The sequence below is a fragment of the Bufo bufo genome, chromosome 6 (assembly GCF_905171765.1).
Source record: "Bufo bufo chromosome 6, aBufBuf1.1, whole genome shotgun sequence".
Taxonomy (NCBI): Eukaryota; Metazoa; Chordata; class Amphibia; order Anura; family Bufonidae; genus Bufo; species Bufo bufo.
In genome coordinates this window covers 186,574,427-186,781,783 of record NC_053394.1, presented here as the reverse complement: position 1 = coordinate 186,781,783, position 207,357 = coordinate 186,574,427, and the positions used below count along the sequence as shown (strand labels likewise).

The following is a 207,357-nucleotide window of genomic DNA, read 5'->3' as shown; positions in this document are numbered from 1 at the left end:
CAGTGTGTGCAGCATATTGGGGGGCATTTCTCTATCCAGGCGGTGTGCGCAGCATATTGGGGGGCATTGCTTCATCAAGATAGTGTGTGCAGCATTTTGGTGGACTTTTCTCCATCCAGGCGGTGTGCGCAGCATATTGGGGGGGCATTTCTCCATCCAGGCGGTGTGTGCAGCATATTGGGGGCATTGCTTCATCCAGATGGTGTGTGCAGCATTTTGGGGGACATTTCTCCATCCAGGCGGTGTGTGCAGCATATTGGGGGGCATTTCTCCATCCAGGCAGTGTGCGCAGCATATTGGTGGGAGGCATTTCTCCATCCAGGCGGTGTGCGCACCATATTGGGGGGCATTTCTTCATCCAGGCGGTGTATGCAGCATATTGGGGGCCATTGCTTCATCCAGGCGGTGTGTGCAGCATATTGGGGGGGCATTTCTCCATCCAGGCGGTGTATGCAGCATATTGGGGGGGCATTTCTCCATCCAGGCGGTGTGCGCAGCATATTGGGGGCATTTCTCCATCCAGGCGGTGTGTGCAGCATATTGGGGGGCATTTCTCCATCCAGGCGGTGTATGCAGCATATTGGGGGGCATTGCTTCATCCAGGCGGTGTGTGCAGCATTTTGCTGGGGCATTTCTCCATCCAGGCAGTGTGTGCAGCATATTGGGGGGCATTGCTTCATCCGTCGGTGTATGCAGCATATTGGGGGGCATTTCTCCTTCCAGGCGGTGTGCACAGCATATTGGGGGGCATTGCTTCATCCAGGCGGTGTATGCAGCATATTGGGGGGCATTTCTCCATCCAGGCGGTGTGCGCAGCATATTGGGGGGGGCATTTCTCCATCCAGGTGGTGTGTGCAGCATATTGGGGGGCATTTCTCTATCCAGGCGGTGTGTGCAGCATATTGGGGGGCATTTCTCCATCCAGGCGGTGTATGCAGCATATTGGGGGGGCATTTCTCCATCCAGGCGGTGTGTGCAGCATATTGGGGGGCATTTCTCTATCCAGGCTGTGTGTGCAGCATATTGGGGGGTATTTCTCTTTCCAGGCGGTGTGTGCACCATATTGGGGGGACATTTCTCCATCCAGGCGGTGTGTGCAGCATATTGGGGGCATTGCTTCATCCAGATGGTGTGTGCAGCATTTTGGGGGACATTTCTCCATCCAGGCGGTGTGTGCAGCATATTGGGGGGCATTTCTCCATCCAGGCAGTGTGCGCAGCATATTGGTGGGAGGCATTTCTCCATCCAGGCGGTGTGCGCACCATATTGGGGGGCATTTCTTCATCCAGGCGGTGTATGCAGCATATTGGGGGCCATTGCTTCATCCAGGCGGTGTGTGCAGCATATTGGGTGGCATTGCTTCATCCAAATGGTGTGTGCAGCATATTGGGGGGCATTGCTTCATCCAGATGGTGTGTGCAGCATTTTGGGGGACATTTCTCTATCCCGGCGGTGTATGCAGAATATTGGGGGGCATTTCTCCATCCAGGCGGTGTGTGCAGCATATTGGAGGGGCATTTCTCCATCTAGGCAGTGTGTGCAGCATATTGGGGGGCATTTCTCTATCCAGGCGGTGTGCGCAGCATATTGGGGGGCATTGCTTCATCAAGATAGTGTGTGCAGCATTTTGGTGGACTTTTCTCCATCCAGGTGGTGTGCGCAGCATATTGGGGGGGCATTTCTCCATCCAGGCGGTGTGTGCAGCATATTGGGGGCATTGCTTCATCCAGATGGTGTGTGCAGCATTTTGGGGGACATTTCTCCATCCAGGCGGTGTGTGCAGCATATTGGGGGGCATTTCTCCATCCAGGCAGTGTGCGCAGCATATTGGTGGGAGGCATTTCTCCATCCAGGCGGTGTGCGCACCATATTGGGGGGCATTTCTTCATCCAGGCGGTGTATGCAGCATATTGGGGGCCATTGCTTCATCCAGGCGGTGTGTGCAGCATATTTGGGGGGCATTTCTCCATCCAGGCGGTGTATGCAGCATATTGGGGGGCATTTCTCCATCCAGGCGGTGTATGCAGCATATTGGGGGGCATTGCTTCATCCAGGCGGTGTGTGCAGCATTTTGCTGGGGCATTTCTCCATCCAGGCAGTGTGTGCAGCATATTGGGGGGCATTGCTTCATCCGTCGGTGTATGCAGCATATTGGGGGGCATTTCTCCTTCCAGGCGGTGTGCACAGCATATTGGGGGGCATTGCTTCATCCAGGCGGTGTATGCAGCATATTGGGGGGCATTTCTCCATCCAGGCGGTGTGCGCAGCATATTGGGGGGGGCATTTCTCCATCCAGGCGGTGTGTGCAGCATATTGGGGGGGGGCATTTCTCCATCCAGGCGGTGTGTGCAGCATATTGGGGGGCATTTCTCCATCCAGGCGGTGTATGCAGCATATTGGGGGGAAATTTCTCCATCCAGGTGGTGTGTGCAGCATATTGGGGGGCATTTCTCCATCTAGGCGGTGTATGCAGCATATTGGGGGGCATTTCTCCATCCAGGGGGTGTGCGCAGCATATTGGGGGGCATTTCTCCATCTAGGCGGTGTATGCAGCATATTGGGGGGCATTTCTCCATCCAGGCGGTGTGCGCAGCATATTGGGGGGCATTGCTTCATCCAGGTTGTGTATGCAGCATATTGGGGGGCATTTCTCCATCCAGACGGTGTGTGCAGCATATTGGGGGGGCATTTCTCCATCCAGGCGGTGTGTGCAGCAAATTGGGGGGGCATTTCTCTATCCAGTCGGCGTGTGCAGCATATTGGGGGGACATTTCTCCATCCAGGTGGTGTGTGCAGAATATTGGGGGGGCATTTCTCCATCCAGGCGGTGTATGCAGCATATTGGGGGGGCATTTCTCCATCCAGGCGGTGTGTGCAGCATATTGGGTGGCATTGCTTCATCCAAATGGTGTGTGCAGCATATTGGGGGGCATTGCTTTATCCAGATGGTGTGTGCAGCATTTTGGGGGACATTTCTCCATCCAGGCGGTGTATGCAGAATATTGGGGGGTATTTCTACATCCAGGCGGTGTGTGCAGCATATTGGGGGGGCATTTGTCCATCCAAGCGGTGTGTGCAGCATATTGGGGGGCATTGCTTCATCCAGATGGTGTGTGCTGCATTTTGGGGGAAATTTCTCCATCCAGGCGGTGTATGCAGCATATTAGGGGGCATTTCTCCATCCAGGCGGTGTGCGCAGCATATTGGGGGGCATTTCTCCATCTAGGCGGTGTATGCAGCATATTGGGGGGCATTTCTCCATCCAGGCGGTGTGCGCAGCATATTGGGGGGCATTGCTTCATCTAGGCGGTGTATGCAACATATTGGGGGGCATTTCTCCATCCAGATGGTGTGTGCAGCATATTGGAGGGGCATTTCTCCATCCAGGCGGTGTGTGCAGCAAATTGGGGGGGCATTTCTCTATCCAGTCGGTGTGTGCAGCATATTGGGGGGACATGTCTCCATCCAGGTGGTGTGTGCAGAATATTGGGGGGGCATTTCTCCATCCAGGCGGTGTGTGCAGCATATTGGGGGGGCATTTCTCCATCCAGGCGGTGTGTGCAGCATATTGGGTGGCATTGCTTCATCCAAATGGTGTGTGCAGCATATTGGGGGGCATTGCTTCATCCAGATGGTGTGTGCAGCATTTTGGGGGACATTTCTCTATCCAGGCGGTGTATGCAGAATATTGGGGGGCATTTCTCCATCCAGGCGGTGTGTGCAGCATATTGGGGGGGCATTTCTCCATCTAGGCAGTGTGTGCAGCATATTGGGGGGCATTTCTCTATCCAGGCGGTGTGCGCAGCATATTGGGGGGCATTGCTTCATCAAGATAGTGTGTGCAGCATTTTGGTGGACTTTTCTCCATCCAGGCGGTGTGCGCAGCATATTGGGGGGGCATTTCTCCATCCAGGCGGTGTGTGCAGCATATTGGGGGCATTGCTTCATCCAGATGGTGTGTGCAGCATTTTGGGGGACATTTCTCCATCCAGGCGGTGTGTGCAGCATATTGGGGGGCATTTCTCCATCCAGGCAGTGTGCGCAGCATATTGGTGGGAGGCATTTCTCCATCCAGGCGGTGTGCGCACCATATTGGGGGGCATTTCTTCATCCAGGCGGTGTATGCAGCATATTGGGGGCCATTGCTTCATCCAGGCGGTGTGTGCAGCATATTTGGGGGGCATTTCTCCATCCAGGCGGTGTATGCAGCATATTGGGGGGGCATTTCTCCATCCAGGCGGTGTGCGCAGCATATTGGGGGGCATTTCTCCATCCAGGCGGTGTATGCAGCATATTGGGGGGCATTTCTCCATCCAGGCGGTGTATGCAGCATATTGGGGGGCATTGCTTCATCCAGGCGGTGTGTGCAGCATTTTGCTGGGGCATTTCTCCATCCAGGCAGTGTGTGCAGCATATTGGGGGGCATTGCTTCATCCGTCGGTGTATGCAGCATATTGGGGGGCATTTCTCCATCCAGGCGGTGTGCACAGCATATTGGGGGGCATTGCTTCATCCAGGCGGTGTATGCAGCATATTGGGGGGCATTTCTCCATCCAGGCGGTGTGCGCAGCATATTGGGGGGGGCATTTCTCCATCCAGGTGGTGTGTGCAGCATATTGGGGGGCATTTCTCTATCCAGGCGGTGTGTGCAGCATATTGGGGGGCATTTCTCCATCCAGGCGGTGTATGCAGCATATTGGGGGGGCATTTCTCCATCCAGGCGGTGTGTGCAGCATATTGGGGGGCATTTCTCTATCCAGGCTGTGTGTGCAGCATATTGGGGGGTATTTCTCTTTCCAGGCGGTGTGTGCACCATATTGGGGGGACATTTCTCCATCCAGGCGGTGTATGCAGCATATTGGGGGGCATTTCTCCATCCAGGCGGTGTGCGCAGCATATTGGGGGGGGGCATTTCTCCATCCAGGCGGTGTGCGCAGCATATTGGGGGGACATGTCTCCATCCAGGCGGTGTATGCAGCATATTGGGGAGGCATTTCTCCATCCAGGCGGTGTATGCAGCATATTGGGGGGCATTTCTCCATCCAGGCGGTGTGTGCAGCATATTGGGGGGCATTGCTTCAACCAGATGGTGTGTGCAGCATTTTGGGGAACATTTCTCCATCCAGCCGGTGTATGCAGCATATTGGGGGGCATTTCTCTATCCAGGCGGTGTGCGCAGCATATTGGGGGGGCATTTCTCCATCCAGGCGATGTATGCAGCAATTTGGGGGGCATTTCTCCATCCAGGCGATGTGCGCAGCATATTGGGGGGGGGCATTTCTCCATGCTGGTGGTGTGCGCAGCATATTGGGGGGACATTTCTCGATCCAGGCGGTGTATGCAGCATATTGGGGGGGCATTTCTCCATCCAGGCGGTGTGTGCAGCATATTGGGGGGTATTGCTTCATCCAGATGGTGTGTGCAGCATATTGGGGGGCATTGCTTCATCCAGGCAGTGTGTGCAGCATATTGGGGGGCATTGCTTCATCCAGATGGTGTGTGCAGCATATTGGGGGGCATTGCTTCATCTAGATGTGCAGTATCCCAGGGGGTCAGTAGCCGCTTTGGGTATGCGGGGAGTCGTAGTGCAGGGCAACCCACTAACCTGGGATTCACTGTCGTCTTCAATCTGGGTAAATAATGGAACAGGCAGTTCATAAATGTCGTGACGCCAGTGCCAATTGAACGGTGACACACCGTATAGTGATAGGTGGAATAATGGAGGAGTCCAGGTATTCATACAACAGGTCAACTTTACTGCATGGATTTGTAGTAGGCTGAACAGCCAGAGAATACAGTTCCAAAGTTATTCCACACTTTACCATACAGTTAACAGTAGTGGTTCAGGCTTTTACTTACAACAAGGTTAACTTCGAGACAGGCCTCCTAGGTTCAGGGATTCCCTCTTATGCTACTTGCAGCAATATCCTCAAGGTCCGGACACCTAATTCCTGGTGATAACCTTAGAGCAAATAATTGGTAGAGGTCTTCTTCCCTCCTGATGGCAGGCTCTATCTCTTGAGTTCTTCAGGTATAACTAACCTGGGAAGCTGGGTGGGTATGACCCTCCACACCAGTAGTGCAATCTCTGCACTCTTGACTGAGCCCTGAATCTCTCAGCACTCTCTCCAGAAACTTCTAACTAACTTCCTAGGCTAGGCCCTAGCCTATTTATACTGAACTGGGGGCTCCCTCTGCTGGCTGGAATAATGATTGCCTGCAACAGGCCTAACTGGCTTAAAGGGAAATACACCTCACAATCTAGCAGTGTCGGGTAACCTACCCGTATGCTGCACACCCCCAGACTTTAACGTGAGTAAGGCCTCGTACTCACACACACCTTCCTGAACCGGCATAACATGTTACATAACATAAGCATTCTATTATAAATATAATAAATAATTATTTCACACAGAAAACATAACATTGGTAACTTCATGAACAAATGACGTAAGGAAAAGGGGCGTCTTCTTGCTTCTTAGGCACGGCCGCTGACCTGGCACAGCGGACTTAGGGTGAACCAGGTTAGTCCATTTTCTTTGGTGGCAGTATAATAACGGAACTACCCAGGGGTTTCCTGTGGGTGTATCACAGGCAAGGGTTCACGTGGGGGAGTCCATTCTTGCGCACAAATGTCAAGCAAGGTATTACCAGTAGCAACTGCCCGGGAGGAGACACCACCAGTATAATCAAAGTCTCCTAAACGGACTGGCGGACGTCCCCTGGTCATCCGGGTGGACCTTCTCAACACAGGGGTCTCCTCCTCCCTTAGCAACGAGGTAGAAGAGAGAGGAGCAACAGGAGGGTCTCCATCAGTGAGACCTTGGTCAGGAACAACAGGAACAACTAGATCCACTAGAGGGGAAACTGGATCCGGGGCATCTTGAACCGGCTCTTCTGGAGGTGAAGATACAGTAGGTGCCGGAGCAGGCACCAGCAAGTTCAACCATGGTGTCAGAAGCTAATGCATGGGATCAGCGTCATACCTTAGATTACTGACAGCCTGCATAGGATCCTCGGGCTGTATTGATGACTCTGACACAGGGGATTCAGATCTAGAACTCTCGGCACTGGGTTCTGGTGTCAGGCAGAGTTTTAACCGGTTTCTGTGTACAATTTGGGATCCCTTGTCTTCCCGGGTGATCTCATAAGTATGAGTCCCAACATTTGGGATTGCAGTGACAACATAGGGACAGTTTACTTGTACGACGGTTATTTTTTAACCATACCACAGCCCCTATTGTCAAGGGTTCTGCATGGGCTGCCTGATCATAGTCTCTCTGCTGTCGGTCTCTAACATTGTCCATCCGTTCCTGAACAATGGCTTTGGCTGCATTCAATCGCCTTTGGTGCTCAGCAACCCAGTCGGTATTAGGTAATGGGTTGATGCAATCAGGTACATGTATGTCCAAGGAGTGATCAGCAGGCAATGTCCCTTGGCGCCCAAACATCAAATAAAAAGGGGTATACCCAGTGGAACAATGGATGGTATGATTGTACGTGAACATGAGCTGTGGCAACAGATTAGGCCAATCTCCTCTGGTTTCAGGAGGTACGGCCCTCAGCATCTCTATCAAGGTCTGATTCATTTTTTCACATAATCCATTACCTTGAGGATGGTAGGCCGTTGTCCGGATCTTCTTACAGTTGTGTAAGCGGCACAGTTCATGGAACAGATGGGACTCAAAAGCAGGTCCTTGATCGGTGAGGATCTTTTCTGGACATCCGTAGGGCAGGAGGAAATGCTTCCAGAACAGTTCGGCTGTAGTCTTGGCTGTCTGGTCTCTCACAGGCACCGCTACAACAAACTTAGTGAAATGGTCAATAATAGTCATGGCATAAGCATACCCTGAGCGACTAGGCTCCAGTTTCACATGGTCGATGGCGACAAGTTCAAGAGGACGGGTACTTACAATGGGTCTCAGTGGTGCCCTCTGATCATGGTGCTCACTTCGTTTTAAGGCACAGGCTACACACTCCCGACACCACTTCTCAATGTCTTCTCTCATGCCCACCCAGTAAAACCGCTGGCGGATATTAGCCTCAGTCTTTTGGACCCCAAAGTGACCGGATTGATTGTGGTACATCTCCAACACCATACCTGCATCTCGTCGGGGTATGAGAATCTGGTGTACTCTTTCGTTGGACACTGGGTCTAGGCTTCTCCGTAACAATAGGCCCTTTTGTATGAAGAGTTGATGGCGCTGTCTCCACAGTTTGATGAGCTCAGGATCTGCACTCTTACGCCGAATCCTCTCAGGGGCTCTGCCACTAGTAATGAAGTCCAACAACTCACCCAGCACTCTACTTTCAGACTGTAGTTTCACACACCTTTCTTCTTTAGGTTCAGGCCTACTGGAGGGTGAAGGAACTGCAGCTCTGTCATTGGTAGCTCGAGCCTGATCCTGTTGAGCAAATTTGTTATAGAAGGCCGGCATCTCTACATCTTCCCAAGCATCTCGCACATCATCAGGAGCTGTCTCTGTGGGAAGCCTGGATAAAGCATCAGCATTATCATTAGTACGTCCAGCACGATATTTTACAGAGAAATCATAGTTGGCGAGGCGAGGGGCCCATCTCTGCTCCAAGGCCCCTAATTTAGCTGTATTTAGATGTGCCAGAGGGTTATTGTCAGTGAATGCAATGAACGGCGTGGCGGCTAGATAATCTTTGAATTTTTCCGTCACTGCCCACACTAATGCCAGGAACTCTAGTTTGAAGGAACTATAATTCTGGTCATTTTTCTCAGCTCCTTTCAGGGAGCGGCTTGCATATGCTATCACTCTCTCTTTTCCCTCTTGGATTTGGGCTAACACAGCTCCCAGGCCTCGCTTGCTAGCATCGGTATAAAGATGGAAAGGCTTGCTATAATCTGGATAACCTAACACAGGAGGCTCGGTCAGTTTCTTTTTTAGCAATTGGAACGCTATCTCTCTTTCCTCATTCCACTCAATGGGCACAGGAGTTCTAGGACTTTTCTTGGGTTGCCCCCTCAAGAGTTCCTGGATAGGATCAGCTATTTGAGCAAAATGTGGGATAAACCGTCTATAGTAGCCTGCAAAACCAAGGAAACCCCTCACTTCCTTGACGGTAGTAGGAACCGGCTAATTACGGACAGCCGCTAGCTTATCAGGGTCAGGTTGCACGCCCTCTCTGCTTACCACATGCCCCAGGTATTTTACCGCAGGTTTGAGCAAGTGACACTTGGATGGCTTAACCTTCAAGCCATATTTGATAAGGATTTCAAATACTATTGCTAAATGTTTCAGATGGTCCTCATATGTTTTTGAGTACACAATGAAGTCGTCTAGATACAGCAGCACTGTTTCGAAGTTTTTGTGACCCAAACACCGCTCCATTAGTCTCTGGAAAGTTCCTGGGGCATTACATAACCCGAACGGCATACAATTGAATTCGAACAGGCCCATGGAAGTGGTGAAAGCAGTCTTTTCCCTATCTGCAGGGGCCATGGGTACTTGCCAGTAGCCACTGGTCAAGTCCAATGTGGAGAAATAGGCAGAGGAGCCCAGAGCAGTTAGTGACTCCTCAATGCGGGGCAGTGGGTATGCATCTTTGTGGGTTATTTGATTAATTTTTCTATAATCCACACAGAAACGGATACCACCATCCTTCTTCTTTACAAGGACTAGGGGTGCCGCCCACGGGCTACGACTGTCCCGGATTACATTAGAGTCTTTCATCTCTTGGATCATTTCCTTTACAGTCTGATATGAAGTAGGCGGTAAAGGTCTGTACCTTTCCTTGATAGGAGGATGTGAGCCAGTAGGTATGGTGTGTTGTATGGCACTAACCTCTCCATAGTCAGTAGCATGCTTACTGAAGGCCTGGTGGTGCTCTTTGACAAGCTGTATAATCCCTTCTTGTTGTTGTTGGGGGGTAGTCTTGTCCCCGACATGGAGCTCTTCCCACCAGGGCACTTGTGGCTGGGTCACCGGCGGACATCCGCTGACTGCAGCTGGCGGCTTCTCTGTCACTGGAAGACGAATGATGTCTTGGAAGGACACCTGGGACAGCTGAGCAACAGGGTAATGCTTAGTAAGCGCAACAGGATGATCACTCAGGTTAATCAGACGGACAGGTACTTTACCTTGGGAGACGTTCACAAGGCACTTGGCAGCTCTCACATAAGGATAGTTCTCCAACTGGATTGGTTCCACCAGGGCTGGATAATCTCGGCCTTGGACTCCCAGGACTGCACGACACCATAAAAGAGTTTGAGAATTAGGAGGCAAAGTCACAGACTTAATATCACGAATCCTGGCAGTACAAATTTCTCCTTTCCCATTAGCAAACCTCTGCTGGGCACTTAACACAGTAATAGTCTTTTGAATCACCCTCTTGGATGCAGAGGAAGCAGTGGGCAAAGTCTGGTGTAATACGGCAAGTATTTCTGAATAACAGTTTTTGAAGACATTGGTGCCTAGGATGACAGGATGACAGGATGTCGCCGGCCTGTACTACTATCACCCCCTGTTGCGGTAAGGTTACTTCTCCCACCTGCAGGGTGGGTTCCCAGTATCCATGAATCTTTACTGGTTTGCCATTGCTGGCGATAATCTCTACCCAGGATTCAGGCGGCTGGATCAATTGGTCGGTGTCCCAGAATTTTTCAAAGGCTGGCAGCTGAATAGTAGTGACTTGAGACCCAGTATCTAATAGGGCTTCAAAGGGGACCCCGTTGATCTCTATATTGATTTTAGGATGGGATCCTACATACCGTGGCATCCAATTTGGATCCTTTGGACCTAGTGTTCTACCCCCCGAGGGGTGGTCCTCAGCCTCAGGGGTTGCCCGTTTAACTGCCAGCACGTGGATTCTGTGTGTCCCACCTTTTTGCAGTATGTACACACGGGCCGCTTGCGATCTCTATTACGCCTCCCAGGATCCCTGGGGTGAGTCTCTTGGTATGGAGGTGGGAACGGCCTAGGAGGTGACAGGAACTCTTCTTCTGACATTATGGGGTTTTCCCATTCCTCTATTTTTCTGCACACTCTCTCTAGACTTTTAGTGAGGTGATTTACTTGCTCTGTCAGCATGGCGATAGTATCGGTAGCTGAAGCTTGAACAGCTTGACCGGCCTCAGCTTGGTTAGTGATAAGCGGTTTTGGCCTGCAGGCTGATGACTCAGGTGGGGTGTTCAACTCCGTAGATACTGCTGACCCCAGAATTTTTATAGCCAGTTCTTTAAAGTCCAGAAAGGTACTGTTAGGGTGCTGGGCGGACAGCATCTTTAATTGGGTCCTTATTTGCTCACTAGACACCCCGGTGATAAATTGTTCCCTCAGGGTCTGGTCCTGATTATCAGCCTCCTTGGGATCTATCTGGATTACAGCCCCTAAAGCCTCCTGAAGCTATAGGGCATAGTCACGGAGGGACTCACCGGACTTCTGTTTCTTGCCAAAGAAGTGCATCTTTATCTCTGAGGCAGTCCTTGTTTCAAAAGTGGCCCTGAGGCGGGTGAATATCTGCTCTAGAGTACTCCGTTCAGCAGCAGGCCAGGATAATACCTCTCTGCGGGCAGCTCCCTCCAGTTGTGCTAGCAGGATTTCCATTTGCTGGTCGGCATTTATGGGGTACAGTTTGAATAATGCCAGCAACTTTTCTTTAAAGTCTCTTAGGGTATGGGTCTCTCCTTTATAGCGGGGAAACCATGGGGCCCCAAAATAGTAAGGCATGGTAAAGGGCATCATGCTGGGGGCTATAGGATGATTCGGAGCCGCAAGCTCTCCCGGGGCCGGCTGCTCGGGCACTCCCGGTTCTGACATGTTAGTCTATTAAGATGTGGCCGCTGGCGACTAAAGGGGCCGGAACAATCCCCTTCCCTCCAGTTACAAGTCCTTACCGGTATCGCCGGGTTTGCGCAGTCCAAATCTCGAGAGACTCCGGACGTCCTGAGTACGCGGTGACGTAGAAGAAGCAGGGCCGCGGCGGTGCGATGATGAAGAGGGGCGGGATTCTCTGTGTCTTTGAAGGGATCCGCCCACGAAGGTCCTCAGCAGCGCGGGAAACTTTACTCCAGGCGTCCGGTGGCCCTCTTGGTCACCATTCCCTGACAGCAAGCAGGGTTGTTGACAAGTGAATAAATTGTAATCCACAACACGATTTTCTTTTCCTGGGGGTAGCGCAACACAGCACAGCACCTCCGAATCCTCCCAGGCACACTTGTAATCCACCGACTTGGGAATAAAGGGTACAGTCCTTGCAATACGGTGGTGGAATAGTTAAAGCACACAGTTCACACTTCTCTGCACTCCAGAAGCATGCGGATCCTGTTCGTGACGCCAAAAAGAACGATGCAGTATCCCAGGGGGTCAGTAGCCGCTTTGGGTATGCGGGGAGTCGTAGTGCAGGGCAACCCACTAACCTGGGATTCACTGTCGTCTTCAATCTGGGTAAATACTGGAACAGGCAGTTCATAAATGTCGTGACGCCAGTGCCAATTGAACGGTGACACACCGTGTAGTGATAGGTGGAATAATGGAGGAGTCCAGGTATTCATACAACAGGTCAACTTTACTGCATGGATTTGTAGTAGGCTGAACAGCCAGAGAATACAGTTCCAAAGTTATTCCACACTTTACCATACAGTTAACAGTAGTGGTTCAGGCTTTTACTTACAACAAGGTTAACTTCGAGACAGGCCTCCTAGGTTCAGGGATTCCCTCTTATGCTACTTGCAGCAATATCCTCAAGGTCCGGACACCTAATTCCTGGTGATAACCCTTGAGCAAATAATTGGTAGAGGTCTTCTTCCCTCCTGATGGCAGGCTCTATCTCTTGAGTTCTTCAGGTATAACTAACCTGGGAAGCTGGGTGGGTATGACCCTCCACACCAGTAGTGCAATCTCTGCACTCTTGACTGAGCCCTGAATCTCTCAGCACTCTCTCCAGAAACTTCTAACTAACTTCCTAGGCTAGGCCCTAGCCTATTTATACTGAACTGGGGGCTCCCTCTGCTGGCTGGAATAATGATTGCCTGCAACAGGCCTAACTGGCTTAAAGGGAAATACACCTCACAATCTAGCAGTGTCGGGTAACCTACCCGTATGCTGCAGATGGTGTGTGCAGCATTTTGGGGGACATTTCTCCATCCACGCGGTGTATGCAGCATATTGGGGGGCATTTCTCCATCCAGGCGGTGTGTGCAGCATATTGGGGGGGCATTTCTCCATCCAGGCGGTGTATGCAGCATATTGGGGGGCATTTCTCCATCCAGGCGGTGTGCGCAGCATATTGGGGGGGTATTTCTCCATCCAGGCGGTGTGCGCAGCATATTGGGGGGCATTGCTTCATCCAGGCGGTGTGTGCAACATTTTGGGGGGGGCATTTCTCCATCCAGGCAGTGTGTGCAGCATATTGGGGGGCATTGCTTCATCCAGGCGGTGTATGCAGCATATTGGGGGGCATTTCTCCATCCAGGCGGTGTGCACAGCATATTGGGGGGCATTGCTTCATCCAGGCGGTGTATGCAGCATATTGGGGGGCATTTCTCCATCCAGGCGGTGTGCGCAGCATATTGGGGGGCATTTCTCTATCCAGGCGGTGTGTGCAGCATATTGGGGGGCATTTCTCCATCCAGGCGGTGTGTGCAGCATATTGGGGGGCATTTCTCCATCCAGGCGGTGTATGCAGCATATTGGGGGGGGCATTTCTCCATCCAGGCGGTGTGTGCAGCACATTGGGGGGCATTTCTCTATCCAGGCGGTGTGTGCAGCATATTGGGGGGCATTTCTCTATCCAGGCGGTGTATGCAGAATATTGGGGGGCATTTCTCCATTCAGGCGGTGTGTGCAGCATATTGGGGGGGGCAATGATTAATACAGGTGGGGTGTGCAGCATATTGGGGCATTGTTTAACCCATATGGAAGAAAAATATATTTTGAATATATTTAGTAAATAAATTTATATGTTTGACATATATGTACAATATATTGTCTCACTCAAATATATTTTAAGATATTTAAAAAATGTAAATGAAAATATATTTTACAAAATTATATATTTGAAAATATATTTTTAACATATCTTTTTCAGATATTTTAACAAAAAAAATGTATTTGGGAATGCATTCTAAAAATGTAATTCAAATATATTTTCTAAAAACATATTTAAAAATATATTTTTAAAATATATTTTTGATATTTTTTCAAAAGTGCGCTGTGATCAGGTGGGTTTCAGTAAAAAAATTATATTGGCAAAAAAGCCCTTTAATCTGGTTTCAATACGAGAAACTGAGTTTTCTTTGTGTTTTTTTAACTCTAAATTTCATATTTTTGATTCTTTACCTATATTATAGAATATCAGCGATAACCAAATCAGCTTTATCAAATGCGTTTATTAATAAATCAATTTACAAAAATGTCAAGTTGTCTACAAAATACTTTGTTTCTTCAAAAATAATCAGTTGACAATTCATATGAATAATCAGGAATTTGTTAAAATTTGAAACTGGCAAAGAAAATCCACTGTAGTTTACAACATGGAGAAATTACATTCAGCTGTAAAGAAAAGCTGTATGGTATCAGGAAGGCAGTATCTTTATAATATAATTATCGCTCTCTTTGGGTGGTCCACACTTTGGAATCACTAGAAGAAGTTTCTGTCAGGTCTGCAGCCTGGTATGAATCGGCTAAGTGGGAGTTTACTATAGAATGGCCGTTTGCTCTTCTTTTTAACCACCTCAGCCCCCCTAGCTTAAACCCCCTTAATGACCAGACCACTTTTTACACTTCTGCACTACACTACTTTCACGGTTTATTGCTCCGTCATACAACTTACCATCCAAATTAATTTTACCTCCTTTTCTTCTCACTAATAGAGCTTTCATTTGGTAGTATTTCATTGTTGCTGACATTTTTACTTTTTTTGATATAAATCAAAAAAATTTCACTTTCTGTTGTAAAATTTTTCAAATAACACTACATTTCTATATAAATTTTTCTCTAAATTTATTGTTCTACATGTAATGCAATAAGTGTATATTTATTGGTTTGGGTAAAAGTTATAGCGTTTACAAACTATGTTACAAAAAAGTGAATTTCCGCACTTTGACTTTCTGAGCACCTGTCATGTTTCCTGAGGCACTACAATGCCCAGACAGTAGAAACACCCCACAAATTACCCCATTTTGAAAAGTAGACACCCTAAGGTATTCGCTGATGGGCATAGTGAGTTCATGGAAGTTTTAATTTTTTGTCACAAGTGAGCGTAAATGGATTTTTTTTTTACAAAGTTTCATATTCCACTAACTTGTGACAAAATAAAATTTTACATGAACTCACCATACCCCTCACAGAATACCTTGGGTGTCTTCTTTCCAAAATGGGGTCACTTGTGGGGTAGTTATACTGCCCTGACATTTTAGGGGCCCTAAAGCGTGACAAGTAGTTTGGAATCCAAATGCGTAAAAATGCCCTGTGAAATCCTAAAAGTACTCATTGGAATTTGGGCCCCTTTGCGCACCTAGGCTGCAAAAAAGTGTCACACATGTGGTATCTCCGTACTCAGGAGAAGTAGGGCAATGTGTTTTGGGGTGTATTTATACATATACCCATACTGTGTGTGAAAAATATCTCTGTAAATGACAACTTTTCCCATTTTCTTTATACAAAGTTGTCAATTTACAGAGATATTTCTCTCACCCAGCATGGGTATATGTAAAAATACACCCCAAAACACATTGCCCTACTTCTCCTGAGTACGGTGATACCACATGTGTGACACTTTTTTGCAGCCAAGATGCGCAAAGGGGCCCTAATTCCAATGAGTACCTTTTAGGAGGGGATTTTTACGCATTTTTCTTCTCACGCTTTAGGGCCCCTAAAATGCCAGGGCAATATAAATACCCCACATGTGACCTCTTTTTGGAAAGAAGACACCCCAAGGTATTCCGTGAGGGGCATGGCATTTTGTTTTTTTTCTCACAAATTCTCCCTTTCCGCTAACTTGTGACAAAAAGTTCAATCTTTCATGGACTCAATATGCCCCTCAGCGAATACCTTGGGGTGTCTTCTTTCCAAAATGGGGTCATTTGTGGGGTGTTTGTACTGCCCTGGCATTTGAGGGTCTCCACAATCATTACATGTATGGCCAGCATTAGGAGTTTTCTGCTATTCTCCTTGTATTGAGCATACGAGTAATGAGATTTTTTTTCCGTTCAGCCTCTGGGCTGAAAGAAAAAATGAACGGCACAGATTTCTTCATTCGCATCGATCAATGTGGATGAAAAATTCTCTGCCAAAAAATCTGCAAGAAAAAAAAAAAGAGGGGCCTGGCAATTGCCAGGACATATGGGCTCCACCCAAACATCCATACCCACTCAGCTCCTATGTCCTGGCAAACGTGATTTCTCCATTCACATCGATCAATCGATCGTTGTGGAGGAAGACATCTTTGCCAGATTTTTGATACAAAGTGTTTGCCAAAGCATATGAACTCCAACACCTCTCCTCAGCTCATATGCCTGGGCAAACGTTCCTGTACTGCAGAGGAGAAATCTCGTCTTGCAGCGCCGCATACACCGACTTCACATGTAAACTGACAGCAGCGCAATGCTTCTCTCAGAATGCACATCAGTGCTGCAGCGTTTTCGTCGGTTGGTCCAGCTGGAAAATAAAGGGTGGTTAGTAAAAAAGAAGAAAAAACAAGTAGCAGGCTCATAAATTTGAACGTTATGAACTTTATAAAACCTGAACATCATAAAACTTTTAAAACCTAAACTAACTCAAGATTTCTTTTTCTTGCTACCTGTTTAATTTTTATTTTTTTTTAACTTTTCACTCTATTTTCCTAGCAGAAACCTCTCCTTTCCCATGGGACAATGTGTAAAGTGTAAATCACACAGAGATGGTGCGAAGTACATTATGCACTTTATCCCAAGTGAAAGGAGAGGTTTCTACCGTTTCACATAGCTGCAGTAGCACACTAGCACCCCTGTGTGTTAGGGTCTCTCAAAACCTAGTATCCTGAGAGACCCATGAGCAAATTATAGTCGTGGACCGAAAGCGGCTTTTCAATGACACTGGTTTCCTGTTCAATTTGTATTGTCGTGTCTGCGTGAATGGAGGAGAGCATGTAAACGTCACGCTTGTCTCTCCATTTCACCGCGCGCAGTTCTTCGTTACACAAGGCAGCCCTCTCCCCCCTTGCAAGACGGGTGGTAACGAGCCGTTGGGGGAAGCCCCGGCGACTAGGTCGCGCGGTGCCACAGCAGCCAATCTGTTCTAGGAACAAATGCCTCAAGAGGGGCACACTTGTGTAGAAATTGTCCACATAAAGATGGTACCCCTTGCCAAATAAGGGTGACACCAAGTCCCAGACTGTCTTCCCACTGCTCCCCAGGTAGTCAGGGCATCCGACCGGCTCCAGGGTCTGATCTTTACCCTCATAGACACGAAATTTGTGGGTATAGCCTGTGGCCCTTTCACAGAGCTTATACAATTTGACCCCATACCGGGCGCGCTTGCTTGGGATGTATTGTTTGAAGCCAAGGCGCCCAGTAAAATGTATAAGGGACTCGTCTACGCAGATGTTTTGCTCAGGGGTATACAAATCTGCAAATTTGGTGTTAAGGTGGTCTATGAGGGGCCGAATTTTGTGGAGCTGGTCAAAAGCTGGGTGGCCTCTGGGAGGAGAGGTGCTTGTAACGGAACGCCTAGCACCCCGACCGGGTACCTCCGTCGATAGATGCTCCTAATGCTTCCAGAGGACTCCAAGCACTCCACTTGACACCGTCAGCACTGCAGACCCCACGAAGGGCTGGAGAAGCCACTCTCTCACCATAGCCGTCTTCACCCTCGGTCCGTTCCAGCAGGGTCTTGGCGTGCGGGCGACCCTTGCGCTGGCGGGATGCAGGGGAGCTGGGCGGGGGAGGCAGCAGTGCGGTGACCGGCACTGGCGAGCTCAACCCCGGGAGAAGCAGAGAGGTCTAGTGCGTCTCTGTTGTCCCTGATGGTCTGGAACAAAAAGAAAAGAAAAAAGTAAAAATCAAAATTTAAACAAGGAGAAAACAGCCCTGCAGAGCAGGGAGTGTCTTGCCTCCTTGGACACTAAGCAAAAAACTGGCAGTCTCTCTCTCCAGGCTGAGGGTATAGCTGTGGAGGAGAGGCTTAACAGTTTTACAACAGAAAATTGTACAACAGAAAGTGAAAAATAGCCTTTTTTTGCAAAAAAATCGGTCATTTTTGATTTATAGCAAAAAAAGTTAAAATGTCAGCAACAATGAAATACCACCAAATGAAAGCTCTATTAACATAGTACATAACATAGTACATAAGGCCGAAAAAAGACATTTGTCCATTCAGTTCAGCCTGTTATCCTGCAAGTTGATCCAGAGGAAGGCAAAAAAAACCTATGAGGTAGAAGCCAATTTTCCTCACTTTAGGGGAATAAAAAATTCCTTCCCGACTCCAATCAGGCAATCAGAATAACTCCCTGGATCAACGACCCCTCTCTAGTAGCTATAGCCTGTAATATTATTACGCTCAAGAAACACACCCAGGCCCCTCTTGAATCCCTTTATTGTACTCACCATCACCACCTCCTCAGGCAGAGAGTTCCATAGTCTCACTGCTCTTACCGTAAAGAATCCTTTTCTATGTTTGTGTACAAACCTTCTTTCCTCCAGACGCAGAGGATGTCCCCTCGTCACAGTTACAGTCCTGGGGATAAATAGATAATGGGATAGATCTCTATACTGACCCCTGATATATTTATACATAGTAATTAGATCTCCCCTCAGTCGTCTTTTTTCTAACGTGAATAACCCTAATTTTGATAATCTTTCAGGGTACTGTAGTTGCCCCATTCCAGTTATTACTTTAGTTGCCCTCCTCTGGACCCTCTCCAGCTCTGCTATGTCTGCCTTGTTCACTGGAGCCCAGAACTGTACACAGTACTCCATTTGTGGTCTGACTAATGATTTGTAAAGTGGTAGGACTATGTTCTTATCACGGGCATCTATGCCACTTTTGATGCAATCCATTATCTTATTGGCCTTGGCAGCAGCTGCCTGACACTGTTTTTTGCAGCTTAGTTTGCTGTTTATTAAAATTCCTAGATCCTTTTCCATGTCAGTGTTACCGAATGTTTTACCATTTAGTATGTACGGGAGACTTGCATTATTCCTTCCCATGTGCATAACTTTACATTTGTCAGTGTTAAACCTCATCTGCCACTTATCTGCCCAAGCCTCCAATCTATCCAGATCCCTCTGTAGTAGTATACTGTCCTCTTCAGTGTTAATTACTTTACACAGTTTAGTGTCATCTGCGAAAATTGATATTTTACTATGCAAGCCTTCTACAAGATCATTAATAAATATATTGAAGAGAATAGGGCCCAATACTGACCCCTGAGGTACTCCACTAGTGACAGTGAACCAATCTGAGTATGTACCGTTAACAACCACCCTCTGTTTTCTATTATTGAGCCAGTTACTTACCCACTTACAGACGTTTTCTCCCAGTCCGAGCATTCTCATTTTATATACTAACCTTTTATGTGGTACAGTGTCAAATGCTTTGGAGAAGTCCAGATATATGACATCCATTCATTCGCCGCTGTCAAGTCTAGAACTTACCTCCTCATAGAAACTGATTAAATTAGTTTGACATGACCGATCCCTCACGAAGCCATGCTGATATGGCGTTATTTGCTTATTTCCGTTAAGATGCTCTAACATAGCATCTCTCAGAAAACCTTCAAACAGTTTACCCACAACAGATGTTAAACTTACCGGCCTATAGTTTCCAGGCTCTGTTTCTTCTGTGAGAAGAAAAGGAGGTAAAATTAATTTGGGTGGTAAGTTGTATGACGGAGCAATAAACCGTGAAAGTAGTGTAGTGCAGAATTGTAAAAAGTGGTCTGGTCATTAAGGGGGTTTAAGCTAGGGGGGCTGAGGTGGTTAAAAAGAAGAGCAAACGGCCATTCTATAGAAAACTTCCACTTAGCCGATTCATACCAGGCTGCAGACCTGACAGAAACTTCTTCTAGTGATTCCAAAGTGTGGACCACCCAAAGAGAGAGATCATTATATTATAAAGATCATGTAAAATGTAGAGCAGATAACCAGTGGCAATGATAAAAGGAAAAAGAGAACAAAACGAGCGGCACTCACCGTTTGTAGGCAGGTAACTTTATTCCATGGCAGGAGGGGGATATTATAAAGATACTGCCTTCCTGATACCATACAGCTTTTGATTACAGCTGAATGTTAAAAATATATTTTCAAATATATAACTTTATAAAATATATTTTCATTTACATATTTTAAATATCTTAAAATATATTTGAGTGAGACAATATATTGTATACATAGAACTCCTCCTGAGGAAGCAAACTATACGCGAAACGCGTGTTGAGGAGCGCCATTGCCCTGGTACCTGTCCCAGCTCTGTTGGTATGTAGCCTTATACACTTGCTTTACCTAGTATTTTTGGACCTTGTGTCTGCAACTTTGGTATTTATGCACACCGGTTTATTTGAGGCAAGTACACCCTTGCTGTAGATTCTCCATTCATCCGGCACTATATCCATGGGGATAATTGATTATTCATATATTATATACATGGAGATTCCATTACGTCCATCCATCTGATGGGGCAGGTAGCAGTGTGATGCAGGATTGTGGCTGTCCCTGCTTATTTATTGTCTTATAATATGTATCATGTATGTCTTTTATGGATATTGAATAAAATTGATTTGTATTTTCTCATACCGGTGTGTTACGCACTCTTTTTCTTTATTGTGGTATTATATTGTACATATATGTCAAACATAAATTTATTTACTAAATATATTCAAAATATATTTCTCTTCCATATGGGTTAAACAATGCCCCAATATGCTGCACACCCCACCTGTATTAATCATTGCCCCCCAATATGCTGCACACACCGCCTGGATGGAGAAATGCCCCCCAAAATGCTGCACACACCATCTGGATGAAGAAATGCCCCCCAAAATACTGCATACACCGCCTGGACGAAGCAAAGCCCCCCAAAGTACTGCACACACCACCTGGATGTAGAAATGCCCCTCAATATGCTGCACACACCGCCTGGATGGAGAAATACCCCTCAATATGTTGCGCACACCGCCTGGATGGAGAAATGCCCCTCAATATGCTGCGCACACCGCCTGGATGGAGAAATTCCCCCCAATATGCTGCACACACCGCCTGAAAGGAGAAATGCCCCCCAATATGCTGCACACACCATCTGGATGGAGAAATGCCCCCCAATATGCTGCACACACCACCTGGAAGGAGAAATGCCCCCCAATATGCTGCACACACCGCCTGGATGTGAAAATGCCCCTCAATATGCTGCACACACCGCCTGGATGAAGCAAAGCCCCCCAATATGCTGCACACACAGCCTGGATGTAGAAATGCCCCCCAATATGCTGCACACACCGCCTGGATGTAGAAATGCCCCTCAATATGCTGCACACACCGCCTGGATGAAGCAAAGCCCCCCAATATGCTGCGCACACCGCCTGGATGAAGAAAAGCCCCCCAATATGCTGCACACACCGCATGGATGGAGAAATGCCCCCCCCAATATGCTGCGCACACTGCCTGGATGGAGAAATGCCCCCCCCATAATGCTGCACACACCGCCTGGATGGAGAAATGCCCCCCCCCAATATGCTGCATACACCGCCTGGATGGAGAAATGTCCCCCAAAATGCTGCACACACCATCTGGATAAAGCAATGCCCCCCCAATATGCTGCGCACACCATCTGGATGGAGAAATGCTCCCCCAATATGCTGCGCACACCGCCTGGATGGAGAAATGCCCCCCCAATATGCTGCGCACACCGCCTGGATGGAGAAATGCCCCCCAATATGCTGCGCTCACCGCCTGGATGGAGAAATGCCCCCCTCAATATGCTGCGCACACCGCCTGGATGGAGAAATGCCCCCCAATATGCTGCGCACACCGCCTGGATGGAGAAATGCCCCCCCAATATGCTGCACACACCATCTGGATGGAGAAATGCCCCCCCAATATGCTGCATACACCGCCTGGATGGAGAAATGTCCCCCAATATGCTGCGCACACCATCTGGATGGAGAAATGCCCCCCCAATATGCTGTACACACCATCTGGATGGAGAAATGCCCCCCCAATATGCTGCATACACCGCCTGGATGGAGAAATGTCCCCCAAAATGCTGCACACACCATCTGGATGAAGCAATGCCCCCCAATATGCTGCGCACACCATCTGGATGGAGAAATGCCCCCCCCAATATTCTGCGCACACCGCCTGGATGGAGAAATGCCCCCCCAATATGCTGCGCACACCGCCTGGATGGAGAAATGCCCCCCCAATATGCTGCGCACACCGCCTGGATGGAGAAATGCCCCCCAATATGCTGCGCACACCGCCTGGATGGAGAAATGCCCCCCCAATATGCTGCGCACACCGCCTGGATGGAGAAATGCCCCCCAATATGCTGCGCACACCGCCTGGATGGAGAAATGCCCCCCCAATATGCTGCGCACACCGCCTGAATGGAGAAATGCCCCCCCAATATGCTGCATACACCGCCTGGATGGAGAAATGCCCCCCAATATGCTGCATACACCGCCTGGATGGAGAAATGCCCCCCCAATATGCTGCGCACACCATCTGGATGAAGAAATGTCCCCCAATATGCTGCACACACTGCCTGGATGGAGAAACGCCCCCCAATATGCTGCACACACTGCCTGGATGGAGAAATGCCCCCCCCAATATGCTGCATACACCACCTGGAAGGAGAAATGCCCCCCAATATGCTGCGCACACTGCCTGGAAGGAGAAATGCCCCCCAATATGCTGCACACACCGCCTGGATGGAGAAATGCCCCCCAATATGCTGCACACACCGCCTGGATGGAGAAATGCCCCCCCAATATGCTGCACACACCGCCTTGAAGGAGAAATGCCCCCCAATATGCTGCGCACACCGCCTGGATGGAGAAATGCCCCCCCCAATATGCTGCATGCACCACCTGGATGGAGAAATGCCCCCCCAATATGCTGCACACACCGCCTGGAAGGAGAAATGCCCCCCCAATATGCTGCACACACCGCCTGGATGGAGAAATGCCCCCCAATATGCTGCACACACCGCCTGGATGAAGCAATGCCCCCCAATATGCTGCGCACACCGCCTGGAAGGAGAAATGCCCCCCAATATGCTGCACACACCGCCTGGATGAAGCAATGCCCCCCAATATGCTGCACACACCGCCTGGAAGGAGAAATGCCCCCACAATATGCTGCACACACCGCCTGGATGGAGAAATGTCCCCCTAAATGCTGCACACACCGCCTGGATGGAGAAATGCCCCCCCAATATGCTGCACACACCGCCTGGATGGAGAAATGCCCCCCAATATGCTGCACACACCGCCTGGAAGGAGAAATGCCCCCCCAATATGCTGCACACACCGCCTGGATGAAGCAATGCCCCCCAATATGCTGCGCACACCGCCTGGAAGGAGAAATGCCCCCCAATATGCTGCACACACCGCCTGGAAGGAGAAATGCCCCCACAATATGCTGCACACACCACCTGGATGGAGAAATGCCCCACAATATGCTGCACACACCACCTGGATGGAGAAATGCCCCCCCGAATATGCTGCGCACACCGCCTGGATGGAGAAATGCCCCCACAATATGCTGCACACACCGCCTGGATGGAGAAATGTCCCCCTAAATGCTGCACACACTGCCTGGATGAAGCAAAGCCCCCAAAATACTGCGCACACCGCCTGGATGGAGAAATGCCCCCCCAATATGCTGTACACACCTGGTGGAGTACACAATGCCCCCCAAATATGCTGCATCCCCCTTTGAAGCATTGTCCCCCAAAATGCTGCACACCCCACCTGTATTAATCATTGCCCCCCAATATGCTGCAACCACGCCTCCTGCTAGAAGCCAGCAATCTAATGAGCGCTGTGTAGCGTGGAAAATGCGCGCGTGCGCAGTGTCAGGGTAAGATGTTTTGCATGTCGAAAGACTGTGAAATCTCATTAACCCTGACGGCGCATGCGCAGCTGGGTGCACGCGCGGTACTCTAGCGCGCACCCAGGAATCGGCGCGCACTGTATCATGAGTTCACTAAGTTCCTCGTCGCCCGTTGTACTGCGCAAGCGCGGAGGCGCACACCCCCCGACAAACCTCTAGAAGTCACGTGGGGTGAGGTTTTCTTTCAATGTAAGGTTTTTTCTCAGAACACTGGAACACCGGGTAGCAGAAAATTCCGGAACACCGGAAGAGGAGTTGTTGTGTCGGCGGCGTCATCTTGTGCGCCGGTAAATTTGGAGAGATTTCCGGGAGTCGGGGCCGGAAGAGGAGTTGTTGTGTCGGCGGCAGCGGCTGAAGGTGACACTCTAGAACTACGTTATTGATGTGCTGTGAAAGGTGTGGGTGCCCGGGCACCGTAGAGTGGCTGTATGGGGTGTTCTGTCACTGGTGGGGGGGTTACTTGGTGCCAAACAGCTGATGGGTTTATAGAAAATATGTTGTTTTTATCTAAACGGAACCCTCCATCTGTGTATGGATATGTGGATCTGAGACTATAATTGATATGCAGTTTTAGGGTGTCTTCTGTAAAAATAAATTGACATGCATTGGGGGTCATTTACTACCTGATATATGCCAGTTTTCTGGCGTATATCTGTTGCAGATTGCGGCGCAAAGTAAATTTTTGTCTCAATCTGACTTTTCCTCGCTCGTGAAGGTCTATGGGGCTGTGGTGTGGGAAGGGGTGGGCCAGTAGGTCTGTCTCATTTATCCATTTCTGGCATAGATAGACTGGCAGTGGATCTGCTTAAGTTATGGAGAGGTCAGGCGCTCTGAGAGAAGTACGCTCGCTTTCTCAGCACTTCCTCAGTGCGCCTGCGCCGATGACGTCACCTCTAAACCCGAAAGAGAAGACGTCATCGGCGCAGGCGCACTGAGGAAGTTCTGAGAAAGCGAGCGTCCTTCTCTCAGAGCGCCTGCGCCGAATGAAGACACGTAAAGCGCAGGCGCGAGATTTGAATTGCTGACAGGGCCAGCCGGAGGAGGAGAGCGCTCGCTGGCCCTGTCAATCAACTGGAGGAGGGGGCGTTTTTTTAAAAGGAGGATGCGGCGGCTACCAGCAAGTAGACGCCCTACTTGCTGGTAGTGAAGTCATTTGCATATTTTAAAAGTTCGATTTTTAATGAAACAAAGCCACAGAACAAGGTAAGAGCCCTATACAGGGAATAGTCGTACAATAAGGATTTTAATATGCCCAAAAATGAAAAATGTTTTGGGGGGGTGACAGAAGCCCTTTAACCTCCTCAGGACCGCCGTACGCAGGACTGCGTCCTGGCGGCGGCCCTGCTCTTCTGGGTGGACGCATATTCGCGTCCTCTCGCGATAGCAGAGATTTCCTGTGAACGCGCGCTCACAGGATCGGAAGGTAAGCGAGTGGATCTCCAGCCTGCCAGCGGCGATCGTTCGCTGGCAGGCTGGAGATGTGATTTTTTTAACCCCTAACAGGTATATTAGACGCTGTTTTGATAACAGCGTCTAATATACCTGCTACCTGGTCCTCTGGTGGTCCCTTTTGTTTGGATCGACCACCAGAGGACACAGGCAGCTCAGTAAAGTAGCACCAAACACCACTACACTACACCCCCCCCCTGTCACTTATTAACCCCTTATCAACCACTGATCACCCCTGATCACCCCATATAGACTCCTTGATCACCCCCCTGTCATTGATCACCCCCCTGTAAGGCTCCATTCAGAGGTCCGTATGATTTTTACGGATCCACTGATAGATGGATCGGTTCCGCAAAACACGTACGGACGTCTGATTGGAGCCTTACAGTGGGGTGATCAATGACGGGGGTGATCACCCCATATAGACTCCCTGATCACCCCCCTGTCATTGATCACCCCCCTGTCATTGATCACTCCCCTGTAAGGCTCCATTCAGACATCCGTATGTTTTTTACGGATACATGGATCGGATCCGCAAAACACATACAGACGTCTGAATGGAGCCTTACAGGGGGGTGATCACCCCATATAGACTCCCTGATCACCCCCCTGTCATTGATCACCCCCCTGTAAGGCTGCATTCAGATGTCCGTATGTTTTTTACGGATCCACGGATACATGGATCGGAGCCGCAAAACACATACGGATATCTGAATGGAGCCTTATAGGGGGGTGATCAATGACAGGGGGGTGATCACCCCATATAGACTCCCTGATCACCCCCCTGTCATTGATCACCCCCCTGTCATTGATCACCCCCCTGTAAGGCTGCATTCAGATGTCCGTATGTTTTTTACGGATCCACGGATACATGGATCGGATCCACAAAACACATACGGATATCTGAATGGAGCCTTATAGGGGGGTGATCAATGACAGGGGGGGTGATCACCCCATATAGACTCCCTGATCACCCCCCTGTCATTGATCACCCCCCTGTCATTGATCACCCCCCTGTCATTGATCACCCCCCTGTCAGGCTCCATTCAGACATTCTTTTGGCCCAAGTTAACGGAATCTTTTTTTTTTTTCTTACAAAGTCTCATATTCCACTAACTTCTGTCAAAAAATAAAATCTCACATGAACTCACCATACCCCTCACGGAATCCAAATGCGTAAAAATTTTTAGACATTTATATTCCAGACTTCTTCTCACGCTTTAGGGCCCCTAGAATGCCAGGGCAGTATAAATACCCCACATGTGACCCCATTTCGGAAAGAAGACACCCCAAGGTATTCCGTGAGGGGCATATTGAGTCCATGAAAGATTGAAATTTTTGTCCCAAGTTAGCGGAAAGGGAGACTTTGTGAGAAAAAAAAAATTAAAAATCAATTTCCGCTAACTTGGGCCAAAAAAAAAAAAATTCTATGAACTCGCCATGCCACTCATTGAATACCTTGGGGTGTCTTCTTTCCAAAATGGGGTCACATGTGGTGTATTTATACTGCCCTGGCATTTTAGGGGTCCTAAAGCGTGAGAAGAAGTCTGGGATCCAAATGTCTAAAAATGCCCTCCTAAAAGGAATTTGGGCCGCTTTGCGCATCTAGGCTGCAAAAAAGTGTCACACATCTGGTATCGCCGTACTCAGGAGAAGTTGGGCAATGTGTTTTGGGGTGTTATTTTACATATACCCATGCTGGGTGAGATAAATATCTTAGTCAAATGCCAACTTTGTATAAAAAATGGGAAAAGTTGTCTTTTGCCGAGATATTTCTCTCACCCAGCATGAGTATATGTAAAAAGACACCCTAAAACACATTGCCCAAATTCTCCTGAATACGGCGATACCACATGTGTGACACTTTTTTGCAGCCTAGGTGGGCAAAGGGGCCCACATTCTAAAGAGCACCTTTAGGATTTCACAGGTCATTTACCTACTTACCACACATTAGGGCCCCTAGAATGCCAGGGCAGTATAACTACCTCACAAGTGACCCCATTTTGGAAAGAAGACACCCCAAGGTATTCCGTGAGGGGCATGGCGAGTTCCTAGAATTTTTTATTTTTTGTCACAAGTTAGCGGAAAATGATGATTTTTTATTATTTTTTTTTTCTTACCAAGTCTCATATTCCACTAACTTGTGACAAAAAATAAAAACTTCCATGAACTCACTATGCCCATCACGAAATACCTTGGGGTGTCTTCTTTCCAAAATGGGGTCACTTGTGGGGTAGTTATACTGCCCTGGCATTTTAGGGGCCCGAATGCGGGAGAAGTGGTTTGAAATCAAAATCTGTAAAAAATGGCCGGTGAAATCCGAAAGGTGCTCTTTGGAATGTGGGCCCCTTTGCCCACCTAGGCTGCAAAAAAGTGTCACACATCTGGTATCACCGTACTCAGGAGAAGTTGGGCAATGTGTTTTGGGGTGTCTTTTTACATATACCCATGCTGGGTGAGGGAAATATTTTGGCAAAAGACAACTTTTCCCATTTTTTTTATACAAAGTTGGCATTTGACCAAGATATTTATCTCCCCCAGCATGGGTATATGTAAAATGACACCCCAAAACACATTCCCCAACTTCTCCTGAATACGGAGATACCAGATGTGTGACACTTTTTTGCAGCCTAGGTGGGCAAAGGGGCCCACATTCCAAAGAGCACCTTTCGGATTTCACCGGTCATTTTTTACACATTTTGATTTCAAACTCCTTACCACACACTTGGGCCCCTAGAATGCCAGGGCAGTATAACTACCCCATTTTGGAAAGAAGACACCCCAAGGTATTCGCTGATGGGCATAGTGAGTTCATAGAAGTTTTTATTTTTTGTCACAAGTTAGTGGAATATGAGACTTTGTAAGAATAAAAAAAAAAAAAACCTTCTTTTTCCACTAACTTGTGACAAAAAATAAAAAGTTCTATGAACTCACTATGCCCATCAGCGAATACCTTAGGGTGTCTACTTTCCGAAATGGGGTCATTTGTGGGGTGTTTGTACTGTCTGGCCATTGTAGAACCTCAGGAAACATGACAGGTGCTCAGAAAGTCAGAGCTGCTTCAAAAAGCGGAAATTCACATTTTTGTACCATAGTTTGTAAACGCTATAACTTTTACCCAAACCATTTTTTTTTTTTACCCAAATTTTTTTTTTTTTATCAAAGACATGTAGAACAATAAGTTTAGAGAAAAATTTATATATGGATGTCGTTTTTTTTGCAAAATTTTACAACTGAAAGTGAAAAATGTCATTTTTTTGCAAAAAAATCGTTAAATTTCAATTAATAACAAAAAAAGTAAAAATGTCAGCTGCAATGAAATACCACCAAATGAAAGCTCTATTAGTGAGAAGAAAAGGAGGTAAAATTCATTTGGGTGGTAAGTTGCATGACCGAGCAATAAACGGTCAAAGTAGTGTAGGTCAGAAGTGTAAAAAGTGGCCTGGTCATTAAGGGTGTTTAAGCTAAGGGGGCTGAGGTGGTTAAAGGGTTGTCTCACTTCAGCATATGGCATTTATCATGTAGAGAAAGTTAATACAAGGCACTTACTAATGTATTAGTATTGTCCATATTGCTTCCTTTGCTGGCTGGATTCATTTTTCCATCACATTATACACTGCTTGTTTCCAATTGGTTACGACCACCCTGCAATCCAGCAGAGGCTGGCAGTGTTACCTATATACCTTTGCTGGGTTACAGGATGGTCATAACCTCTGGATAGGAACAGAGTGTAAGGTGATGGAAAATGAATCCAGCCAGCAAAAGAGGCAGTATGGACAATCCCAATACATTAGTAAGTGCCTTATATTAACTTTCTCTACATGATAAATGTCATTTGCTGAAGTAAGACAACCCCTTTAAGGTAGGGTTGGACGATATCAAAGATATTCCCACGATAACGATATTAAGACATTTATCGCGATAACGATATATATCGCGATAAACGCCCATTTAGAAGAAATAAACACTTGGGGCCACAAGGAGACGTTGCACTGTATGGGGGCAGCCACAAGGAGACGTTGCACTGTATGGGGGCAGCCACAAGGAGACGTTGCACTGTATGGGGGCAGCCACAAGGAGACGTTGCACTGTATGGGGGCAGCCACAAGGAGACGTTGCACTGTATGGGGGCAGCCACAAGGAGACGTTGCACTGTATGGGGGCAGCCACAAGGAGACTAGAGTTGTTGCGATACCAAATTTTTGATTCGGTTTCGATACCATGAAAAAGTATTGCGATACTCGATACCATTCGATACCACGCGAAAAAAATAAACAAAAAAAGCCACGTGCATTCCTCATTTTTAAAAATGGCGAATCGCGCAGTTTTTATTTTATTTTTTCTGTTCCGGCATTCACCACCTAGATTTTTTTTTTTATATTTTAATAGTTTGGACTTTTCTGACGTGGCGATGTAATATGTTTATTTATATATTTTATATGTGAAATTGGGAAAAGGGGGGTGATTTATACTTCATATTTTAGTGTTTTTTTTTTTTTTCACTTTTTATTTAATAACTATTTCCCCCCTTAGGGGCTAGAACCTGGGATCTTTCATCCCTTTTCCTATTCACCCTGATAGATCTCTATCAGGGTGAATAGGACTCCACACTGTCCCTGCTGCTCTGTGCTTTGTGCACACAGCATCAGGGATGTTACCATGGCAACCAGGGCTTCTGTAGCGTCCTGGCTGCCATGGTAACCGATCGGAGCCCCAGGCTTACACAGCTGGGGCTCCGATCAGAAGCTGCCACTGCACCACCAATGAGGGGGAGTGGAGAGGTCCCTGTGGCCACTGCCACCAATGATTTTAATACTGGAGGGTTGAGAGGGGCCGGCGCACTGTGCCACCAATGATTTTAATGGGATGGGGGGATTGAGGGGGGGGCACACTGCACCACCAATGATTTTACCCCTTTATACAGGAGGCGGGTACTAGCAGATCAGCGGCAGTTAACTGCCGCTGATCGCAGCTCCCTGTCAGGGGCAGGGTGCCGGCAATGCGATTCTGCTGCCGGCACCCGCCTCCTGTATGTGTTAAAGACTGACTACTGTATATGAGTCCAGACTTTCACTATCAGGCCACACAGAGCGGCGCCCAGCGATGTCTCAGCACTCACCATTTAGTCCTGGGCGCCGCTCCGTTCGTCCGCAGTGCCCCATTACTGTCTCCTCTCCTGCTCCACATGCTGCTGATTACTATCGGAGCGATGGGAGGAGACATCAGCTTCACTAGTGGGCGTTCCTTCTCCCTGGCTGTAGCGCTGTCCAATCGCAGCGCAGGGAAAAGGAACGCCCACTAGTGAAGCTGATGTCTCCTCCCATCGCTCCGATAGTAATCCTATCATTGGTGGCGCAGTGCGCCCGCCCCTCCTCCGCCCCTCTCTTCTTATTGCCGCCCCTCCTCCACCCCCTCTCTTCTCATTGCCGCCCCTCCTCCGCCCCTCTCTTCTCATTGCCGCCCCTCCTCCGCCCCTCTCTTCTCATTGGTGGCAGCGGCAGCAGCACAGGGGGGAGGGAGGACAGCTTCCTTCTCCCCGTGCTGCTGAGAGAGAACATGAGCGCGCCGATAGCAGCGCGCTCATGTTCAGAGATACTAGACTGCGCAGAAGCGCAGCCCAGTATCGAAAAAACGGAAATCCCGGTATCGTATCGATACCGGGACAAAAGTATCGATTGGGTATCGAAATTTCGATACCCGCAACAACCCTAAAGGAGACGTTGCACTGTATGGGGGCAGCCACAAGGAGACGTTAATTGTTATACTTTTATGTAATTTTTCACCATTTCGGGTATCTGTAACTAGTCGATTGACTTCTAGTAACAACAAAAACATTACAGGGTTAATTCTGTACCAGAACAAGTGGTTTATAGTAGGGATGTCCCGATACAATTTTTTTTAGTACGAGTACCGATACTCTTATTTAAGTACTCGCTGATACCAATTACTGATACCAATTATAACAATTAAATAACACATTTATTTTGTGACCGCTGACCAACCAAAAGTCCAAAAATCAGCCCCTGGTCAGCCTCTCCCTCTTATCAGCCCCCTCTGGTAACTCAACCCCCCCCCCCAGTATTAATCATTGGTGGCAGTGGCCACAGTGTCCCCCTCCCCCTCCCATCATTGGTGGCATTGGGCAGTTCCGATCGGAGTCCCAGCAGTGTAATGATGGGGCTCCGATCGGTTACCATGGCAGCCAAGACGCTACTGAAGTCCTGGCTGCCATTGTATGTTAGTGAGCAGCATTATACTCATGTGCGCTGTGGCCGCTGGGCGCTCCTTCTGTCTGTGCAGCGCATTGCTAATGCTTATAGCATTAGCAATGCGCCGCACAGACCTATGAGAAGGAGCGGCCACGGCGCACGTGAGTATAATGCTGCTCAGTGCTCACTAACATACCATGGCAGCCAGGACTTCAGTAGCATCTTGGCTGCCATGGTAACCGATCGGAGCCCCAGCATTACACTGCTGGGACTCCGGTCGGAACTGCCCTCTGCCACCAATGATTAATACTGGGGAGGGGAGGGGGAACTGAAGAACATTCCCGGCACCCGACCTCTGAGAGGACGCTGTGATCCGTGCAATTAACACCTCAGGTGTGGCACCTGAGGGGTTAATTGCGCGGATCACAGCGTCCTCTCAGAGGTTGGGTGCCGGGAATGCGAGTCACAGAATTCCTTCCCCCACGCCGAACTGCTAAGAGCGCCGCCGCAAGCGGCCAGCAGGTATCTGGGACGTTTGCACGAGTACAAGTACTCTGCAAATGTCCAGTATCGGTTCATGCTGGGGCGGGCGGCCGCGGACGCAGATTTAGAAGCGGTCAGCGCACATGACTTCACCGCTTCTATGACGTCACAAAATACCGCGGTAATTAGAAAACAGCGATATCGCCATATCGCCGTTTTTTTAATACCGCGGTATATCGTGATACCGGTATATCGCCCAACCCTACTTTTAGGCTTGTAAATATTTAAGGGGTTGTCCCGTCAGTCACTCTGGTGAGTTGGCAGCGGCATTAGGAAGTACTTGGCAAGCAGAATGGGAGTTGCGGAACGGATCTGGACCCATTTTGCAGATGTGTGAATGGACCTTTAATCTACACCAGTCCTGATGCATCTACTCCGTTTACTTAATAGGATGTGTTTGTTTTCCGGACCCGTTCATTTTCAATGGGGCAGCAAAAGGTGCGGACAGCACAGTGTGCTATCCGCATCCGCACTTCCGTTCTGCAGACATGGACAAGAAAAGGCATTTCTATTTAAAGTGCCAGCCAAAATGCGTAACGCACATGGCTGGTGTCCGTGTTTTGCGGACCGCAAAACACTTGCGGACGTGTGACAAATTTCCTTGGAATCTAGGAGCCAGCTAAAAAAGTTAGGAGGCTTTTTTTTTTTTTTTTTTTTACCTTATAAAGCCTTATTTTCAGCGACAAAAATAACACCTCTTATAGTAACATATAAAGAAGTCTAGAACCAAACAACATGGGCATTGTTTATTGTCAGTGTACTGTGACGTCACTGTGTGCCGCATCTCTTCATTGTTTATCAGTGTACTGTGACGTCACTGTGTGTATAATCCCTGCGCTGTGACGTCACTGTGTGTATAATCCCTGTGCTGCAGCTGACAGAACTGAGATCCCTTCCCCAGGATGTTTGGTCCGGGCTCATCCTTCATCTCATAGTTCTTCTTAGGGGTGGGCGATATGGCCTATAATCTATATTGCGATATAATTTTAAGCATGTGCGATATATATCGCGATATATTGTTTTCTATATTTGGGGGGGGGGGGGGTTAAACCTTTTTTTAAATTTTTTTAAACTTTTTATTTAAGAACTTTTAGCCTCCTTAAAGAGGACCTTTCACCGATTATTACACTATGAACTAACTATACAGACATATAGAGCGGCGCCCGGGGATCTCACTGCACTTACTATTATCCCCGGGCGCCGCTCCGTTCTCCTGCTATGCCCTCCGGTATCTCCGCTCACTAAGTTATAGTAGGCGGAGATTCCAGTCACTAAGTTATGGTAGGCGGAGTCTGCCCTTGTTCTGCTCTAGCGCTGGCCAATCGCAGCGCAGAGCTCACAGCCTGGGAGGTTATTTTCTCCCAGGCTGTGAGCTCTGCAATGCGATTGGCCAGCGCTACAGAAGAACAAGGCAGACTCCGCCTACCATAACTTAGGGAACGGAGATACCGGAGGGCAGTAAGTGCAGTGAGATCCCCGGGCGACGCTCTACATGTCTGTATAGTTAGTTCATAGAGTAATAATCGGTGAAAGGTCCTCTTTAAGGGCTAGAACCCTTGTCCTATTCACCCCAATAGATCTCTACTAGGGTGAATAGGACTTTACACTCTCCCTGCTGCCCTGTGCTTTGTGCACACAACAGCAGGGAGCCGACCATGGCAGCCAGCCTCTGACCATGGCAGCCAGCCTCTGACCATGGCAGCCAGCCTCTGACCATGGCAGCCAGCCTCTGACCATGGCAGCCAGCCTCTGACCATGGCAGGCAGCCAGCCTCTGACCCAGTATGATGATCCGCCCCCCCCCAGTATTAATCATTGGTGGCAGTGGCCACAGGGTCCCCCTCCTCTCCCCCATCATTGGTGGCAGTGGGCAGTTCCGATCGGAGTCCCAGCAGTGTAGTGCTGGGGCTCCAATCGGTTACCATGGCAGCCAGGAGTCACGCTACTGAAGTGCTGGCTGCCATGGTATGTTAGTAAACAGCATTATACGCACGTGCACCGTGGCCGACGGCCGCTCCTTCTGTCTGTGCGGCGCATTGCTAATGCTGTTTACTAACATACCATGGCAGCCAGCACTTCAGTAGCGTGACTCCTGGCTGCCATGGTAACTGATCGGAGCCCCAGCATTACACTGCTGGGACTCCGATCGGAACTGCCCACTGCACCTCACCTCTGACAGGACGCTGTGATCCGCGCGATTAACCCTTCAACTGAGGGATTAATTTTGGCGGATCGCAGCGTGCAGTCATAGGGGCCGGGATATGGCCGGCACTTTCATTGGTGGCGCAGTGGCCACAGTCCCTCCCCTCCTCCTCTGCTCTCATTGGTGGTCAGCGGCAGCCGCGCTCCAGTGGGGAGGGAGAGACTCCCTCCTTCTCCCTCCACTGTGCCATCTCAGGAGAACATAGTGCGCGCCGAGAGCGCGATCATATCGCGGTCCGGCGATATGCTCAAATTCCATATCGTGGCACAAATTTATATCGCCTATATCGCCCACCCCTAGTTTTTCTCTTGTAAACTTATTTTGTGACTAGATTAAACTCAAGCAGCGCTGGGTTTGAAGAGACATGTCCCTCATTGCCGCCTGTATCTGCTGTCACTGTGGGATCACTGCCCTTCTGCTGTCCTGTCCGGGGGATAATGGAGTCGCTGTTGTCGGCGTCTCCGGGGCCGTCCTTGTGCTCCCTCCGCTGTGGACGTGCACTGAGTCCAGGCTGGGATTTGGTTCCAGCTCTTGCCGGATCTACATCCCGCGCTGTGATGGGGAGGGGGTGGGGCTGCGGTCCTGTTTGTCGGAGGGATCTCTGAGTCCTGTGAGTGCGTTTAGCCTCATGCACACGTCTGTGGAACACAGACTGTGTGATACCGGCCTTGATTTCACGGCATCATCGGTTGCTATGACGCTGTGCGCTTCCTGCTGCTGCCGCAGTACAGTTATACACTCGTATGATCTATACCAGTGTATTACTGTACTGCGACGGCAGCAGGAAGCGCACGGCGTCATAGCAACCAATGACACCCGTGCGCTCCTGCACTCAGAAGAAATCCAGGCTGGTATCACACGGTCAGTGTTCTTCGGACGTGTGCATGAGGCTTTACGCTGATGAGACGGCTCCTCTCCGGTAAACGCTGGAAGAGTCTTTGTACAGGAAAACGGAAACCCCGGTGTAATCACCTGCGCCGCTCTCAGGACATAAGGCGTGCGGTGGAGAGCGCCTAGCGGGCAGGTGAGCGCTGCCACGTACAGTCGTGGCCAAAAGTTTTGAGAATTAATAGCAATTTGCATATACTCCAGAATGTTATGAAGAGTGATCAGATGAATTGCATAGTCCTTCTTTGCCATGAAACTTAACTTAATCCCAAAAAAACCTTTCCACTGCATTTCATTGCTGTCATTAAAGGACCTGCTGAGATCATTTCAGTAATCGTCTTGTTAACTCAGGTGAGAATGTTGACGAGCACAAGGCTGGAGATCATTATGTCTGATTGGGTTAAAATGGCAGACTTGACATGTTAAAAGGAGGGTGATGCTTGAAATCATTGTTCTTCTATTGTTAACCATGGTGACCTACAAAGAAACGCGTGCAGCCATCATTGCGTTGCATAAAAATGACTTCACAGGCAAGGATATTGTGGCTACTAAGATTGCACCTCAATCAACAATTTATAGGATCATCAAGAACTTCAAGGAAAGAGGTTCAATTCTTGTTATGAAGGCTTCAGGGCGTCCAAGAAAGTCCAGCAAGCGCCAGGATCGTCTCCTAAAGAGGATTCAGCTGCGGGATCGGAGTGCCACCAGTGCAGAGCTTGCTCAGGAATGGCAGCAGGCAGGTGTGAGCGCATCTGCACGCACAGTGAGGCGAAGACTTTTGGAAGATGGCCTGGTGTCAAGAAGGGCAGCAAAGAAGCCACTTCTCTCCAAAAAAAACATCAGGGACAGATTGATATTCTGCAGAAAGTTTGGTGAATGGACTGCTGAGGACTGGGGCAAAGTCATATTCTCCGATGAAGCCTCTTTCCGATTGTTTGGGGCATCTGGAAAAAGGCTTGTCCGGAGAAGAAAAGGTGAGCGTTACCAGCAGTCCTGTGTCATGCCAACAGTAAAGCATCCTGAGACCATTCATGTTTGGGGTTGCTTCTCATCCAAGGGAGTGGGCTCACTCACAATTTTGCCCAAAACACAGCCATGAATAAAGAATGGTACCAAAACACCCTCCACTAGCAACTTCTTACAACAATCCAACAACAGTTTGGTGAAGAACAATGCATTTTCCAGCACGATGGAGCACCATGCCATAAGGCAAAAGTGATGACTAAGTGGCTCAGGGACCAAATGTTGACATTTTGGGTCCATGGCCTGGAAACTCCCCAGATCTTAATCCCATTGAGAACTTGTGGTCAATCCTCAAGAGGCGGGTGGACAAACAAAAACCCACTAATTCTGACAAACTCCAAGAAGTGATTATGAAAGAATGGGTTGCTATCAGTCAGGAATTGGCCCAGAAGTTGATTGAGAGCATGCCCAGTCGAATTGCAGAGGTCCTGAAAAAGAAGGGCCAACACTGCAAATACTGACTCTTTGCATAAATGTCATGTAATTGTCGATAAAAGCCTTTGAAACGTATGAAGTGCGTGTAATTATATTTCACTACATCACATAAACAACTGAAACAAAGATCTAAAAGCAGTTTAGCAGCAAACTTTGTGAAAACTATTATTTGTGTCATTCTCAAAACTATTGGCCCCGACATGTCGTGTGTCACTCCGCGGCCAGCTGACACTGACAGCCAGCGGGGAGAGGGAGTGATGTCACTCGGCTTAACCCGTCATGTGCACCGCCTGTCACATTGTTAGCCTCGCGGTGAGGACCTTTCATCTGGCAAAAACTTGTGAACTAAGTGCCATGATCTGTACAGCGGCACCCAGGGATCTCGCTGCACTTTCTATTATTCCTGGGGGCCGCTCCGTTCTCCTGCTATGCCCTCCGGGATGTTCGGTCACTTGGTTATAGTAGGAGGAGACTGCCCTTGTTCTCCTGGGCGTCTCCTTCTCCTAGGCTGTAGCGCTGGTCAATCGTTTTTTTTTTTCTCCCAGGCTGTGAGCTCTGCGCTGCGATTAGCCAGCGCTACAGCCTAGGTCTAGGAGAAGGAGACTCCCAGGAGAACAAGGGCAGTCTCCTCCTACTATAACCAAGTGACCGAACATACCGGAGGGCATAGCAGGAGAACGGAGCGGCCCCCAGGAATAATAGAAAGTGCAGTGAGGTCCCTGGGCGCCGCTGTACAGATCATGACACTTAGTTCACAATTTTTTGCCTTGGTCCTCTTTAACGCTCCAGTGGCTGCGCCCGGCTGCTTGTGTGCTGGGCCTATTTTCAAGCAGGGGCAAATACCCAGGCGCCAGGACAAAATTCCTGGTCGACCTGGCGCCTGGGATTTGTCAAGCCCTGTATTAGACCGTGAAGACCAATCGGATTCCATTTCTTATTTTTCTGAGACCATTTGGGAAATGAAAGCTGGGGTCCGATTGATTGCCAAGGGCAGCTAGTCCTCTTTTTCTCTACCCTATTGAGGTCTGTTTTGAAAGTAGATCATTTAGGCTATATTTACAGGACGGTGCAGAAAAAAATACTATTAAAAACTGTTAAATTGTATGTCATGGCAATTTTGCGTCTGTGTGTCACAAATTTTATATCCATTCCTTGGCCGCCTAACTATTTTCAATGACGTTAAAAAAAATAAAAAAAATAAAAAATAAAATAAAATTTGGCTTTTTCAGCCAACCCCCTAAAACGCGCACAGGATAGTCAAATGATTGCCCCAGCACAATGCTCTCTGGCGTTGTACAGCATAGGAGGGGATCCTCTGCATCTCCTCAGCGTCTCTTAGCACAACGTTCTCTGGTGTTGTACAGCATAGGAGGGGATCCCCTGCATCTCCTCGGTGTCTCTAAACAACAAATTCCTTGTAAGTGGCCATCCTGTAGAATGGATGTTAAAAACAAGCAATTTGATTTCTATGGATTCCGTCGGGCTGTCAAATATAGATGTCGTCCTATTTATGACATATTAAAACAATGGACTTGTAAATACATCCATAGATTTAATTGTTCGTCAGCCTGACACTTTTCACTGTTTTATAAATATAGCCTTTAACCCCTTAGTGACCAAGCCTGTTTGGGCCTTTATGACCAAGCGTTTTTCTTCCTTTTTTTTTATGGTCTCGTTCCAAGAGCTATAACTTTTTTTTTATTTTTTCATCTATCTAGCTTTATGAGGGCTTGTTTTTTACGGGACAAGTTGTAGTTTTTAATGGCGCCATTTTGGGGTTCACATAACTTTCTGATTAACTTTTATTAACTCTTTCTGGGAGGGAGATGGGGAAAAATAGCAATACTGCCACTACGTTTTTACATTACACATTTTTGGCATTCATTTTTCGGTAGAAATAACATAATATCTTTATTCTCTGGGTCAGTACGATTACAGTGATACTAAATACTTATAATTTTGTTTACGTTTTACTACTTTTTTTGCAATAAAACACCTTTTATTAACCAAAGAAATGACTTTGCATTGCCACTTCACAAGACCCATAATTTTTTTTTTCTTTTTTTTATATGGAATTGTGTGAGGGCTTGATTTTTGAAAGACGACTTGTATTTTTCATTGGTATGATTTTGGAGTAAATGCCGCTTTTTGATCGGAAACTAAGAATAAATTTGAAATTGTCTTTTTTTTTATTTTTTACGGCGTTCACCATAGGGGATAATTTATGTAATATTTATGTAGTCCCGGTCGTTACGGACGCGGCAATACCAAACATATGGGGGATATTTTCTTTTTGCAATTTTTTGCATTGAAAAGCGTATTTTCAATGGAAAAAAATGCATTTTTTTATTTTATGGAATTTTTCTTTATTTAATAAATGTGTATTTTTTTCTATTATTATTTTTTTTTTTTTTTTTTTTTACTACTTAATAGTCCCACAAGGGGACTATAATATACAGTATTTTGATTGCTTTTAAAATGTAATGCATTATCTCTATAATGCATTGCATTTCAATAGCAATGCTATTCAAACATTGACCAGCAGGCTGCGCCAGAGAGGCACAGCCTGCTGGAGGTAACGGAAGACAGGCTCGGGGCCCTGATCGGAAGCAAGGTAAGCTTCCCAGCACATCAGCACCCCGCGATCGCATTTTCGGGGTGCTGATGGGAGACAGAGGGAGTCCGCTCCTTCTGTCACCACTTTACATGCAGCGGGCGCCATTGCGCCCGGCATGTAAAGGGTTAAACAGCCCGGATCGGCACTCCTGCCGGTCGGGGCTGTTAGAGCAGGGACCCGGCTCTCATGTGAGAGCCAGGTCCGCTCTCCCCGCTGCACGGGGGAGTCGTGCAGCGCTTAAACTGGGCCGCCGTAAAAACGCGGCGGCCCAGCCTAAGGCCCCTTAGTGACCGCCGTAAAAACACGTATGGGTGGTCACTAAGGGGTTAAAGGTAAGTCATCAACCACTTGTGAGCAGAGCCTACAACAATCTTCAGATCTTGTAAACCAATCTGATCGTTTTTTATTAGTGGGATCAATAATGGAAAGGTCAGCCACCAGATTGGCTGCCATAAATGTGGATTTTCTTTTGTGCCATTTTTATTGTGCCATCTCTCTTCTAGGACTTCTGGCAGGATGATGCTGTCTCTCCGACACCTCCTTCGCTCACCTCTCCCCTCCCCTTCACCTGTTGTTTCTCTAGTCAGATATAACTCTACAGCACCTGAACAGGTAATAATGGATTGTTTGCCGATGATGGGAAAGCATCTTAGAAGACCATCCTATTTATGTTTTTTTACAATAATCTAATGCCATTTGTTTTAAATGTTGTCAGGCACCAAAAAAGACCAAGTTTGGGCCCCTGAGTGATGAAGATCGAATTTTTACAAATTTGTATGGTCGTCATGATTGGCGGTAAGCCGTAAGGTTGTGCTTTTGGCATTGTGCTGCTACAATGCAGTTTCATGATCACCATTGACCTTCTTCCTTCAGGTTAAAGGGAGCTCTGAACCGTGGAGACTGGTACAAGACTAAGGAAATCCTTCTGAAAGGAGTGGATTGGATATTGGGGGAAATCAAAGCTTCAGGCCTACGTGGAAGAGGAGGTGCTGGTTTCCCAACAGGTCTGAAATGGAGCTTTATGAACAAACCATCTGATGGACGGTGAGCTTCAGTTCTGCCTGATGATAAATTCCACAGCGATTTGCATAATTTTGTGAATCATCATCATTTTATATGGAAAATAGAATTGTCAATTGGTTACAGGGTCTATTATGAAGTGTATTTAATGTCCCTTGCACCAGAAATATATGCCTTACCAGCGCAGGTGGTGTGGAACTACAGTTTTGTTTTCACTCCTATTTTATGCATACATAATGAGTTTTCAAAACGGTACCACACTTTTTTCAACTATTTAGAATTTCAAAACCAAATTACATTTTTTTTCTACATAGTCACCTTCCTTTTGAGATGCATTTTTCCCAGCATCGGATAGATCATTAGTATCTGACTGGGGTCCCACGTGTTGTACTCGTGCCGATCAGCTGTTTGAGAATGGCTCTGGAGTTCGCAGTAGTGTGGCGGCCTTCTCTCAGCTCACCAAGCACAGCTCCGTACGTTATAAAGCAGCTGTGCTTGGTATCGCAGCCCATTCCCATTCACTTCAGTGGGGCTGAGCTGCACCTAGGCCATATGTCCAATGAATGTGACGAGCGCTGTGGCCTTCACCAGCTTTTCCTAGGCCATGTGACGTCACATGGCCTAGGTGCAGCTCAGCCCCATTGAAGTCAATGGGGATAGGCTAAGATACCAAGCACAGCCACTATAAACGTACGTCGCTGTTTGGTGAACTGAGAGAAGGCTGTGGCGCTACTGTGAGCTCCAGTGCCGCTCTCAAACAGCAGATTGCCAGGGGTTCCTTGTGTTGGACTCCCACTGGTCAGCTAAAGATGATCTATCCAGAGGATAGATCAAAAGTAAAAAAACTCTCGGAAAACCCCTTTAAAGTTTCTTTGAGGGTTATGCTCTGCTGTCAGTTGCGAACACTCATATTTAGATTTCCTGCAACCTCTTCAACAGTTCTCCTGTTTTTGCAAATCGGTTACAGGGTTTTTATCTTAAAGGGAGTCTTTCACGCAGATTCACCCTATTAACATAATAGTGTTATCTCCATGGCATCCCCCCTATTAAAACTGTGCTTACCGTTTGTTCCCTGCTATCATCGTTCTGCAGAAAAACACTTTTAATCCACATGCAAATGAGGCTGTGAAGGTGCCCAGGGGCGGCGTTACAACGGCTGGTGCCCAGGCCCCTGGGTCATTTTCATATGAAGCCACTCCCCCTCGTGCATGCGCACGGTAAACTGTGATGCCCCGACTGCGCTCATTCAATGCGCACGCGCCAATATTGCGTTCATCGGAGCATGCATGGGATTACGGACGGGAGGAGGTAGGTTAGAGCAGAGACTAAGGGCGGGCAGATGCGGCGGAGGGGGAGTGGCTTCGTATGAAAATGACTCTGGGCACCGGCCGTTGTAACGCCACCCCTGGGCACCTTCACAGCCTCATTTGCATGTGGATTGTTTTTCTGCAGAATGATGATAGCAAGGAACAAACGGTAAGCACAGTTTTAATAGGGGGGATGCCGTGGACATAACACTGTTATTAGGTTAATAGGGTCAATCTGCGTGAAAGACTCCCTTTAATTACTTGTGTTCAGGGCTGTAGCAGGATGTCAAGAGCACTCTGCATCTGTCACACATTTCAATCCACTCATAGACAACTCTACAATGCTGAGTACACACGAGGAGATGAATTTGTGCTCCTGGCACACTGTCTGCCCACAAAATGTATATGATAGAACTCCCTTCCTCTTTAGTGCAATTTAAAACATTTCGCAGCCATCTTCACCACAATATGACAACTCTTAGACTAAATTGGAAGGTCAGTTGGCTTGCCAGTCACATGATATGACACCCTCAGTCATGACCAATTACTACTGCTCCCACCCTCGCCATTTCCAACTAAATTATGAAAGTGCTGGACTTTTTGAAGACCCCTTGTAATAGGTAGGGATATGGAAGAACTGTGCATGTATTTCCCTGTATCTCAATTGTGTAGCTGTAACTGATGTTTGGACTTCTCAGCCGACAACATTTTTTTAAAAAGTTGTACAGATTTTAGTAATTCTGATTTTTGATCTTTCAGCCCCAAGTATCTTGTGGTGAATGCAGATGAGGGTGAACCAGGTACCTGTAAGGATCGTGAGATCATGAGGCACGATCCCCACAAGTTGGTGGAGGGATGTCTGGTTGCTGGTCGCAGCATGGGGGCACGAGCTGCTTACATCTACATCAGAGGAGAGTTTTACAATGAGGCCTCAAACCTTCAGGTTGGTCAGACCAGGACTGGGAAAAAAAAATTGGCTACGAAACGTTTATTTTTTGGCCTCGAATTGCTTTTTATTCCCAATTGTATCTGTGGGAGGGGAGAGTGCATTCTTAGGGACATTATTATCCTTCGGGTCTTCCTCCCTGCATCAGGAATGTGAAATAGAACTGGATGAAACCTAGTGAAAAATTAAGTTCAGGCGCTGTCCAAAGGTGAGCCAGAAAATGTTGTATTCATTCCAAAGCATTTCTAGGCCATCTTCAGATACAATAGGACATAAAAAGTGCTTAAGGAGTGTGCATTTAAATACATAAAAAAATGTCAGGAATGTTGTACACATAGGAGGAGCTTGTAACTGTTGTGTTAAAAAAAAAAAATCACAAAATAAATAGCAAAATATTAATAAATTGGGTCTAGAATGCCCTACATTATAAACCTACATGTACTAAATTATTACTAATTTTTATTAACTACGGTACATGTGGAGATTAATATTAGTGGCGGCCCCAGGATAGTGTTCCAATGCGACCAGGGAAGCCATACTATGCAGAAGAGAAAGAAAATGCTGCAGTGCACGTTAAGTGATAGTGATTAGATCCAAGTACTATATTAATCCCTTAAGCCACGTCATGTATCTGTACATCATGGACTGCACTGCCTTAAGCCACCATGACGTACAGGTTCGTCATGGCAGCGACTAGTGTTGAGCGAAGCGAGCTTCGGATGCTTCATCCGAAGTCTTTGTTCAAAACTTCAGAATAATACTGTACAGAGATTTTCCTCCGTACAATATTACAGGATATGGGCTCAGATGAGCCGAAGTAAGTTATTCACGACGTGACTTCGCTGAATAAATTCGATAATTGATTTTTTAAGTGGGAAAACCACTTTAAAACTTTAAACCGAACTCTGCTTTGGTTCCGGACTATTACCACAATATTGCATGATCTAACCTGTCAGGTGAACATTGTAAATGTAAAAACTGTGCCAGAACAGCTTTTTTTTTGGTTACCTTGCCTCACTGAAAGCGTAATATTGAGCGTTCAAAAATCATATGTACTTCAAAATAGTACCAATAAAACTATCACCTTATCCCATGGTTTTCAAAAGGGGGTCACTTTTTGGTAGTTTCTACTGTAGGGTGCATCGGAGGGGCTTCAAATGGAACATGGTGTCTAAAAATCAGTACAGCAAAAACCATCTCCTTTCCTTCTGCCTCCTGCAGTGTGCCCACACAGCAGTTTACGACCACATATGGGAGGTCTCTGTAAACTGCAGAATCAGTGTAAAAGATCAGTGTTTCCCAACCAGCGTGCCTCCAGCTATTGCAAAACTACAACTCCCAGCATGCCCGGACAGCCTTGGCTGTCCGGGCATGCTGGGAGTTGTAGTTTTGCAACAGCTGGAGGCACACTGGTTGGGAAACACTGCAATAGATATTGAGTTTTGTTTGGCCGTATATGGTTCCAATCATGAATACAAAGTCCTTGATCAAAGGTTACAAAGCAGTCGCTGACCTCAGCTGTCCCTGAGAAAAAGGATGTTAGTGTGAGCGCTCTTTTGGTTTACAGTGCATGCACTGCCTCCTCTGGGTATCTATAATGACTAGATGCTTTGAGGCAGGAGTAACTGCGGTCTACTTGTATGAACACAGCTGGGCAGTGAAGGGAAAGATTTGCTGGAGCATGAGGGAGCTAATTAAGAACCTCCAAGATACAAAGAAAAAAAGAGTACATGGGGATATATCGAGAGAGATACAGTGTGTATGTATATTTTTGAAGGATAAAAAACAGGCACTCACCATCCGTGTGTTAAACGCATATTAGAAATACTTTTATTAGAACACATATATTCAAAATATATAAAAATATGAAAATAGTACAAACGACTCAAAATAACCCCCTCAAAAATGCTAATAAGAATGTATATTTTGCGGTATAGTTGTTGTATGGTCACAAGTTATTAATGTACCGGTTAATCTACCTAGAAAATAGTCTATTAGTAGAAAATTAATATTAGCTTAGGATATACTCTACTTCTGCAATCATAAACAGTGAATGGTAAATTGATATAGTCTCTATATAACAGGGGTGTCCAAACTTTTTTCGAGGAGGGCCAGATTTGATGAAGTGAACATGTGTGAGGGCCGACCATTTTGCCCAACATTCTTTGAACCATTAAAATTACATGCAAATTAACTATTTAATGCAAATTTTATTGCAAACGGCATACCTTTCATTTTGTGACTTGGATGACAAATCTAAACAGGTGTTAAATCACTCTGCCTTCAATATAAAAAACAGGAGGCAGAAATATGTCGGAAACAGTACATTACAAGGTTGTCTGTTAACTTTTAAATTCCAAGAATGTGAACAGGAACATAACACAAAGTATACACATATGTTCAAATATATTTATAACTGATTGACCAACTGACATTAAAGGGAACCTGTTATCAACTTTATTCCACCCATACTATACTAAAGGCAGAATAAAGTAGAGACAGGAGAGATGATTTCAGCGCTCTGTCATTTATAAGTTAAAAGTGTGGTTGCCGAGAACCAACATTACAATCATTGCAGACTAGGCCTGGAAAAGAGTCCCGGCCTCCTGAGAAGAGTCCTGGTTATTCATAGATTCCTGCTCTCCCGCCCACCTGCTGATGACTGACAGTCTTTCTTCTACCTAGTGTTCTCCCTTTCTCTCTAGGAGAGAACTGCCAATCGTCAGCAGGTGGGCGAGAGAGCAGGAGATTATAATAACCAGGACTCTTCTCAGGTAGATCTGACTCTTTTCCAGGCTCAGTCTGCAATGATTATGATGCTGGTTCTCAGCAACCACTGACTTTTAGCTCATGAGTGACACACTGCTGAAGTCAGCATGTCTGTCACTATTTTATGCTGCCCTCAGTGAGATTAGCATAAAGTTGATGACAGGTTCACTTTAACTGAGATTTTACAACGTATTCTTCTCAACTGAAAAAGATCTTGCTGCACTAATGTGAAGGGTGAAACTGAGATCTGGACTGCAGCAGATAGGCTAGATCTGGTCCAAAGGCTGTGGTTTTGATGCGCAAAATACCACGCAAGTGAGAGTCACTTAGTCTTGTCCGCATGCGATTCTTGTTAAGGTTCATAACAGAGAATGTCTTCTCACACAAATATGTTGAGCCAAACAAGCTCAGCATTTTCTTTGCCAATGTTCGAATCTCTTTAAAACGGCTCTTATCCAGTTGGCTGTAAAATTTCACAAGAGAGAGCTGTTGGTGCCGACTGTGTAACTCACTGTCACAATGCAGGTCAATGAGCTCGAGCTGCAGCTGATCTGGAGCATTGTCGGGGTCAACAGAGAATGGAGAGGAGAAAAGGGTGATCTCCTTTTCAATAGCTGCAAAATCTTGAAAGCGCCGTCTAAACTCCCCAGCCAGAGATGCAATGTCTGCTGCATACCTGCTCGCTTGTGCACTGATATCATCCTGTGGAAAACTGTTCATTATTTCCTGCAACGCTGAAAAATGAATGGTATTGGGCGGTGTTTGTGACAAATGCTTTTGGAAAAGTTGCAGCTTTGTTCCAAAGGCTTTGAGGTGTGGATAAAGCTGGTTCACCGCTGCATCTTTGCCCTGAAGACTCGTGTTCAGTACATTCAGATGCTTTGTTATGTCGACTAGAAACCCTAAATCAGCCAGCCAAATAGGATCAGATAGTTCTCGTATCGGTTGTCCCTTTGTTTCCAAGAATTCTCCAATTTATTTTCTGAGAGAGTAGAAACGCTGCAGTGCAGACCCTCGACTGAGCCATCTTACAACGTTATGATATAAGACATCTTCGTATTCAGCCTGGATATCCAGTAGAAACTGTTTAAACTGGCGGTGGCACAGGGCTCTAGAGCGAATATAATTAATGGTCTTTAGCACCGGTTTCATAACATGGTCATATTTGAGATGTTTAGCACAGAGAACTTGTTGATGAATGATACAATGCAGTTTAATAGCTTTGCCTCCTTCTTCGATCACCTTGTTACAGATTAGGGTTGATAATCCACTTCGTTCACCAGCCATGGCAGGTGCCCCATCAGTAATTATCCCAGTAACTTTGTTCCAAGGCAGTTTCATGTCATCTATGGCAGTACTAACAGAAACAAATAAATCAGTTCCTCTTGTTTGGTCCTTAAGGCTCTGGAGGTCAAGTAGCTCTTCAGTCACATTCATTTCATCGTCCACCCCTCTCAGAAAAATCAGCAACTGAGCTGTGTCGGAGAGGTCCGTGCTTTCATCACAGGCTATTGAAAAGAAGTCAAAATCAACTCCTTTTGACGTTAACTGTCTCTAGGATGAAATTTCTTCTACTCTCCGTGCTACAGTGTTACGAGCCAGGCAAATGTTGAAAAACTCTGACTTCTTCTCGGGACAGATATTCTGCACCATTTTCATAACGCATTCCCTCAGCAAAAGATTTGCAATTTTTAGCAATTAACGTTGCTACCTCATAGCTAGCCCTTGTGGCATTTTCATTTGACTCACGGGCTCTTGTAAAAAATCGCTGTTGTGACATTAAAACAGCTTCAAGTTGCTTCACCTTGTCACTGCGGTCGCGCCCTGTTAGCTTGACGTATGTGCTGTGTCTCGACTGGTAGTGTCTCTTGACATTAAATTCCTTATTAACAGCCACAGTCTCTTGGCATATTAGACAAACACAGTGATTCCGTATTTCAGTGAAAAAATGTTCCACTTTCCACCTGTCCTGGAAGCGGCGTCCCCCACTGTCAACTTTTCGTTTCTTATTTGTAGTTGCCATTATAAAAATTGGCCAGATGGGAGAAGTTATTTGTAGAGAGTACTAGGAGCACAATCAGATAATCAGATTCTAGCCCAGTGACGTACAGTGAGGGGTTAATGAAGGGTATGACAGCTTGCTACCACTGATTCGGATTATGCCCCCTTTTCTGCTTTAGTTCACAGCCCAGCCTGCAAGTGTGTGTTTTTTTTTTTCCTCAATAGACTCAAATAGGCTCAATAGCCCTTATGGTCGCTCTGGCCTTGTGGCTGTAAGTGTGGAGGCGCAGGGAGAAGGAAAGGCGACGTTAATTGGTGATGACTTTTTGATTATGATGTTTGGACCTGGAACTCAGCGCTAGAACGCAGCCAGAAACGTTTTAATAAATTTTTTCTTCTACATTTGTGACCTTCACACTGAATAAATGTCCCCTGGGGGTAATGTGATCCGTGGAGGTAGGAGACCTCAACAAACTGCTACTTAACCGATCACAATTATATTTTATGTGCAGTATGACATTTTGGCCGATATTCTGGCCTTACAAGAGAAGAAAAGCCGAGATCTCACGATGTCCGAGATCTCGTGACATCTGAGATTTGGGCTTTCCTTCTCCCTGAGCCCAAATACCGCGAGATCTCGGACGTTGTGAGATCTCGGCTTTCCTTCTCTGTGAAGGCAAAGACCAAATCTCGCGTGATCTCGGACGTCGCCGCGAGATTTGGCCTTTGATGCAGCCTCTTCCTGTGAAGCTGTGGGCTCCCGGTGAGTAGCTGGCGGTGACCGGTGAGAGGGGCCGGGGGCCGGAATACCCATTATTTAATCAAACCTCTGGGGGGCCGTTTTACTCCGGACCGCGGGCCGCACTTTGGACATGCCTGCTATATAAAGTAATGGAAGGTAAAATAGTTTATCATTACACAATTCATGAAAACTTCATAAATTTTTTTTAGAGCAAAAGTAATGATTCACATCAAATCGTGATGTGGGTTCCAAGAAACATTCCAATTCTCAGTTTAGTGAGGCATATAATAACAGGTAAGTATATTAGTAGTTTGTAAGTCTCTACTTACTGGAGACTGGTTTATATTTTAGGCTCACTGTACTAGTTAGGCGCTGGAGCTGGCTTCTCACGTGGTTCAGAACCTGTCTCGTGCTTGCGCGCCGGAGTTGGCGTCCCACGTGGTTTAGAATATGTCATGTGATACTCCCGCTCGTACTGCCAAATCCTCGGCACTTGCTGGTTTCAAAAATGTATATACTTTCAATCCGTTTATGTTCAGATGAAGACTGAAAATGATGGGTTCTGGTAGCTAGTTCAGTCTGTATCTTTGCCAGACGCATTTTGAAGTGCTCTTACCTCTTCCTCAGTGGCCACGATTCAGATCGGATCTACCCCCTTTTTTATACTCCAGTGTCATGAACTACATCGAAAACCCGGAATGGATTTTCACGAAGACATGGACAACATATCTTATATATTATCCCATTTCTATAAAATGTTATAATTTTCCTACCAAATATAGAAATATATAGGTAAATAAAATAACATAGAAGGTAGATAAGAAATGACATAGAAGGTAGATAAAAATGTAAAAAAACGCAGTTGCTTTTTTATTGCGATTTTCATGAGTGTTTTGTAATTTTAATGTGTTTATTTAATTACTACTTCTTTTCTTCACTTTCCATAACCTCTTAGTTAAAAATAAGTTAGATTTAACTCTAAACTGAAATAAACAGGGAATGTTTTTTATTTGAACTTGCTTGTTTCCCTTCTGAATGGACTTATTTGATAAACAAATAAACATATTTCTTAATTTTAATATTTTTTTTATTTATTATTAGTTATGTCTAGATCGACTACCGGATGGGATCTTGATAGAAGGACAAAACAAGGGCGGGGGCCTCCATCTGAGGGGAGATCGTGGTACTGGTAACACACAATGTCCCTTCAGTGAGGGCACCCACCCATATCTACAAGAAGCCAAATAAAGTGCGAATTGAGGCCTCCAGGTAACAATGTTTCAAATTCATAAATACGTCTGGATTCTTCCAGATGAAAAAAATATAATTAGATATTATACCTATACTGGGGAGGACCTGGTACTCTGGCATAGATGCATCGATTTTATAATTTTTTTATATTTTTTTCATCTGGAACAAAACAGAAGCCGAACTCAATACATTTTTAGAATCAATCAATAATAATCAGAACAATTTGAAATTTTCTGAGTATTAGCACACAACAAATTGAGTTTTTAGACCTATTGATTAAAATACAAACAAATCGATTATCCTGTAAAACTTATCAAAAACCAGTCTCCAGAAATAGTCATATTCTTTATTCAAGTTGCCACCGGCCAAGATGGCTACTTAATATTCCAGTTGGACAATTCAAACTATTAAAGAGAAATTGTACCAATGAAGAAGACTTTGAAAGAGAAGCATCAGAAATGAAAAATCCTTTTTTAATAAAAAAAAAAAACTATCCACCACAAATATTAGATAAATCACTTTTTAAAGTTAGAAATATGAAGAGGGAATTATTCTTTGAATCTGAAGATGTAAATCCAAACGTTCAGGAAGAACCCATTAGGATATTACCGTACAATATAAGAAAATTGAGGCCATAATAAAAAAACATTGGTATCCTGTATTAAAAGATAAAGTGATAGGTCCTTCACTTAGCAATGGCCCACATATCACATACACAAGAGCTTCTAATTTATCACTTTAAATTGCACCAACAATAAGCAAGAAAAAACATGGGGATTCTATTTCACATGGATGGTCCAATCTAAAAGTTTTTTTTTTAGATGTGGCCGATGCAACAATTGCAAAATTACACAAAACAACATTGAAGATGTATTTATCGAATAAAACCTTTTCATGGGAAATAAAGGATTTTTTAACATGCTATTCAACAAGTGTAATATATATGGTAGAATGCCCATGTAAAAAGCAATATATTTGAAGGACTAAAAGAACCTTAATAAAGACAATTTCTGAGCACATTACAAACTGCTATGAAAAGCATTCTTTATCCTTACATTTCAAACACCATAATAAGGAAGGTACTGGGATGACGTTTGTAGCTTTTGAGAAAGTGAATATTCATTGGAGAGGTGGGGATCATATTTCAAGAATGTCTAGACAAGAATCCAGACGTATTTATGAATTTGAAACATTGTTACCTGGAGGCCTCAATTCGGACTTCGAGCTATTTGGCTTCTTGTAGATATGGGTGGGTGCCCCTCACTGATGGGACATTGTGGTCAGGCTGTGTTACCAGCACCACGATCTCCACTCGGAGGGAGGCCCCCGCTCTTGTTTAATCCTATCAGGATCCCATCCTGTAGTCGATCTAGACATAATTTTTATGATTTTTTTATTTTTTATTATTATTAGTTAAGAAAATATGTTGATTCGTGTTATCAAATAAGTCCATTCAGAAGGGCAAACAAGCAAGTTCAAATAAAATACATTCCATGTTTATTTCAGTTTAGTTAAATCTAACTTTTATTTTTAACTAGCTGATGACCCGGCGTTGCTCGGGTATTTATTTATTGCAATTTTATATTAAATAACAGTGACTTTCAAAGTGGCCGCCCCTTTAACAGTGAACTCCGCAGCCAATGCGTTATCTGGAACCGTGCTTTCCCTATCCAGAAGAATGAAAACCTCTTCAACCTCTCGACCCATCCAATTTTAGAAACCTGGGCAACTTATCAGATCCCCCCCCCCCTGTAACAGTGCCAGCCACATATCCCCCCCCCCCCCCCCCCTGTAACAGTGCCAGCCACATATCCCCCTCCCCTGTAACAGTGCCAGCCGCAGATCCCCCCCCCCCTGTAACAGTGCCAGCCACAGATCCCCCCCCTGTAACAGTGCCCAGCCACAGACCCCCCCCCTGTAACAGTGCCAGCCACAGATCCCCCCCCCCTGTAACAGTGCCAGCCACAGATCCCCCCCCCCCCTGTAACAATGCCAGCCACAGATCCCCCCCCTGTAACAGTGCCAGCCACAGATCCCCCCCCTGTAACAGTGCCAGCCACAGATCCCCCCCTGTAACAGTGCCAGCCACAGATCCCCCCCTGTAACAGTGCCAGCCACAGATCCCCCCCCTGTAACAGTGCCAGCCACAGATCCCCCCCCCCTTCTGTAACAGTGCCAGCCACAGATCCCCCCTTCTGTAACAGTGCCAGCCACAGATCCCCCCCCCCTTCTGTAACAGTGCCAGCCACAGATTCCCCCCCTTCTGTAACAGTGCCAGCCACAGACCCCCCCCTTCTGTAACAGTGCCAGCCACAGATCCCCCCCCTTCTGTAACAGTGCCAGCCACAGATACCCCCCTTCTGTAACAGTGCCAGCCACAGATACCCCCCTTCTGTAACAGTGCCAGCCACAGATACCCCCCTTCTGTAACAGTGCCAGCCACAGATACCCCCCTTCTGTAACAGTGCCAGCCACAGATACCCCCTTCTGTAACAGTGCCAGCCACAGATACCCCCCCCCTTCTGTAACAGTGCCAGCCACAGATACCCCCCCCCCCTTCTGTAACAGTGCCAGCCACAGATACCCCCCCCCCCCCCCTTCTGTAACAGTGCCAGCCACAGATACCCCCCCCCCCCTTCTGTAACAGTTCCAGCCACAGATACCCCCTCCCTTCTGTAACAGTGCCAGCCACAGATACCCCCCCCCCTTCTGTAACAGTGCCAGCCACAGATACCCCCCCCCCCCCCCTTCTGTAACAGTGCCAGCCACATAAATAAGGGCAACATAAATAAGTAACTGATTCTCTTAGCAAAATGCTGGGTCACTTTCTTTAATTGACCCAGTCAATCTGCCAACATCTTGTATTGAAAAGCTCCAGCTCATAATGATGAGTCGTGAATATTCATGAGCTCCTGACTCTTTGACAGTTATTTTCCATCTGAATCAGCAGCAGGTGGGCAGGGGAGTGGCTATAGCTCTGAATTAAAAAATGCTGGACTCAGGCATCACGCTGGACTCAAATTAGCTCATTAGCATGTGGCATCTTTGTGTGTATATTATGAGGTAACCATCTGTCACACCAGTAAGTGAATACATCTAAGGTACTTTTTAGTAGTTAATGATTGTGTATATAATAAGTTCGATTATAATCAAATATCCACATGACAGGTTCTCTTTAAGTTGGCCCATTATGTTTAGTAATTGTATCACAGGCAGAGCCCAATGTGTTTTGGTAATTGTATTTTGTTGATTGCGTCAGACAATGCCCATTGTATTTTGTTGATTGCGTTACAGACAGAGAAGGGGGTTTTGTGTTTAAACTGTAAAACTGTAAATGTTTGGCTGCTATGTTATGTCCTCAGCTCCCAACCAGGTCCACTGGGGTGGTAAATGTGCCAGCTCTTCCGCTGGAGTAGCCTGTGGGGAGTCAGGCTCTGGACACACTGTTTTTGGGGGGGGGGTGGCCGGACCTGTGGATGACGCACTGTTTTGGGGGGGGGGGGGGGACCGGACCTGTGGATGACGCACTGTTTTGGGGGGGGGGGGGGGGGCCCGGACCTGGGGATGACGCACTGTTTTGGGGGGGGGGGGGGGACCGGACCTGTGGATGACGCACTGTTTGGGGGGGACGGGGGACCGGACCTGTGGATGACGCACTGTTTTTGGGGGGGACGGGGGACCGGACCTGTGGATGACGCACTGTTTTTGGGGGGGGGGGGGGGGACCGGACCGGACCTGTGGATGACGCACTGTTTTGGGGGGGACGGGACCTGTGGATGACGCTATTCACACAGGGACAATATACTGTGACACATATGATACTGTGACCAGCATAAGATGATCTTATGCTGGTCACAGTATCATATGTGTCACAGTATATTGTCCCTGTGCGAATAGTGACCCCCATTACACCACAGGGCACACAGTAGACTTTATATGTAAAATCTTTTAATGGCTCTGCTTTCTTCTATAACAGTACTCACTATAAAAGCAGCAGTCCGGCCAGCATGTGACGTCACTCAGTCAGTCACGCTCCTGCCAGCTTCATTAATGAAGTGGGAGGAGCATGACCGAGTGAGTGACGTCACGCGCCGGCTGGACCGCTGCTTTCATAGTGAGTACTGTTCTAGTAGAAAGCAGAGTGTAATGAAGCAGTTTTCATATGTAGTCTATAATCTTCAAGCAGTATCTCTGCTTTAAACTAGGGCAATCCTCTATAGTAGTACAACTCACTATGAAAGCGGCAGTCAGGGCGGCAGCGTAACCTCGCGATTCTCACTCATTCACGCTCCTCCTTCATGAATGAAGTTGGAGGAGCGTGAATGAGTGAGAATCGCGAGGTTACGCTGCCGCCCTGACTGCCGCTTTCATAGTGAGTTGTACTACTATAGAGGATTGCCCTAGTTTAAAGCAGAGATACTGCTTGAAGATATTGTGTATGTATGTATGTATGTATGTATGTATAAATATTCATCATCATTTTTCGCTAACTTGTGGCAAAAAAAAATTTATTCTAGGAACTCGCCATGCCCCTCACGGAATACCTTGGGGTGTCTTTCCAAAATGGGGTCACATGTGGGGTATTTATACTGCCCTGGCATTTTAGGGGCCCTAAAGCGTGAGTAGTTTGGAATCCAAATGCGTAAAAAATGCCCTGTGAAATCCTAAAAATACTCATTGGAATTTGGTCCCCTTTGCGCACCTAGGCTGCAATAAAGTGTCACACATGTGGTATCGCCGTACTCAGAAGTAGGGCAATGTGTTTTGGGGTGTATTTCTACATATACCCATGCTGGGTGAGAGAAATATCTCTGTAAATGACAACTTTTCCCATTTTTTATTTTATTTTTTATACAAAGTTGTCAATTTACAGAGATATTTCTCTCACCCAGCATGGGTATATGTAAAAATACACCCCAAAACACATTGCCCTACTTCTCCTGAGTACGGCGATACCACATGTGTGACACTTTTTTGCAGCCTAGGTGCGTAAAGGGGCCGAAAGTCCAACAAGTACCTTTAGGCTTTACAGTCACACAATTTAGCCCCGCCCAAAATGCCAGAACAGTAAACACACCCCACAAATGACCCCATTTCGGAAAGTAGACGCCCCAAGGTATTCACTGAGGGGCATAGTGAGTCCGTGGGAGATTTTTTTTTTATTTTTTATTTTTTCCAGAAGTTAGCAGAAATGGAAACTTAATTTTTTTATTTTTTCCTCAGTGTCATTTTCCGCTAACTTGTGAAAAAAAATTAAATCATACATGAACTCACCATGCCCCTCCGCGAATACTTTGGGGTGTCTTCTTTCTAAAATGGGGTCATTTGGGGGGTATTTATACTATCCTGGCATTCTAGCACCTCAAGAAACATGACAGGTGCTCAGAAAGTCAGAGCTGCTTCAAAATGCGGAAATTCACATTTTTGTACCATAGTTTGTAAATGCTATAACTTTTGCGCAAACCAATAAATATACACTTATTGGATTTTTTTTTTTTATCAAAGACATGTAGCACAATAAATTCTGACACAAACTTGTATAGAAATGTAATTATATTTGAACAATTTAACCAGAGAAAGTTAAAAATACACTTTTTTTGATTAATATTTTGATTAATATTGGAAAAACGAAAAATCTTAGCAGCAATCAGATACAACCAAAAGAAAGCTGTATTTGTGAGAAGAAAAGGAGGTAAAATTCATTTGGCTGCCAAGTTGCATGAACGAGCAATAAACTGTTAGTTGTGAAGTGCCGATTTGTAAAAAAGGGCCTGGTCACTAGGGGGGTATAAACCTGTGGTCCTTAAGTGGTTAAAACAGGGATACTATTCAACTTTATTTCTAGTAAGAAAGAAAGAAGGATAGTTTCGCATGATAATAAACCTAAAGCACTTGAACAAATTTATCCTATACAGGAGATTCAAGATTGAATCCCTGAAGTCAGTAATCCCCCTGATAAATATGGGAGCAGTTATGTGTTTGGTCGATTTAAGGGACGCATATTATCATTTCCCAATCCATCCCAACCATCAAAAATTCCTGCGATTCCTATTTCAGGACTTGCACAACAGAATCCTTCACTTCCAGTTCACAGCCCTCCCATTCGGGATCTCATCCGCTCCGAGACTCTTTACAAAACTGGTAATAGAAATGGTGGCACCTATGAGACAAGAGGGACTCAACATAGTACCATACCTGGACGACTTCTTGATTATAGGCGATTCAAGGTCTCTCCTTCTACCTCACTTAGAAACATTTTTGTCCCGTCTGGCGGAGCTGGGCTGCATAGTGAACAGGTCAAAGTCTGTCCTGCATACCTCCACGAGCGTGACCTTCCTAGGTGTGACCCTGCACTCACAGAAACAAAAAACCTTTCTCCCTCAGGTCAAGATCCAGGCTCTCAAACAGAAGGTAAAAAGATTCCAACTGAAAAGAGTATGTTCTATAAGAGAGGCGATGAGCCTCTTGGGCCTTCTAACTTTTTGCATCCCCTCAGTAGAATGGGCTCAAGCACATTACCGTGTCATGCAGAGCTGGATTCTGAATCGGTGGAACAAAAAATTAGGATATTTAGACCACAGGTTGCGGATCCCAAGCTCCGTGAAAATATCCCTATCCTGGTGGACAGTGGAGAATAACTTGTCCAGGGGAGTCCCATGGAGCAGAACCCCATCTGTCACAATCCTCACGGACGCCAGCAACTCAGGTTGGGGGGCAAAGGTTGAGGACCGATACTACCAGGGCTCCTGGGGGGAAAGAAATGTCCAATCAATCATCCAATTTCAGGGAACTGTACGCTGTCTGGAAGAGCCTGAATGCAGCCTGGGAGCTTCTAGAGAACTGACATGTAAAGATCCTATCGGACAACATGACAACTGTGTCATACCTCAGACACCTGGGAGGTCCACGCTCAAAAAGACTCCAGAGCATTGCGGAAGAAATATTCTGGGCAGAGAAAGAAGTGAGGTCCATGTCGGCAGTCCACCTGAAAGGCTCTCTGAACCAGGAAGCAGACTTCCTCAGCAGTCGGAAAATAGACCACTCAGAGTGGTCATTAAAACAAGAAGTGTTTGAGGCGATAACCAGGAGATGGGGCCTCCCCACGATAGACCTATTCGCCTCAAAAGAAAATGCAAAAATAATAACATTCTGCTCGCTGAACCCAAGAGACCACCCCTGGAGAATCGATGCTCTATCACTGACTTGGAATTGGGGCTTGGCATACGCCTCTCCCCCTGATCCCGAGAATAATTCAGAAAATCATGGAGGGGAGGACGACTGTCTTACTGATCACACTTTTCTGGCCAAAAAAGAGCTGGTTCCCCCTACTCCGGAAACTAGCAATAGAGGAACCCTGGAAGTTACCACCCATCCGGGACCTTCTTCACCATGGCCCCATCTTTCACCCTCACCCAGAGTTCTTCAAGCTCACAGCCTGGATCCTGAGGTCGCCATACAGAAACACCAAGGTCTTTCTGACAGAGTCATTTCTACAATGAAATACTGTCGGAAAAAAGTGACATCAGCAATATACCTTAAAATATGGAAAAGGTTTTGCTCATGGTCTGGAGAAACAGAATCAAACCTCAGGGAACCTAACATTCAGAAAATCCTGGACTTCCTACAGAACGGCCTGGAGATGGGGCTTACTCCCTCTACATTGAAGGTGCAAATCTCTGCACTTAGTACCTTCTTTGACACCAGTCTAGCTGATCATAGGTGGATTAAGCGGTTTATCAGAGCAGCAATCAGGCTGAGGCCCTCCCTAAGATCCCGTACTCCTACCTGGGACCTAAACCTAGTCCTTAACGCACTTATGCATCCTCCCTTTGAACCCCTGGAAGACTGCACAATAAAAATACTCTTAAGACTGCATTTCTCATAGCCATTACGTCTGCCAGACAGCTGGGAGAGATACAAGCACTCTCCATAAGAGAACCTTATCTCACCATTTCAGACGACAAAATCATCTTAAAACTAGATCCGGGATTTATGCCTAAAGTAGTCTCCAACTACCACAGAAGTCAGGAAATCACCCTCCCATCCTTTTGCGACAAACCAAGAAACCAGAGGGAGAGTGACTTCCATACTCTTGACGTCAGACGCACTGTACTGAGATACCTGGAAGCCACAAAAGACTTTTGAAAATCTGACAGTCTTCTTATCCAGAAGTAGGTCAAGGTTTGGTGGCTCACTCACTGATAATACGATGGAATAGGTGCACTGCCACACAGCACTCCCTGTTGCTGTTAAGAGTACAAATTGGAATAAAGAGGATTTGGCGTCACTCAGTATCCGGCATCAATATAGGCAAGGCAAAAGACAATGTTCAAAGGATATTATTTAATGACTCACAACATGTTGTATAAGATAACAAATAAAATGACAGATAAAATACTTGAAATAAAAACTCAAAAAATTGCACATATAGCCTATTGGGACCACTATATTGAGTTCTATATTCAGTCTCTAATATCCATATTGTTTCAAAGTTCGTAATAGGTCATATAGTGATCACCAGGTAGAGCCAATAACGGTTCGTGTTGGTTTAAAGCACTTTGAATTAACTGTAGGTGTACTTTACCACTCCTGTTGGCCGTGCGGATGCTTGGCTGTGAGCTGCAAGGACCTTTTGGAGGCGAACTCGCCTATCGACACTTCCCCGTGTTGCTGGATGTTACAATCTGCTCTGACCCTCCAGGACCTGGCCGTGGCGTCCCACGTGGTTTAGCCGGGTAGGTCAGGTGACTTCCTGTTCCAGGCGGGGTTTTTCAAATAAGTACAGCGTTCACTTGTAATTATAAGTGTCTTCCTTATATCGTCCCACACTGTCTGCCGACCATACGCGTTTCGGGATAAAGTCCCTTCCTCAGTGGGATTAGAATGTCCTTTTTATATCATCTTTAATTGATGAAGTGCATGCTGGGACAGTGGGGGACTTGGAAGACCAGGATGTGGATTTTTAATAATGGTTCATTCGTGATCATTTAGATGTATGTACTTTCATACAAGGAACAACAATTTTATATATAATCTCAGTGCATCCTTTCAAAGTATAATGCTATATGGATAATATTACAGTTACACAAAACATTTAAAATGCATAAATTTATTAAATATAACAGATCTAAAAAACGCATATGCGCACCTGCGATTTTGATGAGTCTTCAATAGGTTTGCACCAAATTGTTAAAAACATATAAAAATAATGGTAGATCAATGATATTATTTATTTATTTTTTTTATATTTTTTTTTTGGTAGATCAATGATTATTATTTTTAAATCAATGATTTCATATGTTTGTCAGGCTTTTCTCATCAAAAACAAAAATGATGAGAAAATAAGAATGATTTTACCATTTCATGCCCAGTATAGGAGTATGGAGAGAATTATTGCGAAGTATTGGCACCATTTACTTGGAGATAAGGTGGTTGGGCCCATACTTACCAATACACCCTAGATTACATATACTAGGGCCTCGAACTTGGGATTGAAGGTAGCGCCATCTATAAAGAATAAAGAACACAATACACAGAAACAAAATTGGTTATCCTTTAAAGGATTTCATAGATGCGGGCGTTGCTCCAATTGTAGAATCACCACATTCCCTAAAAAGATCTTGAAAGCAATTTCAACTCAAAATCCATTTTTCTTGGACATCAAAGAGGGTTTAACATGTGATTCCACTAACGTGATTTATCTGATAGAATGTCCATGCCATAAACAGTACATAGGACGAACAAAACGTACCCTAAAAAAGAGGATATCAGAACACGTAAACAACATAAAAAAGGGATATGAATTGCATTCTCTATCCAAACATTACAGGGATTACCATAGGAGTGACCCATCTAGTTTGATATATATGGCTATAGAGAAAGTCAAACAACCATGGAGAGGTGGGAACCACATCCTCCTTATGTCTAGAAATGAATCGAAGAGGATCTTTGAGTTCGACTCCCTTATCCCAAGGGGTCTGAACGCAGATCTAGAACTCTTCGCATTCCTATAGAGGGTCGTTGGTCTGCCTTGAATGGGACATCTGGTGTCAGGCTGTGTTATCAGCACCCAGATCTCTCCTTCTAGGCAGGCCCGCGTCCCTATAACAACATACAGCATATTCAAGGTCAATTATAAATATGGATACTACAGTTGGACTTTATCATGATGTGCAATATAGGGAATGCTTCCCTACATTCTTGCCATCACCCTCAACTCATATTGAGTGTTTTTAGCAAAAAACGCACTAAAAACGCACCAAAACCGCAGGTGCGTTTTTTGAAAATTTTTGAATATCGGGAGTTTTCATCATATATAGACATGTTTTTAATATAATATATTAATATTTATTTTAATTGGATGAATGTATCAATATTGAATATTTTTTCTATATATTAAATACTGTATGCACAAACTTAATGTTTTTGATGAGAAAAGCCTGACAAACATATGAAATCATTGATTTAAAAATAATATCATTGATCTACCATTATTTTTATATGTTTTTAACAATTTGGTGCAAACCTATTGAAGACTCATCAAAATCGCAGGTGCGCATATGCGTTTTTTATATCTGTTATATTTAATAAATTTATGCATTTTAAATGTTTTGTGTAACTGTAATATTATCCATATAGCATTATACTTTGAAAGGATGCACTGAGATTATATATAAAATTGTTGTTCCTTGTATGAAAGTACATACATCTAAATGATCACGAATGAACCATTATTAAAAATCCACATCCTTGTCTTCCAAGTCCCTCACTGTCCCAGCATGCACTTCATCAATTAAAGATGATATAAAAAGGACATTCTAATCCCACTGTCTGTACCACTGAGGAAGGGACTTTGTCCCGAAACGCGTATGGTCGGCAGACAGTGTGGGACGATATAAGGAAGACACTTATAATTACAAGTGAACGCTGTACTTATTTGAAAAACCCTGCCTGGAACAGGAAGTCACCTGACCTACCCGGCTAAACCACGTGGGACGCCACGGCCAGGTCCTGGAGGGTCAGAGCAGATTGTAACATCCAGCAACACGGGGAAGTGTCGATAGGCGAGTTCGCCTTCAAAGGTCCTTGCAGCTCACAGCCAAGCAGCCGCACGGCCAACAGGAGTGAACCTTGCAGCTCACAGCCAAGCATCCGCACGGCCAACAGGAGTGGTAAAGTACACCTACAGTTAATTCAAAGTGCTTTAAACCAACATGAACCGTTATTGGCTCTACCTGGTGATCACCATATGACCTATTACAAACTTTGAAACAATATGGATATTAGAGACTGAATATAGAACTCAATATAGTGGTCCCAATAGGCTATATGTGCAATTTTTAGAGTTTTTATTTCAAGTATTTTATCTGTCATTTTATTTGTTATCTTATACAACATGTTGTGAGTCATTAAATAATATCCTTTGAACATTGTCTTTTGCCTTGCCTATATTGATGCCGGATACTGAGTGACGCCAAATCCTCTTTATTCCAATTAGTCTTCTTATCCAGTTTGCAAGAAAGAATAGGGGCTCGAAGGTCTCTAGGTCATCCATTGCCTGATGGATTAAAGATACCATCTTTCTCTCCTACAAGCTTCAGAACCTGGATCCACCCATGAATGTTGGGGCCCATTCTACTAGAGCAGTCTCCACCACTGCTCTAGTAGAATGGGCCCCAACATTCATGGGTGGATCCAGGTTCTGAAGCTTGTAGGAGAGAAAGATGGTATCTTTAATCCATCAGGCAATGGATGACCTAGAGACCTTCGAGCCCCTATTCTTTCTTGCAAACTGGATAAGATGGGGTGGGGGACACTGCATTGTGTGGGTGGGGTGGGGGACACTGCATTGTGTGGGTGGGGTGCGGGAGGGGGACACTGCATTGTGTGTAGTCAACATAGATAACATAGATAAGGCTGTAATATAGGTTAGATAGATAGGTGTCTTATGACACCTTTTATGTATCTAAGCTATCTGATACCTATATTTATCTAAGCTATATTAGCTACACAGCTGCCACAGGGCTTAGATACACAGAGCCTGTGTTTCTGCAGTGTGACAGGATGATCATGTGACTGGTTTATGCAAAGTTAGGATGTGCAGAGCAGGGTGAGGGGAAGGTCAGATTGTTCACGCCCACAAATATTCATGAGGCAGAGCTCAGGATTTGTTGTTATACGCCCCCTCAGCATGTACTTCAGCATGTAAACACAGCAATAACAGAACCATGAAAAGGTGTAAATATGGGTTTCTTAAGAAATCAAGCTTAACTAATGCATATGTAAGTCCTGATGAGCTTTTTATAATTATTTTTTTTTTTTTTTTTATTTTTTTTTCATAACTCGGATAACCCCTTTAACTATCAAACTAGTGTAAAGTAGAACTGGCTTAGTTGCCCATAGCAACCAATCAGATTCCACCCTTCATTTTCCAAAGGCGCTGTGAGAAATGAAAGGTGAAATCTGATTGGTTTGATAAATCTCCCAACTGTGTTTCACATAGCCATTGGACATGTTATTCTGGAGCTTATGCATTCCTTAATAATTATTATATTTCCGCCTGTGTATTATAGGCCACATGTACATTTGAGTAAATGGATGAATGAGGAGGCACAGCTGAGAAATATACATATATTAAACGTTTCTCCTGTTGTATGACTTTTTTTTTTTTTTACATACTTGGGGTCATTGGTCTGATTGGTTGCTATGGGCAACGAAGCCAGTTCTAACACCTGTTTGATAAATTACCTCCACTGTGTCCAGAATTTAACTACAACATTTAAATCTGGAATGGCTGCATTAGTTGCCCCCTTTCAAGTGGGAAAACAGTGAGTTGGCCGCAACTACTTCCTCTTTATAACTTTAAATTTACTTGGGGCTATGTGCTCTTTTGCCAAATTGCATCTAAAGGTTATGTGGAGATGATCAGGGAGGCTATTTTTCATCCAGGGATTGTTCAATTGTATCTGCCATTTTTCGTCCAGAATAGATCCTGTTTTACTATGGGATTAATTATAGGTGATGAGATTTTTGCTGAAAGTGTGGCTCTGATTGCTCTTGGTATCGTTGTCCTTCTTTGGCTTCACTTTCAGGTGAATGCACTACTTTTGATTTAAGCTGTTTTGCTCTTTTGGGAGCTTCTTCAGTAATATTCTTTGGGTATTTTTTTTTCTCTCCTGAAATCTTATTCATATCCCGGCTTTGAGAGAGAGAGAGAGAGAGAGTCAGTCTGTGAGTCTGTAGTGCAGTTTCGTCTAAGCCTGTGGAACTGCCCCTGCGGAACATAATTTTTATATTTTCTAAAGTACGAGCTTCTGTAACCTAACAAGCTCTTAAAATCTACTTGAAAAAATAAAATAAAATAAAAAGTCCTCTAAATAATTTTACCATTATCAGTAGAAGATCTAAGTGTTCCAAACTTGTCTCAGGAGACGTGACAGTGAACTTAAATTCACATTGGTAGTCATTTAAGAACACAATAAATTTGTCCGCTTTCGTTGATTGTCCATTCCGTTTGTAAAATATGATGTGTTGGGGACCAGCGATGAAGTGTAGATTAAAGATGTTTTAAATGCCTCCATATAGAGATTGGAAAAACTTTGCGTGAACCACATTCCTATCATAGTCCAACTGATCTTCAGATAAACCTGTGCCAACAGCAATAAGCATATGAATTTGATTCCTTTTAGGCCTCATGCACACAACAGTATTTTTTCACGGTCCGCAAAACGGGGTTCCGTGATCCGTTTCAGTGTGTCTTCCTTGATTTTTGAATCAAGGAAAGTGAAAAAAAAATTTAAGTCAAGTTTGCCTTGCAAATGATAGGGAAAAAACCGGACGCGCGGACGACAATCTTGTGTGCCTCTGTATTTTCACTGACCCATTGACTTGAATGGGTCCGCAAACCATTGTCCGTGAAAAAAATAGGACGGGGTCATATTTTTTTGACAGACTGGAACCACGATCACGGACGCGGATGGCAAACGGTGCATTAGCCGAGTTATCAACGGACCCATTGAAAGTCAATGGGTCCACAGAAAATCGCGAAAAACGGAACAACGGACACGGAATAAAACAACGGTCGTGTGCAGGAGGCCTTAGAATGAAACTCTCTTGGGTACTGGGCATTTTGTTGTCGGTCCCCCTTGTATGTTGGTTTCGATTCCCGATATTGCAATAGTGACCTTGGAACTGTATAGCAATATCCCTCATGTTAAAGCAATAGAATGTGTCAACTTTTTTCCATTCTTCTGCCTCCATACTTCTGTCTCACCTCCAGCTTGTTAAAAAGACTTCTGAAATCCTTTCCCACCCAATGGCTAAATGTCCCTGGGTATTGAAGGTACCCTATCCAGGCAGTACCTGCGCTTTAGGTTCCCTGGTGACCAGCATTTTGTTTGATAGTCTAGTGTTATTGCAGTTTCCCTGCGTTTATCCTCTGTTATTTCCTATGTTCCTGCCATGTTCTAGTATGGTACTCAATCCTGCCTGTGTGCTCCTACATTTTCAAGTCCAAGTTCAGTTCATGTTTAAGTTAATAAAGTCTTTCTACCCAGTCTATGCTCCAGTCTAGTTCCCAGCCTCCCTGCCTCGTGTGTACTTCACCACTACCCACCCTGCCTGCAGGACTATCCTTTGTCTAACCTCAACCACATTAACTGTGCGCTGCCTGGATCTCCAAAAACAGCTTTCAAGTCTTAGTGACTATTTAGGCAATACCTGTTTTTTTCTTCTATGTTTCTGGTGGTTTTTCTTGTAAAATTATTTTATTACATTTTTTAAACAAATAAAACAAAACATGCTTATCAATGTTACAAAGAAGATAGCAAATATAGGAATTTTCACAATATTAGAAGAAATATATAATATGAGTATGTTTGTTTAGTATACCATAATTGAAATGTGAAAAAACGCTTATAACAATAAAGTATTGGTTGCTGCTGAAGATCTTCCAATAAAATAATGTATGTGTGTATATATATATATATATATATATATATATATATATATAAAAATATAGCAACCACTTGTATTGGCCACCATATAAAATTTGCTTAGTCGTATAAGGAACCTATATTAATAAAATATTGATATATGAACTCAATAGTAACAAAGAAAAGCCTAACAGAAGTATAAAAACACACAACACAACATAACAATGCAGGAATAGCCCTCAAAATTGAGAGCGATAATAGCTACTATTCAACCACTCGTCCCATCTGTAGTGAAATGTGGAAAGTTTGTCCTGGACCCTTGCAATTGTCTGTTCGAACGAACAAGTGTTGTTCACAGTCTGCCAGACTTCCTTTATGTGGGGAGTATCTATTGATTTCCAGTGTCTTGTTATTACTAGCTTAGTAGCCATAACTATATGCGCCACAATTGACCTGGAGTCGTTTGGAAGATCATCAAGTCCTAACAATAATAAAGCCAATTGTGGTGTTAGTTTAAGATGAAGTTTCAGTACAGAATGTATAACAGTTTCCGTAGCCTTCCAAAGCGGTCTTATAGTGTCGCATTCCCAAAGTGTATGTAAAAGTGTGCCTTTACTCCCGCATTGTCTCCAACATTTATCAGACGTATCGGGAAAAATCAAGTGCAATTTGCTCGGGGTATGATACCATCTAAGATACGTTTTTAAATATCACTTCTTTATGATTGGTACTATGAAAAAATTTGTGGGTATTAGAAAAAGAAGCATGCCAATCTCGTAAATCTATTTTCAAATGTAAATCCCGCTCCCATTTGTCTATATGGCTATTAGTAGAAGTATTAAGAGAATCTGTTAACTGGGTGTAGAACGTGGAGATACCCTTCTTTTTTTTTTTTAACAAATTACCGTATAAGACGAGTTTTTTGGCACATATTTTTGTGCTCAAAAAGCCCCCTCGTCTTATACTCGAGTCTAGTCTAGCTCCGGTAATAGCAGGCAGTGCGGGGGGCGGCGCTCACTCACTGACGTCACGCGCCTGCGCCGCCTAGTGGGAGCAGGCGCGTGACGTCAGTAAGTGAGCGCTGCCCCCCGCACTGCCTGCTATTACCGGAGCTAAGACAAAGTACCGGTAAGATATCCCATATCCAAATAATCAGAGTAAAGAGCTCAGCAATGAGCGATGATTGTTGATTAAAGTTAAAGTAGTTACTGATTACGGTAGTTTATAAATATACTGCTGTGAGCGTCGGGGAGGGGGATCTGTGGATGGCAGTGCCATCCACAGATCCCCCTACAGTGCCATCCACAGATCCCCCTACAGTGCCATCCACAGATCCCCCCCTCCCCTAAACAGTGCCATCATGGCCAGGGTGGATTTGATTTAAATCACTAGTCAGCAAGGCTTGCTTTAAATCATAGTTTTTTACATAAAGATTCATATTTGGACAATTTTTCTGTTGTACTTAGGAAGGAGAAAAATAATTATTACCTTAATAATAACAATTTAAATAGGATTTATTCAACTGAAACAATAACATTACAGCATGTTATTTGCTTAAACATCCATGTTTGTTAACTAATTTGGCTAAAGAAAATATATATAAATTCTGTATTTATAGGTTTGTAGAAGTTAGGATTAAAGAGGACCTTTCACCGATTTATTACACTATGAACTAACCATACAGACATGGAGAGTGGCGCCCGGGGATCTCACTGCAGTTACTATTATCCCCGGGCGCCGCTCCGTTCCCCTGCTATGCCCTCCGGTATCTCCGTTCCCTAAGTTATGGTAGGCGGAGCCTGCCCTTGTTCTTCTGTAGCGCTGGCCAATCGCATTGCAGAGCTCACAGCCTGGGAGAAAATAACCTCCCAGGCTGTGAGCTCTGCAATGCAATTGGCCAGCGCTAGAGCAGAACAAGGGCAGGCTCCGCCTACCATAACTTAGGGAACAGAGATACCGGAGGGCATAGCAGGAGAACGGAGCGGCGCCCGGGGATAATAGTAACTGCAGTGAGATCCCCGGGCGCCACTCTCCATGTCTGTATAGTTAGTTCATAGTGTAATAATCGGTGAAAGGTCCTCTTTAAGATCTTTTTCTCAACTCTTTTCATGTTATAAATTCAGTTTTGAGAACTCCAAAATTAAACCAAGCATCTGTGATAATATCTTGTAGGCAGAGAAACTACCCCAAAAACCTCTGGAAGAGCATGACATTGTGAATGGATTAATGGAATTTAACAAAAAATTTATATAAATAAAATCCGATTTAAATCAAAAAAATCTGATTTTTTTTTTTTTCAATTTTTTTTTTCAATTTTTTTTTTTTTTTTAAATCATTGATTTTTATCCACCCTGATCATGGCACTGTTTAGGGGAGATCTGTGGATGGCACTGTTTAGGGGGGAGATCTGTGGATGGTTCCCTGTATTTAATGCAGAGTGTGTGTGTATATAATGCACACACTCTGCATTAAATACAGGGAGTCAGAGTCAGACTCCCATCAATTTGAGTCACCCTCTTGCAGATGTGTGTATATAATGTAGAGTGTGTGCATTATATACACATACACTCTGCATTATAGCTGCATTTCCCACCCTAGTCTTATACTCGAGTCAATAATTTTTCCCTTTTTTTGGGGGTAAAATTAGGGGCCTCGGCTTATACTCGGGTCAGCTTATACTCGAGTATATACGGTAGTAATCAAGATCATATGAGGTAGCTGTATCTTTTCTATTGACCGCTTATTAGTAAAATCTCTAATATTTAGAAATCTATAAAAATCATCTCTCCCAAGGCCAAATTGGGTTTTGAGATATGAAAAAGAGGTGAGCGTCCCTCCTACAAAAAGATCCTGAAGGGAGTTGACACCTAAAGCTCTCCATTCCTGGACAGGGATCATGGCCACTTGATCTTGTAAAAATTCTAATGTAAAGTCAGATAAAGGCGAATAAAGTTTCCCCTTCCCGATTTTAATGAATAATTTCCATATCTCATCTGAGACTCTAATCACATTAATAGGAGGAGGAGGGGGGGGAACCCCACAACCCCACAACCCCACATAGGTGTTAAAAGTCTAGTTCTCAGTGTACTGAGGCCACAAATATATCTCTCAATTTTGACCCATAATTTTTCAGGATTATCCGACCACCAATGGGACAGTTGGTCCAAAATGGCTGAGAAATAATAGTATTGTAAATGCGGAACTCCCAGTCCGCCCTTCTTTTGGTGTCTTATAATAGTCTTAAAAGCTACTCTAGACTTTTTATGGTTCCAGATGAACAACCAAAGTCTGGAATTTAGCGATGCAAAAAACGAGTTAGGAATATCAATTGGTAGTGACCTGAAGAGCTACAAAAGCCTTGGCAGAAGCAACATTTTGTATGCTGCTATTCTGCCTAGCCAGGAGATTGTATTCTTGGAAAATTCAGCCATGTCTTTGCTCATTTCGGAGGCTAGTTTGGGGTATTTATTTTCAAACAGTTTTGAGGAGGGATGTGACACCTGTATGCCCAAGTAAGTAATTTCCGATCTCTGCCAGTCAAGCTTGTAGTTTTGTTTGAGATCATTTAATAAAGTCGCATTAATATGAAGTGGTAAAGCCTGAGATTTATCTTGATTTATTTTATAATAAGAAATATTGCAAAAAAATTGAGTGGAATCAAAAAAAGCCTTTAATGAAGTTTGGGGGTTGGTTAACGTTAAAATGATATCCTCGGCAAATAAGGCTAGTTTATAGTCATGATGACCTAAGCTTATACCTTGTATATCTGGGTTAAGTCTGATTGCTGTAGCTAATGGTTCCATTGAAAGCACAAACAATAAAGGGGAAAAAGGCCAACCTTGCCTAGTGCCATTTGTGATATTGAATGGTTCTGATAAGGAGCTGTTCACATATATGTTAGCAGAGGGGTTACTGTAGAGTGCTTCAATACCAGAATGAATAGGCCCAATTATCCCAAATTCTTCCAGCACTTTGAACGCATAAGACCAATTGATACGGTCGAATGCTTTCTCAGCGTCAATTGTTAAAAAGATGGAAAGAATTTTGTATTTCTCATAGTACTGAAGCAAAGATACAATACGCCTGGTGTTATCTGGGCCTTGTCTATTTTTCAAGAAACCCACCTGATCTTTATGAATTAAGTCAGGAAGAATATTTTGAAATCTATCCGCTATGATTTTAGCATAAATTTTTATATCCACGTTTAATGAAGATATGGGTCTATAATTTTTAACTTCCGAGGAATCCTTGCCCGGTTTCGGGATAGTCACGATCGTAGCCCTCAACATATCTTTAGGAAAATTACCTGTGTTAAACGCTATATTGTATACTTTATGGAGATATGGAAGTAATATGTCAATAAATTTTTTATAGTATTCGGCCGTGAACCCATCAGGGCCCGGGGATTTCTGGTTGGGGGATGATTTTATTGCTTTTGAGATTTCCACTAAAGAAATTGGAAGATTTAATTGCTGGAGTTGTTCTAGTTTAATTTTGGGTAAATTAAGTTTTCTCAGGAATTCCACAATATTTAATTCTTCTACCGGTTGCTGGAGATCTGAAGCTAAATTATATAAATTCTCATAGTAATGTTTGAATGCGTTGGCGATATCCCTGGGGGCAATTTTTATCTGCTTCGTACCTGGATGAATAATTTGACGGATTTTAGCTTTTTGAATTCTGGCTTTCAACCGCCTAGCAAGTAGAGCTCCTGCCTTGTTATCATGTGAATAGAAATTGACTCTTGATTGTCTTTCGTATTTGAATAGCAGCAGATTGTACATCTTAAACCTTGCTTTTTGCAATTCTTCTGTTATACTATAGGACGGGTTCGACTTATTTTTGGATTCCAGATCTTTGATCAATTTCAGGGATTCATTAATGTCTTTCTCTCTCAGTTTTTTAACATAGGAGCCTATTGACATAAATGAGCCTCTAATCTTTGCTTTATGGGCACACCATATATTAAATGGATCTATGTCTGGGGTATCATTAATGTTGAAGTACTCTCTCAGATCTGTTTCAATGGAGCTTGCTAGTTTATCGTTATTTAAAATATATGGTTTGAGTCTCCACATATAATCATTAGTTTGGTGTCGAGTAGTGGAAATGGTCAAGCTAATAGGGGCGTGGTCAGACCAGACGATATTACCTATTTCTGTTTTGGATATTAGATCTATGAGGGGCCTTTCAATTAGGAAATAATCTATCCTCGAATATGAGTTACATTTATGTGAAAAATGAGTGTAATCTTTTTCTGAGGCATGTTGGAGTCTCCAAATATCAGAGACAATTTTGCTCTACCAATTTCTGAAAGGTCGAATCACTATATCTACCACCATGTGTGGTGTCTGATTCAGAGTTGAGGACCGCATTAAAATCCCCTCCTATTAATAGATATCCCTTTTTTACGGTATTTATCTTTTTAAGCAGTTTTTTCAAAAATTTAGTTTGACCTAAGTTGGGGGCATATACATTAACTAGAGTATAAAGTTTATTGTTGATTAAGACTATCAATATGATAAATCTCCCTGCTGGGTCAATGTGTTGCTCCTATATATCAACTGAGACAGAGTCTCTAAACGCTATCAAAACTCCTTTTCTTTTTTTTTTTTATAAGTAGTGTAGATTATTTTTGGAAATTTTCTGTGTCGGATTTGTGGAGTACTATTTTTTAGCAATGTGGGTCTCTTGGGCATACAGTATGTCACAATTCCTGTTCAGAGCCTCATTCCACAACTGATGTCGCTTAAAAGGGCAGTTTAAACCCCTCACATTAATTGAGGTTAAAGTGATAGCCATAATTGAGAAATAGACATAGCTGATTACCTTATTACCTTCAGGTCACTACACAAGTCGCAATTTAATGAAAATTGCATCATATTTTCCATCTGGGTGTATGGGTCCAGGAAGACAGAAGTGGACAATGACATTGAAGTGGTTGGGTATTCCTGCAAAAAAAAACATGAAATAAACAATCAAGTGTTAAAACTGAAACATTAAGTGAAAGCATTAAAACAAAAAGCCCAAGAACAAACAGGGCAAAAGTGGGTAGATGAACCAGTGTCATCAATAGAGGTTTCAGGGCGGGTAAGTCCGGCAAACATGAAGATCACCTCCTCCACAATAAATCAAGCTCCCTGTACCTGCTTCAGGCGTCGTCCCTTTGTCTAGGATGACTCATTAGTCTTTTATGGTCATATGCTCTTTCTGAATGTTGACTCTCCTGTGGCCTTCTAGAAGCTTTGTCCTGGTAGATTGGGGGATGTTCCAGCTTCAAATTCCATTCTTTAAGAGTGACCAATGCTGATTCAGGAGATTTGAGCACATGTAGGGTCCCATCTTTGAATACTAAGATTTTAACAGGGAAAACACATTTGTAATTAATGCCGTTGGCAGCCAAAGTTCTAGTAATCGCAGCAAAATCTTTCCTAGCTTTGATAGTGGCCGCAGAGAGGTCTGTAAAAAGTTTCAGCCCAGCAAACTGCTCTGGCCAGAGTAGGATTTTTTCTCATTTCCCTCAGCATCAACTCCTTAACATGAAAAAAAGTAAACCTAGCAAGAACGTCACAGGGAATATCTTTATGCAGATATGCTGGTTTAGGCAATCTATGTGCTCTATCAATACTTAATTCAAATTCTTTAGCATGAGGTATCAATATTTTGATTAAATCTGTTTATATAGGGAACCAGGTCACTATTAGAAACAGTCTCAGGAACTCCTCTGAATTTGATATTGTTCCTTCTACTCCGATCTTCCAGGTCTATTATCTTAGCTTGTAAAGTTTCCACTCGATCCTCCATTACATTGTGACGATCTATAACCTCGTTTTGGGATGTAGCAAAATCACCCATTTTGTTCTTAATGTGTGATACTCTGTCTCCAAGTTCCTCCACAGCCTGCTGAAAGGGCAATATAGTATCTTTAAAATCGGCATTAATTGAGCTCCTTAATGCCAAGAGCATGTCCTTAATAAGAGTCGCCGATAGCTCCTTATCCATGGCCTGAAAGTCTGTAAACTGATCGGGCACATTTTCACTCGTATGCTCAGTACTCACTGCGTCTTGGCTCCGATGGTGCTGAGGCTTGCTTTTCTGCCTTTGAGGACACGCTGCTGGCGTCTCATCCTCCTGTTTTAGATCGTGAATAGTCTCTTGTTCAAAATCGTTGTCCTCTAGCGAGTCGGATGTCTGGGGATTCAAGTTAGCAGTTGGTGCCGCGGCTCCTTCCTCGATCATTCTTTTGTTTAAATCGGGCGGGGTTTTACATGCGCCGAGTCCAGCACTCGATTTATCCTGTAATAGGTCCGTCGCTTTCCCCTTCTTAAACGGGGTGCAAGGAGGCAAATGCGGCATCCTCCTATCCGCAATAGTCGGTGTAGTGTAGATCGATTTCTTCTCAAAGGCAGTAGCCCTCCTGTAGCTTGAGCTCGATGAAGCATCTGAGACTGTCCCTGCATCGTCCCGATCCTCATGCTCATGGCTTGAAAAAGATCTATTCCGTCGAATTGAACGGTCAGAATTCTTAGGTCTTCTGGTCCTTGAATGTCTGGATCGCTTGGTGCTGAACAAATGGTCAATTTTTGAAGCTATAGTCGATTTTTAGTCGCTTTTTGAGCTAGTTTGTAGAGGAGTTCTCACTTCATGCGGCCATCCAAGTCAGCAGCCAAGCCACTCCCCTCTTTTTCTGGTGGTTTTTCTATAACCTGAGCTCCTAGTGCTTGCAACGGAGTCCCTGACTCCAGTGGGTCAGCTGCCAACTACACTGGTACTATCCCAGGAGATAGTCTTGACTGCTAATGTCCAGCAAGTTCAAATCCCTGTATTGGGGTTAAAGGGGTGAATAGCAGGGAAGCGCCAGAATGTTCTTGAGGTTAGCCCCACGTCAGACCATTTAGGTGGCACAGTGGGTCCACACTCGCATTCCTCAACTGTGCCTCCTCATTAGTCATTTATTTACTTGAATGTACATGTGGCATACAATACATAGGAACTACAACTACGCTGAGTGCATGGATTAATAAACAGATGTATGTGTCCAATGGCTTTGTGAGAAACACCATCTCCAGACATGTTGCTGCTCATTACAATTGCAACTTTTCCTATTTCAGAGTCACCCCCCCCCCCCCATCAATCAAGTAGCACCAACAGCTCCCAACACGATAAACTCTTAAGATTTTTATAAGTATTTGTTTTATTGTACACCCAAATGTGTTCATAAATCACTATCTACATGTACTGCATTAGTGTTTTTGTTTATATTTGCTTTACTAGTATTTATCCATCCTATTTTTAAATGTGTGTGTATATATATTATAATTTTTTGATCACTCATTACTGTTTGTTTGCTACTAGTTGTGCTCATGATGCAAGTAGACCATACTTCTACTCCAACGGTCTCTGGTTACCATAGATACCCAGATGAGGCGGTGTGTGCGCTGTAAACCAATGGAGCGCTCGCACTATCCACCTCCTCTTGGAGATTGAGTTCAGCAGCTGCTTTGTAACTTCTGCAGCGTGAGCCTAACCTCAACCTCTGATCAAGGTCAGTTTATTCCTGGTCGGATCCACATACTTAATATAGTATTTATTTAGATCCGATCACCATCAGTGTCCAAGGTCACATAGCAATGAGATCCAGGGGCTGCCACTAATATAAATCGCCACATGCGATTTTGTGATATTAATAATAATAATAATAATAATATTATTATTATTATTATTATTATTATTATTATTATTATTATTATTATTATTTTTTTTTTAAGTTGCAAGCTCCTTCTGTGTGTTCTACATTCCAGCCATTTTTATGTTTTTAAGGCTACTTTCACACCTGCGTTCGGGTGTCCGCTCGTGAGCTCCGTTTGAAGGGGCTCACAAGCGGCCCCGAACGCAACCGTCCAGCCCTAATGCATTCTCAGTGGAGGCGGATACACTGAGAATGCATCAGTCTGCCAGCGTTCAGCCTCCGCTCAGTGAGCGGACACCCGAACGCTGCTTGCAGCGTTCGGGTGTCCGCCTGGCCGTGCGGAGGCAAGCGGATCCGTCCAGACTTACAATTGAAGTCAATGGGGACGGATCCGCTTGAAGATGACACCATATGGCTCAATCTTCAAACGGATCCGTCCCCCATTGTCTTTCAATGTAAAGTCTGGACGGATCCGTTCAGGCTACTTTCAGACTTAGTTTTTTTTTTCAAACTATAATGCAGACGGATCCGTTCTGAACGGATACAAACGTCTGCATTATAGGAGCGGATCCGTCTGAGCAGACATCAGACGGACCCGCTCTGAACGCTAGTGTGAAAGTAGCCTAAATGCACACTCCTTTAGCACTTTTTATTGTGTCCTATTAGTAACATAGTAAAAAAGACATCTGTCCATCCAGTTCGGCCTGTTATCCTGCAAGTTGATCCAGAGGAAGACAAAAAACCCTGTGAGGTAAAAGCCAATTTTCCTTATTTTAGTAGTGTATTGTATGTAGGGGAGTATTGCCATTATCTTATGTTGGGTCAATATGTTAATCTTGTGTGGATTAATTTATTTTTGGAAGAAGCACACAGTATGTCCAAAAGTATTAAGGAGAGGTCAGAGTTGAATGTGTCACTTAAGCCCTTAAAGCAGGCATGTCCAAAGTCCGGCCCGCGGGCCAATTGTGGCTCGCGGTCCGGAGTAAAACGGCCCCCCAGAGGTTTGATTAAATCGTTGGTATTCCGGCCCCTGGCCTCTCTCACCAGTCACCGCCAGCTACTCACCGGGAGCCCACAGCTTCACAGGAAGAGGCTGCATCAGCAAAGGCTAAATCTCGCGGCGACGTCCGAGATCACGCAAGATTTGGTCTTTGCCTTCACAGAGAAGGAAAGCCGAGATCTCACAACGTCCGAGATCTTGCGGGATTTGGGCTCAGGGAGAAGGAAAGCCCAAATCTCAGATGTCACGAGATCTCTGACGTCACGAGATCTCGGCTTTTCTTCTCTTGTAAGGCCAGAATATCGGTCATACTGCACCTAACATATAATTGTGATCGATTAAGTTGCAGTTTGTTGAGGTCTCCTACCTCCATGGTCACATTACCCCCAGAGGACATTTATACAGTGTGAAGGTCCCAAATGTAGAAGAAAAAATGTATTAAAACATTTCTGGCTGCGTTCTAGCGCTGAGTTCCAGGTCCAAACATCATAATCAAAGTCATCACCAATTAACGTCGCCTTTCCTTCTCCCTGCGCCTCCACACTTACAGCCACAAGGCCAGGGCGACCATAAGGGCTATTGAGTCTATTGAGGAAAAAAAACACACACTTGCAGGCTGGGCTGTGAACTAAAGCAGAAAAGGGGGCATAATCCGAATCAGTGGTAGCAAGCTGTCATACCCTTCATTAACCCCTCACTGTACGTCACTGGGCTAGAATCTGATTATCTGATCGTGCTCCTAGTACTCTCTACAAATAACTTCTCCCCATCTGGCCAATTTTTATAATGGCAACTACAAATAAGAAACGAAAAGTTGACAGTGGGGGACGCCGCTTCCAGGACAGGTGGAAAGTGGAACATTTTTTCACTGAAATACGGAATCACTGTGTCTGTCTAATATGCCAAGAAACTGTGGCTGTTAATAACGAATTTAATGTCAAGAGTAGGGCTGCAGCTAACGATTATTTGAATAATCGATTAGTTGCCGATTAATTTTTACGATTAATCGGGAAAAACTACAAAATTACAAAACAAAGCGGTTTATATGATTTTACTTGAAAAATTATGTTCAAAGGCCATATTAAAACAAATTGTGGATGGCACTGTTATGGAGAGGGGGATCTGTGGGTGGCGCTGTTATGGAAAGGGGGATCTGTGGGTGGCGCTGTTATGGAGAGGGGGATCTGTGGGTGGTGCTGTTATGGAGAGGGGGATCTGTGGGTGGCGCTGTTATGGAGAGGGGGATCTGTGGGTGGCGCTGTTATGGAGAGGGGGATCTGTGGGTGGCGCTGTTATGGAGAAGGGGGATCTGTGGGTGGTGCTGTTATGGAGAAGGGGGATCTGTGGGTGGCGCTGTTATGGAGAGGGGGATCTGTGGGTGGCGCTGTTATGGAGAGGGATCTGTGGGTGGCGCTGTTATGGAGAAGGGGGATCTGTGGGTGGCGCTGTTATGGAGAGGGGGATCTGTGGGTGGCGCTGTTATGGAGAGGGGGATCTGTGGGTGGCGCTGTTATGGAGAGGGGGATCTGTGGGTGGCGCTGTTATGGAGAGGGGGATCTGTGGGTGGCGCTGTTATGGAGAGGGGGATCTGTGGGTGGCGCTGTTATGGAGAGGGGGATCTGTGGGTGGCGCTGTTATGGAGAGGGGGATCTGTGGGTGGCGCTGTTATGGAGAGGGGATCTGTGCACTGTTATGGAAAGGGGATATGTGCACTGTTATGGGCATAACAGTGCACAGATCCCTTTCCCCATAACAGTGCACAGATCCCTTTCCCCATAACAGTGCACAGATCCCTTTCCCCATAACAGTGCACAGATCCCTTTCCCCATAACAGTGCACAGATCCCTTTCCCCATAACAGTGCACAGATCCCTTTCCCCATAACAGTGCACAGATCCCTTTCCCCATAACAGTGCACAGATCCCTTTCCCCATAACAGTGCACAGATCCCTTTCCCCATAACAGTGCACAGATCCCTTTCCCCATAACAGTGCACAGATCCCTTTCCCCATAACAGTGCACAGATCCCTTTCCCCATAATAGTGCACAGATCCCTTTCCCCATAACAGTGCACAGATCCCCCCCTCCCTATAACAATGCACAGATCCCCCCCTCCCCATAACAGTGCACAGATCCCCCCTCCCCATAACAGTGCACAGATCCCCCCTCCCCATAACAGTGCACAGATCCCCCCTCCCCATAACAGTGCACAGATCCCCCCTCCCCATAACAGTGCACAGATCCCCCCCTCCCCATAACAGTGCACAGATCCCCCCTCCCCATAACAGTGCACAGATCCCCCCTCCCCATAGAAGTGCCATAGACAGATTTCCCCCTCCCCATAAAAGCCCCGGCCCTGCTGCTCACAGCAGACTAATCACTCACTGCATCTTTATTTTACCTTACAATTGTGACGCTCCAGTAACAACTCTGCAGGCAGAGCGGAGGGCGGCGTAACGTCACTTACTCACGTGACGCACCTGCTCCACCCACTTTATGAATGAAGGAGGCGGAGCAGGCGCATCACATGAGTAAGTGACATTACGCCGCCCTCCGCTCTGCCTGCAGAGTTGTTACTGGAGCGTCACGATTGTAAGGTAAAATAAAGAAGGCAGTGACTTAAAGTAAACCGCCCGGCGCCCGCCCGCATAGCAACGAATCAGCGATTATTCGATAACTGGATTCGTCGACAACGAATCCAGTTATCGATTATAATCAATAACATCGATTAATCGTTGCAGCCCTAGTCAAGAGACACTACCAGTCGAGACACAGCACATACGTCAAGCTAACGGCGCGACCGCAGTGACAAGGTGAAGCAACTTGAAGCTGTTTTAATGTCACAACAGCGATTTTTTTACAAGAGCCCGTGAGTCAAATGAAAATGCCACAAGGGCTAGCTATGAGGTAGCAACGTTAATTGCTAAAAATTGCAAATCTTTTGCTGAGGGAATGCGTTATGAAAATGGTGCAGAATATCTGTCCCGAGAAGAAGTCAGAGTTTTCCAAAATTTGCCTGGCTCGTAACACTGTAGCACGGAGAGTAGAAGAAATTTCATCAGATATTAAGAGACAGTTAACGTCAAAGGAGTTGATTTTGACTTCTTTTCAATAGCCTGTGATGAAAGCACGGACCTCTCCGACACAGCTCAGTTGCTGATTTTTCTGAGAGGGGTGGACGATGAAATGAATGTGACTGAAGAGCTACTTGACCTCCAGAGCCTTAAGGACCAAACAAGAGGAACTGATTTATTTGTTTCTGTTAGTTCTGCCATAGATGACATGAAACTGCCTTGGAACAAAGTTACTGGGATAATTACTGATGGTGCACCTGCCATGGCTGGTGAACGAAGTGGATTATCAACCCTAATCTGTAACAAGGTGATCGAAGAAGGAGGCAAAGCTATTAAACTGCATTGTATCATTCATCAACAAGTTCTCTGTGCTAAACATCTCAAATATGACCATGTTATGAAACCGGTGCTAAAGACCATTAATTTATATTCGCTCTAGAGCCCTGTGCCACCGCCAGTTTAAACAGTTTCTACTGGATATCCAGGCTGATATCATAACGTTGTAAGATGGCTCAGTCGAGGGTCTGCACTGCAGCGTTTCTACTCTCTCAGAAAATAAATTGGAGAATTCTTGGAAACAAAGGGACAACCGATACGAGAACTATCTGATCCTATTTGGCTGGCTGATTTAGGGTTTCTAGTCGACATAACAAAGCATCTGAATGTACTGAACACGAGTCTTCAGGGCAAAGATGCAGCGGTGAACCAGCTTTATCCACACCTCAAAGCCTTTGGAACAAAGCTGCAACTTTTCCAAAAGCATTTGTCACAAACACCGCCCAATACCATTCATTTTTCAGCGTTGCAGGAAATAATGAACAGTTTTCCACAGGATGATATCAGTGCACAAGCGAGCAGGTATGCAGCAGACATTGCATCTCTGGCTGGGGAGTTTAGACGGCTGGATATCCCATATTTGTGTGAGAAGACATTCTCTGTTATGAACCTTAACAAGAATCGCATGCGGACAAGACTAAGTGACTCTCACTTGCGTGGTATTTTGCGCATCAAAACCACAGCCTTTGGACCAGATCTAGCCTATCTGCTGCAGTCCAGATCTCCGTTTCACCCTTCACATTAGTGCAGCAAGATTTTTTTTCAGTTGAGATGAATACATTGTAAAATCTCAGTTAAAGGGAACCTGTCATCAACTTTTATGCTAATCTCACTGAGGGCAGCATAAAATAGTGACAGACATGCTGACTTCAGCAGTGTGTCACTCATGAGCTAAAAGTCAGTGGTTGCTGAGAACCAGCATCATAATCATTGCAGACTGAGCCTGGAAAAGAGTCACGGCCACCTGAGAAGAGTCCTGGTTATTCAGAATCTCCTGCTCTCTCGCCCACCTGCTGACGATTGGCAGTTCTCTCCTAGAGAGGAAGGGAGAACACTAGGTAGAAGAAAGACTGTCAGTCATCAGCAGGTGGGCGGGAGAGCAGGAATCTATGAATAACCAGGACTCTTCTCAGGAGGCCGGGACTCTTTTCCAGTCCTAGTCTGCAATGATTGTAATGTTGGTTCTCGGCAACCACTTACTTTTAACTTATAAATGACAGACTGCTGAAATCATCTCTCCTGTCTCTACTTTATTCTGCCTTTTAGTATAGTATGGGTGGAATAAAGTTGATAACAGGTTCCCTTCAATGTCAGTTTGTCAATCAGTTATAAATATATTTGAACATATGTGTATACTTGGTATATATCGTAGCAAACAGCGGCTACACCCACCTATCTGTTTTGGAACGAGGTGCTCACCTCTAGAGGCCTCACCCCAGGCCTGTGTAAAAAGAGCAATGTGTATAGAATTAAGAGGGGCACTCTACTCTACATAAGGGATCACACAAGGACCATGTGATTTGGTTATATTATATTAAATTTAATATCTTCACTGCAGAATAACAACAAAAACAATTTGCAATCCTTAAAATACTAAAATATCTGCACACAAAGTATTAAAACCACATCAATCAGTAACACAATATAAAAATGCAGTCAAACATGTGCCTTTCTTGTAAATGACAAATATCAAATTAGTCCACGGTTTGTGTGTGTGTGTGTGTGTGTGTATATATATATATATATATATATATATATATATATATATATATATATATATATATATATATATATACATATACACACACATATATACATACACACACACACACATATATACATACACACAAACAGTGGACTAATTTGATATTTGTCATTCACAAGAAAGGCACATGTTTGACTGCATTTTTATATTGTGTTACTGATTGATGTGGTTTTAATACTTTGTGTGCAGATATTTTAGTATTTTAGGGATTGCAAATTGTTTTTGTTGTTATTCTGCAGTGAAGATATTAAATTTAATATAACCAAATCACATGGTCCTTGTGTGATCCCTTATGTAGAGAGTGCCCCTCTTAATTCTATACATATGTGTATACTTGGTGTTATGTTCCTGTTCACATTTTTGGAATTTAAAAGTTAACAGACAACCTTGTAATGTACTGTTTCCGACATATTTCTGCCTCCTGTTTTTTATATTGAAGGCAGAGTGATTTAACACCTGTTTAGATTTGTCATCCAAGTCACAAAATGAAAGGTATGCCGTTTGCAATAAAATTTGCATAAAATAGTTAATTTGCATGTAATTTTAATGGTTCAAAGAATGTTGGGCAAAATGGTCGGCCCTCACACATGTTCACTTTATCAAATCTGGCCCTCCTCGAAAAAAGTTTGGACACCCCTGCCCTAGTGCCTATCTTGAGTCTGCTACCCAGTGGGAGAACACTTTCCTCCCACCGTGACTTGTCCGGCACCACCCCGATATGATTAAACAGATGACAGGATACTGGCCTATAAATAATGCTTTATACCCACTTTCATTTCTGTTACCTCAGTACTGTTTTGCTATTAGTTCATTGGCTGAACCGTATGATAGAACACTGCTAACTGTAACTTACAATCAACCAAATACCACTCATGGTGCCTGCCATCTGACAGAAGTCCCCTTCTCGGTTTGTCTTTTGTCTACTTCCCCTGTTCATCACATTTGTCAGTTATCCATGCTGCTTTTCATTATTCTTCCTTAGTTGGCCCATAATGACTATTTTTGATTGGTCACATAGTGTGAAGGAACATTATGCACTATTAGTGCCAACATTTTTTTTTTCCTCCTTATAGTTATACTCTGATGGACAGAATTGTTCCTACCTCACATTAAGTTTACTTTGGTGTATTCTCTGTTGGCTCCTACTCTTTTTTTTTTTTTATATGTTTAAAATCTTCAATAAAGATGTTTGAAAAAAAATATATACCGTATTTTTGCCCTATAAGATTTTTGAGGAGGAAAATAAGAAAAAAAAATATTTTGAACCAAAAGGTGTGCTTTTGGTGGGTTTTGAACTAATGGTGGTCTGTGGATGACACTATTATGGGGGATCTGTGGAGGGCACTGTTTTGGAGAAGATCTGTGGATAACGCACTGTTATGGGGGGGGGGGAGATCTATGGATGGCACTGTTATGGGGGGGGGGAATCTATGGATGGCACTGTTAGGGGGGGGGGAATCTATGGATGGCACTGTTAGGGGGGGGAATCTATGGATGGCACTGTTAGGGGGGGGGGGGAATCTATGGATGGCACTGTTAGGGGGGGGAATCTATGGATGGCACTGTTAGGGGGGGAATCTATGGATGGCACTGTTATGGGGGGGAATCTATGGATGGCACTGATATGGGGGGGGGATCTATGGATGGCACTGTTATGGGGGGGGGGATCTATGGATGGCACTGTTATGGGGGGGGATCTATGGATGGCACTGTTATGGGGGGGGATCTATGGATGGCACTGTTATGGGGGGGGATCTATGGATGGCACTGTTATGGGGGGGGGATCTGTGGATGGCACTGTTATATGGGGGGATCTGTGGATGGCACTGTTATGGGGGGGGGGGGAATCTGTGGATGGCACTGTTATGGGGGGGGGAATCTGTGGATGGCACTGTTATGGGGGGGGAATCTGTGGATGGCACTGTTTATATGGGGGGGATCTGTGGATGGCACTGTTATGGGGGGGGGAATCTGTGGATGGCACTGTTATGGGGGGGGGGGGGGGGGAATCTGTGGATGGCACAAATAGCATCTTATGCTATAGTGTCATCCACAGATCTCCCCCCAATAAGTGTCCCTGTGTAAATAGTGATCCCAATACAGGGGGTGGAGGCCCGCAACTGGTGTTGAAATCGCGGTGGGGCCCGGTGCACTGTACTCTATTACACCGGGCCCCGCTCACACCAGTATTCATATGTAAAGTGTAGGCAAGGTAGCGCAATCCACTACTCACTATGAAACTCTCATACTAGCAGGCACTGCAGGCTGGCTGGTCACTCACTTCCTTATGCGCATTCTCCTCCCACTTTATTAATGAAGCAGGCGGAGCCTGCGCCGTGACTAAGTGAATGACTGGCCAGCCTACAGTTCCTGCTAGTACGGGAGTTTGAATACTGGTGTGAGTGAGTGTAACAGAGTACAGTGACTGCCGGCCTCCTCCCTCCCCCGCTAATACATCGCAGGCCGTGCTTTGCAGCATCACGGCCGGCGATGTATCAGTGTTGGCAGAGTAAAAATGGCAGCATTCGCCCCATAAGACGCACTGCTATTTCCCCCCACTTTTGGGGGGGAAAAAGTGTCATATGGGGTGAAAAATACAGTATATCCCATTTTGTGGCTGCATTCCTATTCCTATTTCCAAGGACATTGTCCCAGTTAGTGTGGCTAATAGCTTTTTGGAAGTTTGGTGTTTTTGTGTCTCCCTGAAGAAACTTATTATTTATTATTATTATTATTATTATTATTATTATTATTCACGATTTCCCAGGTGTCCCCCAACCTGCACGTCTGTTCTATCAGGTCTATTGGTTAGTACTACGTCCAGTATGGCCGTCCCTCTAGTTGGCTCCTGAAACAGCTGGCAAAGGTATTTGTCTCGGTTATTCCCAAGGACCTGCTTCCTTCATGAGATTCCCAGGTTTCGGTTTCCCAGTCTGTATCTGGGAATTTAACGTCCTCCATAATAACGACCTCATTATGATTTGGCGCGTCATATATTTTCCATAGTAGTAGATTTTCAGTGGACTCTGGTATATTAGGTGGCTTTTAAAAAACTCCTATCAGTATTTTATTATTGCTTTTGCCTCCATGTATTTCTACCCACAGTGACTCCACATGTTCATGTCCCTCACTTATATCTTCCAGAAGTGTGGGCTTTAGGCAGGACTTTACATAAAGGAACCCCCCTCTCGTTTTTACAATCTTTTCTAAACAGCCTGTAACCCTATACATTAACTGCCCAGTCATAGCTATCATCCAGCCATGTCTCATTTCGTTCCCACTATGTCATAGTCCTCCTCACATATCACTAATTCCAGTTTTATTAGTCGGGCTTCTGGCATTAGTATACATACAATTAAGAGGTTTATGTATATATATATATATATATATATATATATATATATATATATATATATATTTTTTTTTTTACCCTACACCTTTCCTTCTGAACGGTTCTAATCCCTCTTTCCATTCCTCCCCCAGTTCCATTATCTTGCCCCAGGTAATCTGAACTATCTTCCCTTCCTATAACATAATTCTCCCCCCCCCCCCGGTCCCTAGTTTAAACAGTCATCCAGCCTTCTAGCATCTTCTCCTCCAAAACATATATTATAAAAAATTATAAATAATTTTTAAGGACCCTCCACCTACTTTGTCATTGGTTGCATTATGGACCATGACCACTGGGTTTTTGCCAGCTCCTTCCAGTATTCTAGTAACCGGATCGCCCTAACTGTACCTCTAATGATCGAGTCTTCCACTACTAGCACCTGTCTGGCCTGCCCTGCTCTCCTGGTCCCCTGCTTACTGTGTCTGACATTCCCCTGTCTTGCAGACGAAGTGTCTTGTTGCAGCAGTGCCATCTCTGACATCTCCCTCATCTACCAACCTTGCAGAGTTGGGGTTTTGTCAGATCAGGTATTGGTCCTCATTTCAATAGGTGGCCTCTTTAGCTAAATAAATGCAGATTTCTCAACAATTAGCCCCTGGGTGCAACGAGGGTGGTATGATTGCACTCGAGGCTCCGCTTCTTTTCATTCCCAGCCATGCCCTTGCCACTTTTACTAACAGGGTCAGGCATTAAAGACATAGCGCCTGGCCTGGAAGTCTCACTGTAGCACGTTTGGCTTATGATATTCAGACATGTACAGCTCTTTTGCCAAAAACTTCAGACGTCATAGCGAAGCATGAATTCATCTTCACTGCCTGGTCCTGTCAGTTAAAGTGGAGGGGGTACTGCCAGGAATGAAAAGGATATCACTAGCATATGCCACCAATGTCAGATAGATGTGGGTCTCCAGAATAGACCCTGAAAGTTAGGGAGAGGTCAGCACACATGCGTGTCGCGCTCCCTATTAATTTCTTTGGGAGTTCCGAAAATAGCAGAGTGAGAACACTCAACAATTTTTGGCAGTCGCATTGTAACAAATGAACAATTCGACTGTGTCCACTTATGTCCGGCTGCTCTCCACTCATTTCAGGGGTGGGACCCGCACCTTTCTGACATTGGTAGCATATCTTGGCGATTAGCCACTGTCTCAGATGAAACAACCACTTCAATGATGCTTTCAAATATATACAATAATAATTTGAAGGTAGAAGGCTCCATTAACTCATTCTGAATTTATCAGGTCGCTATCCAGGAAGCATATACTGCAGGCCTTATCGGACGCAATGCCTGTGGGTCAGGATACGATTTTGATGTGTTTGTGGTGAGAGGAGCTGGAGCCTATATTTGTGGAGAGGAAACTGCTTTGATCGAGAGCATTGAAGGAAAGCAAGGAAAGCCTCGCCTCAAGCCTCCATTCCCTGCGGATGTTGGTAGGAATCTCTCTTTCAACTTTATTATTGCAATCTTCTCTGCTCTTTGACAATTATCAGACTTGTATGGAATGATGGTCTACGGTTTCACAAGATAGGATCATTTTTAATAGTGGGAAAATACATTAACAAAAATAAATAGCAGGTATTAGTAACTGTGCATTGCCCATAACAGTAACAATTCTGGAACTCTTCATTTTGTTATTCCCCTGTTTTTCCTACTAGAAGTTTATAAACAAAATGACAACTCTGTGATCATTTGGGAATATGCTCTTTGCAGTCTTAACAGTGTTGGAAGTTGCAGTGCAGGGGCACACTTTTACAAGGGGAATGGTAATACCCTAGTTTTCAATTTATTTGCACATTTCCAGTAGTGATAACAGAGTAAAAAAATAAGGCGCAGCTAGAAGAAAATATGCTTTGGAATGGGTACTAGTCACAAATGTTTACTAAAAAACCCAGGTTCGGAGAGCTGACAGGTCCTCTTTAGGTATTATCCGAACACATTGCTGCCTACATGCTTTTAGAGGGTGCTTTAGATGTTTCCATCTTCTAATGTATAATATTCTAATATATCTCTTCTAACTATGAAGAAAGTATGTGGTCATTAATATTTGAATTTGCACAAATCACTGCACAATCCCAGATTTTGCATGGGGCTACCTAGTTTGAGTGGTATTTACATCACTGTTCTGATCCATCAGAAGAACAGAGAGAAAAAAAAATCGGTTTGCACTAAAAATAACTGATCTGGCTTTTTTGAGCCAGTTATCAGTTATGATCCTTCTGTGTGGGAAAATGTATTGGACTGGCACTCCTATATGGAATATAAACATGGTTTATTGAATAAAATGAATAACAGGTATTGTCACCTGTCACAAATAAATTTTCAATAAAATACAATATTAATACAATAAATCATATATTAAAATCTTAAAACCTCAAAAAAATATATCCAATGGTGCAGGAGCCGATGGCACTAAAGGTCTCTGAACCTGTAGGGTCCTGGCTGTTAAATTCAATAGACAATAGTGCCGTCGGTTTCTGCAACCCTAAATGGTATTCCCTCTAAACAGTTTCCATGTGCTATTCCAACATTCGCTAATTGGAGTCCCGTATATTGGAAATATCCCGGATCCACAAAATTCTGTGCCGATGTTTTTAATAGAGCTACTTCCAATATGGCAGTGTATCTTTATCCACAATACCTTAACACTGTTGCAGACCCATATTAATAATCTGCGCTTTGAGTAGACCAATAGTTCCTCCACAGCAACTTTCCAATAGGACAGTGTGACAATTGTCCGCAGTTAACACTGTTGCAGACTGTTGTCTGCTATTTATAATTGCCGGCAAAGTAAGTTCTTAATAGAAGGCGGTTAGTGTGCCAATAGCGCAACTTGATAGCTCAGTTCTCAATAGCGCAACTTGATAGTTCAGTTCTCATATTACAACGGCGGTAATTGCCGTGATCGGTTTCACTTTTAATAGAGGGATATTATGCCTTCTATATGTTTCCCCACAGGTGTGGGCTTACCTCCGCCTGCGCTCTGCTCGATGGGACTAGCGGATAGTCTTTTAATCCGCTCAGTGTGCCGGCGTCCCGGCTGCAGTGTTAGCGTCCCTCGTGTTTCTTCACCGCTACTTCTCATGTGGTGTTCCTGTGTGAGGTATGCGGCTGTTTGCTTCCGAGCGCTGGCGGGATGACTTATTTGCTCTTGTCCAGGTATCCAGGAAGTCTTTCTTTTTGTGAAAAAGTGCACTTTTACTCCAAATGTGGTTCGGGGTCTCTAGTCCAGGATATACCAGGATGCTCACCAAACGCGTTTCGGGGAGACGCTGTCCCCTTCCTCAGTGGTACTACCCCGACTCCATTATCTGTGTGTTTTATAGTTGCCATCGGTATTCTTGAAAATCCGTTTTGATCCTTTTGTGTCAGTTATGTCAGAGATCCGTAAATTCCTGTGAGGAGGACTTTTTATCTAAAATAATGTATCTCTAAAAAAACCTCACAAAAATGGATCCAATCTGATCATAACTGATGCTCAAAACAACGGATCCGTTTTTAAAAAATACATTTTTAAAAATAAATCTCCGTCTGGTGCCCAGCGCCGCCTTCCCAGTTGAAATCGCCGCCTTCCTCATCTCAGCCCCGCCTCCGCAATCGTCCGGTCCCTCAGGTTATGCCTAGTGCGCACGCGCGGGATCTGGCAGAGGGACCGGACGATTGCGGAGGCGGGGCTGAGGTGAGGAAGGCGGCGATTTCAACTGGGAAGGTGGCGCTGGGCACCAGACTGAGATGGCTGCAGCCAGGCACCCTGTATGAAGTGACGTCCCCTTGGACACCTTAGGTAGGTGAATGACAGGTTATAAAAACCTGTTTTATGTGCTAATAGAGCCACAGGCACACTTAATAAGTACAGTTTCGGATTCATGCTATTTGGACGGACCTGGCCATATGTTTAGGTTATAGGCCTAAAATGTCATGACAGAATCCCTTTAAGTGGTGATAACTTTAAAACGCTTTGACTTATCCAGGCCATTCTGAGATAGTGTTTTTTCGTCACATATTGTACTTCATGACACTGGTAAAATGAAGTAAAAAAAATTCATTTTTATTTATAAAAAAAATACCAAATTTACCAAAAATTTTGAAAAAATTGCAAATTTCCAAGTTTCAATTTCTCTACTTCTAAAATACATAGTAATACCTCCAAAAATAGCTATTAGTTTACATTCCCCATATGTCTACTTCATGTTTGGATCATTTTGGGAATGATATTTTATTTTTTGGGGATGTTACAAGGCTTAGAAGTTTAGAAGCAAATCTTGAAAGGGCGGCGGTATTTTTATAGAGCAGATTCTTACGCTATATTATCTTTTTATAAACAAAAAAACATTTTAGTATCTCCATAGTCTGAGTCATTTTTAAAAAAAAAAAGTTTTTAGCCAATTATCTTAGGTAAGGGCTCATTTTTTGCGGGATGAGAGGACTGTTTTATTGGCACTATTTTGGGGGGCATATGACTTTCATCGCTTGCCATTACAATTTTTGTGATGTAAGGTGACCATAAAATACTTAAATATAATATATATATTTTTTTTGTTACTGTGTTCATCTGAGGGGGGTATTTTTATAGAGCAGATTCTTACGGACGCGTGATACCTAATGTCTACTTTTTTAAAATTTATTTTAGTTTTACTTAATTTCTTGAGAATAATTTCATATATTTTTTTTTTTTTTTGTCGTGTCTTTTAGAACCAGTTTTTTTATCCGATTTGTCAGTGGCTAAATTGGGATATAAATTTAGTACTCTATGGAAGTGTGGTACTCCCTGAAGCAACCAATAATGCAGAGGCCCGGATGATCGGGGCACGTGTCACATTGAGTAGTGGTGTCCTTCCGTATCCCCCCTCCTGTGACACACTCTGCACTTTTTTTTGGGTCCGTCCCTTCTTTCCAGTATGGGGGACCACACCTGGAAAGTGTTGGCCAAAGACTATCCGGGCGCCTCCAATTCCCGAGGTACTCCCACCTGCTCTTTCCCGGTCAGAAAAGATCAGGCCCTTGAGGATTGCCTCATAGAACTGAAGGAATGTCCCTGTGTTGCCAGCGCTCCTGGACAGCACAAAAGAGTTGTACAAGGCAATCTGCACCAAGTAGACCGCGACTTTTTTGTACCATGCCCGGGTTTTGGGCATGGCGTTATATGGGATGATGACAGGGGTGATGCTGTTACCATGAATTGTGGACAGTACAAGGACATCCCTCTTGTCCTTTATATCTGACCAGCAGCAGGTTTCCAGTGGTAAGGGCACGGGTCTCACCCCTGGGGATAGGTACCTGGAGGGGGTGGGTAGGGAGGCCGCGTTGATTTTTCTGCACGGTCCCACAAGCGGGCGTGGATCTGGCGGCGAGGGACTGGAACAAGGGGATATTCGTATAAAAGTTATCCATGTACAGGTGGTAACCCTTATCTAGCAGTGGGTGCATAAGGTCCCACACAAGTTTCCCGCTAACACCCAGAGTGGGAGGACATTCTGGGGGTTGAATACGGGAATCTCGCCCCTTGTACACACGAAATTTGTAAGTGTACCCTGAGGTACTCTTACAAAGTTTGTACAGCTTCACGCCATACCTCGCCTGCTTAGAGGGAACATACTGGCGGAAAAGGAGTCTCCCCTTGATCGCAATGAGAGACTCATCATCCGCGACCTCCCTTCCAGGTACATAGGCCTGTACAAATTTGGCCCCAAAGTGATCGATGACCGGCCTGATTTTGTACAGGCGGTCATAGGCAGGATCACCTTGGGGACGTCGACATGCTGCATTATCTGAATAATGCAGGCATTTCCGGATGGCCTCAAACCGGGAGCGTGTCATGGCCGTGCTGTAAAGTGGGGCCTGGTAGAGGACGTCCCCACTCCAGTAATGTCTGACACTAGGTTTCTTGACTAGGCCCATATGCAGCACGAGGCCCCAAAATGTCCTCATCTTGGCTGCATTGACCGGAGTCCAGCCAACGGGCCTAGCCAAAAAGGAGCCCGGGTGTTGAGCAACAAACTGTTAGGCGTACAGGTTTGTTTGCTCCACCATTAGATTTACAAAGTGGTCACTGAAAAAAAGACTAAAAAAGTCGTATTCAGTGAAGCCCACTGTGGAAATCTGGATTCCTGATTGGCCTTCAAAATCAGGAATCACGGGCTCATAACGCTCTGGGGTACACCAGACAAGTTCACCGGCAGGGGGCTCCGGTGGATTTAACTGGCCCCAGAGCTGCTCGTACTAGGGTGGGTCACAGGGTCCCTAGCATGGCGGTCCCCTTGCTCCGCCTGGCGGTGTCTCTGCTGCCTAGGGGGCTCATCATCATCGCTAGATGATGAGGAGGACGCGGATGACAAAAGGAACTCTCTGACTCGGAGGCAAGCTGGGCGTATGCCTCCTCGGCTGAGAACATCCGGCGGGCCATAGGGGAGTGTGTGTCTGCGCGTGTGTGTGCGTAAATCTTTATTAGGTTTAGGGTGAGTTCGCGAACACCCGTGCCCCCACACACACCAAACAGACAAAAAAAAAAAAAAGACTAGCTAAATAAATGGGGGAAAAAAATTAAAAACATTTCTAAATCGTCCGAAGTTGATCAGCGGTGGGGTGTGCAATGCGCTAACAGTGGCTGGACGCTAAGAGTGCCGGCCACAGTCAGCGTACGCACAAAAAAAAAAACTGCCTGCACCCCAAAAATTTTGTGGGGGGGCAAGGGGCAAGCTGCAGCACCCCTAGGGGGTCTAGGGTCACATAGCTGTGCTGTGGACCCCAGACACCCAATTTAGGGTGATGCAACCAAAACGTTTTTTTTTTTTTCCTTCAACTAACTTTCCCTAAATATCCCTGCCTAATCGAACTTGTTCCTAGCCTTTCCCTAAATACCTGGGGGTGCTTGGGCACAGATGGGGTGCTGGCTGGATCCTGGGCTCTGAACAGATGGGGTGCTGGCTTGGAGACACGTGCAGCAGCGCTCCTCTCTCCTCGGGCTCCGGACTGAAAAGGAGGAGGAGAGGAGTGCTGCTCTAATTTGATGCTCCCGCCCCTGCAGCTGACCAATCAGAGCCGATCCTGAGAGGGGATGTCACATCACCTATCAGGATCGCAGGATGGTGATTGGTGGTGTATTATCACACCACCGATCACCATCCTGTTCCGGGTTATCGGGTCCCCAGAGACCCGTAAAACCCGGAAACGCAGGTCTAAATTGACCTGCGGTTTGCTGCGATCGCCTACACGGGGGCATCACAGGACCCCCCGTTGCATTTATCCAAGGTGCCTGCTCAATGATTTGAGCAGGCATCGGGTTCCTATCACTGCCCGCCGAGCGGCGGTGATCGGAAATACGTAGGACGTACCGGTACGTCTTGTGTCCTTAAGGATCGAGAAATCAGGGCGTACCGGTATGCCCGGAACAGGTTAATAGCAACATGGTGCCCGTAACCCAATCCATCAAAACCTTCACTGTAAAGCCAAATGGTGGTCTTTTCCTTCGGAACCATGCAGCACACTCGAACAGCAGTTTATGTCCATATATATGGCATTTCAGTACCCAGTATAACCTCCTAACAATTTAAGTGTGGTGTTTCTCAGATGGCACAAGGTGGGCATGACATACTGGGCACTAAAATACTATATCTGTGGAAAACTTGCAATTTTCACAGTCCCCTGTGCATTCATTTCTACAAAACACCTGTGGTGTCAAAATGCTCACTCCAACCCCTAATAAATACCTTGAGGGGTGTACCGTAGTTTTGGGTATGGGGTCACTTCTCAGGGGTACCATTTATTATTTCACCCCAAAGCGTCTACAGTTGTCAGCACAACATGGTTAAATCACCACATTGGACCTCAAATCTGCCTGATGCTCTTAATTGTGACTGTCAGTATTTACACTGATAGTTTCCTCTGAGACTCAGCCTGGGGGCTAGGACCTGCCAGCTACGAAAGCCTTTAAATCCTAAGGCCATGGGCTGCCTTAGCAGCCATCGGCACCCCATGATCGCATTGTGGGGAGGCGATATGGTCGGAGAGGGAGCTCCCTCCCTCTGTAAACCTTAAATGTGGTGTTGAGCATTGACCACAGCATCTAAGGGGTTAATCCGCCAGCATCAGAGTTTTCAACAATGCCCGTAGTTACAGAAGGGGCGCGGCTGTCAGTAACAGCCAGACCGCTGCCGCCGATTATGTAAGCAGAGCTCCTGCGCCTGCTCAGTTAGCTTGCTGTATATGTACAGCTCTGGTTGTCTAGGGGTTAAAGGCTATGTACCCCTTTGGAGGCAATTTATGTTTGTTTGAATTTTACTCATTTTTGGCTAAAATTCATATTTTTTATTGTCCTTTATTAAAAATATTGAGCCATTCTATCACAAAGGGTTCTGTTTTTCTAGCTGTGTGACTGGTACTTTCACTTTGTGCCAACCTTATCTCTAAACTACTAGGTCATAAACACTCACTTAAGCCACATTCTTAGTAAGATAAGGATTGAGCTTTTATGAGTGTTTATATGACTGGAAAAGACAGAAAATCCACTGGCAGCTAGTAGAGCATCTCCACTATTTACACAAAAAAGGATGTTTTAGCTGAATCTTTTCCCACAAATCTATATCAATCTGCTTAGCTTTGTCTGCTCTATAGCATGCTGACTGCATTGCGTTTCCTGATGACAGATTCTCTATAAGGCTACATTCACACTAGCATTTTTTGCGGATCAGTCATGGATCTGCAAAAATGCTTCAGTTACAATAATACAACCGCATGCATCCGTCATGAACAGATCCGGTTGTATTATGTCTTCTATAGCCATGACGGATCCGTCTTGAACACCATTGAAAGTCAATGGGGGACGGATCAGTTTTCAGGTGGTGCAGGCAGCGTTTTGGTGTCCGCGTCCAGAGCGGAATGGTGACTGAACGGAGGCAAACTAATACATTCTGAGCAGATCCTTTTTCATTTAGAATGCATTAGGGCAAAACTGATCCGTTTTGGACTGCTTTTGAGAGCCCTGAACGGATCTCTCAAATGGAAATCCAAAACGCTAGTGTGAAAGTAGCCTAACAGATTAACGGCCCAGGACGAGAATGCTCGTCCTAAATGGCCGGTACTTTGTGCCCCAGGACAAGCGTTCTCGTCCTGCGGTCCTTCCTCCTCCCCATGTGCGGTGCAATGATCAGCATCGGTGATGACGCCGACCGCGGCATATGGGAGGTTTGCGCTCTCTCTCCTGAGCCATTGGGTCCCCGTGCTGCGGTGACGGGGGACCCGATGGTTGCCATGGTAGCCCCAAGACTTTCAAAGGCCTTGGGCCCCGGCAGCTGCGGAGGCCTATGAGTCCCAGCCCCCAGACTGGGTCTCATAGGAAAACTTTGTGTATTACACTGTGCAATACACTGATAGTCAATGCAGTACAATACAAATGTATTTTGCTGCCTTGAAACAGGGATCAGACCCTATAATGTTGAAGTCCCATAGTGGGACAAAAACAAAAAAGTGAAATAAGTGTTTAACAATAAAAAAAAAAAAAAGCCCCTTTTTCCATAAAAAGAGATATATAAAATTGTAAAAAATAAAAAACAAATATTAGTTATCGACGCGTCTGTAACAACCGACTCTCTATAAAAATATCACATGATCTAACCTGGCAGGTGAACACCGTAGAAAACAAAAAATAAAAACTGTGCCAGAACTTTTTTTTTTTCTTGCCTCATAAAAAGCGTAATATAGAGCAATCACAAGTCATATATACCACAAATAGTACCACTAAAAGTTTCACCTTATCCTATAATTTCAAAAATGGGGGTCACTTTTTTGGAGTTTCTACTCTAGAGGTGCATCGGGGGTCTTTAAATGTCATATGGCAACTTAAAATTATCCCAGTGAAATCTGCCCTCCAAAATCCATATGGCGCCTTTTTCCTTCTGCGCCCTGCTGCGTGCCCATAAGGGTGTTTCTGTAAACTGTAGAATCGGGGTAATAAATATTGAGTTTTATTTGGCTGTTAACCCTTGATGTGTTACAGAAAAAAATGAATTTAAATGGAGAATCTGCCAAAAAAGTGCAATTTAAAAATGTCATCTCCTTTTCCTTTAATTCTTGTGGAACACCTAAAGGGTTAACAAAGTTAGTAAAATCTGTTTTGAATAACTTGAGGGGGGTAGTTTGTACAATGGGGTCACTTATGGGTGGTTTTCACTATGTAAGCCCCACAAAGTGAGTTTATAATTGAAGTGGGCCTTTAAAAAAAGTGGGTTTTGGAAATTTTCTTGCAAATTAAAAAATTTGCCTTAAGATTTACATTTACAAAATGATGAAAATGTAAAGTAATAACTCTTTTATGATGTATCACTATCTGCTTTAAGCCCTTAAGGACTCAGCCCTATTTCACCTTAAGGACTTGGCCATTTTTTGCAAATCTGACCAGTGTCACTTTAAGTGCTGATAACTTTAAAACGCTTTGACTTATCCAGGCCGTTCTGAGTTTGTTTTTTCGTGACATATTGTACTTCATGACACTGCTAAAATTGGGTCAAAAAAGTAAATTTTTTTTGCATAAAAAAATACCAGATTTACCAAAAATTTTGAAAAATTAGCAAATTTCAAAGTTTCAGTTTCTCTACTTCTACTTCTACTTCTACTAATACATAGTAATACCCCCAAATTGTGATGACTTTACATTCCCCATATGTCTACTTAATGTTTGTAGCATTTTGGGAATGATATTTTTTTTTTTGGGGGATGTTACAAGGCTTAGAAGTTTAGAAGCAAATCTTGAAATTTTTCAGAAATTTACAAAAACCCAATTTTTAGGGACCACTACAGGTCTGAAGTCACTTTGCGAGGCTTACATAATAGAAACTGCCCAAAAATGACCCCATTCTATAAACTACACCCCCCAAGGTATTCAAAACTGATTTTACAAACTTCGTTAACCCTTTAGGTGTTGCACAAGAGTTATTGGCAAATGGGGATGAAATTTAAGAATTTCATTTTTTTTGCCTAATTTTCCATTTTAACCCATTTTTTCCACTAACAAAGCAAGGGTTAACAAGACTATCTTTATTGCCTTGACTCTGCCGTTTACAGAAACACCCCATATGTGTCCGTAAACTACTGTACGGGCACACAGTAGGGCGTAGAGGGAAAGGTGCGCCGTATGGTTTTTGGAAGCCAGATTTTGCTGGACTGGTTTTTTGACACCATGTCCCATTTGAAGCCCCCCTGATGCACCCCTAGAGTAGAAACTCCATAAAAGTGACCCCATCTAAGAAACTACACCCCTCAAGGTATTCAAAACGGATTTTACAAACTTTGTTAACCCTTTAGGTGTTGCACAAGATTTAATGGAAAATAGAGATGCAATTTCAAAATTTCACTTTTTTGGCAGATTTTCCATTTGAATAATTTTTTTCCAGTTACAAAGCAAGGGTTAACAGCCAAACAAAACTCATTATTTATGGCCCTGATTCTGTAGTTTACAGAAACACCCCATATGTGGTCATAAACCGCTGTACGGGCACACGGCAGGGCGCAGAAGGAAAGGAATGCCATACGGTTTTTGGAAGGCAGATTTTGCTGGACTGGTTTTTTGACACCATGTCCCATTTGAAGCCCCCCTGATGCACCCCTAGAGTAGAAACGCCAAAAAATCGACCCCATTTTGGAAACTACGGGATAGGGTGGCAGTTTTGTTGGTACTAGTTTAGGGTACATATGATTTTTGGTTGCTCTATATTACATTTTTTTGTGCGGCAAGGTAACAAGAAATAGATTTTTTAGCACTTTTTTTTTATTATTTACAACATTCATCTGACAGGTTAGATCATGTGGTAATTTTATAGAGCAGGTTGTCACGGACGTGGCGATACCTTATATGTATACAATTTTTTTTATTTATGTAAGTTTTACACAATGATTTCATTTTTAAAACAAAAAAAATGTTTTAGTGTCTCCATAGTCTAAGAGCCATAGTTTTTTCAGTTTTTGGGCGATTATCTTGGGTAGGGTATGATTTTTGCGGGATGAGATGACTGTTTGGTACTATTTTGGCGTACATGCGACTTTTTTGATCACTTTTTTATTACCTTTTTTGGGAAGTAAGGTGGGCAAAATTTCAATTTTCTCAGTTTTTATTTTTTTATTTTTATGGCGTTCACCGTGTGGGGAAAGTAACATGACCGTTTTATAGATCAGGTCGTTACGGACGCGGCGATACCTAATATGTGTAGTGTATTTTATTTTTTTAATTTTTATTCAGTGATAAATGTTTTTTTTTTTTTAAATCCGTAACTTTTTTCACTTTTTTTTTTTTTACATTTTTTTTTTTACCCAGACCCACTTGGTTCTTGAAGATCCAGTGGGTCTGATGTCTGTATAATACAGTACAGTACAATATATTGTACTGTATTTTACTTACTTTGTCTGAACAGATCTCTGCCTTTAGCACAGATTTATTCAGCACCATGGACAGCAGGATGCCTGAGACTGCGTCCTGTTGCCATGGGAACCTTCCCCCGTCTGCTCAGTATTGGTCAGAACTTCGCAGACGGGGAAAGGTAAGGACGGGGCTGTCGGGGGGCTGTCTGGGGGCTCTCTCCCATCGGAGGGCTGCAAAGGCACAGCAGCCCCCTGATGGGAGAGGGAGGGAGCTCCCTGAGCGGTTAACCTTTTCGGACCGCTGTATGGAAAGGGTTAAAACGGCTGACATCGCATCACCGATGTCAGCCGTTTATACCAGGGTGTCAGCAATGTGCTGGCACCCTGGTATACCCACTAGACGCCAACGATTATTCAAGGGGAGGCGGGCGGGGGATCGCGATCCCGCCTGCCGCACAGCCCGCCTCCCGCACGGCCTGCGACACCCCCCCTGCACCACCCGCCCACATAATATCATTCAGGGGTGAGGGGGGGGGGGGGTTAATAAAACTTTATTTCGGGCATTTTAAAGTTTGACCCCCGCGGTCAGAATCGGCTAAAAGCGCAGCAAACCGCAGGTCTGAATTGACCTGCGGTTTTCTGCGATCGTCGATACGGGGGAGTCAAATGACACCCCCCCGCGTTGTTACGGGATGCCGGCTAAGTGATTTCAGCCGGCATCCCGTTCCGATTAACCCCCGCGGCACCGGAATCGCGAATTAAAGCCATGACGTACCGGTACGTCATGGGTCCTTAAGCATTCGGGACCCATGCCGTACTGGTACGTCCTAAGTCCTTAAGGGGTTAAAAGCGGAGAAATTAAAAATTTTGAAAATTGGTAATTTTTCTAAATTTTCTGTAAATTTTAGATTTTTTTAATAAAGGTAAATTATATCAAAAAATAGTGGTAGGTTGTGGTGGCTCACTAGCAAGTAGTTAAGGTATGGTGCTGCAAGTTCATATAGAGGGAATCACCCACCCTCTTTTAAAGGCAAATGTAGTAATAGAATAATGAGCGAGCACTCATACACTTGGCAACCAGATTGACATATGCAGAAAATATTTATTAAATCCCCATAAAATACAAGTAATAAAATTTATAAGAACAATGTAGCAATTACATACAACATTACAGTCACATATATTGTGGTAGATATGATAGACACTATATTCATATGACTCAATAGTGTTGATAAATTCAATAATAAATATCACACCAAAAAACTTCAAGTATATGCTGTTATTTGGGAAGAGGGGGTATTATCTTCTAGCACTCTATCCCAATTTGGGAAACTGAATGTCACTGAAAATGTTGTAGGTGTATTCACTGGGAGCGCAATATGTTCATAAAGTGTCCACAGGAATCCTGATAATGTGAAAAGTCTCTTATAGCATATCCTTTTAAGCTCGATATGAGCTTTGGATTGAAGAAAACTTTAAATCGATGTTTGGCTTACCGTCTAGCGTCTGCTGTCTCCCTATTGCTTCAATGGAGCTTTAAATATTTGCTGGCTTATTCAGTCGCTCCATACAGCAAGCTGGTTTGAATTTTGCGGGAGTTCCAAAGATCGTGGGAGTTGCCACTCTGTTCCGCAATTTCCTTTGGTGCAGCTTTCAACGATAAGAATAGTTAATCCTTTACTGTAGAGATTTTCTTCTGTATGGCCATACAGTATTATCGGAGGCTTGGTGAAACAAGTGATGTACCTGCATTGAAAAGCCTCCGATAATACTGTATGGCCATACAGAAGAAAATCTCTACAGTAAAGGATTAACTATTCTTATCATCGAAAGCTGCACCAAAGGAAATTGCGGAACAGAGTGGCAACTCCCGCGATCTTTGGAACTCCCGCGAAATTCAAACCAGCTTGCTGTATGGAGCGACTGAATAAGCCGGCAAATATTTAAAGCTCCATTGAAGCAATAGGGAGACAGCAGACGCTAGACGGTAAGCCAAACATCGATTTAAAGTTTTCTTCAATTCAAAGCTCATATCGACCTTAAAAGGATATGCTATAAGAGACTTTTCATATTATCAGGAATCCTGTGGACACTTTATGAACATGTTGCGCTCCCAGTAAATACACCCACAACATTTTCAGTGACATTCAGTTTCCCAAATTGGGATAGAGTGCTAGAAGATAATACCCCCTCTTTCCCAAATAACAGCATATACTTGAAGTTTTTTGGTGTGATATATATTATTGAATTTATCGACACTATTGAGTCATATGAATATAGTGTCGATCATATCTACCACAATATATGTGACTGTAATGTTGTATGTTATTGCTACATTGTTCTTATAAATTTTATTACTTGTATTTTATGGGGATTTAATAAATATTTTCTGCATATGTCAATCTGGTTGCCAAGTGTATGAGTGCTCGCTCATTATTCTATTACTAAATTATATCAACTAAATTTTTCCACTATCGTTAAGTACAATGTGTCTCCAGAAAACAATCTCGGAATGTTATGGATAAGGCCTAGTTCACACGATAATTTTTTTTGCGAGTGTACGGGCCGTTTTTTCAATGGTCCCGCATTAAAAACTGTTCCGTAAGCATTCCGTTTCCGTATTTCCGTTTTTCCGTTCCGTTGAAAGATAGAACATGTCCTATTATTGCCACGTTCCGTGGCTTCATTCAAGTCAATGGGTCCGCAAAAAAAAAAACCAGAACGCATACGGAAATGCATCCGTATGTCTTCCGTATCCGTTCGGTTTTTGCGGAACCATCTATTGAAAATGTTATGCCCAGCCCAATTTCTTCTATGTAATTACTGTATACTGTATATGCCATACTGAAAAACGAAACGGAAACACAACGGACCGCAAAAAACTATAAAAGCCATACGTTCGTGTGAACTAGGCCTAAGTAAAAGCATTCTGAAGTTCTTACCACAAGTGACACGTCAAATTTCCAGAAAAATGGCCTGGTCCTTTAAGGTGAAAAATGGCAAGGTTAAAGTTGTTAAAGTTGGTAAGGGCAGCATGAATCTGGTGACTGGTTTCCTTTTTAAAGTTGTGTTTTTTTTAATTTATTTTTTTGTACAATATAGATGACCTATACTCAGGAGTAGAAAGTGCAACTTGTCCAGCCAAAAAACAAGCCCACATACAGCCATGTGAATGGAAAAATAAAAATGTTATGGCCTCGGAAAGGCCTGGAGTTAGAGAAAAAAAATGTAAAAATGAAAAAATCTCCAGGGCTGAAAGGGTTAAAGGAAACCCATCAGCAGACTCATGCAGCCCTTACCAAAGGCAGCATGAAATACCATCAGGCTCTTACATTTCTGTGAACTACATTTTACAAAGGGACCTGCCAAGCGAGAGAGAGAACTTCTCCCCGTACTCTGTCCACTTTTAAAACTAAGGAGAATATTTATCAAACTGGTGTAAAGTAGAACTGGCTTAGTTGCCTATACTTAGCAACCAATCAGATTCCGCCTTTCATTTTCCAAAGGAGCGGTGATATGGGCAACTAAGCCGGTTCTGCTTTACACCAGTTTGATAAATGACCCCTAAGTTTTCATTGAAATGCTATAACTGGTTATTGACCGCCTGGGGCAGCATGAAGAAAATATGTAGAAGGAAAAAAAAACACAAAGTCCTGACTGTCCCAGTAGATCAGCCATTCCCCCACCACTGCCTGGATCACTAAACTCCCAGGAAACACCTTTAAATTCTTTAAATAGGTGGCTTAGGTTCCTATGTGTAAGCATAAAACTGACTGGACCGGATTAGAATTACCTGCAAAGTTCTAAAGAACTAGGAGCATTTTGAGGAGATGGGGGTCCATGATATCATTTACTGTATTTTAACAAATGGTTATCAGTGAAATTGTCTGCTTTATTGAAGGTGTGTTTGGCTGCCCGACAACAGTTGCTAATGTAGAGACTGTTTCTGTGGCCCCCACTATCTGCCGCCGTGGTGGATCCTGGTTTGCTGGCTTTGGTCGGGAAAGAAATTCTGGAACCAAACTGTTCAACATCTCTGGACATGTCAACACCCCATGCACTGTGGAAGAGGAGATGTCCATCCCACTAAAAGAGCTTATAGAAAGACATGCAGGTACTTGTGATGGAAGGTCATGTCTAGTGGTATATGCTCTGTTTTATGGATCCAACTTATTAGATATGGACTCTTTGTTTAACATGGGGAGCGGTTTAATGATGGAGGTTTTGCCAATTTATTTTTATTTTTTTACTCTTGATTCCTATAGGTGGTGTCATTGGTGGCTGGGACAACCTGCTTGCCATAATCCCAGGTGGTTCATCCACTCCTCTTATCCCCCGTTCCGTGTGTGACGACGTCCTCATGGACTTTGATGCCTTGATACAGGCACAGACTGGTCTAGGCACAGCAGCTGTCATAGTAATGAATAAATCAGTGAGTATCTGTAAGGGTCCCTACACACGATTTTGCACTGTTTTGTGAACCACTAAAAAGAAACACCATAGAAACTGCTTACTGTTTCTTTCCATACGGCTTGCGGTTTTTATGGCATTTTTTGAATCACTGTTTTTCAGGCGTTTTTTTTTCCTACCTGTAGACAAAAAGGGAAAAAATGCTTGAAAAAAGATCAAAAAAATAAAATGAAAATTCTAGCAAAAATACTTGTGTGCCCAGCATTTAATATTTCCCATAGACCTCCAGCTAACATCTGGAGCTGACATCTTTACCCCAGAAAATGCACCAAAAAACACAGATGCAAAAAATACCCAAAAAACTGGTGTGAACCCACCCTCAAAAACTATTCACTGATGGACATGCCTGTACAATGTATCGACCTCGAGAATTTCACATCTGACTTCTTCTGTTGCAGACTGACATTGTTCGTGCTATTGCGCGTCTCATAGAATTCTATAAACATGAAAGTTGTGGTCAGTGCACACCATGCAGGGAAGGTAAGTTAATGGCCTATTCCCCCCCCCCCCCCCCTCAATTATTAGGCTTAGAAGACTGCCTCTCCTCCCCCTCCCCCTGTTGGGAACTTGAGAATGGAGTGGCGGTTTAATTGTATCTGATAGTCTTACTACACTCATTTAACAATAAAAAAAACACATCAAGGAGTTGTTGGAATATAATAAAATTTTGTGCAAATGTAATGATACTGTATGTGCAAGTGATTATAGTATTAGAGTAAAAGGATACGTTTTTTGGGGGAAATTGTACAATTAAAACAATGCTCTAGTACCCTATTGGGCCGCTTCTAGCCTGGATACAAGATGAGATACGATTGGGCATAAAGTCATACAGGTTCCTTATGGTACCATGTGGCATACACTGGTTCCTGAAGTTACAATATTAATTGGTTCCAGGACGACCATTGTATGTTGAAATCATTGTAAGTTGAGTAATCGGTTCCAAAGCCCCAAAATGTCATCCAAGATGAGAGAAAATTAAAAGGGTTGCCCGAATTTTTTTTTTTATTCTTTCTATGTTTCTAACTAGGCAAATGTAACAGCTTTCCAATTAACTCACTTTATCTCCAGTGGCTGGTTTCTCAGATTTCACTGAGGGTCACATGACCTGTGATGTCAGCTTCTCTCCCTGCTCTGATAATGTTGGTGCACAAGCCTGAGAGATCTGTACAGGAGATGTCACTGTGCTGGCCACGCCCCCCTGCACTGCCTCTGCTGCTTATTGCTCTCTCCCATGATTCTTAACCCCTTCAGCTGCACAGACTCAGGGCTGAAGTCTTTACTGTGTAGCTGCAGGCAGTGAGGAGACAAATGTTAGGCACAGGAGCTGAAAGAAGTTCTGCAGAGCATTGCAGGTAGGGGGAAGATCCTGTGTGTATTAGCAGTGTCATTGTACAGCTAGAACTTAGTAGTTCTATACATACAACATGCTGCTAAGTCCCCCAGCAGGCAGACATGTCACTCAGGGCAGCACTTGTATTCACTCCCTTAGCAGTGTCATTATACAGCTGGGACTTGTAGTTCTACACATACAACATGCTGCTAAGTCTCCCAGCAGGCAGACATGTCACTCAGGGCAGTACTTGTATTCACTCCCTTAGCAGTGCAGGGGGAGGGGCAGAGATTAGTTTTTATTGCAAGTAAACAAAGGGCCAGAAGAGAACCAGGGAAATGAGGAAATAGATATTTTTTTTGCCTAAAACTTGCTTAGCTTAGTTATATATCGCTGACCATCAGATTTACAGTGCTATATCTTTTTTTTTTTTCCATAACTCGGACAACCCCTTTAAGATTTAAGAAAAATAAGCAGATAACTAAGACAAATATAAGAAGTCCTTACCAGGCATAGATGCTAACTAGCAATTAATCCAGCTATTTTTACTAGAGAAGTGGCCATGATTGGTTGGATCTGAGTCTGAGACATTGTATGTTGAGTCTAGTTTCAACTTACATCCTGAGGCCATTGTATCTTAACCCCTTAAGGACGCAGGGCGTACCGGTACGCCCTATTTCCCGAGTCCTTAAGGACTCGGGGTGTACCGGTACGTCCTAACTTTAAATGCAGATTCCGGCGCCGCGGGGGTTAATGGGAACGGGAATGATTTCAGCCGGCATCCTGTCAACGCCAGGGGGGGAGTTGTGGGCGGAGTTGTGGTGTAGAGTGGGTATACCAGGGTGCCAGCACATTGCTGACACCCTGGTATAAACGGCTGACATCGGTGATGCGATGTCAGCCGTTTAACCCTTTCCATACAGCGGTCCGTACGGACCGCTGTATGGAAAAAGTTAACAGTAAGAGGGAGCTCCCTCCCTCTCCCATCGGGGGGCTGCAGTGCCTTTGCAGCCCCCCGATGGAGAGGGAGAGAGCCCCCAGAGATCCCCGACAGCCCCGTCCTTACACTTCCCCGTTTGCGAAGTTCTGACCAGTACTGAGCAGACGGGGAAGGCATCCATGGCAACAGGACGCCGTCCATGGTGCTGAACAGATCTGTGCTAAAGGCAGAGATCTGTTCAGACAAAGTGTAAGTAAAATACAGTACAATACAATATATATTGTACTGTACTGTATTATATAGACATCAGACCCACTGGATCTTCAAGAACCAAGTGGGTCTGGGTCAAAAAAAGTGAAAAAAAAAGTAAAAATCCCAAAACACATTTATCACTGATTAAAAATGAAAAAAAAAAATATAATTCCCTACACGTTTGGTATCGCTGCGTCCGTAACGACCTGATCTATAAAACGATCATGTTACTTTCCCCGCACAGTGAACGCCATAAAAATAAAAAAATAAAAACTATTAGGAAATTGAAATTTTGCCCACCTTACTTCCCAAAAAAGGTAATAAAAGTGATCAAAAAAGTCGCATGTACGCCAAAATAGTACCAATCAAGCCGTCATCTCATCCCGCAAAAAATGAGACCCTACTTAAGATAATCGCCCAAAAACTGAAATAACTATGGCTCTTAGACTATGGAAACACTAACATTTTTTTTTGTTTTAAAAATTAAATCATTGTGTAAAACTTACATATATAAAGAAAATTGTATACATATTAGGTATCGCCGTGTCCGTGACAACCTGCTCTATAAAATTACCACATGATCTAACCTGTCAGATGAATGTTGTAAATAACAAAAAAAAAAAAAAAACGTGCCCAAAAATCTATTTTTTGTTACCTTGCCGCACAAAAAAGTGTAATATAGAGCAACCAAAAATCATATGTACCCTAAACTAGTACCAACAAAACTTCCACCCGATCCCGTAGTTTCTAAAATGGGGTCACATTTTTGGAGTTTCTACTCTGGGGGTGCATCAGGGGGGCTTCAAATGGGACATGGTGTCAAAAAAAACAGTCCAGCAAAATCTGCCTTCCAAAAACCGTATGGCATTCCTTTCCTTCTGCACCCTGCCGCGTGCCCGTACAGCGGTTTACGACCACATATGGGGTGTTTCTGTAAACGACAGAATCAGGGCCATAAATAATGAGTTTTGTTTGGCTGTTAACCCTTGCTTTGTAATTGGAAAAAAAATATTAAAATGGAAAATCTGCCAAAAAAGTGAAATTTTGAAATTGTATCTCTATTTTCCATTAAATCTTGTGCAACACCTAAAGGGTTAACAAAGTTTGTAAAATCAGTTTTGAATACCTTGAGGGGTGTAGTTTATAGAATGGGGTAATTTTTGGGCGGTTTCTATTATGTAAGCCTCGCAAAGTGACTTCAGACCTGTAGTGGTCCCTAAAAATTGGGTTTTTGTAAATTTCTGAAAAATTTCAAGATTTGCTTCTAAACTTCTAAGCCTTGTAACATCCCTAAAAAATAAAATTACATTCCCCATATGTCTACTTCATGTTTGTAGCATTTTGGGAATGATAAGTCATCACAATTTTTGGGGGTATTACTGAAGTAGAGAAACTGAAACTTTGAAATTTGCAAAATTTTTGGTAAATATGGTATTTTTTTATGCAAAAAAATTTACTTTTTTGACCCAATTTTAGCAGTGTCATGAAGTACAATATGTGACGAAAAAACAATCTCAGAATGGCCTGGGAAAGTCAAAGCGTTTTAAAGTTATCAGCACTTAAAGTGACACTGGTCAGATTTGCAAAAAATGGCCAAGTCCTTAAGGTGAAATAGGGCTGAGTCCTTAAGGGCTTCTGTCACCCCACTAAACTAATATTTTTTTGTTGGGGTACTTATAATCCCTATACTGCGATATATCTATACATTATGTTATTAATCATTTTCGTTCTGTAGATAAGGCAAAAAACTTACTTTTATAATATGCTAATTACCTGTCTACCAGCAAGTAGGGAGTCTACTTGCTGGTAGCAACCGCTAAAAACCGCCCCCTCCTCCTGTTGATTGACAGGGCCAGCCGCGATCTCCTCCTCCGGCTGGTCCTGTCTGCATTTCAAAAATCGCGCGCCTGTCTTGATTCGGCGCAGGCGCTCTGAGAGAAGGAGGCTCGCCTCCTCAGCACTCCCTCAGTGCGCCTGCGCCGATGACTTCACCGAAAGAGGAGTCATCGGCGCAGGCGCACTGAGGGAGTGCTGAGGAGGCGAGCCTCCTTCTCTCAGAGCACCTGCACCGAATGAAGACAGGCGCGGGATTTAAAATGCTGACAGGGCCAGTCAGAGGACGAGCGCGTTCGCTGGCCCTGTCAATCAACATGAGGAGGGGGCGTCTTCATGAAAGGAGGATGCGGCTGCTACTAGCAAGTAGCCGCCCTATTTGCTGGTAGAGAGGTAATTTACATATTATAAAAGTCAGTTTTTTGATGAAACTACTGAACGAAAATGAGTAAGAGCATTATATATTGATATATCGCAGTATAAGGAATTTAAGTAGCCCAAAAAAATAAAAATGACTTTAGTGGGATGACAGAAGCCCTTTAAGGGATCACTGTATTTGCCTACAAATGTTGGAGCTGGACCTGTAAATCCTGCACACCCATAGGTTGCCAGTGCTGGTGTCGCAGCTGGTCCCATAAATGCTTGATCGGTGATAAATTGGCTGATTGTGCAGGCCAAAGAAGTGTTGCAATCTGGCGGAGACATTCCTGGGAAACTCTTGTTGTGTGGGCGAGCATTATCCTGCTGGAAAATGCCAGTTGTAAGGCTTGCCATGGGAGGCAACACATGTGGCCACAGGATGTCCTGTATTTATCACTGAGCTGTTAGTGTCCCTCGTATCGTTACTATGGGTGATTGACTGTCTTATGCGATGGACCCCAGATTATCACATTAGCAGTTAAAGCAGTGTGTCCCTCCACAGTAAAGGCAGCATTGGACGCCATCCACTACCTTAAATGCATTGGGACGTTACTGCCGCGAACAAGGTTCAGGTTGGACCGAAACGTTGGCCATGTTGTGCAGAATAATTATGGATGGATGAAATAAATTATTTTTTTCGTACTTTTTTCCATGGGTATAGCTTAGAGGTATTAGTAGGAGGGACACTATGCAAATACAAAAGAGCTCCTCCTCCTCCTCGGGCTATACCCCCTGACTCCACCAGGAGAAACTCAGTCTTTGCTTAGTGTCTGGTGAAGGAGGATGACACTCTTTTTTGACTACTCCTTTTTTTTATTTTCTTCTAGATAGGGGCGCAGGTCGGCATGGCGCCTTCCTGGTCCCCCATGGAGTGCCCGCCGCCGTCTTTTGGACACTGCCTGGCTGCCTCCATTACCCCCCAAGAAGACAAGTGGATCCGGGCTCGACCTGTTAGCTCCGGCATCCCACCAGCTCCTGGGTCACCTGCTGTTGCCCTCCATCCAGAGTACCGAACTCAGGTGAGTCAGATGTCTGAAGAGGTGAGCCCTGCTGGTACGGACAGAGGGAGAAGACTGCAGGAGCAGATGAGTATGCCTTCCCCCTCTGCCCACCCCTCCTGATACCTATGGGCCGCCTGGGTGAACTAAGGAATTGTGTGTTTCTGTCTGGGGTGCTGGGGCAGGAGGGCTCACATATGGAGACACTTTACTAGGGGCATCTTCCCTGCTGGGATCGGCTCCACTTTTCTTATATGCGGCATGTCTGTTCAGAGCGGCGCCGGTATCGGCGCCGCTACCTACCATCCACCAGCGGCGAGCCCCCGCTTCTTCCGGGGGCCTCCGACACCACTGCAGGGGGTACCGTCCACTCATTAACCCCCGCTACGCCGCGATGCGTCCTGGGGGCGGAGCCTAGCGCTTCGCTCCGGCTCCTTCCTCCGCCTGCTGTGGAGCTCCTCACGCCGTGTGGCTGCTCCCTGCTCCTTCTCTGGTGTTCTCAGTGCCGTTGCCTGGTGGTAGGATTTCAGCTTCTAGCTGCAACTGTTCTCCTTTTTCTTTTTTTTTTTTTTCCTCTTCTCAGACCCCAATGGGGTCCTGTATGGAGTGTCTTTTACCACTTTCTGTTACTGGTACCTGTGTCTCCTGCCCAGCCCCGAGCCCCCCCCCCCCCCCCCCCCCCCGCGTTCCTGCGGAGTCTGCGGTCCCCGCTTGGGCATCCGCCATGTCCAGTGCGGCCGCTGATTTTGGCCTTAGTTGCCAAGGCAGCCATGTCTTTTATAGAACGTGTGGCAGTTCCCAATCCTGTGGCGCCCACCACTCCATCTCCCCGCAGTGGTTCCCGCAGAGGACGCCTGACTACCAAGAGGCAGCGTGAGGGGCAGCATCCCTCCTCGGATGACTCCACTTCCCCTGCCCCTCGTCTAGAGGCGTGTTCGGACGACTCTCTCCCCCCCCCCCCCCCCTAGGGAGCGCAAGTCTGAAGGGGAATTGTCCGGCTCGGATGAGGTCATGGAACGGAATCCTCCGCCTAAGCTCTCCACCATGGTGGCTGACTTAGTGGCGGCTGTCCGTGACACCTTTAATCTCCAAGCGGATTCTCCTCCTTCCTCTAGGAGGGAGTTCGCCCTTTTCCCGTCCAAGAAACCGGAGGCTGCCGCGTTTCCTGTCCATGAGGAGTTTTCCGTGGTCATTTCCAGGGCCTGGGACCGCCCTAATCAAAAGTTTTCTGCCACCAAACGCATGGATACGCTTTATCCTTTTCCGGCTGACAGTGTGGAGAAGTGGTCTTCTCCCCCTAAGGTGGATGCCCCGGTGGCCAGGTTAGCCAAAAACTTGGCCCGCCCGGTCTTAGACGGTTACTCTCTGCAGGATGCTGTGGATAGGCGCCTAGATTCTCTCTCAAAGTCCATTTTCTCACTGGCTGGCACGTCCCTGCGACCTGGCTTTGCCTCCGCCTGGGTGGCCAGAGCTCCTTCGGTGTGGTTGCAGCGCCATCACCAAGACCTGGCGGAACAGGATGCGTCTGCTGACACTCTGGATTTGGTTCTCCAGATGTCTCAGGCTTCTAAGTTCCTCTGTGAGGCTTCTATGGACATTGGTTCCTTCTTTGCCCGCTTTTCAGCCCTCTCTGTCATTCAGCGCAGAGAGGTCTGGTTGAAGGTTTGGGACGCCGACGCTTCTTCCAAGCGTTTTCTGGCTAACCTTCCCTTTGAAGGTTCCAGACTTTTTGGGGCTCAACTTGATGAGTTTATCTCTGCCGCTACTGGGGGCAAGAGTACTCCTCTCCCAGAGCCTAGGACCAAGCGCCCTTTTCGGACCAGGTCTTCCGGTTCCCGGTCCCAGTCCTTTCGAAGCTTCTCTTCTAGCAGGACGTCGTCTGCTTCCTCGGCTGGGGGGTCACAGGACTCCTGCAAGAAGCCCTCCTTTAAACCCCAGCCTTCCTGGTGCCTGAGGGCGCAGTCGGACTGCCCTGCTGCTCCCAAGCAGTCTTCCGCATGAAGGGACGCCCCCACCCCTCGTCGTGGGGGGCCGCCTGCTCTATCTTTCAGCAGGTTTGGAGGGCTCATGTTCAGGACGCTTGGGCTCTGGAAATTGTAACATCAGGTTACAAGATAGAGTTTGCGTCCAGGCCGCCGGAACATTTTTTCCCCTCTCGCGTTCCGGCCCGAGCCTCGCACCTCCTGATGGCAGTTTCCTCTCTTCTGAACCGGGGTGTTATTACCCCAGTTCCCCCAGAGGAACAGGGCACAGGTTTCTATTTGAACCTGTTCTTGGTCCCAAAGAAGGAAGGGTCGGTGCGTCTGATCCTGGACCTAAAACTGCTCAACAAGTTTCTGCGGGTGCGGAGGTTTCTAATGGAATTCCTCCGCTCCGTTATTGTTTCTCTTCTTCCGGGGGAGTTCCTCGCGTTCGTGGACATCCAGGACGCCTATCTGCATGTGTCGATCGCAGAATCTCACCAACGGTTCCTGCGCTTCGCCATTGGTGGTCGACACTATCAGTTTGTCGCCCTTCCTTTCGGGTTAGCAACCGCCCCTCGGGTCTTTACAAAGATCCTGGCACCGCTCATGGCGCTTCTTCGTACCGGGGGCATTCCTTTGCTGCCCTATCTGGACGATATCCTGATAAAGGCCCCCCCTCTTCCGCAGGCCGAGGACAGCGTACGGATCACTGTTCAGACTCTGAAACAGTTCGGCTGGCTGATAAATTTCCCAAAGTCATCTCTCCTTCCGTCCCAGAAGATCTCCTTCCTGGGGATGATTTTGGACACCTCGACCGCCAGAGTATTCCTGCCAGTCTCAAAGTCCTCCCAGATCCAGGGGGCAGTGTCGCATCTGCTGCACTCCCCGTGCCTCTCCATACGGGAGTGCATGCAGGTCCTGGGTCTTATGGTAGCCTCTTTCGAGGCTGTTCCATATTCCCAGTTTCACACTCGTTTGTTGCAACAGGAGATCCTTTCCCTCTGGGACAAGACCTCTCGGGGTCTGGACGATCGCATCCGCTTAACGGGTTCGGGCAGCTCTCCCTTGGTGGCTGTCCCCGATGAACCTAAGGTCGGGAAGATCCCTCCTCCCGTTCTCCTGGACGATCGTCGCCACCGATGCCAGCCTCCTGGGTTGGGGCGGCGTTCTCCAGTCTCGCACTGTTCAGGGGGTTTGGTCGGCGGCGGAATCTCGCCTTCTGATCAACATTTGTGGAGCTGAGGGCGATTTTCCACTCCCTCTCCCATTGGACTCCTCTCCTTGCGGGCCTCCCGGTGAGGATTCAGTCGGACAATGCCACGGCTGTGGCTTACATCAACCATCAAGGCGGGACCCGCAGCCGGATGGTGATGCAGGAGGTGACGATAATTCTGAGGTGGGCGGAGTCGCACATCCCGGTGTTGTCGGCTGTATACATTCCAGGAGTAGACAACTGGACAGCGGACTTTCTAAGCCGCAACAAGGTGGATCCAGGCGAGTGGTCTCTGCATCCAGATGTATTCGAAGAAGTCTGCCACAGGTGGGGCTGTCCGGACGTGGACTTCATGGCGTCCAGGCTCAACAACAAGCTCCCAGTGTTCCTGGCTCGCGCCCGGGATCCGAAGGCGTACGGGGTGGACGCGCTGGTGTCTCCATGGCAGGGCTTCAGCCTCCTCTGTCTTCCCTCCGCTTCCTCTTCTACCGAAGGTTCTACGCAAGATCGAGGCGGAAGGGATTCCGACTGTTCTCATCGCCCCAGAGTGGCCTTGCCATGAGTGGTTCTCAGACGTGGTTCGGATGCTGGCGGACGCCCCATGGCCTCTTCCCGACAGAAAGGATCTACTGTCCCAGGGCCCGCTCTTCCACCGGAATTTACGGTCTCTTCGTTTAACGGCGTGGCTGTTTGAAACCACCATCCTGAAGAAGAGGGGGTTCTCGGATTCAGTGATTAGAACCATGATCCGTGCGAGGAAGCCGGCTTCCTCCCGGATTTACTATCGTACCTGGAAGGCCTTCCTGACTTTTTGTGAGAACTCGGGGTTCCCTCCCCTTCGTTTTTCCATCCCGATGGTACTGTCTTTTCTTCAGTCCGGGCTTGAGATGGGACTGTCGCTGAGTTCCCTGTAAGGTCAGGTTTTGGCGCTGGCCGTCTTTTTTCAGAAGTCCCTTGCTCTTATGGGTCCTGTGAAGACTTTTCTTCAGGGGGTGGCACATTCGGTTCCTCCGTATGTTCCCCCTTTGCCTCCTTGGGATCTCAATTTGGTCCTGCGCGCTCTGCAGACGCCCCCCTTCGAGCCTCTGAGAGAGGTCTCCCTGACTTTTCTCACCTGGAAAGTGGTCTTTCTTGTGGCCATAACTTCCATCAGGCGGGTGTCAGAGCTGGCCGCTCTTTCCTGCCAGGAGCCTTTTCTGGTTTTTCACCAGGATAAGGTTGTGCTCCGTCCGGTTCCCTCGTTTTTGCCCAGGGTGGTCTCTCCCTTCCACCTTAACGAGGATCTTGTCCTGCCCTCCTTTTGCCCTTCTCCGGCAAACCCCAAGGAACGTGCTCTACATTCCCTGGATGTCGCACGGGCCCTGAAGGTATATCTCACTGCTACCGCCTCCGTCCGCCGTTCAGATTCCCTCTTTGTGATTCCCGAGGAACCTCGTAAGGGTCTGGCGGCCTCCAAGGTCACTGTGGCGCGACGGATCCGCTCGGCTATTTCCGCGGCTTATGGCGCTCGTGGTAGGGTTCCCCCGGCTCGGATTACTCCCCGGCTCACTCCACTAGGGCGGTGGGGGCTTCCTGGGCAAGGCGCAATCGTGCCTCTGCGTCTCGGCTGTGTAAGGCGGCCACCTGGTCGTCCTTACATACCTTTACGAAGTTTTATCAGTTGCATTCACTGGCTTCGGCTGATGCTGTCTTTGGCCGCAGGGTTTTGCAGGCTGTGGTTCCGGTTTGAAATAAAATGAGTCACTACGTTTCAACGGTACTTGCGCTGCTGGTCACCCGAAATGAAGTGGGTTCTTCACAAATGCAAAGTGTTAATATAGTGGGACCGTGCTGCTCCTTGTTCACACAAGGCGTTTTTCCAGGAATGCAGGTAATCACTTTCTCTGGCTCAAGACTGACACCCTTCAGTTGGATAGTGGTGTGCTTCAACCCAGATTGAAGCTCAGCAAATCTATGCTGGATCGTTAAAGGCTTTTCTGCAAGATGTCATAAATCACACAATAGTGAGAGTACCTCCGGCATAGTAAAAACTTTCTGTTTTTATTATACTCACAGAAGTAAAAAGGTTATTCAGCATATCAATATGATAGTATTCTTTCCGCACAGCACGACCCGGGTTTCACATAAAGCTTCGTCAGGGGCGAGAATCTACCATGCCTCGGGTAGGCGGCTATTTAACCCCCTTCCCCCCACATGGCACACCTGATGATTGCATTACTAATCTAATTGCTCCAGGGATTTCTCCAAAGTGCTCATTTTCCAAATAAAATACATAAAAAATAAATAAATAAAATGCAAATAAAATACACTCCATCAAACATTAAACTCTAACCCAAAAAAATTAAAAAAAAACTTTTTCCCCTAAACTTTAAAAAAAAAAACTTTTTAAAAAATTTAATTTTTAATTTTTTTGTATTTTTCACAAAAAAATTCCACAAAAAAATCACTGTTTTTTTCATGCTGACTCTCTCCCCTTTGGGAGTTATATTCTAAACACGGCTAGATCAACCAATGACTGACTACAAAAGTGCTTCATTCATGAATTCACTCGTCCAGGTGAGTGCCCTCCCCTTCTGGACAATTCCTTATTCCACTACTCCGGCGCAATACAATGTCAATACCCTAAATATACCTAAACCAGGCACGGCTTGAGATCGAATTCTATATTCATCCCTTTAGGTTGAAGGGTGCCTAATCTGTATATCCATTCGATCTCTCCTATTTATTCGCATGACTGGGTCACCACCCCGCCAATGGGGTTTAACTAATTCTACTCCCATGAACTTCAAACCTCTAGGGTTCTTCTCATGGTGCTCCTTAAAATGCATAGACACTATGGGTGGTTAGACCTTTTTTAATATTACGGATGTGTTCCTGTATTCTAATTTCCAGTTTTCTGAGGGTTCTTCCCACGTACTGGAAGCCACAAGGGCACTGCAGTATAAATATCACCCCTTCATTCTTACAGGACAGGCCCCCTTTCACTTTAAACTCTTGTCCATTTACTGTGGACTTTACTACCCCCACATGCTGCATTCTCTCTCTCAGGGTTCCGGTTTGACCGTTGGACGTTCCTCCTGGCGGTGCTGATATATTTTTTTCCCACCCCATGGACTGCTTTAGGACGTCCCATGGTCTGTGTCCCCCAATGGAAAAAAGTACGAGAAAAGGAGATTTTTTTGTGAAACTCACCTATAAAATCTTTTTCTCGTCTTTTCCATTGGGGGACACAGCTCCCACCCATTCTGTCTGTTGCAGGAAGGGTTTTCAGTTCAGTTTCTGTTTGTGGTTGGACCTTATAGGCTTTGGTCCGCTGGCTTCCATTATTTTTTTCTTGCCTCCTTCTCCTACTGCTTTTGCAACGCCTGAGTTTCTCCTGGTGGAGTCGGGGGGTATAGCCCGAGGAGGAGGAGCTCTTTTGTATTTGCATAGTGTCCCTCCTACTAATACCTCTAAGCTATACCCATGGTCTGTGTCCCCCAATGGAAAAGACTAGAAAAAGATTTTACAGGTGAGTTTCACAAAAAAATCTCATTTCTACACATTACTTTGAGTGCTGTGATATCTTATACTTCTAATTTGTGCATCATTTTATCACTGAGCACCAACTCTCCTTGTGGAGTGCCAACCAGTCTCTCTCCTCCACAGTAAGGCCCCTTTCACACGGGCGAGTATTCCGCGCAGATGCGATGCGTGAGTTGAATGCATTGCACCTGCACTGAATCCCGACCCATTCATTTCTATGGGGCTGTTCACATAAGCTGTATTTTTCACGCATCACTTGTGCGTTGTGTGAAAATCGCAGCATTGCTCTATTTTGTGCGTTTTTCACGTAACGCAGGCCCCATAGAAATGAATGGGGTTGCGTGAAAATCTCAAGCATCCGCAAGCAAGTGCGGATGCGGTGCGATTTTCACGCACGGTTGCTAGGAGACGATCGGGATGGAGACCCGATCATTATTATTTTCCCTTATAACATGGTTATATGGGAAAATAATAGCATTCTGAATACAGAATGCATAGTAAAATAGCGCTGGAGGGGTTAAAAAAAAAATTATTTAACTCTCCTTAATCCACTTGATTGCGCAGCTGGCATCTCTTCTGTCTTCTTTCTTTGCTGTGTGCAGGAACAGGACCTGTGGTGACGTCACTTCGGTCATCACATGATCCATCACATGATCTTTTACCATGGTGATGGACCATGTGATGACCGGAGTGATAATACAATAATACAATCTACAGAACACCGATCCCAAGCCTGAACTTCTGTGAAGAAGTTAGTGTTTGGGTACCAAACATGCCGATTTTTCTCACGCGAGTGCAAAGCGCATTACAATATTTTGCACTCGTGCGGAAAAATCGCGGATGTTCCCGCACATTTTCCCGCAAGGCCCGTGTGAAAGAGGCCTAAAGGTAGCATTGAAGTGCTCACCACCAGGCCTCCTTACTTGAACTTGAAAGTTGTAGGATCTCAAACAGAACCTTGAATCGTAGATCGACGATACGGTTCCAGTCCATGTTTCTCATTCACAGCACCACTGCAAACAAAGGCGACGGTGGTTGGCTGTCAATGGCAGGACACCTAATGGGCATTGTGACACCAACATTCTTTCTGTTAAGCACCTGGAAATGGTTTGGGTAGAGATGGGTGTGTAATGACGGTGCCACCTGTGTCTGGATGGTGGACAACGAAACTGTGGGAGCTGCTTTTGTTTGTTGTTGTCCATCGAGGACAGGAAACGGGAACTTCCGCGGAGAGCTTTTTAAGGAGGGACCCGGCCTCTATCCACCAATTCCTGTTTCCTGTCCTATGGATAGGACGCTTTCTGTGGAGAGCTACAAAGGCTGCAGGGCCCCGTCGGTGTGTTTATATCCATAGGGGTTACCTGGTACGGCATAAGTCTCCACTAGGAGCCGCCTAAAGTCTGGATTTCCACCCTTTCTGGTCCTGGCTGAAGCCGGGTTGGGATCCGCATGCAGTCCAGTTGTACCGGGAGGTACCGCTGTCACGCTGGAACCTCCTGGCGGTGTTCAGGAGGTCCGGGGCCTCTTCCTCCCGCAGGCCGCATCCCCTTTTGGCATTACAGAGGCAGGGGGCGGAGCAGGGCTCTTGTTCTCGCGTTTAAGCGCGTACTGGAAGTGACGTACGGCCACTTCCGGTATTTGAAACGCACGGCGTTCCGGAAGTAAAGAGCGGAAGGCCGCAGGCGGGTTTCTTCAAGGGACCTAACCCCGTTCAGTAAATAGTGAAGAAAAATCCGGCTCAGTTCAGGTGAAGTATATAACTTTATTCCAGCGTAATAAAATCCGTGTACAAGTGTACAGATGTAAATCGACGCGTTTCAGACCTCTTGGATATGTGGGTCCTTCCTCATGACAAACAAACTTTCGGTATTTGAAACGCACGGCGTTCCGGAAGTAAAGAGCGGAAGGCCGCAGGCGGGTTTCTTCAAGGGACCTAACCCGTTCAGTGCGCAGGTGGAAGGGTGCCAGCCAGCCTGAGAGGACATCTACAGACCTCGTCCATGGAAGACCCTCCATCCTTGGACTGTACCATGGAAGAGGAGAGTGGTCAGCACACTGGTGACCAGGACAACCACGATACACGATCGGTATTCCTGGTGGGGTAAGGGCGTTAATCCCCAGCAGTATTCTTACAAAGTTCCTTATTCTAAGAGGGCCATTCTGTTTATTTGTTCCTAGAATATCAAAAAGAGCACTTGGAAGGCGACTTCTAAAACGCGTGGGAAAGAGTGCACAACTTGTAGGAAAAAGTTAACCCCTTCCTTAGCCAGCACTGTATTAATAAGATGGTAGAAGAAGAGTCCCCATCGTTTATGCAAAGTATCAAGAGCATGGTGAAATCCGAAATCGCGGATTTTATGAAAGAATTTAGCAGGCAGGCTCATTCTAGTCGCTTCTCAGATTCTGATTCTTCTTAAGCTGAGGCAGAACAGGGGGCGATTCGGGGTAGTTAGGATTCATCATCAGAAGAGGAGTCAGTGGGTAAACCATTATTTTCCTATGAGGACACAGACTCCTTGCTTAAGGCCATCAGGGCCACAATGAAGGTGGACGGGTCTAAAGAGCAAAAGACAGTCCAGCAGATTGTTTGGTGACCTGGGTCATAAAAAAATCAAGGGTTTTTCCTATAAATGAGAACATAAAATTCCTAATTCAAAAAGAATGGAAAAGACCAGACAAAAGATTCTTAATCCCAAAAAATGTTAAAAGAAAGTATCCTTTTGATGAGGGGGAATGCTCTTCCTGGGATAGGCCTCCTAAGATAGATGCTCCTATTGCCAAGATCTCCAAAAGATCAGCCTTACCATTCGAAGATTTAGGGACTTTAAAAGACCCAATAGACAGAAGAGCTGAGGTATACCTTAAGAACGCCAGGGAAGCCTCTACTCAGGCCTTCAAACCTAATATTGCCGCTACTTCCACAGCAAGATCCCTTAAATTATGGTTACAGGACCTGGAATCCCACATAGAAAACAAAACTCCAAGAGAACAATTACTAGAGGTTTTCCCTACGATCATCAAAGCGGTCGACTTTATATCAGATGCCTTTGCAGATGCCTTGAAACGGAGTGCTAGATCTGTGGCCTTAGCTAATTCCGCAAGAAGAGCCGTTTTTTTGAAATGGTGGTCAGGAGATACAGGATCCAAAAATAAATTGTGCTAATCCCTGCCAGGGGAATTTCTTATTTGGATCGGTTCTAGATTATTATTTAGAGAAAGCCGCAGATGACAAAAAAGGCTTTCCATCCTCTAAACCTATAAAAAGGCGTCAGTTTTTTCGTAAAAACAAGAGGGAGTATAACCAAGATAAAAGACAAAAATACTGGAGGGGTAAAGAGGCTAGGAAGGAAAAAGGTTTCCTTTACAGCTCCCAGTCCAGTAACCGTTCTAAAAACAGTCAGCAATGACTGTTCCATTCCGGTGGGAGGAAGGTTATCTCTCTCTCTTCAGGCTTGGGAAAGAATCTCTGCAAGTCTTTGGATTCTGGGCATTGTAAGAGAAGGGTTCCGTCTAGAGTTCGCCTCTCCCCCACCGGAAAGGATGATTGTTACAAGTATTAAGCAGGACGACGTCCACAATTCCTGCAGTCAAGTGGGCGTTGTTGCGTTCTCGGAAGCTTCAATGGCAGATTCTGAGGGAGTGGCAGGGGTCTCTATCCCCTTTGGAGGCCCCACTTCCTCTTCCATCCATTCAGTCCATGCAGTGGTGGTTAGACCCAGCAAACCAGTCTCAGGGACTCCCCTGGAATATGCAAGAGCAGATTTCAATCACCACGGATGCAAGTCCGACAGGTTGGGGAGCCTACTGTCAGGAAGATGTTGTTCAGGGAAGATAGACTCTTCTAGAAAGAAGAGATTCGCAGACTGTAAGAAAATTAAGGGCAGTACTCCTCGCTCTAATAGCTTTCCTTCCAAAATTAAAGGTAAAAATAGTGAAATAGTGGAGGTCTTTTCAGACAACACTACGGTAGTGTCTTATTTGAACAGGCAAGGCGGGACAAGGTCAAAGGACTTTTCCATAATCATTCCCTCAGTCTCCTTCATAAAAGCGGTGCATTTGAAAGGTTCAGAAAACAAAAAAGCTGATTTTCTAAGCAGAAATCGTCTAGATTAGGGAGAATGGTGTTTAAATCAAACAGTGTTCAAGCAGATGGTCCACCTCTGCGGCAGTCCTCTAGTAGACATGTTCGCTAACAGGCAAAACCGGAAATGTCGTCATTTTTTTTTTTCTCTCTAAATCCAGAAGATTCTCCAACTGGCATAGACTCCTTCTCCCTACCTTGGTCGAACAATCTTCTTCAGCTCTGAACCCGGACAACCCCTTTAATCTAATCCTATGTTGTATGCTCCTGCCTGCTGAGCCGTGTATCTAATCCTATATTTTATGATACTGCCTGCTGAAATGTGAATATAGATCCTCATGCACATGACTGTATCAGTTTTGCGTCTGCAAGTCGCCAATCCGCTAAATAAGGACACTGTCCGTGTGCGACTTGCATTTTTTTGCAGAATCATTGACTTCTATGCTAGGGATGGCCAACCTGAGGCTCTCCAGCTGTTGCAAAACTACAACTCCCATCATGCCCGGACAGCCTACAGCAGGGCATGGTGGAAGTTGTAGTTTTACAACAGCTGGAGAGCCACAGGTTGGCGGCGTCATGCCTGTTCTATGGGTTTTAGGTCTGCATTTTGAGGACCAGAATAGGACATGTTTCTATACCTTCTGGAACTGACATATGGATGTGGAAAGCACACTGACATGCATGTGTTTTTCACATCCGTATGTCAGTTCTGCAAAACATAGAACGTGTCCTATTCTGGTACTCAGACTGCAGACTTCAAATCCATAGTCAATGGCTCTGCAAAAAAATGCGGGTCGCACATGGACAGTATCCTTATTTAGCAGATGTGCATCTTGCAGACCACAAAACTGCTACGGACATGTGCATGTGGTCTAATTCGATCATGTGTGATACACTTTGTGATACGACCATGATCAGCCCAGGAAACATGGTTCTTGTGCAGGCCGCATCTCCCAGGCTGACCACACTCTCCTGACCCGAACTGACTGCATCACAGTAATGTATGATACAGCCAGTCTCTTATCTGATTGAGGGGTATGTACACAGGAGGAGGTGAGTACACGACAACTGTCCCACGGTTATATAAAGACTGGTTGGGTTGTATCATACATTACTATCATACAGGCAGTGTGGGTCAGGGGAGAGGCGGTCAGCCTAGAAAATGTGGTCAACACGTGGACTGTGATTCCTGGGCCAATAACAGTCGTTTGCTTGAGCCCTATAACTCATACTGAGCCCCCATAAGTAACATCCACAGTGCACCCCCATAACAGTGACTTCCACAGCACTCTGCATTACTGTGACCTACACAGTGCCCCCATAACAGTGACATCCACATGCTCTCTAACAGTAACATGTGTCCCCATGTGCCATCCATATTATGTTTTTATTGTCATTTGCAGTGCCCCCATTGCCATTCTCAGTATAGCGATCAGTCTCTGTGACTGATAGCTATGCTGTCATCGTGGTGTGCATGAGTCAGTACAGGATTCATATAGAAGCCTGTACACTGAAGAGACGGCCGGTGGTCCCAGAGCATGCGCAGTTGTGTGCAGGCGTCTGGACTATGGAAGGCTGACAGGAGGCTTTGACATCAGTGATTGATGCGCCGTCTCCTGCTACAGAAAGGAAAAGAAGACTGCTCTGGAGTGGAAGAGCTGAAAATGCTGAAGGAGCGGTCACATGTTCGTGAAGAGGATCGTAGTAACCCCTGCACTGCTGAGGGTGAGTATTATTTAAATAAGCTTCCCTCCACATGTTATTTTAATCTGCAAAATAGAACTATGGGCCAGAGAACCCCTTTAATTTTTATGTACAGATTGTCTAGAAGTAGGGAGGGAGCCTTGTGCTGCTAAGACCAAGGGAGAACAGATTTACTTTCAAAATCTAAATGACCCCTATTTCCTTTAGAGCAACACAGTGATGGGGCTATAGCATACAGATCTGTTCAATAGAAACTGAGCGTTCAGCTTTAGTAGTAGACAACGATTTGGTGGAGTGGAGCATTTAGTCCAGTTGCTAAATAAAACTCCAGAATCAAGTGTCTTATCCAGTTGGAGATGGAGGCTTTAGCGGCTTTGAACCCCTTATTAGGTCCAGAAAAAAACTAGAAGGTTCCTCACTGTGGAAAGTAGAGGTTCTAACCTGTAGGCTCCTAGAAAGGTTTAGGCCCCTTACAGACGAGCGGGTGTCAAGCTGCAAGTCCGCAGCACAGATCCTGGCCTGACCTCCCAGCACTGACGGGGGTCACATAGCATTATATTGATTTATGATGCTATGTAAACCTTACAGTTCTGGAATGTATTAGATGACACTAACCGCATGATGTCAGTGTCATCTAATACATTCAAGAACTGTAAGGGTTACTGTGAGGAATATGGATTAATATTTACTGTCCTCACATCCACCATTTGCTGAAAGATGGCAGAGGAAATCAAGCTCCACAGGGGGGCCCTGCTTCAAAGCTGCAGCCAGATAGCAGAAAACTCCTAGCAGGCCACATGTGGTTACATTTCACACCTCCAGTCAGACAGCACGGATCCTACAGGAAAACTCCCCAGCAGGAGGTATCAGCCCTTGGCAGGATCAATGATGCCTCCCAGACATGTTGGCACCTACATTTCATAAGGAATTATGAATCGCCCGGCCATCGCAGGTGCAAACTGGATACATACAGTTGCAAGAAAAAGTATGTGAACCCTTTGGAATGATATGGATTTCTGCACAAATTGGTCATAAAATGTGATCTGATTATTCGTCTAAGTCACAACAATAGACAATCAGTCTGCTTAAACTAGTTACACACAAAGAATTAAATGTTACCATGTTTTTATTGAACACACCATGTGAACATTCACAGTGAAGATGGAAAAAGTATGTGAACCCCTAGACTAATGACATCTCCAAGAGCTAATTGGAGTGAGGTGTCAGCCAACTGGAGTCCAATCAATGAGATGAGATTGGAGGTGTTGGTTACAGCTGCCCTGCCCTATAAAAAAACACACACCAGTTCTGGGTTTGCTTTTCACAAGAAGCATTGCCTGATGTGAATGATGCCTCGCACAAAAGAGCTCTCAGAAGACCTACAATTAAGAATTGTTGACTTGCATAAAGCTGGAAAGGTTTATAAAAGTATCTCCAAAAGCCTTGCTGTTGAATAAGTCCATGGTAAGACAAATTGTCTCTAAATGGAGAAAGTTCAGCACTGCTGCTACCAGGGGAGTCTGAGGCAATTTTGGGTACCTGGAGCTAGATTTAAATAAAATAAAAAAAAGCAAGTTTAAATGTCTCAATTCACAAAAAGTTATAATTAATCACCGTATTTTTCACCCTATAAGACGCACCTGCCCATAAGACGCACCTAGGTTTTTGAGGAGGAAAATCATAAAAAAAATATTTTTTAACCAAAAGGTGTCCTTTTGGTGGGTTTTGAACTAATGGTGGTTTGTGGGTGGCACTGTTATGGGGGCATCTGTGGGTGGCACTGTTATGGGGGATCATTGTGGGGGCATCTGTGGATGACACATACAGTTGTGTTCAAAATTATTCAACCCCCACTGAAATTGAGTGTTTTGGCCAGTTTGACTTTGATTTTGATCATTTCAGTCATCTTGTTTACAATTAAAGGGTTTCTGTCACCCCATTAAACCGTTTTTTTTTTTTTTTTTTCTTTACTAATATTCCCTATAGTGCGATCTCATGATACATAAGCAAATTAATCATTTTGGTTCAGTAGAATTTGCTAAAAATCGAGTCACCAGACTCTCCGCCTCCTTCCAGCGATGCTGGCGTCTTCTCTTCCGGGTGTACTTGATGACTTCATCGACGCAGGCGCATTGAGGATGGAGCGGTCGAGCGAGCGGCCGCCTCTCAGTGCGCCTGCGCCGATTGAAGACAGGTACGGCGCAGGCGCGAGATTTCAAATTCTAACAGCAGAGAACGATTCCCTTCCCTGGCCCTGTCAATCAGCATGCCGAGGGGGCGTCATTACCATCGGAGGATGCGGCTGCTACCAGCAAGTAGCCGCCCTACTTGCTGGTAGCAAGGTAATTAGCATATTTTAAAAATCGATTTTTAGCAAATTCTACTGAACCAAAATGATTAATTTGCTTATGTATCATGAGATCGCACTATAGGGAATATTAGTAAAGAAAAAAAAAAAAAACTGTTTAATGGGGTGACAGAAACCCTTTAAATCAAAGAGGCACTTGTAAGTCAGACAAATATAACATAACATTTATAATGAAATAACCACAAATGTCTTTTTTGTGCTCACATCATTATCCGTTTTATCCAACCCCCAAGTGACATTCAATCTTAGTACTTAGTACAACATCCTTTTCCAGTTATAACAGCTTTTAAACGTGAAGCATAGCTTGACACAAGTGTCTTGCAGCGATCTACGGGTATCTTCGCCCATTCTTCATGGGCAAAAGCATCCAGTTCAGTCACATTCTTAGGCTTGCGCGCTGCAACTGCTTTCTTTAAGTCCCACCAGAGGTTCTCAATCGGATTTAAGTCTGGTGACTGCGATGGCCACTTCAAAATGTTCCAGCCTTTAATCTGCAACCATGCTCTAGTGGACTTGGAGGTATGCTTGGGATCATTGTCCTGTTGAAAGGTCCAACGTCTCCCAAGCCTCAGGTTTGTGACGGACTGCATCACATTTTCATCCAATATCTCCTGGTACTGAAGAGAATTCATGGTACCTTGCACACGCTGAAGCTTCCCTGTACCTGTAGAAGAAAAACAGCCCCAAAGCATGATTGACCCCCCACCATGCTTCACAGTAGGCAAGGTGTTCTTTTCTTCATAGGCCTTGTTCTTCCTCCTCCAAACATAGCGTTGATCCATGGGCCCAAACAGTTCTAATTTTGTTTCATCAGTCCACAGTACACTATACCAAAACTTTTGTGGTTTGTCCACATGACTTTTGGCATACTGCAGTCGACTCTTCTTATTCTTTGGAGACAGCAAGGGGGTGCGGCTGGGAGTTCTGGCATGGAGGCCTTCATTACGCAGTGTGCGCCTTATTGTCTGAGCTAAAACTTCAGTACCCACATCTGACAAATCTTTTTTCAGTTCCTCAGCAGTCACACGGGGACTTTTCTCCACTTTGCGCAGGTAGCGCACAGCAGTCAAGGTCAGCATCTTCTTTCTGCCACGACCTGGTAGCGTTTCAACAGTACCCTTTGCCTTGAATTTGCGAATGATGCTTCCTATGGTGTCTCTTGGTATGTTTAACATCTTTGCAATCTTCTTATAGCCATTGGCCTTCCTGTGAAGAGAAATCACCTCTTCTCTTGTCTTCCTGGACCATTCTCTTGACTTCACCATGTTTGTAAACACACCAGTAAATGCCTAGAATGAGCTGAGTATCAGAGTCCTTTTAAATCTGCCTAATTGGTGCTTATTATGCTTGATTGCTGCTCCTTGACATTCACAGGTGTTTTCAATACCTGATTGAAAACACTTGAATGAACCTCTGTTCTTAAGAGTGGTAGTCTTTAAGGGGTTGAATAATTGTCAATGAAGAAATCACAAAAAAACATTTAATACTGTATTACAAAAACAATTGATGTCATTTTAGTTGCATTTGGTTCTTTAAAAAGTCCTTGTTAGATTTCATTCTGAACACAATTACAAATGTACACTAAATTCCCTAAAACCCTTTACAGCATTGGGGGTTGAATAATTTTGAACACAACTGTATATAGCATCTTATCTTATGCGTCATCCACAGATTCCCCCCCCATAACAGTGTCCCTGTGTAGTGAATGGGGGCCGGCATCTGTTTCTGTAACGGCAGCGGGGCGCGGTGCCTGCTTCATTCATAAAGTGGGCGGAGCAGGCGCGTGACGTAGTGAGCTACGCTACGAGCACCCACCCGGCCTCCTGACTGCCAAGAAGTTAGTAGTAAGTAGTACAGCGCTAGATTTAAGATGATTGGAATACTTTAACAATACCCACAAGTTAGATATGATTACCGTATACTACAGTGATCGGGGCCCGGTGTAGTAGAATACAGTGACTGCACTGGGCCCCGCTGCCATTACAGAAACAGATGCCGGCCCCCAGCCCCTCCTCCCTCTCAGCCTATTCACCGGACGGTCGCAGCATTCGCCCCCCCCCATAAGACGCACTGCTATTTTTCCCCCACTTTTACGAAAAATACGGTACTTCTCTACCTTAAGAATAAAGGCCAATGCATGCAGTGCGTCACGTTACCGCAAAACGAACACGTTAAGTGACCATGAAGAAGCATGCTTTTCATGTGCTTCACTATATGGCACGCAACGCACAGTTAAGGAGCGGCAATACTTATACTTTCCATTGTGTTGCGTTCCGCTGTTACAGGGAACGCAACGCCCATGGTTAACCTAGCCTCTCACGGATAACTGATTAAGTAAATATGTTTTTTGCAGGACTAGAGACACTTGTTTAACTGAAGGGAATGGATAGTCAATAGCTCAAGACTGAAGCTGTAAACCATTTTAAAAACTGCTGTCATTCAGCTAAGGCTATAAAAACTTGTAAACTCAGATTGTTAGCTTAAATTTTATGGTTCAATCATATTTATTGAAGCAAAAATGAAAATGAGATACAAAGTCACATGACAAGTGAGGAAAAGGGCAATATAACCCAATATATGCCCAATTATAAAGGAAACATGGCTATCATAAATATGCAAATAAGTGTGAGTCTGAACAAATAAGACCAAGACAAAACAAGGGGCTGGGAAACTATGTTAGCTTAAATTTTAAACAGGACTATGGGATTCTACTAGGGAAATCATGTTTTAAAATAAATGCCCCTTCCTGGATCCTCCCACTGCCCTATCTTCAGCAGAAGATCAGCACACAAAGGAAAAGGCAGCGGCTTCCTAGCCAGTAGTCTGTGGTAATGACATGTATGTTGTCTTTCTTTCCTTCAAGGAATGTATAAAATATATTTTCATATTAACCACCTCCGGACCGCCTAACGCAGGATCGCGTTCCGGAGGTGGCAGCCCTGCGCAGAGTCACGCATATATGCGTCATCTCGCGATGGCCGAGATTTCCTGTGAACGCGTGCACACAGGCGCGCGCGCTCACAGGAACGGAAGGTAAGAGAGTTGATCTCCAGCCTGCCAGCGGCGATCGTTCGCTGGCAGGCTGGAGATGTGTTTTTTTTAACCCCTAACAGGTATATTAGACGCTGTTTTGATAACGGCGTCTAATATACCTGCTACCTGGTCCTCTGGTGGTCCCCTTTGTTTGGATCGACCACCAGAGGACACAGGTAGCTCAGTAAAGTAGCACCAAGCACCACTACACTACACTACACCCCCCCCGTCATTTATTAACCCCTTATTAGCCCCTGATCACCCCATATAGACTCCCTGATCACCCCCCTGTCATTGATTACCCCCCTGTCATTGATCACCCTCCTGTCATTGATTACCCCCCTGTAAAGCTCCATTCAGATGTCCGCATGATTTTTACGAATGCACTGATAGATGGATCGGATCCGCAAAACGCATCCGGACGTCTGAATGAAGCCTTACCGGGGCATGATCAATGACTGTGGTTATCACCCCATATAGACTCCCTGATCACCCCCCTGTCATTGATTACCCCCCTGTCATTGATTACCCCCCTGTAAAGCTCCATTCAGACGTCCGCATGATTTTTACGGATCCACTGATAGATGGATCGGATCCGCAAAACGCATCCGGACGTCTGAATGAAGCCTTACAGGGGCATGATCAATGACTGTGGTGATCACCCCATATAGACTCCCTGATCACCCCCCTGTCATTGATTACCCCCCTGTAAAGCTCCATTCAGATGTCCGCATGATTTTTACGGATGCACTGATAGATGGATCGGATCCGCAAAACGCATCCGGACGTCTGAATGAAGCCTTACACGGGCATGATCAATGACTGTGGTTATCACCCCATATAGACTCCCTGATCACCCCCCTGTCATTGATTACCCCCCTGTAAAGCTCCATTCAGATGTCCGCATGATTTTTACGGATGCACTGATAGATGGATCGGATCCGCAAAACGCATACGGACGTCTGAATGAAGCCTTACACGGGCGTGATCAATGACTGTGGTTATCACCCCATATAGACTCCCTGATCACCCCCCTGTCATTGATCACCCCCCTGTCATTGATCACCCCCCCTGTCATTGATCACCCTCTGTAAGGCTCCATTCAGACATTTTTTTGGCCCAAGTTAGCGGAATTATTATTTTTTTTGTCTCATATTCCACTAACTTGTGTCAAAAAATAAAATCTCACATGAACTCCCCATACCCCTCACGGAATCCAAATGCGTAAAATTTTTTAGACATTTATATTCCAGACTTCTTCTCACGCTTTAGGGCCCCTAGAATGCCAGGGCAGTATAAATACCCCACATGTGACCCCATTTCGGAAAGAAGACACCCCCAGGTATTCCGTGAGGGGCATATTGAGTCCATGAAAGATTGAAATTTTTGTCCCAAGTTAGCGGAACGGGAGACTTTGTGAGAAAAAAATAAAAAATATCAATTTCCGCTAACTTGTGCCAAAAAAAAAAAGTTTCTATGAACTCGCCATGCCCCTCATTGAATACCTTGGGGTGTCTTCTTTCCAAAATGGGGTCACTTGTGGGGTAGTTATACTGCCCTGGCATTCTAGGGGCCCAAATGTGTGGTAAGGAGTTTGAAATCAAATTCTGTAAAAAATGACCTGTGAAATCCGAAAGGTGCTCTTTGGAATATGGGCCCCTTTGCCCACCTAGGCTGCAAAAAAGTGTCACACATCTGGTATCTCCGTACTCAGGAGAAGTTGGGGAATGTGTTTTGGGGTATCATTTTACATATACCCATGCTGGGTGAGAGAAATATCTTGGCAAAAGACAACTTTTCCCATTTTTTTATACAAAGTTGGCATTTGACCAAGATATTTATCTCACCCAGCATGGGTATATGTAAAAAGACACCCCAAAACACATTCCTCAACTTCTCCTGAATACAGAGATACCAGATGTGTGACACTTTTTTGCAGCCTAGGTGGGCAAAGGGGCCCATATTCCAAAGAGCACCTTTCGGATTTCACTCGTCATTTTTTACAGAATTTGATTTCAAACTCCTTACCACACATTTGGGCCCCTAGAATGCCAGGGCAGTATAACTACCCCACAAGTGACCCCATTTTGGAAAGAAGAGACCCCAAGGTATTCGCTGATGGGCATAGTGAGTTCATAGAACTTTTTATTTTTTGTCACAAGTTAGTGGAATATGAGACTTTGTAAGAAAAAAAAAAAAAAAATCATCATTTTCCGCTAACTTGTGACAAAAAATAAAAAGTTCTATGAACTCACTATGCCCATCAGCGAATACCTTAGGGTGTGTACTTTCCTAAATGGGGTCATTTGTGGGGTGTTTGTACTGTCTGGGCATTGTAGAACCTCAGGAAACATGACAGGTGCTCAGAAAGTCAGAGCTGCTTCAAAAAGCGGAAATTCACATTTTTGTACCATAGTTTGTAAACGCTATAACTTTTACCCAAACCATTTTTTTTTTACCCAAACATTTTTTTTTATCAAAGACATGTAGAACAATAAATTTAGAGCAAAATTTATATATGAATGTAGTTTTTTTTGCAAAATTTTACAACTGAAAGTGAAAAATGTCATTTTTTTTGTAAAAAAATCGTTAAATTTCGATTAATAACAAAAAAAGTAAAAATGGCAGCAGCAATGAAATACCACCAAATGAAAGCTCTATTAGTGAGAAGAAAAGGAGGTGAAATTCATTTGGGTGGTAAGTTGCATGACCGAGCAATAAACGGTGAAAGTAGTGTAGGTCAGAAGTGTAAAAAGTGGCCTGGTCTTTCAGGGTGTTTAACCACCTCAGCCCCCAGTGCTTAAACACCCTGAAAGACCAGGCCACTTTTTACACTTCTGACCTACACTACTTTCACCGTTTATTGCTCGGTCATGCAACTTACCACCCAAATGAATTTTACCTCCTTTTCTTCTCACTAATAGAGCTTTCATTTGGTGGTATTTCATTGCTGCTGACATTTTTACTTTTTTTGTTATTATTCGAAATTTAACGATTTTTTTGCAAAAAAATGACATTTTTCACTTTCAGTTGTAAAATTTTGCAAAAAAAACGACATCCATATATAAATTTTGCTCTAAATTTATTGTTCTACATGTCTTTGATAAAAAAAAAATGTTTGGGTAAAAAAAAAATGGTTTGGGTAAAAGTTATAGCGTTTACAAACTATGGTACAAAAATGTGAATTTCCGCTTTTTGAAGCAGCTCTGACTTTCTGAGCACCTGTCATGTTTCCTGAGGTTCTACAATGGCCAGACTACAAACACCCCACAAATGACCCCATTTCGGAAAGTACACACCCTAAGGTATTCGCTGATGGGCATAGTGAGTTCATAGAACTTTTTATTTTTTGTCACAAGTTAGTGGAAAATGATGGGTTTTTTTTTTTCTTTTCTTACAAAGTCTCATATTCCACTAACTTGTGACAAAAAATAAAAACTTCTATGAACTCACTATGCCCATCACGAAATACCTTGGGGTCTCTTCTTTCCAAAATGGGGTCACTTGTGGGGTGGTTATACTGCCCTGGCATTCTAGGGGCCCAAATGTGTGGTAAGGAGTTTGAAATCAAATTCTGTAAAAAATGACCTGTGAAATCCGAAAGGTGCTCTTTGGAATATGGGCCCCTTTGCCCACCTAGGCTGCAAAAAAGTGTCACACATCTGGTATCTCCGTACTCAGGAGAAGGTGGGGAATGTGTTTTGGGGTGTCATTTTATATATACCCATGCTGGGTGAGAGAAATATCTTGGTCAAATGCCAACTTTGTATAAAAAAATGGGAAAAGTTGTCTTTTGCCAAGATATTTCTCTCACCCAGCATGGGTATATGTAAAATGACACCCCAAAACACATTCCCCAACTTCTCCTGAGTACGGAGATACCAGATGTGTGACACTTTTTTGCAGCCTAGGTGGGCAAAGGGGCCCATATTCCAAAGAGCACCTTTCGGATTTCACAGGTCATTTTTTACAGAATTTGATTTCAAACTCCTTACCACACATTTGGGCCCCTAGAATGCCAGGGCAGTATAACCACCCCACAAGTGACCCCATTTTGGAAAGAGACCCCAAGGTATTTCGTGATGGGCATAGTGAGTTCATAGAAGTTTTTATTTTTTGTCACAAGTTAGTGGAATATGAGACTTTGTAAGAAAAGAAGAAAAAAAAACCATCATTTTCCACTAACTTGTGATAAAAAATAAAAAATTCTAGGAACTCGCCATGCCCCTCACGGAATACCTGGGGGTGTCTTCTTTCCAAAATGGGGTCACTTGTGGGGTAGTTATACTGCCCTGGCATTTTCCAGGGGCCCTAATGTGTGGTAAGTAGGTAAATGACCTGTGAAATCCTAAAGGTGCTCTTTGGAATATGGGCCCCTTTGCCCACCTAGGCTGCAAAAAAGTGTCACACATGTGGTATCGCCGTATTCAGGAGAAGTTGGGGAATGTGTTTTGGGGTGTCATTTTACATATACCCTTGCTGGGTGAGAGAAATATCTTGACAAAAGACAACTTTTCCCATTTTTTTTTATACAAAGTTGGCATTTGACCAAGATATTTCTCTCACCCAGCATGAGTATATGTAAAATGACACCCCAAAACACATTCCCCAACTTCTCCTGAGTACGGCGATACCAGATGTGTGACACTTTTTTGCAGCCTAGATGCGCAAAGGTGCCCAAATTCCTTTTAGGAGGGCATTTTTAGACATTTGGATACCAGACTTCTTCTCACGCTTTGGGGCCCCTAGAATGCCAGGGCAGTATAAATACCCCACATGTGACCCCATTTTGGAAAGAAGACACCCCAAGGTATTCAATGAGGGGCATGGCGAGTTCATAGAATTTTTTTTTTTTTTGGCACAAGTTAGCGGAAATTGATATTTTTAATTTTTTTCTCACAAAGTCTCCCGTTCCGCTAACTTGGGACAAAAATTTCAATCTTTTATGGACTCAATATGCCCCTCACGGAATACCTGGGGGTGTCTTCTTTCCGAAATGGGGTCACATGTGGGTATTTATACTGCCCTGGCATTCTAGGGGCCCTAAAGCGTGAGAAGAAGTCTGGAATATAAATGTCTAAAAAATTTTACGCATTTGGATTCCGTGAGGGGTATGGTGAGTTCATGTGAGATTTTATTTTTTGACACAAGTTAGTGGAATGAGACTTTGTAAGAAAAAAAAATAATAATTCCGCTAACTTTGGCCAAAAAAATGTCTGAATGGAGCCTTACAGAGGGGTGATCAATGACAGGGGGGTGATCAGGGAGTCTATATGGGGTGATAACCACAGTCATTGATCATGCCCCTGTAAGGCTTCATTCAGACGTCCGGATGCGTTTTGCGGATCCGATCCATCTATCAGTGCATCCGTAAAAATCATGCGGACATCTGAATGGAGCTTTACAGGGGGGTAATCAATGACAGGGGGGTGATCAGGGAGTCTATATGGGGTGATAACCACAGTCATTGATCACGCCCGTGTAAGGCTTCATTCAGACGTCCGGATGCGGTTTGCGGATCCGATCCATCTATCAGTGGATCCGTAAAAATCATGCGGACGTCTGAATGGAGCTTTACAGGGGGGTAATCAATAACAGGGGGGTGATCAGGGAGTCTATATGGGGTGATCACCACAGTCATTGATCACGCCCCTGTAAGGCTTCATTCAGACGTCCGGATGCGTTTTGCGGATCCGATCCATCTATCAGTGCATCTGTAAAAATCATGCGGACATCTGAATGGAGCTCTACAGGGGGGTAATCAATGACAGGGGGGTGATCAGGGAGTCTATATGGGGTGATCACCACAGTCATTGATCATGCCCCTGTAAGGCTTCATTCAGACGTCCGGATGCGTTTTGCGGATCCGATCCATCTATCAGTGCATCTGTAAAAATCATGCGGACATCTGAATGGAGCTCTACAGGGGGGTAATCAATGACAGGGGGGTGATCAGGGAGTCTATATGGGGTGATCACCACAGTCATTGATCACGCCCCTGTAAGGCTTCATTCAGACGTCCGGATGCGTTTTGCGGATCCGATCCATCTATCAGTGCATCCGTAAAAATCATGCGGACATCTGAATGGAGCTTTACAGGGGGTTGATCAATGACAGGGGTGTAATCAATGACAGGGGGGTGATCAGGGAGTCTATATGGGGTGATAACCACAGTCATTGATCATGCCCCTGTAAGGCTTCATTCAGACGTCCGTATGCGTTTTGCGGATCCGATCCATCTATCAGTGCATCCGTAAAAATCATGCGGACATCTGAATTGAGCTTTACAGGGGGGTGATCAATGACAGGGGTGTAATCAATGACAGGGGGGTGATCAGGGAGTCTATATGGGGTGATAACCACAGTCATTGATCATGCCCCTGTAAGGCTTCATTCAGACGTCCGGATGCGTTTTGCGGATCCGATCCATCTATCAGTGGATCCGTAAAAATCATGCGGACGTCTGAATGGAGCTTTACAGGGGGGTGATCAATGACAGGGGGGTGATCAGGGAGTCTATATGGGGTGATCAGGGGCTAATAAGGGGTTAATAAGTGACGGGGGGGGGGGGGTGTAGTGTAGTGGTGCTTGGTGCTACTTTACTGAGCTACCTGTGTCCTCTGGTGGTCGATCCAAACAAAGGGGACCACCAGAGGACCAGGTAGCAGGTATATTAGACGCTGTTATCAAAACAGCGTCTAATATACCTGTTAGGGGTTAAAAAAAACACATCTCCAGCCTGCCAGCGAACGATCGCCGCTGGCAGGCTGGAGATCAACTCTCTTACCTTCCGTTCCTGTGAGCGCGCCTGTGTGCGCGCGTTCACAGGAAATCTCGCGCCGGCGCGTCCAGGAGGAATGAATAAACCACCTCCAGGACGCGTCTGTGCGTACAGCGGTCTGGAGGTGGTTAAGCACTGGGGGCTGAAGTGGTTAAATACAGAGGAGTCGGGGAGTCTGAGTCGGAAGTACCAAAAACTGAGGAGTCGGACCATTTATCTACCGACTCCACAGCCCTGGTTCAAAGACCACTCCCCTCACACTGTTAAATGGAGTTTTCTATTTTTCCTATATTAATGACCTATCCTCAAGAGCAGGGATGCCCAACCTGCAGCCCTCCAGCTGTTGCTAAACTTCAACTCCCAGCATGCCTGTACGGCCTACAGCTATTATAGCATGCTGGGAGTTGTAGTTTTGCAACAGGTTTAGGGCCGCAGGTTGTGCATCCCTGCTCAAGATAGATCGGCCGGGGCCTGACTGCCAGCACACTGCCAATCAGCTATGAAGAGAATGCAGCACTCGGCTGAATGCTGTGTTCTCTTCACTGTCTACCTGCTTGGCTTGCCGTTAACATTGCAGCAGCGAGCAGTGTCATTACAGCTCCTCTGTCCCATTCTCCAAGTGAATAGGAGTGAGCTGTCCTTTTAAAATGAATTAGACAGAGGAGCTGTAATTACACTGCTCACTGCTGCAATGTCGACAGTGAGCAGGTAAACGATAAAGAACACAGTGTTCTTATGAGTGCTCCGGATGTCGGCAGTCTGGTCCCCACTCATCTGATATTGATGGCCTATCCTGAGGAGAGACTCTACCGGGAGAAACAGGAAACGTTAACAATTATATTGCCCAGATGAACTCTCTAGCCTAATGTGGGATGTATGCGTTATGTAACTTCAGGCTATGTGGGCAAAATATGTACCATTGGAGTTTTTCTCCCATCAAGTTAGGGACTGGAGAGCGCAACACAAGAGAGCTGCCTGTCTCTTGTTGATGTGGATTTATTGGTACGTGAAGGTATGCATCCTACTGATCCAAGGAAACCATGTCAACTTCCTGCCTTGGGGTAACTTTGTAGTTGCTAAGCAACATTCTAAAGTATGGCAATTGAACACAGAGTAACCCTTTCCACACATCCGCAATATTTTCCTACCACGCAGGAAGAGAAATGGCGGTTTACAGCTGGTATGCTCCTGATGACAGAATGCATGTTTCTTTTTACCGGTTTCCATGTGAGTGCATAGTCTAGCTGTACGCCAACTGTCTAAAGACTGGTGAGCTGGTCTGAGGTAGGGACTTTTCCTCCTTATTGGACAAGCTTTCCATCGGCTCATCTCATCTTTGGATGTGGTCCAAATTGAATACTTGGACAAGTTTCAAGTTAAATAGGTTGTTTTTGGATACTAGATCTGCCTGCCAAGGTTTTAACCAAATATTGTGCCTGCCCGACATAGAGAGTGCCATGTTCCTAGAAGCCTATTTAAACTTGGAAACAGTGAAATCAAACAAAAGGAGGCCATTTTGTCGCTTCTTGAAAGGTGACTGTGAATATCTTCCTGGATCTGTCGAATCTGACTGTAGCACCACTTCAGGGCACACTGCTCTTCTATTCGTAGGCTCATAAGCTGGAGCCATCATGGAGGGTCCTATGCTTCTTCTGGATAGTTTGGAAATAGTCATATCCACCTTGAATGGCATCAGTCATGCTAGCTTCTCTTCCTATGGAAGAGAGAGTTCTTCTTCAAGGGAATCTGCCACCTGGTTTGACCATATTAAGCTCTCACCTTTGCCATGTTTAATAAAATACCTTATCTCCTGCAGTGGTTTTCTTATATTCATGCTTTCATTTAGCTAAAAAAGTGATCTTTGTATTATGCAAATGAACCCTAAAGGTGCCCAGAGAGGCGTTATTCTTCACCCTCTGAGCCCAGTAACGACCCCCCGCAGTGCCTAGACCGCCTTTTATTTAGAGCCCAAGCACTCCTCCTCGTTATGCAGTATCGTTCCACACCCTAATTTAATGGCGCCGCCCCCTCTGCTACGTCAGCTAAAAGCCACGCACCTGGAATCTTCAATTCGTCCGGCTGAAATCTTGCGCAGGCGCAGTACCGCCTACTGCCTGTGCGATCCAACTGCTCCTGAGGGCAACAGCGATAAGAAGAAGTCACTGGGCTCGGCGCATGTCCAGTGACACTTTTGAGGCTGTTGTACTCAGGAGTGGTTGGATCGCACAGGCGCAGGCAGAAGGTGGTACTGCGCCTGTGCGAGATTTCAGCCGGACGAATTGAAGATTCCAGGTGCGTGGCTTGAATGAATTAGCTGACGTAGCAGAGGGGGCGCCGCCGTTAAACTAGGGTGTGGGACGATACTGTATAACGAGGAGGCGTGCTTGGGCTCTAAATAAAGGCGGTCTAGGCACTGCAGGGGGGCATTACTGGGCTCAGAGGGTGACGAATAATGCCCCTCTGGGCACCTTCAGGGTTCATTTGCATAATACAAAGATCGCTTTTTTAGCAAAATGAAAGCATGAATATAAGAAAAGGTATTTTATTAAACATGGCAATGGTGAGAGCTTAAAGGGATTCTGTCATGACATTTGAGGCCTATAACCTAAACATATGGCCAGGTCCCTACTAATAACCTGAATCCGAAACTGTCCTTATTAAATGTGCCTGTGGCTCTATTAGCACATAAAACAGGTTTTTCTAACCTGTCATTCACCTACCTAAAATGCCCAAGGGGACGTCGCTTCATACAGGGTGCCCGGCTGCAGCCATCTCCGTCTGGTGCCAAGCGCCGCCTTCCCACTAGAAATCGCCGCCTTCCTCACCTCAGCGCCGCCTCCAAAATCGTCCGCTCCCTCAGCCAGATCCCGTGCGGCTGTGAGAGGATGGCTGCAATAGGGCGGTCAAGGCAGGTTTGAGCGAAGTGCGCCGAACGGCGCATGCGCACTTCGCTCAACGAGGCCGCTGCCAGGAGTCCGCACAGGCGCATCAGGTTATACCTAGTGCAGGATCTGGCTGACTGAGCGGACGATTTCGGAGGCGGTGCTGAGGTGAGGAAGGCGGCTCTATAGAAAGGGAGGGCGGCAATTTCTAGTGGGAAGGCGGCGCTGGGCACCAGACGGAGATGGCTGCAGCCGAGCACCCTGTATGAAGCGACGTCCACTTGGTCACCTTAGGTGGGTGAATGACAGGTTAGAAAAACCTGTTTTATGTGCTAATAGAGCCACAGGCACATTTAATAAGGACAGATTCAGGTTATTAGTAGGGACCTGGCCATATGTTTAGGTTATAGGCCTCAAATGTCATGACAGAATCCCTTTAATATGGTCAAACCAGGTGACAGATTCCCCTTAACCGCCTCCGGACCGCCTAACGCAGGATCGCGTTCCGGAGGCGGCAGCTCTGCGCAGAGTCACGCATATACGCGTCATCTCGCGAGACGCGAGATTTCGCTCAAAGCCGGCCCGCGCATGCGCATCGCGGGCCGGCAAAGTTTAAGGAGTATTTCGTCAGCAACCTGCCAGCCAATGATCGTCGCTGGCAAGTTGCCGATTTTTAAAAATCGAATCGGAAGCCATCTAACACCTTATATTTATAAATATAAGGTGTTAAATGGCTTCTCTGCTCCTCTGCTGGTCCTTTTGGTCGGTTGGTTCCAGCAGAGGAGCAGACATCACAGTGAGTACACCCAACACCACACTTAGCCCCCAGATCACCCCAATTAACCCCTTGATCGCCCCTGTCAATCACTAGTGAAAGGGAAAAAAGTGATCAGTGTAAACTGTCACTTTTTTTTTTCACTAGTATTGACGGTTAGGTTTAGGATAGTTTTAGGTCCCTTGGTTAGGTTGTTTAGCGCCCAGCCCACCGCAGTCACTTATTCGCTGATTAGCGTATCGCTAATCAGCATTTGTACTTTTATAGTATCTGTAAGTGATCAAAACTGATCAGTCAGATCTATAATTGTATTAGTGTCACCTTAGGCTACTTTCACACCTGCGTTAGGTGTGGATCCGTCTGGTATCTGCACAGACGGATCCGCACCTATAATGCAAACGCTTAGATCCGTTCAGAACGGATCCGTTTGCATTACCATGAACAAAAAAAACAAAAAAAATTTTTTTTTTTTTGTTCATGATAATGCAAACAGATCCGTTTTGACTTTACATTGAAAGTCAATGGGGGACGGATCCGTTTGAAAATTGAGCCATACTGTGTCATCTTCAAACGGATCCGTCCCCATTGACTTGCATTGTAAGTCTGGACAGATCCGTTTGCCTCCGCACGGCCAGGCGGACACCCGAACGCTGCAAGCTGCGTTCAGGTGTCCGCCTGCTGAGCGGAGCGGAGGACAAACGGTGCCAAACTGATGCATTCTGAGCGGATCCGCATCCACTCAGAATGCATTAGGGCTGGACGGATCCGTTCGGGGCCGCTTGTGAGCCCCTTCAAACGGAACTCACAAGCGGAGCCCCGAACACTAGTGGGAAAGTAGCCTAAGCTCGCCCTCCACCCAAAACGCAGTGTTTGCCCGATCAGGCCTGATCGGTCGCCCACACGTGCGTTCACCCACGCCCGCCCCGCCGCAGTGACAAAAAAATAATTTTTTTTTTGATCACTGCACAATCACTTTACAAGCGCTGCGGTGATAAAAAAAAAAAAATCAGTTTTGATCTTTTTTATCAATCGCAGCGGCCTCCGCTACTTCGCTAGCCTCCCATTTGTAAGACAGGCTTGCTTTTTTTCTTGGGTAGTCTCAGGGAATACCCCTAAATTTAGTAGTCCAAATGTCAAACAGGGGGTATTCTTCTGAAGAGGCCTACAGGCTTCTGACCCAGTCGGATGAGGAATGGGAACCCTCATCTGACGAATCTAGCGGGTCAGAATATGAACCTGTAGAAAGCAGTGGCAGTCTGACCTTAAGTTCGGACGAGGAGGTTGAGGTCCCTGATGGCACCAGGCGTATCCGGCCCAGTGTCGCTAGACCACAGGTTGCGCAGGATCCGCTTCAAGAGCAGCACAGTGGGGCTGGCGCTGTCAGATTACGCGGTGAGGCATACACCAGCAGCGCAGCCCTCCCTGGACCTAGTACCAGCACTGCCGTACAACATGGTGAAGTGGCGAGCACCAGAAGGGCAGTTGAAGCTGGTACGGTGGCACGTGCAGTAGTTAACCCGTCGCAGCCACCGCACAGACAGGCCCGTAGAGTCCCTGAGGTGCTGGCAAACCCTGATTGGCAGTCCCCAACTTCAGCCGCACCTGTAGTTCGGGTTGAGACAGCTCAGATCGGTTCGGCACTGGGATTTTTTGAGCTGTTCTTGACTGCGGAGCTCTTGGACTTAGTCGTGGCAGAGACAAATCGGTATGCCACTCAATTTATAGCCGCCAACCCGGGAAGCTATTATGCCCAGCCTTTCCGGTGGAAACCAGTCCAAGTTTCCGAATTAAAAACTTTTCTGGGCCTTCTCCTGAACATGGGTTTAACCAAAAAGCATGAATTGCGGTCATATTGGTCCACGAACCCGATTCATCACATGCCCATGTTCTCTGCTGCTATGTCACGTTTTGAGACCATCCTGCGTTTCCTGCACTTTAGCGACAACAGCACCTCCCGTCCCAGATGCCACCCAGCTTTTGACCGGCTCCACAAAATTCGGCCCCTCATAGACCACTTCAACCAGAAATTTGCAGATTTGTATACCCCTGACCAAAACATCTGCGTAGACGAGTCCCTTATACATTTTACCGGGCGCCTTGGCTTCAAACAATACATCCCAAGCAAGCGCGCCCGGTATGGGGTCAAATTGTATAAGCTCTGTGAAAGGGCCACAGGCTATACCCACAAATTTCGGCACTATGAGGGAAAAGATCAGACCCTGGAGCCGGTCGGTTGCCCTGACTACCTGGGGAGCAGTGGGAAGACAGTCTGGGACTTGGTGTCACCCTTATTTGGCAAGGGGTACCATCTTTATGTGGACAATTTTTACACAAGTGTGCCCCTCTTCAGGCATTTGTTCCTAGAACAGATTGGCTGCTGTTGCACCGTGTGACCTAGTCGCCGGGGCTTCCCCCAACGGCTCGTTACCACCCGTCTTGCAAGGGGGGAGAGGGCTGCCTTGTGTAACGAAGAACTACTCGCGGTGAAATGGAGAGACAAGCGTGACGTTTACATGCTCTCCTCCATTCACGCAGACACGACAATACAAATTGAACGGGCAACCCGTGTCATTGAAAAGCCCCTCTCAGTCCACGACTATAATGCGCTCATGGGAGGGGTGGACTTCAATGACCAGATGTTGACTCCCTATTTAGTTTCCAGACGCTGGTATAAGAAGGTGTCTGTATATTTGATTCAATTGGCGATGTACAATAGTTTTGTTCTCTACAGTAAGGCTGGGAGAACGGGATCCTTCCTCAAATTTCAGGAAGAGATCATCGCGAACCTCCTGTATCCAGGAGGTTCCGTGGCCCCAACCACCAGTGTAGTGAGCCGTCTACACGAGCGACATTTCCCCACCGTCGTTGCTGGTACCTCAACCCAACCGTCACCCCGAAAAAGATGTCGTGTCTGTAGCAGGAGTGGAATAAGGCATGACACCCGCTATTTCTGTCCTGACTGCCCTGACCACCCTGCCCTATGCTTTGGAGAGTGTTTCCGGAAGTACCACACACAGGTACACTTAGCATAGGGATTGCATCTCACAGGACAGGCACACAGGGCAATTAGGGCCCTTTTACTCACAGCTGCTGCAAACCTCTCCTTTCACCTGGGATAAAGTGCATAATGTACTTCGCCACATCTTTGGGCGATTTGCGCTTTGTCCCATGGGGAAGGAGAGGTTTGTCCTATAAAGGTAAAAAAAAAACACTGGTAAGCAAAAAAGTTAACGTTCAGTTCAAAAAGTTAAATAAAGTTTATATGTTCCGTTCAAATTTTATTATAAAGTTAATAATCTTATTGCGTTGCGGCCTGGTTTTTTCTTTTGTTTTGTTTTTTTTACCTTCCAGGTGGACCAACCGATGAACCAGCTGCAGCACTGATGTGCATTCTGACAGAAGCATTGCGCTGCTGTCAGATTGACTTTTGTGTAGTGTATGCGGCGCTGCAAGACGAGATTTCTTCTCTGCAGTAAAAGATACGTTTGCCGAGGCATATGAGCTGAGGAGGTGGCGGTGTTCATATACTTAGCCAAACACTTTGTATATAAAAATAAATAAATCCCGCCAATGATTTATTCATCCACATCGATTGATGTGAATGGAGAAATCGGGTTTGCCAGGGCATGCGAGCTAAGTGGGTATGGATGTTGGGCAGAGCTCCTATGTCCTGGCAGACGCCTTTCCCCTCCTTTTTTTTTTTTTTTTTGGCAGAGATTTTTTCATCCACATTGATCGATGCGAATGAAGAAATCTGTGCCGTTCATTTTTTCTTTCAGCCCAGGGGCTGAACGGAAAAAAAAAAAAACTCATTACCCGTATGCTCAATATAAGGAGAATAGCAAAAACTCCTAATGCTGGCCATACATGTAATGATTGCGGAGACCCTCAAATGCCAGGACAGTACAAACACCCCACAAATGACCCCATTTTGGAAAGAAGACACCCCAAGGTATTCACTGAGGGGCATATTGAGTCCATGAAAGATTGAAATTTTTGTCCCAAGTTAGCGGAAAGGGAGACTTTGTGAGAAAAAAAAAATAAAAAATCAATTTCCGCTAACTTGTGGCAAAAAAAAATAAATTCTATGAACTCTCCATGCCCCTTATTGAATACCTTGGGGTGTCTTTTTTCCAAAATGGGGTCACATGTGGGGTATTTATACTGCCCTGGCATTTTAGGGGCCCTAAAGCGTGAGAAGAAGTCTGGGATCCAAATGTCTAAAAATGCCCTCCTAAAAGGAATGTGGGCCCCTTTGCGCATCTAGGCTGCAAAAAAGTGTCCCACATGTGGTATTGCCGTACTCAGGAGAAGTTGGGGAATGTGTTTTGGGGTGTCATTTTACATGTACCCATGCTGGGTGAGAGAAATATCTTGGCAAAAGACAACTTTTCCCATTTTTTTTTTTTATACAAAGTTGGCATTTGACCAAGATATTTATCTCACCCAGCATGGGTATATGTAAAATGACACCCCAAAACACATTGCCCAACTTCTCCTGAGTACGGCAATACCACATGTGTGACACTTTTTTGCAGCCTAGGTGGGCAAAGGGGCCCACATTCCAAAGAGCACCTTTAGGATTTCACAGGTCATTTTTTACACATTTTGATTTCAAACTACTTACCACACATTAGGGCCCCTAGAATGCCAGGGCAGTATAACTACCCCACAAGTGACCCCATTTTGGAAAGAAGACACCCCAAGGTATTCCGTGAGGGGCATGGCGAGTTCCTAGAATTTTTTTATTTTTTGTCACAAGTTAGCGGGAAATGATTTTTTATTTACTTATTTTTTTTTTTTCTTACAAGGTCTCATATTCCACTAACTTGTGACAAAAAATAAAAATTTCCATGAACTCACTATGCCCATCACGAAATACCTTGGGGTGTCTTCTCTCCAAAATGGGGTCACTTGTGGGGTAGTTATACTGCCCTGGCATTCTAGGGGCCCTAATGTGTGGTAAGTAGTTTTAAATCAAAATGTGTAAAAAATGACCTGTGAAATCCTAAAGGTGCTCTTTGGAATGTGGGCCCCTTTGCCCACCTAGGCTGCAAAAAAGTGTCACACATGTGGTATTGCCGTACTCAGGAGAAGTTGGGGAATGTGTTTTGGGGTGTCATTTTATCTTGGCAAAAGGTGAGAGAAATATCTTGGCAAAAGACAACTTTTCCCATTTTTTTTTTTTATACAAAGTTGGCATTTGACCAAGATATTTATCTCACCCAGCATGGGTATATGTAAAATGACACCCCAAAACACATTGCTCAACTTCTCCTGAGTACGGCAATACCACATGTGTGACACTTTTTTGCAGCCTAGGTGGGCAAAGGGGCCCACATTCCAAGCACCTTTCGGATTTCACCGGCCATTATTTACAGATTTTGATTTCAAACTACTTTGCACGCATTTGGGCCCCTAAAATGCCAGGGCAGTATAACTACCCCACAAGTGACCCCATATTGGAAAGAAGACACCCCAAGGTATTTCGTGATGGGCATAGTGAGTTCATGGAAGTTTTTTTTTTTTGTCACAAGTTAGTGGAATATGAGACTTTGCAAGGAAAAAAAATAAAAAAATCATCATTTTCCGCTAACTTGTGACAAAAAATAAAAAGTTCTATGAACTCACTATGCCCATCAGCGAATACCTTAGGGTGTCTACTTGGGGTCATTTGTGGGGTTTTTCTACTGTCTGGGCATTGTAGAACCTCAGGAAACATGACAGGTGCTCAAAGTCAGAGCTGCTTCAAAAAGCGGAAATTCACATTTTTGTACCATAGTTTGTAAACGCTATAACTCTTACACAAACCATTTTTTTTTGCCCAAATTTTTTTTTTTATCAAAAACATGTAAAACAATAAATTTAGAGAAAAATTAACAAAAAATTGTTAAATTTCGATTAATAACAAAAAAAAGTAAAAATGTCAGCAGCAATGAAATACAACCAAATGAAAGCTCTATTAGTGAGAAGAAAAGGGGGTAAAATTCATTTGGGTGGTAAGTTGCATGACCGAGCAATAAACGGTGAAAGTAGTGTAGGTCAGAAGTGTAAAAAGTGGCCTGGTCATTAAGGGTGTTTAAGCTAAGGGGGCTGAAGTGGTTAAAGGGAATCTGTCACCTGGTTTTAGCATATTAAAGTGTTACTACTGCCATGTACAATAAAATGCCTTATTTCTTGCTGTAGTCTTCATTTTTTTTTTTTTTCATGGTTTCATTAGCGATAAAATCCACTTTTTATGTTATGCAAATGAGTGTCCAAGGTGCCCAGAGGAGCGTTATTATCCTTCTCTGGAGCCCAGGAACTCCCCCTTACAGTGCCCAGCCCGCCTTCCTTTAGAGCCCAACCACGCCTCTTCCAGCATAAGTAACTGCCCACACCGAACTCTTTGCCCGCCCCCCACCAAGAATAGGACATGCCCTATATTTTTTGGCACGGCTGCGGAACGGACATAAGGATTTTTTGCGGATCCATTGAAATGAATGGGTCCACATCCTATCCACAGGAAGAAAAAAAACAGAACGGACACAGAAACCAAATAAGTTTGTGTGCCTTTTGGTCTTATCAGAACACTTTTTCAGACCAGAATCTGAAACTTAGTCAAATCTGTTCATACAGATTCTCTGAATATAGGAACCCTTTCTGTAATAGGGTCCACGTGGGATGTGAACAGATAACCTTGTCAATCCAAGACATCCACATTAACCACAAGCATACGATTACAGTGATACCAAACTTTTGTACATTTTCTTGCGTTTTAATTAGAGATGAGCGAATTTCCGCTTATGAAATTCGTTCACACTTCATTTGGTGGTAAAAGGTGAATTGCGTTATGGATTCCGTTACCACGGACCATAACTCAATTTTATAACGGAATGTCTTGAGATCTAACATTACTAAGCCCTATTACCTGCCCAGATGGCCTGGCCACAAGACGAGATTTGTAGTTCAGGATAGGCTAATGACAACATAGGACTGCCCCTCCTTGGGGTTTAAAAGTCAGTATGGGTGAATGGACTAATTGGAGCCACATCTTTTTCTGCCCCCTGGAGCACCACCGGTCTGTGAGCTGAAACTGAAGTTTCATCACCAGATAAGTAATTCACTGGTACTCACTACGGTTTATCTTAATATAGTGGCTACACAAATTTTGTGTTCATTCTTATAGACCAGTGCTGGCTTGTGTGTGCTCCAGTTTTGTTTTGCTTTATTATTGATTTTGGTCGGTCTCTGTCTGTGCATTTGTGCCGTATCTGTGACGCATATGTCTTGACAAAAGATTGTTTGATACTTGTGTCCCCTGACGAACCTTCTGATTAAGAAGGGGAAACTCGTTGGGACAAGTAGTGTAACATCACGTTTTGATCAGAGACTGTATATCTATACTGTTCTCGTTTAATCATTTATCAAGCATGTATCATACCTAGTGTAGATTGAGACCTAGGTTACATTTTTTCCTTGGTAGATCACGTATAGGGTACTTTACCTTTAGCAAGGGCATTATAAGGACAGATAGACAAGACACGCGGACAGAGTGCTCCTACCATCCAGGTGCATCTCTGGGCAGAGGATATGCTGAGGGATATTTAGGGACAGACACTAGGAACCCGTACGTGTTGCCCCATTCCTTCATCCAGCAGCAATCATTGTCTACCTGGCCTAGAATAGCTCTACTTTGTGTTTGTTCATGTGTTTATTGGTCCCCTGTAAGGGATCCGTGTTTAATGATCTTTAATAAAAGTTAAGTTTTAGGTAGTTATTCTCAGTGATAGTGATCTGACTCCGTACCAATATTTCTTCCTTTGATGAAAATAATTCCGTCATAATAGAAGTCTATGGGCTGCAAAACGGATCCGTCCCGTTTCAGTTATGCAGGGGAGGACTGCATAACGGAAGACGGGCAGGAGACTGCCCTGTTTCTCAATGGGCGTCTCCAATGAGCTTTTTTTTTTTCTCCCTGGCTGTGACGCTCTCCGCTGTGATTGGACCTCGCTACAGCCAGGGAGAAGGAGATGCCAATTGAGAAACGGAGCAGTCTCCTCCTCCCTGTACTGATACTATTTATTTCCATACCAGGCGGGAAAAACAAAAGGGGGGAACGGAGCGATGGACAGATAAGATAGTAAGTGATCTTGCATGCCTGCGCTATGCCATACACAACCCCCTACTCAGCCGTGGAACGTTGTTACGGGAGCACGCAGCTCCCGCTTCTGGTTCAATCAGATGCTGTGGTCTGACCATACAGATGATGTGTGTTTGACCATAGCATCTGAGAAGTTAAATGTATGCCCATGTCTGTGCTGTTTGAAACATTAGAAACTTGGTGACTATGGCACCTGCTGCACACGTGATCGCGTGCCATCTTTAAAGTGCCGACTTCCGTCACACATGTACGGTGGAGTTCACAAAGTGGTTAAAGAATCTTGTGATTTTTATTTTCTATGTCAATAACAAAACTGATAAAATCCTGCAGTTTTCACGCTGGCCACTAAGCCTAATAGGCACCACTTCTTGGTCTGTACAGATCACTTTACTGCCGTTACCGGTTTGTCATTCTAATCCTGTCTGTAATGCTATTACCTCTGTGTATAGACCATTGTGTCAATGGCCCATGTGGGAGCCATAAAGCAAATGTTTTAATGCTTTCTAAATGCTAAATGGCTCAGGCGAGATGGCCGCCCCATAATCATGTTCAGGAAATAGAATACAAAAATCTGGAATCTGAGAATAATCTGACTGTAAATGGCATAAAATATATATATATTTTTTTGTGAAACATTACTTTTAATATTTATCTTACAAGAGAAAAGTGAATTTTTTTTCTCCGTCTAGAAGCTCACTCCTACTCCCATCTCCATACAGAATGTAATCTGATTCTTCAGTGAGCTGGTATTCGGCCCCTCGAGACTGAGGCTACTTTCTCGCGTTATGACTTTTGTTTGGTCCTCATGCACTCTGAATGGAAAGAGATCGTTCAGGATGTCTTCCGATCTGGCAGCATTCTGTTTTGTGACCGGACACAAAACCGCAGTTTTATGTTCAGTCATTAAAAAGGATCCAGCACTGAAAACAATGTCAATGGTGAACGATCCGTTTTTTAGGCATCTTCATTCCATAACATAATGTGCAAACATGATCATTGGCCAAATAGGCATCCCCCTTATTACATTTTTATAAAAAAATAATTTAAAACAAACATACATTGTTCAAAGGATTCTATATATAATATGCGGACAATAAGCAATGTCAGGTCGATAATTTAATCCCTTAGGTATATGAGTATCTAGCTTTAAAATCCAGTGGAACTCCCTGGCCGTAACCTACTGTGTAGGCATGAGTGAAACGACTTTGGATGAAACATACTTACTGCTTGGAACCGAACCAGAGTTCGGGAAATGTTTTTTGTTATGTAATACCTTCAACTCATCAGAGCCAATACATTCTAATACTGTACAGAGCGCTCGCTCAGTACAGTATTGAAACAAAGTTTTATGCGAATCTACTTCGGATGTTTCATCCGAAGTCTATTTGCTCATCCCTACTTCTGTGTCCAATTACCACCTGTAGATGGTTTAGGTACCGGTTCACATCCCCTTACCCTAAGCCATGAAAAATCGCAAGTGTTATTTCACGTTGCGACACAGAAGATATGTTTCTGATGGAAGGTTTATCATTAATGTGCTCAAAGTATTTTGGGTCCACAATTAGGACTGAGACAGACTTTCATGGAGTTTCATTGGATTTTAAAGCTAGATACTCGTATACCTAGGGGATTAAATTTGCAATCTGACATTTCTTATTTTTATTAGCACATCTACTGCAATATGTTCTCATATTATTATATACAGTATATAATCCTTTGCACAATGTATGAGTTTTATAAAATGTATTAGGGTCCATTCACACGTCCATGGTGTATTGTGCAATACACCAGGCCGCACATGGCTGGCACTAAATAGAGAAGTCCTATTCTTGTCCGCAGCTGCGGACAAGAATAGGACATGCTCTATTTTCTTGCGGAGCTGTGGACCGGAAGATTGGGGCCGCGCTCCGCATCCATTCCGTCCCTATAGAGAATGAATGGGTCCGCACCCGTTCTGCACAATTGTGAAACGGATGCGGACCACACTTGCGGACGTGTGAATGGAGCCTAAAGGGCAATAGGGCAATGCGTATTTGGCCGATGAGCAAGCAGGTTCTCTGTCTGACTAAACTAAGAGGAGTGTATTTTTCTTTTATGATGTAAATGGCTCTGCTTTTTATTTTTAATTTATTTTTTAAATTTTATTTGAGGCTCTGTCAGTATGATCAACCCTATTAAACCAGACATACTGCCTGGTGGGGCTCATCATGCTGATTAAAACTAAACCTTTTTGTTCCTTATGCAGCTGCAGAGATATCTTTGTTTGTTTTTATTCATATGCAAATTAGCAATATTGAGCACCAGGGGATGGGGCTGAACCCTTGGAGCACTAACACCCACTGTACTCTGCAAACTTCCTCCCCTTGATTGACAGGGCTAGACATCAGCATGCTGAGGGCAGAGCTGTGTCTTATAGGGTTGTTTCGATACCAACATTTTGAATCCATGATTTGATACCATTCGATACCACATGAAAAAAATAAAAGCACCAAAAAAAAGCTGCGTGCGTTCCGCATTTTATGGAACATCCGGCCCATAATGGAACAGTCCCACGGCGCCAGCAATGATAATTAACGTTTAATACAGGAGGCTGGGTGTGGGCAGCAGAATCACATAGCAGTCACACAGACTCTATGACAGGTAGCTGCGATCAGCGGCAGTTAACCCCCAGGGTTAACTGCTGCTGATCGCAGCTTCCTTTCATAGAGGCTGGGCGACTGCTATGTGATTCTGCACCCAGCCTCCTGTATTTGTATTAAACATTAACTTTCATTGGTGGCGCAGTGCGCCGTCCCCTCCTCTGCCCCTCTCTCTCCTCATTGTTGGCAGCGGCGGCACAGAGGGAGGGAGATAGTGACTCCTTCTCCCCTGTGCTGCTGAGGGAACAACTGATAGCAGTGCGCTCCATCCTCTGCGATACTAGACTGCACAGTAGCGCATTCTACAGGGTGGGCCATTTATATGGATACACCTTAATAAAATGGGAATGGTTGGTGATATTAACTTCCTGTTTGTGGCACATTAGTATATGTGAGGGGGGAAACTTTTCAAGATGGGTGGTGACCATTTTGAAGTCGGCCATTTTGAATCCAACTTTAGTTTTTTCAATAGGAAGAGGGTCATGTGACACATTAAACTTATTGGGAATGTCACAAGAAAAACAATGGTGTGCTTGGTTTTAACGTAACTTTATTCTTTAATGAGTTATTTACAAGTTTCTGACCACTTATAAAATATGTTCAATGTGCTGCCCATTGTGTTGGATTGTCAATGTAACCCTCTTCTCCCACTCTTCACACACTGATAGCAACACCGCAGGAGAAATGCTAGCACAGGCTTCCAGTATCCATAGTTTCAGGTGCTGCACATCTTGTATCTTCACAGCATAGACAATTGCCTTCAGATGACCCCAAAGATAAAAGTCTAAGTGGGTCAGATCGGGAGACCTTGGGGGCCATTCAACTGGCCCACGACGACCAATCCACTTTCCAGGAAACTGTTCATCTAGGAATGCTCGGACCTGACACCCATAATGTGGTGGTGCACCATCTTGCTGGAAAAACTCAGGGAACGTGCCAGCTTCAGTGCATAAAGAGGGAAACACATCATCATGTAGCAATTTCGCATATCCAGTGGCCTTGAGGTTTCCATTGATGAAGAATGCCCCCACTATTTTTGTACCCCATATACCACACTATACCATAAATGTTTTTGTTCCAACAGTCTTGGAGGGATCTATCCAATGTGGGTTAGTGTCAGACCAATAGCGGTGGTTTTGTTTGTTAACTTCACCATTCACATAAAAGTTTGCCTCATCACTGAACAAAATCTTCTGCGTAAACTGAGGGCCCTGTTCCAATTTTTGTTTTGCCCATTCTGCAAATTCAGTGCGCCGATCTGGGTCATCCTCGTTGAGATGCTGCAGTTTGTAAGGGTGCCATTTGTTAGTAGCTAATATCCGCCGAAGGGATGTTCGACTAATGCCACTCTCCAGTGACATGCGGCGAGTGCTACGCTGTGGGCTCTTGCTGAATGAAGCTAGGACAGCCACTGATGTTTCTTCATTAGAGACAGATTTCATGCGTCCACATTTTGGCAAATCCAACACTGAACCAGTTTCACGAAACTTAGCAAGCAGTTTGCTAACTGTAGCATGGGAGATGGGTGGTCTCGTAGGCTGTCTTGCATTGAAATCTGCTGCAATGACCCGGTTACTGCGTTCACCAGACATCAACACAATTTCTATCCGCTCCTCACGTGTTAACCTCGGCGACATGTCAATGGCTGTAAACAAAGAGAAACTTGTAAACACATGAAAGAATAAAGTTACGTTAAAACCAAGCACACCATTGTTTTTCTTGTGAAATTCCCAATAAGTTTGATGTGTCACATGACCCTCTTCCTATTGAAAAAACAAAAGTTGGATTTAAAATGGCCGACTTCAAAATGGCCACCACCCATCTTGAAAAGTTTCCCCCCTCACATATACTAATGTGCCACAAACAGGAAGTTAATATCACCAACCATTCCCATTTTATTAAGGTGTATCCATATAAATGGCCCACCCTGTAGTAAGGCCTTTTATTATATATTATTTATTATAGTATAGGCTTTTATTAAAGTGTATCATATCATATACACTATGTACAAGCTAGGACACAGATCTGCGCACAGCATGCTGATGCAGGGCTCCAGATGGCGACCAAAATGGTCGCCAATGCGACTTAGAATTTACAAATGGCGACAAGATTTTTTTAGTCTTGTCGTCATTTGCGACTAGACCCGCCGCCGCAGCTCTACCGTTGAATACATCGGCGGGGCACAGGAGCTGATAGTTCTCTGCCCCGCCGCCGATGTTGTTCTCAGCAGCGCAGTGGAGGAGTCTCTCCCTCCCCCCTGTGCTGCCTCCGCCAGTAAGAAGAGAGACAGGAGGAGGAGGGGAGGGGCTGTGGCCACTGCGCCACCAACGAAGATAACTGACCTGTTAATACAAATACAGGAGGCAGGTGCCGGAATCAAATAGCCGGCACCCGACCTCTATGACAGGGAGCTGCGATCAGCGGCAGTAAACCCCTCAGGTGCGGTACCTGAAGGGTTAACTGCCGCTGATCGCAGCTCCCTGTCATAGAGGTCGGGTGCTGGCTATTTGATTCCGGCACCCGCCTCCTGTATTTGTATTAACAGTTCAGTTATCTTCATTGGTGGCGCAGTGTGCCCCCCCCCCCCAAGTATAATAAACATTGGTAGCGCAGTGCGCCCCCCCCGGATAAGTATTGGTAGCGCAGTGGGAAGTGCCAATGAGGGCTAAAAAATAAAAAAAAGAATTAACTCACCTCCTCCAGTTGATCGCGTAGCTGCCGGTCTCCTGTTATTTCTTCAGGACCTGTGGTGACGTCACTGAGCTAATCACATGGTCCATTACCATGGTGATGGATCATGTGATGTACCATATGATGAGCTCAGTGATGTCACCACAGGTCCTTTGACAGGTCCTGAAGAAAGAACAGGAGACCGGCTGCTATGCGATCAATTGGAGGAGGTGAGTTAATTTATTTTTTATCCCTCATTGTTTTTTATACTGGGGGGGGGGGGGGGGGGGGCGCACTGCGTTACATAAAATGCGAAATGCACGCAGCTTTTTTTGGTGTTTTTTTTTTTTGCGCGGTATTGAGTATCACAATACTTTTTTATGGTGACGAAAGCGAATCAAAATTTTGGTATCGAAACAACCCTACGCCAATCTGATCGGCGTAGCGTTGTCACTATACCAAAATTTTGATTCTGTTTCGATTTGGCGACTAAAAATTTAATTTGGCTCCTAAATTTTTCAATTCAGGAGCCAATGGCTGCTAGGTATTTTTTTTTTAGTCTGGAGCACAGATGTCTAGCCATGTCAATGAAGGCGAGGGGGGGAGTGTGCAGAGCAGTGCACAAAGGATTCATCAGGCAATTGGCAGTATTACACAGACAGTGTAATACAGAGAGACAAATGAAAAACTCTGCGGCATTAACGGGCCCATTTTTTGTGCATAGTGCATCCAACTGGAGTTTTTTCATTAACATTTTCACTTTGTACATGCCATGTTGCGGTCTTCATCATTTTGTAGTTTAAAGGGGTTGTCCGGGCTTTTAATATTTATGACCTTTTCTCAGGATAGGAATAAAAGATTGTAACCAGTGTCGTCTTTGCAAGTTTATTCCAGTCCACACATAAAAACAGGCAACGTTTCGGCTTATTCCAAGCCTTTCTCAAGCCATCCTCAGGATAGGTCATCAATATCAGATCTTCGGGGGTCCAACACCCCCGCTAATCAGCTGTATGAGGAGAGAGCTTGTGCAGTGTGCACGTGCCATCTCCCTTCTTTCTTCCTGTCCACTGTTGCAGTATATGGTCTTTGCCATAAACAGCTGCAGTGACCCGAAAGAGACGGGTGACTGCACGTGCCAGGTGTTGGACCTCCACTGATCCTGAGGATAGGTCATCAGTATTAAAAGCCTGGACAGTACCTTTAACAACCTGTTCTCAATTGGTTACTTGAGCATTTTTTGTTTTTTTTAATAAATTTTAAACTAGGTGTTGATTGGATGAACAAAGTCATGTGGCGAATGTGTCAAGGAAATGCCCGCCCAGATGAGATCGACATGTTGTGGGAAATCAGCAAGCAGATTGAAGGCCACACTATCTGCGCTTTGGGTGATGGAGCAGCTTGGCCTGTACAGGTAAATGTTTTTTTGTTGGAGTCTGTATTTAGTAATTTGCTGAGATTACTTCACAAGCATACATAAAGAATGCATTTTGAAGCATATCCAAATAACCATGAGCTATGTCCAGTTACGGTGGAAAAAATTGGTAACGGCAAAAAAAAAAAAATAAAGCTTCTTCTAAATCAAAACGACCAATACAAAATAGAGAACCAATTTTACTCATTTTATTTTGGTGTCAAATTTGCATATTTAAAGAAGCTGCTATAGTTTGGAGAATTGCTTAAACATTAAAAATCCCTATGCATCATGTAAAAACGTAACAATTTTTTTTTTTGTAGTCCAATAAAGTTACAACCATTAAATCACAGGAAAAAAAAAGTGGATATTAAGGGCTTTTCAGGCCTGTTCATCAAAGGGAAAGTGCTTATTGGTCACACAGATATAACCGCCCCATGCTGCAGACCACAAATGGTGGTCCACAATGTATGGGCATCGGCTGTGTGCCCGCCATTTGCGGATGTGGACCCATTTACTTGAATGGGTCTGAGAGCCGCAAGATTCAGTCCGCACCGCAAAAAAATTGAATATTCTATTTTGCGGTGCGGAAGCACAGACTGAAATCCTATGGAAGCTCGCCATAGTGCTTCCACTCCGTGCCTCTGCTCCGTATCTTGCGGACCCTTTCAAGTGATACGGAGCGCACACTGCCAGCCAGTGCCCATATATTGAGGACCTACTATTTGCTGACTGCAATACGAGCATGGGTTGCGCATGTTTGTGTGCATGAGCCCTAACTGTCGGACAGGAGGTCGTAATAACAAATGAACTTCTTCCTCTGCTGTGAAGAACAGCGCATATTTATGTACAGATGGCAGAGAAGAAAATGTCGCCACTTAAGGCCTTATTAACTACTTACCACTGTACAACTATATTAGTTGTGGCGGTAAATTATCTGTAACCCAACATATAAAAGCACATTGCAGATCTCTGTGACTGCGCGGTCAACCTTTAAACAGGCCTTGAGACATGACTTGGATAATAACTAAGGCCTCTTTCACACTTGCGTTGTCCAGATCCGGCGTGTACTCCACTTGCCGGAATTACACGCCGGATCCGGAATAACGCAAGTGTACTGAAAGCATTTGAAGACGGAGCCGTCTTCAAATTGCGTTCAGGGTTACTATGGCAGCCAGGACGCTATTAAAGTCCTGGTTGCCATAGTAGGAGCGGGGAGCGGTATAATTACAGTCCGTGCGGCTCCCGGGGCGCTCCAGAATGACGTCAGAGCGCCCCATGCGCATGGATGACGTGATCCATGCGATCACATGATCCATGCGCTTGGGGCGCCCTGACGTCACTCTGGAGCGCCCGGGGAGCCGCACGGACGGTAAGTATGCTGCTCCCCACTACACTTTACCATGGCTGCCAGGACTTTAGCGTCCCGGCAGCCATGGTAACCATTCAGAAAAAGCTAAATGTCGGGTCCGGCAATGCGCCAAAACGCCATTTAGCTTAAGGCCGGATCCGGATCAATGCCTTTCAATGGGCATTAATTCCGGATCCGGCCTTGCGGCAAGTCTTCAGGATTTTTGGCCGGAGCAAATAGCGCAGCATGCTGCGGTATTTTCTCCGGCCAAAAAACGTTCCGTTCCGGAACTGAAGACATCCTGATGCATCCTGAACGGATTTCTCTCCATTCAGAATGCATTAGGATAAAACTGATCAGGATTCTTCTGGCATAGAGCCCCGACGACGGAACTCTATGCCGGAAGAAATGAACGCAAGTGTGAAAGAGCCCTAAGCCATCTTAGTTACTGTTCAAGTCATGTCTCAAGGCCTGTTTTAAATGGTAAGTATTGACTTAGAGACCTTACATTTGGTGGCATTAGAAGCAGAGCTTGCTAAGAGCTGATATGCATACCCTCTTCCCAGAACTCCAGAAGAGCATTGCCTGGCCTGTAAGACTACTCACGCCAACTACGTGCTCTCCATAAAGGAGCTATAGTATAATTTGTGCGCTAACATACTTTTTTTTAATTGAACGCTAAAGTTATGGATGCCACTGTACATTTATATATATATTTTTTTTTTGTATAAGTTCATCGTAAGACAAAAACATGATGTGACTTAAGAACACATTCCTTATCCCTTGAATACTGTAACCTGTCACTTCTCTTGCAGGGTTTGATTCGCCACTTCCGGACAGAGTTGGAGGAACGTATGAAACAGTTTCATACAGTCAAGCGACAGCATGCCAGCAGTTAAGAGGACACAAGACACCCTGCACAAAGTACAATCTGTTTTGAGGAAATCCTGCATGAACTTCTGTATGTATAATAAAATAACTTTCTAAGCTGACTTGTATTGTCTCAAGAGTTTTCTGTAAACTGCATAAAAGGTAGACTTAAAAGTGAAAAAATTTTTATTTTATTGAGTACACAGCAGCTTTAAGTTTTTTGGGGTAAATGAGGTAGTCAGTGAGTTCGAGAGCCACGGAGGACACTGTGATAGGAGCCAGGGAACAATAGCGAAAGGGCAGAGTCTGTCATCATGGCTGTGAGCCCCCACACCTTGTGTCCTGAGACCTGAAAGACTGGTAGAGTGTAGGCATAGCGCCCATGCTGGCGGAAACAAGTGTAACCACGAATAGAGCTTGTACATGCCAGTGAAAGTGGTAGCGTGAGGAGCATTTCCACCTAAAAGTGACATAAGAGATCATCAATAAGACTATTCTTTAATGCAGAGTGTAGCCAAAATCAGTCCATGGCCTCCTGCGGGCGCATCTATGTACTACCTTTTTACTAGCCATAATCACTCACTTGCTCTGAAATACTGGGTGGAGTCACACATTGTTCTATTACAGATTTTGCTGCAACAAAAAAAATGATGCAGATTTTATGCTGCTTTTTCCCCTCACCCACGACAGCACCACAAGAGAGAGACAATCCGCCCCCCAAAGACAGGAAACCTGAAGTACAAAAAGGCGGAGACTCCCCTCCAACTTCAGTATGGTTTCCTGTCTTTGGAGGGGAAGCCTGTAGTACATTCTTCTCTTCCCATGGTTGCCCTTAGTTACCTGCTGTCCCTGATCTTGGCACGTGGTGCGGGGGGAAGGGGGGGGTTAGCAGAGGCGCGATAGCTGGAGGCTCCTAAGCGCTGACAGGCATGATGCTTCCGTGCTATTAAAAAGCACTAGAAAGCATTGCGGGCGCGTCTGGAAAAGGATGTTAAGCATGGATCACGTGACGTCGGGGGAGGTGCAGATAAGAGCACAAAACCCGGAAGTGAGCTGCCGGCGGTTAATTCCACAAAAGTATTTGAAGCAGCATTCCTGACAAAGCAGGACCGTTTTGAATTAGGAGCACGGTGATCGTCTGGCAGCCACTAAGGAGGAAGAAAGGAAGGACACAGCTGAAGATCCAGTGTCCACAATGGCCTCGGTACCTATTGGGGGGTGAGAGGCCTATGGCCATGTATACTTATTTTTTTCATATTTGTTTTTTTTTCCAGGGAAAGCCTAAAAAAGCTTTGGCGAAATAAAGAATGTGCTATATGTAGATGTTCCCTGGCTTCTGATTATGAGAAAAGGCTATGCCAGACCTGCATTGATAAAGCTGTGGCAGAGGAGTCTCCATCATTTTATGTCTTCAGTCGCTGGTCAAATCTGAAATTGACTCGTCCCTGGCTTCGAGAAAGATCAGTACATCTAAGGAGCAGAGGCCTAGGAGAACACAGACTGAGTAATGCTGTTTCCTCAGATTCAGAAGAGGTGGACCATTTCCAATCCTTGGAGAATCTTTATTCAGACGACTAATCTTACTCTTCTGGAAATGAAGGAAAGGAGATAGGAAGGCCCTATTTTCTAATTGAGGATGTAGATCGTTTATTAAAAGCGGTTAAATCAACTATGGGGATAGAAGATTCTAAGGAACCAAAATCGGTGCAGGATATAATGTTCGGCGGCCTGGAAACAAAACATCTAAGATCTTTCCCAATTCATAAAAATGTGTTGGCATTGAGTAAAGGGGAATGGAAAAGACATCAACCACATGCAATTACAGGCCCTTCCTTTCGGGTTATAGATGGCTCCCATGATTTTCACCAAAGTGGTGGCAGAAATGTCAGCTCACATTCGAGAAAAAGACATGCTCCCATATCTAGACGATTTTTTAATTGTAGATTAAGACCAAGGAGGCCTGCGGCAGAGCAGTGCAAGAGGTGATCCGGATCCTAGAGAAGTTAGGTTGGATCCTGAACAAAGAAAAATCTAAACCGAATCCTCTTCAGCTTCAACAATTCCTAGGTCTGATTCTAGATTCCAGAAGACAGATCTGTTTTTTACCAGAAGAAAAAATCTTAAACCTGAGAACGAAGATGGAGACCTTGATCAGACGTCCAAAATTTTTTATTGAGGAAAGGTATGTTGATCCTAAGAAGCCTAACTTCATGTATCCCGGCGGTCAGGTGGGCCCAATTTCATTCAAGGGACCTTCAATGGGAGATATTGAGAGCTTGGCAGGGGGGAAAACCACCTTTAGATTTAAAAATAGAGATCTCAGGCCAGACGTTAGGCAACCTGGAATGGTGGTTGAATGCAAACAATTTTGAGTCAGGGAACATCATGGATAATGAACGATTTACTATGCTTGACGACCATTGCAAGCCCTTGGGGCTGGGGCGCATATTTAAAATCTATCCTTTCAGGGATCATGGAAGGGGCATCTGAAATCTGCCTCCTCGAATATGAAGGAGTTGACGGTAGTGAAATTTACAATTCTGGAGGTTCTTCCGTTAATTTTAGGCAGAAACTTGAGAATGTCAGACAACAGAACAGTGGTGTCATACATAAACAGGGAGGTACCAGATGTCGAAGTCTGATGTTAATGCTCAGCGACATTCTTCAGATAGCAGAACAAAACTGCAAGTCTATCTCTGCAGTCCACATAAAATGTACAGAGAATGTACATGCAGATTTTTTTTGAGCCGTCATTTAATTTCTCACTGAGAATGGAGCCTGAATCTGAAAATATTCAAAGATAGCATACAGGGCCTTCTGTGTGTAGACCTTTTCGCTAGTAATCAAAAGTGAAGATTTTTTTTTTTCTCCCCATCCCCAGAAGGGTTCCCCAGTGGTCTAGATGCTTTTCTCCACAGGTGGAATTTTCCACTAGCTTATGCCTTTCCTCCCTTCCCATTGATTCCCAGGGTTTTAAAAAAAGATAAGGGAGGATCGAGCGAGGGTCATTCTAATAGCTCTATTTTGGCCCAAGAGACCATGGTTCACTTGGTTAAGGAAATTGTCAGTGACGGATCAATGGGTTCTCCCAGTAACCCACAACCTTTTTTTCTCAAGGGCCGGTGTTTCACCCTCAGGTAGACTAGACTAGTAGTCTTCATCTGACGGCATGGAACTTGAAAGGCAGCTTTTAGCTAGAAGAGGTTTTTCCAATTAATTAATAAATACTCTCTTAAAAAGTAGGAAGAAAATCACTAGAGCCTGGAGAAAATCTTTTTGTCATTTGCAGAGTTAAACTTTTCAGACATCCCATGTCTAGCTCCAGTTATTAAGATCTTGGAGTTTCTTCAGAAAGGGTTACAGTTAAGATTGTCCCCCAACACCTTTAAAAGTTCAGGTTTGATCATTATCGGCTCTTTTTAATGAGAAGATTGCAGCAAATGCATGGGTTGTTTTTTTTTAAATCCATCACTAAAACAGCTTTGAGTATCTCCTTGGGACTTGAATCTTGTTCTGAGTGCCCTTACTAAACCTCCTTTTGAACCCATTGAGCAAATTCCAATTAAGATGTTCTCTTAAATTGTGGCTCTTACCTCAGCTCGTAGAATTAGTGAGCTGCAGGCGATCTCTATTAATGCACCTTACACTACCATTTTAGACGATAGGGTTGTTATCAGACCTGACCCCGCATTTGTTCCAAAAGTGGCCACTAGGTTTCATAGGTCTCAGGAGAGTATCCTTCCATGTCTTTTTGAGAATCCAACCTTAGAGGAGGAAAAGGTTTTCCATTGTCTAGATGTTAGGAGATGTTTACTTCATTACTTATATAAGACTAAAGATTGGAGGAAGTCCTCCTCGTTGTTTGTTCTTTTTCAGGGAAAGAATAAGGGTCAGCAAGCATCTAAAAAACCTTGGCAAGATGGATTACTTCTGGAGTATCCCTAGCCTATTCATCTTCTGGAAACGAACCTCCAGAAGGCCTTCACGCTCATTCTATTAGGGCAATCTCTACCACTTGGGCGGAAAAAGCTGCGGTCTCTATCGAGGATATCTGTAAAGCAGTGGTTTGGTCTTCACCTTCTACCTTTTTCATTCACTATCATCTGCAGTTGAATTCACCTTCTGGTTTATCTTTTGGTTCTAAGGTGCTTTCAGCTATTATCCCACCCTAGGAGTTCCTTGGTTTTCACTCTCGTGGTGCTGTCGTGGGTGAGGGGGAAAATGAAAATTACTCTTACCGGTAATTGGATTTTCCTGAACCCGCAACAGCACCCATATTTCACTTCCCCTTTCTTGGTGATTATTCACAGGTGTTGCAAAAAAAAAAAAAAAAACTTGAAAAAGACATACTGAAAGGGACTTTGTCACCTGGTTTGAGCATATTAAGGTGTTACTACTGCCATGTACAATAAAATACCTTATTTCTTGCTGTAGTCTTCATTCTTTGTTTAATGGTTTCATTAGCGATAAAATCCACTTTTTATGTAATGCAAATGAGTGTCCAACAGGGCTGTGGAGTCGGTAGAAAAATGGTCAGTTTTTGGTACTTCCAACTCCCCGACTCCTCTGTTTAATATGCAAATGTATTTTATACATTCCTTGAAGGAAAGAAAGGCAACATACATGTCATTACCACAGAACTACTGGCTAGGAAGCCGCTGCCTTCTCCTTTGTGTGCTGATCTTCTGCTGAAGATAGGGCAGTGGGAGGATCCAGGAAGGGGCATTTATTTTAAAACATGATTTCCCTAGTAGAATCCCATAGTCATGTTTAAAGTTTAAGCTAACAATCTGAGTTTACAAGTTTTTATAGCCTTAGCTGAATGACAGCAGTTTTTCAAATGGTTTACAGCTTCAGTATTGAACTATTGACTACCCATTCCCTTCAGTTATACAAGTGTCTCTAGTCCTGCAAAAAACATATTTACTTAATCAGTTATCCGTGAGAGGCTAGGTTAACCATGGGCGTTGCGTTCCCTGTAACAGCGGACCACAACACAATGGAAAGTATAAGTATTGCCGCTCCTTAACTGTGCGTTGCGTGCCATATAGTGAAGCATATGAAAAGCATGCTTCTTCATGGGCACTTAACGTGTTCGTTTTTCGGTAACGTGACGCACTGCATGCATTGGCCTTTATTCTTACAGTAGAGAAGTACTGTATTTTTCGCTAAAGTGGGGGAAAAATAGCAGTGCATCTTATGGGGGCGAATGCTGCGACCGTCCGGTGAATAGGCTGAGAGGGAGGAGGGGCTGGGGGCCGGCATCTGTTTCTGTAATGGCAGCGGGGCCCGGTGCAGTCACTGTATTCTACTACACCGGGCCCCGCTCACTGTAGTATACGGTAATCATATCTAACTTGTGGGTATTGTTAAAGTATTCCAATCATCTTAAATCTAGCGCTGTACTACTTACTACTAACTTCTTGGCAGTCAGGAGGCCGGGTGGGCGCTCGTATCGTAGCTCACTACGTCACGTGCCTGCTCCGCCCACTTTATGAATGAAGCAGGCATCGGGCCCAGCTGCCATTACAGAAACGGATGCCGGCCTCCATTCACTACACAGGGACACAGTTATGGAGGGAAGGGGGGGGGGGGGGGATCTGTGGATGACACATAAAGATAAGATGCTATATACACTCACCTAAAGAATTATTAGGAACACCATACGAATACGGTGTCGGACCCCCTTTTGCCTTCAGAACTGCCTTAATTCTACGTGGCATTGATTCAACAAGGTGCTGATAGCATTTTTTAGAAATGTTGGCCCATATTGATAGGATAGCATCTTGCAGTTGATGGAGATTTGAGGGATGCACATCCAGGGCACGAAGCTCCCGTTCAACCACATCCCAAAGATGCTGTATTGGGTTGAGATCTGGTGACTGTGGGGGCCATTTTAGTTCAGTGAACTCATTGTCATGTTTAAGAAACCATTTTTTCCAGTCTTCAACAGTCCAATTTTGGTGAGCTCGTGCAAATTGTAGCCTCTTTTTCCTATTTGTAGTGGATATTAGTGGTACCCGGTGGGGTCTTCTGCTGTTGTAGCCCAAGGTTTTCCCCTATAAGACGCACCTAAGTTTTTGAGGAGGAAAATAATAAAATTGTGGCTTCACAAATGCTTGGCTGCATACCTCGGTTGTAACGAGTGGTTATTTCAGTCAACGTTGCTCTTCTGTCAGCTTGAATCAGTCGGCCCATTCTCCTCTGACCTCTAGCATCAACAAGGCATTTTCACCCACAGGACTGCCGCATACTGAATGTTTTTCCCTTTTCACACCATTCTTTGTAAACCCTAGAAATGGTTGTGCGTGAAAATCCCAGTAACTGAGCAGATGGTGCCAGACGGGCCGCTCTGAGTATTTCACAAACAACCATGCCACGCTCAAAATTGCTTAAATCACCTTTCTTTCCCATTCTGACATTCAGTTTGGAGTTCAGGAGATTGTCTTGACCAGGACCACAACCCTACATGCATTGAAGCAACTGCCATGTGATTGGTTGACTAGATAATCACATTAATGAGAAATAGAACAGGTGTTCCTAATAATTCTTTAGGTGAGTGTATATGTCATCCACAGATGCCCCCACAATGATCCCCCATAACAGTGTCATCCACAGACCACCATTAGCTCAAAAGCACACCCTTTTGGTTCAATTTTTTTTTCTTATTTTCCTCCTCAAAAACCTAGGTGCGTCTTATAGGGCGAAAAATACGGTAATTAATTATAACTCTTTGTGAATTGGGACATTTAAACTTTTTTTCTTCCAATTTAAATCTAGTAGGAGTTGGAGTCGGTTCATTTTTTGCCGACTCCAGGTACCCAAAATTGCCTCCGGTTCCTCGACTCCGACTCCACAGCCCTGGTGTCAAAGGTGCCCAGAGGGGCGTAATTATCCTAATCTGGAGCCCAGGAACTCCCCCCCCTACAGTGCCCAGCCCGTCTTCCTTTAGAGTCCAAGCACGCCTCTTCCAGCATAAGTAACTGCCCACACCCGAACTCTTTGCGCAGTTTTTATACTTCAGGTTTCCTGTCTTTGGGGGCGGATCCTCTCTCTCTCTCTCTCCTCGTGGTGCTGTCATGGGTTCAGGAAAATCCAATTACCAGTAAGAGTAATTTTCATTTTCTGTGCGTTTCAGTCTTTGCAATGCACTCATGTAACACATAACAATGGGCAGAAGTATGACAAAACCACCTTATAATGTACGAACCTCTTCTGGATTGGGATTCACTGACAGATCTTCCAGACATCCTATATTTGCTAGGACTGGTACTATAACCATGCCTGTCTGTAAGTACAGAAGGAGAGCTATTAGATGAGGCACCAGTAAAATGCAAATTAACCCCTTAAGGACCAGATCATTTTTTGTCACTTTATGTAGTGATAACTTTAAAACCCTTTTACTTATCGAAGCCATTCTGAGATTGTTTTCTCATCACATACTGTACTTCATGACGGTGGTAAATTTGAGTCAAAATATTTTGTTTTTATTTATAAAAAAAATACCAAATTTACCAAAAATTTGGAAAATCGCAATTTTTTCTAAATTTCTATTTCTCTGCTTTTAAAACAGATAGTTATACCTCCTAAAATAATTACTTTTCCCATATGTCTACTTCACGTTTGGATCATTTTGTAAATGACATTTTCATATTTTTTTTGGATGTTAGAAGACTTAAACCTCTGTCACACGGGCGTTGCAGGAAAATGTGCGGGTGCGTTACGGGAACACCCGCGATTTTTCCGCGCGAGTGCAAAACATTGTAATGCGTTTTGCACTCGCGTGAGAAAAATCGCGCATGTTTGGTACCCAAACCCGAATTTCTTCACAGAAGTTCGGGCTTGGGATCGGTGTTCTGTAGATTATAAAGGGAAAATAATAGCATTCTGAATACAGAATGCATAGTCAAATAGCGCTGGAGGGGTTAAAAAAAATAATAATAATAATTTAACTCCCCTTAATCCACTTGACAGCGGAGCCTGGCTTCTCCTTCTGTCTCCTTTCTTCAGGACCTGTGGTGACGTCACTCCGGTCATCACATGTTTTATCACCATGGTAAAAGATCATGTGATGACCGGAGTGACGTCACCACAGGTCCTTTACCCAGGTCCTGAAGAAAGGAGACAGAAGGACCGGGCTCCGCGGTCAAGTGGATTAAGGCGAGTTAAATTATTATTTTTAGTTTTTTTAACCCCTCCAGCGCTATTTTACTATGCATTCTGCATTCAGAATGCTATTATTTTCCCTTATAACCATGTTATAAGGGGAAATAATAATGATCGGGTCTCCATCCCGATAGTCTCCTAGCAACCGTGCGTGAAAATCGCACCGCATCCGCACTTGCTTGCGATTTTCACGCAACCCCATTTATTTCTATGGGGCCTGCGTTGCGTGAAAAACGCAGAATATAGAGCATGCTGCGATTTTTACGCAACGCACAAGTGAAAATCATGTGAACAGCCCCATAGAAATGAATGGGTCGGTATTCAGTGCGGGTGCAATGCGTTCACCTCACGCATCGCATCCGCGCGGAATACTCGCCCGTGTGAAAGGGGCCTTAGAAACAAATCTTGAAATTTTTCCCAAAATTTCCAAAACCCACTTTTTAAAGGACCAGTTCAGGTCTGAAGTCACTTTGTGAGGCTTACATAATAGAAACCACCCATAAATGGCCCCATTTTAGAAACTACACCCCTCAAGGTATTCAAAACTGATCTTACAAACTTTGTTAACCCTTTAGGTGTTCCACAAGAATTAAAGGAAAATGGAGATGACATTTCAGAATTTCACTTTTTTGGCAGATTTTCCATTTTAATCCATTTTTCCAGTAACCAAGCAAGGGTTAACAGCCAAACAAAACAATATTTATTACCCTGATTCTGTAGTCAACACACAGCAGGGTGCAGAAGGAAAGGAATGCCATTTGGTTTTTGGAAGGCAGATTTCACTGGGATAATTTTAAGCTGCCATGTCACATTTGAAGACCCCCTGATGCACCCCTAGAGTAGAAACTCCCCCAAAAATGACCCCATGTTGGAAACTACGGGATAAGGTGGCAGTTTTGTTGGTACTATTTTAGGGTACATATGATTTTTTTTCCAGGCACGAGACAGTGCCGTTCACCCTTGGTGTGCTACTACATTGTTTCTCGAACATCCTAACTGCGGTACAGTGTCTGATGGAGGCCTGTGAGCCGAAAACGTTAACACACTGCCGCATGACTTATGTTTCTGAATAATAAAAAGCCAAATTGATCAAGAAAAACTCTGCTGTGATTTATATTTACTAGTGATTGGGGTGGGAACCCAATACACAGCACAAAAGACGGGGAGCGACAAAGATTCTCATTTGATTGGTACTATTTTAGGGTCAATATGACTTTTTGTCAGGTTAGGTGGCAAAAAATTGCTTTTTTTTATGGTGTCACCTGAGGGGTTAGGTCATGTGGTATTTTTATAGAGCAGGTTGTTACAGATGCGGCGATACCTAATATGTCTACTTTTGTTTTTGTTTTTACATTTAACACAATAAAAGCATTTTTTGAAACAAAAAATCATGTTTTTAGTGTCTCCATAGTCTGAGCCATAATTTATTTTTTGGGAGATTGTTTTAGGTAGGGGCTCATTTTTTGCGGGATAAGGTGACTGTTAGATTGGTACTATTTTGGGGGGAATACACCTTTTTGATCGCTTGGTGTTGCACTTTTGGAGATGTAAGGTGACAAAATGTTTTATTAGCACATTTTTTATATTTATTTTTTACTGTGTTCATTTGAGGGGTTAGGTCATTTGATATTTTTTTAGAGCCGGTAATTAGGGACACGGCGATACCAAATATGTATTTTTCTAATTTTATTTTTTTACAATTTTATGTGTATTATTTTGGGAAAGGTGCTTTTTTTAATTATGGAAAACACTTTTTTAACTTCAACTTATGGGGGTCTGATCCCCTTTACAATGCATTACAATACTTCTGTATTGTGATGCATTGGCTGTAAGTGTATTACACACTGTAATACACTTACAGCCTGCTTCCTGTGAGATGCAGGGGGCTGGATATCACAGGCTCTCACGGAAGGCAGCGGGCTGCCATAGGGTGCCCGTCACAGCAGCGCGGGAACCCAATGGATACCCCGCACATGGCAGGATACAGCACGTGCCGCGGTCAGCGCTGACTGCGGCAGTGCAAGGGTTAAAACACCAATGCCGGCGTATGCAACAGGGACCCGGCTGTCAGTGACTGCCGGGTCCGTGCCGCTGATCAGGCGGGCGCAGCTCCTGCACCTGCACCAGCACGATTAGCCTGCCGTACATGTAGGTCACTGGTCCTTAACCCCTTAAGGACACGGGGGGTACAGGTACGCCCTGATGTCCTGCCCCCGAATCTACGATCGCAGCAAACTGACCTGCGCTTTGCTGCGTTTCCGGGTTATTCAGGATGGTGATCGGTGGTGTGATAATAAACCACAAATCACCATCCTTAGATCACCTCACAGGATCTCTTCTGATTGGCTGCACGGGCGGGCGTTAACTCCCCTGTTCTCTTCTCTCCTCCTCCATTCGGCTGTTGGACTATGCAGATAGGGGAGCCAGCTGCCCGATCTCCAGACTGCACCCCCTGATCTGCCCCCACACACACGCACACCTAATAAAGATTTACACGCACACACACACACCCACCCCTATAGCCCGCCGGACGTTCTCGGCCGAGGAGGCATACGCCCTCCTTGCCTCAGAGTCCAAGTGCCCCAGTGAGGACGAGGATTACCCCACGTTCCTTTTGTCATCCGCGTCCTCCTCATCATCAAGCGATGATGAGCCTCCATGGCGGCGGAGATGCTGCCAGGTGGATTGAGGGGACACCCATGCTAGGGACCCTGTGGCCCACCCTAGTACGAGCAGCTCGTACTAGTTTTCCGGCCCACCAGGTCAGTCCACCTGAGTCCCCTGCAGGTGAACTTGGCTGGTGTACCCCAGAGCGATTTGAGCCCGTGATTCCTGATTTTGTTGGACAACCAGGAATCCAGATTTACACAGTGGGCTTCACTGAATACGACTTTTTTAGTCATTTTTTCAGTGACTAACTGGTAAATATAATGGTGGAGCAGACTAACCTGTACGCCCAACAGTTCGTCGCTCAAAACCCGGGCTCCTTTTTGGCTTGGCCCGGTGGCTGGACCCCGGTCAGTGCAGCCGAGATGAGGACATTTTGGGGCCTCGTGCTGCACATGGGCTTAGTCAAAAAACACTAGTGCCAGGCTGTACTGGAGTGGGGACGTCCTCTACCAGACCCCACTCTACAGTACGGCCATGACACGCTCCCGGTTTGAGGCCATCCGGAAATGCCTACATCAATCACGTCGGGCAAATTTTTGGAGGTCGCGGTTGATGAGTCTCTCATTGCGTTCAAGGGGAGACTCATTTTCCGCCAGTATGTCCCCTCAAAGCTGGCGAGGTATGGCGTGAAGCTGTACAAACTTTGTGAGAGTACCTCAGGGTACACTTACAAGTTTCGTGTCTATGAGGGGCGAGATTCCCGTATTCAACCCCCAGAATGTCCCCCCACTCTGGGTGTTAGCGGGAAACTTGTGTGGGACCTTATGCACCCACTGCTAGATAAGGGTTACCACCTTTACGTGGATAACTTTTATACTAGTATCCCCTTGTTCAGGTCCCTCGCCGCCAGATCCACGTCCGCTTGTGGGACCGTGTGGAAAAATCAACGCGGCCTCCCTACCCACCCCCTCCAGGTACCTATCCCCAGGGGTGAGACCCGTGCACTTACCAGTGGAAACCTGCTGCTGGTCAGATATAAGGACAAGAGGGATGTCCTTGTACTGTTCACGGTAACTGCATCACCCCTGTCCTTGTGCGAGGTACCGCGGCAAAGGTCCTCAAGCCCGATTGTATTGTCGACTATAATTGGTATATGTAGGGAGTTGATCTCTCTGATCAAGTCCTCAAGCCATATAATGCCATGCGCAAAATGTGGACATTTGCGGTCTACTTGGTGCAGGTTGCCATGTACAACTCTTTTGTACTGTTCCAGTGCGCTGGCAACACAGGGAAATTCCTCTAGTTCTATGAGGCAGGCCGGAGTACCCCGGGAACTGTAGGTGCCCGGATAGTCCCTGGCCAACACTTTCCAGGTGTGGTTCCCCATACTGGAAAGAAGGGATGGACCCAAAAAAAAGTGCAGAGTGTGTCACAGGAGGGGGGATACGGAAGGACACCACTACTCAATGTGACACGTGCCCCGATCATCCGGGCCTCTGCATTATTGGTTGCTTCAGAGAGTACCACACTTCCATGGAGTACTAAATTTATAATCCCCTTTTCCATTTAGCTGACAATCGATAAAAACTATGGTTCTCAGACTTGAGACAACAACAAAAAAAAAAAAAAGTGTTCAAAAAGTTGGTAAAACTAAAATAATTTAAAAAATAAAGTATACAAATGAGGTATCGCCACGTCGGTAATAATCTCCTCTATAAAAATACCCCATGACCTAACCCCCCCAGATTAACACGGTCCAAAAAAAAAAAAAGTGCAAAAAAGAAATGTGTCACCTTAAATAACAAATAATTTAATAGCAAGCAATCAAAAAGTCATATAGCCCCCAAAATAGTGCCATTAAAACTGTCCCCTCATCACGCAAAAAATTAGCCCCTACCTAATGCAATCGGGTAAAAAACAAACAAGAAAATGACTGAATTTTTTTTGGATCAAAAAGGATAATATAGTCTAAAACCTAAATAATTGTCAAAAAGTACTTATTAGGTATCGCCGCGTCCGTAAGAATCTCCTCTATAAAAAATACCCCATGACCCAATCCCCCAGATTAACACGGTCCAAAAAAAAAAAGTAAAACTGTGCCAAAACAGCTATTTTTGTCACTTTTCCATTTCAATCTGTTTTTTTCTGGTAACAAAGCAAGGGTTAACAACCAAACAAAACTTAAAAGGGAGTCTGTCACCAGCATTTCACTTTTTTAACCCTTACCATAGCTCCCTAGCATGCTTACAGTTAATAAAAACGTTACCTCTGGCATCAATCCTGGACTTATAGAACCCTCAAAAACGATCTTTATAAGATATGCAAATGAGGGCTCGCAAGTGCCCAGGGGCGGCGTTACTCTCTTAGGTGCCCTGCTTGCTCAGCCTTCTCATTGCGTCCCCCCGCCCATCCTTTCCCTCTGACAGCCTTTGTACTAACTTGTTATTTTGCCGATATCCTGCGCCCTCATTCCTTTGGCCGGCGCATGCGCACTGCGATGCCCATTCCTTGTACGGCATCACAGTAACTATTGCGCATGCGCCGGCTAACGACGCGAAAACACGACAAAGGAGGCGGTCCATCGGCGTCGTTAGCCGGCGCATGCGCAATAGTTACTGTGATGCCGTAAAAGGAATGGGCATCGCAGTGCGCATGCGACGGCCAAAGGAATGCGTGCGCAGGCACGGGATATCGGCAGAATAACAAGTTAGGACCAAGGCTGTCAGAGGGAAAGGATGGGCGGGCAGAGGGTAGGAAGGGGCGGGGGGACGCAATGAGAAGGCTGAGCAAGCAGGGCACCTAAGAGAGTAACGCCGCCCCTGGGCACTTGCGAGCCCTCATTTGCATATCTTATAAAGATCGTTTTTGAGGGTTCTATAAGTCCAGGATTGATGCCAGAGGTAACGTTTTTATTAACTGTAAGCATGCTAGGGAGCTATGGTAAGGGTTAAAAAAGTGAAATGCTGGTGACAGACTCCCTTTAATATTTATTACCCTGATACTGCAGTTTACAGAAACGCCACATTTGTGGTCGTAAACTGCTGTATCACTAAAAGGCAGGGCGCAAAAGGAAATGACCGACATGGTTTCTGGAAGGCTGATTTTGATGGCCTTTTTTATTGACACCATGTCCCTTTTGAAGCCCCCCTGATGCACCCCTAGAGTAGAAACTCCCTAAAAGTGACCCCATCTAAGAAACTACACCCCTCAAGGTATTCAAAACTGGTTTTACAAACTTTATTAACCCTTTAGGTGTTCCTCAACCGTTAATGGCAAATGGAGATGAAATTTCAGAATTTAAATTTTTGGTAACCTTACCTCACAAAAATAAAATTTAGAGCAACCAAAAATCATATGTACCCTAAAAATAGTCCCAACAAAACCGCAGTTTCCAAAATGGGGTCACTTTTAGGGAGTTTCTACTCCAGGGGTGCATCAGGGGGGCTTGAAACAGGACACTGTGTAAATAAACAGGTCCATAAAAATCAGCCCTCCAAAAAACACGGCACTCCTTTCCCTCTACACCCCGCAGTGTGGCCGTACAGTAGTGTACGACCACATATGGGGTGTTTCTGTAAACGGCAGAGTCAGTGCAATAAAGATACAGTCTTGTTTGGCTGTTAACCCTTGCTTTGTTAGTGGAAAAAATGGGTTAAAATGGAAAATTTGGCCAAAAAAATGAAATTCTGAAATTTCATCCCCATTTGCCAATAACTCTTGTGCAACACCTAAAGGGTTAAAGTTTGCGAAACCAGTTTTGAATACCTTGAGGGGTGTAGTTTCTTAAATGGTGTCACTTTTAAGGAGTTTCTACTCTAGGGGTGCATCAGGGGGGCTTCAAATGGGACATGGTGTAAATAAACCAGTCCAGCAAAATCTGCCTTCCAAAAACCATACGGCACACCTTTCCCTCTACGCCCTACTGTGTGCTCGTTCAGTAGTTTACGGCCACATATGGGGTGTTTATGCAAACTACAGAATCGGGGCAATAAATATAGAATTTTTTTGGCTATTAACCCTTGCTTTGTTACTGGAAAAAAAATGGATTAAAATGGAAAATTTTCCAAATAATTTAAAATTCTCAAATTTCATCTCCATTTGCCAAAAACTCTTGTGCAACACCTAAAGGGTTAACGACGTTTGTAAAATCAGTTTAGAATACCTTGAGGGGTGTAGTTTCTAGAATGGGGTAATTTTTGGGTGGTTTCTATTATGTAAGCCTCACAAAGTGACTTCAGAACTGAACTGGTCTCTAAAAATTTGGTTTTTGAAAATTCCTGAAAAATTTCAAGATTTGCTTCTAAACTTCTAAGCCTTGTAACATCCCCAAAATATAAAATATCATTCCCAAAATAAAGTAGGCATATGGGGAATGTAAAGTAATAACTATTTTTTGGAGGTATTACTATGTATTATAGAAGTAGAGAAATTGAAACTTGGAAATTTGCAATTTATAAATTTTTGGTAAATTTGGTATTTTTTTTATAAATAAAATTATATTTTTTTTTTATTCATTTTACCAGTGTCATGAAGCACAATATGTGACGAAATAACAATCTCAGAATGGCCTGGATAAGTCAAAGCGTTTTAAAGTTATCACCAGTGACACTGGTCAGATTTGCAAAAAATGGCCTGGTCCTTAAGGTGAAATATGGCAGTCTCCTTAAAGGGACACTGACAGGCCTTCTGAGCATAATTAGCTCTTTATATGCCCCCCTAGGTCTTATACTAAGTTCCCAATTCATATAAGTATTATCCCTGTGCGCATTTTAAAAAGTTAAAAATAATCTTTATAATCACCTCTCCTTTCTGCCCAAGGGGCGTTCTTTGTGGCGCATTTGTGCCCAGCAGCGTCCCAACTGCCGGATCCTTAGACACGCCCATCTCATTAGTATTCACTTCGCTGGGCGGTATTTTCCAGTCCCCGACATTCGGAGATCCTGCGCATGCGCCCGGCACCCTCGCTCGCTGGGATCACATTGCGCCAAGTGAATACTAATGAGATGGGCGTGGCTAAGGATCCGGCAGTTGGGACGCGGCTGGGCACAAATGCGCCACAAAGAACGCCCCTTGGGCAGAAAGGAGAGGTGATTATAAAGATTATTTTTAACGTTTTATAATGCGCACAGGGATAATACTTATATGAATTGGGAACTTAGTATAAGACCTAGGGGGGGCATATAAAGAGCTAATTATGCTCAGAAGGCCTGTCAGTGTCCCTTTAAGGGGTTAAGTGACATACATGTACAGCAAGGGTCCTTAAAAGGGTTAAAGGGAACCTGTCATGATGACAATGCAGTGCAATCTGCAGGCAGCGTGTTATAATCAGGAGCTCAGCAGATTTATATATAGTTTTGTGCGAAAAGATTCAGTATAATTTGTATTTCATTTATTTAGTTTCCAGCTCATTCTGGGCTTTGAAGTCAAGAAGGCGTTCCTATCAGTTTACAGTCAGAGGGAAGGTTGTCAATCACTGATAGGACCGCCCCCTTGACTTCAAAACCCAGAATGAGCAGGAATAGAAATGTATAAATATACTATTTCCCCTCAAAATTAAATATCAATCTACTCAGCTACTTGTGATTTATAAAATGCTGCCTTCAGATTACACTGCATTTTTATGGCGACAGGTTGCCTTTAGGTCTTTTATGTTTGTTATTTTTCTCACCCAGTCCGTGATTGGCTTCATTGGGCCCCATACTGTGTTGCGAGGCAGTGTTACCCCAAGTTCCTCCTGTGCCTCCCTTAATGCTGTATCTATCACATCTTTATCTGATACATCACATTTGCCACCTGGGAAACTGGAAAAAAAAAACATACACAAATACATAAAGTTCAAAAAGGTGCATATTGGGACAGCTGCCAGATTGGTTCTAATGGTTAGGAGACATTGTGGGTTGTCTTCCAGAGTGTAGGTGAACAAGCATCCGCCAGGAAATTAGTTTATCAGAAGTTGTATAGGGTTTGCTGAGCCTTAGAAACTTTGACACTCATCTGCATCAGCAGAGTGACAGATCATGAAAGCAGCTGGGTCAAATACCTTACATCTCCCTTATGTCTCCCTTTCAGCTTGGAGGACCGCAGGGTGTACAGAAAGGCAGGAGCACCTCCAGAGTTGCATAATGTCACTAGGACACCTGCTGACACCTTCTGTGGCAGAGAGTTCTTGACCAGGATCTGACGGCACCGCTGTTCTGCCACATTGGTCAGAACTTCATTAGGAAGTTTCTGGCTCTCCATAGTGCAAAGACTACGGCTGAAGAGGGCAGGATGCAGAAACATGGGCTCCTGTAGGAAAACAATTGCAAACTTTAGTATACTAACTATAAAAATGTTCTTTATGCATACCCCTCCCCCCCATACAATCCATATATCGTAGGCGTCTTCTACATCACTTGTATAGTTAAAGCTAGATGCTAAACGGTATAGCAACCATTACATCTTCTCTAATGGCAGCTCTATTAGTTGTCCCTTTAAAATGCTTGTGCTGCTGTTTTCAATATATCAAATATCACCCCATTACAGCAGACAGTAAACTCATCTGTTTTGGCTGAATAGAGGGGACCTCTGCTATGGCTACACTCGGCTGCGTATTCAAAGAATGAAAGTTGTGTTACAAGTATTTTTAATAGACCACCAATATTGCTAAAGGTATACTGAAAAAGTGATCTGCAGTTAATAGGTTATAAAACTTGGAGGACCTTTCATTACAATAAAAAATCTAAACTAAGTATGCTGATTTTCGGCTCAACTGGGAGGAGCCTGCTCTTGTTCTCCTGGGCGTCTCCTTCTGGAGGCTGTAGTGCTGGCCAATTGCAGCGCTCAGCTCATAGCCTGGGAGAACAAGAGCAGGCTCCTCCCAGTTAAGCCGAAAATCTGAAGATACCGGAGCCTATACCGGGAGAACGGAGCGGCACCCAGGTATAATAGTAAGTGCAGGGAGATCCCTGGGCGCCGCTCTCCATGTCAGCATACTTAGTTTAGATTTTTTATTGTAATGAAAGGTACTCTTTAACTTTTAATGGTTATTTCTTATAAAATAGATGGCCCTCAAAATAGTTGGTAATGGTTAGGGATCAACCGATTATCGGCCGATATTCAGGATTTTCAAAGTTATCGGTATCGACATCTAACATCTAACCTTGCCGATAAGGGATGACGCTGACAGCAGCACAGGGGAGAAGGAAGCAGTGTCTCCCTCCCCCTGTGCCGCTGCCACTCACTCATTCATTCAAATTCAACAGGAGGCGGGAGCTGGCTGCAGAATCATATAGCCGCACCCGACCTCTATGACAAGTAGCAGCTACCGCTCAGAGGTCGGGTGCGGCTATATGATTCTGCAGCCAGCACCCGCCTCCTGTATTTGAATTAATGGGAGAGTTATGTTCATTGGTGGCGCAGTGCGCCCCCGCCCCCGCCCCCCCCCCCCCCCAGTGTTAAAAACATTGGCGCAGTGCGCCCCCCCCACCCAGACCCCAGTATTAAAAACATTGGTGGCGCAGTGCCCCCCCAGTATTAGTCATTGGTGGCAGTGACCACAGGGTCGCCTCTCCCCTCCTCCTTATTGGTGGTGCAGTGGCAGCTTCTGATCGGAGTCCCAGTGGTGTAAGCCTGGGGCTCTGATCAGTTACCATGGCAGCCAGGACGCTACTGAAGCCCTTGCTGCCATAGTCAGCCCCCTGCTGCTGTGTGCACAAAGCACAGACCAGCAGAGAGACTGTAAAGTCCTATTTACCCTAATAGAGCTCTATTAGGGTGAATAGGACAAGGGTTCTAGTCCCTAGCTAATAGTTACCAAAAAAAAAAAAAGAAGCTAAACGTTAACAATAAACATGTTCATTTTCAGCAGATTTGTGTAGGAATTTTTATAATTTTTTTTTTTCAAAAATGAAAATGCACAGAATATCGGTATAAGGGTACTTTCACACTAGTGTTATTCTTTTCCGGCATTGAGTTCCATCCTAGGGGCTCAATACTGGAAAAGAACTGATCACTTGCCGTTTGAAATGCTTTAATGCCAGATCCGGCCCGAGTATTCCGGCAAAAAGGATCCAGCATTGCGGTCTGCGCATGCTCAGACCGCAAAAAATGTGAAAAAATAAATGCCGGATCAGTTTTTCCAGATGACACCGGAGAGACGGATCCGGCATTTCAATGCATTTGTCATACGGATCAGGATCCTGACAAATGCCATCAGTTTGCATACGTTTTGACTGATCCGGCAGGCAGTTCTGGCGACGGAACTGCCTGCCGGAATCTTCTGCCGCAAGTGTGAAAGTACCCTAAATTATCGGCTCTAAAAAAAAAAAAAAAAACACCAATATCTGTCGATCCCTAGTAATGGTGCATACAAACAAACAAAATACAGTGAATGGAGCCTCTATCAAAGCAGGTCCTCACTATACAATGAAATCCACGAGGACAAAATAACTTCGTGAAATAGAAATAAAAGTGCACGGCGGCACCTTAGATGAAAGACCATTTGTCCTACCGCTCTGTTGATTGGTTCCTATGTACAGCAGTTCCTCTCGAAGACTTGATGTGAATTATCCTTGGAGGAGTGGAATTGCTGCAAGAAGGGATAGGGGTCGGAACTAAATATCCCTAATAATGCCCTACGGTGGGGGTGCTGTACTGGCCCTGATGACCTAACCACAGAGCACCCGCCCTGACCAGGGCGACCTCGTCCGGAACCTTTCCCTAAATAGACTAACCCTGGTTAGCCCTCTCCTACTAGATCCCTACACGCATGTTTCGCTTTGGGATGAGTACAAAGCTCATCAGGAGAAACATAAGGGAGCTAGGCAAATCACCAAAGATGAATTGATGAACAAAGGTGCGGCTGATAGGGTACTAACTCTGCACCTTTATATTCAAAATAATAGGTGCCAAGTCCAGATGTGGCTTCGGTTCACAAATCTAAGAGGGGGGAGGGAAGGGACAGTGGATGGATGCCCTCTTCCTCCAACAGGGAACTAAGATTATCCGCAAGCTTGATGTAGCCTAGAGGCGGCTCTAAACCCGCCAATATTTAAATAGAATACAGTCCCAGAACGAGGCTTGGCTATTGGCAAACATCATGTGTGATGTGCCACGCCGGCGCATGCGCAATAGGATGCACAAGGGTTGCCAGGATGCTGAAACCGCAAAGAGACGTGAGCGAGGTATGAGCATGCATGATCCATACTGACAGGGTTACCAGGCAACCGGACCGCATTCCCGGGTCCTGTCAGATGCGCTACATTTCTTCAGTCTCATGGGATTATAAATCATATAAATTGTACCATAAAATATACTCACATCCATAACTAAATAATAAAAACATGTATTTGGACACGTGGACACAAGTATTTGGGTGAAAAAAATTAGGCCACGGCCAACTTTATTAAAGATTATCTTAAACCAATTAAAACTGTATCAATCATACCAATAACTTAATAAACAATAATTAGACCAGCCATAAGCTCGGCCTAAACTTCAGACTTAACTCGTCCACTCACCTTTTCAGTGAGTGACTTTGTACCCTCCTTCTAATAAAGCAGCTGTGACAATATCAAAACCTTCAACAGGGAAGGGCGGGGGCAGCACTTCCTTCAGATGCGGTCGGGATGACAGCACAATGCTGCCCGCTACCGCAACTATATAGCCCTACCCCGGGTGGCGCTTGAAACAGTCCCACCAATGCCCTACCTGTTGCTGGGCATCTCTGCATTTTTTGCCCAGCAACACCATGCCATAGGTCACTTGCTTACCCAATGAGTGATCTCTGCCCCAGACACCATCTATTTTTAACCGGCTTATACGCATTTTTAGGGAGGCTAATGGGATGATTATAATCCCATGAGGATCCCTCCATATATTTTTCTGGGATCCTAACATGGGATTATAAATCATAAAATTGTACCATAAAATATACTCGCATCCATAACTAAATAATAAAAACACATGGACACAAGTATTTGGGTGGAATAAATTAGACACAGCCAACTTTATTAAAGATTATCTTAAACCAATTAAAACTAATCATACTAATAACTTAATAAACAATAATTAGACCAGCCATAAGCTCGGCCTAAACTTCTGACTTAACTCATCCGCTCACCTTTTCAGTGAGAGACTTTGTACCCCACCGGACCATGCCGGCATGAGACCCACCCAGGGGTGGGCTATATGGCCTAAAATCTATATTGCAATATAATTTTAAGCATGTGCGATATATTCTATATTTCGGGGAGGTTAAATTTTTATTTTATTTTTTATTAACTTTTTATTTAATAACTATTAGCCTCTTTAGGGGCTAGAACCCTTGTCCTATTCACCCTAATAGAGTCTATTAGGGTGAATAGGACTTCACACTCTCCCTGCTGCCTTGTGCATAGTGCACACAGCAGCAGGGAGCTGACTATGGCAGCCAGGGCTTGAGTAGCATCCTGGCTGCCATGGTAACCGATCGGAGCCCCGCAATTACACTGCTGGGGTTCTGATCAGAAGCTGCCACCCTGGGGCCACTGCCACCAATTATTTAATTGTGTGGAGCGGGGGGGCGCAATTTATATAATACTTAGAAGAGGGGGAGTAGAAGGGAGGGGCTGTGGCCACTATGCCACCAATGAATATAGTTAATATGCCTGAATACAAACGTAGCCTGCATGTGCCGGCCATATCCCATACCTGGCCTTTATTACTGCGCGCCGTGATCCGCCGCAATTAACCCCTCAGGACCTGAGGGGTTAATTGCGGCGGATCATGGCGCGCAGTAATAGAGGCCAGGTATGGGATATGGCCGGCACATGCAGGCTACGTTTGTATTCAGGCATATTAACTATATTCATTGGTGGCGCAGTGACCACAGTCCCTTCCCTCCTCCTCCTAGTCTGTTCTCATTAGTGGTCAGCGGCAGCTGCACACAGTGGGGAGGGAGGGACCCCCTCCTTCTCCACTGTGCCGGCTCAGGAGAACATGGTGCGTGCCGAGAGCGGCGCAAGCCATGTTCTACCGCGATATAAACTAAATCTCTATCGTTGGCCAAATTTATATTGCATATCGTCTATATTGCCCACCCATAGCTATTTCAATTATAGCTTGCATGTCCAAGTTAAAAATATCCAAACCAATCTCTGACAAATTAATCTTATCTGAAAAATAAAGGCCGGGCAAACCCCCTTCAAGGTCCACGTGCCTAAAGGAAAACCCCCAAACTAAAGGCATAAAACGAGCCATAATTCTATTCAAGCATATCCTAATCTTATCTAAATAAGGAGATTTTTGTATAACTTACCAGTAAAATCTCTTTCTCGCTCTTCATTGGGGGACACAGAAACCGTGGGTATAGCTATGTCCTCTAGGAGCCGTTGAAACTAGATAAAGCTGTTAGCTCCTCCCCTGGCAGCTATACCCCCTCCAGCCTGGAGAGAGAGCTTCAGTTTGCGTACAAGCAGTAGGAGAAGCAAGCCAACCAAAGATAAAAACATGGAACACCAACCATGCCAAGAACCCAACTAGGTTCTAACCAGCAACTGTGGCCAAACAACAATACTGGGTAAGTGCTGTGTCCCCCAATGAAAAGCGAGAAAGAGATTTTACTGGTAAGTTATACAAAAATCTACTTTTCTCGCCCATATTTATTGGGGGACACAGGAACCGTAGGATGTCCAAAAGCAGTCCACAGGGACGGAAAAACCACAGACCAATGGAAGCAAGCATCCCTGCAGGCATCTAAGAACTGCCGCCTGCAAGACCATGCGGCCCAAGGCAGCACCCGCCGATGCATAAGTATGCACCTGGCAAAAATTTTGTGAATGTGCGTAAGGAGGACAGCAGCCGCCTTGCACAACCGCGTGGCCGAACCTTGAATCCTGCGCTCTGGTGGAGTGAGCCGTGACACCGAAGGGCGGAACTCTGTCCCGGGTGCGGTATGCTTCAGCAATTGCAGACGTGCAATTGCCACCCTGGAGGCCACCAATGCCTTGTGAGGACCCTCCGGGATGACAAAAAAGGGGAGTCCGTATGCCGGAAGGAACTGGAGGCTGGCAAATAAATCTTCAGAGCCCTGACAATGTCCAAATGGTGTAACTCCCTTTCCCTAGGGTGCGAAGGTGAGGGACACCGAGATGGAAGGACAATTTCTTCATTGAAATGGAAATCAGAGACCACCGTCAGGAGAAGGAATGAACGGGCCGGAGAACATCTTTCCCCTGCGAAGAACCAGGAAGGTTCTCTGCAAGAGAGCGCCCCAACCCGGACACCCGTCTGATGGATGTGAAAAAAAACTACCTTCCAGGAAGGAGTCGGAGTGACATCTCCCGCAAGGGTTCAAGGGGAGAATTCCAGAGTGCTGAAAGTGGACTAAGTTCAGATTCCAAGGCGGCAAGGAGGACGGTACGGAGGAACTGTATGTGCCATTCCCTGAAGGAAGGTTATTATGGGCCCCGGGTGAGTCAGAGGACGCTGGAAAAGGATAGAAAGAACCGAACTTGACCCATTAAGGAACCAAGGACTAAACCAAAAACCCAGGACAGCAGGATCCACCTCTGCTAAAGGGAAGCGCTCCACGGAAACTGTAATTGGTCCACCGATATCCCCAGAAATGAAGGCTTGTGGAGAGACTGAGAAGCTGGCTGATAAACTACCGAGAAAAAAACGCCTGAATGAGGTATGTCCAATCGCAAGCCAAGGAATCAATACATTGGATAGGTAGAAGTAGAGACTATATGAGAATCACCGGCGGTGGAGTTCCGTCAGCGACCGTGTATTGACAGCGTACCAACGCTGGTCAACTGAAATTTTGACCAGACTAAGATGAGAGAAAAACTCCTGCCTCGAGGAGGAAGAACAGAAGGGGTGTTCCGTTCCAGAAACGAAACTCCATCAACGGTGGTGAGTAGTGACAGCACCCCCGCTCCGCCTGGCGTGGTGAGTTTCGTAGTCTAGCCACGGAATGTGCAGTGAAAAGGCATGACTACTATCGGACTGACATGGCAGTCATTAGTCAAGTCTTGAGAGGTAGTTGTAGATACGGGTAGTACACCCAGGACCAACGGGTAAGATTCACCTGTAGAAGTAGGAACTGAGGGGGAGACTAGAGGAATCCGGTAGAAGCCATGGTACCATACTGCCCCAGGGAAGGAGCTAACCTTAAAAACTCCACCTGGGAAGGGCGTTGAACAGGAACAACCACCAAGCCAGAGTCAGGGTAGAACCCCTACCTGAGGGAATGCCCCACTGTAGCGACTGCGAATGCTAGTACCAGCGTAAAATCCGCACCAGAGGAGGAGAACACGCTGCAAGCTAAACCAGAGTGCCAGCACAACCACCTCCCACATCAGGAATGGCGGATAGAGAATATAGAGTCAGTGTAACACCCGACTTGCTGGAACGTAATCACAATATTACATGCCATGGTGTACGCACTACATATTGTTGAAGACACATAGTGGAATAGAGGAGGACCATGGAGATGGGGGACGCTAGGAAACATGAGTGACACTGGGCAACCGCCTGAGGAGAGAGGTTGTCATATTCATGCCCCAAACCGGCACCGAAGGAAAAGGACACAACGTGGAATCAGCCCCAGTATCCACTGGCGTCACCAAAAAAGCACAACCACCTCCCATTAGAAGAAGAGTACAGGGCACCAGCGTGTATCGATACTCGCTACGCTCCACTTGTAGCAGAAGCTAAGGCACCTATAGCCGTGGCCTAGTTGAAGTGCAACATCCAAGATGTGTACTCATTCCCCACGGTAGTGGATCACTTGTGGAAGCGGCAATGTTGCAATTATCCCACCAATGAAAGGGGGTAATGCTTACAGCAAGCACTGCACTCAGTGGTAGTGGAAGTCCAGAGGTCCACCAGTGGATTGCGCAAGTAGTGTCATATCACCCAACAACCCCGGAGGGTGATCGGAAAGGTCCAGATGTTCACCAGTGGATTGCGCAGGTAGTGTCATATCACCCAACGACCTCGGAGGGTGATTGGGAAGGTCCACCATTGGAATGCGCAGGTGGTGCCTATCAACCAAACGGCCCAGAGGGTGATTGGGAAGGTCCGGAGGTCCACCATTGGATTACGCAGGTGGAGAATACCAATCAAGCGATCCTGGAGGGTGGATTGGGAACTGAGAGGTCCTCCTCTGTCCGTGCTAGGACACTGGCCCAGCCTGACACAGAGAAAGAAAGTTTTGAGGGTCAGACAGATCTGTTGGAAGGGATTCCACTAGATCTGAAAAACTTGAGGCGGCTCGGGTTTGTAGGAGTGGGGTGGAAAGGCAGTAGAGTGCTAGATACTAGAGGCTGCTCGGGGTTTGTCAGGTCGACAAGTGTCTGCCTGTAAAGGATATGAGAGTATGCCGAACTAGGGGGACTGGTGGGTAATGGTAGACTGCCTGTTCTTGGAGAAACCCTTTTTAGCGCCAATAGTGGTAGGTCAGTGTCAAGCTGCTCAGGTATACAGTGGATCTTACATCAACTTAAAATTTGTAAAAGAGTAATAAAAGATGTGTGGATATATATAAAAAAAATATATAAAGATATAAAATATATAAAAATAATAATATATATATATATATTATATATATATATATATATATATATATATATATAAAAAAGATATACACGCAAGGTAGGAACAAATTCGGAATGGATGAGCATAAGTACACTACATTCTGTCTCAAGTGCCTAAGAGACCGTAATCTGTAGTGTCATACACGACATAGTGTGGTGTAGTGGGGCGAATGGGTTGTATAAAACAGGTAAAATCTGTTTAAAAGGATAAGAGTACATATAATAAAAATACTGTAGTATCGTAGGCTTATTTACTCACTTCACGAGGGGGGCGGTTTACCAGGATAAGCATACTACACCTGTAAACCAAACACCCCCCCAGCCTGGATCGCTTCAAGAATTTTAACGGATCTCATGCCCCTAGGAATACGTTGAGCTTTATAATATTCACCGAGTGTCGTCATATGGAGCCTTATAGATATGGACCGTCTGGATAGAAATTCATATTTTCTTTTTAATTCCTTAGCGGAGGGTATACTGAGAAAAGCGGCATCTCCCTCGATTCCCCGCAGAATCCGGTCAGCTGCGTCCTGGGTATAGGTGAAGCCACTGGGTGAATCAGTTGTAGAGAACGACATAATGAAAAAAAATATTTTGGTTGAAATAAAAAAAATAAAAAAATTAAAAAAAAAGGTTATAAAGATTTGTGCAAAGCCTGATGCTAATAATGCAGATATAAAAAATGAGGCAGCACAAAGGGTTCAGTCAGTAGAAGGGTGCACGGCCCAGAGGATAAGCAGTCCTTGTATACAAAATATCAGAAAAAGGCAGCACTCCAAGGATAAATGAAAAAACAGTCACCTTTTATTCACCCACGTAGGCAGCGCAACGTTTCGGCTCAGCACTAGAGCCTTTCTCAAGCAAAAGTTAGGACATAATGCAACATACTTTATAGTCCAGATAATCATACCAATTCAATAAACAATTACCGTATTTTTCGCCCTATAAGACGCACCGGCCCATAAGACGCACCTAGGTTTTTGAGGAGGAAAATAAGAAAAAATATGTTATGGGGGAATCTGTGGGCGACGCACAGTTATGGGGGATCTGTGGGCGACGCACAGTTATGGGGGATCTGTGGGCGACGCACAGTTATGGGGGATCTGTGGGCGACGCACAGTTATGGGGGATCTGTGGGCGACGCACAGTTATGGGGGATCTGTGGGCGACGCACAGTTATGGGGGATCTGTGGGCGACGCACAGTTATGGGGGATCTGTGGGCGACGCACAGTTATGGGGGATCTGTGGGCGACGCACAGTTATGGGGGATCTGTGGGCGACGCACAGTTATGGGGGATCTGTGGGCGACGCACAGTTATGGGGGATCTGTGGGCGACGCACAGTTATGGGGGATCTGTGGGCGACGCACAGTTATGGGGGATCTGTGGGCGACGCACAGTTATGGGGGATCTGTGGGCGACGCACAGTTATGGGGGATCTGTGGGCGACGCACAGTTATGGGGGATCTGTGGGCGACGCACAGTTATGGGGGATCTGTGGGCGACGCACAGTTATGGGGGATCTGTGGGCGACGCACAGTTATGGGGGATCTGTGGGCGACGCACAGTTATGGGGGATCTGTGGGCGACGCACAGTTATGGGGGATCTGTGGGCGACGCACAGTTATGGGGGATCTGTGGGCGACGCACAGTTATGGGGGATCTGTGGGCGACGCACAGTTATGGGGGATCTGTGGGCGACGCACAGTTATGGGGGATCTGTGGGCGACGCACAGTTATGGGGGATCTGTGGGCGACGCACAGTTATGGGGGATCTGTGGGCGACGCACAGTTATGGGGGATCTGTGGGCGACGCACAGTTATGGGGGATCTGTGGGCGACGCACAGTTATGGGGGATCTGTGGGCGACGCACAGTTATGGGGGATCTGTGGGCGACGCACAGTTATGGGGGATCTGTGGGCGACGCACAGTTATGGGGGATCTGTGGGCGACGCACAGTTATGGGGGATCTGTGGGCGACGCACAGTTATGGGGGATCTGTGGGCGACACTTATTGGGGTCTCTGGGTGGCACATATATAGCATCTTATGCTATGTGTCATCCACAGATGCCCTCCATAACAGTGTCCCTGTAGTGAATGACCCTCAATACAAGGGGTGGGGGTCGCATCTTCTTTTCTAATGACAGCGGGGCCCGTGCAGTGACTGTATTCTACTACACGAGCCCCGCTCACTGTATAATCGTATCTGTATTCTGTAATAGTTAAGTGTATATAATGTAATCGCATAATCAGCGCTACTTACAACTACAAGCACTCGGTAGGTAGCAGGGAGGAGGGAGGAGGCAGGCCGGGAGGACGGGCGCTGGCATCGTGAGTCACTACGTCATGCGCCCACGCTGCCTGCTTCATTCATAAAGTGGGCGGCGCAGGCGCGTGACGTAGTGAGTGACGCGCCGCCCGCCCGTCCTGCCTCCTCCCTCCTCTCTGCTACCTACCGAGCGCTTGTAGTTGTAAGTAGCGCTGATTATGCGATTACATTATATACACAATTAACTATTACAGAATACAGATACGATTATACAGTGAGCGGGGCCCGTGTAGTAGAATACAGTCACTGCACGGGCCCCGCTGTCATTATAAATGCAGATGCCAGCCCCCAGCCCCTCCTTCCTCACAGCTGATACACCCGCCGCACGGCATCGCGGCGGGTGCATCATTGAAAATACGGCAAAATCAGCACCATTCGCCCCATAAGACGCACTGCTATTTTTCACCCACTTTTAGGGGGGAAAAAGTGCGTCTCATATGGCGAAAAATACGGTAATACATAAACCTACACAAATGGTAAATACATCTTTCACAAAATCATGATTAAAAAATAAACCCCAAAAATATATAATAATAACTTGGTGATAGTGATGAGTGATATACAGCACTTGACATATTATATTATTCATAATATGCAGTGTTAAATATACAAAATTCATAAACTATTGATGATTATCAATTAGATTTCATGTGTGTAAAGTGCATAGTGCAATTAGTAATTCATCATGCTTGGACACATACCGCTGGGGAAGAAGGAGGAGGGGAGAGGCAATACACGAACTCATGAATCCAGGGTCATGGCGTCCTGCAAATTCCACATGTCAGGCTCAGCGTGTCTAGGTTCAAAGTGCGCATGTCCATTATGACGTACGTACCCACATCGGCAGCACAGAAGGAGATGTCACTACCGACATGTGCATAACAAACCGGAGGCAGCATCCGCCATATTTATAAAGGGAAAAGAACCTTGCAGCCCTATTCACTCTATTCAAAAGAGTGTCAAATACAGATAACAGACATATTTATTATTTATGAGGATGGGACAGAGTAACAAGCACATATTCTGATCGTCCCAGTGCCGGCCGCTACCCCTCTTCCGAGAGGCAGCATACCGTACAGGGTGGCAGGCACTACTGTTGTCAGCATGTCACTGCGACATCGGATCAAAGCCCTGCCCAACAAGTGGGACCAGTATATTATACACAGATGTGCAAAGGAGGGATCTCCCCCTATATACTATTTGTCCTTCTGTATAGAACTATAATATCTTAAGCAAGGATCCCAATATAGCCGCACATGTCCTATGACACAATAAGTCCAGCAAATAAGGACGTCACGACCCCGGCCAAAGCATGCTCCTCCACAACTCCCAGTTCACCCGCGTAACTCCAAGTATCTAAAAAGGAGAAGAAAAAGGAAGTATAAATAAAACTCATTGAGAAATATCTGAAAAGAATTTATCTTTTGTGTTTAATTCCTTTTTAATTCCTTAGCGGAGGGTATACTGAGAAAAGCGGCATCTACCTCGATTCCCCGCAGAATCCGGTCAGCTGCGTCCTGGGTATAGGTGGAGCCACTGGATGAATCAGTTGTAGAGAACGACATAATGCAAAAAAAAATTTGGGTTGAAAAAAGTTGCGTGATCAGCTGGTTAGGGCTGATGTGGGTCCTGGTAGAGTGATTAGGCAGACTACATTAACGCAACCTAGACACAGCTGTTTTCCCTGTCTCTGCTGCGTTAATTGCAGATATGTCATGAGGGGGGGATCCTTTACACATCCTGGTACTGGCGTTTTGTATCCTATAAAGTTTCACCTTACATGTGATTCTAGCTACGGTTATTTACGTGCTCACCTGTCCATGTCAATTACTATAAGTGGATGAAACTACCACGGATTTTAAAACGCGACTGAACAATCATAGATATTCTATTAGAAAACGAAGACTTGATTTACCGGTTTCTAAACACTTTTCTGAGTGTAAGCATAAAGAGAGTGAGCTGAGATGTTGTATTATTGACCACGTCCCTATACAAAGGAGAGGTGGCAATAGATCATTACTGCTTAAAAAAAAGTAACTATTCTGGATCCATAGACTAGGATCCCTAAAACCACATGGATTAAATGCGGATTATAATCCAGGAGGTTTGTTCCGAGACGGGTAGGCTTGCCCTCTTTTTCCCGTATGGTGGGTTGGGCTGTGGTACTGTGTATTTGGTAGTTATAATTGGACAAATATTTTTTGTATATAAACACAAAAGATAAATTCTTTTCAGATATTTCTCAATGAGTTTTATTTATACTTCCTTTTTCTTCTCCTTTTTAGATACTTGGAGTTACGCGGGTGAACTGGGAGTTGTGGAGGAGCATGCTTTGGCCGGGGTCATGACGTCCTTATTTGCTGGACTTATTGTGTCATAGGACATGTGCGGCTATATTGGGATCCTTGCTTAAGATATTATAGTTCTATACAGAAGGACAAATAGTATATAGGGGGAGATCCCTCCTTTGCACATCTGTGTATAATATACTGGTCCCACTTGTTGGGCAGGGCTTTGATCCGATGTCGCAGTGACATGCTGACAACAGTAGTGCCTGCCACCCTGTACGGTATGCTGCCTCTCGGAAGAGGGGTAGCGGCCGGCACTGGGACGATCAGAATATGTGCTTGTTACTCTGTCCCATCCTCATAAATAATAAATATGTCTGTTATCTGTATTTGACACTCTTTTGAATAGAGTGAATAGGGCTGCAAGGTTCTTTTCCCTTTATAAATATGGCGGATGCTGCCTCCGGTTTGTTATGCACATGTCGGTAGTGACATCTCCTTCTGTGCTGCCGATGTGGGTACGTACGTCATAATGGACATGCGCACTTTGAACCTAGACACGCTGAGCCTGACATGTGGAATTTGCAGGACGCCATGACCCTGGATTCATGAGTTCGTGTATTGCCTCTCCCCTCCTCCTTCTTCCCCAGCGGTATGTGTCCAAGCATGATGAATTACTAATTGCACTATGCACTTTACACACATGAAATCTAATTGATAATCATCAATAGTTTATGAATTTTGTATATTTAACACTGCATATTATGAATATAATTATGTCAAGTGCTGTATATCACTCATCACTATCACCAAGTTATTTTTATTTTTATTTATTTTTTAAATCATGATTTTGTGAAAGATGTATTTACCATTTGTGTAGGTTTATGTATTAACTGTTTATTGAATTGGTATGATTATCTGGACTATAAAGTATGTTGCATTATGTCCTCACTTTTGCTTGAGAAAGGCTCTAGTGCTGAGCCGAAACGTTGCGCTGCCCATATGGGTGAATAAAAGGTGACTGTTTTTTCATTTATCCTTGGAGTGCTGCCTTTTTCTGATATACCGTATTTTTCGCCCTATAAGACGCACCGGCGTCTGTGGGTGACACCTATGGGGGGGATCTGTGGGTGACACCTATGGGGGGGATCTGTGGGTGACACCTATGGGGGGGATCTGTGGGTGACACCTATGGGGGGGGATCTGTGGGTGACACCTATGGGGGGGATCTGTGGGTGACACTTATGGGGGGGATCTGTGGGTGACACTTATGGGGGGGATCTGTGGGTGACACTTATGGGGGGGGTCTGTGGGTGACACTTATGGGGGGGATCTGTGGGTGACACTTATGGGGGGGATCTGTGGGTGACACTTATGGGGGGGATCTGTGGGTGACACTTATGGGGGGGATCTGTGGGTGACACTTATGGGGGGGGATCTGTGGGTGACACTTATGGGGGGGGATCTGTGGGTAACACATATATAGCATCTTATGCTATGTGTCATCCACAGATCCCCTCCATACGTGTCCCTGTAGTGAATGACCCTCAATACACGGGCTGGGGGCTGGCATCTGCTTTTATAATGACAGCGGGGCCCGTGCAGTGACTGTATTCTACTACACGGGCCCCGCTCACTGTATATTATTGTATCTCTAATAGTAAATTGTTATGCATATAATCGCATAATGAGCGCTGTGTATTACTTACAACTACAGTACAAGCGCTCGCCGCTCGGTAGGTAGCAGAGAGGAGGGAGGAGGCAGGCCGGGAGGACGGGCGCTGGCAGCGTGTGTCATACGTCACGCGCCTGCTTCATTCATAAAGTAGGCGGCGCAGGCATGAAAATAAAGAAAACTCTTTGAATGAGAAGGTGTGTCCAAACTTTTGGTCTGTACTATATATATATATATATATATATATATATATATATATATATATATATATATATATATATATATATATATATATATATATATATAGATATAGAAAACAAAAATCGGACTGCACTCCAAGGGACTCTTCAAAAAATGTATTTTATTCACCCATTTGGTGGCAAAAGCGACGTTTCGGCTCAAGCATGAGCCTTTCTCAAGCATGCTTGAGCCGAAACGTCGCTTTTGCCACCAAATGGGTGAATAAAATACATTTTCTGAAGAGTCGCTTGGAGTGCAGTCCGATTTTTGTTTTCTATAAGTGGGTAAGCACCTTTTACCGTACTTGGACATTGCACCCGTCTATTTTTCCATACCTCTCAGGGTGGTGCTGCCAGTGTTTTTTTTTTTATATATATATATATATATATATATATATATATATATATATATATATATATCTTATATATTTTTTTAATATATATCCACACATCTTTTATTACACTCTTTTACAAATTTTAAGTTGATGTAAGATCCACTGTATACCTGAGCAGCTTGACACTGACCTACCACTATTGGCGCTAAAAAGGGTTTCTCCAAGAACAGGCGAGACTCGGGTGGTACCATTACCCACCAGTCTGACACAGACAGGGCGGTCCTGCGGCGATGAGGCCTGAGGGGGAGGACCCAAAATGGAAAAAAACAAAAACTGGGATGCCCAGCCTCAGGAGACAAGAGGCAGGAAGGGGTTAAATTAGCAGCATTAGCCCCATTGCCTTGCAGATAGACAATAATCCTGCGCCAGCCTCAAGAGATGGCTGGTCAGGAAGGGTTAACAGCCCTGAAAAGCGGGGGCGGGGCTCTGCGGGCTACTGGGGGAGGGGGGGGGGAAGTAAGGCGGGAAGAATTTGCGCCAGCCGAAGCCCCCCCACCCCCGGGGATGAAAGTTTGCGGCCTAGTAGTAAGTGAAGTAGAGAGAAGATGCCCATTAGAATGCGCCCTCTGGCCGTGGAGAACGCCGCGCGGGCCGGAGGAAGAAGGAAGGGGTAGGCCCAAAGTAAAGCCGGGGCCTAAATTTAACGGTGCCCGGGCGCAGAGCTGGCGGTTCTCCTCTGGAGCAGCGCACTTGGCTCCCGCTCCATAGAAGGGAGGATTATGGTGCTGGGGAGCGGGAGCCTCCTCCGCTCCCCTCCTGTTGCGAGGTAAAAACTCAAAGCACAGCGGTGCGCTCGGCCGCCCGCTGTGCCTAACAGTGCCTGCAGGAGACAGCCATACCCGTCCGTTAACCCCATATGTGCCCGTGTAGTGTCGGCACAGAGGGAAAGGGAGGGAATCCACCGGAGGTCCAGGGCTATGATAAATTTAGCCTGGTGTCTGGCCCAGTCATCATGGGGAGGGAGGGGGAAGCAGAGAGCCCGGTGCTTTGCCAAATAGGGAGGAGGGGGGGAGGGAAGGAGAGGGTTAACATACTCGCCTAGTCCCTTACTCACCTATCTTCCTCCTCTTCACCCTTCCTAAGTGGGCCCATAAGGTACCTTTTCCAGCAGGGTCACCTCCTCAGCAGCTGGCACCGGAGTAGCAGGAGTCTGGCATGGCGGGAGGGTCTTCTCTTTGGCAGACCTAGGCGACCCCTTGGCTGGCGGGATGAAGGGGAGCGAGGCTGCCCTGGTCCACCTTGTCTTCTTGTGGGGGGAGGAGGCAGCGTGGCGGACCAACGCTGGCGTGCTCCCCCTGGGAGAACAGGGAGGCTAGGCGACCACTGTTTCCCACCTGAAAGAGAAGAAGAAAAATAATAAACTAAAATAATAAATCTTCAGAGCTACCCTGGGAGGGAGGTCTTGCCTCCTAGTGACACTAGAAAAAACTGAAGCTCTCTCTCCAGGCTGGAGGGGGTATATCTGCCAGGGGAGGAGCTAACAGCTTTATCTAGTGTCAACGCCTCCTAGAGGACATAGCTATACCCACGGTTCCTGTGTCCCCCAATGAATATGGGAGTGAAATTTAAAATTAGAATAGGATAACCACTAGTACGCTTCATACAAAAGGCCAATTCAATGGTACCCAATTTGCCCACATCATTGGCCCCTGCACGAAAAATAATTATATCAGGGTCTGGGTACAGTGAACACATTTCTAACAGCACCCCTGAGTCAATTCCAATAGATTCGAACAGCATCTGCAGACCAAGAGAGATGGTCATTGTACAATCTTTCTAAAGCTCTTACTAAAGCCCAATATATGAAAGAATGGCTGATGATCAATACGGCGAGACCTGTGAAAACTATAACATAAAGAATCATCAATCTACAGAAATATCAGGACTAATATGCAGTTTAAAATGATTAGACGACCATCTCCCAATCCACTTAATCACAGACGCACACAAACCAGACCGAGCCGCCGCCGTGGCGGCTCCAATCCGGAAAGAATTCGATGTAATCCGGAAACCTTCCAAATCCAACTCCCTTAAACATTTAGACAGCACAGACTTAAATTGATATTGAGTTAATGGAGAAGCATCCGCATGCACAAAGAAAGCATTACTACCCCCAGGTCTGCGATGCCAATACTGAGATAGCATACTCACCGGACAAATACAACCCGACCCAACTCTATTCATTCGAATCCAGGTACCCTTACCTGACTGCTCCATTTTTGACGTCGGGAGAAAGAACAGGACATAATTAACATGAATATGGACATGATTCACAGCCAAACCCAAACATGACCTTCCATTCTTCGGAAACAATTCACTAATTCTAAAAGCACCAAAAAACATACAACAAAACGCAGTGGAAAAGAAGCAACGCTTCAAAACAGACCAATGAAGTAGCATGACATAATGACCTTAACAGCATAGGTGAAATAGGACACCTACTGTCAGGAAAACAATTATCGCGTTTTTCTAACCCTTTAAAATCTGCTTAATTAAGAAATGATCCAACATACAAGGGCAACCCAAAACTCGAAGAAAAAAGGAAACACCAGATAGAACCCTTAAAACAGTAGCATAAGCCAAACCTTTCTTAAATAATGCCACACAAAATGCCAATGCAGCAACCTCACCACTAGACTAAGAAGACCAACCTCTAGCTGCGGTAAAACGACACCACCGAAGCCAAGAACGGACGTAATCCGACCACGTTGTCGAAGCCACAGATGACTTTAAGTAAGACATACCTAGGACTAGGGTTGTCCCGATACCACTTTTTTAGGACCGAGTACAAGTACCGATACTTTTTTTCAAGTAGTCACCGATACCGAATACCGATACTTTTTTTAAATGTCATGTGACCGTTTTGGGGGATCTGTGGATCTGTGGATGACGCACTGTCATGTGGGGGATCTGTGGATGGCACTGTTATGGGGGACCTGTGGATGGCACTGTTATGGGGGATCTGTGGATGGCACTGTTATGGGGATCTGTGGATGGCACTGTTATGGGGGATCTGTGGATGGTACTGCTATGGGGTGGGATATCTGTGGATGGCATTGTTATGGGGTGGGGGGATCTGAGGATGGCATTGTTATTTGGTGGGGGATCTGTGGATGGTGCTGTTATAGGGGATCTGTGGATGGAACTGTTATGGGGAGGATCTGTGGATGACACTGCTATATGTCATCCACAGATCCCCCTCATAACAGTGTCCCCCAATACACCGGGCCCCGCCGCTCACCGAAGTATTTATAAACGTGAATCCTTATCCTGTTGTTAAGTTGAACTAACGCTGCCCTCTCCCATGTTCCCCTGTATCCCCCTGTATCCCCACAGCACTTACGATTCACACGCTTCCATAGCAGGCAGAGCGGACGGCACCAGTAACGTCACTCACTGACGTCGCGCGCCTGCTCCGCCTGCTTCACTCATAAAGTGGGCGGAGCAGGCGCTCTACGTCAGTGAGTGACGTTACTGCTGCCGTCTGCTCTGCCTGCTATGGAAGCTTAAGTAAGTGCTGTGGGGATACAGGGGAACATGGGAAAGGGCAGCGTTAGTTCAACTTAACAACAGGATAAGGATTCACGTTTATAAATACTTCGGTGAGCGGCGGGGCTCGGTGTAAGAGTACAGTGACTGCACCGGGCCCCGCCCATAGTTACGCCCATAGTATTCTATTTATGTATCGGGGCGGGGTATCGGCGGCTGAGTACCGCCGAGAAAACTCGGAATCGGTCCCGATACCGATACTAGTATCGGTATCGGGACAACCCTACCTAGGACCAAATCAGATTCCACAGGTACGCAGGGCACAACTCCCCTTCCAGATCGGCCACTTCTGCCAATCGCCGGAAACTGAAAACGGGAAAGCGAATCAACAATCAAATTATCTATCCCAGGGACATGACAGGCTTTCAACCAAATATTTAATTTTAAACAGAGACGAACCAGAGGACGTAACAATTTAACTACTAACGTACACTTTGACGACAAACCGTTAACTGTAAACACCCTTATTGTCAGTATGCAAAATAATCCTCTTATTGGAAAAACAACTCCCCCATAAAACTAGACACCACTATAGGAAAAAGCTCCAACAAAACAATAGTCACCCCATTCATAACCCAAGCAGGATGCCATTCTGATGCAAACCAGTGCCCGTTCCAATACGCACCAAAACCACAAGAACCAGCTACATCCGTGAATAACTCCATAGAAGAAGCGAAAACAAAATCTTCCTGCCAATATAACCTACCATTATATTGCTGAAAGAATAAATCTTCTTTAACCTCCTTAGACAATCTGACATGAAAAGACGGATTACTAACACCAGAAATCTTTGCAGACAATTGCCGACAAAACACCCGGCCCATCGGCATAACCCTACTAGCAAAAGCGAACATACCCAAAACCGACTGAATTTTTTTTAGGCTGAGTTCACACGGGCGAGATTTCCGCGCGGGTGCAACGCGGGAGGTGAACGCATTGCACCCGCACTGAATCTGGACCCATTCATTTCTATGGGGCTGTGCACATGAGCTGTGATTTTCACGCATCACTTATGCGTTGCGTGAAAATCGCAGCATGCTCTATATATTGTGCGTTTATCACGCAACGCAGGCCCCATAGAAGTGAATGGGGCTGAGTGAAAATCGCAAGCATCCGCAATCAAGTGCGGATGCGGTGCGATTTTCACGCATGGTTGCTAAGATGACAGTCTATTCACTGTATTATTTTCCCTTATAACATGGTTATAAGGGAAAATAATAGCATTCTTTAATACAGAATTCTTAGTAGGTGGTCAATTAAGGGTTAAAAAATAATTAACTCACCTTCTCCTCTTGATCGCGTAGCTGCCGGTCTCTTCTTACTTTTTAATCATGAGCTGCCGGCTAAAGGACCTGTGGTGACGTCAGATCACATGGTCCAATCACATGATCCATCACCGTGGTGATGGACCATGTGATCTGACGTCACCACAGGTCCTTTAGCCGGCAGCTCATGATTAAAGAAGTTAGCCGGCAGCTACGCGATCAAGAGGAGAAAGGTGAGTTAATTATTTTTTAACCCTCAATTGACCACCTACTAAGCATTCTGTATTAAAGAATGCTATTATTTTCCCTTATAACCATGTTATAAGGGAAAATAATAACATCTACACAACACCGAACCCAAACCTGAACTTCTGTGAAGAAGTTCGGGTCTGGGTACCACAGTCAGTTTTTTATCACGCGCGTGCAAAACGCATTGCACCTGCGCGATAAAAACTGAACAACGGAACGCAATCGCAGTCAAAACTGACTGCAATTGGGTACCTACTCGCACGGGTTTGCCGCAACGCATCCAGACCTTATCCGGACACGCTCGTGTGAATTTAGCCTTACTGTGGCTTTACACTTTTTTAACAATATAGACAACACCATGCAAATCCTAGACACCTTTTGCAAAGGAAGACGAAACTCACCCTTTACAGAATCGATGACAATCCCCAAATATTCTAAACAATTAGTAGGGTAAACTGTCTTATCTTCAGCTAACGGAACACCAAATTCAGAACAAACAGCAAAAAAGGATTCCAAAACACCTGAACACACTGAAGCATCTGCTGGACCAATGAACAGAAAATCGTCACTGCTCCCTGCATACTCCTAACCGCTACTACCCATTCAAGGAAGGAGGAAAAAAACTTCAAAATAAAAACATGACAAGTAACATCCCATGGGAAGACATTTATCAAAATAAAATAAACCCTAAAAATAAAAACAAGAAGGATGTACCGGTAACAGGCGAAAGGCGGACCGAACGTCCGCCTTTCCCATCAAAGTACCTTAGCCAGAACTACGTATTAAATCTATTGCTGAATCAAAAGGTGGCATACTTAGCCGAACACAATTCTTAATCAATTTCATCATTTAAAGATGCACCATATGGAAAAGATAAATGATGAATCAAGCGAAAAGCATTGGGTTCCTTTTTTGGTACAACTCCCAAAGGAGAGAGACGAAAATTGGCAAAAGGCGGAGAGGTGAAAGGACCTGCAATCCTGCCTAACCCAAATTCTTTTGCCAATTTTGAATGCACAACCACAGGAAATTGATTAACAGAAGATAAATTATTAACCCACTCACAACCAAAACCAGAACACGATGGCAACTGAAAACCAAAAGCAAAACCGTCAAGAAGCAGCTCCGCAATCTTGCAATTTGGGTAACGTTCTAGCCAAGGACGCATGGTCACCAGATTTACTGGCGTCCATGCTCTTTGCAATAAACTCTTTTGTGAAAGGCAGGGTAGGCCTGTTAGCTCTTTTATAACAGTGAACCATCGGGTGACTGCCACCACAAAAAGCACATTCATGACAATACTTACATGACACAGGCCACATACACTGCACTGCGCTTCATAAAACGCAAAGCAGGTGACCTTTTTTAACAACTCAGACTGCGGAACTGCAGGGGACGGCTGCTGTTTTGGGGCAGAATAAGATGAACGCTGTGGCAACAATAAATTAAGCCACAGCCCAACATCCTTTGTGCCTCATCGCATGCTAGGATACACAGACAGCCTCTGTCTGAAACTCTCATCATACACAAACCAACCAATCCCCCCAAAAATTTTATACGCCTCTAAAATATTATCCAAATGCTGAAAAAGTCCTGTAGACTTTGTAGGAAATTTTTTACCTATCAAACTGCAGAAGATACAGTATGCTTGCAGCCAATTATTAAAAGTGCAGGGAATAGGGCGCCTCCTGTCCTCTTCAGACTTATCTTCCCTTTTTTCCAATTTAGCAACAAAATCTTTTGACGCTGGTAACAGCGACAATATATCCACAAATTAATTTCTCCATATCTTTTCTTTTACCGACATGGAGAGATGAAAGCCCAAAAGGCGATATATCACATGGTAACATTTCCTTATAACATGACTCTTGACACTCCCTTACGTCTGGATACCACTGGAAGAGGGGGAGAGTCATCACTATCATAATCCCTACCCGTCCCTTGAACGCTAGACATCAGAAAAATCGCCTGCTATACCAGCCGGTTCAGGGGATCAACATTTTTTAAAGAAGAAAAGACAGAGGACAGAGCCGCAATAACGGGTGGTCTGGGGCACTAACCACCAGCTGAAGCCGAACTCCGAACACCTGAAGAAGATGCGGAAGACTCATGGAGCTGTGGCATGTCTTCCAAACACACACCCTCCCGCTGCTCAACACCAGAGTGGAGCGGCAGTGATTGGTGCTGCACAGGCTGCAGTTCAATTCTTCGCTGTCTCCTTCCATGCTGACGCAAAGAACATGAGGGGGCCTCTAAAGTAGATCTTCTCACTGCAGGAGTTTCCCAGGAACCAAGGTGCTTAAGCACAGAAGCGGAACCAACGTCCTCTCCATGCGGCTACGTCCGGCTTGATCCACAGCAGAGCCGCGCCTCTCTGTTCTCCTCCTATCGGGACAGACCTTCAGGGGGAAGGAGAGAAACGGGTGCACTGCCTCTACTCTCTTCTTGAAGAGCGCAGGCACAGCAGGGGAAGCTCCAGCCTCTTCCGATTCATCCACCGCTGGGCCCAAGACTTCACAGGGATCGCCGACCATCGCAGGAACCGCCGCAGAAGAAGCCAAGTCAGCTATGCAGGACTCCAGCCAGGACGCCATCTCTAGCGCGCCTCCGGAGCTCCGCGACAAATCCTTCCATCAGGTAAGCAGACAAACAGCACTTCCTTAAGATGTGGTCGAAATGACAGCACAATGCTGCCCGCTACCGCAACTATATACCCCTAACCCGGGGGGGGGGGGGCGCTTGAAACAGTCCCACCAATGCCCTACGTGTTGCTGGGCATCTCTGCATTTTTTGCCCAGCAACACCATACCATAGGTTACTTGCTGAACCAATGAGTGACCTCTGCCCCAGCAACCATCTATTTTTAACCGGCTTATACACATTTTTAGGCGGGAAATTTTCCCACCCAAAAACACAATAGAGGCTAATAGGATGATTATAATCCCATGAGGATCCCTCCATATATTTTTCCGGGATCCTAACAATTTGTACTTTGGGGCACAGACTAGCAGGCACGTGAAATGGTCCTGAACCATCAGGATGCTGAATTTTATGACCATAACAAATGCTGTTAGGGTGCTGACATACATTACAGCATAGTACACAAAAATCTGAGAGGCCTCCCTAAGGGCTGTTTCACAAGAGCGAGTCCATTGTGGGAATCATACTCCGTGTGAGAGTGTGATCCTCCGCTCTGGACTTACAGGAGAGCATAGAATTATCATGATTTATAATGCTATGTGTCTCTGCTTGACCTTATTTCTACAGAATCATAGTGACAGCTTTATGTCACTATGATTCTGTGGAAAAAAGGCCATGCAGAGACACATAGCATTATAAATCATGATAATGCCGTGCGCTCCTGCAAAGTCCAGGGCGGAGGATCACACTCTCACACGGAGCACGATTCCCACAATGGACTCGCTCGTGTGAAACAGCCTTAAGTCCCTGCTCAGGCAGCCACTCAGAAAGGGCGACAGCAGGACTCTCTCCAACGTTGGTTAAATACAAGAGGGATTTCCTTGTACTGACCACTGCTCACGGTAACAGCACCGCTAACACCCTGTACGAGATACCACTACCCCCAAGCCATACTGCATCCTGGACTACAACAGGCACATAGGAGGGGTTGATCTTTCAGATCTAGTGCTGAAGCCGTACAGTGCTACGTGGAAACAAGAAATGTGTGGTACAAAAAGCTGGCCATGCATAATGTACAGATGGCACTCTAATGCTTATGTGTTATTTGCATCTGCAGGCCAGACAGGAACATTTCTTTAATAGGTGGCCCTAATTTTTGGAAACCAGGAAAGGGAGGTCCCCCGAACTTATGGAAATGATGGTGCCCGCATTGAACCAGGGCAGCATTTCACTGGTGACGCTCCCAAAACAGCAAGGAAGGGAAGGACCCAAGAAAGATGCTGAGTGTGATACAAAAGGGAGATACAAAGGGACACCATTTATCGCTGTAAACCTGAGCTGGAAAAGCTGGCCTCTGAATAAAGCAGGGATCAGCAATTCAGAGTTCTCCAGCTATTTCGAAACTACAACTCCCAGAATCCTCCTTTCACTTCTATGGGAGTTAGAAGAACAAATGAGCAGTTTCTCAGCCACTGAAGTGCCGACGGTTACTGTCACATGATATGAGGGTTGTTTCAAAGTGTACCACTGCCATGGATTATTTATTTTATCCTTTATACTTGCTTTAATTTTACCACCTTATTACACTCTGATATAGGGTTGCATCGGGTATTTAAAAATGTTGATACCCAATCAATACTTTTGTGCCAGTATGGATTCGGTACCGGAATTTTCATTATTGCGATACTAGGCTGCGCAGCAATGTTCTCTCCGGCCAGACAGTGGAGAAGGAGGGAGGTAGGGAGTCCCTCCTTCCTATGACGCGGCCACCACTGAATCCAGTGAAAAGAGCGGGCTCTGAAGCTGCCCATACCACTTCCACCAATGAATGTGCGGCTAATTAAAGCAGGTAGAGGGACTAGGAAAGAATAAACTGCTGCGCAAAAGCTCGGCGAACAGCGGCAGCAGCCTCCTCCTCCCGAGTGTCCTGTCCTCCTCAGCGTCAGCCCGGGGCCCAGAGTCAGTGTGCATTAGTGCACTGAACAACCAGCATAGCAGCTACCCCATCCCCACACAGTGCAAGAGTGATTATCCGGCCTCAAAATAAAGACCGGCAAAAAAAAACATATGCATCAGGCAGCCAGTAAGATGGGGGTTAATGTGACTCATTAACCCCAATCTTTCCACTGCCATGTTTAAAACATGATGGGGGTCACTTATTTTTAATGTCAGACTGGGCACATGCTTTTGGACTGGACCCCATGTGCCTCACATTAATAGTAAGTGACCATCTCACAAAATGGGCAACATGGGTTTAATGCGAGTTACAGAATACAGGCCACTTATTAATATGAGGCACATGGATTGGAAGTCAAAATTCATAAGACTGTGCCTATAGCAAGTGACTGTTTATGTAGCTCATGCTTTAACCCCATTATGTTATTATGAGGCACATGGGGGTTTTATCACTAGGAACGGTTGGACCTCTGCCCCATCATGTATCACTTGGCAGCTTCTGATCTGAGCCAAGGCATCCAGGAAGGTTACCATGGCAGCCAGAATGCTACTGAAGCCATCCATGGTAAGCTCCCTGCTGCTGTTTGCACAAAGCACAGGGCAGCAGGGAGAGTGTAAGATCCTATTCACCCTAATAGAGCTCTATTGGGGTGAATAGGATAAGGGCTCTAGCTCCAAAGGGGGCTAATAGTTATTAAATACAAAAGTAAAAGAAAAAACATAAAACAAAAAAACAAAATATTAAAAGTTTAAATCACCCCTTTCCCAATTTTACATATAAATATTGTGAACTGTTACACCTTTCTGTGGGGTTGTTTTGGGCAGAAACCGGAACACCGACACCTTTGTAGCTTGTGCGTCAGACTGTTGCTAGTTTATTTTGCAAGTTGCTCAAAATAACAAACAAAACCAAAATAAACAATGGCCGTCTGGCTCCTGCCTATCTCACTCAGCAGCCCTAGCTAAACTCATAACACAAAACACAAAAAGCATTTTCAAGGGTAAAACAAAGCAACTTACAGTTCAGTAGTTGGGTAGAGAAGCCGACCGCTCTCAGAACTCCTAGGCTTGCAGCTTCTCAAACAGACTGCCCAGACTCCCAGAGAGAGAGCTCCTGGGTCAGGGCTGCTGACTTAATTAGTACTGTGTGAGCAGTCCCCCCAAGCAGGTAAAACCCGGACTGGCTCCGGGTGGTCAGGGAACCCACCCAACTCTTCCCTGACCGGCTCCAGGACCCTAAACTGGCTTTCTTTTTCCCAGGAAGCTTCTGGAAATAAAGAAAACCAAACCTTCCTGGAGCCTTTTAACATATGAAGTGCCGAAAACTTGGTGCAATGTACACACCATCCAGCACTTTCTCTGCCAAACATTGTGACACCCTGTCACATACCCCCTCCCTCTGTTCGAACCCGTGGGTACGGACACTTTCCGAGAACATACAATGAGTTCGGGAGAGAGCGTCAGCATTGGCCTGCAGCTTTCCTGCTCTGTGCTCCACTGAGAAATTATAGTCCTGTAGTGACAGGAACCAGCGAGTCACCCTTGCATTATGATCTTTGGCACATGACATCCAGGTAAGAGGGGAGTGATCTGTCACTAACTGAAATCGACGGCCGAGCAGATAGTATCGCGGAGTCTCCAAAGCCCATTTGATGGCCAAACACTCGCGCTCCACAATACTATAGTTTTTCTCAGCCGGGGTTAGCTTCCTACTCAAATATATCACTGGGTGTTCTTCTCCATGCACCAACTGTGACAACACGGCCCCTAGGCCCACATTGGAAGCATCTGTTTGAACAACAAACTTTTTTTAAAAATCAGGAGCGATCAAAACTGGCCTACTGCATGACACCTCCTTGAGTTTACAGAACGCAACCTCAGCATCTTTGTTCCAAGAAATTCCCCCTGAGCTTTTGCCCTTGATTAGGTCCGTAAGTGGAGCAGCTATGGTGGCGAAATCTGGAATAAACCTCTGGTAATACCCTACCATGCCCAGAAACGTCCTCATCTGTTTTTTTTGTGCAAGGTTAAGGCCACTCCTTAATTGCCTGTACCTTTTGAGCCTGAGGCTTGATGAGGCCTTTACCAATAATGTACCCTAGGTATCTTGCCTCTTCAAGGCCCAGGGCACATTTCTTGGGATTGGCCGTCAGACCAGCCTGCCGAATTGAGTTTACCACCGCTTGGACCTTGGGAAGATGACTTTCCCAATCCGAGCTGAATATCACCACGTCTTTAAGGTACGCCGACGCGAAGTGCCGGTGTGGCCTGAGGACTTCATCCATCAACCTCTGAAAGGTGGCAGGGGCCCCATGAAGCCTAAATGGCATTCTCACATACTGGAACAGGCCCTGTGGAGTAGAAAGCGCAGTCTTTTCCCTAGTGGTTGAAGTGGAATCTGCCAATAACCTCTGGTTAGATCCAGGGTGGTAATGTACCTGGCTGGACCTAATCTTTCTATCAACTCATCCACCCGTGGCATGGGATAAGCGTCAAACTTTGAGATCTCGTTTAATTTGCTAAAGTCGTTGCAAAACCGCAAGGACCCATCCGGTTTTGGTACCAACACCACAGGGCTACTCCAATCACTATCCGATGGTTCAATAACACCTAGCTCCAACATTCTCTGGATCTCACCGGCTACTGTCTGTCTGCGGGCTTCAGGAAAGCAATATGGCTTTAAGCGAACCCAAGCTTGTGGATCTGTAACAATATCATGCTTAATTACATGAGTGCAACCTGGCCACTCTGAAAACAGAGTCTCCGAGTAACTCCCCCCTGAAGTGTAGGACTGAGACCCTCAGCCGCCATAGAAACTAACGGTTCCTTCCAGGCCTTTATTAAATTGACATGATAGATTTGCATTTTTTTTCCGTTTGTCGGGTTGGTGGACTTTATAATTCACATCCCCTATTTTCTCTACAACCTCATAGGGCCCTTGCTATTTTTCCAGGAATTTACTTTCTGCGGTAGGAACCAGAATCAGGACCCGGTCACCTGGCTGAAAAACCCTGAGTCTGGCTCCCCGATTGTATATGCGACTTTGGGCCTCTTGAGCCTGTCTCATATGCTCTTGTACTATGGGCATTACAGCTGTGATGTGGTCCTGCATCTGTAGAACATGTTCCACCACGGAGCGATGGGAAGAGGGCTCCTCTTCCCACGACTCCTTTGCAATATCCAAAAGCCCCCGGGGGTGTCGCCCATACAAAAGCTCAAACGGGGAAAACCCAGTAGACGACTGAGGCACCTCACGAACAGCAAACATCAAGTAAGGGAGCAGGCAATCCCAATCTCTCCCGTCTGCCTCAACGACCCTTTTTAACATTCTCTTGAGGGTTTTGTTGAAGCGCTCCACCAACCCATCAGTTTGAGGGTGATAGACTGATGTCCTTAACTGTTTTATACCCAGCAGCTTACACAAACCTTTCATTACGTTGGACATAAAAGGTGTTCCTTGATCCGTCAGAATGCCTGTTCTAGCAAACATATGAAACAGCTCCCGGGCAATTGTTTTAGCTGACGTGTTCCGCAGAGGAACCGCCTCGAAATACCTAGTGGCATAGTGTAAAACCACAAGAATGTATTGCTGTCCCTTTGCAGACTTCACCAGGGGCCCCACCAAATCCATTGCAATCCGGTGAAAAGGTACCTCAATGATGGGTAACGGTACCAAGGGTCCCCGGTAATGAGGTGCAGGGGACGTCAACTGACATTCTGGGCAAGATGCACAGAATCGTTTGATTTCTGCAAACATACCAGGCCAAAAAAACCTCTGGAGTACCCGTTGCTGAGTTTTCTCAGCTGCCAGGTGTCTTCCCATGGGGTTTTTATGAGCCAGGCCAAGTACCACTTTCCTATGCGATTTGGGAACAACTAGTTGCTCTACGACTTCACCCCTTATATTATCAACACGATAAAGAAGATCGTGGTTGACAGCAAAGTGAGGGTACACCTTCTCCAAGCCCGTACTGTGGGCAACCCCATTAACCACAGCAACATTTTCCCAAGCATGAGCTAACGTTGGGTCCCTCAGTTGGGATGTGCCAAAGTTATCTTGAGAACAGTTTATTTCTGGCATAGGTAACTCTTCCACAGACTCTTGAGGTTTCTCGGATTCCCCCACTAGCACAGAGAAGGGGGAACTGGTCAGGCTCAACTGGGGCCAGTCCACCGGTTGATACTTCAGAACCGGAATCCCCAAAGTCAGGCAGGCTAGCCGGAGTTTCATCCCCCACACTTAGGGAAATTTGAGGTGGAAACTCGACTATCCACAGGTCCCAGAACAAAGGAAAGTCCCGCCCTAGTATGACACTATGCATCAGGGATTTAGATACTCCAACCTCATGGGACGTCACACCAAACTGAGTCTCAATGGGGACCACCGCTGTACCATAGCTTTTTGCATCACCATGTATGCACACAACACCCATGCACTGTTTTTTCAGCTGGTCTGGAGCTACCAGGTCTGAATATACAAGCGTAACGAGGCTCCCAGAATTCAGCAAGGCCTGGACACTCCTTCCACCCACTTTGACCTGTGCCATGTGAGCCAGCGCAGATGTCAGACACGCTGGATGAGCGAAGAAGGAAAGGCGCCGAGCGGCTCCACACTCCATAGGTTCTGGGACGTCAGGACATTTAGCAGCCACATGCCCCCGGGCTTTGCACCTCCAGCACTGGACACCGGAGCCTGGTAGGGTCTCTTTCAGCAGCCTAGTATCCATGTTGGTCTTCACCCACGTTTTCAAACCAGCATCAGCATTTAAGGTTGCGGCGCCTCTCCCCGCCACTGCGGGCAGACGCCGCTTTACAGGCAAGTTCTCGGGGTCAGACCCCCCTGCCAAAAACCCTTCTGCCGCCAGGTAGCGTTCAATCATCTCAACTAACTCATTGGCGGACTTTGGATCAGCGTGACTGACCCATTTTCTTAACTCATACGGCAGCGCTGTCAGGAAGCGATCCATTGTGACCCTTTCGACAATCTGGGGCGCCGTGAGTATCTCAGGTTGCAACCACTTTCGTCATGCATCTGTGACCTGGGAGACTTATTAGGTTGGTAATTCCAGCGGTGCACTCGTTGGGCCCGCACAGCAGGAGTGACACCCAAACGGCGGAGAATTTCTAGCTTTAGCTTCTCGTAGTCCTGGGCATCCTCGGCAGACAAATCAAAATACGCTTTCTGAGAGTCACCCGTTAAAAACGGAGCAACCAACCCCGCCCACTGAGTCTTAGGCCACGCCTCCCAATCTGCGGTACGTTCAAACGTATTCAGAAACGCTTCCACGTCATCGTGTGGGGTCATTTTCTGAAGAAAATGGCTTGCTTTCATCAACCCACTATTGCTAGGTCGATCCTGATGCGTATTTGCCAGCTGCAGCAGAACCTCTATAAGAGTTTCTCTGTCTTTCCGAGCAGCTTCAGCTAGTGCCATCACCTGAGTACTCAACAGACGTACAATTTCCTGCTGCGCCTCCTGCTGGGCAGCCAAAGCCTTTTCATATCTGGCATTAGTCTCTCGCTGGACTGCATTTGCATCTTGCTGGAATGCACAGGCTTGTGCCAACCTCAACACCAGGTCTTCCATCGTATTGGATGATAAGATGAAATGCAATTCAAGTTGCTAGATCGATGGTATCTGGCAGGGATCCATCTGCCCGCATCCGACACCAATTTGTTAACTGTTACACCTTCCTGTGGGGTTGTTTTGGACAGAAACAGGAACACCGACACCTTTGTAGCTTGTGCGTCAGACTGTTGCTAGTTTATTTTGCAAGTTGCTCAAAATAACAAACAAAACCAAAATAAACAATGGCCGTCTGGCTCCTGCCTATCTCACTCGGCAGCCCTAGCTAAACTCATAACACAAAAAGCATTTTCAAGGGGAAAAACAGAACAACTTACAGTTCAGTAGTTAGGTAGAGAAGCCGACCGCTCTCAGAACTCCTAGGCTTGCAGCTTCTCAAACAGACTGCCCAGACTCCTAGAGAGAGCTCCTGGGTCAGGGCTGCTGACTTAATTAGTACTGTGTGAGCAGTCCCCCCAGGCAGGTAAAACCCGGACTGGCTCCGGGTGGTCAGGGAACCCACCCAACTCTTCCCTGACCGGCTCCAGGACCCTAAACTGGCTTTCTTTTTCCCAGGAAGCTTCTGGAAACAAAGAAAACCAAACCTTCCTGGAGCCTTTTAACACATGAAGTGCCGGAAACTTGGTGCAATATACACACCATCCAGCACTTTCTCTGCCAAACAATGTGACACCCTGTCACAATATATAAACAATAAAAAATAAACATATTACATACCGCCACACTTGAAAAAGTCCAAACTATTCACGTCACCCACCACTGTAACAGTCCATTGTCATATATTTAGGCCCCGGCACCCAGGCAGAGGAGAGAGGTCCCGTAACAGAGAATCTGGCTTCATGTCAGCAGAGAATCAGTCTGCATGTCATAGCAGAGAATCAGGCTTCACGTCACCCACCACTGGAACAGGCCACTGTCACATATTTAGGCCCAGGCACCCAGGCAGAGGAGAGAGGTCCCATAACAGAGATTCAGGCTTCATGTCAGCAGAGAATCAGTCTTCATGTCATAGCAGAGAATCAGGCTTCACGTCACCCACCACTGGAACAGGCCACTGTCACATATTTAGGCCCAGGCACCCAGACAGAGGAGAGAGGTCCCGTAACAGAGAATCTGGCTTCATGTCAGCAGAGAATCAGGCTTCACGTCACCCACCACTGGAACAGGCCACTGTCACATATTTAGGCCCAGGCAGAGGAGAGAGGTCCCATAACAGAGATTCAGGCTTCATGTCAGCAGAGAATCAGTCTTCATGTCATAGCAGAGAATCAGGCTTCACGTCACCCACCACTGGAACAGGCCACTGTCACATATTTAGGCCCAGGCACCCAGACAGAGGAGAGGTTCATTCAACTTTGGGTTGCCCCGCAATATAATGGTAAAATAAAAATAAAAATAGGATTGAATGAGGAAGTGCCCTGGAGTACAATAATATATTGTTAAGGGGAGGTAGTTAATGTCTAATCTGCACAAGGGATGGACAGGTCCTGTGGGATCCATGCCTGGTTCATTTTTATGAACGTCAGCTTGTCCACATTGGCTGTAGACAGGCGGCTGCGTTTGTCTGTAATGACGCCCCCTGCCGTGCTGAATACACGTTCAGACAAAACGCTGGCCGCCGGGCAGGCCAGCACCTCCAAGGCATAAAAGGCTAGCTCTGGCCACGTGGACAATTTGGAGACCCAGAAGTTGAATGGGGCCGAACCATCAGTCAGTACATGGAGGGGTGTGCACAGGTACTGTTCCACCATGTTAGCGAAATGTTGCCTCCTGCTAACACGTTCCGTATCAGGTGGTGGTGCACTTAGCTGTGGCGTGGTGACAAAACTTTTCCACATCTCTGCCATGCTAACCCTGCCCTCAGAGGAGCTGGCCGTGACACAGCTGCGTTGGCGACCTCTTGCTCCTCCTCTGCCTTCGCCTTGGGCTTCCACTTGTTCCCCTGTGACATTTGGGAATGCTCTCAGTAGCGCGTCTACCAACGTGCGCTTGTACTCGCGCATCTTCCTATCATGCTCCAGGGTAGGAAGTAAGGTGGGCACATTGTCTTTGTACCGGGGATCCAGCAGGGTGGCAACCCAGTAGTCCGCACACGTTAAAATGTGGGCAACTCTGCTGTCGTTGCGCAGGCACTGCAGCATGTAGTCGCTCATGTGTGCCAGGCTGCCCAGAGGTAAGGACAAGCTGTCCTCTGTGGGAGGCGTATCGTCATCGTCCTGTGTTTCCCCCCAGCCACGCACCAGTGATGGGCCCGAGCTGCTTTGGGTGCCACCCCGCTGTGAACATGCTTCATCCTCATCCTCCTCCACCTCCTCCTCCTCCTCATCCTCCAGTAGTGGGCCCTGTCTGGCCACATTTGTACCTGGCCTCTGGTGTTGCAAAAAACCTCCCTCTGAGTCACTTCGAGGAGACTGGCCTGAAAGTGCTAAAAATGATCCCCTCTTCCTCCTCTGCCACCTCCTCTTCCATCATCGCCCTAAGTGTTTTCTCAAGGAGACACAGAAGTGGTATTGTAACGCTGATAACGGCGTCATCGCCACTGGCCATGTTGGTGGAGTACTCGAAACAGCGCAACAGGGCACACAGGTCTCGCATGGAGGCCCAGTCATTGGTGGTGAAGTGGTGCTGTTCCGCAGTGCGACCGACCCGTGCGTGCTGCAGCTGAAACTCCACTATGGCCTGCTGCTGCTCGCACAGTCTGTCCAGCATGTGCAAGGTGGAGTTCCACCTGGTGGGCACATCGCATATGAGGCGGTGAGCGGGAAGGCCGAAGTTACGCTGTAGCGCAGACAGGCGTGCAGCAGCAGGGTGTGAACGCCGGAAGCGCGAACAGACGGCCCGCACTTTATGCAGCAACTCTGACATGTGGGGGTAGTTGCGAATGAACTTCTGCACCACCAAATTCAGCACATGCGCCAGGCAAGGGATGTGCGTCAAACCGGCTAGTCCCAGAGCTGCAACGAGATTTCGCCCATTATCGCACACTACCAGGCCGGGCTTGAGGCTCACCGGCAGCAACCACTCGTCGGTCTGTTGTTCTATACCCCGCCACAACTCCTGTGCGGTGTGGGGCCTGTCCCCCAAACATATGAGTTTCAGAACGGCCTGCTGACGTTTACCCCGGGCTGTGCTGAAGTTGGTGGTGAAGGTGTGTGGCTGACTGGATGAGCAGGTGGAAGAAGAGGAGGAGGAAGCCGAGTAGGATGAGGAGACAGGAGGCAAAGAATGTTGCCCTGCGATCCTTGGCGGCGGAAGGATGTGCGCCAAACAGCTCTCCGCCTGGGGCCCAGCCGCCACTACATTTACCCAGTGTGCAGTTAGGGAGATATAGCGTCCCTGGCCGTGCTTACTGGTCCACGTATCTGTGGTTAGGTGGACCTTGCCACAGATGGCGTTGCGCAGTGCACACTTGATTTTATCGGACACTTGGTTGTGCAGGGAAGGCACGGCTCTCTGGTGCCAACGTTCCTCCAGAGGCGGAGGAAGAGGCCGAGGCGGCGGCAGCAGCTGAAGAGGCCGAGGCGGCGGCAGCAGCTGAAGAGGCCGAGGCGGCAGCAGCAGAAGAGGTAGCAGGGGGAGCCTGAGTGACTTCTTTGTTTTTAAGGTGTTCACTCCACTGCAGTTCATGCTTTGCATGCAGGTGCCTGGTCATGCAGGTTGTGCTAAGGTTCAGAACGTTAATGCCTCGCTTCAGGCTCTGATGGCACAGCGTGCAAACCACTCGGGTCTTGTCGTCAGCACATTGTTTAAAGAAGTGCCATGCCAGGGAACTCCTTGAAGCTGCCTTTGGGGTGCTCGGTCCCAGATGGCGGCGGTCAGTAGCAGGCGGAGTCTCTTGGCGGCGGGTGTTCTGATTTTGCCCACTGCTCCCTCTTTGTCTTTTGCTACGCTGTTGGCTCGGTCTCACCACTGCCTCTTCCTCCGAACTGTGAAAGTCAGTGGCACGACCTTCATTCCATGTGGGGTCAAGGACCTCATCGTCCCCTGCATCGTCGTCCACCCAGTCTTGATCCCTGACCTCCTGTTCAGTCTGCACACTGCAGAAAGACGCAGCAGTTGGCACCTGTGTTTCGTCATCATCAGAGACGTGCTGAGGTGGTATTCCCATGTCCTCATCATCAGGAAAAATAAGTGGTCGTGCGTTAGTGCATTCTATCTATTCCACCCCTGGGGAAGGGCTAGGTGGATGCCCTTGGGAAACCCTGGCAGCAGAGTCTTCAAACAGCATAAGAGACTGCTGCATAACTTGAGGCTCAGACAGTTTCCCTGATATGCATGGGGGTGATGTGACAGACTGATGGGCTTGGTTTTCATGCGCCATCTGTGCGCTTTCTGCAGAAGACTGGGTGGGAGATAATGTGAACGTGCTGGATGCACTGTCGGCCAACCAATTGACTAATGCCTGTACCTGCACAGGCCTTACCATCCTTAGAACGGCATTGGGCCCCACCAAATATCCCTGTAAATTCTGGCGGCTACTGGGACCTGAGGTAGTTGGTACACTAGGACGTGTGGCTGTAGCAGAACGGCCACGTCCTCTCCCAGCACCAGAGGGTCCACTAACACCACCACGTCCGCGTCCCTTACTAGTTGTTTTCCTCATTGTTACCGTTCACCACAATAAGAAAAATATTATTCGGGCCAATGTATTGAATTAAAATTCGGGCCTTTTTTTTTTTTTTTTACAGACACCTAACACTGTCTGGCTATCTATTTAGGTACCGTATTACACTAATACAGGCACACAAGTAATGACAGATTTGGTTGAATATAAATGTGAGGCCTATTTTTTACGCGCTGTGTGACAGATGTATCTGCACTGTAGCGTGTGTGTTAAGTTTTTCAGAATGACACTATCAGCACCTTGAATCTAAGGCTACTTTCACACTAGCGTTCGGAGCGGATCCGTCTGATGTTTCATCAGACGGATCCGCTCCGATAATGCAGACGTTCGCATCCGTTCAGAACGGATCCGTCTGCATTAAAACTTAGAAAATTTTCTAAGTATGAAAGTAGCCTGAGCGGATCCGTTCAGACTTTACATTGTAAGTCAATGGGGAACGGATCCGCTTGAAGATTGAGCCATATGGTGTCATCTTCAAGCGGATCCGTCCCTATTGACTTATATTGTAAGTCTGGACGGATCCGCTCGCCTCCGCACGGCCAGGCGGACACCCGAACGCTGCAAGCAGCGTTCAGGTGTCCGCTCACTGAGCGGAGCGGAGGCTGAGCGCTGGCAGGCGGATGCATTCTCAGTGGATCAGCCTCCACTGAGAATGCATTAGGGCCAGATGGATGCGTTCGGGGCCGCTCGTAAGCCCCTTCAAACGGAGCGCACGAGCGGACACCCGAACGCTAGTGTGAAAGTAGCCTAAGATATCCTTTTTGGGATAGATTTAAAGTAGGCCTGATATAGCAGAAACTACTAATTTTGAGAATGGCAAATTTGGGAATAGTTTTACAACCCAGAACAAAAACTGTGTTTTTACGGTCACTACAAATAATTTGACCAGCTAAAACAGTACAGATTTGGTTGAATAGAAATGTCAGGCCTATTTTTTACGCGCTGTGTGACAGATATACCTTTAATCACAGAATTAGACTTGTATCTGCACTGTAGCGTGTGTGTTAAGTTTTTCAGAATGACACTATCAGCACCTTGAATCTAAGATATCCTTTTTGGGATAGATTTAAAAGTAGGCCTGATATAGCAGAAACTACTAATTTTGAGAATGGCAAATTTGGGAATAGTTTTTCAACCCAGAACAAAAACTGTGCTTTTACGGTCACTAAATATAACTTGACCAGCTAAAACTGTACTGATTTGGAGGAATAGAAATGTCAGGCCTATTTTTTAGGCGCTGGGTGACAGGCTCAACTTGCCCCTGATGTAGTATATGGCCAAAAAATAACCACACTATTGATGGTTAAATGCACTTGGGTGACACAGGCTCAGCCTGCACCTAATGTAGTATATGGCCAAAAAATAACCACACTATTGATGGTTAAATGCACTTGGTGGTAGCTTGTGCTGGCGCACCACAAGCCACAAAATGGCCGCAGATCACCCCAGAAAAAACTGATATAAAAGCGCTCTGGGCAGCCTAAAAAAAGTGAGCAATTCAATATCAGCACTTCAATGATCCACAGCTGGAGATCGATCACTGAATTAAGTCTTTTGGAGGAGTTAATCTGCCGAACACGAACTTTTACGAAAATGTTCGGGTCTGTGTCATGGATACCCCAAAATTCGGTACGAACCCGAACTATACAGTTCGGGTTCGCTCATCCCTACCCATATGTGCTCGTATACTGTTGTATGGGCACAACACAATACTCTGAGGGTTAGGAGAGCAATTTGGCTTTTAGAGGGCTTTTGGTGAAAAGTGAATATGGAAGTAGTGCTGTATGTATATCAGAGTAGGGTTGTCACGATACCAACATTTTGATTCGATTTCGATACCATGAAAAAGTATTGCGATACGATACGGGGAAAATAAAAAAAACACACCAAAAAAGCCGCGTGCGTTTCGCATTTAATGGAACATTTGGCCCATAATAGAACATTCCTATCCTATTTTTTAGAGGGACAAGGGAAAAAAAAAAAAATGTCGAATAGCTCGTTTTTTTTCAAAGATATTTTTTTATATTTTAATAGTTTGGACTTTTTCGGGTGTGGCAGTATGTAATATGTTTACTTTTTTATTGATATATATACAGTCATGTGAAAAAATTAGGACACCCTTTGAAAGCATGTGGTTTTTTGTAACATTTTTAATAAATGGTTATTTCATCTCCGTTTCAACAATACAGAGAGATTAAAGTAATCCGACTAAACAAAGAAAACTGAAGAAAAGTCTTTTCAAGATCTTCTGTAAATGTCATTCTACAAAAATGCCTATTCTAACTGAGGAAAAAGATAGGACACCCTTGCCCCTAATAGCGAGTGTTACCTCCTTTGGCTGAAATAACTGCAGTGAGACGGTTCTTGTAGCCATCTACCAGTCTTCGACATCGGTCTGAGGAAATTTTACCCCACTCCTCAATGCAGAACTTTTTCAGCTGTGAGATGTTTGAGGGGTTTCTTGCACGTACAGCCCTTTTCAAGTCACCCCACAGCATCTCAATGGGATTCAAATCTGGACTTTGACTTGGCCATTCCAGGACTCTCCATTTCTTCTTTTTCAGCCAATCTTTGGTTGATTTACTAGTATGTTTTGGGTCATTGTCATGTTGCATGGTCCAGTTCCGCTTCAGCTTTAATTTTCTAACTGATGGTCTCACATGTTCTTCAAGCACCTTCTGATACACAGTAGAATTCATCGTGGATTCTATGATGGTGAGCTGACCAGGTCCTGCTGCAGCAAAGCAGCCGCAAACCATGACACTTCCACCTCCATGCTTCACAGTTGGTATGAGGTTCTTTTCTTGGAATGCTGTGTTTGGTTTACGCCAAACATGTCCTCTGCTGTTGTGTCCAAATAATTCAATTTTGGACTCATCTGTCCAAAGAACATTATTCCAGAAGTCCTGGTCTTTGTCAACTTTATCGCTGGCAAATGTCAGTCTGGCCTCGATGTTTCTCTTGGAAAGCAAAGGTTTCCTCCTTGCACACCTCCCATGCAAGTTAAACTTGTACAGTCTCTTTCTGATTGTAGAGGCATGTACTTCTACATCAACAGTAGCCAGAGCCTGCTGTAGTTCTCGAGATGACACTTTAGGGTTTTTGGATACCTCTTTTAGCATCTTGCGGTCTGCTCTTGGGGTGAACTTGCTGGGGCGACCAGTCCTGGGCATGTTGGCAGTTGTTTTGAAAGCCCTCCACTTGTAGACTATCTTCCGGACAGTGGAATGGCTGATTTCAAAATCTTTTGAGATCTTTTTAAATCCCTTCCCAGACTCATAGGCTGCTACAATCTTTTTTCTGAAGTCCTCTGACAGCTCTTTTGCTCTCACCATGGTGCTCACTCTCACTTCAACAGTCAGGAGCACACCAAACTAAATGTCTGAGGTTTAAATAGGGCAAGCCTCATTCAACATGCAGAGTAACGATCTACTAATTATGTGCACCTGGTGTGATATACCTGTGTGAGATCTGAGCCAATTTAAGAGGGAATACATGTGAGGGTGTCCTATCTTTTTCCTCAGTTAGAATAGGCATTTTTGTAGAATGACATTTACAGAAGATCTTGAAAAGACTTTTCTTCAGTTTTCTTTGTTTAGTTGGATTACTTTAATCTCTCTGTATTGTTGAAACGGAGATGAAATAACCATTTATTAAAAATGTTACAAAAAACCACATGCTTTCAAAGGGTGTCCTAATTTTTTCACATGACTGTATATATATATATATATATATATATATATATATATATATATATATATATTTTTTTTTTTTTTTATATATATGTAAAATTGGAAAAGGGGGTGCTTTAAACTTTTAATATTTTGGTGTTTTGTTTTAAGTTTTTTCTTTTACTTTTTATTTAAAGGGTTTCTACCACTTCGTTTCACATATTTAGCTGTCAGACACTAGCGATCCGCTAGTGTCTGCTCTAACAAACCATCCTAATATAATAGGTTTTGGGGCAGCCGTTTCGCTAAAAAAATAACATATCGATATGCTAATGAGCCTCTAGGTGCTATGGGGGCGTCATTAGCACCTAGAGGCTCGGTCTACCTTCACAAACTGCCGCCGCCCAGCGTGTCCCTCCAGCCCGCCCATCTCCTCCGGAATGCGATCCTCCCTGTAAGCGTATGTATTCGGCGCATGCGCAGTGAATGTCTGACCGCTTCCCTGCACAGACATCTCCACTGCGCCTGTTCCTCGGAGCACTATGACGTCATCGGCGCAGGCGCAGTGGAGATGTCTGTGCAGGGAAGCGGTCAGACATTCACTGCGCATGCGCCGAATACATACGCTCACAGGGAGGATCGCATTCCGGAGGAGATGGGCGGGCTGGAGGGACGCGCTGGGCGGCGGCAGTTTGTGAAGGTAGACCGAGCCTCTAGGTGCTAATGACGCCCCCATAGCACCAAGAGGCTCATTAGCATATCGATATAAGTTATTTTTTTAGCTAAACGGCTGCCCCAAAACCTATTATATTAGGATGGTTTGTTAGAGCAGACACTAGGGATCGCTAGTGTCTGACAGCTAAATATGTGAAACGAAGTGGTAGAAACCCTTTAATAACTATTATCTCACTT

The 207,357-nt window shown here is 45.3% G+C and overlaps 2 protein-coding genes across 3 annotated transcripts; one reads left to right on the top strand and one right to left on the bottom strand.

The window, feature by feature from the left end:
- The first annotated feature begins 24,329 nt into the window (after nucleotides 1-24,329).
- NDUFV1 (NADH:ubiquinone oxidoreductase core subunit V1) lies at nucleotides 24,330-150,761 on the top strand. 2 transcript variants are annotated; one of them, XM_040435131.1, is made up of 11 exons: nucleotides 24,330-24,412; nucleotides 39,925-40,033; nucleotides 40,137-40,216; nucleotides 40,295-40,465; nucleotides 42,508-42,691; nucleotides 83,885-84,074; nucleotides 98,888-99,100; nucleotides 99,252-99,418; nucleotides 99,855-99,936; nucleotides 148,273-148,418; nucleotides 150,585-150,761. In XM_040435131.1, the coding sequence occupies exons 2-11, from the start codon at nucleotides 39,938-39,940 to the stop codon at nucleotides 150,666-150,668; spliced, it is 1,413 nt and encodes a 470-aa protein (XP_040291065.1). In that variant the 5' UTR covers nucleotides 24,330-24,412; nucleotides 39,925-39,937; the 3' UTR covers nucleotides 150,669-150,761. The 2 variants fall into 2 exon arrangements, with proteins under 2 accessions (XP_040291065.1, XP_040291064.1); XM_040435130.1 differs by having other exon boundaries at nucleotides 24,361-24,451.
- An 84-nt stretch (nucleotides 150,762-150,845) lies between these two features.
- NUDT8 (nudix hydrolase 8) lies at nucleotides 150,846-184,210 on the bottom strand. The gene is made up of 5 exons (XM_040435132.1): nucleotides 184,004-184,210; nucleotides 167,456-167,703; nucleotides 167,084-167,216; nucleotides 157,850-157,927; nucleotides 150,846-151,099 (listed from the first exon to the last, which is right to left on the bottom strand). The coding sequence occupies exons 2-5, from the start codon at nucleotides 167,695-167,697 to the stop codon at nucleotides 150,878-150,880; spliced, it is 675 nt and encodes a 224-aa protein (XP_040291066.1). The 5' UTR covers nucleotides 167,698-167,703; nucleotides 184,004-184,210; the 3' UTR covers nucleotides 150,846-150,877.
- Nucleotides 184,211-207,357: the final 23,147 nt, after the last annotated feature.

Coding starts and splice junctions, on each gene's coding strand:
- NDUFV1 (XM_040435130.1), top strand. Junction 40,466..42,507: donor AACAAACCATCTGATGGACG/GTGAGCTTCAGT, acceptor TTGATCTTTCAG/CCCCAAGTATCTTGTGGTGA. Junction 99,419..99,854: donor TCATAGTAATGAATAAATCA/GTGAGTATCTGT, acceptor CTTCTGTTGCAG/ACTGACATTGTTCGTGCTAT.
- NUDT8 (XM_040435132.1), bottom strand. CDS start 167,697: ATGTTTCTGCATCCTGCCCTCTTCAGCCGTAGTCTTTGCACTATGGAG. Junction 157,928..167,083: donor TGAAGCCAATCACGGACTGG/GTGAGAAAAATA, acceptor CTGTACTTACAG/ACAGGCATGGTTATAGTACC. Junction 151,100..157,849: donor TGAATCCCAATCCAGAAGAG/GTTCGTACATTA, acceptor TGTCACTTTTAG/GTGGAAATGCTCCTCACGCT.